This window comes from Eublepharis macularius, chromosome 1, assembly GCF_028583425.1.
Source record: "Eublepharis macularius isolate TG4126 chromosome 1, MPM_Emac_v1.0, whole genome shotgun sequence".
NCBI lineage: Eukaryota > Metazoa > Chordata > Lepidosauria > Squamata > Eublepharidae > Eublepharis > Eublepharis macularius.
Window position 1 is genome coordinate 37,760,021 of NC_072790.1, and position 245,233 is coordinate 38,005,253.

At 43.8% G+C, this 245,233-nt stretch overlaps 8 protein-coding genes across 16 annotated transcripts; 3 read left to right on the plus strand and 5 right to left on the minus strand.

Annotated features, from left to right (window-relative positions):
• Window positions 1–839: 839 nt before the first annotated feature.
• Window positions 840–45,967, minus strand: FOXO1 (forkhead box O1). The gene is made up of 3 exons (XM_054996898.1): window positions 45,311–45,967; window positions 5,323–6,678; window positions 840–3,257 (listed from the first exon to the last, which is right to left on the minus strand). The coding sequence occupies exons 1-2, from the start codon at window positions 45,860–45,862 to the stop codon at window positions 5,332–5,334; spliced, it is 1,899 nt and encodes a 632-aa protein (XP_054852873.1). The 5' UTR covers window positions 45,863–45,967; the 3' UTR covers window positions 840–3,257; window positions 5,323–5,331.
• A 29,294-nt stretch (window positions 45,968–75,261) lies between these two features.
• Window positions 75,262–97,199, minus strand: MRPS31 (mitochondrial ribosomal protein S31). 5 transcript variants are annotated; one of them, XM_054997091.1, is made up of 8 exons: window positions 94,213–94,342; window positions 93,774–93,833; window positions 90,534–90,833; window positions 88,790–88,945; window positions 82,913–83,056; window positions 79,868–79,944; window positions 77,939–78,082; window positions 75,262–76,129 (listed from the first exon to the last, which is right to left on the minus strand). In XM_054997091.1, exons 1-8 carry the CDS (start codon window positions 94,293–94,295, stop codon window positions 75,870–75,872), a joined length of 1,224 nt encoding a protein of 407 aa, XP_054853066.1. In that variant the 5' UTR covers window positions 94,296–94,342; the 3' UTR covers window positions 75,262–75,869. The 5 variants fall into 5 exon arrangements, with proteins under 5 accessions (XP_054853066.1, XP_054853056.1, XP_054853090.1 ...); XM_054997081.1 differs by having other exon boundaries at window positions 94,207–94,342; XM_054997115.1 differs by lacking the exons at window positions 93,774–93,833; window positions 94,213–94,342 and adding an exon at window positions 97,049–97,199.
• Window positions 97,200–97,290: 91 nt separating this feature from the next.
• Window positions 97,291–114,193, plus strand: SLC25A15 (solute carrier family 25 member 15). Its single transcript, XM_055000326.1, has 7 exons — window positions 97,291–97,404; window positions 102,066–102,192; window positions 104,688–104,946; window positions 107,891–108,028; window positions 109,601–109,770; window positions 112,796–112,954; window positions 113,904–114,193. Exons 2-7 carry the CDS (start codon window positions 102,138–102,140, stop codon window positions 114,026–114,028), a joined length of 906 nt encoding a protein of 301 aa, XP_054856301.1. The 5' UTR covers window positions 97,291–97,404; window positions 102,066–102,137; the 3' UTR covers window positions 114,029–114,193.
• A 3,293-nt stretch (window positions 114,194–117,486) lies between these two features.
• On the minus strand, window positions 117,487–153,570 carry LOC129338339 (phosphatidylinositol 3,4,5-trisphosphate 3-phosphatase TPTE2-like). Of its 2 annotated transcripts, none has more exons than XM_054992492.1 (19): window positions 153,452–153,570; window positions 149,783–149,873; window positions 147,141–147,221; window positions 145,906–145,950; window positions 145,237–145,398; window positions 143,730–143,849; window positions 141,319–141,418; window positions 139,268–139,331; window positions 136,566–136,630; window positions 134,218–134,278; window positions 132,470–132,551; window positions 131,921–132,009; window positions 128,981–129,042; window positions 126,908–126,988; window positions 126,402–126,507; window positions 126,142–126,239; window positions 123,696–123,794; window positions 120,440–120,510; window positions 117,487–117,783 (listed from the first exon to the last, which is right to left on the minus strand). In XM_054992492.1, exons 2-19 carry the CDS (start codon window positions 149,830–149,832, stop codon window positions 117,675–117,677), a joined length of 1,545 nt encoding a protein of 514 aa, XP_054848467.1. In that variant the 5' UTR covers window positions 149,833–149,873; window positions 153,452–153,570; the 3' UTR covers window positions 117,487–117,674. The 2 variants fall into 2 exon arrangements, with proteins under 2 accessions (XP_054848467.1, XP_054848457.1); XM_054992482.1 differs by lacking the exon at window positions 153,452–153,570 and adding an exon at window positions 153,038–153,251.
• LOC129338351 (fibrinogen-like protein 1) lies at window positions 153,408–180,137 on the plus strand. Its single transcript, XM_054992503.1, has 9 exons — window positions 153,408–153,511; window positions 156,718–156,813; window positions 162,066–162,155; window positions 163,545–163,752; window positions 164,696–164,855; window positions 166,209–166,306; window positions 174,401–174,489; window positions 176,369–176,559; window positions 178,581–180,137. Exons 3-9 carry the CDS (start codon window positions 162,087–162,089, stop codon window positions 178,750–178,752), a joined length of 987 nt encoding a protein of 328 aa, XP_054848478.1. The 5' UTR covers window positions 153,408–153,511; window positions 156,718–156,813; window positions 162,066–162,086; the 3' UTR covers window positions 178,753–180,137.
• A 782-nt stretch (window positions 180,138–180,919) lies between these two features.
• THSD1 (thrombospondin type 1 domain containing 1) lies at window positions 180,920–197,144 on the minus strand. The gene is made up of 5 exons (XM_054979745.1): window positions 196,842–197,144; window positions 192,056–192,191; window positions 187,416–188,372; window positions 185,633–185,797; window positions 180,920–182,950 (listed from the first exon to the last, which is right to left on the minus strand). The coding sequence occupies exons 2-5, from the start codon at window positions 192,108–192,110 to the stop codon at window positions 181,578–181,580; spliced, it is 2,550 nt and encodes an 849-aa protein (XP_054835720.1). The 5' UTR covers window positions 192,111–192,191; window positions 196,842–197,144; the 3' UTR covers window positions 180,920–181,577.
• A 5,972-nt stretch (window positions 197,145–203,116) lies between these two features.
• VPS36 (vacuolar protein sorting 36 homolog) lies at window positions 203,117–224,297 on the minus strand. 2 transcript variants are annotated; one of them, XM_055000819.1, is made up of 14 exons: window positions 224,155–224,297; window positions 221,147–221,215; window positions 216,524–216,594; window positions 216,299–216,413; window positions 216,081–216,170; window positions 214,993–215,079; window positions 211,981–212,013; window positions 211,769–211,846; window positions 210,476–210,610; window positions 209,730–209,795; window positions 208,022–208,086; window positions 205,532–205,616; window positions 203,969–204,045; window positions 203,117–203,886 (listed from the first exon to the last, which is right to left on the minus strand). In XM_055000819.1, the coding sequence occupies exons 1-14, from the start codon at window positions 224,248–224,250 to the stop codon at window positions 203,793–203,795; spliced, it is 1,161 nt and encodes a 386-aa protein (XP_054856794.1). In that variant the 5' UTR covers window positions 224,251–224,297; the 3' UTR covers window positions 203,117–203,792. The 2 variants fall into 2 exon arrangements, with proteins under 2 accessions (XP_054856794.1, XP_054856800.1); XM_055000825.1 differs by lacking the exon at window positions 224,155–224,297 and adding an exon at window positions 223,921–223,996 and having other exon boundaries at window positions 203,118–203,886.
• A 2,093-nt stretch (window positions 224,298–226,390) lies between these two features.
• Window positions 226,391–242,608, plus strand: CKAP2 (cytoskeleton associated protein 2). Of its 3 annotated transcripts, XM_054982602.1 has the most exons (9): window positions 226,418–226,445; window positions 228,258–228,338; window positions 229,519–229,574; window positions 233,598–234,397; window positions 235,843–236,059; window positions 236,891–237,058; window positions 238,454–238,523; window positions 240,833–241,133; window positions 242,118–242,608. In XM_054982602.1, the coding sequence occupies exons 3-9, from the start codon at window positions 229,521–229,523 to the stop codon at window positions 242,368–242,370; spliced, it is 1,863 nt and encodes a 620-aa protein (XP_054838577.1). In that variant the 5' UTR covers window positions 226,418–226,445; window positions 228,258–228,338; window positions 229,519–229,520; the 3' UTR covers window positions 242,371–242,608. The 3 variants fall into 3 exon arrangements, with proteins under 3 accessions (XP_054838567.1, XP_054838577.1, XP_054838586.1); XM_054982592.1 differs by lacking the exon at window positions 228,258–228,338 and having other exon boundaries at window positions 226,391–226,445; XM_054982611.1 differs by lacking the exon at window positions 228,258–228,338 and having other exon boundaries at window positions 226,443–226,496.
• The last annotated feature ends 2,625 nt before the right edge of the window (window positions 242,609–245,233 follow it).

Here is a 245,233-nt window from a genome sequence, read left to right on the forward strand (position 1 = left end):
CATGACAGTATCTTCATAACGTGATTTCCCATTTAATGGCGTGATGACGTCAGCAATCGCACCATTAAATGGGAAATCGCACTATGAAGACACCGTTGTGCCATGAGTTTTGCATGATTTTCCGGCGGTTTTAGGCGTGTGAAAACGGCCTTAGTTTTATTCTCTCTTACTCCTCTTTTCCAGTGTAATTTTGAATTATTCCTTCCCTCTTCTCCCCTGCATTTATGCTTTTTCTGTGTGTGGCTCCACCTCCCGTGGCAGCCATTTTGTGGTTTTACGGTTACGCTCAAGACCATGTCAGAATTCCAAATGTGCCTGAACGCTCAAAAAAAAGCTTGGGGACTCCTGGCTTAGATATTCACTGTCTTCGTAATAGAAAGGGAGGAGTGGAGCATTGGGAAGAGCATTAAAAGGGACAGAATCTCATACTTCGCTCAACTTACATTATGAGAGACGTGATCACAAATCTTGGTTCATTCATGGATTTACTGGCTAAGTACTAAGCTTGAACAATGTTTTGTGTCAATTTGATTCGTTCCCCCCCACCCCAAAAAAGGTAGTACATGGATTTTGTTCTTTGGCTTTTGCTAAGTCACTCATTAAGCCCCAACTCCCCCTAATTACAAAATTAAAAACTCATTTTAATTTTAACTAATTAAAGTTCATTGTCCCAACAAAAATTGCCCAAGATAAATTATATTGAACTCTAGCTCCCAGGACTATTATGACAAATTAGAAGGATTTTGACGATCTTTTTTTGATTACATGCATGATTTTAAATAATAAAAATTAGAATCCTTTATCTGTATATAAGTCACCATATGAAAAAGACAACACAATTAAAGCAATGTATATACATTTATGGCTTTGTACAAAGGCTTATTTTAGATTTGAAAAACATCAGGCATGTTTTTACATATATGCAAATGATATGATGAAGCAGAGTACAGCAGTAAAATACCACCATATTCTTACAGCTCATCCAAATGAAATGTGGAGCATTTCCACGTCAGTGTGGCAACAGTGCTGGCTAGGCAGAAGGGGGAGAGCGACATCTGCCATATAAAAGTCCATATAAAAGTTAATGCAGAGTTACATTTGCGTGAACCGCAGTACACTTTTATAGTAATTATAAAATACCCAAAAAGGACATCATTTAAAATTAGTTATAAATTAACAAGCCTGAAAACTTCATAACGTGAACTTAAAATCTTCTTTTTAAAAATATCAACAGCCACGCAGTTGTTGAACAAGTCCAAACTTAAGACTGTGAAAAGAGTTGGTCCGCTTTCATTCTCCTCCCCTTCTTTAAGGAACGTTCTGCTGCACTGTCAGCATTCAACAGCGTAACCTTTGCCTACCGTTTTAAACAACTTGTCAGTTTATCAAGCCAGAGGTTTCATTAATGCAACTAATAATACATGATACAGAAGAGACAATATATTAAAATGTAAAGTATAGGAACAGTTCTAATGTATAAACACACTTTTCACAAAGAGTACAGACAAATGGGGGGCCGGGGCCAAAACACAAGGCTGCTTGGCAAAACAATCTGCACATTTCATAAGGCCACCATTTACAATAATTTTTACTCAGGTAATACAGAAATTAAGGTCTATGCAAAAAGCATGTTTCATCAACAGTCACGTAATTTTTGTTTCATAATAATACCCTTCATTAATCTTTTATTTTCTTACAATTACTGGGCAGAATTATTACAACAGTATCTGAATGCCTAATATATTAAGAGGGATGTTCTAGCTATTATGGTCAGCTACCTAGGCGAACCATGGGATGCACCATACGAAACATAGCTGAGCATAGAGGGTGGGTGGGGACAGTATAGAGGGATGGTGCTCATTGAAGTCAGCGTTCCAAAGAGCCATCAAAAGTACAGAGCACAATATAATATTTATATTCTATATTATTCACCTACACTTTAAAAGGCTACTCATATAAACCTCTCTAAAGGATGCATCATTGGGACTATTCATAATGTAAGATTCTGAAGGTGGAAGGATCATTCAAACTAACTGAAACCAATTATATAAATAATTAGGTCTCCACAGCTCATCGCTGTGGTTTGTTCCTGCAAAGTATGTTCACACAACCATAATGTAGCATAAAACAGGTTCTAACTCTTTGGATGTCTTTAAACTAAGCCAGAAGCGGTGGGGCAGGGGGAAGTAATAGAACCTAGAGAAAGAACAAACAAGACTTAGCACAGATTATGAATGGAAACATTATTAAACTGAGCAGTTCTTACTCTGAGGATACCAAACGTCATGACATTTCCATGAAATAAATACAAATGTGAAGCGCTGGACTTAAATTCAGGCAACAATGAATGCCTGGTGGTAGGTAGTCAGTGTTCACAGTAATAGAAATTCTGTTACCTACAGATCAATTCCTGTGACAAGAGAACCCTAAAAAAATGTTACCCTCAGGGTGCTAACATTAACTTCTCCCTCCCCCCTTATTTAGCTAAAATACTGGATATAAAATGTTACGAATGTTGCTAGGTATTCTGAATTTAAACTTTTAAAAAGTAGAGTGTATAACAAAGTAGAGATGTAAGAAAAATATCAATATGCGTATTACAAAAAAATTCAAGTTGATTAATAAAATTGAATGATCTGGAAGTTATCCCCCCAAAGAAATCTACATCATCAGTAACAAATATGACAACGTTTTCAATCTGCTCTTGGCCGTGGAAGTCTGAGTGGCTAAAGACTTTGGTCAGATCATATACAATGATACGTTTTTTGAATGAAATGTAGAGCCATATTAATACATTTAAGGCAGTTAATTCAGCTGTCCACAGGTCCCCAAAAGTTCAGCAGATGAAGAAAAGAAATGGATCAGAGGCAAGTTGGTTTAAAACTACCACAGTATTAAAGTTTTAACTTTTTTCTCAGATGCTTTTTTTAAAAAAAGTTTTGCTTCTACAGCTTACGTTGTGCAGAGTCACCAAACATGATGAAAAAGTATTTTCTTCTTCTCTGTGATATTGTAGTGAGAGTTTGGCACGTCCAGGTAAACACACTTCCAATGGCACATTCTTTACCCACAGCAGCAAATGACCTGCAAATATCTGGCATACATCCTGTGCAAAGGTGGGGTGGGGGGAATCTATCTGCTGCCAAGTCTGACGAGAGAAAAAAATTACAAAGAATATACAGAGGTTGAAGGACATCTTTGGACTCTCCTGCTCAGTCCTTGCAGTCAGAGATCTCTGAAGCACTTTAAAATGAAGCCTAGGACAACAGAAGGAAAACATAAATATTCAGAATGCAAGACAGAATGTTATAGTATCCAAGTATCTAACACTCTAAGCAGAGTTCAGACCTCGGTGGACTTAGAAGGGTGTAACTCTGCATAGGAGTACACTGTAAGAGAACCGAAAATGAAAGATTCTATTGCTTACACATTCATGTCAATTACAAATATTGGAAGATACACATTGGATAGCATATTGTAATGTTTCTCAATCTTTTATGGAATTGTTAAGGAGGGCCACAGTCCAAGGTGATTAGTTTGTTACATACTAGCAACAAAGCCTGTTGTGGGGAAAAATAAATCGGGCTCTAGAAAGGGGAGGGAAGGCAGGTGGGCATTCCCTCCTCCTCCATCACTGATTCCAACCAGGTGAAGACGGGGGGTGGGGATGGCCACCTCCTCTGCTCTGTGCCTGATCCTGGCTAGGTGAATGGGGATCGGGCATTGCCTCATGCTCTGCTCCTGACCCCAGCCAGGTGAAGGGGGTGGGCACTGCCACCTGCTCCACTCCTGATCTCAGCTAGGTGACGGGGTGGGTGGGCATTTCCCCCTGCTCCGTGGCTGATCCTGGCTGGGTGAAACGGAGTTGGTGTTTCCTCCTGCTCCACGGCTGATTCCAGCCAGGTGAAGGGGGTAAGGCATTGCCACCTGCTCCACGAGTGATCCCAGCTGTGTGAAGACAGGGGCGGGCATTGCCACCTTCTCCGCTCCTGATCCTACCTGGGTGAGGGCGGGGTGCAGGCATTGCCACTTGTTCCGCTCCTGATCTTGGCTGCATGAAGAGGGGAGCAGCATTGCCACCTGCTCCACTCCTGATCCCAGCTGGGTGAAGGGGGCCGGGCATTGCCACCTGCTCTCCTCCTGATCCTGGCTAGGTGAAGATGTGGGATGAGCATTGCCACCTGCTTTGCTCTTGATCCCAGCCGGGTGAAGGCAGGGGTCGGGCACTGCCACTTGCTCTGCACTCCTGATCCCAGCTGGGTGAAGACGGGGGATGGGCATTGCTCCTTATCCCAGCTGGGTGAAGACAGGGAGCAGGCATTGCCATCTCCTTCACTCCTCATCCCAGCTGGGTGAAGGCAGAGGGGGGGCACTGCAACCTGCTCCGCTCCTGATCCCTGCTGTGTGAAGGCAGGGGGCGGGCATTGCCGCCTGCTCCACATCTGATTTCGGCCTGGGCATCTCGCCACAGCACACTCTCTGGAGGTCTGGCTGCCTAATCTGGGTTTCCCTCCACAGCAGTGCCCTCTAGAGGCCCACCAGGGTAGGAAGTGAGCCGTCTTGAATACGCTTAGCCTTTTATATAGTAGGATTACATAATTACAGTCACATCATGATGGTAACTTTACTTTCTATATACCACAATGTAGCTCTCTGATATAAGTGCGGGGGAAACCGATTTCCTGTTCTCTTAATGATGATTAATATTTAGTTCACAAGTGTGGATTTTATACAACAGTATATAAAAAAGGAAAATGTTAATTACAATGGCTTGGGGCAGCCTAGTGAAATCTGCCACAATAACACTGGAATCTTTAATAGAGACCATTAAGGAAGTACAGAGTACTTTCCGTAGTTTTCAGGGCAAACTGTAAAATTTAAGAATAGAAACTGGTTCACACAATCATTTTCATTTGATGAGTGATGTCCTCTGACGAAATCATAAATCTCTTGACCTGGCCCCCTTTTATACTTAGGTCTAATCCAAGATACTGAACAGTGAACTTGATGGTTCTACCATATAAACACTCTGTGTGTGTGTGTGTGTGTGTGTGTGTGTGTATGGCATATATATATATATATATATATATATATATATATATATATGGCATATATATATGGCATATATATATATATATATATATATGGCATATATAAGACCATCTAATTTTTTTAATTTTAAAAAGTAAGAACAAAGAGCAATGAATGATGGTAGTCTTGGAACTGGAATATTCAATTCAGGCATGGGGGACACTCAACAGAAGCACTTTCTTAGGCTAGGAATAGGTAGCAATGTATGCAGAAATAATAAAATAAACTAACCTTCCAGTCTTATCCAGGCACCCAGCTGTGTGTTGTTGTCTTGACACCATGCGACAAACCTTGGTTAGGCAACACACTGTCAAAGTTAAAATCTAATGTTTCCCCATCCATGAGGTCATTACGAATTATTGACTCCATATCACAGTCCAATCGTTCAATCAACATATCATCTAAGTCACTAGGGAGTTTCTCCTGATGGAAAGATACAATTCCCACTCTTCCATATCCGTTACAGCTGTTCACAGTGGTGTACGGGTTTATGCTATTCATCTGCATTGGGTGGCTCATAGGCACTTGTACTGACGTTTTCACTGCAGATGAACGATTTAAGCCTGAAGCGTGAGACACGGTGCTAACTGTGAGAGACAAGGTATGGCTGTTTACTACTGATGTTGCCTGGACATGTCCTTGGTGTGGGTGGGTACTGGGGGCAACAATTTTGTTATGGTTCTGTTGGCTGCCATATGGCGTCATTGTCGAGTTAGTGGCCATTAACACATTTGGTCCCAACACTCTGCTACTGGGCTGGGAAACACGAGTGTCTACAGATGTCAAGATATCACTGTGTGGGGGTGAATCAGAAGTAAGCAACTCCTTCAGAAGGCCTACAGGGCAGCTATACTGGCTGATGGTTCCATAGTTCGATTTACTGTCTTGAATGGTTTGCATAGGTATTTGGGACAAAGTGTTCATGCTAGTCTGAGCATAACCGTATTTCCTGTAGTCCGCATTTGGTGAACCTATATTTGTGTTAGATGGCGTATACGAGTAACCCGGAGGTTGTTGCATCATGGTAGCAGGTGGAGATTGGGTCGATCCAGCCAAGGATGTGTTTGGGGATAAAAGGTTGAGGTTATCCAGGAGATTCTCCATGGTTTCTGAACTGCTCATCTCAGAAAGGCTGGGCAGAGTTGAAGCCATTTTGGTTGTGGACGGAGGGTAGACCATAGAGTGCACGTCCCCTTCTCCAAGGTCATCTTGTTCTGGCAGGATTGGAGAAAGTCTACCACTAATTGTACTAGCATTTGAACTGGTCCTAGGTCTAAATGTACTCCAATTATTATCAAAGTCGTCATTGCTATGAGAGCTGGGGCTTGCAGGCCATTTCGAGAACTGTGTGCCTGGACTGTCCCCATTTCCATCTTGACCTGTCTGAAGAGCTGCTTTTTTCTTCGCAGCTCTGCCTCTGCTTTTTGCAAACTTGCTGCTGTTGTCCATGGATGCAGCCCTTCTCCTGGGAGACTTGCCACTTTTGCCTCCTTCTGGGTTGAGCATCCACCACGAGCTTTTTCCTGTTCCTTCGTTCTGCACTCTAATAAACTTGCTGTGCAATGAGAGGTTATGGCGGATTGAATTCTGAAAAAGAAAGCAGGGATTAAAAAAAAGTGTTGATGCTCTCCATTTCTGTCCTTGATAGATAAATCCATTACATCAAATGCACAGCTGTAGAAATAATCACATTTCCCAATGCAATAATAAAATACATAGCTCCTCATTTTAGCTAAATAGACTCATACATTCCCACCGGCAATGAAGCTTCCTATTTACACTTTAAGGTAATCCTAGATGTTTCTGCACCGAAGAGTCTTGAATGCCTAACTACTTATTGCCATGCGTGCCTCCAGCTTTAAAATTTCTGTGAAAACCATTAAATTCACAATAGAAGAATGCATATTATATTTTACTTGTTTGTATTTTTAAGGCTCTTGAGGTCTAGCTACAAAGCCACCAGTTCTTTAGTCAGAGCCAAGCAAAGTAATGCAATGAACAACACACATAGTTAGTCAACCCTAGCTGATCTCAAAGCAACTTAGTGATAAAATCACAAATTTAGGACCACTTAATGAAGTCTTCATCAGGTAGTATAAATGGTTATGAATTAGTTTATATTCAGCATGTGTTTACATTGCTAATATTGGCCTAATAAGAAGCACATCTACCCATTTCATGATGCCCAATGAAGCACAACAATATAAAAGCAAGCAAAAATTCCTCTGAATGTAAATTATCAAATACTTTTTCTCAACTGGCTTTTTAGAAACCCCAGGTTTCAGCCACCACTTCACTTTCTGCAAGGGCAGTCAACAGATTAAATCTTTTGTTTATTAGTCTGCCTTTACCAATGAATGGATTTGTGTATTGCGAAGCCTAAAGAAAAAGTGACTGAAATATTGAATCAAGCGTTAAGATAGTTTAGTAACACCACTACCATCCACTGATTTTAAAAAATCTTTAATACTCTAATTCTCCTTTACAACAACACATAGGAACCAAACACTTACTTAATTTGCAATCCCATTGATTAAAAATTTTCCCTTGCCAAGTAAAATTTGCCCCACGAACTAACAATGCAATCCTAAGAAGAGTTACTTCAGTCTAAGCCCACTGATTTCAATGGGCTTAGACTGGAGTAATTCTTCTTAAGACTGCACTGTAAATCACTGAGGTAAAATTTTAGAGAGCAGTTTTAAATTGGTCTACTCAGAAAGAATCCTAATCAGATAGACTAAATAGGGCTTATAAATATTTAATTATTTAGAAAAAATTAAAGGTTAACTCATCCAGCTGAGGCTGTTCACCTTGAGGATTTTTTGTTTTTCCAAAAAGCATTTAATTGGCATGACCATTGTGATATGATTTGGGGTTATACACCTTCAGGATTTTCCAAACTCCTTAAATTATACTATGAGCTGCTAGAATTCAAACAGGACAGAATTCTTGTCTTTACATAAACCTCTTAAGTATACCTTCACAACTAATGACAGCTATGGCCACTAATTTCTCTCTATTAAATGCTAAGTTTCAAATTTAGGTCAAAACAATGACAACAATGCAAGGCAGGCTGTCTGCTGGCCAAATACTTGGGCCTGTGTTTGTTTTTTCAGTTGTGAGAGACCACTAAATTTACAGGGGATGCTTCCTGCTTTGCTTCCAGAGATCCATCAACACATGATTTCATTAATTCCTCCCTTGCTGTCTATTTCCCAAGCTACAAAAGATATACTTTGAATTGTAAGCTCTCTCTCCAACAGAATATTCCGTGTGCTTTTTTTAACATGCATCTTTTATCAACTCAGCTATGCAAAAATTTATAGCTTTCAAGGGTATTCTTCCGTTGAAACCTGCCGTAATTAAATTGCAAGGTTGCCAAGATGTTGGCATCTTAATTTCACTGTGCTCTATTCAAATTACCGGCTACGGCTTGCTGATCTTAAGAGATTCAATGGGACACATTTGGCATGTTGAAGCCCACTAAAGGTCTTCAGGACTAAAGCAAGCATTTGAACTGTGCTCTGAAAAGCTTCAGATGACGGACAGAGCAGAATTGTAACGTACTTTAACCAAATCAGGAGGTTAGCCACTGAGATTTGTACTAAGAGTTGAAATTACATATTATATGCAGGGCTTTTTTTCTGGGAAAAGAGGTGGTGGAACTCAGTGGGTTGCCCTTGGAGAAAATGGACACATGGCTGGTGGCCCCGCCCCCTGATCTCCAGACAGAGGGGAGTTTAGATTGCCCTCCACACCGCCAAGCGGCATGAAGGGCAATCTAAACTCCCCTCTGTCTGGAGATCAGGGGGCGGGGCCACCAGCCACGTGACCATTTTCAAGAGGTTCTGGAACTCCGTTCCACCGCGTTCCAGCTGAAAAAAAGCCCTGATTATATGTACATAACTTTCCAACTCTACTTTATTCCAGAAGAACTCTTCAGCAAAGTACCAAACGGGGGTAGACAGTGGACTGGTTTGCTCTCAGGCTGCATCCCCATTCAAAATGGAGTCAATGGAGAAGCTGTGCAGGGACTGTAGATTAAGCCTGTCCTGTAGGGGGCTGCATATTCCCCAAAGGAGAGGTTCATTGCTTGGAACTGCTACAGATGCCTATGGCTGGAGGCTCAGGTCTCCTCTGTGGCACAAAGCAACATTGGCTGGTTTGCCAGCTATGATGGTTCCTCAAAGAGGATATTTGACCACAGTAATCCATGCTTTGATCACACTGGTGCTGCCTTTGAAAATGTCCAGAAACTTCAACTGGTCCAAAACGTGGCAGCCAGGCTACTGTCAGGGGTTGGTTACAGGGACTGTATCACTCCTGTGCTGAAAGATCTGAACTCATTACCCATCTGTTTCTGGGCACAATTCAAAGGCTTCTCTTTACCTTTAAGGCCTTAAATGGCTTGGTGCCAGGGTACTGAAAGATCGTCTCCTCCCGTATGACGCAGCCCACCTGTTAAGAACTGCCTCTCAAGCCCTGAGGCAGATGGCGATTGGTGACTTGAAACAAGTCGTTTCCTGTGGCGGCACCTCCCCTTTGGAACACCTTCCCCCTTGACGCTCAGCTAGCACCTACTTTACTTTCTTATAAGCACCAGGCCAAATCCCATCTTTTTAAACCAGGCTTTTAATTAGGGGCTCTGTCTTACTCCATATTTTAATGGCCTGCTTTTGTTTTATGGAAATTTTTTATGCTGTTTTATGTCCAATGGATTGTTTTTTATGACATGCTTTTATATAGTGTTGCGTTGCTTTAATTGGAGGCCACCTCAAACAAGACTCTGGTGAGTTGGCATAGAAGTATCCTAAATAAATAAAACCATGCCCCCGACCCCCCCCCCCCGAAGCTTTGTTCCTGTGCAGGGCGGGGGATGATACCTTTATCCCAGTGAGGGAAAAGCACCTGGAGGGTTATTTTAAGCAGAAAAATACATCAAGGGTAAGGGGGATGGTTGAGTGTTACTCCTTACTATTACTCCTCTCTAGACTTTCATCTCCCATGATTGTTTTTTTTTTTAAATCCTGGTGGAAAGTTGCATATAACTGTCTGTAATATGTAATTTGGATCATCAAGGGTAGCACCAGATAACCTTTGAGAAGGGTTGCTAGCTTCACCCCCCTGCCTCCATTGTAACTTTCAATGTGATAGCGTATCTGGGGTTTTTGCCCATGTGGAGCCTCCAATAGATTTTCTATTGGAGGTCACCAAAAGCTAACTTAGTTCTTAAGAATTTTGATACAGAGTGCTAAGCCTACAGCTGCATTCATAGATTGTTGGGATACTGCACTATCGTTGCACTACAGCTATCTTTTGCAATTGGATTTTTCTGTGTGGACAACATGATCCAGTTGCAAATTATTGCTACAGCACAATATCCAACAAGTAGATGCATCCCAAAAGCATAATTCCATAATCCCTAAGCATAGCCTCAAATATCACAGCTTAGGGAAGTGCCATGACCCAACTAAGGGAGAGCCAAGGAAGTCTCCTTGCATTTATGCTACTACAGCTGTAAGTCCCACTTATGAACCAAGGTGACTGTGAGCTCATCATGTTCAACAATATGCATGCTTTGTGCAGTGGAAAGACTTAGGATAGCTCAGAAATGGACACGTACTTTGGTTACATCATAAAACAACAAGACTCACTGGAAAAGACAATAATGCTAGGAAAAGTTGAAGGCTCTAGGAAAAAGAGGAAGACTCAACAGAGGAAGCTACAACCTTCAGTTTAAAAGACCTAAGCAAGGCTGTCAATGACAGAAAGTTCTGGAGCTCATTAATTCACTGGGTTGCTATAAGTTGGAAGCAACTTGACAGCATATAACATACAGGCCAAGATCTCATCTATACTGTTAAGAGCAAGATGCTCCTTGCACTGGTACGGGGCTGTTCTCCATATTCTCTTACTATTATAATCAGCACTTGGCTCCATAAGACAACAGCATGACACACCACAACCATGAACCAGAAAAACCACCTAACATCCACATGAATGTTGACTAGAAAAAATTGATGGTATCTCAAAGGAGGACATAGGGAGCCCTGAAGAAGCATCCTCGTAACAAGCCCCAGCTGCAACTCTACCTTTACACAGGCAGAAAGTGGTGCCTGCCCAGAAGAAAGACTGCGTAAGCAGCTCACTAGTTGTAGCAGAGCACAACTAACAAATAAAGTTGCAGCACAGGAGGTCATATCATTCTGCTCCCATCAAGGGAAAATTCAAAGCAGCATCAGTCACCAAGCCAATGGAATACTGAGTGCTCAAGACAGGAAAGGGGACAGCAGTAATGAAGAGAAAGGCAGAAGAACAAAGAACATTGCGAGCAATGTGCAAGAGTAAAGTTGCCACTCAAATGACAAGCAAGGCAGCTGTACATTGCCAATGCTTAGAATTCAAAACGTATTCAGCATCACATCTCTCTCTGGGCACAAACCACTACTGGGACCCTCAACTCTAGAGCAGCAAACACACAACAGCTTTCTCAAGGAACAGAACACTGTTGGTAAACACCAATTATAACTGGGGTGGGGTCTGTATATAACACGCAAACAATTTTCTACCACAGTCAGCCAGGGATCAGGGCACTGAGCTCTACATCCACAGCTACTACTAGCCAAATATTCTTCTTACAGGCACACAGGCTGAGGACAACCTGCTGCAAGAGATTACTGATATGCTGGGTCTTCTAAGGTGTGCACATTTGCACACACAGATGGGTGTACATCATCATTTGTCCCTCCAACAAGCGGTCTCGAGAAAACCTGTTGGAAGGCAACCCTCTCAGGAAGCAGGCTAAACAAATATGAACTTAAGGGGGAAAGGTGAATGAACTGCTGGAGGCCACGGTAGAAACACCTGCAGGCCCCTCATCAGCGTTCAGTCACAAGAACAATCTGTTCCAAGTGTAAACTAGCAGACAGTATTCCCTTCCCTTCCAGGCAAGCAGGTAAGTATTCAATGTCCCTGAAGGTATAATCTTCTACTTTTAGTCAAATAAAAGTAGTAATAAGGAGCAGCAACAAGCAGGCATAGGGCAAATGTAACCCACAACCAAGAGGAAGGCAGATCCATTCCCCCCCGCGCACGCACGCATGCACACACACACACACAGCAGCATGCGGATAAGAAAAGCTACTGCTTTAAGCACTTTTCATTCCATCACAGTTCCCATACCCAAAGTAGGATGGAAAGATCAAATCAAAAGAGACGTAAGGCAGAGCGGAGGATTTCACTCCCCTCTTCTGTACACTTCCTTGTATTTTTTTCAAAAACTGATACACACACACACACAAACTCAGACACTCTCTCACACAGCTTCGCACAGGAATGGGACAGACAGGTAAATAGCTACACAGCACTGGCATGTCACACTTGGGCTATAATTGTGTGGGAGCTTTTCCCATTCCCATGTTGTACTTACCACGAATCCCTCATTCAGAAATACCTTTCACACTTTAAAAAATAATCTACCCTGAAGGAGAGTTTTGCTCCATCTGTAAACTTTAGTGAACATCAGCTCGTCAATGCTATTCCCACCCCCACCCACCCCGCCTCCGCAGACTGCGTTGGATGGCTAGGAGATTCCTTGGGTATTTATTTTGTTTTGTTTTTATCCCATTTTTCTCTTCAATTGGGATCCTGGGTGGTTTATGTTGTTCTCTCAGTGATTTTATTCTTACAAAACCCCTCTGAGGTAGGTTAGGCTTAGGGTGTGTGACTGGCCCAAGGTCACCCAGCAAGCTTCCATGGCAGAGCGGTCATAGACCAGAGGAGTTAGCCGTGTTAGTCTGTAGTGGCAAACTAGTAAAGCGTCCAGTTAGCACCTTTAAGACTAACCAACTTTATTGTAGCATAAGTTTTCAAGAGCCGCTGCTTTCTTCGTCAGATGCATCTGACGAAGACAGCTGTGGCTCTCGAAAACTTATGCTTCAACAGAGTTGGTTAGTCTTAAAGGTGCTAACTGGACTCTTTACTATATGGCAGAGTGGGGATCTGAACCCAGGTCTCCCACATTCTAGTCAGGCACTTTAACCACTACATCACGCTGGATCTCAATGAAGGTTAAAATGTAGCTAAAGAATATTCAGTGTGGAAATACCATGTGGTTTGGGAGACTCAGAAAAATTTGACACTCTTGGCTGCATGCTCAATATAAAACATCAATACTATCCGATCTGAAAAAATTCATAAGGAAGGTTATGCAGAACTTGCTGATTAAAAAACAAAACAAACTGGTACTGTTTTAAAGTTGTGTTTTGTAAAGATCATCTCTCCTGTCATGCCACAGGTTTAGTGTTTATGATGGAAACAAGTTCTCTCTCTCCCCCCCTCCCTGCTTTTCTCTCACTCATTCAGTCTATGAAGAAATAACGTTCATTCCCTCTACACATGGAAGTGTTTAGCATTATACAGAAGCGAAAAACTGCCTTAGTCATCAGAAAGCTACAATCTAGTATTCTTGTATTAAGGACATTCAAGGTCACTCCTGGAGTAGCTAAGCCATCTCCAAAGTTTGCCAAAAACAACAAAAGTTCCAAACAGGAAAAGGTTTGCAGCAGAGTGCCTGTTACATAAATTCCTGTTTTTCCACTCAGCCAGGAGGAGATTAAAGAGACTATGATTTACTAACTTGGAAAAAGTGTGGAGAGGGGTAAATATCGCAAAAAATATGCAGCGCTGCTAATGATGTTGTGTCTACAAAGCTTTGCCAAATGCAGACGTGACCTGATAATAGCACAGTTTCAAGCCCTGGAACTTGGACAATGGGTAAGCAAGGGCATTTGCAGGATGTGGTGGGAGGCCTTCGTCAAGAGCAACGATATTCCCAGGAAATATGCTGAAAACACCAAATTTTATATTTATTCTGAAAACAGATTCACTTTAAAAGTGTCATAATTAGAGAGATTCTGGGCTGTTTCTAGTTTGTCATTTACTTGCAGTACTTGAGTGCAACTTCTGCCCATAAAATTTTGTTGCCATTTTTAATTCTGACTCAACTTTGTAAGCATCAGTCTAGACTTTTTTTTGCATGTCCAGACATATATTTCGGTTTTACTCCAGGCTTTAAGTGCACCCTCTGTCCAAGCAACCATGTCATGTTACCTACCCATGCACACAGCTTCCCAAATAACTTTTTAAAAAATGGTTCAGAATAAAGACTGCAGATAAGGCAATTGTATGCTGATTGTGTGTTATATGCCGTCAAGTCGCCTCTGACCTAGGGCAACCCTATGAAGGAAAGACCTCCAAAACGTCCTATCATTAACAGACTTGCTCAGATTCTGCAAACTGGAGGATGTAGCTGGTGTCTTTTATTGAGTCAAGCCATCCCATTTTGTGTCTTCCTCTATTCCTACTGCCTTCCACTTTTCCCAGGATTATTAACTTTTCCAGAGAATATTCCAATATTACCTTTAAACACAGCAGACAGCATTTGGTTAAACCTAAGAGAAGTAAACACATTTCAGTGGGATATAAGTGTATTTATCTGGACCCTGAATCATGCCTTATGTGGCTCTGAGGGCAGTCTGCACAACAGGCAAAGGAAACATGTAGCCTAACCTTTCCGTAACTACTTTCCTTCTTAAGGTCAGCCACCTCCAAGTGACATCAATATACAGTAATACAATATACAAAGCAAAGTTGTATGATTCCAGGTTATGAAACAACCTTGCAGAGGTGTAGGCTGTAGTCACTGCTTGGATGGGAGATCGCCTGGGGACGTTATGTATACCGCCTTGACTTTCATGCCATAATAGAAAAAATACTATAATAGTAAATGTGACAATGCTGAGATTATCATGACTGACTGCAGGCCAGTATATGAATTTTGGTTAGTTGGGGTTTGCCAAATCCAGATCTGAAACTATATTTTGAAGTGTGTTTATTGATCAGCTAGTCTTAACTATGGTTTCATGTGATGTACAAATTCCACAGCAACACTTAGAACAAGATGCCTGGGCAAAGCAAAGGTGATGATACCAGTGTTTGTCAAGGCAAACCTGTATTTTAGGAACATATGAGTCCAGCAGCACCTTAAAGACCAAAAAGATTTTCAGCAAATAAGCTCTCAAGAGCCAAACCCTGAAAGCTTTTTTGTTCTTCTAAGGTGCTACCAGACATGAACCTTGCTGTTCTACTGCAGACCAACATGGCTACCCACCTGAAACTGGGTTTTAGTGAATGTGAAACCAGTATTCAGCTTGTAAACAGACTGACCATAGCTAAAGTAAACCATAGTTGTGTTATGCCCGAACCCAGTTTTATGTACATCCACATATGTAGAGCACTGGTCTGAAACTGGTCGGAATTACAGTAAAGTTGTTCCTATCTTACATGCTGGCCTCAAGGTTGCCTTAAGACTGACCTTGGGCAATAGGTCAGTCTATTTGGAGGGATTTGTGTGGAAACTGAGAAAGGGAAAGGTTTAGATAGGACTCTTTTTAAATTAATGCGAAGTGATGGTGAGAGGCAATCCATAGATGATAAATATGTTTTATTATTGAAAACACTGGTACCCCATCTTTCCATGCAGGTGTTCAGGGTGGCTAATACATTTGATAAGTGGTATTGCATGCATTTTCAAGATATGCATACTTTGCCCTTGAAGGGCTGACGTTAAGACCCACCAGCAGCCTAAGTCCTTATTTGTATATAAATCAGCACCACTCACATTTGGGGGGGAGGAATAAAGGAGAATAAAAGGAATTTGAAAAGGCCATACAGAGCAATCCTCCTTTACTCCTTGAGTTATTTAATTGTGAAATTCACTGCCCTGGGAAGGCCTCAGCCTGTGTGTCCTATTTGTTGGCCCTCCTATGCAACTGGCGGGGCCACTGTGAGAAACTAAGGGACCAACTAACCCCACTGAAATCTGCAAGCATGGCAAATTCTCTAAATGACAGTTTCAAGGAAAAATGGCATACTGCCACCTCAAACAAACAAAATTTCCAGTGAAGCAGTGAAGCATAGGAATAACAGTAGCATCAGGGGAGACCTCAGCATCTGACCTCTGCATTGAGATTGAGATACTGGAATAGATGGAAGGCTGTTCTGAGCCAGCAAGGCTCTTCCTTAACCCTATATAGAATTATTCCATCCTAAATCCATTGCAACGAACACAAAGCCTGATTAGCTAGATGCATTCCTATCAGGAAATAACGAGCAAAAATGGCTTCTAATTTAATCAAGTTTTTAAAAAAATATCCTAAAACATGTCCAAACTGATATATTGGATTAATTAACTTGGATACTGTCTGTTACAGATACTATTTGCTAAAAATAGGAGGACATTAGCATAATAGACCAATTTGACTATTTATCTGAATGCTTGCTACTGTCCGGCGTTACATGTGAGAGGTTCAAATGCACTATGGATTTTGGTGGTCTTTGACCATAATACATTTTTAATGCACTTTTGCTTGATACCACATCCCATTGAAGAAGGCAGATTTTTCTACTAGTTGGTTATGAGGCATAATCAACAGTGCAACCCTAAACAGAGTTACACTCTTGTAAGCCTATTTATTTCAATGGGTACAGAAGGAAGTAAATCTACTTAAGATGACACTGCTAAGGGACCAACTAACCCCACTGAAATCTGCAAGCATGGCAAATTCTCTAAATGACAGTTTCAAGGAAAAATGGCATACTGCCACCTCAAACAAACAAAATTTCCAGTGAAGCATATCTAGGAATAACAGTAGCATCAGGGGAGACCTCTGCATCTGACCTCTGCATCAAGATAGAGTTTGACATTTCTGCTCTTTGTTAAATATAATGATTATTGCTACTGAATTACTACTGTTTTACAAATTCTACAAGAACAAGTGTGTCTGAAATCATAATAAAACTGATAGTTGTTGCCAAATAGAAACTGGTACAAGTTCCCTCAATACATGACTGGATTATTAGGGGTTTGAAAGTTATGGAAATAAACAAATTAACAACCCTATAGGGTATAAAAAGGCAGGTATAGAGAATAATTTTCCGTTATTCTAATTGATTGATTGGCTTGGGAGCTTTTCATAAGTCAAAACTCACATCTTTGTTTTATACCATTGAGGCTATGTGAAACTCTCTGCCTCCCTGACATTAAACTGCTTATTTAAACTACTTTATTTTGTGGGTATTGATTTTAAAGAGTGATTGTGGCTACAAGATCCCTGTGCGTATGTATAAACACATACTCTGTAAATTTGTTTTATGATTACTTTGTTTCTATTTTATTGAAACGCACTTGGTCCTTTGTTTTATTCTAACATACTTAGTGTTTTATATATTTTATTGAATTTGTGGGATTGCTATTTGTTTATTAACGTTTACGTACTGATGCTTTTTAAGAAATGAACCTCTGACTCACAAAAGCTCATGTTGAAATAAATGTTTAATCTTTAAGGTGCCACTGGATTTTTGTTTTATTTGGCAACAACGACTAGCACAGCTACTCCTCTGCAATTAAGAATAGATACCCCCTTTGCCACTCACCTGTGTATGACCCAAGCCAGCAAGGAGTTCAGAGGTCAAACCTTAACGCTGCTCCTCAAATATAATCAGAATCAAATGTATCCTGAGATGTGCTATGCATCATGTTCTCAGAGACTCTACCAGTACGAGTTTATACACTAAACACACGTGTATGTTTAAAAAAGCTGTATCCCTTTTGAGGCTGATAAATAAAACATCTTAAACAACTGTAGCTCAGCTTTTGTTCCTGTTTTACGTTTCCTGCAACCTCAGGACATTAAAAAAAAAGGAATGCACCAGTCCTTTCTGATGGGCTGAGGGCCAAGAGCCTCCATTGTTTTCAATGAAGCACGCTAGAACTGGCAAGGCACGCTGGAAATGACACTGGAAGGGGAACGGGCCAGGCAACCACTCTCTCTGTTCCCCTCCCAGGATGAGTTTCCCTCAGAGAGTACTGTACTGCAAACACGGAGGGGAAGCACACGCCATACAAAACGGCAAGGGTAAGGAGGACAAATGCCTCTTACATTCGTAACTCACCCCATCCCCCAAGGAGCTCAGCACAGGCTTCCTGCAGTACAAGAACTAGCTCAAAGAACATGAATGGCATAGGCAGCGACAAGTTTTTTTTTAAGGAAACTGGAAGGATTTATCAAGGCTAGAAACCACTAACACCTAGTTTTATATCTGCCATTACTCTGTTTTGCATATCGGGTTTATTTCTCTCTTGGCAATGCAGCACTTACTTTATCCTGCTTACAGCAAAAATCCCCCTACACTTTCAAGACTCTGGGAATGTTTCTAATTTCCTCCAACTCTTCACAGACTTTTCATTTAAATAAAAGTTTATCCAGTTTTCCAACATTACCGTTTATCATTTTTAAAAGCTTTTGCAGGCAATACTTCTACTGTTTCAAAATGTTTATGTTTGTTTCTGCAGGTTGTCTTACTTCCTAGGCAGTTTTAAGGAGCCAGGAGGAAGTAAATAATGCCAATGTTTTTCTACTGAGGTGTACTAGGGCACAGGTGAGTAGGAGGTAGACTGTGGTTATCTGAGCACTTCCTGGGATCCTAGTGAAGACTGCTAGGCTAGGTGGACCTTGCTCTTCAACAAAATGCACACTTAGGGTCGCATTGGAAGATACATAGAATGTGAGTTGGATTGGGAATCCCCCCAACCTGACTCATGCTTAATGTGTGACCTAAAAAACAGCGGGGAGGGGGAATCAGCTCCAGAGCATGGCATGGCAGCAGGAGGGGCTTCAGCCTTCACTCCCTTCCACCACAGGCAGCTTTTGCCAGAAATAAATGGCAGTGGTGGTGGGGAGACTGTTAGTCTAGCTGCCAGTTCCATGTGCCTGCCCAGGAGACAAACAGCTCCTCTGCAGCCATTTTTCTGTCAGAAGTGGCCCGAAGTCAAAATTTCTTCAGTTGCAATGATCTGGGGCTGATTTGGCTCCCCACACTGGACACACATGAAAGATAAAACCCCAACTTGATTCACATTCCATGTATTGAGTAATGAGACCCCTAATATGGCCTTCCCCTGGCCATTCAAAGAAGCAGTTATCCTCCCACTGTTTAAAAAAAAAACTCCCAGGCAAAAATAATGCAGCCAATTATCACCCAGTCTCTAATCAGCCATTTCTGGGCAAAGTGATTGAGAGAGCAAAAGCAGTCAACTACAGGACTTCCTGGATAACTCTTGTGGTCTGGACTAGAGATGGGCACAAACTGGGAAAAAACCGAACCATGCGGTTCATTGTTCATCAAATTTCACGAACCACGAACTTTCACGAACCTGCCCCCGGTTCGCAAACCAGTTTGTTTGGTTCGTGAAAACGTCACACTAAGGTCAGAAAATCGTCACTTCCGGGCCAGCAGAAGGTCACTTCTGGGCCAGCAGAAGGTCTGCAGGAAGTCCATCCCCTGTTGTCTAGGAAACTGATTGATTGGCACCAGGCTCTCTGCAGTGACAAATCAAAAAACGAACCAAACGAACCAGCCTAAAGTTCGTGGCAGTTCATGGCAGAAATGGGATCTGACAAACTGCTGGTCCGCGAACCATGAACTGGCCTGGTTTGTCACAAATTTTGGTTCGTGCCCATCTCTAGTCTGGACCTTTTCCAAGCTACTTTCAGGCTGGACTATGGGATGGAGATAGCTCTGGTGCCTTTAGTTGATGCCCTAAGTCTGAATATAGACAGAGGCCATACTTCTTTGTTGCTCCTCCTGGATCTTTGACACAGCAGTTCTTGCCATCCTGTTGAGGTATTGGAGGATGATGTGGGTATCAGGGGGATGTGCCTTGGACTGGTTTAAATAATTCCTCATGGAACAGACTCAAAAGGTTGCTGTTGGAGACCAGCTACCTTCAAGGTGAGAGTTATCTTGTAGAGTTCCACAGGGAGCAATCTTATCCCCATGTCATTCAACTTTTATGTAAAGCCTTTAGGAGAAATAATTTGTAGGTATGGAATTAGATGTAGTCAATATGCAGATTGACACCTACCTCTACCACTTTCTATCCAAATGCCCTAATGAAGGAAATAGAGGTTTTAAACCACTGTCTGCCAGCTGCAATCAGTTAGCTGAAAGAAAACAAATTAAATTGAACCCTGACAAGACAGAAGTCTTGCTGGGAAGGCAGAGATCTTGAAGGGCATTGTGCTCCCCGCTTTCGACGAGGTTCAACTGACCCTTGCAGACTCCGTTAAGAGGCATGGGGTTATACTGGATCCAGCATTGTTGCTGGAGAAGTAAGTTAATGCAGCTGCAAAATACACTCTCTTACAAATCAGTCTAGCCTGGAAGATGTCCCCCTACCTCGAAATGGCCAACCTGGCCACCTGGACTCATGCCATGGTAATATCAAGACTTGTCTACTGCAATGAACTCTAAACAGGTCTCCCCTCAAAGTCAACTCAGAGATTCCAGTCTGTGCAGAACACTGTTCCTGTAGATTCCTGTCCCACAGAGCAAGTAAGAGGAGAAATATTCCTTTTTCATCACCAACACAACTCGTCCACAGCTGCCTGATTGCACTAACTGTTGAGGTTGTCTGTACCTCCTAAAGGGTGTAGTGCACCTAAGTGTTAAATGTCCAAAACATGACGTCTGTTGTGGAGGGCATTCCTTAAGTAGAGATTAAAGTTTCTAAAAGTTTCCAACATATAATTAAGACATGCACAAAATACCTTCCTAGCCAGAAGTTGCTTTTGCCTGCAGGCTAGCTAGGGGCACATGAAGTAAAGGAGTAGAATTGTTTGGACACACAGTGTGCTTTAAATTCTCTACACAAAATCTGCAAAGAATCACTAGAAGGTTATTTCCATTGACTCTCAGCATTGGGGTTGCCAACAAGCCTGAAGAAAAATGTCCTATACCTTTAACATCAATGATCATTTTGCTAAGCAATTAGCAAAGACAGGATCAGGTGGTCCAAGGGTTCTGATTTGTTGAGCTGTGTGGAATACTTTCCAGCTTGCCCAATCTCAGGATATGGATAAGATCTTAGAAGTCTGAGATTTGCCACTTGCTTGTATGACCCTTGCCCCTCCCGGATGCTTAAATCTGCTGGGGGTGGTGATGGTGGTGGTACTAACCGACTAAGTCCAGGAGACAGTAAAAGCCTCCCTTAGAAAGAGGGTGCTTGTCTCTGCTTTGAAGAGGGCAGTGGTGTGTCCATTTGTAAAGAAACCTACTCTGGTCCCAGGAGAGCTTAATAGCTTCTGTCCAGTCTCAAATGTACCATTCTTGAGCAAGGTGATTGAAAGTGTGGTAGCTGGGCAACTTCAGGGATTCCTGGATGAAGTGGATTTTTGGATACATTCTAATCTGGTTTCAGGATTGATTATAAGACTGAAATGGCCTTGGGACACCCTGATGGATGACCTGTCCCAGGAGATGGACAGGGAGGGTGTGACCCTATTAATTCCTGTTAGTGGCTTTTGATACCATTAATCATGGTATCTCTCTGGACTGCCTTTCTATGTTGGGACTGGAAGGCACTGTTTTGTGGTGGTGGTGGTTCCAGTACTACCTGGAGGGTAGGTCTCAGAAGGTGGTGCTGGGGGACTGCTGCTTAGCCCATTGGCATGTGGAGTCCTGCAAGGCTCTCTATCTTGTCCCCTACGCTTTTTAACATCTACATAAAGCTGCTGGGAAAGGTCATCCAGAGATTTGGGCTGCCACTAATAGCTCTATCCTGCACTTCCAGCAGAATCCAGGGAGGCTGTGAAAACTATGAACAGGAGCCTGGTGGCAGGTTTGGGATGGATGAGGGATAACAAACTGTAACAACCCCCAACAAAATGGAGGAAGGTCTGACCTAGGAAATGGGTTTTATTCTGTTCTAGTGGGGATTGCCTTTTAGATGGGGCTACACTCCCCCTAAAGGAACAGGTTTGTAGCTTGGGGGCGCTGCTGGACCCAGGCCTCTTGTTTGATAAACATGTGGCAGCTGCGGCTAGAGGTACCTTTTACCAGGTATGGCCAGTGAGCAAGATGTGGCCCTTCCTGGGCAGGATATTGTCACTGTAGAACATGCCCTGGTAACATATAGATTAAATTACTGCAATATGCTGTACGTGGGGCTGCCCTTGAAGACCGTCGGAAGCTGCAGTTTATACAAACTGGTGCAGCCATATTGTTCCATCTGCACTGGGTCCCAATTTGCTTCCAAGTCCAATTCAAGACTGACTATTAAAGCCCTATACAGCTTGAGGCCCGCATACCTTAAAGACTACCTTCTCCCATATGAACCTACCCATTCACTCTAGTCATCTTTGGAGGCCCTGCTTTGGGTTCTCCCACCATCTGAGTCTACACAGGTAGCAAATGGACAAAGGACTTTCTTGGTCATGGTGCTAAAACTTCGGAACTCCTTCCCTGGGGACATTCATCTGCCCCCTCCTCTTTGCTGTCAGTGGGTGAAGACTTTTTTGTTTCATTTAGAATACCTCCAATAACTATTATTGGCCCTCTTCCTTGTTCTTTGTGTTATGTTTGTGCTTTTTTTTATCAAACTATTTTTATACTATTTTAAATTTATAAATTGTTTTAAAATGTTGTTTTAACTTTTTTAAAAAAATGTTTGCTGCCTTGGGAACCCTATTTGGGTAGAAAAGCTAAATACAAAAGCGAAAAACAAACAAACGTGTGGAAATGGATTGCTGAATCTTTTCGTGCCAAAGACATAAATGTCATCTAGTAAACAACATTAAGCCTCTATTTAAAATCCTATCAAAGAGCCAGGGCATTTTTTCTTCCAGGCAGTTGGCAACCTTATTCCACACAGATCATGAGCTTAAGGATAGGACACACTAGCACATTAATTTTCCTTTTTGCACCAAGATAGTTAATGATAGCCTATCCGAGAGACATTCATTTTTCCTTCCCTCCTTGTGGGGCAGGACTTTTTGGTGACAGCTTGTATAGACCACAGTGAACCAAGAAATAAAAGCACCGAGGAGACCTCTCTCCTGTTTTGAGAATCAAGAGGTGCAGTGATACTGGTCTGAGTCCTTGTCTCTACTAATTTTGTAGGTTTCAGATAAAACATGCCAGTAACTGTTCATAGTGAACCATCCTTGCCGCCTCTCCCCTACACTAGTTCTTGCAGTCTCAAGGCAACAATGAATCTGTGGCGATCTGTATGAAACAGACTTAAATAAATAAGTTTAAAATTAGGAAGGCAGGTGCCCCAAACTCATTCACCCTTTAAACAGGCCACTTAATGAGCATCCATCTGCTTCCTGTTACATGTCACAAAATTAACGTACACCTTACCCAGTCAACCATGTATACTGTTCTTGCGTGTATGTTACAAGCAAATAAGAAGAGGCCAACGTTCTTTATAATATTGGGTTCTGTTCCCTTACAGGAGCCAATTTCTCTCAGTTCTTTTTGTTTATTCTATTTTTAAAGTACAGCAATTAATTGAACTGACTGATCATCCACTATAATTCTTGTCTATATTTTGATCTTGTATAACTCAAATCAGATTACTCATAGCAGAAACTACAAATGATTAGACTTTAGATGATAAGGAATTCATTTGTTTCTGTACTCAACAATTACATTTGAATAGCGTGTGAACCAGCCAAGGGTTTACATAGGAAAAATACAGCAGATCTAAGCATTTGATGAGCTAAATAATGTCACACTGGTCAGGTTTTTTAAATTTTTAGAGCAAGGGTCTCAAATCTGGCACCACTGCACCCAATGGCATCTTTCCTGGTGCCCATCAAGTGTATTTAGAAAGTGGGTGGGGCCAGGTGGGGCTTTTGCCAAGCATGGCTTGTTTGGCTACTGAAGATTTGATTGGCTGTGCAGATTTTTAAAACGTTGCTTTGCCAGAAACTGCTTCCATAGCACAAGGATCTTCATTGTATAACTGAATATTAGCTGTAGCTGCCATTTTGTGACTGGCCCCACCACCCTGTAGCAGCCATGTTGTGGCTGCAGCCACCACACTGTGTCAGAATTCTAAATGTGCCCGCAAGCTCAAAAAGGTTGGGGGGGACGACCCCTGTTTTAGAGCATGAATTTACCAGAACAAAATAATTTTACACTAGTTAGACAAAAAATATATTGTCTTCAAGAAGGCTCCAGTCCTTTCCAAAAGCTTTACATAACTCTGTCTGTGCACACTGGGTGAAGGTTTTGTCCTGACGGCAAACATGTCAGACTCCACGGCAGTCCCGATTCCTGGACCCTTGTAACTTCGGCAGAGTTGTCAACTTTTTTTTTAAACAAATGTCCAGCACCTGTGGATGAATGCCTCTGGGCATGTACAGAGCTCCTTTAAGGGGAAACAAATCTTTTCCACAACCAAAAAAGATGTTCAAAGCAGAAATTCCTTAAGTACAACCTTCCTTGTGAAGAGAATGCTTCCTTGCATGTCCAGTCTGGGATTTAGTTCCTGCACCTCACTCTCACCCTGCCGCCTTACTTATGGTGCTGACGCTTCCCCAAGGACTGCACCACCTGAGAAACGCCTATGGCACAATGGTAGGTAACCATCCAGCAGGGTGCAAGAAATTGGTCTCTGTTCTAGATAGGTGGCTCTGGTCCATCAAATACATCATCAGGAGATCACCCTCACATGTATTTGGACTTATCCAAAGAACTTTGCAAAATGTTGCTCTGTAAAGGGCAGAGCTTTAAGGTATTAACAGCACAAAGCCTTGACGCAGTGCACATAAGTAGCCATCACTCCCCATGCAAAACTCTAACTAGACAGCAACCCCCTTGGGCCATGCCTCTGTGACAACCCTGTACAGTGCCTTCTTATTTTCTAAGTCTACAATTAAACATGGCTAGCAGAAAAAGTTGCCCTAAGCTGGGTAGCCCAGGGAAGTCAAATTTCGTCAGATCTCAGAAGCTAAGCAAGGTTTGTAATTGGATGAGAGACCTCCAAAGAAGTCCAGGGTCAGTACTTAAATGGGAGATGACCAAGGAAGTTCAGGGTTACTATGCAGAGGCAGGAAATGGCAAACCACCTTGGTTAGTCTCTTGCCTTGAAAACCAAAGCAGAGGTTGCCAGCATTCTAAGCTCATGTTAACTGTAGGACCGCACACCATGATTTTTTCTGAAAGCCCAAAGCAGCTATAAATTTATTATCATCATTAGCCTATTTCAAATTTCCTCAAAACCTGGTGGGGGGGGGTACTCAGAAAAGTAGCCAAACAGTGGTAACACGCTGCTTTCGCAAATAAACTCATCTGGCTGTTCATTCACGCTTTAACAGTTGTTCAAACACGAATGCTAGGCATTAAATACTAGGCATATGGTAATATTTTGATAAGGAAGCAAACATTTTTGGAAAGGAGATAAAGCATGATTTTTAAAAAGGCACCAACGCCAAAAGTCCTCCATCAGAAAAATAAGAGCAAGTTTAGATATGAAAACTCACACCCTGGACGTAGTCAGTGCACCTATGACTTCATTCACACCTCTACAAACCTCAATGTGAGTTGCGTCAACAATATGCAACTGGAAAAGCAGCTTCTTCAGTGTTTTCCAGCAGCATGCTAAACACGCAGATGTACATATTAAGATAGTTTCAGGCGGGTAGCTGTGCTGGTCTGCAGTAGAAGCGCAACAGTCAGGTCATTGGATCTGAATCTTGCTTCCATACATATTAAGGCATCCAGATGTACATCATATGTGTGGTTTGCCTCTCATGGATACCCCCATCGAATCCTTACAGGTTGGATGTGGTAAATGACTGGCTCTTCTTCCTGCCAAATATCAACTCTTCTCTCTATTTATTAGAACAGTATTTTTATTTATTCATTTTACTTCATTTATACCCTGCCTTTCTGCCCAATGGAGACCCAAAGCGGCTTATATCATTCTCCTGTCTTCAGTTTTATTCTCACAATGGCCCCGGGATTTAGGTTGGGCTGAGAGGGTGTGACTGACCCCAAGTCACCCAGCAACCTTCCATGGCAGAGAGGGAATGCAAATGTGGGTCTCCCAGATCCTAGTCCAACACTCTCATCACTACACCAGACTGGCTGTCAACAAAATAATCAACAGTATATACCAATAAGTGTTTGTATTAAACTGTGCATGTATTATAAAGTTTACTTTGTCACTGGACAAGAGTTTGCACATCTTATGTAGCTGGTACCAACCAAGAATGATATTAATTAAAGTTCCACCTGAGCTATTCCCACCGGCTCCTGCCCTACCTAATACTCATCTGAAACACTACCACTACTTTGTAAGAATGCATGGTGAATAAATGTGAAGGGTGGGACAAAAAATTTCTCTATCTCTATAATAATAATACTCAAAATATCAATTAGAAAGCATTACAGTTGAGTAAATCTACAGAGATGATGTAACCAATTCCCAGGTACATCAGTCAGAGATTGGGCATCCCTATCGGTTTTTCATTATGGCAAGCCGGGCCTTCCTGGCTTAATACATCTCCTTCACACAACTCTGACACATCCAAACTTAGAAGGCCACTCATTTGCTCCCCCTTATTGTCAGGTGCATCGTCCTGCCTTGTTGCCTAAGCACCTCCCTACAGCATAAGGCTTTCCATTGAATGCACGTACAACTATTCCTGAGCAGAAGCAGCATGTGCAGCAATGCTTCCATCCCATTTATCACTGCAGGAAAAGCACTACTGTCAGGAGCCACTTAGCAATAAGGCCAGATGCATTGCTTTTACCTATCATGTTCATTACAATCCTACATGTAGAGCTTTGCTTAAGCAGCAGTAATTGTGTGTACTTTACACAGAGTGTCCTTGCAGGCCAGTTCACAGTTACTAAGTGGACTTTGCTCTTACAGCTGTGTGTGCAGAACATGAGTTTGCAAAGGGACATGATCTGAAGGCCCTTTTCCCCATTTCTATTGCTGAAGAACTATCAATCTAATTGGCAAAGGCATTTACAATATGTAAGTTCAGGCTTCCTTGCAGAGTTTCTCCAAATACATGGTAAGGACAAAATATCCACAAAAATATTCATTGCACACTTGTTTTACTGTAGATTAATTTGTTCCCCACACAGAAATCACATTCAGTCACTTAATATGACAGCAAGAAATCGGTCTCAGTTAATCAAGGACCTGAACCAAAGCGTCAATGAGGCAATAGGAATAATCCAGCTGAAAGCATACCTCAAACAATCCAGTGCATGTGGAGGGATGCACTTTCAATAAGTTTGTTGAAACCAAATGAAGGGTTTGATCCTCACCAAACCAACTCTTCAAGTTTTGTAAAATTAAAATAGTTAATTAACGTTAATCAGATAATCATCATTATAGAGACGGAAGAGACCAGAAGGTGATCCGGACCAATGACTTCACCCAAAAAACTGGCCCAGTTTATTCCCCACTCTGGATCCACCCATCCAATTGAAACCACAGGGTACCTCAAGCAGAGAAACAAGCAATTAAGACTACAAGCCTCGTGAATTTCAAATGCCAAAGAGGTATTTAGGTAATTTCTTCACATTTAAAATGCACCCAGGACACCAGGAGGAAACCTAATTTTTCAAGAGAGGTTTCTAGGGCCTTTTTAAGTACCATATTTGAGGGAATACACACAAAAACAAAGAACTGATAACAGGAAGAGTATCATTTAAAAAAAAAATATTGAACTCATGAAAAGGTTCAGTCAGTTCCAAGAGAATTTACACAGTAGTGTATATTATTTATTCTGAGACAGCCTCATACCAATTGAAGAATTATTTTGCTTAATACTGCAAATGTGTTTTTGATTTTTAGTCCTAGCCCTCATTGCATCTGCCACATTCAATCACTTTAATTTTTTTCATATCCTTGGTCCTCTTAACCTTGGACTGTCCTTGGCTGTCCTCACCCATTCCTACATCTCTTCCAGACAAACACTTTTAACCTGGAGACTGGGTAGTTCCAATCTAGCGCCTTAGAACTTGTTTTCCACATACGCCAGGAGTAGCATATAGGCATATATTTTAGCTCAATCCTTAAAGCTCAATCCTTGACAAATTTTCTTTGGCTTTAGGAACCAGCCTCAAAATTTAAGAGGCAGACTTTTTCTTCAGTTGTCAGAGTTTTGCTTATTAATTACCACATTTTCTAATCATTGCAATCACAAAAATCTAATTCTAAACATGTTGCACTTTCTTGTAATTTTATTAAAGCTATGGCAAAAATGTCGTTTATAAATAAATACAGGGATAACCCAGGAATTTATCCCTATAACAAAATGCTAACCCCTAACCTTAGTCTAACAGCCTTCGTTTCTGATAATTCCATTACTGCTTTAAAGCTCCATTTAGTTGAATACTGGAGCCAGTATAGACAGCAACGAGTTAAAAAAAAAATTGATCCACCACCACTGGATAGTATAAAGTTAGCATATAAACAATGTTCAATGTGGAGGGCAATCTCAACTCCCCTCTGTCTGGAGATCAGGGGGTGGGGCCACCAGCCATGTGACCATTTTCAAGCGGTTCCGGAACTCCATTCCACCGCGTTCCAGCTGAAAAAAAGCCCTGAGAACAACCATCCTAAAAAGATGAAGCACAAGGAAGAAGTACGTTTTAATTAACATATAGAGATATATACTCACTACTTTGCTCACAGGAAACACTTTCACTGCAATGATTCATATCATGAGTGAACTTTCATGATATATGTTCTGAATGTGTAGAACCATGTCTTTAAAACCATTTACTCATTTCAAAAGAGAAAGCATTTTGCTTCCCAAAATTTCCCAATTTTTCCATTATAAAATCGGGGGGGGGGGGGTTTGTCTTGGACAGAATTTCCCCCCTGAATTTTTCTGTTCCCCTTCCAGGATTTTACATCTCTGTGCTTAAATACAACAAAAATGACTGATAATCAATCAGTCCCCAGAAAAATTCCAAACAACAGTCATGAAATACCTTTTTATTATTTCTTAATTTAAGATTATTTGCTTGTGATATTTTGGTTAAGAAAATGATGTAGTAAGACTACTGTTGTCCAGTGTTAAGTATCCAGAATGGAAGGTGGCAAGTGCTAAGAAGATTTAAGTGAATACTTTATGAGAAAGAAAAGAAGCTGAACTTCCTTTCGTTCCAACTTTAGGTTAATTCTAAAAAGCACTCAACTAAAATTTATCCAGAACAGTAATCAATTCTGTTATTTTTGTGTAATTTTTCAAAGGATATGATGACGACCACTGGGCCAGCCTTCTTTTGAATTAAGACACCCTGCTCCATTTCCTCAGGCAGAGGCTGCTTCCACGGGGCAAGGGCTTTCTACATTGTTTTAATCACTGCTGGGAATACAGAGGCATGCATCCACAAACTTATGGGAGTTTTCTGTGCACTTTCCTGTCTTTTCCATGACTTCTCCCTTTCACATCTGCTCTGCAGTGATTCCACAATGGCTCTTGGGAGCATGGTAGTCATGGCTGCCATAGTGACTCACCGCTCTTTTTTGGGCACATGTGCTATAGCAGCTCTACTAAGATTACCTATTTTTTAAAAGGGCCCTCAAGAAGAAAATCCAGTGGTGTGGCATTAAAAAAAATACTGGGTAAATGGTTCCATGCATGTTACTCCTTCACAGGTCAGGAAAATGCACAGCATTCCATTTAGACGATGTGCTGGTTTGCTCAGGCTAGCTTCTTTCCAAAAAAGATCAGAGTAAAACAGGTTTGGGAAAGAGTGCATTACGGAGGAGGGAAAACACCAGTTTGGAATCTAATATGGGGGGAAGACTGTGGAAGCAGCTATAAATTGAAAATATTTAACTTGGGAGCAAAGCCTACAACAAAACACACAACACTTTTATCAACAATAAAATGAACATTACATTATTTTTAAACAATCACATTACTAATAAGATACTAACTAAGGATAAACCTAATTTCACCTACTACCTGTTTAAACCAGCAGAGCTGCTATTTTGTTGGGATCCTTCTCTTCTTCCTCAAAAGTCATCAGTTCCAATCACCCTACCTGTCTACTTTCCCTTTACTATTTTTGGTCAAACACACTAAAAACTTTTTTTACAATTATTTTAATGGAAGTATGTATTTGTCACTATTTCAAAATAAATCTGCAAAAAGAGGTATTTTGTATAGCATTCAGAACCGTCTTTTAGAAAATCAGAAGCATCCTGTTTGTAGCCCTCTATAACTAGCAGGTAACCCCTGGCTTTACACCCAAGTTGCTGTTCTACTGTCCCTTATGAATTTGATTTAAAAGACCCAAGGGTCAGAAGGTTCATAGCAACTCAGAGCTGAAATAATAAATGGCTTATTTTCCATCCTGGTGGAGGAAATACATCACAACCCATTGTGGGACGCTCACAGATGCTGTTTTTACAGGAAAGTGTAAAAATAACCAAATCAGTTTGCCTTGCTACATTGACTCAAACAAAGCCCCTTACTACAATTAAGATTAGGCAAAGAAAAGGCATGTTTTCAACATGTTCAATGAATTTAAAGGGAAGTAACAGTTTAAACGGGGAAACAGACATGCCAAATGTTATTTAAAAAGAAAAACTCTGGCAAAAACTTAGTTTGCCAAGGCTGGACAAATCAGCCACTATAAGCCAATTGCTTCTTAACACTAGAATAACTAATCACATAAATACTACCTCATCCTGTGATACATGAATGCAAGTTTGTTCTATACCATGTTTGTAGAGTCCACCAAAGAAACTCCCCTATGAGGTGCATAGGAGGAAGCCATCGTTATTGACCCTCCCAACTATGCTAAGATGGTTGAACATTAAATGGCTACAGTCATGCAGAACAGTAAAATTAAAGATTCAGTGAACACTGGCTTCATATCAAGAAATCCATGTGCATTATTATTAACTGGCTGTCACAACTTTAATGGTATAATTTCTCGTAAAACTAGAGGGTACAAAGGCAATGCATTAAAAGCTATTCTACCTGCTTCACTGAATATTTTTTGTTGAAAATATTCATTCTTATTTTACAGTTTGGACTGATCATTAAAACCTTAGAAAGAAGCTTGGAACTGATGCAGAAATACAGGTCCCAAAGCATTTCATTCTTAAGTGGTACAGACTAGAAGCTGCCTGGACTATTCTCCTGCCTCCCCACAATTCTTGCCTTCTAGAGGAATTAAACAGGAGTCCAGTGGCACTTTTCAGATTGACAAAATTTATTCCAGCACAAGTGTTTTGCGAGTCAGAGCTCACTTCATCAGATGTTTTTGTGTTTGCCAAAGTTCTTGCTCTTGGCAGCTGCAAGTCCCTTGAGGCTCACTCCATTCTTTCAACTACATCCTACCCTGAATACTGGAAATGGGAGGAGGGGACGATGAACGTTGGAGAGACCATGGGGGGGAAAGATCTAACCAAGAAGGAGGTGTTGATGCTGATGCTGCTACTGAAAGAAGCTTCTGAAAGAGGAGAATCCCTGTGAGGGTCTGAGGGTTCCTGGAAGGGAATGGAAGTATGCCAATTATATTTCAGCCACCTACTTAACAAAACTACAGAAAGATGGTTGATACAGAATTGGAAGCATCAGCCATTAGAGAAGCTCACTTTTCTCAATAGCGGCAAATAGTTAGGAGTGTGCACTGAAGCACAAAGGAAAGATAGAACAGAATTTGAGTCCAGCAGCACCTTAGAAGTTCCCAGGGTGTAAGCTTTCATGAGTCACAGAGGCAAGCTGCACAAAGCTCCATCGTTCCTCATGTCCAGGTCTCAAGGTGGGACGGGTGTTACAAAGAAGGGCCAGCTGGAGTCAGGATGCAGAGGTACAATGCAAAGTGTAATCGGCTTGATTAGCGCTAGGAGATATTCATAGAGGTGGGGAATGCATATCTCCTACTTCTAATAAATGTGAATACATTTTGCTTTGGGACTCATTCTGCAGAGCGTACAATTGCAAACTCAAGTTTTCAGTACATCAGAACTCATGTCCTGTTTCAGAATGTTTTGCATGCTTTTAGTACCAATTTTCTGCCTCTCTTCATTACAAAGTCAGACTACTGCACTGACTTTTATAATAAAAACTGAATAAACTTGTATATTGTTCTTTAAAATGACACAATATAAATCTGAAGTGTGTGGGCATTCAAAAGAATACAGCAACGTATTACTTCTTTAAATAATCTGAAAAAAAATTGAAATTAATTCTTTTGCAGTCTGTAAGGGGTGGGGAACCTTTTTTCCACTGAGGACCAAGTTTATTTTCTCTCCCGCATGGGGAATGCCCGGAAGTGACGTGATGACATCACTTCCAGGAGCGCTTGTGTCCCTTTTCTCTCTGCCGTCACCACTGCGGCCCGCTCACAGTGGCAGCTCTGTTGCCAGTGCCAGTGCCTCCCACTGCCGCCGCCGCTTGCTCTCGCCATGGCAGCACAGGCCGCTTTCGCCAGCACTGCGGGTTGCTCTTGGCGCCACAGCAGGCGGCAGCAGTGAGAGGGGAATGGTGGGATCAGGGGATCCACCCGCTGCATTTGCCCGCAGTGCCGATGTTCAGCCGCAGCTCCACCACTCGTCTCTCTCCGCGGGCCTGTCCAAATGACTTCACGGGCCATATACGTCCCGCGGGCCGGACATTCCCCACCCCTGGTATATAATAATAATAATATGCAATAATAATATACAATATTAAATGCCTGAGACTAAATGATTTTTCCCAGGATAAGAAAATCCACACAACAATTACTATGTCAATCCTGGCATCTTGATCTAGAGTGGCCAACACTATCTTCGGAAGTCCCTAGATTCGAGGGTGGAGTCAGGGGAAGGTGGTGTTTGGGGATGGGAGGGACCACATCAGGGGTCCAATGCCATAGAACCCACCCTCCAAAGCTGCCATTTTCTCCAGGTTAACTGATCTCTGTAGTCTGGAAATCAATTGTAATTCCCAGAGAACTTCAGGCTCTACTCGGAGGTTGACAACCCTATCTTGACCACAGTTACTACTCTACCTGTGTGGCTGCCTTTAACAATGAAAAGAAACCATATAGGAATTTTTAATACCTAATACCTAATACCTAAAAATTATCCCAGAATTTCAACTATATCATACTTTCATATCTACCTTTCCTAGTTATACATGGCCGTACCCCCAACAATTGGTTTTCTTTGTTTTGTTCCAATATTTGCTAATACTCCTTCTCCGCACCTCAGTTGCCACAAACTTCATATTGGTTCTCCCATAACACCCTGCAGAGGCATGAGCAGATGCAGCCATAATTAACGGTAAAATGCTACCAGCCCATCATCACCAGCGTACAGCACATGATTGTATCATTTATGCAATGTTCATTCTTGCTTTGTTTCAGATTTAATACTAGTCCTATTGCTTATTAGATGTTTCATCTAAGTGATTGCATCAGTTTACAATATGTGAACCTCCTCAAGACCCAGTGAGAAAGGTGGACTATAAAATATTTATCCACTTACGTTATTTGTACCCTGCTTTTCTCCCCACTCAAAGTGGCTTACATTGTTTTCCTCTCCTCTATTTTATCCTCACAACAATCCTGTGATGATGGATGGGCTGTGTGTGCACATGTGCATGTGCACGCCTGGCCCAAGGTCACCCAATGAAGTTCCATGGAGGAGTGGGGATTCGAACCTCAGACTCCAAGATCCTAGTCCAATTTTCTAACCATTACACCAAACAAAAAAAAGTTGCTACAAATCAACTGCAGGCCATGACTGAATGGTTCTAAGTGACTGAATTGCAAAATTGCTACTACACATCTCTTGCAGCAATCTTAAAAAGTCTATCAAATTTATTGTGATCGCTTTCATGCACTTTATCAAATGTGGGAAGCGGATACTGAACAAGCTGGAAAGATATTACATTGCTCTTAAGTTATTCATCTGATGCTACACTTTTTGGCAGCTTTTATCAAACAGCCAAGTACTTCATGAGGTGGAAAGGTGGTGCACTCATGGCTGGAGCCCAAGTATTCCAGAAGTTCCACCTAGTGATGACCAGCCAGTTATTGGTTCCACCTCCAAACTGCCCGTCATTCTTTCTCTGTGAGTACTGAATAACATCAATTTTTGTGCCAATTTCTTCAGAAGCTATAATTTTCCTACTATGTATCTTGGTTGTTCAGTATTGTGACCGACATGTGAATATCTAAAAGGGGGAGAAGGGCTTTAAACTTCAAACCGTATTGCAATCCCCTCCTCCCTATACAAGTGTTTTAGAACTCCTTCACACCGGAATGGGTAGAAGCCAGCAGAGGTGTTCTGTGGCTTGCAAGTATTGTCTGCCCTGAATTAATACACCTGTCCTATGAAAAGTGTCCTAATGTAGATGCTTCTTAAGATTAGGAGCATTCTGTTTGCATGTATTACTATTATCTTCAGTGAATCTTGGGAGTACTTCAGAAGAAAACACACCCACACTAGATGTAGAAGTATGCTTCTGCAGCCTATAACCTCCCAACCCCAACCAAAACCAAGCCAAGATTTTTATGTGAATCACTCTATCTTCCTTAGTTTACAGTAATCTAAGAGGCAGACCACTTATGGCAGGAACAGGTGGGTGGGCAGGCACATTCATAATCTGCACTCCCATTTTTCCTACTTCCTCAACAGGAAAGCATGAGTAACTTTTTGCAAGTGAATTGTTGTTTGGAATGAACATGCACAGAACAATATGTACTTCAGTTGGTCACCTGAACTGAAGTTTTACATTTGTGTAAGAAACAATGAGTACTATGGAGCGAAGGGGATGCTCTCCATGATATCAAGATTCCCAGCTCTTACCCCAAATTCAAAACTACTCCTGAACTGTTTTTTGCTTATTCCCTGAACTATGAAAGATGTCACATTCATACTGCATTCCTTGCCCCCTAATATATGCCAAGTGATAGATTCAGTTAAGACAGCAGTTAAGACAGGAGAATTCATAACTCCAGTTCATAACACCATGTACATTATTTTACTGAAGCTACATTTGATGGTATCTTCATAGAATATTAATTTGATTTTGCACACATTTGTTATATTCGGTCATTTGCTCCTTCTGGTGCTCTTGTATCTGAAGCACAACCTTATGTTTACTCATCTTGAGCTCTCCTGAGACCACTGGGTGGCCTGTATGGACTTGTTAGCATGATTTGGTCCATTTCATCTTCTTAGACAGTAATATTTTTAATATTCTCTGTTGAGAATTGCAAGCTTACAAATCAAAATTGTACATGGCTTGCAAATGAGTACTGTTTTGCATTAGTTATGTCACTCATCGTCACAGTCTGCTGAGGTTCAATGTGGCAATTGCACAAAAACACAGCTATCTCTGGAAGCAGGAAGTGATGTCATGGAAGCAAAAGGGCAAGAAAAGCAGGTTCTGTGCAGATACAGTCATGATATCCAAAGACTAAGCTAGATGAGATGGTGGAGATCCAGAATCAGATTTCCCATCTCTTTGAAGTTCTCTAAATAGCTGCAGGTGCCCAATTCAGATCAGGACACTGGAGCAGAGTGAGGGGGGTTAACCCTTTCCTCAATATAAATTGGTCTCATAGCGACAACTCTCCAACATCTAGTTTGGCCCTGATTGACAGGTTTTCGTGAGAGCTGATGTGAGAAAATTTGCCCTTCTTCAACAAGAAAACTCATTTTAGCAATTGTGCAAGTTGACAGTCACCTGAAGCACGCAGCAGGTGTCCTAGGAATACAGCCAAGGTCCCCCAACTGCATTTGCCCGCCCTCTCTCCCCCATACCTTAGCAATTTTACAAGTGCCCATCTTAGGTCTTCCTAGCCACAAAATATAGTGCAGAGTTACAGCCACATACATGAGAAACAGCACTGTGAAATTAAACAGCACTGTGAAATTACCTTGAGAGGCATAAAAGGGAGCTGGAATAGGTCCATAAAGTAGTATCGCTACAGAAACATGGGGGTGGGTCTGACCAATGGAACAGGGGCAGGCAAGCACCCCCTGAAGAATTATTTGCAAGGTTTTTATCAGCATAAAGGTTAATAGAAGATATGCATGTAAAATTCCAACCCTAAGAAAAATCAAAATCTATGCTGTCACAGGTGCATCTACTAGTGCATGGAAATAAAGGAGTGAATCGGGGCTCTATATATTTGGCACCCATGCTCCAAGATCAAATAATTCACACCAGGAAGGAGAGCTGGATGGCCAGACGTTGGAGAACCAAGTACATCACTTTCTTAAAGACTGGGAGGCAGGATATTGAACATGGGGTCATCATTTCTAGTATGCAGGGACAGTACACAGGGAGGAACTGCGATAGGACACAGTTGGGTTTGATAGTTATCCCTCCGCACATAGATGGCTGTGTTCACACAGAGATGGATGGTGCACAGACTGATTTTTTTTAAAAAAAATTATGTATCTCCTGAAGCACTTTATTGAGGAGGGGTTACCTACCAAGGTTAACTTCTACAAATAAGTAACAGAAGAGCTGCCTAATCATACGATCACAACGGATGGGCACAGGGCCATTTCTCTGTTAAATCAGTTAGTTTGGGGTAGATCTCAGCTTTAGTAAGACCATCTGTTACTTTTTCAGTTATGAAACGTTCCCATACTTTATTATACCAGTTTTTTAATGTAGGTGTTTTTCTGTGATTTCCATTTCGCTGCTATTGTTGTTCTGGTAGCTACTAATAAGGTTCTTATGAGGTCCCGTCTGATTTGTGGAATTTTCGTTTTACCTCAATGATCTAAGATACATCTTGACATTGTATAATAATTGATAGTCACTTTGTTAAAGATGAGGCCCAAAGTTGCATGAAACAAACCCCGTGGGACTTTCTTACTGCATATTTTAAACACATGGGTTTCTAACCTCAAGCTCTCCGCATAGCAAAATTTTAAATCTGATATATGTTAAATCATTCTCATATCTTTTGTAGGCTGCTTTTCTCTTGCAGCTGTGAGCAAAATCAAATTTGCCTCTTAAAACACTGTTAATTGAAATTGCTTAGACCACTGTATGGAAGACTGTTCAGTCCATCACTCTAGCAACCAGTATTTTTTATTTATCAAATAAGCATCAGCATTTTGGCATGCATGGCGGGGGGGGGTGTCACTTTTGCACCTTAAATAGAAGAGCAAATATAGATTTTAGTGGAACCTAGCAGCATTTTTTTTCGCAAATGTTAGAATACTCTCAAATTCAGCTTGCATTTATATGAATTTCGATTAAGGGAATCTGTGGTATACACCAGCATTTACCAATACACCAAAGTATACGACTGTTGAAGTAGGACCTGGGAGATCCAGGCTCAAAATTCTCTTTTTGCCATGAAACATATTGGGTCCCATTGGGGCAATCACTTTCTCTCTCATCCTCACCTACCTCACAGGGCTGTTGTGTGAACAAAATTGAGGAAGGAAGAGAATGTTGCACGCCACCCAGAGCTCCGTGAAGGAAGAGCAGGATAGAAGTGTACTAAACAAAGCAATGAACGAACTTTGCTCCAAGAAACCAGGGGAGGCCTACTTAAGATTTCCCATTTTCACTCACACAACCACAACAATCCCTGTTAGACAGATTAGGCAATGAGGAGCTGCTGAAGGCTGCCCATTTCCATAGTATGGGGCATGTAGCAGCAAATAATCAGAGGTGCAGGTATAATATTCAGGGTCATCAAGGGAAAGAGAAAAGCACTATGGCTTGATTAAGGATTTCTCCCACAGTTTGGAAAAGAATTTGGGAGATAAACTTAAGAAGGCAGTTGATATGTATTCCTTGTCAGAATGCCTGATTAAAACAAAAACAAAACAAACAAGCCTAAAATATCCCTATTCAGGGCTATTCTGTGTTGCTGACTTCAATTCTGCCCATTATGACATGGAATGAAAAAGGTATTAGCACTGCAGCCATTCAAACTGTTCACAGACAGGTTTCTGAATCACATCCTAATTAGCACCCTCACGCATGACTTCTAGATGAAAGGGATACGATAATATCCTGAGTAAAATCTCAACTCCTCATTAGACTTTCTCTCCCACTGCAAAACTGCACTGTGTATTAAAAAAAAACTGTCTATGGACTGAGCAAAAAAAAATGCAAGTGCTCTTCTGCTTGGCAACGGCTTATTTATTCTATATATGTATTTAGTACATTTTATCTACCTCTTCCAAAGAACAAAGCACTGCATATATCTTTTGCCCCTTCCTCCATTTTCATCCTCCCAACCCTGGGAGATAAATTAGACTGAGAGTATGTGACTGGCCCAAGGCCACTTATCAAGTTTCATGGCGGAGTGGGGATTCAGTCCTAGGAGTCTGACCCTCTAACCAGTACACCACATAATGCCGTTGTTTTTAAAATAATCTTCATAGTATGCAAAACAAGAAAATACAATATTGAGAGGAGAAATGTAAAATCACTTAAGAGAGTCATAAAGAAATCTAAGAGGATTAAAACAATTAGATTAAAAGAAAGAAACAGAACATGAACAAAATCAAAAATAAACATCACGAAAGAGGAAAAGCTAGTCTATATCCTGTGCTCTTTGGTACAGCCCAATCAAACTCTGCAGGCTAACTTTCTGATGCTTTTGCCTTTGCAAATGTAGAAATAAGCTGGCTGTCTATTAAAGCATCACTTATGCTTCCTAATCCTTTGGATAAAGCCTCAGATATTCCACCTGCTTAAGGGATATAAAACTCCACATGTTCACTTGCAAACATGAATAAGAGGCTCTGAATATATCAAGCACTTTACTTGCAGAAGACTCGGTATGTCTGACACCACACATCTGTGGGCTTTGAAGCAGTAGACCACACCCAAGAATTTCCTCTGTACAGAGGCTTATTCAGAGCTCAGTAATTCACTGCCAATGTTATTAAGAGACTGAGTTCACTGAGCTTCTGGATCTTAGGGGCACAAAAATCCCGAAACAAAACCAGAATTTCCTCTGAAGCACTATCCTCATGCTAGACTTCGAAGCATGGACATCCCACCCTATGAGTGTACCCAGCCTCACACCCTCTACCAGGCTTCTAGTGAGACAGACTAGAAAATATGTTTCCAGTTAGATTTGAGTAAGAGCCACAAGCAACTGCATTAAGTTGAACTAGGGGGAAAAGGGTAACAGAGATGGCAACTTAACTAGATTATCGCTGCTGCAACATGAGAACTGTTCTGTGTATGGTACTGTTTGCTATACTGCCTATTATGATGTATCTGAATATTTTAACATTGCCTTTCTCCCACAACAGGAACTCAAATCACTTCAGGTGATTAATAAGCAGCCTTACACCCTTTCTAAGCCTATTGACTTCAATAGATTTAGAAGGGTGTAACTCCACTTAAAATTGTACTGTAAACACATGGTTACAGAGCAAAATGAATTCTCCTGAAATATCCTGTTCTGTAATGGTTCTGCTTTTGAGCTACATCTAGATGACATGTGTCTAGTGTGTGGTACTGCAGAGATCACCTACATCTGTGCTGTCTTTCACCAATAAAGACTGAGCAGGTAACAAGGGCATCGTTAGACAAAAGTTGTTATAAGCCATTATTAAACTCAACTCCCATCTGGGCTTGTAGCACAAGGTGCTTAAAGGCTCGACCCCAAGCTACAATTTGAAGATCATTACAGGGTTGCTATAAATCACTCTCTCAAAGTCCCAGTTCCACCCAGCCTGCAATATGATGATAGCAATGGGGTATGCCTAACCTGCCATATGAACACAACCTCTCCCCTACTCCTCCCCAGCCACATGGAAATAGTAATATTGGACAGTTTATTTACCTTATCTTGGCACAGGAAGTGTCTGCGGAGCAATATTTAAAAACCTAAAAATAATAATACTAAAAATCACGTTTTCTCCACAAAAGACCACCTGAGCTTGAAAATCTTTCTCTCTACTGAAGGTCGGGGGGGGGGGCACAGAAAAAGCCAGTGCACACAGAACTGCAAAATCTCTACCAAATCCTAGATTTCTAGAGATTACTCACTTTTACTTCTCTCTCAAGAGTGTCATGGCATCAAAAGTAATTAGGAAATACAATCTACAGACCCTTCGCACCAGCCTTCAGAGACACTCAGAAGCAGTTAAATACTCTGATGTCCCAAGTAAAGTGAGAAGCTGCCCTTCCGAATGCTCTGCATGTCAGATTGTCAGATTGCCTTCAGGACTAAATTAAGTAAGTCAACCCAAGATTTTAAAAAATGTACAGAAATTTAAAGACGTGCAGATTTCACACACTGGGTTCACATCAAACACAATGATAATTTCCCTTAATTTTACAAGATTGATGCAGGTACTTTATGAGCAAGTAGAAGTGAACAGTTCTTATCAGAACAAATTCCAGAGGAGTAACAAAGTTACTCTGTTGCAGCAACAAAATGGGGGGGGGGGTGTTATGTTGAGATATCCCAACATGTTGCAATTAAACCGAGGTTGTGCATGATTACAGTTTGCACTTCACTCCTCCCTGCCTTCTCGTATGAAGCTTGATTAAAGATCCTTAGCTCGAGATGAACTCTGCTTCCCCAGGAGGTATGGATGTGGGCATCCAAGTACACCAGAGCTTGTTTGGCCCCATGGCTTGTTTAGCCCCATGCATAAATCTCAGCTGTACCGGAGCTTGTCGAACACGTGAATGCAGACAGGGACACTTGCAGCAACTTAAAGAGCAATACATTTATTACAGCACAAGTTTTCATGGACTGGAGACACTTCAGAAAGAACACTGCCTGACAAAAATGTATTCCCAATAAATCTGTTAGCATTTAAGGAGCCACAAGACTCATCAGTTGTGTTCAGGCATCATGAACAAACCGTGATGTTCTTTATGTCCTTCGATCCTTTTTCCTAACAACCCTCACTGCTTTAAAAAAAAAAGAAAAGAAACGTGTGCATAGAATGACTACAGACTGAGGATCTATCCATTCATCATTATCTTAAGTGAGCTCTGGTCCACGAACATTTATGCTGGGATAAAATTTTCTGAGTCTTTAAAGTTCCACAAGGCTCCTGTTTTATTTAAACCACAATTTGTTCACAATGTGAACATGACTCGGCTCCTCAAGCTCCACAGCTCCTTCCCTCCTCCCCTTGTGTGCAGAGGCATAATTGAAGACCCCACAGATTAGGAACTCTTCAACCAAACTCCCAGCTCATCACAATGTCTCCATTTCAGGGCCTTAACGAATTTAGGGCTGTTCTTCCCCAGCAACTTGTACTCTAAGCCACAGTCTAATTCCAATTCGTTTGTTTTCCATTGGGCATTTCTTGGATATATATACACGACTGCTTCCAGATGGGGGTGTGGAGACACACCACAGCAGCAAAAAGCCTCACAGAAATGGTGTCTGTTGTCTACATCCACCCATTCCTGGGCCACTCGCTGCTAATGCCCCGCCCACACCTCGGGTTTTCCTGTTACGCATGCACAAAAGTGCAGGCAGGGTGGTGATTATGCTGAGTGACACCCTGCACACCCCTACCAAGTGGCACGGTAGGCACTACAGTGATGTTTGACTGGGAAAGATGGGGGAAATCCTTTAAAAGGCTGTAGGGGGAAATGATGAACTGCACCATGCCATTTTGAAAGAAGAGCTTAGTCTCACTGTTTTATTTTTTCTCCAGCTTAAAGGGTAAGCCACCAGAACTACAAGCCAACGATATACAGATGTTAACACAGGGGCCTTCCTGCTTTCCATGGAGGGAAAAATAGCCCTGCTGAAGCAGGCCATGCCTTCCAGCTCCCTTCTCCCTCTCCTGTTTGAACAGCAGGCTGAAAAGTTGACCAAAATATACACAAATCTTGCTAGGAAAAAGTAATCCCAGGAATCCTGGATAACCCATTTTCATGCAAATGTAAACTTAAGATGTTCACTTTTTAAATAATTTCACATTGTGAAGACGTAGGGCAAACACTGTAAAGATGGTTATAAATGCCCTTGCCTTAGATCAGAAAATATTACAGAAAAAATCTGAGCAGAATCGGGCAAACAACTTAGTATGTCTACCTACTAGCTACAGATGAAGTGGTTAAAACAGCTTCTACAACAATTCCATGCAAACAGTCTGTACTGCATTCGTTAAAGTCCTTCATTGGAAAGGCATAACACAGCCAGTTAAAATCCAAAACAGAATTCGCCTGTTACAGGATTTTAACACATGCAATCAACTCAGTGATGGCGTCAGGTTATTGTGGCTGCACAGAAATCCATTTTTTAAAAAAATTTATGCTAAACTAAATTAAATTAAACCTCTGTTGAAGCGGTTTGTGTATCTCAGAGCAGAACTCACATGCACCCCCATACTCAGTTGAGTTACAAGTATCAAGAACAATTCAGGTACACTTGAGCAAAACTAACTCTTCCCCCAGCATTTGCCTGCAGTGGGCTACTGAACAAATTAAGAGGAATGAGAAATATCTGAAGTGTTCGTTTGTCACCTCAGAAGTTTCAGTTTGATCTTGTGCAGTCTAGAGTGTCTACGCAGCTTTGCCCTATAAGTCTCCTAAGCCTTCCACTTTTCATTAAAATAAGTATTTCAAGCCCTCAAAAGCTGCAAAAATGTCTGATGAAGAAAGTCACAATTTATAAGTTCTTATTTCTAAGTCAGTATGCTACCATGATTTGTCTAAGGCATGTTTCACGTTTGAGAGAGAAAGTCACCTGAGGTAAACCAGTTTTTTCCATTTGGGAAAGCAAATGAGCACCAGTTAGCACTTCCTATTTTAATACTCCATCAATACACAGAACATTGAGGTGAAATGCTGTCAGTCCAGTTTTCATTACATACTCTAATTACAATTGTACAGATTCAGCAAGGGCACAGTAGGATATAGCTCTATGAAAGTGAAAAATCTTTTATATGATTCATTTTAATTTTTTTAAAATTCAATTGCTGGAGTTGCAGATTAACTAGCGAGCCTACTATTCAAGGAACTACACAAACTGCAATTGGGCTGTTTATTTTATACAGAATGGAAACAAATTTAAAATTTCTGAATTTGGAAATTTCCCTTCCTCGTTTGCTCAGCTAACGAATTGCTAAATACGTGATCAAGGCCAAACCACAGATGACGCTGGATTTTCGTGATGTCATTTGGTCCTAAATCAGTTTCAGATATAAACTGAGACCACGAACTGCGGAAGGGAGGGATTTACTCTCTCATACCATTTTCTTAACTGAAAATACCCTGCAGTTTGCCATAGTATGAGGGAAAAAAGATATGAAGAAACCACAGAGGAGCCAACCAGTATCATCCCTGCATCAGACACACAGTAGGGCCAAAACACACACCCAGAGTTCCAGACACAGAACTCCTTCATCATGTGTTGTTTGGCCCTCAAACAAGTTCTGTCAGTGGTACCCAGATAAACAGCACCCTGGTCAGCAACTAGTTTTTTCAGGATGATCACTTTGATAAGGCGGAGGGTGGGTAGAAGGGCCAAAGCCTCCATCTTCTCCCCAGTTGGCCTGTTGCTAAATCCCACTGCTGAGGATGCAACACCTACACACCCCCTCTTGCCTATTTGAAGGGAAAATAAGAGGGCCCCAGGACACAACCAACAGAGCAGGACTTCATCAGGACTTAGCATACAGGTTCACAGTCAAAGCTCTATTGTATTGTTAAAAAAACATAGGTTTTCTGGTAAATATCTGGAATGCTGGTAATTACTTGTGCTCTAGCCAAAAAGATTTTCTCCTGTAGAACTGTCACCTCTGCATGCAACATCCATTATATGCCGGATCCCACACTTTCTACGAAGCCTAGAAGTAACTCACAATCCATCCAAAACTATGCAGCTCTAACACAGATTACCATCTTCACTTCTACATTTCACCATCCACCATAAGGAAAAACGAAATTCAATCATCCCATTCTCCCCTCCTCCATTTTACCATCACAACACTCACCCTGCGAGATAGGAATTACATATGTAGTTTCATTACTAGAAAACAGATGTGTGACAGCTATGTCTACGCAAGCAGAAAGCTCACTTTTTTGGGGGGGGGAGAAACTTAAGTTCTTATAATTCAGTACAAATAAACAGGTTGTTCTTTAAATTAGTCTGTGTGGTGACAACAGCCTACAACAGAACGCTGTTGGAAAATACTGTTTTTTCCTCTCGACTTACTGGCAAAGAGCACATGGGATCTGTTTTGGAACTAGATCTCCGGAGAGCAACACACCACGCAACAGCTTCAGAGATCACCTGTGGCAGACTTGATTCAACATCATCAACACCACCAGCCTCACAAAGCAAGGTCTTCTTGAACTCTGAGAGAGATTCTCCTGTACTTTGAAGGGCCTCTCAGACTTGCCAGAGGAAGTGACACAGCTCCTCCTTGCAGACAGCTGCCTACTGAGCTACAGGTCCAGGCTCAGCAACTTCGACAAAGACCGGAAAACACCCAAAACTCTCTGGGGACTAATTCCCCCCACTCGAACTTCTAACCCTCACCTGTGACACTGCACCTCAGTTCTGAATATCACAGGCTGCAAATGCAAACAGAAGAGAACAAGCCTCACGTAACCCCTCCACCCCATGCATGCCTCATCCTCAGCACACAAGTGGTGCAAAGCAAGAGGAAAACTAATGCTGCCTCTGTCAGCCCGCATTGTAATTACTCCACTGACCTTCTTTCCCTATATGTGCAGATCTACCATTATTCCTCTATCCTCATCTCCCCCCCTCCGCTCTGTGATGGCCTTACTTTACCCATACAGATTGCAGCACAACACAGAGTTTGTACCATTCCATTTTTTTTTGCTACATGCCAAAGCAAACTTTGCTATTTAAACTTCATTTAAATTTGTTACCATCAGCTATTTTAAACAAACTCTTTTTTTAAAAAAAATGATGCATTGGTTTAGCCCTTGCTGCCCACCTTGGGTCCAAAGCAAAGTTTGTTACTTAAACTTTTAAGTGTGCAAAGTTAAGATGCTGAAATTAGTTGCAAGTGAGTAGCCTGGTTGGTCTGTAGTAGAAAAGCAAGATTCGGATCCAGCAGCATCTTAAAGATCAACTAGATTCCCAGGGTATGAGTTTTCGAGAGTCAAAGCTCCTCTCCCTCTCTCGGTGTCATATTTTGTTTATTAAATAAATATGGACTTTTAAAAACTTTTGAGTGTGTTACAGTGGGTTATTTTAATGAGTCGTTCCCCCCCACCACCATGCATCTTTTTTTGTTGTTACCCGCCTTAGGTCCCCGTTTTCTGGGAGAAAGGCGGCCCCCTAAAAAGGCTTTTAATCAACTTCCACAAAGTGTCGGGCATGCAAAAGCTTTTTCTTTCCTCCACCCCAAAAGCCACCCCGTCCTGACCTTCCATCCGGCGGAGCTGTTGCTGTCGCCCTTGTCCTTGAAGTAGGGCACGTTCTTGACCATCCACTCGTAGATCTGCGAGAGGGTGAGCCGCTTCTCCGGGGCGCTCTCGATGGCCTTGGTGATCAGGTCCGCGTAGGACAAGTTGCCCCAAGCGTTGCGGCGAGACGAGCTGCTCTTGCGGGGCCCCGACACCGAGGCCAAGGCCGGCCCCGCTGCCGCCGGCTGCTGCTGGTGCTGGAGGCAGGGGAAGTCCCCGCAGGGGCAGCCGGCCCCGGCGCCCAGTTCTCCGGCCCCGGCGCCGCCCGCCTCGAAGCCCTCGCCTCCGCCCTCCAGCAAACTCAAGAGGTCCCCGCCAGGCGAAGACGCGCACAGGGCCGCGACCGGCCCGCAGCGGGACGGCGAGGCGGCCCTGGCCGGGGTGGGAGTCGGCGTCTGTCCCGGGCTGGACGGGGCCAGCTCCGGCCGGGGCAGCGGCCAAGTGCAGGAGCGGGGCCGGGGCAGCGGCTGGAAGTCGGGGTCGGTCTCCACAAGCTGCGGCGCCTCGGCCATGGTGGGGCCGGGGGAGAAGCGGGAGGTGTTGAGCGGCCTCCTGTTGAAAGCGACGGCAGAGTCAGTCAGTCGGTGAGCCGGCCGCACTCGTCCTCCTGCTCCTCCTTCTTCCCTCACGGACTGACTAGCAGGCGCTGACACAACAGGGCTCCTACGCGGGCTGCCGCCTCCAGGGCCGCCCCTTCGCCTGGGGCGGAGGGACGAGCCGGGACGAGCGGCCCAATGGCCGACCCGAAACGCCCCCTGAGGCGCTCGACCAGGCGGGGTTTGACTCGAGGCGGGCGGCCTCTTTTCTTCCCTCTGAGAAGCGCCGTCGGACCTTTTTCTGGTCTGAAGAAATCGGAGAGCAACAAGAAACCGAGAAAAGAGTTGGCTTCGGTGACTGTCAGCGCGATCCTATGCAGAGTTACTCCGCTCTACAACCGTTGAAGTCGACAGGTTTAGACCGGAGTAACTCCGCATAGGATTGCGCGGGGTGATTTCTGCCCCGGAAAGGGCGGGCGGCGCTTCTACCCCTGGGCCTCCCCTCAGCCGTTATAGCCTTTGCCACTTTGCTTGACAGTCTGAGGGGAGAAGCTGCGTGTTGGTGTTGACGCGGGGACGTGTGAAAGAGGCGCGGTGAAACGAGGCTAGGGCTGGGTGGCTTCGCTAAGCAGGATGCGGCGGGCGCAGCGGAAAACGTGGATGTGAGTTTTATAGAGCAAGCCCTAAGACGAGTCAGGCCCTTCAAAAGCCTATTGACTTCAGTGGATTTAGAAGGTCGTAACTCTGCTTAGGACTGCACTGAAGAGATCATTCTTGAGAGAGCCGTCCGTGTTCAGAGCGAAATTGAGTCTCTCTGGTTTGGCAGTGACCAGTTTTTATTCTGTTTAGATCTATTTTTCTTCTAGTTTAGATGATATTTTAAACTTTTTATTTTCTTAACTAAATATGTGCTTTTTTAAAGCATGTGTTGTAAAGATCCCTTTGCTATTAAATTCAGCCATATGAATGTAAGGCTATGGAATGCATACTTTCTGTGGTATAAGTCCTACTGAATTTATACGAGGTAAGGGCATATATACAGAAGATTGTGCTGCCAGAATAGCTAAAGCATTGGGATTGGACCATTCCAGTTAACCCAAAACCCCTGTGGGTCTGTGTGTGCCAACAACAAGTTTTCAAGGCAAGAGAACAGAGGAGGTTTTGCCATTGCCTGCCGCTGCATAGCAACCTTGAACTTCCTTGGTGGTCTTCCAACCAAGTACTAACCAATGCTAATCCTGCTTAGTTTAGCTTCCAAGATCTGAAGAGACCAAAGCTAGCTTGAGCCATCCAGGTCAGGGCACATTGATTAACTGCAAAATCTAAAATCGGAGGCTATGTAATACCTCTTACCAAAGTATCACAATACAGTTTGAAAGCTTTTGAGTTCTCCATGACTTTTCTTCAGGCTGGAATTCAAATAGAAGAAAGGGGGAGAAAAAAGAGTTTTAACAGTGCAATCCTATCAAGAGTTATCTAGGCTAAGTACATAGCTGTCATTGGGCTTAGACTGGAGTAACTCTGCACTGACAAACATGATCTTAAGATCTGTTCATCATTATCTTGAGTAAAATACTTGGTTGACTTCAGTCAGTTAATCCAGAACTTCAGTTTCTTGGTTCCAATCATTGGTTGTGTTAATCACGTTATAGTGAAGGAGTGCGAAGAAAGCAGATTTTTTTAATATCATTGGACAGAGTTGATGCAAGTATGATGTTAAACTTTTTTAAACTTAGAAGGTCAGTATCATCCTGCATAATTGCACTAGTGCTGTGATACTAAAAGAAGTCTTCTTGTGAAATATCATCTTGAAAAAAAGACATTTATAATCAGGGCTTTTTTTCAGCAGGAACACGGTGGAATGGAGTTCCGGAACCTCTTGAAAATGGTCACATGGCTGGTGGCCCCGCCCCCTGATCTCCAGACAGAGGGGAGTTTAGATTGCCCTGTCTGGAGATCAGGGAGTGGGGCCACCAGCCATGTGACCATTTTCTCCGAGGGCAACCCCCTGAGTTCCACCACCTCTTTTCCCGGGGAAAAAAGCCCTGTTTATAATTAAAGAAATAATATACACAGAATGCTAGCTTTAAATTCTTTCCACTTTTTAAATTTGTGTCCTTTGTCCCCGGTCAACCAATTTATTTGCTCCTTTAACCTCCCCCTCTCCTGGGCATTACCTAGGGTTGCCAGGTCCAGGTTGGGAAATTCCTGGATGTTTTGGGGACGGAGCCTCAAGAGGGTGGGGTTTGGGGAGGAGAGGGGCCTCAGTGGGCTATAATTCCATAGAATTTACCCTTCAAAACAGCTATGTTCTCCAGGGGAACTGATCTCTGTTGCCTGGAGATCAGTTGTAATTCTGGGAGATCTCCAGCTATTACCTGGAGGTTGGCAAGGCTAGGATTACCTTGCAGATATCACCTCTTTATACCATTTTTCTTCCAAGGAACTTAAGGTGACACATTTGGATCTTACCTTCTCCATTTTTATGCTCATAACCACCCTATAATGTAGATTGGATTTAGAAAGAGTGTGCTGTGGCACCGACACCTTTCCTGGAGCTTGCCAAGTTTTTAGAAAGTAGGTGGGAGCAAGGGGGCTTTTTGCCCAGCAGGGCTTCTGATTGGTTATGCAGATTAAAAGACATTCTGTTAAACCGAACTTCTGCCTGAAATGTTGAAGAGTTACTATTAGATTCATGCATAACCTTGCTTCCTGACATTTTGTGGTTGGCTCCATCTCCTGTGGCAGCCATTTTCTGGTTGGCTCCGCCTCCTGTGTTAGCTATTTTGTTGTTGCGCCCACCACCCTGTGTCAGAATTCGAAAGGTGCCCACAGGCTCAAAAAGGTTAGGAAGCCTGCTCTAATCTCTGCACCATGCTGTATTTTACTAGTATAAACAATGATGCTTTTTCCTGTTCCCAAAAGGCCTTTGTTGTTCTAAGAAGGCCTTCAAGACCAATGTTTTAATGTAAATGTTTTTATGTAAAGTCTTGCTTTTAACTGTTTTAATGTTGTGTTTTGGTTGATTTTAATAGTATTATAATGTGATTTTAGTATGTATGTTCTAATTTGTTAGCTGTCTTGGTGGCCCATGTGAGGGCAGGAAGGCAGGATATACATTTTGTAAATAAAAAAAAAAATTCTCTGTGACAACTAATGTAATGTAGTGGCTAGAGTGTGGAACTAGGACCTAGGAGATCACTTCAAATCCCATTTGCCAAGAAGCTTGCTGAGCTAATCACACACTCTAGGGCTGACCTATGTCATAGGATTGCTGTGAAGGTAAAATGCAAAAGGAAGAACCTTATGCTCAGTTCTGAGCCCCTCAGAGGGAGGCTGGAATAAATACATATTAAATACGATATGTATCTTCTGCAAGGGAAAAGAGGAGTGTGAGGTTAGCTGACTTCCAATTCCTGGTGGGATCCATTATCCAGTATCTACAAGGATGTGGTCTGGGGAAAAGTGAAGTTCTCATAGTTTTTTCAATTCTGGTCTCTTATAAATGGAAGATGGGAGCGGAATTGTTTGTAGTCTTTTGCTTTAGAACTGTATGCATCCAGCTTGAATGTGTTGTGTCTGGAAGTTGAAAATGCAAATGAGTTTACTTTTGAAATTGCCTGCTTGTCTGACAGGGATGCTTCAGGATGTCAGTTTCCCCCGAGTTTAAAATCACAAACTCAAAGAAAAACATCTGCTACTTCACAGAAGTCGTGCCTGTTATCATGGGGGATTTGGTACAGTTGTTGCAGGTTTTGCATCATATTTGCTGATTTCCTTGTATCAGCCTTATTGGTCTAATAAACTAAAGCTTAATCTCAACAAAACGGAAGTACTACTGATGAGTGGAATATCTGGCCCTGGGGATTTAAGGTGTCACCTGTTCCGATTGGGCTTGTATCCCCTTGAAAGAACACGTCTGTAGCTTGGGGGCTCCCTTCCACCTAGGCCTACCGCTTAGATAAACAGGTGGCAGCTGTGGCCAAGAGTGCCTTTTACCAGCTTTGTCTTGTTATCCAACTGCAGCCTTTATCGGATAGATAAAATCTGACCACTGTGGTGCATACCGTGGTTACATCTAGATTAGATTATTGCAATGTGCTCTACGTAGGGCTTCCCTGGAGAAGTATTTGGAAACTTCAGTTAGTGCAGAATAATGCAGCCAGGATGCTGACTGTAGTGGGTCATGGGGACTGTATCATTCCAGTCTTGGCCCGCTTCCACTGGCTCCCAGTTTGTTTCAGGACACAATTCAAGGTGCTGGCGTTGACCTTCAAAGCCTTATATGGCTTAAGACCAACATACCCGAAGGACCACTTACTCCTTCATGAACCTCTTCTGACCACTGGTCATCTTTGGAGGCCCTGCTTCAGCCTTCTGAGATTAGGTGAGTAGCAACCTGGAAGGGGGCCACCTCAGTTATTATGGTACCAAACCTCTGGAACTCTCTCCCCAGGGAGGTATGCCTGTCCCCGTCTGTTGCCATTTTCTGCCAGCAGGTGAAGGCTTTTTGTTTCGTTCGGCATTCCGTCAGTGATCCCTCTTTCCTACCCAATGCTTTTAATTGGTTTTTAATGTTTTAATTGTTGTTTTTATGTCTTTGTGTGTTTTCAGCTCTGGTTTAACTATTTTAATGACGTGTTGTTTTTGTTGGTTTTAATCATTTTAAAATGCTATTTTATTATTATATTTTAACTTGTTTGCTGCCTTGGTGGCCCTTATGAGGGCACAAAGGTGGGATATTAATTTTGTTAAATAAATGGACCTTATTAATAGTTTAGACTAGCAGCAATCATCAGAGGCCTCAGCACAGCTGGTGTCTATCTTGTGGGTGGCTAGTGTGTCGACAAAGGTCATCTGCCGAAATATTTTTGAGAAATCTAATGGTTAGAGATTCCTTCGTTTTATAGCAATAGTATTACAAACTATTCAAGATGAGGATAAAAATCACAACTGATGCTCCTAAAATAAACCTCCCCCCCCCCCATTTTTACATTTAGAAGAATTCTGCAGTTATCATAGCATTCTTTGTGTAGTCTTGCATGTCACCTATTTGTAAACAGAAGTCTAAAAGTTCTCAAGCCTCTTGTAAACGAACAGGTATTAAAAATGCTGGTGGAATAATTGCTGGTCACTCATTTGGGAAAGAGAACTTCCATTGCAATAAGAGTCTTCAAAGTGTCCTCCAAAGTCCTTTAGTTGAGTAAGAAATCAAAGTAGATGAGTGTTGCCTGATGTACTGCAACAGACCATTACGCCACCTGTGTAGCATTCATCTTAGATGCAATTGTTCCCACCCAAGTGGCTGGTAAAAGACAGGAAACTTGACTCATATGACTGGTGTTGAAGTCTCGTTTTTCAAAGCCCTGCACTCAGATTTTTTTGAAAGCCTTGCTAGAGCTGTGGCTTACAAAGAAATGGTTGATGTGACACATAGTCAGAAATGAGTTCAAACAGAATAAGGCAACCTCTCCATTTTCCAAATAAATAGATAAGTTAGCAGATCATGAGAACAAAGAGGGATGCAATTCAGCTCCATCAAAGTCAGGGTGTAGTTGGTTACTAATATATAATGGTGCTGGATCAAGGTGAAAATCTGTGAAAAGCTACAGTCAGTTCTCAGGATGGATTATATAAAAAATATGGCACTCCTGGTACCTTGTGCTCCGCCGGGAGCAGGATGGAGTGCAAGGAATCAAGAGCACTGTTTCTTAAGGGAGCAATCCTAAATAGGTTTACTCAGAATCTTACTCAGGTCTGTCTGTAGGGCTTACTCCCCAGAAAGCATTCTTAGCATTTGCCTGTTATATACCACCTCATGGCTATCAAGCTCTTGAGGCTGTGCACAAAGATAAAAACAATAAACATATTTTTTTTAAAAAAGTAGAGAAACTATTCCAAACCGTACAAAAACAGCAGTTAAAATGCTTAGAAGTTTGATTTCGTAGCACAAAAAATGATCCAGGTTAAAAGCATGATTTAGTTAAGCCAGCAAGAGGCAATTTAAAAAAAAAAATCTCCCAAAGGCTGAGACAATAAGAACATTTTGACCTGGTGCCTAAAACTTAGCAAAGAACATATGTCATGAACAGCCATGCAGAGCAAGTTCCATAGATGAGGTGTCAGCACAGATGAAGCCTTGTCCTTGATGCCCATTGCCTCTCATGTCACTAAAAAAGGAACTGCAACTGTGTGTCCAAAGCAGATCTTGGTGTAAGGACATGTCCAGAAAGGAGAAGGCGGTCCTTTACTCAGAGCACGTCCCCACTGGTTATGGTCATTTAAAATAGACAGAAGCCTATAGACAGCCGTTTAAAATAAGCACCTTCACTTTGAATTGTGCTTGGAAATAAATCAGCAGTTAGTGCTACTCTTTCAAGACTTAGAGCCAAGCTACAAGTGATGCCTCACACAAGTTGGACACTTGTCAGCTTCCCTCAAGTTTTGATGGGAAATGTAGGCATCCTGGTCTTGCAGCTGTAATGGAGACCCAAGCTGTAAAACCAGGACGCCTACATTTCCCATCAAAACTTGAGGGAAGCTGACAAGTGTCCAACCTGTGTCAGGCGTCACTTGTAGCTTGGAGGAATTGTTGCCAGAAGTGGGCTCTTGGGTCATGAATTTGTTGGGTAGAGAGACTATTAATGTTAAAATCTTCAGATTTGGCCATGGTTAGGTGAATTTCTGAAGCCACTCTAAGTCTATAGTGCTGTTTCTGCAGTAAGTGCCCTTTTGGTCTTTGTCATTTATATTAGGGACAGTTTCCACATTTATGTACTTCCATGTCTACTTTTATAGCTGGTTAGTGTCTGTTTCTGATCATGCTTATAGGTTGTATGGCAATGTGAGCAGGGATTTATTTATTTGTGCTATTTATGCTATCTGAGACAACTTTGGAGCAAAAACAATAAAACAGATTATCAACTCAGAAAAATAAAAAAGCGATTAAAAACAAGCCAAGGGCATAATAGCAGCATAAAGCAACCAATAAGTAGTTAAAAACCCCATAAACCTCAGGCCAGAAGCAGAAAGCTAAAAAAAAAAAAGTTAAAAGTCTGGGAGTGGCGGCAGCATGGTATAGCCTGATCTCACCAGATCGCAAAAGCTAAGTAAGGTTGGCCCTGGTGAGTACCTGTATGGGAGACAGCCAAGGAAAGCTGGAGTTGTAGAGGAAGGCAGTGGAGAACCACCTCTGCTCCTCACTTGCCTTGAATAAAGGCAAGCAATAGAAGCTGGAGCACAGTGGATCAGGGACAACTGTACATATATCCCAGCCCACACACACTGTGGAAGTAACAGCGGCTTCAGGGGCTGTGATTTAGATAAGGAAAATGTGGCTGAGGAAAACAATTCCTTTCCCAGGGCTGCTTATCAAGTGAAATCCAGACTGGGCTTCTTTCAGTGTTCTCAAAAACTGCTGAATAATGTTAACAGTAAGCAGTGACACTCTTTTGAGCCAATTGACACCAGTGGACTTAGAAGAGAGTGACTGTGTTTAGGATTGCACTGCCCATCGTCAGTTTTTCACGTTGGGTATGGTTTGGTCCTGCGACTTGTTTCTCTCTGGCTGCCTTTTAGAGAGGCTGGCTCTTACTCACTGAGCATGGAGTTAGGAACCTTTTGAAAAGTTGTGCCATGATATAGCTATTTTCTTCTTTCATAAAACCTACTTTCTAAATGCAGTTAAACCTATGGAGATTTAAGTGTACATCCAGATTTCATTCTGTTGAGGTGTCCAGCATCCCTTGCTAATCAGGGTCTGCTTCATACTCCGTATCTGGCCACGAATCGTTCATGCTCTGACCACATCCAGGTTAGATCACTGTAATGCTCTCTGCACGGAGCTAACTGTGCAGCAACTTCAGCCTAGTCCAAACTATGGCAGCCAGGGTACTGTTGGCTGGGATACAGGGGTCATATCACCCTGTTAGGGTTGCCAGGCTCCCTCGATCTCCCAGCGGGAGATTGAGACCTGGCTCTTACCTGGAGGGGGTGTGTGCGCACAGAGCACGCACGAGCGCTCCTGCAAGCGTGATGATGTCACTGCTGAGAATGAGACGTCACCACGAAGCCCGTTTGGGCGTGGATCAGGCCCGTTGTGGGCCCCTGTAGAGCACAGGAGTGTTCCTGCGCTCCGCACGGGCCCACAACGGGCCCGATCCGCGCCCAAATGGGCCTGATCCACACCCATTTTGGCACGGATCGGGTCCGTTTCGGCACGGATCGGGCCCGTTTTAGGCCCCTGTGGAGCGCGGGAGCGTTCCTGCGCTCCGCAGGGGCCCACAACGGGCCCGATCTGCGCCCAAATCAGAGTGCTGGTTTGCAGCCCAATAGCTAACCACTGTGCTACGGGGAAAGATCTGCATCTGTTTCCAGGCACAATCCAAATTGTTGGATCGTCGTCGTCCTTCTGTGCAGCCCCACATTGGGGACTGCGCAGGCGCAGGCCAGCCGCGGAGAAGATTCTTTTAGCTTCTAGAAATGTGACGGGGACGTTCGGGCCCACCGCGCATGCGCGTCGGTGTTCCCGCCAATTTTGAAGTACAAGTACCCGAACGTCCCCGGCATTCCCTCAGTTCCTTTTTCGCCGCCGTTCGAAAAGGTTCTTTAGCTGTCGCTCGTGTCTTCGGACTGTTCGTCGCTTGTGAGTTATCGCTTCATTTTCTGGGACACGCCTCCACCATGTCCCATTCCTCTCTATTTAAAAAATGCCAGCAATGTGGCACTAAAATGACCCACTCAGACGGTCATGACCTGTGCCTTATCTGTTTGGGCGAGGGGCACGTCGTGGAGCGCTGTAAGTTCTGCATGGCCTTCACCCCGAAGGCGCGGAACGACCGCAAGGCCAGGCTCCGAGCCTTCCTTTGGGACGCCAACCTTCTGCCACCCAAACCGTCTGGATCGTCCGGGAGCAAGCCCAGCTCTGTCGCTCCCTCGCCGGCTCCGCGTAAGTCGCCGGAACCGCTCCCCTCGGATCCGACGGGGCCGCCCGTTCCGGAGGGCTCGACTGCCTCCGGTTCCGTGAGTGTTCCGTCCAGTCGGAAGGCGAAGAAACGCGCTTCGTCGAAGCCTTCTTCCAAGCCTTTGGCCACTGCGGCTTCTTCGGAGCCCCCGCCAAAAAAGGCAAAGGCCAAGTCGAAAGCCAAGAGCCGTGCTTTATCGCCGGCCCCGACATCGTTGGCTGGTTCGCCTCCCAGATCGGCCCCTCCTGCTGAGGACGTCAGGAGTCTCCTGCACACCCCTTCGCCTCCTCGTACGCCTCCTCCGGTGGTTCCGGACGACTATGAATCGTTCCCTTGTTTTTCGGAACCGTTCCAGGAGTTTGAACGCTCCCTGCCATCTGCTCCGGTCCCGTCGGAGGCCTCCGTTCCGGCGCAGCCAGTCTTGTCGGTTCCGGCGCCGTTTCACCGATCCGTTCCAGTGCCTGCTGCTCTACCTCCTTGGCAGCCTGTCCCGGGCTTTGGGAACGTGGCCTCCTGGCAAGATTTCGTGGCTTGGATCCAGCAGTCCGCCCCCTTCCTGCCTGGCCCATCGGCGCCCTTGACCTCGGTTCCGGCGCCGTCGACTCTGCCACTTGCTCCGCCTGCTGCTCGGCCGCATCGCCATCTTTCGGCTCCCGAGCCTTGTACCTCGGTTCCGACGGAGCGCCCTTCGGTTCCGACGCAAACCCCGGCGGTTTTCTCCGACTCCGAGGATGAAGAGGGCCTGGCGTCTCCATCAGAGTACTCCTCGGACGCGGCTTCCGACCCTTCCCCTGATGATGCTGTGGGGGAGCTCCGTTCGTCGTCTCCTAATGACGACTACAGAGTGTTCGCGGAGCAGCTAGTCCGGATGGCCGCGGCACTGGAGCTGGATGTCGCCTCTTCCACCTCAAAGCCCAAGAGCAAGCTGCTGGAGCCGCTGTACTCTGGCTCTCCTGCCTCGGTGGCGTTCCCCCCTGTCGAGGATCTCGTCGACAATGCCCTCGCGCTCTGGCAGACCCCTGCTTCCGTTCCGCCTACGGCCAAGAAGGTCGAGAAATATTATCGGCTCAAGCAGGAGGATTGCCCTTACCTCTTCACCCATCCGAAACCCTCTTCCATCGTGGCCGAGGAGGGTCAAGCTCGGTTCCGACGCGGTTCCTCTTCGGCTCCGTCGGATCGGGAAGGCAGAAAGCTAGATGGCATTGGTCGGAAGGTGTATTCTTCGGCTTCCCTGGGGTTCCGTATCGCCAATTTCCAAGTGATAATGGGCTCCTACAATCTCTTCTTGTGGAAGCGACTATCCTCCTACCTCTCTGACCTTCCCGACGATCGCCGTGCCTTGGTCAAGGCTCTCCAGGCTGAGGCTTTCCGGTTGTCAAAGCAACAGATGACAGCTGGCAAGGACGCCGCCGACTCTGCTGCACGTGCGATGGCATCCTCCGTGCTCTTGCGTCGGCACGCCTGGCTTCGATCTACGGCCCTGCCCCCCGAGAAGAAGGCCAAGGTCGAGGATTTCCCGTTTGAGGGTCCCCAGCTCTTCTCAGAGAAAACGGATGAGTCCCTTTCCCTCATGAAGAAGAACCAGCAGACGGCCAAGTCCCTCGGGGTTGCGCCTTCGGTTCCGCAGACGGGTCCGAGATATCGGTACGGCAGGTTCCGGTCCTATCAGTCACCCTACCAGCAGTTCCAACAGCGCCAAGGAAGGTTCTCCTCCGGTCAATCCTATGGCCACCGTTCCTACTCTGGCCAGCAGCGCCACTCTTCGAGACGCTCCGGCCGGTCCAAGGGACGACAGCAGCCTCCCTCGCCCAAGCCCTCGACTTCGGCGCAAAAGCCCACGGTCTTTTGACTAGACCAGGACGCTTCCCAGTTGGCCTGCAAGGACACTGTTAATATCTTGTTCTTGGACAGGCTACGGCCTTTCTTGCCCCATTGGCGACTCATTACTACTGATAACTGGGTCCTCTCTATTGTGGCCCGTGGTTATAAATTATCGTTTACCACTGCACCCCCTCTTTCGCACCCCCCTCGTTGTGCTTCTTGTTGTAATGTTGTGTTACAAAATAATGTTTTGGAGTTGGTTAACAAAGGTGCTGTCCGGGTGGTCGATGTCTCTGCTTCCCCTTGGGGATTTTATTCAAGATACTTTCTTGTGGATAAGAAAGATGGGGGGTCTCGTCCCATTTTGGACCTTCGGGCCCTTAATACTTACTTGAGGGTGGAAAAGTTTAGGATGCTTACTCTGTCGCGAGTATTGGAACTCTTGGAGTCAGGCGTCTGGATGGCCATTTTGGATCTCAAAGACGCCTACTTCCACATTTCCATCTTTGAGGGCCACAGAAAATATCTCCGTTTTACCTGTGGAGGCGCTGTCTATGAGTACACAGCCTTGCCCTTTGGCCTGGCCTCGGCGCCCAGGGTGTTCACTAAATGTATGGCCACCGTGGTGGCACATTTACGGTCTAGTGGCTGTTTTGTCTATCCATATTTGGATGATTGGCTCCTGGTGGGTCCCTCCTCTGATTCCCTTCGGGCCTCTATCGCCCTCACCTTGTCCGTGCTAGATGGCCTGGGGCTAGTGGTCAATTTGGGGAAGTCTGTGTTGTCCCCAGGTACGAGCATTAGGTTCATCGGGGTCCACTTTGACTCTCTGCTGGGCCGGGCTTATCTACCCCCGGACCGCTTGAGCAGGCTGTCCTGCCTGGCCCGCCACTTCGTGCATAACCGGTTCCACACTGCCCTCCTGATTCAAACCTTGTTGGGCCTCATGGCCTCCTCCACAGGGGTGGTGTGTTTTGCACGCCTGCACATGCGGCCTCTGCAAAACTGGTTTGTTCGGGTTTTCAACCCTCTCGCTATGAGTCAACACCGTGGGTTTTCCATCCCGAGGGTGATACAGCGGTCCTTGGTGTGGTGGACTGTCCCTGAGAATTTGTCCAAGGGTTGTCCTTTTGGTCCCTTCCTGCCGGAGGTCACCGTCTTTACGGACGCTTCCAATCTAGGCTGGGGAGGGCGTTGTGGGCGCCTGTCTGCTCAGGGTGTTTGGTCCTCCCTTGAGGTAAACATGCACATTAACCTCTTAGAGCTTAGAGCGATCCGTTACTCCCTTGCTTCTTTTGCAGATGTCATTCGGAACAAGAGGGTGCAGGTCCTGTCGGACAATACCACAGCCTGTTACTATCTCAACAAGCAGGGAGGAACGGTCTCGCTCAAGCTCTGCAGGGAAGCGACTACGCTCTGGAACTGGGCCATTACCAACAACGTCCTGCCCAAGGCCGTTCATATTGCGGGGGAGAGCAACACAGCAGCAGACGCGCTGAGCAGAGTGTTTTTGCCCCAACACGAGTGGTCCCTCAACAGGGCTTACCTCCATGTGGTTTTCCGCATGTGGGGCACCCCGCTCATCGACCTCTTCGCCACAGCGCACAACACACAGGTTCCCCTGTTCTGCTCCCGGGCCGGGATTGGCCATCGTTCACTGGGGGATGCCTTCCAGATACCCTGGTCTCCAGGGCTCTTTTATGCCTTCCCGCCCTTCCCACTCCTTCACAAGGTCCTGTCCAGGATCAGAGCCTTCCGGACCCATTGTATCCTGATTGCCCCTCGGTGGCCTCGCCAGGATTGGTTCCCCCTTTTACTCTCCCTGTCACAGGGGCGGTGTCTCCCGCTTCCACACGCCCCAGACCTGCTACTCAGGGACGGGGTGTGGCATCACGATGTGGCAGTGCTAAATCTGACTGCCTGGCTCCTCTGCGCCCCAGACTAGGCCTCTCTGCTAGGGTGCTTAACGTGATCTTGAATGCCCGAAAACCGTCTACCAGGTTGTCCTACCAGAGGAAGTGGTCACGTTTCTCTAGGTGGTTAGCCCCCAAAGGGGTTTCCCCTTTCACTTGCCCGCTGCCTGTCATTCTGGACTACCTCCTGGACCTGTGCTCCCAAGGCCTGGCGTTCTCCAGTGTTAAGGTGCACATGGCTGCTATCTCTGCCTTCCATGAGCAGATTGATGGGAGGACTGTGTTTGCGCATTGGCTGTCCAAACAGTTCCTGAAGGGCCTACTAAAGTCCTTTCCTCCTAGGGCCCATCCTATTCCTCAGTGGAGCCTGACCCTGGTGCTCTCCCGTCTGATGCTCTCCCCTTTTGAGCCCCTGTCTACCTGTCCCTTGCCTCTGCTCACGCAGAAGGTGGCCTTTTTGGTTGCAGTCACTTCCTCCAGGCGGGTTGGGGAGTTGTCTGCTCTAAGGTGTGACCCCCCCTTCCTGCAGTTCTTCCCCAGTACGGTCATGCTCCACACTAGTATGCAGTTCCTGCCCAAGGTGGTTTCCAAATTTCACCTGCGTCAAAAGGTGGTCCTTCCTTCCTTTTTTCCTACACCCTCTTCCCCAGAGGAACGTACTCTACACACATTGGATGTGAAACGTGCTTTATTGTTTTATTTACATCGCACCAAGTGTTTCAGGAAGTCTCCTGCCCTGTTCTTGTGTTACTCTGGCCCTCGCAAGGGCTCGCCAGCTTCTGCCCAGTCCATCTCTCGCTGGATTGTGTCTGCAATTAAACTTTGTTATCAGCAAGCTGGAGTCCGGTGCCCGTTGTTGATTACTGCTCATTCTACTCGAGCACAAACTGCCTCTGCTGCCTTCCTGCGAGGAGTGCCACTCCAGGACGTCTGCCAAGCTGCAACGTGGTCTACCGCTGACACTTTCATTAAACATTATTCTGTAGACGTGAATGCACGCCGTGAATCCGCTGTTGGCACGGCTGTTCTGCATTCTTTGTTCACATAGACACTCACACCCGCCCCCATTGGTGAGATGCTAGCTATTCTCCCAATGTGGGGCTGCACAGAAGGACGACGACGATAAACAGGGTTTCTCACCTGTAACTGTTGATCGTCGAGTCTCTTCTGTGCAGACACACATTCCCTCCCGCCTGCCCCGCTGTGAATGCTTGGTTTACTCCATTGTTTCTCCGGCGGCTCAGGTGAACTGAGGGAATGCCGGGGACGTTCGGGTACTTGTACTTCAAAATTGGCGGGAACACCGACGCGCATGCGCGGTGGGCCCGAACGTCCCCGTCACATTTCTAGAAGCTAAAAGAATCTTCTCCGCGGCTGGCCTGCGCCTGCGCAGTCCCCAATGTGTGTCTGCACAGAAGAGACTCGACGATCAACAGTTACAGGTGAGAAACCCTGTTTTTCTTCGCCCCTAAACAGCTCAGGAACAGGGTACTTGAATAACCCTTCCTCCTATATTATCTGCCCAGCCAACTAAGATCTTTCCTCACAAGCCTTGCTCTCTGTGCCCTTATCTTCAGAGATGAGGTGGGTGGTGGTGTCAAGAGACAGAGTTCTATCCGCAGTGGCACCTCACATGTGGAATGCCCAGGGTTGCCAGCCCCTACTACCTTCAAAATGGGGGACTTGGTCAATATGCAGGCAGGGACCTTGGTTCAAGCTCCTTGCATGTGTGTGTTCGGGGAGGTAGGCTTTGGGTGAAGCTTTGGGGAGGTAGGCTGTTGGGTGGAGCAAAGCAACTATTTAATTTGCATGCTGGGAGGAGTGTATGGATGTAGCTACTTCGTTCACTGTAACCTTGGTGGGCTGTGGAACACGAGGGCTGTTCGTTTTGAACTAGAAAAAGGCAGTGTTGTAAACTTTTTGGAAGCTCTTGTGTTTGCTTCAGACAATGGCTATATCACTGGAAAGGTTTCAGTAGGAGAAGCTGCATTCAGGAGCTATGACAAGAGCAAGCTCTATTGGACTCTTCTTCAGGACTTTGCTGCTGGCTGGGAAATCGTTTATTCTGGTACAGGCCTTTTCTCCAGGCCTCTCTTTGTTGAATTCACTTTCTGGACGAGAGGTTGACCTCCAGGCTGTCTTTTTGGATTAGAGCTGATTGTTTTTGGTGTGGGACCTCCTAGTCTGCTGGCTGAATTCACTCCCTGGGAAGACACTGGCCCTGGAACTCTGGAACTGTGGGGCACTTCAGATTCTGCAAGGAGACCTGCTCTCTTATGGGACTGTGAGCAAGGCCCTGGTTTGATCGCCTTTCATCCTGGGACTCTGGGCCTTTGGGGAGGGGAGTTCCATATCCAGTATTGCACATTCTTTTTATCTCTTTCATAATAATACAGTTGTACTTATACCAAGGTCCTGTAACACCTATAAGACTAACAAAATTTGTGATAGGGATGAGCTTTCATGAGTCACAGCTCACTTCATTTAGTATCTAAAGAAGTGAGCTGTGATTCGCGAAAGCTCATACCATCCTACCACAAATTTTGTTAAGTCTCATAGGTGCTACTGGACTCTTGCTCTTTTCTACTGCTACACATGGCTACCCATCTTGATCTATCTTATACCAAGGTGTGTGAGCACAAAGTGGAATAATTTAAGAAAAAAGATCCTAGACCCTGAATGCACCCTTAATTACAATAACTGGGTAACTTGTGCTCCAGCGGCCCCAACAATGTCACTTCCGGTTGAAAACCAGAAGCTATGGGGTCTCATTGGGGTCAAAATCGCCCATAAACACTATGTTGGGGGCCAGTTTGGCCCTGCTGAAACCCCATAGCCCATCATTGGGCCTTCAGAGCATACATGCCCTTTCACTGCATGCTCCTGGCCTCCTCCCCACCGCCCAGGTGAGCAAGGCTGGGGGAGACAAAAAGTGAGGGTGGAGAATCCCCCACCCCCACCGGGGCGGCTGGCATCCCTTCTCCAGCTGGCACAGCTGGAGCCTGCCCAATTCTCTTTTAGACACCAAGTCAAAACATTACTTTTTACCCAGGCATTTAGAGGTGGATCCGTTTAACATCATTTTTACAGTATGCTTTTTAGCCTGAGAACTGTTTTATAAGACTCTTTGTAAGCTGTTAAATGTCTTATACTGTTTTTATGCCTTGGCTGGGTTTTTATTTTTTAACTCTTATTATGCTGTATTTTCATTTTGTTTTATTTTGTATGTAGGGTTGCCATTCCCCCGCCCAGGGCGGGGGAACTCTGCTCCCACCTCCCCCACTTACCTGGCCAGTGGGAGGGCGTGACCCCGGGGCATCCCTCCAGGCAGTGCAGCGCCCCTGGGTAGTGTAGTGAGCTCCTGCACACACAGTGGCCCACTTCACAGTTTCACACCCTGCAGCAGGCCTGTTTTGGGCTGAATCGGGCCCCGCGGGGGGGTGTGATTCAGTCTTTGGCGAACATGGGAGCGCTCCCGGGCTGCCCTTTGACCCACGTGATGATGTCACTTCCCGGTTGGTCACCACACCAACTGGGAGCACGCACGTGAGAAAAAAACACCAAAACGGAGCGGGGTAAGAGCCAGCGTCCCAATCTCCCTCCAGGGGAGTGAAGGGACCTGGCAACCCTATTTGTATGTCACTTTCGGCAGCTTATCTGGAGAGGAAGCATAGACATTGTCTAAGTAAGTAAATAAAACAGTGTGGGAAGGAAGATTTGTAGGTGCTTGAAGTAAGGTCTTCAGTGATGTTGCCCTGTAGCGGTGGAACAATCTTCCCTCTAAAATGTGAAGATCTGCTTCTTTTAGAAACATGGAAAGGTGGAAAATGCACCTTTTTAGCTAGTTTTGGATTTGATTGTTTAGATGCTAGTTATTTTAATTGCTCGTTATTTTAATTAATTGCTGCATGTTGCCTTTTGGGGGTGTCTGCGTTATGGTATCATTATGGTTTTTAATTAGAGTTGCCAACAAGGGTTGCCAGGTCCCTGGGGGGCAAAAGCAGGGGATGAGGGTCTTGGATGGGAGTCATACAGGGGGGACATTTAACTTGCATCCATGCATGCTCCAGAGCACCCCTGCGTCGCACCGGGAATTATGTCATTCCTGGTGTGACATGAAAGTAATGGGTCATGCTGGGAGCTGATTGAGTAAAAATCACCCCCACCGCTGTGCTTCTGCACCTTTTCCGTCCCGCTGGCCAGGTAAGAGGTGGAGGGGGGCGGGGGATGGCTGAGGGCAGAGGAGTCCCTTCCCCCACTGCGACACTATTGGGAAATACCTGAAGATTTAGGTGAGGAGAGAGATAAGCAGGGTATAATCCAGCACAGTCTACCCTCCAAAGCAGCTGTTTTCTCCAGGGGAACTGATCTCTGTAGTCTGGAGATCAGGTGGAATTCTGGGAGATCTCCAGGCTCCACTAGGAGGCTGGCAACCTTAATTTTAATTATTTTTGCTTTACTTTTTTTGCTCTACCCTTTAAACTTTATGAGTTCTGGGGATAATGTCAAGAGATGTTTTAATATAGTACAGAAATTAGCACTGACTACTGCCTTGGGCTCTAAAGATGGCACTATTGACAGCTTGGTCGGCTTTTACACTTGCACAATACAAGCACGGTGCAGCAGAATTACTCAAGCAGTTGCTAAATTATAGAAAAGTATCAATAACATGATTTCTTTGACCTGTTGCATATAACAACGATCTCTTCCTAATGTCAACTATCGTACAACATCAACCTCATTGAATAATACATTTGAATACCAAATGCATCATTCATTAACAGCTTTAAATTAAAAAAACATCAGAGAGGTTCACAACCTCATTGCAGAGATTCATAACACACCTTTATTTGCTACAGGGGCTTTTTTCCCTCTCCTCCCCCCATCAAGTCAACTACACTATAAGCCATTGCCATCTGGACGCTGTGTCAAAACACCGAAAGATGCCTTTCTAAAAATGCTGCTAAAATACTGCTTGAAGACATCGTTTTTTGTATTAGTCTTCTACAAGTAATTGATTTAGGTTTGGGCTATGATATTTGATCTGTGAATAAAATAAAACTTATTTAGAAGATCTGATTCATCTGTTTTAAAGGTGCCTTCTGTAGTCACACGAGGTAAAGAGTTTATCAGGTTTCAGATTTGGTTGCATCAGGTGATCCACCCTTTTGCAAAGGCCAACGTGCCTGAGAATAAACACAGCATGAATAGCGTATGCATTTTCCAAGGTGTCGTGTTGCTGTTTTGTTGTTCAGGTGAGCCACTATGGCATCATCCCACATACCACTATTTGTTTTTCTGTCAGGTCATGTCGGAAGGGAAAAGTGCCTAGCTGTATATAGTAGCTTTTGTATATTTTTTAAAAAGTAATGTTTGAACAACAAAGAAGAAACAGTGCCGGTAACAGTTACATTATATGCCTTTTTATTTGAAGAACTGCACTCATTTTCACAAAGGGGATTTGCAACCATAATTCAATATAACAACAACAACATTCAATTTATATACCGCCCTTCAGGACAATTTAATGCCCACTCAGAGCAGTTTACAAAAAAATGTTATCATTATCCCAACAACAAACACCCTGTGAGGTGGGTGGGGCTGAGAGAGCTCCTAGGAACTGTGACTGACCTGAGGTCACCCAGCTGGCTTCAAGCAGAGGAGTGGGGAATCAAACCCGGCTCTCCAGATTAGAGTCCTGCTGCTCTTTACCGCTACATCAAACTGGCTCTCAAACCAACATTACCAACATTAAAATTTCCTCCATTAATGTTTTCTTCCCTTTTCAACAACAAGTGAAAAAACTGATATATGAAGTTACCATATATTATAATAAAATATATATCACACTCTTTTCAAAAAGATCAAAAGCAATAGCAATTTTAAAACAGTGAAAAATAAAGTACAGTGTAAACGCATGGTAATTATACTAATCTTCTAGTGGCCGAATCACAGCTACCAAAACCTACACAAGGTGAATTTTACTCTACTTCTGGAAGATGATCAGATATGGCATTTTGTAGAGGCTAGAGTGTTGGACCAGGATCTGAAAGCCCACCTTGAAATCCTCCTGTAGCCATGGAAGATGACCTCGGGCCAGTCTTACACTCTCACTCTAACCTAACTCACAGGATTTTTGCGATAATAGAATGGAGAAGAGGAGATTGTTGTAACCCACTTTGGGTCCTCGTTGGCGGGAGTAAAAAATGTGATAGAAATGAAGTAAATACAAAAATAAGTACACTGGTTCAAGTTTGTTCTATAGAAATGGAGCAACCATAAGAAAACATCAGTACTATAACCAGGTGGAGGTTGGAACATTCTAAGGTGGCAATCGGCTTTTTTTCTGGGAAAAGAGGTGGTGGAACTCAGGACCGCACAATGATGTCACTTTGGGTCAGCTGGAACAAGGGGGGGGGGAGTTTTTTAAAGTTTAAATCACCCTCGGCGAAAATGGTCATGTGGCCAGTGGCCTCACCCCCTGATCTCCAGACAGAGGGGAGTTTAGATTGCCCTCTGCGCTGCATGGCGCAGAGGGCAATCTAAACTCCCCTCTGTCTGGAGATCAGGGGGCAGGGCCACTGGCCATGTGACCATTTTTAAGAGGGGCCGGAACTCCGTTCCTCCGTGTTCCCGCTGAAAAAAAGCCCTGGTTGCAATCCTAAGAACGCTTTCCTGAAAGTAAGGCCCATTGGATAAAACACAACTTCTTTCCATGTAGACCTGCTTAGAATTGCTCCCCAACAGTGCCATCCTTCTAAGCCCATTGACTTCAATGGATTTATATCCTTCTAACTCAGTTTGGGTTTGCAGTTCAAACATCCCTGGAGGAAGCTGAGTGAAGCAGTCCTGCAATGTTAGCAGCTCAGCCTGCCTCTGGACCACAGGGATGGTGACAATAGGTATAGGCTTACTACTAGCCAAACTTTTCTTTTCAAAAAGGCACCTGGATCATATTGGCAGGGGGGGGGCAATGTCACAGGAACTTAATATATATTGAGATTTATAGCCTTATATCCTGTGCTCCAATAGCGTTACCTAATTTCACTCACAGCCAACTGTAGACACATTAAGGCATTCCTAAACCCCTTGGAATCGTTGGACAGAGGGAGAGAGGAGGCCAAGAAAAACTGACGCTCAAAATCACACAGTGAATTTATGGCTTAGCGGAACATCTAAAATGTAATCTGAAACCTTGTGTAGGCCCCATCCTGTCCACTAAACCCATACTGAGAAAAGCATCTCTTTACATATTTGTCTCATGGATGTCGGTTTGGGTCCTGCCGTTCTGCTCGTCTTAGTGCGGAACTTTCCTCTAGGGAAAGGAGACTCCTGCCAGCAGAAGGGCTTCGTCCACCAGAGGAATGCTTGCGCTTAGCTGAGCAGCAGGAGGATCTATTCCATTGTTATCTAGACACATAAATTATAGTAATTACAGATTGGAGTAGAGCAGACGAAAAAGCTATTTGGTCTGTGTACTTACTCATTCTTCCTTTTAAAAAACTTGCAAATTGTAGTCTGATTGACATCCCAAATCTATTGGATTTGCTCCATTCCATCTTGACACAGAATCATAGGATTGGAAGGGACCTCTGGGGTCATCTAGTCCAACCCCCTGCACAATGCACATGTAGCCAATTTGTACTAATGAAAAGATTCTCTGAATCTCTTGGTATCACAGCTTTCCTCCTCGCCCTCTTGCTTCAAGGAATCCCTGCTATAAAGCCAGGAGCATTGTGTTGCAAAATCAACCTGTGTGCCTAGGGCCTTATGAAATGTCAAACCCCCATCCCTCCCCGCAAAGAATACTTGCAGATACCTGAAGCAATGCTGGCGAAACCCTAAATGCTATGACAGGCATAACATTGTTCTGTATTGAGGATGGCTGGAAGTGGACATTTAAAAAAATAGAAGCTATATCCATTAGTTTCTAGAACAGCAGGATTTGAGTCCAGCGGCACCTTAGAGACCCAACAAGATTTTCGGGGTGTAAGCTTTTGAGAGTCAGAGCTCCCTGAAGAAGCTGTGGACTCAAATAAATCCTACCACTGGACTCAAACCCTGCTGTTCTGCAGACCAACATGGCTGCCCTCCTAAAACTATTAATTTCTAGTAACTTTTTTTTGCCAGTGAGAATTGCAGCATTGTTTCAAAACTTCTTTTCAGGTAACCGTTCAGAAGCCAAACCAATTCCGCCTGATGTCAGAATGTATTTTTATGCAGCGCGCCTTACCCGATGCATACATGCTATTGAATTCACCAAGCTCTACATCTCCCAATAGTTACAAAAGGAGACATCACAAAAAATTTGCCATATCTGCAGTTTTTTTCTAACCAAGTCATCAGATCACACAGTGGTAAATGTAGCCAGTCCTTCCCTGAAATTCTGAACCACCATTTAAACGTCTGATTTGATCAAATTGCGACCTAAGCAAATTACCGGCGTGGCTTCCTTTCCAACATGCAAATGCAAACAGAAACTAACAGTTGAAAAAGAGCAAACCTGACTAATTTCAGAAGTTGCTGGCTTAATAATTTGCAGGCTGCAGGTTAACAATTTTTTTTAAAAAAAAAAATCTGTATTGCCAGTTTCTAGCAAAGTAACAATTTGTAAGGGTGTGTTCTTGTGTGTAAATTACTTTAATCAGAAGACCCAGAATGGATTGTTGCCTCTTAAATGGTGGTGTATGTATAGTGGTGTGAGAGCGGCAACTCCTGCACAGAGGGAATCTGAAAGGAGAACAGATACCTGGTGTCCATCCTAAATGAGGAACAGTACAAAGCATTGCCGCTGACACCACAGCTGACCTTGTGCTGATGCTGACATCATTATTTCAATCTGTACGCAGAGGTCATGCTCAGGTTGCCAACAAGCCTGGAGAAAAATGTCCTGACTGCCTAGCAGCAGTGTAATGTGTGGAAAGGGGCAGCCGAAGCTTTTTCATGGCATGGAGGTAAATGACATCAATTGCACCTCTGTTAAAATTGTCTTTTAACTTTTTTTCTCCAAGCTGTTAGCAACCCAAACCTGGGGTCGAGGAGGGATGCTGGAGATTGAAAGGGGAAGAAGATAAGCTCCGTTCCATGAGTGGGACTCCACGGGCAGTAGTTAGGATTCTAATTGAAGAAACACTTCACAAACTCCAACAAAGCAAATACAGTAACACAGAAATTCACAATGATTCTTATGTCCAACACCTATCACGCTGACTTCAAGATTCGAGTCTAGTTGCACCTTAGAGACCAAATAGACTTCCTGAAACACTGACATTAGTGTTGTTCCGGTATAATAATATATTAACATATCCCCTAAAGGCAAGCTTTCTCCTTTTTCCTAATGCTTCTGATGCTAAAACAGCAATAAAAAAAAAGGCTGTTGTTAACTTTCATCTTAAGACCCAGTGTGATATAGTGGTCGGAGTGTTGAACTAGGATGTGGGACACCCCCACTCTGCCATGAAAGCTCACAGGGTAAACTTTGGGCCAGCCACACACACACAGCCGGACCTACCTCACAGGGTTGTTGTGTGGATAAACTGGAGAAGGAGAGAATGTCGCAAGCCAATTTAGGTCCCCATTGAGAAGAAACGTGGGGTGTAACTGAAGTAAATAAGCAGTAATTAGCATAGAATGGGAAATGCTTGCTATATTTGTGATACTTTGGGTAAGCCTGCTTGCTATTTATCCTTCGGTCTCATTATCAGAACCTGCCTGCCGGCTCCTATATGGCATATTCCTTAAGAACTACACAGTGTCAACTCATTTTCTTGTGTTCTCTGTGGAAATATTTAAACAAGCATTAAATAAGCACCAACAGCTGCTTTAATTTGACCTGATTTTAGCCATTCTTCCGATGATACTGAGTTGGATCCAGCCAGCTTTTTCGCTCAGCCTTCTTCCTACAGCCCCCACCCACACGCGTATTGTCAATGGAGATGCCATGATCTCCAGCATAGCCTTTTTCACCAGTGAAAAAGCTGGCCAGATCCAACCCACTTTCCAGATATTTCCCGTGCAGGGCTTGGGATTCATCTAGGAGTTCATTTATAGGAGCGATGTCTACATCAGCTTTGGTTGCTGGGCTCGACTGCATCATCGTTCGAGATCCCAAAGAAGTTTTGCCATTTTGATACCTGGTTTTGAAGATCGCATCTTTTCCCTCCAGCTACTGGATGATACATTCTAAACTTTATTCTGAGTGTATGGGTTACTCTACTAAGCGCATTCAAATCTGCATCAGACCACTTAATTATACTCCTGGAAGCAACTCAAGAAGAGTCCAGACTGTAGAGGTGTTAACTGCATTTATTTTTAGCTGTGGGCTCAGTTTTCAGTATTTTAAGGTTTTACAAGAATGCCCTGTAAGGGTATCTTAAATTTAATAGGATACCTGATTTTGCAGTCTGATCTTCAGATACATATCAGTAAAATTACAATCAAGTGTAGGTAAAACTAGGTAGAAGAACCTGTAAGCAATCATGGGAGGGAGAAAGAAATTATTTGGAAATGCCTTCTCTCCCAGTTGACTGGTTCATACTGTCTCCTTCGCTAACCAGTGGATGAGGGAATGTAGAAGGAAGCAGAGAAGATGCTCTGTTTGGGTAGGCAGAATTAGGGCATTTTGAGGAAACTGGACTCCACATACACACATCTACTTATTCCCCTTCCACCATCCCTTTTTCACATTCTCCCTCCCACTTGTTCACTCATGACTGGCAATTTAACACCCTTCCTTCCAGAGAAGCCAAACCAATGGACATCTGTCCAGGTACTGCTGCTGGCATTTGCTGAAAAAGGTCTTCCACTCTGTTTTCTGAGCCCTTTAAAGGTCGATCCTCCCCAACCCCATTGGAACTAGCTACTCTCTTGTCTGTTTCCTGTTGATTTTCTTTCCAACATCTCCCTGTTTTTCTACCACACAAGCACACTTAGGGTTCTCTGGTTCTTATGGCTACTGCAGCCATTTGCAGAGTTCATTTCTTTTGAAACCCAGCTGCGATACCCATCCAGTTTCTCACTTTTTTCCTCTGAATGGAAAAAGCGTATTCCACCCATATCCCTTAGCATAATATCAAGCCTTCAGTTGCCTGCCTTCACCCATCTATGCTAAACTCTTCTCTTTGACAAGAAGATTTGTATGTAAAGTGCTGAATTAGACAGGCCCTTGCTTGAAATCTGAAGTGGTACGGCCTAGTCCCCAGTTTACCACTTCAATGAACACTAGGTCGTAGATGCTGACAGGTGTGTGAAGGGAGATAAATATACACACACATATATGTGAGTTGAATGTTCCTAGGAACTAGCCACTAGAAAGATATGTATAGGATGTGAAAATAATTCCACTGTCAACAAATCTCATCTAACAGCCTAAACAAAGCAGTCGAGAAGAATTTGAAGTCTATTGACTCTCATTGGAGATCTCAGTCCAGTAGCACCTGTAAGACTAACCAACTTTACTGTAGCATAAGCTTTCAAGAACCGCAGCTCTCTTCATCAGATGAATCGGATGCTACAGTAAAGTTGGTTAATCTTAAAAGTGCTACTGGACTCTACTATTTTGCTACTACAGACTAACATGGCTAACTCCTGTGGATTGGAGATCTCAGATTATTCTTCTTACTTTAAACTTCAGTCGTCCCTTTCCCATCTTCCCCTCTTCAGGAAAATTTTGAAAAACTGCAGTAGAGATGCTCTTGTACCTCTTTTTGATTTTGCTTGTACCAATAGAGTTTGCAAAATGGAGCTGTTTTCACAGAGCGAAGTTACAGGGTTGAGTTCATAAAGGAGCTTCCTTATATACTGTTGGAAAAATGTTTGCCTGACATGAGGGGTTGTTAATTCCTGGGCACAGAGAGATCAACAGACTCAGCACTCATTCTTGAGGTTCATTCGATGAAACTTCTGCATAGAATGCATTCTCAATACACCGCTATAGTTGCATTTCTGGAAAATATAACCATTAGGGGAATTTTTACCTGTGGTTCACTTGGGCATTTGCTTTTTCTGTTGGTCTCTGTTTGGGTGTTCGGAAAAGCACGAGACCTTTTAGAAATGTGCATGTTCAAAACATTACTACCCTCCCCTCGATCTGGTAAAAGATTAATCCCTGCATTTTTTAGCTGCCCCCCCAATAAAAATGTTATCAAGCATCCTGCAGAAAAACTGCCATCAGGCAGTTAAGTGCAAGCCAAACCTGAATAGGGCAACTTGGCAACAGCAGATAAGTATTCTTTTCTTCAGTGTGTTCCCTTGTCAGAAGCACAGCTGTGTACGCTGAAAAAACAGACAGGCCAACTACAAACAGACAGCAGTAATCAGCAAAACCTCTCTGCCGATATTGTAGGTCTGTATGTTGTTGAGTTCTTGAGAGTGTTCAGATGAGATCATCTTCAACCCAAGTGTTGGGACCCTCAAGTGAGTCACTAAAGTTGCCAACTGGCCTAGAGGAAATACAGGTTTAAAGTCCAGAAACAGGTCATTGAAACTTTTAATGGCATGGGGCTAAACAACCTCATCTGATGATTGCTTGTAGATCAAACTGATATTAGAGGGACAGCTAGCGGGACCAGTTTAGAAACTGGCAACCAGATGGGTCACAGACTCCGTTTTGTCAGGTTGAAAGCCTCTCAAGTCCCCCGCCCCTTCTGCTGCTTTTTAAAAAGATCTGCTGCATAGAAATCCAGGACCCTTGCCTCCTGCCTCTACCCGCATGCTGAGAGGAGAAAAATGACAGTGTGGTAAGATCAGCGATGAAAAAGATTCCTCCAGGGCTGTGGGGCCCATGGCGTGTCACTATAGTACACCTCATGCTTGGCTTGCATTTTCTAGCCGTAATTCTATCAGTCTGTTCCCCCCAGTCTTGGCCTTGACATATATGAGTTCATAACCCCGTTTCCTCCTCCTTTGGGTCACATGACCCATAAGCCACACTGTGATTCAGTCCAAATTAAGGCCTGCATCCAGAATAAACTCTTCTCCTTTTAGAAAGCATTAACTGGCAAGTATCTCTATTATAAAAGACAACATCCATTACTGTCAAAATCCTCTATAGTCTGCATTTTGTATGCTTTGTCTATTTTAGCAGACTTGCCAGCATGCCACGCTGATAGCAAACTATCCCTTTAAGATCTTTTAGAAAGTAGGAGTTATCTGCAGAGATGTAACTGATATATTATTTTGAGATGACTCAGTGAATAGGTTTTGCTTATGCAATGAGTCTGATGAATCGCCATATTAACGGTTATAGGGTTTTTTTTATGTCATGGGGCAGCTCATTCATGCCACAGTGCATCGAATTATTATACACATTTTAAGATGAATTTTAATGTATATACCCCAAAATGATACATATCTTTTAGTTCAAACTATTCAACGAATCAGAGCAAAGTTTCATATGAAATAGCCAACTGAAATGGGAATATATCAACTCGGCACAAAACAACACTCTTGTCCTTATTTCTGTTCACTCTCTTCTTCCGGAAATCTAATTAAATGAAAAATTCATACATGAAGGTATCCAGCATTTATTTAACTAGACCTCAGTTAAAAGGAGCATTTGGGGATTTTGATTTATGTATCAGTTCAATAGTTAATGATTTCTTATTATGAACCTTTTATGTAAATCAAGCAAAACAAACGAGGAAGCCTAGTGCAACATTTCAAACCACTTCCTTCACCTTTCTCCATTAATCTTAAGTAGTCACACTCCAGGCTTTTTTCCTGGGAAAAAAGGTGGTGGAACTCAATGGGTTGCCCGCAGAGAAAATGGTCACATGGCTGGTGGTCCTGCCCCGATCTCCAGACAGAGGGGAGTTTAGATTGCCCTCTGTGCTACAGCGCAGAGGGCAATCTAAACTCCCCTCTGTCTGGAAATCAAGGGGCGGGGCCACCAGCCATGTGACCATTTTCAAGAGGTTCTGGAACTCCGTTCCACCACGTTCCAAGCTGAAAAAAAGCCCTGGTCACACTTAATGCAAATCACCTATGTTTCCTCTGGAGTATCCAACAGGTGGTATTAGGGATCCATTTAGATTGCTCAGTTTAAGAGGCATCATATACAACCTATATATTTATAATGATCATTTCTTATAATTAGTGGAAATGGTAATGTTGGTTTCCTTCGTAAATTTTTTACACATTTCTTCCATAAAGTGTAATCCCAAATCTGTGCTGAATGTTTTCAATATCTTGACTTGCTCACACCACCACATATAAGTCATAGATCTGACAATAAGCCTTGAGTTTGCAATCAACACTGTTTTCAGTTAGGTTAGACTCTTGTTCATCCCAAATTGTTTACCATGTTAGGAAAAAATCCCATCTCATTACTTTGGCCAGAGTCGCATTTGTTCTTGTCATATATGCTGTTGCAGTAATCCCATCTCATTACTTCGGCCAGAGTCGCATTTGTTCTTGTCGTATATGCCGTTGTGGTAATTCAGATTTAGGAGGCCTGGATATATGTGTTATAATAGGACCCATTTAAACACAACTTCCTTCCTAAATGTAGCCATCTGTGGTTTCTATTGACTGCTAAACATTTGGATTTTAAATTTAAGTTTGGAACACTTTATAAGATGCCAAAAGATTATTGCCAAAGAATTTCAAAAGCTTGGGCATTCAGAATCTTGTAGCAACAGTGAGTGAAATTCATGCTGCATTGTAAAATTACAATATTTGTATGTTTCTTGATTAGACCATTACTAGTTTGGCTAAGCTAGTTAAAACCTGCAGTTAGTAAGGAGTCCCAGGTTTTACTGAGAACCTCCTACTGTGACTAAGAAATTCCAAGTCCTTGTTCAACCCAGAGGGTGGGAAGATTGTCAGACTTTTTGGAGATTACATCCTCTTCCAGTCTCTCATGAAGAATCAACCATCAATCTATGCTCACAAGGTCACTTGTGAGCATAGAATACACTGCAGCAGAATACATCTCTGCCATACCCACCCAATTCTGCATAGAGTTCAGACCCCCCAGTAAAGCAAACCTATGGAGAAACTTTATCCAAATAAGCATATTTGCATAAAACGAGTAACTTGCATATTTTGATCTCAAGTGGGTTTTCTTGGCACAAGGATTGGATTTTGGTCTACACATGCATACAAAATCTCTTAACTTGGAGATCCGGTGCCTTCGTTTCCAGAGTTCTGAGTCATCGTTTCATGCTTTATGTTAGAAATAAAGCTATAATTTCATCCCCGAACATGGTAGATTGCTATTATGAATCACTCTGTTCCACCACCTCAAGCAATTACTTAATGAAGGGAGCGAAGATGAAAGAGAAGCTGAGAAATTGATTTCTAATGGATAAAACTGAACGTGGAAACTGGGCTTCCGCCTTGTAATTTACCTAAAGCAAGCCACAGCTGACCCTTGCACAAGCTCTTGAACACAGTTCTCATGGACCGCAGCAATAGAGTGGCACGCACAGGTGCACAGTGAACATGCAAAACCACCTTATAATGGGATCAGACCATCAGTCTATCAAGCTCAGTATTGTCTAATGTGCCACTGGCTCTCCAGCGTCCAGGGGCACTCTTAGTGATTCTCAGGCCTAAGCCAAAACTTGAGGATGTGGCCCCCGAATCACTGGGGAGGCAGAATGCAACACAGTCCCCCTGTCAGCCACTGTGAGCTGGCATGGGGAGGCAGCCCTTCCCATCACCCCATAACCAATTGCAAACCAAGGCAAGGCCCCTTGTCTCTTCAACTGCAAGACGCCTCTGATGGGGATTCCAAGCAGGGCAGCTCAGCAGTTGCCCTTCCCCAGCACAGGATTCCCCACAGCTAAGACCACCCCTTCCAGAGTCTCCCCTGTTACCTAATCCTTTGACAGGATATGCTGTGGAATAAACCTGGGACCTTCTGTATATGAGGCATGCGCTCTAACACTGTCCCAAAACTCCTTTTCAGTCACTAGGGAGTCACATGGTGTGTGCGTACGTTGAATACACTGATCTTTCTCCTAGCATTAGCAAGCTGGTAGCCATCAGCTATGAAGCTGAAAGCGGTGCTGATCTTCCTAAACCTCTTCACAGATTTCAGAACTAGAGAATTACTGGACCCTCTGTCACATTTTCCAGGATAGATGAAAGTTTGTTCCAGTTAATTCAGATGCCAGCCGCTCCCTGGTTGTACCTAGAAACTTAATAAATGGGGACGGAAAACATAGCATCAGTGTTAGCCCCCCCCCCCCCCCCAGTTCATATTTATATAAAGTTGCTGAGCGAGATCTATTTGTCAGGCCAAGGAGCGGCAAGTTTGGCTGCAACTGCATTTTTGGCAGGCACAGTTAACTTGATGTGGGTGTATGCCAAAGCTAAATCAAAGTAGGCAGGCATGCCAACAAGTGGCACACCAGACCATTTTCCTTGGCATCCAGGGCCAGATCTCTCTGCCCAAGCAACAGAGGCACTAGCAGAACTGCTGCGGTCAGTAGCACGGGAGAAGTCAACAGGAATGGTTTATGCCTATTACCCTCCCAGACCTGCACAGCCATCAGCCCAGTCCAAGAGCAAATCCCTAAGATGCTGGCAACCCTGCTAGGACTCGGCATGCTCCATCTGTGTCTGACATCCCTCCACCACCACCACCCCCCATTTTATTTGCCAGCACACCACCGTCTTCACCGATAGGCAGTGTGTGTGTTTTCAGCAGTAGGCAGAAAAAAAACACGTACTCCTGAAATAAGGTTTAATTAATATTACTGGGAAGTCACAGGAACCAAAAGGAGGGAAGTTTCTAAGAACGATACAACTATTTTCGTTATGGAAGAAGATTTACCAAACCGCCACAAGTTCGGTTCACAAACTGAAGTCGTGTCTGGCCTTATGATGCACTTCCACGTAAATTCCACTGAAAGCTAAAAGGTAAAATAAACTGAATCTCACAAAGGGAGAAAAATGGTCATGGAAGTTGAAGTTTTGGCAGATCGTGAATGAGAATTTGTAAGATTACAGATTCCCTCCCCCCCCACACACTTATTTGGACTCATTTCACCTCCGAATGTATTTAAGCAAAGAATGGGGAAGATTTAACAATATGATACAAGTGCTAATATGGTAAACGGAGGGAAAAAGGAAACAAACTTTCACTTAGCTTGTCCGAAACAGAATTACAAAAGCTTGCCAATATCAGTATTGATTAATTACAAACCAGCTTCTTCTCTGAATTTGAGATGCTTTTAAAATTATTTTATATAGTCATCTCTTTTTCCCGACTGGACTGTACAACTATTCAATATGTACCAACAAAAGTCCATTGTTTTCTCTTTCATTAAAACATTTTCACTTCGAGAGCTTCTCTCTTTCAAGAACAGCTTCCTTCTCATGTGCTTCAATTTCCTTAAGCAGCTCTTCCTTTTCTTTAAAGTAATTCCGGAACCAATCAATATATTCCACCTTTTCTTTAACACTCAGGTATGAATTTTTAGAAAGTCCACAGGTTACGAGCTCCATGAAATGACGAATTGGTCCTTCCTTAGGAAAGTCAGCCAAGTGTTTATCCAGAAATATGTGTTCATGAAATTCCACGTCATCTTCGAAACCTAACCAAGCCAACCACAATAACGATTACATCATTGTAAAACCAACCAGCTCTCTTTGATCAGAAAAGGACAAATGTTACGTATGTACAAAATATACCACATCCTACTATTGGAGTGCTTTTTTGGAGTTTTGTGTGTTTGTCAATAGATGCATTTTGAAAACTGAACACAAACAAGAACACAAACATACTGTTACTAAGTTAACTAAATTCTTATAGATACTGACTAGACCTGCTGTGAGAGATTCAGTTCAAATACAAACAATTTAGCAATCCATCAAAGGGAGATCATTCATTGGGAAAAGGTTTTAAACCGTAAGTGGTCTATATTCAAGTTTTTTCACTTAGAACGAACTTAGCATTATCTCAGGAACAGGATTTCAGGGAGGGGGGGGGCGTTTCAGGCTGCCAGGGGAAGCGGGAAAATCACACTGTGTATCCAGAAGTCCTTGTGCCCACAGAAACTTCTAGTCTGGCTCCAAGCCATTTTGTTTTCTTTCCCCCACATCAGGTGCTTGTAAGACCTAGAGATTTTTTTTAAAGTTCATCCTGTCATTCATCAGGCAGATGGACTTTCTAAATTCTTATAGCTTTCAGACGCACGGCAGTTCCAATCGCCATTGGCAGTTCCATCTGCCTACCCTGAAGAGCTTCCAGCACAGCACTGTCACCAAAAGAGGCCAGTAACATGACAGTCTGGACAGAAAATGTCCGAGACGTGTCAGAATGCTTCTCCGCCTGCTCAGACTTTGGCCCTTTTAGAAGATCCTGAAGGGTACACGGAATGCATGATGCACCCCCAAAAAGGGGGAAGATTTCTGGCCCGTCTAAGGCAAATCACTGGGAATGCAACATGTTTCCTGCATAACTCTTCCTTACTCAAAGTCTGCTTCACAGTGACCTACTATGCTCCCACCTGTTATCAGTCACAAACCTGACAATGACTAATTTGCTGATTCACATCTGGATGTGGCTTGATGGCCTTTAGCACATGAGCTGGGGCAAGGTCTGTGGCGGCAGAGGCACTCAAGGAAGTAATGACGTCCGTTGCTTGCTGACTGCAGGAGCCAGCCTGAGTGTTGCTCGTTTCTTGCCATTTCTGTGTTCAGATAGGATGGCTCTTAACCTGGCCTGCCTGGGCACGCCCTGGCCGTGATAGCTGCAGCCCCAGCCCTGACTGTTGCTCTTGGACTTTTCAGATGAGTCACAGCATGAGGACTGAACCTCTCGGAGGGGTGGAAGGTAAAGAATGACTCTCTATGATGATGAGTATTCTTAAGATAGCTTCTCTGTCCCTCAAACAAATGGCTGGAAATGCCAATGAGAAGATTTTTGTTTTTAAAATTAGTGGCTGTCATTATTAGAATAGTGAGGGATGGGCTTTTAATTAGGGGAAAAAACAAAATATGAGAGCAGCCAAAAATAAGTCTCCAAAACCAGTACGAGACTTCAGGAGCGATGCTTCATCCGCACAACAGCAGCAGCTCCTCCAGTGGAATGGCTTTTTTTATTCACAGTGGAGAGGGAGGCGATCTTTGCTAATTTCCCCCTCCTTCTACAGACTCCGAATTTGATCCCCACACTCTTCCTCCTGGGCCACAGACGCCAAGGAGCCTGACTTTGGGGGGGGGGGGGGGAGAAGGTTTCAGTGAGAAGAACGAGGTGGGGAGTATGCTTTTCCCTAGAGCAACTATGCTCATGTCATTCAGGCACCAAGTCCTGGACTCTCCCAGAAAAAAAACCAACTCCCCGCCCCCACACAGAGTAGGAAGCAAAGCTGGACACACAAAGATGTTTTCAGGACACGTACCAGCTTCGTTATCAATTGGAAACTCCCACAGCTTTCCTTCTTTTGTCCACTCGATCATCTCCTCAAAACCATTCCGAGGGGGGCGCTGACCAACTGCGGCAATCTCTTTGGCGAGCTCCACATCCCAAATGGTCGGTTCCGTCACTATGCCCAAAAACATCAAGGTCAACAAGCTGCAGTTGCCCAAAAACTGCTGTTAGCTGAAGTTGACAAATTATATCACAATCACCCTTATTAGCAGAAACAAATTCAAAATTCTGAAACACAGACAGTGTGATGTAGTGGGTAGAGTGTAGGACTAGGATCTAGCAGACTGCAGGTTCAAGTCCCTACTCGGCCATGGACGCTTGCTGTGACCTTGGGCAAGTCACACACACTCTGCATAACCTGCCTCACTGGTAGAGTAGAAAGGAGTAAACAAGGCAAGAAGCAGGTTCTGGAAAGCAGAAGTGAAGGAAAGGAAGAAAAACAGATGAAAGACCAGGCAGTGCTCGGATGAAGCTGCTCTCCCTGTCGAGGCCGGAATGAAACTGAAACTGAAAGAAAAGGTGACTCCCACTAGGAAGACAGGAAGTAGAAAATTTGTTCCTGCCTCCCTGACTAGAGGGTGGGAATCACCCATCAAGACGTCCTCCGCCTCAGAGGGAGAAAGGTGGAGTATAAATGAAATAAATAAATAAATACATCTGTTGCGCTGCTGAAAGAAAAGCCCATTCCGTATCAGATCGATCATGAAAACAAACTGCCTCCCAGCTCAAAAAGTACTTCCCTTTGTGATCCTCATATTTGGCTGTCATTTATCATACTGAAGAATAGGGTGATTCGTGGAAATCCCAATAGTACCCTTCAGTATTTCTGACAAGAATGGAAAGGTCAGTGATGACCCCAAGTTTGGCTGGCATCAACAGAACACCACAGGACCGAAGCGCGTTGTCACATTGGTATGGATGGACAGATCTTTCTCTGGATTGGACTCTAGGATCTAGTTTCCTTATATAAAATATTCCCCCCTCCCAATTAAAAAGCCCAGAAAAGCTCACCAATTATTAGACCTTATTTGTAAACTTAAGGTCTGAACCACTGAAAAGGCTGAAAAAACATGGGCAATTGTGTTCTATATCGGTGGTGGACTGGAAATGCTCAGAACTCTTTGGCTGCGATTGTGCGGTTAAAACGTTTTAAATATATACCAATGTAAGCAGCACCTGAACAGCAGCAGATGTTTTCTCAAAACGCTAGGAGAAAGGGTTCCAGGGTGGAGGCCTGCTGGAAACCATCCCGAACAAACACCTCAACCACAACTTTTGCTCCACAGTCCTCAGTGTTAGGGATCCTGCCCTCGAAACACATCTAAAACATGTCAAGCATCGAATGGATTGGTCATACAGTTTGTGTGACAAACGAGGGCCTGGATCTTAGCTGAAATGGGACAACCTGTCCGGGACCAGAAAGAGCGGCACTCAGGAAAAGCTGAATCGAGAAAACAGAGGCAGAACCAAGGAGCAGGTTCTGTGGCACTCAACCAATCTGGGTTAACAGAAGAGGGGCCTAGTAGACAAATTTCACTTTGGAATCTATGCGGCTGGTGTTCCAACATTTCTATGGAATCCAATGCCATTTCTGCCCACTCCTGTCGACTGTACAAACAATAGTATTAAAATTTGCAACTCTCTTGGTTTTACTATAAAAAACACTTCTGTGGCCTTCACAGGTGTAAAGGTTTGGCAGTATGTAGACAAGCAAACTTTCACACATGCATTAGTCCAGTCCTCTGTTCTACTGTGCAACCCCTGCACCAATTTTTTTTCCACAAAGAAACTGACTTATCTGGTTCCTCTCCAGCACACAGGCTGCTTCCACAGGACAATGGGTGAACTTTATTACATCAGACAATCTACTTGGTTTTCTGTTACCGCTTTGTCTACTGACCTGTTTCAAGGCTTTTCTCTGTTGCAGGAGGAGGAGCAGGGAAAATATTAAGTCTTTTTGATAAATACAGCCCTCTCCTAGGTTTAAAAAATAGAGAAAGAGAAACATGAAGTTTTGCAACATTCAGGAGTTCGGTATTATTAAGTCCTGCATGAGGGATCTATTTAGGATGCTACATGTACCGTACGCAAGGTACAATCACAAAAACTAAGACCCTTGCCTGCATTTTAACGTGATGGCAAAATGCACACGCGTTTTTTCGTGAAAAATCAAGCTTCTAGCTCTTATGGCTGTAAAGTTGCACTGGAAAAGAATCAAAATGGTGGCTGAATAAACTCAACAGTTGTTGGGGATGAGATTCAGTGACCTGTATAAGTCTTAGCCCTTAGTCTAGCAATAAATTATGCAAACTTAAAAATAACGCAACACCACTTAACTTGTGCAGATTACAGAACTCAGCTCTCCTTTTTCCGAATTTTAATTCTCTATCTCTCTTTTTTTAGAGCACAGAGTACACACGCAGCTCTGAAGGTACTTCCAAGATCTAGAACGAGAATATGAAGAAACTCCCATTTTGTCTGCATCCTGCAGAGCAGGAAAAAGGGAGTCGCCACTCAGAGCTGCTCAGACTCTGCACCCAAATCTAGCTATGTCATCCTTGAGCAGATCTACACACTCACCAGCTCCTTCCATGTGTTATCTTCCACATTTTCTACAAATTGAGGCACTTCTGCTAGAAGAAAATACCCCCCCCCCGCCACCCCCTTCAGCCGTCTGTCTTTTCCAAAATGAGGCTCCTAGAGAACAAGAAATCTTCAGGAAGAATGGGGGGGGGGGGGGAGAGAGGACTGCATAGGAAGAGAAATCAGTGAAAATCTCCACCCCAACTTTAAATGGCAGAAAATCACCTCTGGATTCAAGCCCATATTACTACCTGAGCTGGGTAAACGTGGTTTTTCAGTGGAACAGGAGGTGCTGGGCTCTCCTTCTCTGGAGGTTTTTAAGAGGTTAGATGGCCACCTGACAGCAATGATAATTCTATGACCCAGTATGAATTTAGGCAGATTGTAAGAGGGAAGGTTGGAAAGGATGAGCCGGAGCTAGGCTCTCATGACCCTTTCTTATATGCCCAGGGTAATGCTGATCGCCACTGGGGCCAGGAAGGGATTTCCCCCCAGGCCAGATGAGCCAGGGATCCTGGAGGTTTTTTGCTTTCCTCAGGGCATAGAGCAGCAGTCACTGGGGGAGTGGACGGAGGGATTGCTGTGAATTTCCTGCACTCTGCAGGGGATTGGACTAGATGACCCTTGGGGAACCCTTCCAGCTCTATGTTTTTGATTTCTCACTGAGCCCCTGATGATGTCTGCAGAACCCTGGGATTCTGTGCAACCCTGGTTGGGAAACAGTGCTCTAGAGCAGTTGATGCCACTGATTTCAAACAGAGCCCTATTTGCCAATGCTGGAGCAGCATCTGCTGTCATGAGCCAGAAAAGAATCTGCAGACAAGGACAAAATACTTCACATTTCTAGAACAAGCTTCAGGGCCCCAGAGAACTTCACATACATTGTGTCAAGAACCCCTACAACAACTTCATCCGCCAGTACATAGCATAGATCCAAACACCATACTAACTTTGGTTTGTTGCTGCTGGATAGGAAAATCCCTCTTGTACCTTTCTATGCTATTTGATCTTTCGTGCCTTCCAGCGATTGGCGAATGGAAATCAAGATAGTTTTTGGACAATGGGTTGAATCTTGTGGATCCATTCCACAAGTGGTGGCACTTTTCCCCAGAAGTCCCCCTCCCTGGCCAATGCAAGAGACTTTTCCACAGGCAGAAGACCCTTTTCTTTGTGTGTGTGTGGGCAGGGGGGGCTCCCCTGGAGAAAAGCACCAACACTAGTAGAATGGATCCAGAGGAGTTAGCCGTGTTAGCCTGTAGTAGTAAAATAGTAAAGAGTCCAGTAGCACCTTAAAGACTAACCAATGTCAGATGCATCTGACGAAGAGAGCTCTGGCTCTCGAAAGCTTATGCTGCAATAAAGTTGGTTAGTCTTAAAGGTGCTACTGAACTCTTTACTAGTGGAATGGATCTGCAGGACCCGATCTAATATATCTTTATTCTTAATTATGGTTATTTTTTCAAAATTGGTGAGACCTTAGAACATATTATATTCTATTTCTGAGTAAATAGGTAAATATAAGCAGATCTTTTAAAAAAATGAAAGTTTTGTTCTTGTAATATGGACAGTTTGGGCATTATATAAATCTTTCTAAGATGTAACTTATGTTTCTTCTATATCCTAAAGTTACACTGGACACACCACCAAGGCTAACAGGGATAAGTTCACTACAATCTTATTTCCACGTCTGTTTTAGCTTAAACCTTTAACTTCAGTGCCACGCCAGCTCCAAGCTGGACTTAACATTGTGCACACAAATACTGTTGTTCTGTGTGTTTGGATCCAGAGTATTTCCATGTATTGAATGATTTATGTCCATGGAGTGTGACGTTCGCATCACCCCCCCCCCCCACTACTGCCCCAAATGTCCACTAGGTGAATCCAAAGCCATGATCTGGAATTTTATATTTTTCAACTTTTACCAGCTTTGAGGGCCTGTAAAGAGTCCATCAGCATGTATGTAAATCAATATAAATAGCAAGAGGTTTCCCCCCCCTTTTAAATTTTGTTTCCTTGCAACTTGTTCTAGAGTAACGTGGAACATGAATGCATATTGGATTTTAAAAACTGAGTGTCATAATAACTTAGAAGATGAAGATATTGAAGAAAATAAGCAAACTACTACAAGCTATGTTACAAAATTATTAACAGTTCAATACATTTCCCCTCCTCAGCAGTCAGTCAGTGAAGAAGCTAGAGTGACAAAAGCACTTAGAATGAATTCCCTGGAAACCGCACATTATCTCCAGCACCATCTTTATTAAGCAAAGGGTTCGGTATACAACCACTGCTATTTGGCTATCACTGTGGCAACTCTTTCCAACGGCACCAAACCATGCCGCAGAACTCAGAGGAGACGTACCTTTTAAGATTTGAAGGTTCACGAGAAAAGGCTTTCTCAATCATATAGCCTCGTCCATCATCATCAAACTGAATCTGATTAGATGCCCTGAAGGCATCCCGCGTAGGAGGCTTTTTCCCAATCTTCATGTTTGTAACTATTTTGCTGCAAAAAAAAAAAAAAAAAAACCTAAACTAAACAGCACATACATTAGCCATCTTCTTATACTCCTGTGCCAATGAAAAATTATGTGCAAAAAAAACCTGCTACAGGCAGGGAACGGCAAATCTTTCTCAGGGGCGAGAGTAGCCACCTCTTTCCCTCTGAACTAGCTATGTCAAGGTGGAACACAAAGCATGTGGGTTTGTCTCCCCCTCCCCGCCCGCCCCATAAGTATACATTTGACAGCCTTCTCACTCTAAGATCTCCAATGGCAAGGAGCAATTTGCATCTTAACACAGAATTCAGCCAACAGTAATCCAGAGAGCTGGAGAAGCCTTGAAACCACAACAATCCATCAGGGATTATCAAAAACCCTGTCTAGGATGCAGGCCAAGAAATGAGAAACCAGACAGTATTTAGATATCTAGGCGTGAAGGCACCTCATCCAGTTGCACTTCTGACACTAAGCACGTATCTAGCCTTCATCACGACATGGAAGGCAGACCACCCTCTGACAACCCCCCCCCCCCCCACACACACACTCGTCTGCACTCCTTGGGAAAAAAATACACAAAAAAATACACTTTTGAACTTATTCCAATGAAAACGTTATTTCCCTGGGAAATAATTAGAGTGGGTCTCAGTGTACCAGATTCAGATATCATGCATGGCAGCAAAAGCCAGGCAAGTTGGGCAGCACGATTCCCTAGGGATATGTTGTGGATCCAGAAAGTTATCAGAGGGCTCATCACTGCTCCTCATGTTATCTTTTTGCTTTCGTGCAAGGAACCATTCAAGTCTAGCAGGGATTCTCTAGTTTCATTTCTTTATGACACGTCCTTTATTTGGCAGCGAAGCTAAGAAAGAAAGCACATTTCCTCCTTCAGAAGATCCCTCCACCACCGTAATAGAAAGCTGTTATGGCGATGGAGAACCATCATAACAAAAAGTTGTTGTGATGGCAGAGAGTGCCATCAAGTCACATCTGACTTACGGCGACCCCTGCTGGTGTTTTCAAGACAAGAGGCTAACAGAGGTCAGTTTGCCATTGCCTGTGTCTTCACAGTGGCCCTGGTCTTCATTGGAGGTGTCCCGTCCACTTACCAACCAAGGCTGATTCTGCTTAGCTTCTGAAATCTGATGAAATCAGACTTGCCTGGGCTATGCAGGTCAGGAAAGGTGTTGCTGCTATACTCTTAGTGAGCCCCACTTTTGGGGACAGTCTAATCCTCTGAGCTGAAACCCAAGAAGGCCTATGGAAAACCAAATACAGAGCTGGATGATCAAGGCCCCCTCCATACTAAGCTGTTACTATAGGGGGAAAAAAGCATCCTGCTGTTAGACCAAACAAGCATCTACGATCCACACATTTCTTGGAATAACAGGGACTGTGTTTAACTTGAAACCATTCAGGACACATCGACTCTCTGAATTTTGTCTGATTTATAATGAAGCTCAGTCTTTATGTTATTTTATTGTGTGCCGTGATGCCACAATTTCCACGGAGAGAAACCTCATTCCACCCCTTGGGGTGGGGGGGGGGGGAAATCCCTGTACGGTTATTATTCCCATTTAACATTCAGTCCTTCCTGCGTCTGCAAAACAAACTGGTGATGAGTGAAGATTCTGTACAGCAGTGACACCCGCAGGTCTTACAATGGGACTGCAAGCATAAAAAAACCAAAATGGGATCTGTGGGCAGAAAGCCCTGTTGTTGTTGTTGTTGTTTAAATGCAAGAACATATCGAACTACAACACTGACCTGTTTGTTTTTAACTTATCTGAGAATGTGATTTGTAAGGGCTATGTAACAGAGACAGTATTTTTGATTTGTTAAAAGAGCATGCCATACCCCAGGAGGTGTGCCTAGTTAAACGGGAAAAGATAGGCATAAACACAGTGACAGTTGGGTTTGATGAACAGCCGGTGTGGTATAGTAGTCAGAGCATCAGACTTGGATCTGGAAGGTTTGAATCTCCACTCTGCCATGGAAGCTTCCTGGGTGAACCTTGGGCCAGCCACTTGCCCTCAACCTAATCTATCTCAAGGGGGGGGGGAGTTATTGTTCTAAAGATAGAAAATGTTCTTTATAATTTTTTGTCCCAATTGGGGGGAAAAGAACAGTATAAAGTATCTAAATAAATAAACTAGTGAGAGGAGGACAAAAGGATTTGTTCACAGATAAACATTTCAGTTGGAGAATAATAGCCAAAGACATTCCCTGGGACTGCTTTTATTTCATTACTTTGTTAGAGACGTTGCCAGGGGGGGGGGGGGAACGCTCAAATATTCTGATGAAATGCAGACCACAGCAATTTAGCATGGCCTTCTAATGCTAACATAAAGTATTACTTTGTAATATCAACAATAACAACAACATTCGATTTATATACCACCCTTCAAGACAACTTAATGCCCACTCAGAGTGGTTTACAAAGTATGCCATTATTATCCCCACAATATTCACCCTGTGAGGTGGGTGGGGCTGAGAGAGCTCCTAGAAGCTGTGACTGACCCGAGGTCTCCTAGCTGGCTTCAAGCGAAGAAGTGGGGAATCAAAACCAGTTCTCTAGAGTCTGGCCGCTCTTAACCACTACACCAAACTAGCTCTCTGTATCTGACAAAGGCAGCTTTGATTCTTAAAAGCTTCACCCTGAAGTCTTGTTGGTCTTTAAGCTGCTACTGGACTTGAATCTTGCTCTTCTACTGCAGACCAAAACAGCTACCCACCTGAAACTAACAAAGTAGTGTCTGGAAATCATGAAAGGTGAATTGGCTATCAAACTGGACTAACGGAGGAGGAATGGCACTCTAATGTCGAGACTGCCGAAGTAGAGATTGGGGAGCTTGGTTATTGATTGATCACAAGGACAACTGTGAGCCATTGATGTGGGACCAAAGAAGGTAAAGGCAGCTGACTGATGTGTCTAGCAAGAGATTCCTAGCAAGGGGAGTTCCAGTCCCCATGCTCAATTCAAGCTATAATAGATGCAAAAAGCAGCTAGAGGTGACCACAAAAAAGGTGAGCCTGACTTCAAAAATCTTTATTTTATCAGTTTAAACTTGGGCAAAGGGAGTTAAAATAGGCTAACTATATCACAGGTTTTAAAAAACAGTAAACAGGTACAGACTGTTTGAAGGTTCAAGACAACTTTTTGGTAGTTGCTACATATTGACCAGAAACTAATGGAAAACATGGGCAAAAAGGGAGCAACAAAGATTTTTAATATTAAGATATGGGAAATCCTAGAACTCTTTCCTTGAAACAATGAAAAGAAGAAAGACTGGCTCTGTTAGTGACCTTTGGAAGGAATGTTTGACTTGAGAACAGAGTTAAAATGTTCAGTTGCAATATCTGCACGGCTGACATTGTGGTTGAACTGGTTCATATTATGTTCATGAAATAATAGCAGTGATCCCGTATCCCAGGACAGGAGATATACAAGTGTGTTAATATTGTACACATAGCAGCACAGGGCCCAGTGTAAGCAGAATGCTAGGTATAAGCAACACTGCATATGTATGCTTCCTGCCCGCCCCACGACTTCAAGAGCAAGGCAGTCTTGTTACAAAACTTTTTTTCTTTCATATATATGAGATTTTTCAAGGGGTGGAAATTGGGGCATCATGCTACAAATCTGAGCTCCTTCACAAATCAGAAAAAACTCCGGCCTTCTTTGCACAGGCGATTGTTGCCACGTTTGGCCCCGTACCTATTTGAGTTTTCTTCTGAATTCCGGACGATTAACTCCCCCTTCAGATTTCAATGTCGTTTCAAGTGTTCTCTTCTGAATTTTCTCCCCTTGCAGAAAAAGCGCAGGCAGAAAACTTTCAAGTTAAACACAGCCGCTGTTGTTCTGGAATTCGGAAGAAAAACTCGAAGAGGTGTGGCAAACATTGCCCATGGAATGTTATGAGAGTTATGATGCATCCTAAATGTCCTAAATGGCCATTTAGGCCATAATGCATCCTAAATGGCCTGAGAGTTATGATGCATCCTAAATGTCTTCACGTTAAACACAAAACTAGTTTTTTTATCTCCCCCCCCCCACACACACGTATCACATGCACACATCTGATGAAATTTATACTGGCCTATGAAAATTAAAGCCTATATAAATGTTAACGCAAGGTACCACGGGACTCCTGTGCATGCTTGGGCACAAGATAACTTGAGGAAGAGTCACTAGCCCTGTTCACAAGTGAATGCACATATAATCTAGTCCTGGGTAGATGACCCGTCCAAGCAACGACTCCTCACATGGGCATGAGCTTGCTCCGTGCAATTGCTGGGTCATCTGCACAGTGTGAACATGTGATGGAAGTGTCCGCCTATACACCCCCTCCCCATGATCAGTGGCACTGTCTTCTGAAAGTTGCTGTTCATGGGGGGGGGGGGGACGTGTGCATGGGCTCTTCCTCTGCAAGTCTGCACCGTACAGACATCATCATTGCACAGAGGTGGAGGCCACCATTTGTGCCTGCTGACAGACAGTCCTGACAGACTTAATGGTTTCTAAAAAGATACATGCTCAGATACCTTGTCACCAAAGCATTTTATAATTCCACAAATTAAATTCCAACCTAAAATCCTCCAGAACTATCACTATACAACACTCAAATAAATCTCCTCATGTGCATTATTGCAAATATACCCCCATTACATTTTGCCCGATGTGTTTTTGTATACTCTCGGTCTAAGTGGACTGACGTTAGCTGGAAGCAGCAGACTGAGAAAAGCCAACAGTGCAACATTCATGACCAAACGCAGAAAATAGGTAAGTACTGACTGCCAGATTCTTATCTTTAACTTCATGCTGCTCTATAAACAGGAAAGAACTTCCCCCAAAGCAGGTCCACCTTCCAAAATACTGCTGGGGTCCTCCTCCTCCTCTCCAGGTGCTGAAGGACTGATCTAGTCCTCTGCAAATAAAGGTCCAAGAAAGACCAAAGAAGCGCTACAGACCCAGAGGAAGATGGGGAACATGCTCTTAGGAAAGCTCAAGACAAGTGTGGGATCTATCCTAAGGTCTTAAAGCACGCGTCAAAGCTACTCTGGTTACTGTTCAAATATTTTCAGGTGGGCAGCTGTGTTGGTCTCCAGTAGAAAAGCAAGATTTGAGCCCGGTGGCACCTTAAAGACCAACAATATTTTCAGGGCATAAACTTTCAAGAGTCAAAGCTCACTTAACCAGATACCAAAGGGAACTTTGACTCCTGAAAACTTATACCATGAAAATCTTGTTGGTCTTGAAGGTGCCATTGCACTCAAATCTTGCTGTTCAAATCTTGCCTCTTTGGAAAATTGTGTGAAGACAATAAGAGGCAAAGATGATTGTTGTGGGTTTTCCGGGCTGTATTGCCGTGGTCTTGGCATTGTAGTTCCTGACGTTTCGCCAGCAGCTGTGGCTGGCATCTTCAGAGTTGTAGCACCAAAGACAGAGATCTCCCAGTGTCACAGTGTTTACAGCCCGGAAAATCCACAACAACCATCGTTCTCTGGCCGTGAAAGCCTTCGACAATACAACAAGAGGCAAAGTTATAAAAAAGATGCCTGATTGCATTTAAACTGTTACAATAAAGCCACAATATTCTATGATCTGGTTCTAAAGGAGGGCATAACCTTAAAAAATCAAAACAAAAAACAAAGCAAGCACCAGCATTTGTTTGCTCTCTGGACTTGAACTGCAGCAACGTGGCGAAGATCGCTGTGGGAATGGGATTACGTTTGCAGACCTTATGTTGGTGGCTTCTCCTCTTCTGCGCTCCTCAGTGACATCCTTCTGCTTTTTGAGCAGCTGAAGCAGTTCTGAAATTGTGCTCTTCCTGTCGAATGGCAGAGAAGAGGCCACAGCAGAGGCAGCTGCAACGAGCTCCGGACCGAGCTGCTTGCTGTTGGAAGGAACAAGCGTGAGGAGGGCTGGCCCGTCCCGTCTGGATCCCGTTCCCCAAGTTTTAGTAGCCACACGAAAACAATCAGATGGAAAAGCTGCAGTGGTGACTTGATATCAGAAGAGGGACCATCGCTGGCCTCCTGGGAACCACATTCACATCTAGATGCTCATTCTGTGCATTTGTATTCCGCCCTCCCTGCAAGCAGGCTCAGGGTGGATAACAGCAATTAAAACATTTAGAACATTCCATATAAAACATTTAAAAGCATCATACAAAACTATAAAAAACAGCAGCACTCTTTTTCTTGATGGCAGCAATACAGTTAATTACAAATAATGCAACAGTACAGTTGAACATAGCAGCAGCTTCAGAACAGTGGTGGGCAGCTCTCATAGGGAGGGGGGTAGGTGTAGCCTCCAGCCAGTGAAGGCCCAGCCTCAGCCATAAGCCTGGCGGAACAACTCTGTCTTACAGGCCTGGCAGAAAGATAGTAGATCCTGCCGGGCCCTGGTCTCGATAGAGCATTCCACCAGGTAGGAGCCAGGACTGAGAAAGCTCTGGCTCTAGTCGAGGCCAGGTGGGCCTCCTTGGAGCCAGGGACAGATAACAATTTCTTTCCTCCCGATCGGAGGATCCTCTGGGGAATATATGGGGAGAAGATGCGTCCACAAACAAGGACCAGGCTGCTTCTCTGGGCCTCTCATCTGAAAGCCAGGCTAGACAACTCCAATATCAGTGCTTAAAATGCATACGAAAATAATCTCATCAGAAATTTTAATGCGCTTGGATCTCATTCCTCGTATTCCAAAACAATGGCAAGGTCCTAACCAATGGCTTTTAGGAGTAACTTTCATTTTACTAGATCTTTGCCAACTACGGCTATTGCACAGTTCCTGTAAGAATCCTGTTGCTGAAAGCAGCACTGCCCTCATCCAATAAGCTAGGGTTGCTTCCTCGAGGGGGCTTTGTTCTGGTTTGTCATGCAGACTATAGCAGGGTTGTTGTTTTTTTTAGAGGATCCACATAATGTTATCCCCCTAACTGTTCACTTTCCAAGTCTTCCCCTGCTTTGCTGTGATCCTTCCCAAACCTAATCTGATACAATCTTTTCAGAAAATATCGCAAAATGCCTTTGCGCAGTGTGGGTGGGAAGATGTGCGTTTCTGAAGGCCCCACATACATCGGTTTCATTTTCCTTGCCTCAGCCCCAGCAGCCACCCTCCTTCCCACCGCCCCATACCACTAGTCAATGGAAGGCGTGAGGCTGTGCAGGGTTTTGTCATGGAGGGGGATTCCCTTCCAAGGAGCCCTCCAGCTCCCCTCTGCATTCACAGTGGCAATGGGAGCTACACAGAGGATCATCGCCATTCAGATGTAAATTAAGTTGCCACAAGTTTATTCCATCTGATGCAGTGTCTGTCAAGTGCCTTATTTCTACTCTGTTATCAAACATTCCATTTGTTTGGGCTTTGACAACATTCTTCATTACACTTCTGGATGAATGGATGTTCCTTCTATTATCCATACTGCCAGCAATCTGCACCCCCCCCCCCAAAGAATACAAGATCTGCATTTAGAACTTTACCTCTTAGCTTTGTCTTCTGCAGCTTTCTGGAACATGCTGCTTGTGCTCTCCAGATGTTCTGGCAAGTCTTTTTTTTTATCCTTCATTTTCTGGGCTTTCAACTTCTGAAATGTCTTCTTTGAACTCACTTCTACTTTCATTTCACTAAGGACATTCAGCAAGTTCTTCTTTGCAGTTGCTTCCATGGCTTCCCTCTTATTCCTCTCATCAGTCTTTTCATCAATATCGTTGACTGGAGTGTGCCGTTCATCTTCTGAAGTCCAGAAGACAGCAGAGATGCCAAAACTCTTGCACTGCTTACTGAAAAGAGATAATAGGTATCATTACAGCCACATCTTCAGTATGTACTTGCGTTTTAACAATGCAGTTTCTTAAACACTTTACCACTGCAAAAATGAAAGGGTTGGTAGTTTAACTGAGCAACTACAATTAATTTTTTGTTCTATAGAGATGCCATCTTTTCAAAGAAAAACCTTTATTGAAAAGTAGTACCTGCTATTTTATTCCAGGGAAGAGTGGCCTTATAACATATTGGGTATGGCTTATTGCAGTAACGCTACAGCTCTAATGATCTCTACCAGGTACTAGATCTCCACAGCATCCTTCGCTCTTTAAAGCTTTAACTAGCAAATTTAAAACTAAGAAGACCCTTGTCAGTAATATGAAGGATGTGCATTCGTTGTTACAAATCTCTGTATTTTAGTTTTCTCTAATTAGTTTCAATGCAAAGAATTCCCAAAGAGGTATCAAATCTTCCTCCTACCATTTAACTAGAGCACATACAAAATGAGCTAGTGTAGTGGTTACAACTTCAGACTAAAATCTAAGATGGTTGTTGTGGGTTTTCCGGGCTGTATTGCCGTGGTCTTGGCATTGTAGTTCCTGACGTTCCTGCCAAGACCACGGCAATACAGCCCGGAAAACCCACAACAACCATCGTTCTCCGACCGTGAAAGCCTTCGACAATATATAAAATCTAAGAGTCTCGGATTCAAATCCCCCTCTGCCATGAAACTTGCTGGTTGATCTAAGGACATCCATCTCCCTCCTCACAGGGTAGATGTGATGATAAAATAGAAGAGGAGCAAGCATAGGTGTAAACTACAGGGGGGACAGGGGCTCGAGCCCCCCCTGGATTTGGCCAGGGGGGGCTGAGCCCCCCCGGGCAACCAGTGAACTACATGGGGGCTGAGGGGCTCAAGCCCCCTTGAATTTGGCCAGGAGGGGCAAACAATGACAAACTCATATGGGGGACTCAGTTATAATGGCAGAGGAAGCACAGGACTGTCCACCCCTCCTATTTATCATATTACAATTTCCATGATTCTTTGAGGCTTTGTTCCTGTTTTTTGCTCTTATGTATTTTTGTGTTTATTAAGAATTTATAAATTTAAAAGGATTCGCAGTTTATACAAACAATTTACAAATAAATGCTACAGAAGAATTAAGAGACTCTGATGGAAGATATATTATTTTGAAAATCAGGCTCCTGGAAGGCAAGATTTACACACTAGCAACAATATATGTGCCAAACAATGCAGGAGAAAGTTTTTATGAAAATGTTTTCCTGCCCTCCCCCCCGGGAAAGTGGAAAGTCTATGCCCCTGGGGGCAAGCAATGTCATAAGCAGCTTTGGTTCCTACTGCAGAGAAAGGTAAGGCGTACATTTTTAAAGAAATGAGTAAGAACTCATGTTACTGTTATTAGCCCTATCAATAACTGGCTGACTTGATTAAACAGGGGGAGAGAATGAAAGTAAAAAGAGCTACAGGCTGCAATCCTAAGAACACTTTCCTGGGAGTAAGCCCCGCCGAATGAGATGGGGTTTATGTCTGAGTAGACTGGCTTAGGAGTGCTCCCACAATCAGGCAGTATCAGGTTAAGTACAATTATAATCTTGCTGCTCGTGAAAACACATTAACTCTGGTGCCTGAGCTAGATGATGTTGCTGCAGATATTTAATCATTCCCACAAACTCACCCCTGTTCCTTTGTTCCTTTCAGAAGCCTGCTGCACTGAGCGTTCCCTGCCAAGGAGGGTCTTTTCTGCAAGGCCTGCTCTACACTTAGAGTAGAATGAGGTGGTAGAATGAGGTGCTAGACTACACCACCACAAGGGGTATATTCCAGTTCTGAATCCTTCTTTACATTAAAAACTTACACCGCAAAGGAGAAAGATTATATGTGCGGGTTCCTGGTTCAGCAGCAGAAGGTCCCAGGTGCAAACCCCAGCATTTCCAGGTAGCAGGCAATTTGAAAGACCAGAGACCCCGGAGAGCCATCATCAATCAGAGTAGACAATGCAGACCTTGACAGACCAACAGGTTGACTTGGTGGAAGGCAAATCCACTTATACATGTGTATCTCCCCCTCCCCGCCCCGCATTTCCTTGCAGTGCTGGGTTTTTTTAATTCACAAGGAGTTTTTAACCAAGAACCACCATTCCAAAACCTGCAGTCCATTCTAAAACCTCATTCTCTTGTATGGGTAAATCAGGCCCAAAACTATTATTATTTATGTTATTTACAGTCCACCTTTCTCACCAAAGCTCAAGGATGCTTACACAGTGTGACTCAGTACAGTCAATTTCGAAAACATTGCATTAAACAATGTAATAAGGTACAGAAATGCAAATCTGCAAAGATTTAAAACCAGCAGAAATCCAATACAGCGCTGAAGAAATGCTGAAACAGAGCATAAGTAATTCTAAGACTGATATATTAAAACACCATGGAAACTACTCAATAGGAGCATACTTACAGCAACAGACAGTACAGCAGTAAAGCCTATAGTCCCTATCCCTTTAACTGACACATATTTTTGAACACCTCTGTTTTTAAAAAAAAGCACTCTCATCCCACAGGGAATACAGCAGGGGAGAGGAAGACTACAACAGATACACCCTCCAAGAGCTGAGCACACAAGAAAGTGCCTTATACCAAATCAGCCCCTTGGTATGTCAAGGTCAGCATTGTCTATTGTGACTTGCAGCAGTTCTCCAGGCATCTCTGGTAGAAAGACTTTCACATCATCTACAACCTGATCCTTTTAACTGGAGATGCCGGGAATCGAACCTGGGGTTTTCTGCATACAAAGCATATACTCTGCCATACCCCAATGAACTAAGGAAGTTGCCTTATACCAAGTCAGGCCAATAGCCTGTCAAGGGCAGTGTCACCTACACTGACTGGCAGCTGGTTAATCAGGGTCCAGGATTTCGGGAAGAGATCTTTCATATTACCTACTACATGCAAGCTGGCTGACCTTGAAAGCAAGAGTTGCCAAGTAGTAGCCTTGAACCCTGTTAATGGGGAGAAAAGGAAATAATGTGGTTATTCACCCACAGTGAGACACTCTGCCTTAGGTAGGATTGCCAACTCCAGGTTTGAAAATTCCTGGAGATTTGGGGGTGGAGCCTGGGGAGACCGGAGCTTGAGGACAGGGGAGACTCAGCGGGATATAATGCCATAGAGTCCACCCTCCGAAGCAGCCATTTCCCCCGGGGGAACTGATCTCCTTTGTCTGGAGATAAGCTGTTATGCCAGGAGATCTCCAGGCCCCACCTGGAGGCTGGCAACTCCAGCCCTAGGAGGATGACTCCTAGCATGTCACCAACCCTCTTCTCTGCTTCGCCCACCCGACCTGAGCACAGGGTTGCTACCCACCACCACTACCTGTACCTGTCCTGAGCCACGAGGCCTCCCCGCCGGGCGCGAAGGCAAGCACGGAAGCTCTCGGCCCCGAAAACGCTCCCTCGCCACATGGTTCCCGGAGCAACGAAGAACCAAACCGCAGCCAGCCTGCGCGTCTCTGTAACTGGCCGCCCATAAGGCACTTCCGCTGCCGCGTCCCGTCGCTCTAATCCGTCCGACAGCTGCACACAAACCGGAATATTAGGTTCCGTGGCTAAGAGGCCTCCTCAAAAATGGAAAGCGAATTTCTGCGCCAGTGGGAAGAGATTTCACTTGGAGACCTTGGGCGGACCGAAAAGGAGACGTTCGTTAGGACGGGGGGAGGGACCGCCCGCCCATTTAAAGAGCTCTAGTTTGTGAGGCTGACTGGAAGTGAGGAAGAGTTTGGAACCCCACAAGCTAACTAGAGCTGTGGCATAAAGTTATGAAGTTGGATTAATCTCGTTTTGCCTTTAATAAACTGGTTCTTTGTCTATTTCACCATTATGGGCGCTATGATACCTTTTAGGTTAAACAACCTTTTTATTGGTGGCAAAAAGATTGGTACCGGTATGCTGTGGGTGCATGTGTGGAAGTAAAGGAAATGAATACTCAGAAAGAGCTTATGCAGCAGCAGTGCTGAAACCAAAGAGAGGGACCCTGATAATCCCACCTGGGCGAGAGACTCCAGGGCAAGAATGGATAGTCTGTGCGTAAACACATTAATAAACAGGGTGTACCCAGCTCATATGAGTTGCTAGTTGGCTATGGGGAGATAGTTTCAGGTACACAGCCATGTTGATCTGTAGTAGAACATGCACCAGTTACTTTAGAAACCCGCAAGATTTTCAGGGTATGAGCTTTTGAGAGACAACACTTCCTTCTGAAGTAGGGTGACAAAAGATTAAAATCCTACTGACTGAATGGAAAGACACACAGGGAGCAATTGTGGAGTTCACTGAGGAAAAAATAGTGTCTTTGCATAGGGCTGCTGAAAGTTATTCTTCCATTTGGCAGAAATTCATCCATTAGTTTTATTTCTGATTTTCCTGTACTTGCATTAGTTCTTACTGACTTACTCTTCACGCTTTCCCTCCTTTCTCCCTCTCTCTTTCCTTCATCTATCCATGGATGACATGGAGTTATAGGGCAGGTGATGAAGGCTGTAAAATAAAAGATTTAACAAGCCCCAAAGAAGATGTAAATAGACTCTAAAACCCTAATGCACTAGAATTTAGTGTATTTTAATCTTTTCCTTTATGTTTTGCCTGTCACATCATGAGCTGTGTTTACTGAAAACATTATGTCCTCTGAATGGAACTTCAGGAACATCAAGTTTGATGTTCCACCGAGAGATGAGAGTTATAAAAGCCTTTTCATGTATTGACATAAGGAAGTAAAACGTTTGGATTAAATTCTAATCTAGGTTCATCAACATTTAATAACATTCCCGTTTGGTTCAACTATAGACATTTTTAAAAAGGTTTCAGTAATTAGTCCAAATCACTTTGAAATGACTCAGATACATTTAATGCACAATGGTGTCATGAACTGTTATCTTGTAAAGCACCTTCTGTAAAATTAATACAACAGTGAAAAAAATATTTTGCTGGAGTATATGGAGCTCCTGCATACTTTGTTTCTGGGGCATCTTTTCTTACTTTCCTTCACCCCAAAAGTTGATCTTAAAGCCTGGTTCTGCAGCTGTCACCCACTTCAGAAAAAGTAGCAATAACTGGAAATCAGAAAAGCTTGTATATACAGGAACTTGGGATCCCAGCCATGCACTAACCTTGTAATTCATACTTGACACCAAGAGGTCAAAATCATACAGCACTGATTTCAAGGGGCTTAGACTGGAGTAACTCTCTATAGAACTGTACTGTTAAATGTTCTATATGAAATAACTTGGGTAACAAGCACAGTAAACACAATGTTAGTTGCTACACAGGCTTCATCTCCCATCTTGCCCAACAGTAAAAAAAATATTTTCATTTTACTGAGAATCCTTAATTAAAAGAATCCAGCAAGACTTTAGGAGAGGCAACCTAGTTTAAGCCTAACCTACCTCACAGGATTGTTGTGAGGGTAAAATGGAGGAGAGGAAAATGATGTCGCTATTGCTGCTGGATCACTATTTTGGGTCCCCATTGGGGAGAAAGGCTGAGTAATGAAATTAAATAAATAAGAGATGTGCGGAAGGAAGGCCTCCAATTTAAACTGGGTTTACAATTCACATCATTGCACTACATTACAAACCATTCTAATGGAACTTGTAAAAGTGTTGCTCAGGAGTGCAGAGTAGCTTCCTATGAATTCACAGTATTGGTGAGGAACAATACCGACAACTTGAAGCAAGCAGTCCACGCTATGAGAGCGAGGAGCTTAATTTTATTCAAGATATTTCTATGCCAACTATTATAACAACCTAACATAAAAACAAGCCATTCAGAACGAATGGTTGCATCCCCAACACCGTTAAATACTGTCCGATCCTCGTGGTGCGAACACACAATCGCTCGCTGCTGGATTGTCTTGCTAGCAAGTTAGCACCCACCCATTGCTGGCTATTGCTCCTTTGTTGCGCTAGGGCAGTCATTAGTTAACGGAACTGTCTTGTGCGAGCGGGCAAGCAAATCATTGCTATTGCGTAACGATAGCGCAACATCCAACCGTGTCGCTTAGCTCGAGAGTGGAAGAGCCATTTCCTTCCTTTATCCAAGAAGATCTGTATCCAAGAATGGAGGTAGCGGGCTTTTCCTCCCTCTCTGACCCCCAAATCTCGGTGCGATTGTGTGTTTCCAGTTGCCCCTTTGCAACCGAACGGCTAAAAAGCGTTGCCCACCCAGGTGCGCTTTGTGGCAAATGCGGATTTCATGCCCATGGCGCATTTGCTCCGGGGCAGCGCTCTCTCCCGCCTTCTTTCTGCCCAGGCTCCAAGGCAGCGCTCCAGCTGCTTGCTGCCGCTCCGACCGTCTGAGCCCCAAGCCCGGCTCCTTCGCTTCCCCGACCGGCGGGGCTGGCTTGGGCGACGCCCCGAGAGCCTACCCAGTTCCGCTTCCCAGGCCGAGCTCCTCCTCCTTTCCCAAGCGAGACGCGCCGGGGACTCACCTCCTCCTTCGCCGGTCGGTATAACAGCCGCTGCTGCGAAGGCCACGAACCGGGATAGGCGATGCCGCTGCTGGATCGAGGTGGCTGGAGGTAAGCGGCCAGCGGGGGAGAGGAGGCGAGCACCGGGCGGCCGCAGAAGGCGCCCCACTGTTCGTTGGACCACGTGGCGGACAGTTGCAAAGACAATCCTGTCCACGTTTGCTCAGAAGGAAGCTTCTCTGTATTCGACAGCGTTCGCTCAGGGAGGAATCTAGCACAGTGGCAGAACATCTGCCTGGCCTGCCAAAAGTCCCACTTTCAATCCCTGGCCTCTCTAGTTGAAAGGATTAGGTTGTAGGTGCTGTGAAAGACGTCGAATGGAGACCCTGGAGAGCAGCAACCCGTCTGGGTGGGCAACACTGAACTTAATGGAGCAGTGGTCTGATGCAGTACAGGACAGGTTCATGATGACATGACATTCTCTGTACAGTATGTAGCAAGGAGTAGCCTTGCTCTCCGCTCGAGGTAGTCATGGGGAAGGACCCTGGCGTCTCCAGCTAAAAGGAGCAGGTAGGAGGTGATGGGAAAGGCCTCACCTGAGATCCTGGAGAGCGCTGCCAGTCCAAGTAGGCAATACTGAACTTAATGGAGCAGCGGTCTGATTCAGACCTTGGAGAGCAGTTGCCAGTCTGAATGGGCAGTACTGACCTTGATAGACCCAAGTTCTGATTCAGTACAAGGTTGAGCTGTAAGTCTCCTTGAAGAGCATCTGGCACCTGTTCGCGCTGGCAGGAGAAAGAGGCTGGCAAAATCGTCTGCCTGGCTTCAGGCTGCAAGGGAAGGATGCTGCCTTTGGGTAATGTTCCTTCTCCTTTTTTAAAAGAAGAAAAATACTTCCATGTAAATAGAAAACTAGCACACCAGGAAAACTTGAATTTTGTCTGCTACTGTAAACTAACATGCTACCCACCTGAAACGCCGTGCTGTGTTGGTCAGTAGTAGAAGAGCAAGATTCCAGTCCAGTAACACCTTAGAAACCAACTAGATTTTTACGGCATGACCTTTCAAGAGTTAAAGCTTTCTGACAAAGGGAGCTTTGATTCTCTAAAGCTCATATTCTGGAAATTTAGTTGGTGTCTAAGGTGCAACTGGACTTAAATCTTTATTTTCCGGGAGAATGGTTTGACCTGCTCCCCTTTGCTTGGAGCACTAGTTTTCTATTTGCACAAAGCAGAAAAGAGCAAAAATCCAGTAGCGCCTATAAGACTAACAAAATTCGTGCTAGGGTATGAGTTTTCGTGCATCAAAGCTCACTTCTTCAGATATGTTTGCATAAAGTTCTTCCTTTCTGTGAAGGCACATTCCAAACCTGGAATTCACCAGCCACAGCAAAGCAGTCCATTCTAAATCACCTTTAATTGATTATTTTGTTAGAGTGTATTATTTTTTTACTGAATTTAATTGCATTTTACTGGCTATTTATTTGAAATATTTCTATGCTACTTTTCTGTTGGACCGCACAGAAACCACTTTATAGTGTTGTAATTGGTTGTATCTTTTAAATCACCCTTGGTTATACACGAAAAGTATTTTTTTAAATGACTGGACATCTGTAATGTGTGAATCTAAGAAGATTCCCTTTTTATGGCGCTTGGAAAAAAACTTAAATGTGAAAAAGCTTAAAGGAGAGTTGGAAAAACAATAGCAACATTTTATAGATTGTAATGTGGAAGGCAGAATAGTCTTGCATAACATTGGTTGATTTTGGTTGGGAATTAGGAGGTCTGTTTTGAGTCATTTCCCAACCGTAGCTTGTCTAAAGGTAGTTCAAACAAAGGGTTTGAAGCTGTCGTTCCACAATTCAGGCTGAGATTGTTCCTCAGAAGTTGATTTGTTTCTCTAGTATATTATAATTTGTTGGAACATTGTGCCTTAGGACAATTCCATAAAGTTTGTGGCTCTTTGAAATCATTTTTACATATCTCCCCACCCCCAACGTATTTATTTACTTCATTTATTTCCAGCCTTTCTCCCCAGTTGGGACCCAAAGCACCTTATATTGTTCATCTCTCCTCCATTTTATCCTCCCAACAACTCTATGACGTAGGTTAGGCTGAAGAGATGTGACTTTTCCAAGGCCACCCAGCAAGCCAGAGTGGGGACTTAAACCTGGGTCTCCCAGAACCTAGTCTGACACTCTAACCACTAACAGTTAGTCATATTAATTCCCATGTTGTAACATGACACGCACACACATAAGCATTTTAATAACTTATGAGTAAGAAATATCTTTTAATTTTCCTATCTTTTAAACCAGTTCATTGAAAAGGGGGTAAGAAAAAACATTTTTTTCTCGTTCCTCAACCACCTCACTACAATTTATGTTTTTATTTTGCATTATTCTTTACACAAATTAGAAGACAAACCAGCAAACTTTAAGTCAAATGGGGGGAAATTCATATGAAAAGCCAGGGGGTCAAAGGAAAGGGAGAGAATATACCTGAGTCTTATGGCACCACGTGCTGGGATGCAACCTAGACAGGGCTTTTTTTCTGGGGAAAGAGGTGGTGGAACTCAGTGGGTTGCCCTAGGAGAAAATGGTTACATGGCTGGTGGCCCCACCCCCTGATCTCCAGACAGGGGAGTTTAGGCAATCTAAACTCCCCTCTGTCTTGAGATCAGGGGGCAGGGCCACCAGCCATGTGACCATTTTCAAGAGGTTCCGTAAATCCATTCCACCACGTTCCAGCTGAAAAAAAGCCCTGAACCTAGATGTTCTGTGCAAATGCATGTAATGAGGCTCTCGTCAATATGTGCTTTACATGTGATAGCACTGGACATAGAGGTAGAGCATCTGATACATTGATTTATGGATATTTGATGTTTTTTGTTCTGGTAACTCATTGAAACTGAAGACTCCTTCTCCTGGTATGAATCAAATGTCTGTTGAGATCATCCAAGCAGGACCCTTTGTCTCCCCCCTGCCCCACACTAGGCAGGCTCACTTGGTGTCTATAAAATACTGAGCTTCACCTCCTGTTTGTGTAATACTGTAATTACACTGTTTGTGTAATACCGTTGTTTGCAAAGCCCCATCGTTATTGGCATCTAGGAAGGCCTGTAGATCGGTTTTATTTTGAAAGGCCTTTGCAAATTACTGATGTTTTTATACATGGATTTCTTTTCTATTGGTTCAAACACTTGAGTTCTAATGAACCTGGGGTTGATCCTACCCCATCCTACCGCACTATTGAACATAGTTAGAAGACTTCCTCCAACCCAAGGAACTTTGCTCCAATGGAAGAGCTACTTGGAGGAAGGCTTGAGCTGGAAGAAGGTTGGAACCATGTCATTTTGTGTAATACATTGTAGTAATGCTCAGTAGCTTTCATATTGATTTTTTTATAATGATACTGTAAGCCACTTTTGACAAACGTGGGAAAGGCGGGCTTTACATTTTTAAATAAATAAAATAAAATCCAACCCCCCCCCCCATCAAGGTTGTAGTCAAAAACCATAGCTACAGCTCTAAATCAGTTAACTAAGAAACTTCAGTTACAATACGATCCTATGGAGAGTTACTCCAGTCTAAGGCCATTGACTTCAATGGGCTTAGACTGGCGTAACTCTCGCAGTGTTAATTAATCACAGCTAAATTGTACCCCTGGAGATGCATTTTCTGTAAGATCCCATTCCAGCCTGTCAGCTGCAGGCTACTCTGGACTCTAGAGCAGTGCTGTGGAATGCCTGATTGACGGATTGAACATACATTTAAAATAAGTGTGTTCCTTGCCTGTGGTATTGCAGTTGAGGAGGCTCTAGCTTGCTTGCTTTTTTAATTTATAAAGGCTCCCACAACATGGGATTTGTATAAATTACTCTAGTGTGTTTCTGAGCTTGAGCTGACTTTGTTTCAAGTATTTTTTTTGGCAACTGTCAGAAAGGGGAGGCGCCCGTATGACTGTCTGCTATTCGCTTCTAAGTAGGTTTCTGGGATTAGGAATTAGATGTATTAACGGAGCATTTTGGGTCAGAGGATGGAGTTATTGTCACACTGGTGAGCACGCTTTTGCAAACATTAACTTCATGGATTTGCACTACACTTTTTGGTTGTATTATCCCTAATCTGCTTAACATGACTATTTAAACACATTGCAAAAGGGATTATATTTTTATTGCTTTCTCAGATAAAGAAAACCAGTTTGGGGGAAGGAGAAGAGTTCTGATGATAAATGTGTATAAATCAGCAAGCCACTTATTTGGATGTAATTCTCACTGATTTTAAAGCATTTATTTAATGATTTTAAATAAATGCATCCTACTTCCTTTAGCTCTGAGTTCATTGAGTAAAAAGGGTCTGGTTTTATTTCTGCTAAGTTTTGTATGGTTTCTCTCACATTGCTCCCGGTGTTTTGAGAATCGAAGATCCCACACATAATCTGTTGAATTTTTTTTTTGCTAAAAAAATGGCCAAATGTGTATAAATTAATACAGAGTAATACAGAATATGGACGTTTTAGTTTGCACAAATACATAATACTTGAGCTTTTTCACTGCTATTGATGTCTGTAGTTCTTTGACTATATTTATTTAGAACTTGAATGCTTCCTGTCCAGAGATCTGCTAACAAGAAAGGGGGGGAGGAATGAGGACAATGGAATATTTTTTTAGAAGTTACAACAGTTCATTAAAATCAGGTATAATTTACTATGTTAAACTGAAAGGGAAAGGTAATTCCTCTGTAACTTAGGTGTTTTCTTCTTTCACCTTAGAGGTACCCATTGCAAATTCACACTAGCGGCAAGAGAATTCTTAGTTGAGAATCCCTACAAAGCAAGTGAACCATGAAGACAAATCCAGTTATTCAAGCTGCTATTGACCTCACTGCTGGTGCTGTAGGTAAGATTGTACAGAGGATTTCCTCAGCTTTTTAGAACCTGATATCAGAAGATTTCGTACCTTTTTAAAAATAGCCCTGTACAAGGTAGGATCTAATGACAGCGAAGCTGGCCCTAAAAAGGACAGTTAGCACTTTCATTGTGGTTTCATGGATATAGCCATGTTGGTCTGCGGTAGAACATCAAGAGTCGAGTCCAGTAGCACCTTAAAGATCTATAAGATACCCTGGAAATCTTGTCGGTCTTTCATGTGCTACTGGATTCAAATTTCACTTTCACTGTGGTAACATTGATTAACTCTTTGACCATGTTCTGAGCATTTCATATGTTGCTTCCCACTTCAGTGAAAACTTGGCCTGCACCAAAAGGTAAATGTGTAAACATTCTTGTCTAATAATTCTCTAACCATTGTTTTGAATTCGTTTAGCGCTGGCTTTCATGCTCACATGAGCGTTTCAAACCACATCACAAGTAAAGTCGAGCAATAAAGGCAACCTAGAAGGAAGATAATATTTGGGTTGTAGATTCTTTACTCAATACATAAAAAGACCAAATTATCAGTACAAGTATCAGATGCCAGGATCAGCATCAGCAATTATGGTTACATCAGATCTGGCTAAGTAGGTGGGACGGCTTAAATCTATTAGTAATTTATTATTGATAATTTATTAGTAATTAAAGCAAAGAACCTTTTTACACTCTAAGGACTAATAGATTTATTTTGGCATAAACCACCATGGGCTAAATGGATGCCTCATCACGAAATGTTATCTCCAGTTGTCTGATAGCTACCTACATAGACACAAGGGAAAAATGTGTACACAGAGGAGTCAAAAGGCTATGGAATTGGCGCATGAGGGGAAAGGAAAGCATACAGTTCTGCTTACACTAACAGTACTGTTGGGGCTACCACAACAGATAGCACTTCATTGACTGTTGTGGTTATTATTCTTGGACACTATGAAAGATAAGCCTTTTGTACATTGAAAAGAAAGTTCAAATCCAATAGTTTACACTTAGTACAAGCAGTGTCTGAGGTTTTTTTAACACCTCTTCATGCACAAGGACTGTTGTGCCTACAGAACATTCTGTGGGATCCAACCCATGATACACGAGTGCTGTTTTGACACTTTGAAAGGTAGACAATATTAGAACAGGGGTTTCTTGCTGAGAATTTAAATTCTTGCCTGTGGAACTAGCTCTTGCAAACATACATGCTACTATACCTCTCTCAGAAGAGTTGGCACCCTCTCTTTTTTTAAAGGGCTGATGTTGAGGAGCAAGTGTATATCTTTGAGCCCCCTCTACCTATTTTGGAATCCTGTGGAAGGAATGAGGAACAGACCCTCACCAGCACCCGGAAGAAGTAAAGAGGGCCAGAGAGATTCATGGGATCCACATTATTGCTATATTGGTGTGCAGTGGCTTCCAGAGAGGGAAGCCACTGATCCCACCCCCCACCGAGCTGGTCCGACACTAGTTTTTGAAAGTATGCTGACAGCAGGATAGTCCGAGTTAGAAAATCTGCTGCTTTCCATACATTCCTTCATCTCTCTCACATTTAAAATGGCAGCCATTTTGATTGGTTTAAAATATATTTGCCCACAGGAGCCACTGTGAGTTGTGAAGCTTTTGGTCAAGAAGAGAGAGGTCCACTTGGGGGTAGGGCAGGACTTCAAAGGCCAGGAATGAGGTCAGCAGTATTTTCTTCAAATTAAGCTACCGCATATATTTGGTTTCAGGGGCTGCAGTGCCTCCAGAGTGCCGATCTGTAGGTTTTTACAGGCACTGCAAGACTGGGTTGGGGTGAGGGTTACCCAGCCAGGCTTCAGTACTGTTGCAGTCTCACTGTCCAGAGGAAGCATTGGCCTGAAATCCAAACTCAGGTAAGGGGACAGCTGGCTATAAGGTATATATCTCATCCTTCCAAGGTTATTAGTTCCTCACAAGATCCCTGCGAGGTAGCTCAGTGTGAGGTCCGTAAACTTCATGGCTAAATGGAAAATAGAACAACCCAAGTTCAAGTCTCGACGATTCTCTTATCACACTGACAATGTTATGCTATTTGCTCCCGTGGAATAAATGGAATAGAGCCTGTTTGTTCTAGAGCAGGGGTCCCCAACTTTTTTGAGCTTGTGGTCACTTTTTAATTCTGGCACAGTGTGGTGGACACAGCCACAAAAGGACTACCATAAAATGGCTGCCACAGCTTTCCTTCAATGTCACAGTGAAAATCCTTGTGCTGTGAGGGCAGCTGCCGCCAAAGCAACATTTAAAAAAAATCTGCACAGCCAATCAGAAGCCTCGTTGGGCAAAACCCGTACCTTCCACTTTCTAAAAACACTTTGTGGACACCACATTGGGGCCCCCTGTTCTAAAGGCACTAATTTTCAGCATGTCATATCCTCATTCCTAATTCTCTTTCTCTCAAGCCCAGTTCATGAATGTTATAAAATCACAGAGACTTCTAAAGCTCACAGTTCCCTTCTTATGCAGGGGGAACAGCCTGTGTGGTAACTGGTCAGCCATTTGACACCGCAAAGGTGAAAATGCAGACATTCCCTAACATGTACCAAGGACTTGTGGACTGCTTTGTGAAGACTTACAAGCAAGTAGGATTTCGGGGGTTCTACAAGGGGACCACCCCAGCTCTTGTTGCAAACATAGCCGAAAACGCCGTGCTCTTCATGTGTTACGGCTTTTGCCAAAAAATTGTGAGGAAAATTGTGGGACTGGACAGGAATGCACAACTGAGGTGAGTGACACGAGTTTTTCAATTTTCTAAACTGCTGACTCAGTTAAGAATTGGGGTGTTTTTTGATCAAGCGTTGTTTCTGGAGAATCAGGTTTAGCTGAATTTTCCCCAACTACATCAAAATATAGGGTTTAGCTGATGCAGCGACATTGATCCGTGCTAGTGTAACCTCTAGGATTGAGTACTGTAATGCTGTCTCAGTGGGGCTGCCCTTAGAGATAATCCCATAGCAAATTGTTGGAAGATGTGGTGGCTTATTATTTGATCGGAGCAAACTAATTTAACATGCAATCTGGAATACTTTCATTGCTTCTTTATTTTTTTGAGTTCAGTTTAAAGATGCTGATTTTCATCTTTAAAACCCTTTGTGGCCTGGGACTAACGTATCTAACAAGGAGCGCAGCTATGAACACATGAAGCTGCCGTCTGTTGGATTAGAACCTTGGTCCATCAAAGTCATTATTGTCTATTCAGCTCTCCGTGATCTTAGGCAGCGGTCTTTCACATCACCTATTACCTGATATTTTACCTGGAGGTGCCAGGGTTTGAACCTGGGACCTTTTGCATGCCAAACCGATGCCCTGGGCCTGAGCCACATCCCCTCCACAGAACCCCCCCCCCCCCAGATGTAATTGGTAAAAAGCTGCTCAAGTTCCAATTGCTGCCTGAAAACCCACTCTTTTTCTGGAAAAAAAATATTGCAAATGTCTGCATTGTATCCCTCCATAACATTCTGACTAAAGATAATTTTAGGCTGTGTAAAGTACCTTTCTAACCTTCGCAGTTGCAAAATGATATTGGCGCACACACAACATTATGTTTAAGGCCAGTTAATAGTAAGCAACTAACGCTCCCTAGTTTACTCTGTTTTCATAAAATTTGAATTTTTCACTTTAAAATTGTGATTTGGATTATGAGGAGTTCTGGATTACTAAAGTTCACGTCACTGCTTATGAAAATGATTATGGGCGCAATCCTAAGCAGGTCTGTTCAGAAGTAAAGCCCATGTTATTCAGTGGGGCTTATTCCTGGGAAAGCATCCTTAGGATTGTGGCCTGTGTACCCAGGTTACGCCAAATTCTAAGCTCTAATTTGGAACGGCTTCGGTTCTGACCGTCCTGAACAAGGCATGTTAAGCCTTGCATGATTCTGTTGTTCAACAAATGCACATAACGGAAGAAAGAAGATTGCTTTTGAATACTTAAAAAGCTAGCTGAAATGCTTGTTGAATATAGATCAGAAGAATATAGTTCAGAAGATGCAATGGTTTTAAACTGAAAAAATGTACCTTAACACAGTGGTGACAATAAAGGCAGTTAACAAGTGGAGGCAATTGCTTCAAGAAGTTATGGATTAAGTCTTCCATGGCAGTTCATACAGAAGAGTTTGAACAGGACAGACATCTATGTAGCATGTGTATTTATTAGGAAATGTATAGGTATTGTTGCTAATGTACTAATGTCCACCTTTCTCACTGAGACTCAAGGCAGATGACATAGTGTGAGATTAGTACAGTCAATATCTAGGACATTTCAATAAACAATGCCGTAGGGTAAATCAAGGCAAGTCTACAAAGGCGTAACATTAGCAAAAAATCCAATACAGCAGGGGTGGACAATTGTTTTGGCTCAGGGGCCACTTTGTGGGAGTGGAGGTTAGCGGAGGGCCACACCTTTTAAAATGATTGCATTCATTAGTTAACTTTGCATTTCAGAAAAGGTACAAATTGTATCATAAAAATCAGTAAATATAAATTAAATAAAATAGTGGTAGTTTTATTCAATTTATTTATTGTGCTAATTTCATATCGCGCATGGGAAGGAAATCTCGGTTCAAGGCGGATTTTCTGACTGTCTTGGCGGGCCACAAAAAACTCTGTAGTGGGCCGCATGTGGCCCGCGGGCCGCAATTTGCCCACCCCTGCAATACAGAATTGAAGAAATGCTGAAGCAGCACATAAGCAATTCTAGGACTGACATTAGACAACATAGAAAGTTATATTACTGGGCTGCATACCGATGGGCATAACTTCATTGTGAAGTCTGCCAGGAAACGACGCTTGCTGAGCTTTGTAGAGACGTACAGTCTTCCCTTTTGGATGAGCAGCTGGTAGGGAGGAGGCACAAGGCATCTTCCTGTTTCTACAGTTGGAGAGCTCCAATTGGCTGGATGTTGTGAATACACCAAGTCACTTTCTGCTTCTTCCACTTTTGTGTGCAAAGGTCCTATAAGTCATAGCCAACTTATGGCAACCCCACAGCGTTCTTAAAGTGAGACAAACGGAGGTGGTTTGCTATTGTCTGTCCCTCCATAGTGACTCTGTACTTTGTTGGTGGCCTCCCACCCAATTACTAATCATGGCTGACCCTGCTTAGCTTCTGAGATTTGACAAGATCGGCCTTGCCTTAGCTATGCCGTTCAGGACAAAATAACAATTAAGCATCATCAAGTCACAACTGACTTATGGCGATCCCTTATTAGGTAAGAGAAGAGCAGAGGTGATTTGTCATTGCTTTCCTCTGCACCTCTCCTTTTATAGAACAATTATTTTTTTTGCTTTAAAAAGTTGATTTTTATAATAAATCAGTGCTGTATTTTTAAAATGAGACGAGGGCGGACGGCCCATGTGACACAGATCTGTCAAACGTTTAGAGGACAGGCAGGAGCAGAGCCTGCTTTATATGCTATGATTTAAAAGTGTGTCTGAATATAGTCTTAATTCATTGGTCCCTTCCCGTTTTGATTCTGTATGGGAAGCCAGATCCCTTGATTGGCTATGCACTTTACCAGTTTTCCCAGCAGGAAATTCAGAATAGTGGTAGCAGAAGCTGTGATCTTCCAGAGCTAACCTGCAAGGAAAACTGAAACTCTTCCGGGCCACGCTGGGGCTGCGGATCAAGGACCCCGGCTCACATGTCCCAGCTGCAATTTGTCTTTCTTACAGTGACCTTCAAAATGCCGCTGCTGGTTCCTTTGCTTCTGTCTTTGCCACCTTGGTCCTTTGTCCCACAGAGCTTGTGAAGTGCCGCCTGCAGGCCATGCACGAAATGAAGTTGTCGGGGAAGATCCTACAAGGGCACAAGTAAGTCACCTGCACCTCTGCATGAGGAAGCTTTGACGCTCAAAAGCTTATACCCTGAAAAACTTGCTGGTCTCGAAGCTGCCTGCCACCCACCCTAAACCTCTCAGGCAGGTAAAGGCTAGGTCACCACATGCCACTTGTCTAGCCTCCACTTAAAAGCAGGCAGAGAGCCCTGACACGAATCCTCAAAGGGTCTCCTCTCTCCCCTTCCAGAGGCTCCACCAGACAGATGGCCTGTTCCCTGTATTTGCCTCCCCTCACCCAGCTACAGCCTGGGGCTATTGAGGAAAAGGGATGACTTTCCCCATATATATCCCAGCATATGTATATGCTGCCACCATTTAAACTTGGCCCATTTAACGTGACCAGAGTGTTTGAGGCCTGTGTGTGGGATATTCTCCCTCGGCCAACAATTTCAAGCCAGCCAGGGTGAAACAGAGCAAAAAATAAACTTTATTTACAAGATGGAGCATAAGAGTGAACAGAATTTAAACTAATAAACTGGAGTTAAACAAAGAATGTTTCTGTGTAACAGAACAGGTTTGGAATCAGCCAGCAATATCTCTGCTGCCTCTTATCAGCAGACTCAAAACTCTTCTCCCTCAGCAGCTCCTCAGAGCCTTCTTTCCTTCCAATGGACACTCGCTCTCATTGGCTGTCTCAGGAGAGGCAGAGCTGGAGCCAGTCCTGTCCATCACACTGCCACTGGACCCAAATCCTGCTGTTCTACTGCAGACCGACACAGCTGTTTACCTGAAGCTGTCTGTGGAAATGCTGTTGCTTTAAAGATCAGTGCCTGAACTCTTTTGAGTCCAGTCTGCATTGCATGCTGCTTTCGTAAGAACTGTAATCAGTGACCATGTTCCATTGAGTAGCTTATCCCCTGTGTTGACTGATGTCCGTGCTTCTGGATGTGGAACTATCCTTTTGCTACAAGTTGCTACCTCACTTGATAATAGCCAAAGTCTCTTCTTCCCTTCCCAGCCTAACCTGTTCCTTATTCCATTCCATCCCTTTCTCAATCGCTCATGTGTGTCCCGTGTACACTTTACTAATCCAGCAGCGCTTTGTTCAAGGTGAGACCACAAGGGAGCCTTCTCCTGTTGAGCTTGTGACATTATCTGCAATGGCTACTTCGACTATGGCTTTTCTCCAGTATAGCTGGAGCTGTTAGCACATCTAATAAGTACTTTACAGAGCGGTCTTAAGCATGGTTACACCCTTCTCAGCCCACTGACTTCAGTGGACTTAACTCCACTTAGAAGCGCATTGTAAGCCACAGAGATAAGTTATGCGGGATACCCAGGTGGATTGAATACGTGCATGCTTAAAACTGTTAAAAATAAAGTTAAAATGCATCTTTGAAAAGAGAGAGATCTTGATTCCCACCAAACCCACCCCCTTTAGATATTTGAGATAGAAATTCCTAATTCTGTCTTTTTGGGTTTAAGTTATGTGGCCTTGGAGAAATTTCATTGCTCTTCCCCAGTTTGTAAATTACCTGGTACTCAAGCTGTTTCCTTTTGGTTTGTCAGCTATGATTTGTCCCTGACCATCTTGTTCCTCTCCTAGTACAGTTTGGGCAGTAGTGAAAAGTGTTATACAGAGGGATGGTCCCCTTGGATTTTACCGTGGTCTCTCCAGCACTTTGCTACGAGAAATTCCTGGCTATTTTTTATTCTTCGGAGGCTATGAACTGAGCCGGTCATTTTTTGCTTTTGGGAGACCAAAAGAGGAGCTAGGTATGTTCAGGTTTCAAGATATCTTCTGCTGTTAAATAAGCACATGCCGATGAAATAACTTGCGCTTTCCAATACTTAGAGCTGTACTTTCTCACCATTCTGCCTTCTGTGAAATGTTTATGATATTTATAGTCTGCTCGTCTCACTGAGATTCAAGATGGATTAACACAGGATAAGTCAATACAATACAAATTTGGAAAAACAAGCAGAAATCTAATACAGAGCTGGAACAAAACATAAGCAATGAAACAGGATATCTTAAACAACATGGAAACTACCCAGCGGGATCATACTTAGAGCAACGGACAGTATACAGTAGTATAGTTTACAGTCCCTATCTCTGTACAAATGTATCTCCTTGAATAATTTCTTTACAGCACAACCCTATTACCTGTGTAAACAAGCCCTCTTGCTTAATACAGTTTTGCCTAGTTTGTAGGAAGTCGAGAGAATGGAAGCTTTCCTGACATCTTCAGGTAGGCCATTTCTTAAGGTGCGCCACAGAGAATGCACCTTTAGCTGTTGATTTTGCCATTCGTGGGGTGGTAGTTGCAGAAGACTGTTCAGATGAGCGAAGCTGCTGTGGCAGAGCATAGGGAGAGAGGCGATCCCGTAGGTGTGATGGACTACGGCCATGAAGGGCTTTGTATGTGATGACCAAAACCTTGAATTGAGCCCGGTAACTGATGGGGTAGCCTGTGGAGTGACTGCGGAATAGGAGTAACATGCATGCTCCATCTGGTTCCTGATGATAATCAAGCAGTGGTGTTCTGCACCAACTAGAGTCCTCAAGTTGGCTGGAGGGATACTTGAGTGCATTATAGTAGTCTCGTCTTGATGTTACCACGGTATGGATCTGGTTGATCATCTACACTAGACTGAGTTGCAGGATGCATTTTTTTTTGCAGTTGAATTAACTTGTTTCCCTAGCAGCTGTGTTGGATCCACACAGACTCTTAAACGAGTCTGCAAGGGTCAAAGAAACCACACGGACAGCAGGGAGCTCAATGTCTTTCAGTATCTCTGCCTTCCTAACCAGCATCACTTCTGTTCAGCTTGTTTGTTTTCAGTCACTTGACTGCAGCTCTTAGGCAGTGACTCAAGACCTCTCTTGCATCACCAGGAGATTTGGTACAAGATTGCACCCTGTGGAACCCACCAAGATAGTTCACACACTGAAGATAGCTGGCCTCCAATAGCAACCCTTTGAGTCAATATCACGAGGAATGATTTAAATCAGTCCAAGGCCCATCGCCTAATACCCACTTCTGTCTCCAGATGCCTCAAGTGGATGAAATGACCTTGGCCCCTTGTATCTATGTGACTACCTCTTCCCCTGTGTTCCACCATGGTAGATTTGTTCATCTGGCCAGGGCCTTCTGCAGATACCTCCTTGCAGCTGGGTAAAATCAACAGCTGCCCACACATGTACTTTCTCTGTGGTGGCCCCCATCTTATGGAATGGCGTGCCTGAAGAGGTCAGAAAAGCTCCCACTCTCCTGGCTTTCCACAAACTATGCAAAACTGAATTATTCAGGAGGGCTTTCTCCCCAGATTATAGGGCTATGTTGTAAGAAGTAGCTCAGAGAGAAAGGGACAGGGACTCTATGCTACTCTGTTGGGTTCTAGCTGCTGATGTAGACATGTGCCTACTTGGGAGTTTCCACGTTGCTAAATATGCCATGTAAATTAGTTATGCTTTGTTTCAGAAAGTTTTCATCTCTCTGCTTTGGCTTTATGCTTGTTTTCAAATTTTCTGCTATCATAACCTATCGTATCTCTTTCACTCAATGTCCTGTTGTTCATTATTGAACTATGCTCAGTGAATGCCCAAGCTGTTGATAATATTATATTTTCACTTGTACTGTGTAATCCACCTTGGATCTCAGTGAGAAAAGCGGACTATTGATTATGATGATGATCTGCCATGTCAAAGGCTAATAGAACCTGGAGGAGCAACAAAGAAGCATGACCTTTGTCTATATTCAGACAGAAGTCTTCACCTAAACCCGCCAGAACGGTCTCCATCTCATAGCCCAGCCTGAAACCAGACTGAAAAGGGTCCAGAGCACCAGAGTTATCCAAGAAGAGTTGGTGTGGTACTGTTCTCTCAACCACTGTGGCTAGAAAGGGCAGATTAGAGACTGGATGATAACTGGCCACGTCATTTTTTAATAGGGATGGCTTTTTGGGTAGTGGGTGGATAACCACCTATTTGAGTGGTTGAGGGAAGGCACCTTGAGTTAGTGATGGATTTATGATACGAAGGGCTCATTTACATGATCTTTGCAAGATTTTAGCAGCCATGATGGGCATGAATCTCATGCACTAGTGACAGCCTTCACAGATGCCGGGATCCCGTCAATCTTCATCACTGTAACGGGGTCAGAATGGTTCATAAGAGGACAGATGGTGTATTAAGCATTTTTTTCTCCATCATTATTGTAGCTGGCATCCAGCTTGGAGCATATTCATGCTATTTTGTTAGCAAAAAACTCTGCAAAGGTGTCAGCTAATTTGTTTATTCCTGAACCAGTAAATGTTCAGACTTAGGAATCAGAAGATGTTGAGCTCTCTTCAATAACTGGGATGGTTGTGATGAGCCGGCTGATGCAACAATTGCAGAGGAATAACATTTATTTGTCACAGTCACCCCACTGCTTCGTAGGTCTTCCAATGGGATCTATAGCATGCTGTATCAGATTCAGGGCAAGATTTCTGCCAGTTTCTCTAGGCATCTTCCAGCCCTCTTTAGGTCATCCAGTTCCATGATAAACCACACCAGCTTTTCTTTTATTCTAACTTTGTCCTCGCAAGATGATACCATGCCTTAAAATTAAATGTATACTTTGCTTCAGGGAATGCATTAACATTGGGCAGGGTAAAGGGAGCAGATCTGGGATACCAAAGGCGTCAAAACGTCAGCTCCCCCTCCCCTCCCCATCACAGTGGGTTGGGGGATGCTGCTAGCATTTTCTCCTTCAAGTACCAAATGATTTCAGGTGCCCCTTTCTTGGTCTTGCAGGTCCTGTCGCACTGATGTTCAGTGGTGGCTTCGGGGGTGTCTGCTTGTGGACGGCGGTGTACCCAATCGATTGCATCAAATCTAGAATCCAGGTGCTTTCTATGGCCGGAAAACAAGCAGGCTTCATGGGAACGTTTGCAACTGTATTCCAAAACGAAGGTTAGAACATAACACAGGAACTGTCTGGGGCATGAGGAAGGGCTATGCGTTTCAGAATACGAAGAACCGAGACCACAAATCACAGGTTTTATCTGGAATCCTCTGCAATAGCAGAGCTCCACCCCTTCCCGGCCCAGCTTGCAACATGGGAAAACATTTTACCGTATATACTCATCTCTCTCCTGTCATCTACCTCGTTTCATCCCAAGAGAAAACAAGTTAAAAACAAGAGCTCTGCCAGTTCACATACAAAGTGGGGACAGGGAATGGGTGGGATTTATTTACAGAAAAGAACACACAGGTGAAGGATGCTAAACACTAGGCTTTCTTGACCTTGCGGTGCTCCACCCTGCCTCACCCCACCTTAGGAAGTCACCATGGATAGGGAAAACCCCCCAGAATGTATTGAGGTAAGAGGGGAGAGGAGGCAGGATTTGAATTCCCCACACTAGCACCCTCTATTTTCTGTAAAAAATGAGACATGAGCCGCTGTTTTACATAGGGGCATTCAGACTGTTTTATTCAGTGAATAAAAATAACTTGAACCTCCCATCACATCTGTTTCAGACCTCTCTCAGGAAACGACAGTTCCTTAAACTGTGGTAGTGGCCGTGGGGTGACATTGTGGTAGGCCTCTCAGCCCACCAACAGAAGAGTATCTCTCTGCCTCATAGCCCTTCTAAGCTGCAAGAATGTAAAACAAACTGGGCATTTTCTCTAACCAGAACCTATATTGGGAGTGTCTGGTCTTGGTTACCTAACGCTTTAGTACCGACAAAGTTGAAGCCTGAGGCCTGCAAAAGAATTTGGCCTGATTTTCTGGGTCAAGGGATAAGTGTGGCATTTCAGCTGCTAAGTAGTAGGTTTCACCACAGTTAAGCTTTTTACTCTTTGGCTTCAAACTATGGTAGAGAAGAAATGCCGTATTAATACAAACTCTCATTCACAGGTGTGTTTGCCTTATACTCCGGCCTGAAGCCTACTCTGATCCGTGCATTCCCAGCCAACGGTGCTCTGTTCCTTGCTTACGAGTACAGCCGGAAGCTGATGATGAACCAGTTTGATGCATACTAAGCTCTCATTGTACACAGATGTCATTATGTGCATTTATAGGTCAATGCAGGAGTCGACTGCTGGGAATGAAGGTAACACTAGGGGTTGGACTTTGTCGAAGCAGTTTTTTTTAAAAAAGAAGAGTCTGCATGGGTCAGTTTTAATAAACATCCTATGTTTTCTAAACTTTGTGCAGCCGTGAGAGTCTGTACATAGAGAACAGAGTATCTTTACACTATCCCAATCCTATGGAGCTTATAGGTAGTGCTGTATTTTTTGGGGGGGGAACAAGCACTAGTGGTGTTTAGGGTTATAAGCGTAGGCTGTGAAGTAATACCAAAAGAAATCCATAAACACATGAGGGTGGGGGGAGAATCAGACAGCAGTGGCATGCTAAGGCAGCATTCATTGCCCCACATGGTAAGGGGGGGCAATTTTACTGTCATTTGATCACACTCTGTTGCAAAGAGTATGTGACTCCAGCCAGCAGATAGGCCCTACATATCCTTCATTATTTGGCTGCTGGACTCTCTCTCTAAACAGCATGGGATTAGACACCACCACAAAACAACCTACATGCTTGTAATTATACTGAGAAGGTTGCAACCTGATTAAAGAGGGGCACCTGTACTGTACTTAATATCTTTCTATACCCCTCCCCAATTTCCCAAGCACTAGTCTGCAACCGCTCTTCTTTGACAAAATACAACCCTGACTCTTAAGTTTTATACTGAAACAAGGTCACGTTTCTGTATCTATTTTACAACAAGGAAGACACAATTAGGCAAGTACAGAAATGATCATATTTACTATCTGAGAATTTGGAGAATAGGACATTCATTTTCTCTAATGTGTTTTCAGAATATAGCTTAAATTATCTGATCCCATTAGTCCTACTCACAGCCTTTATTTATAGCTGCTAGAGTCTAGCTTATTTGTTGAAATATGAAGAGTTTTTACTCTATGAACCAACCATATTACAGGGACTTAGGCCCGCTATCTTGCATTGAGCTCACCTGACTTCTAAGTAACCAGTGCAGCTCCATTTTGGATTAAAGCCTTCAGTAGAAAATAGTAGTTGTAATCCACTGTTGTGGAAAAAACTGAGATGAACATAATGAAAACTAACGGTAATCGCAGATCTGGTGGTGGTAAAGAGTGCCCTCGTCATAGTTGACTTATGGCAACTCCAGCAGGGTTTTCATGCCAAGAAACTAACAGAGATGGTTTGCCACTGCCTGCCTCTGCAACCCCGGTCGTCTTTGGAGGTCTCCCATCCAATTACTAACCAAGGCCGACCCTGTTTAGCTTCTGAGATCTGACAAGATCAAGCTCACCTGGGCTATCCAGGTCAGGGCAGCAGATTCTGTACTAGGTATTTTATAAACATATTTGTTAGTTTTATTCTTCCTCCACTAATAGCACTATCACGCTTAACCACTGCTCATTTGCCAAAATAAGCGTTGGGATGTTTATGATTTGAAAGAATTCACCAAATCTGGTATTATAGGAGCAGAAAAATATTGTCACATTTCAGCCAAAGGATTTGTGGGCCATCCTAGAAGATTTCTCTCCATCACAGGCCTTGTGTAGTAGGGCCTTCCACGCTCACAGAAAGCTTCCCAGTCTGATATAAGTATGCACCAGCAGTAATAGGCCCCCCAAATAGAGAAACCCAGCAGCAGAACTCTAATGGCCCTCTAGATATGGATCCAGATTAGGTTTGAGAATGGGCTGAGTTTCAAATGCAAGTCTGGTACATCAGCTGCTCCCAACTGAGTATTAATAATCCCAACCAAAAGGGCCCCTTGCTTCCTGCTTATCTTCTATCAGTTAGGATGAACATGTGTCCAACTCACAAGTGGGTTCCCTCATCTAAACTATCTGGTGCTGGGGAGAGAATAGGGTAAAGAGAAGTTTATTTAAACACCAAAGGCTTTGATGCCTCAAGACTGACTGCTCACTTGGACTTGGTAACTATAAACCCATGATCTGAAGAATTGTCCCCCCTAAGTAAGCTAGAAAATTCGCAGTAGTAAGTTGACAATAGCTCCATTCTTGAAGCTGGGTTTTCAAAGCTATTTAACATTTCGACTAGGTCTAGTACATGAGTTGGGGGCGGGGGGCGTTCTCTACCTCTTTCTCCCTCTCGGCTCAACTTTTTCTGCTTGGTTTGTTTCCGATAATGGGAGGGGAGAGCAGCGGAGCCAGAAGCTCTTTTAAGCCAAAACTCTGGATTAACCCTTTTCCTTTCTGTACTCCTTCCTTTTCCTTCCTGAATCTCACACCCCAAAGGGAAACTACTACACAAAATCCAAACTTTTGCTTACACAATAGCTGGGCCAAGGCAACTGCTGTTTTTTAAATGACATCTAAGCTACTAACTGGTTGGCTTCTCTGCCCATCTAGGGCAATAGACGCTCCAGTCTCTTCCTGCTTTGTTAACTTGTATAGGGCATAGGATCAGAGATCTGTCACAATGAAATTATATAAGGGTGTCCAGGAGAAGCAGAACTAGTGCCAAAAATCATCTTGTAATCCCCAAACCAGAATAGCCCCAGAGAATTCCAAAATCCAGTTAACTCCACAAGAGGTTGGAAGGCAGACCACCCTGACTGATCCCTGCAACGGGCAGCAGTGATGGGCATGCATGTGTGTCCTTAGAAGTTTGCTACCCAATCCTGGTGTCACCCTCACCTCAAGATTACCTGTTTCTGCACCAGTGCAAGATTTCAGATTCGCAGGTGTCTTATTATGTGTCTGGGTGCCAATAATTATTTGTGCTAGACTCCCTGAAGTCCCAAGCTCACCTTGAAAAAATGTCTCTATGCATACATTCAGGAACGCAGTGGAATGGAGTTCCGGCACCTCTTGAAAATGGTCACATGGCCGGTGGCCCCGCCCCCTGATCTCCAGACAATGGGGAGTTTAGATTGCCCTCTGTGCCGTGGCGCAGAGGGCAATCCAAACTCCCTGCTGTCTGGAGATCAGGGGGTGGGGCCACCGGCCATGTGACCATTTTTGCCAAGGACGATTTAAGCTACCCCCTCCCCCTTGTTCCAGCTGACCCAAAGTGACATCCTTGTGCGGTCCCAAGTTCCACCACTTCTTTTCCCAGAAAAAAAAGCCCTGCATACATTGAAGTTACCTGGAAAAAACTCTGCACTCCATTCTGGGCCCACTTGCACTAGGAACAAGCATTCCACACTAGATAAAACTAGATTTTCTGAAACCTTAAGAGACAGCTACGAGTCAGGGCAACTTTGGTTCTCTGCCCCTGGCCCCAATTCCCATTCTTTAATTGCGGCTAAAACTATATGGGGCAAATTACCAATCCAAATGATTCATCCACCCAGTTGTTGGCAAAGGAAGCAAAACCCGAGTTTACTCATCCAGAATAATGGAGGGTTGATGTGCCGTGACCACTGACCTTCCATTCAGACTAGGCGGTCAGGCACAAGCCACACACAAGCCCACCGGCAAATTAATTATTTTAATCATCATAGAAGCTAAACAAAAAAACAAATGAGGCAGATTATATCAACATTCATTTCCAAGGTGCTCCCATCTCTACAGACTTCACAGCAATAGCAAAGACGCATGATTCCGGAGGGAAACAGGATGAGAAACAGGACAAGTCATTCCACTTAAACAGTCTATTTCTCACTCAGGGCTCGGGTTTAGTGAAATTCAACTCCACGGCAAAGTTTTCCCTGAAAATCTTCCACATCTTCGGCTTGTGTGGGTTATCCAGTTCGTTTCTACAGAGGTAAAGTCTAGTGGGGGGAAAAAAATAATAGTGTTCCTTTAATGCAAACCATGCAAGTTCTATGTGAAAGTCTGTAAAGAACACGAAGGACTTTAAAAAGTGCTAAAGGATGAGTCTAGTAGAGATGCATAAAAGAAGACTCTTCTGGCACCTTAAATGCAAGTTTATCACAGCTCAAGCTTTTGTGAGCCAGAGTTCACTTTTATCAGATGCACAGGCTGCAACTCACAAACACTTGTGTTGCAATAACACTTGTGTGTCTTTAGGCGCCGCAGAGGCTACTTTGGATGCAGCAGGCTAACACAGCTACCTCTCTAAAGGTGTTTTTACAGATACACATAGTACAAGTTTCCTACTGCAAAGCCACAATGAGGATCACTTACCCATGAAGACGCTGCACTACGCTTGACCTTCTAAGTACACACACCCGAGAGAATATCTGGGCCTTTCCACACAGTGTTAGTACAAAGAGAGCAGCTGCGGCCACCATTTGCCATAGTCTCTTCACACAGATTTGTGCCTTTGTTGCTGGGATTGCTGAAGAGTTTTTGTACTCCATGCAAAAACCAGCTGTACAGTGCTCTCAAAGGACTTCTAGTCTTTGCTCACTACCTTGAATCCTTCAGGACTCTCCCACAGTAGGTTACATGCTGGCAAGACTGAATGCCTGTGCTGAAATTGGCCATCCTACGCAGACCTGCATTCCTTCAGGGCTTCCCCGAACTACACAAGCGTTTAGCCACATGTGGCTTTAAAATGATAGCAACAAGGGCGAGATTTAACCCACGGCATTTTGCACAGTAAAGAGCAGGAGCAGCCCATCCACTAGGTAGTCCTAAATTAGGGCACTAGCCATTGAAGAGCAATGAACAGGCAGGAGTGAGAAGGATGGGAGAGGGGTTGCCTTCCTGCCTCCCCACCTCCCCATGGACTTGTGGAAAGGAAGACAGGTGCCAGGACGCACCACTGCCAGGGATAAGGAGGACGGTCAGCATCTTCTTGCCTCCCTAAAGCACGAAGGGAAGGGAGAAGGGCAAGCACTGCCTTCTTGCCTTCCTGTGGAGGAAGAGGCCTGAGTGCCCAGGGCGTACCTGCCTAGAGCACTCCAAAATCCTCGGGCTGGCCCTGGCAGGAAGAAGCTAGCTGGTGGGTTTTGGTAATATGGCAATAGTCAGCGGCTGTAACAGCTGCACACAAGGGAAGGAGATGGATGGACTGATGAGATGGACACACTGAGGAGTTACAGCGGGGTGGATGAAAGGTCACTTCCCACCCAGAATATGTCTGTGCTTGCTGCGTTGCCGTCTGTTCTTTTGGCAAATAAAGCATGCCTTCTGATAATTTTCCTTTACGGCTATATGGTACAGCAGACTGACTGGTAAATTATACATGGGCAGATGCAACATTCTCCCAATGTAGGGACAGTTGGGGCTCGCTGATCTAGAGGCAAGGGCATCTTTTCCTGCTGCTCTAAAGAAGTCAGAAGTGCTAGTTTAATTTCTCCTCTATGGGAAAAGGAGAATTCAGCAATGGTCATAAGCAGAGACAGCTGTAAAATAGGGTGAGATGGTTTCATGGACAATAGGCCCATCAATGGCTACTATCCAGGGGAAGTAAATGGATCCTCCACATGCAGAGCATATAGACCTCCGAATACCGAATGCCAGGAAGCAACATCGGGGGGAGGCCTCAGCCCCTAATGCCCTGTTCGTTGGCCCTCCAGGACAATTGCGTAGCTGCTGCGTGGAACAGGATGCCGGACTAGACGAACCACTGGTCTGGTCCTTGCCCCCAGTGATCGTACAGGCAGAGGTGACCTCCCTCCCCTCCCTGAAAGGAAGGAAACTTTTAAATTACTTTTCATTCTTCATTCACTGGCTTCCTTTGTTGGATACTCCCAGAACTGCAAGGAAACAGCATATCCCTGAACATTTTCCTCCTCCATCCACATCACACAGAGGAAGCAGTTTAATGGCCTGCCAGTGACCAGTACCAAGAAGCCAGCTCTGCTTTCTTCTGCTAGTGTGTTTGCAGAAGCCCTCAGCAAAGCTTGCTTCTCATCACTAAGCATTAAAAAAGGTAAAGGTTTCACCCCTGTGCAAGCACCGAGTCATTACTGACCCATGGGGGACATCGCATCATGATGTTTTCTTGGCAGACTTTTTTACGGGGTGGTTTGCCTTTGCCTTCCCCAGTCATCTACACTTTACCCCCAGGAAACTGGGTACTCATTTTACCGACCTTGGAAGGATGGAAGGCTGAGTCAACCTTGAGCCAGCTACCTGAACCCGGCTTCCGCCAGGATCGAACTAGGTCGTGAGCAGAGCTTGGGCTGCAGTACTGCAGCTTACCACTCTGCGCCACGGGGCTTAAACAAGCCATAAAGAAATGCTGTTGCTTGCTTCTTGGAGCGGATGCCTTTGAATTAAGAATTGCAGCTTCCTGATCCCGTCCCTTACCAAGCCTAAGACCTCCTCAAAAAAAGGGGGCGCAAGCAAGGCTGAACCCCCCTAAAGCCTCTGGATAGCATTTGTTGCCTGTCCTGAATTAAGATTTCGTAAAGATCTGTCTAGTGTAGGACTCCCATACGCCAGTTTCAAAGATAATCAGCAGGAGGAGACCTTTTGGTCCAAGTTTGACATCAAACCAACATTACAGTGTACCTGTTGTTCTCTATAAAAGAGGTGTGGAACCAAAAGAAGAAAGCACAGTCGTCATAGCCTTTTGGAAGATCCTGCATTCGAAAAGAGGAGATTAAAGACATTCTGCATCAGTAATAACCTCTCCAAGGTATGGCCCTGCCGTTCCCTACTACCCATGACTAATGCTCGTCTATGTCAAGCTAGTTTCATGATATTTTCTTTTGCTGTATTGCTACGGCGCTGTTAAAATGTGAAGTCTCAAATCCTCCAAAGGCACAATAAACTAGGAATAAAGCCAGCCTCTAGCAACCAGCATCTTCCATACAAGCCCAAACATCAATATGCCATTCTTTCCAGAGATTTTCCTCCAGTGATATGTTTCCTATAGTCCATCGCTAGAGATAATGTATATTAAACAGCAGTAAAAGTCCAACTGGTGAAAAATCAGATTTTGTTTGGGGGGTGGGGCGTCAAGGGCCGGCCATAATGAGCAACTGCTTTAAAGTAACAGCCTGTGGTTTTGCCTCGTATTTTGAGGATCAGTGGAAGGTGTGTGTGTGTGTGGGGGGATTACTTAAAACAAGCACACAGAAACCAAAAGTCTTTTTGACTGTTGCATTAACCACTAAACCACACAGCTGTGCAAAGAACGGTCGCTCAGTGTTGCTGTAAGAAATTTAAAATCACTCTACTAACTCTTGAACAGATCACATAAACCAGAATGTATCTAACTTTCTGCTGGTTTTCTGCTTAAACCATCATTGCAATTATACGGAAAACACTAGCATATATAAATGAGAGTATAAATAAAAAGGAATCTCTCATCCCTTCTCTTACCCAGCCTGATTTAAAGATAAAATTCAGTCTCTCTAAATGTCTTACTAAGCCTTTTCAGAAAAGATAAGTTAATCTCACCACAACCCAGATCTGAGGGGTTCGGCGGTTGGTTATCTTACAGAGATATGATTATGTGAGCCTCACACGACTTGATTAAATCAGCTACTTTGATTTCTCTAAAGGCGTGATGTTAGACACCTCTGAGAATTTCAAAGAATAATTGTTGCAAACTTTGTTCCATTTTTCTGAGATTTATTCTGGTCATAAAAAGCCATTGATTCTTAAGTTATCCCTCTCAAGGCTGAAGCTGTTAAGTTTGCTGAGTGAAGAAAAAAAAGCGTGCTCACAGTTTTACACAGGAACCTAAAACATAGGCCTACTATGTTAAAACATCCTAAACAGTGACTTAAAATCTGCACTGTGTCCATGAGGGTTAAAGCACCTTCCAACATCTCTCTCTGGCATTCTAGTTAAGACTAGACAGTTTTCCAAAAGGTAATAGGAAAGAAAGTTCCTAAAGTTGCTTGTTTTAGCTTGTATACCAAAAGCAACATATACACACACACTTCCTTACTGCAGAGGGAGATTCTTTGCCAGACATGCTCTGAATTAATAAATTGCTGCGGTTAAAGCAACAGCCTGAAGGAAAAACCTCACACATGCTAGAGCTCTGGCATTGCAGACGTGGTATTTGGGCTTAAAAAGTGACCACAGCTCCCTCAACTCCAGGTAAGGATCAGAACTGTAGAAATGGTTGAATCTCCCGCGCGCACACACACCACTACCCTGAAAAGGCACCCCACGTACTTAAAGCCCCTATGGGATGGAAGCTTTCCCAGGAGGGGGGGTATTCTCAGCTAGAGAAATGCCATTGGGGGTGGTTATGCCTCCCTTACTCATTGCTACAGTCCCAACCTACTTTTTCTCCTTCTCCAGCACGGCAGCTTTTTAGTCCTAAATGATGCACCTGTAGGTTCATTCACAAAAGTTTCTCTGCGCCTATGTTGTATCTATAAAAACCTAAGCACTCTTGTTACACCAGTTGCTCTGTTGCAAAGTCTGTGTCACAGGGGACACCTGTCAGTGTTAAACAACAGCAAGGTGGTTAAACTGAAAGCACAGTCAGCAGCGTTCTTGGAATGGAATGGGCCCGTAACTGGGACTGGTGCCAAATAACTGGTTCAATTAAGTGACTTGGAGACGGTGATGAGGAGTGAAGTGGACAAGTTTGCAGACCGCACCAAGTTTTTCAGGATGGTGAATACCCAGCGTAGACTACACAGAGCTCCCAAAGGAGCTCTCAAAAGTGGTCAATGGACAACACAATGCCAAGTGAGATTCAAAGTGTAAACACACATTAGCACAGGGGACTTCCTAGCTTTATACACACATTGATCAGGTATAAACTGGTGGTGGAGGGCCCGTATCACAACATCCCAAATGCAGATACAACCTAGATTTATATAAGGATCATAATCAGTTGGACACTCCCACCTGCACAGGGCAATGGGGATCTATGCGGTGAGGAAAGACTGAACTTGTTTTACAGCTCTGATGCGTCTAGAAATTTAGGTTGTCTGCATTTGGAACTTTAGGTACACTTCGGGCCAACCATCTCGAATAATGATGTTGTAAAATTTGAAGAGATACAGAAAAGGACAGCCTAATTGGTCAAGTGGTTGGAGAAAGCTGTGTGTTTGCATCTTTATGTTCAAGAGGGGAAAAAAACAATTGGAAGGGGGGTGTATGGAGGAGGCACAGGTTTATGATTATGCATGCACTCTAGAAGTTAAGACACCCAAATAAAGTTGATAGGCAGCAGACTCAGGAGATACAAAAACAAAGTCTCCAATGCATAATTAACTTATGGAATTTACCAGAGGATGTAGTAAAGTCCAGTTGCTTAGATGGACTTAAGGAATTAGACTAAACATATTCCTTAAGGAAACGGCTATCAATGCCATGACAGCTAAATCAAGATAGGAAGCCGTGTTAGTCTGTCTGTAGCAGTAGAAAAGAGCAAGAGTCCAGTAGCACCTACAAAACTAACAAAATTTGTGGTAGGTTATGAGCTTTCGTGATTCACACCTCACTTCTTCTTGGTATCTGAAGAAGTGAGCTGTGACTCATGAAAGCTCCTACCCTACCACAAATTTTGCTCCTCTTATAGGTGCCACTGGACTCTTGCACATGACAGCTAAAGAGAGCCTCCATGTTTAGAAGAAGTGCACTTCTGAATACCAGCTGCCGGGTACAACAGTGGGAGAGGCCTGTTGCTCTCATGCTCTTTGTGGGCATCTTGGAGGTATCTGTTTGGGCGCTTAGGAAAGAGAAGGCTGGCCTGTACTGACTTTCAGTCTGATCCAGCAAAGCTGCTCTTACAAAAGAAGCCAACCATGACGTGTGGAAGCATGGACCGATCCGTGACTCTTTTACTTACAGAAGAAGTAGATTCAAATCGGACTTTCACATCATTACAAACAACAGGATAGTTTTCCAAGCCAATTACTACGCAGTCATGTTCTCCATCGAAAAACACCTGTAAAGAAGTACACACGTCTCTCTCACCTTCTAATATAAAGCTTTCTTGGAGTCATGATATTAAGTCTACTCACTCAGCAAATGCCAGTGTCTTATGCATCTAGTGCCCATTATCTCTACCTTCTCCCACAAATGGTGAAATGGTTGTGGCCATGAATGTCTTGGTGGGCAACCCTCTCCCCAAACCAGCAGGGAGAATAGCCACGTAGTTCCTCTTCCCTTCACCCTTCTTGCTGAAATCTCAGTAGCTTGTGTCCCATTTGGCACAGGGAACATGGGGGGTGGGGGGTGGGGTGGACAGGTAGCAACAGAAGCTTCCAGTTAGCTATTCCCATATTGAACTATAGTGGTTTTAAGATTATAATAATATGCAGTGTTAATAGCTCTCCAAATGGAGTGCATCTAGGAAATGATTGCCCATTGTTCAAAGGCATTCAGAACAATATAACCTAAAGACTCTCTCTGGATGCGAACATTCTCTTTGCGCTAAAAAATACAAACTCTTGGTTAATCCTCAAACTGACTTGCAACACCACCTCCTGCTAATTTAGTACTGCTTGTGGGAACAATACCAGCCAATACAGTCCTTCTAAATACTTGGTTTGGCCTGGAGACCGACACCTTCTCTTCTAGCCATGTTTTCATTTAATTTTGCACACCTTTTAGCAAAATGCTTTCCACTTCATCCTTTGAGCAATATGCCAACAGGCACAAATCAGCCAACAATCATGCCCACACATGTGTGAATGTATTTTGGGGTGGGGTGGGGGAATACTGTTGCTATGAAAAAAGGCAACTGTGAGACTCTTCATCTCTTCCTTTTCTGTTTAAAATTTGACTGATGTGCAGTCCAACACAAGAGGAAGCCTGGAAAGACACATAATTCAAAGAAATCCTTAAGGATGTTTAAAAGTAGTTTAAGAACTGGGGTGTGGGAGAAAAGCATTCATCCAATCTATTTTCATTCCGCCTTTCCTCCAAGAAGCTCAAGGCAGTATACAGGTATCCCATCTTATCATCATGACAGTCAGGGCTTTTTTTCAGCCAGAACACGGTGGAACAGTTCCGGAACCTCTTGAAAATGGTCACATGGCTGGTGGCCCCACCCCCTGATCTCCAGACAGAAGGGAGTTTAGATTGCCCTCCGCGCCATGGCGCGGAGGGCAATCTAAACTCCTTTCTGTCTGGAGATCAGGGGGTGGGGCCACCAGCCATGTGATCATTTTCTCCGAGGGCAACCCACTGAGTTCTACCACCTCTTCTCCCAGAAAAAAAGCCCTGATGACAGTCCTTTAAGGCAAGCCAAGTTGCATGTAAGAAACACCGCCTTCCAAGGTTATGCAGAGAGCTTCATGAAGATGAGGGGATTCGAACCTAGTTCTACTCAGGCACTCTAACCAGACTGGCTTGATAGCCACTAAATCGCATCACAGGAAAGTTCCTATGACACTGAGGCACCCACTACACACAGTTTTAAAAGCAATGCTCAAGCTACAGGGAAGAAGTCTTGCATTTTCTAGGCAGTTCTAGAATATCATTCTTTTGACTGTCCAGAGAGTTTGATACTATGACAAGCTCAGCCTTAAAAGGGTACATAGCAAAGGTGTATTCTTCATGGGACAGGGAGCCTCACAGCAAAAAAAAGTGTAGCCAAGTACTAAAAAACCACAGCCTTCTCAGGCAACCAGCCACAAATCATCTTGTTCCTCAGTAAAGGAACAGGGAGGTGGACTGGCTGCTCTGTTGCTGCTGCCCCACCAGTAGAAATCTATATTGGAGTCTCTCAAACGTCATAATCACATGTAAATTTAAAACAACTCTTTTGCTGGGGTGAGAGACTCTGTTTTGCTATTACTATTCAGGGAGGGCAACTGCATATGTTTAAACGCAGCTGTAAGGTAAAGGTAAAGGTAGTCCCCTGTGCAAGCACGGAGTCATTACTGATCCATGGGGGGGACATTGCATCATGACGTTTTCTTGGCAGACTTTTTATGGGGTGGTTTGCCATGGCCTTCCCCAGTTATCTACACTTTACCCCCAGGAAACTGGGTACGCATTTTACCAACCTTGGAAGGATGGAAGGCTGAGTCAACCTTGAGCCGGCTACCTGAACCTGGCTTCTGCCAGGATGGAACTCAGCTTGTGAGCAGAGCTTGGGCTGCAGTACTGCCGCTTACCACTCTGCGCCACAGGGCTCTTTAATGCAGCTGACCACAATACATACTGAAGTCAGGAAAAATCTTCGTAGGCCATGTTTCATGCATAAATGCATTTTTCCACAGTGAGAAATCTCTGCAGCAGAAGCAGCCAAGACAGGCACTCTAGATTAACCCATCGTCCCTTACCTTGCAATTCTCTAGGGTTCCACAAACACACTGAAAGACCTCTTTCTTCCTCATCAGGATCTGTACTTTCAGATCCGACCCATTGCCTTTCCCAACTCCTACAAAAAACACAGCGATCGCAAAATGATTAATAGCATCAATATGAAGGAATTTAGAGCGAAGAAGGTGTCACTGCAAATTCATGCATTGCCACCATCTACAGAGAAGTAAACTCAAAGTCACTGCAGAAAAGTGGGATAGGACGCATTAACAATGCTTACCGTGGATAGCAGCAATCTTAATGCTTTTGATCCTGAGGGGTCTCTCCGGCGGAAGCTTCAAGTCGTACTTGTTTTTCAAGATTTCATAATACCCCACATATCTACTCTGTAATAAGGTAAGTATTTTTAGAAAATCAATGTTTCCTGTAAGAATATTACAATGTTTTCTAGCTCTGGGGAGTCAAAATCTTGATAGAAAACCCAAAGTTTAGCTCAACCCTTCAGGCACCCAGCTCACCCTCTGCACCCTTTAATTAAAGGATCACAAACTCTGCAAACCTCCGTATCTCCTATCTACAAGCATCATGCTCTCAAATCATTCCCAAACCCGTGACTTGTTCGGACTCACAACACAATATACCTACAATCCAATGACCACTACTCTGGTATACTCTCTAGAAGTGCAAGGGAGTGGGTAAGTTATTGTTATTAACTAGGTGAGTTAATCCTTTGATGCTACACACTGACTCTGGTGTCTTAATTGGAGCTCTAAGGTAAGCACTTACCTGGGATGGTGTTTCGACACCCTGAAACTTGGAACTGGTGCTTTTATCAGTTCTCCTCTCGCCAAAGTAATCCAAGCTTTCCTAGGAAAACAAAGTTATGTTACTATAGCTATTACTGTATCTATTAGATCACCGATCCCCAACACGTACCACTTATGGGCACCGTGGTGCCTGCCAATGTGTTTCTTAGAGCTCACTTGCTCTAGGAAGCAAAGAGCCTGTCCTGGCTTTCCTCCAGTTAATGTGAATAGGAGATGCTTCAGAAGATCCCAAAAAGCGTCACCTAGAGTTGGCAGGAAGCACCCATTTAGAAACATCTGCTCCCATTACAGGAGGACACTTTACTTGGAATAATTCCAATATTTGGTTATTGCCACACCCATGGCAGTCATTGTATTATTGGTCCCACCTCCTATGCAAATCATTTTCTGGTTCTACCCACTAACCCTCTCAAAAAAACCCTCTCAAAACCCCTACAATAGATTCTGCTATTGTCTATGTACGACACAGAAGCCCCACCTTCTCATAGCAATAGTAAAATGCTCCCTCCCAATTGTCCTAGCAGCACAATTCATTTATTTATTTTATTTGACTTATATCCCGCCTTCCCCACAAATGGGCTCAGGGCAGCTCACATCATCGTTAAAACACAATAAATTAATAGTCAACTTTGAAAACACACTTAAAAACTTATATTAAAATACTCCAGCACCATTATACATAGGCTACTTTGGATACTAATAAAAGACCTGCATAAGTCATAGCTGTGGGTAGAACGCATAGCCGAGGGCAGTCATAGAAGAAGCAGCGATCCTAGATAGGATAAGAGGGGACACCCGCTGGTCCTCAACCAAAGGCCTGGCGGAACATCTCCGTTTTACAAGCCCTGCGGAACTGCAATAGGTCCTGCAGGGCCCGGAACTCCAGTGGGAGAGTGTCCCACCAGGCTGGGGCCAGGGCAGATTTTTCCCCCACAGCTATGAGGCCGTTTGCCATTTTAAAAAGCAAGAAGAGTTTATTTATTTAAACTGCTTCACAGGATGCAGCCTAAAGACCGCTTCAAACACTGTGTTGACCAGAGGATGCAAGCCTACCATTCCATACAGCGGGCTCTTTGCAATGGGAAATGCAACATCCATACACACAGTTTCTGCCTTGGTTCGTGTAGAATCATTCCATTCCAGCACTACCCATTTCTGATGGCAGCTGGCACAAGGAGGATTGGGCAGAACAGTGCGATATAAATATTGTCAATAAATAAAAAGCTTCCCTATGCAGCCAGGCAGAACCCTCACGGGAAGCAATATGCAAACACTGCAGCCACCCACACCATTATTTTGAGGAACCTCTACATGGTATTTGAACACCAGCCTTAAACAATTCTAATAATTGTTACAATGATTCTCAGTTCGGCTGGGGTCTGCAGGGTGCAGCAGCCCTACCTAAAATGAGATGGTGGCCAGTGGAATTTTTCTAAAGTGAATGCACCACATTGTCATTATCCAAAATAGTACTGTCTGGCTCTCTACATATTGTAGACAATTGATGGGTAGTTCTTATGACAGAAACAACCAATTCAAGCCATTGAGTACAACTCCGCAATCATTACAGATTTATTACCCTGAAAACATCCAGTAAAGGCAATCGGGATGTCTGGTCAACATTTCTCAATCATCTCCCAAGGGGAATACTAATAAACTTCGGGATTATGGCAAGTAGCATAATACGCTCTCCCACACAAAGGAGTTTCACAGAGCACTAGTGCCACGCATTTCCTGACCACATCCTACTCAACTCCTTTCCTGACTTTAGAAATTTCGTGCAGCACTACCTCATATACTTTCAAATCTTTTGGAGTCTAAAATGACAGGTCCCTTTTAAAAAAAGAACAGCTTTCTTTAAAAGGAGAGGGGAACAGAGTCGAGACAAAGAACATGCTAAGCTTTGTGTCAGAAACTGTGAGTCACAGAGTCATATAGCACAGTTACAACCCTGCTTATCACCCATAGAAGAGCCACAGCCCACATCCCAAATGCTTTAATTCTCCCGAGTAAAGATCACCACTTTTTGTACCTGTGCGCTCTCAAACTGGTTGCTATCAATAAGCCAGGTGCAAACCATAGTCCCAGTCCTACCTGCATAAAAAGGGAAAACAAAAACTCGATACGAGGAAAGGCACAACACAGTTGGAACAGTGAAAATACTTTGCAACCTCAGGCCAGTGGAGCTGTGCCGGAGGCCTGTTGGGATCTGGCTGGCAGGAGGAGGTGGACTGCTTGGTGTCCGGCTGCGACCATTTTGCTCAGCGATTTGCAGATAAACTCTCTCATACCTGATGGCACATACCTGATGTTGGGCCCAGTCTGGCCTAGTGCTCCTAAAGGAATATACTGATCACAGGCGGTACCAGAGGAGACGTGATCAACTTAACTTGTTTAACTCTTTAGACACACTTGTGCCTGGAACTTCATACTGCGCTACTGAAACAGGCCAATTAGCTTGGATTACCATATATGGAATAGACTGCCCTTAGTATAAAAGGGGCAGCAGCTTTGTTTTCTGTGAGGAACCTGAGGTAACTTGCTTTGTGTTAAGAACCTGTTCCTCCCTTTATTGCAATAAAGACTTTCGGTACTCCTACTCCACCTGCCTTCTCCTTAATTGGGCTAGGAGTGGGTGGGGCCCTTTTGGGCTAACATACCCTTCCCAACGTGGACTCTACATTAGCAGTGACAGATGGTACCAGGGTGACGGCCTGTCCAGTTGTTTGGGATACTTCTAAGTTTATTCAGACTGAGAATGTGAACAGGATCCTTGGGGGTTTGAGGGTTACTACCAGCTTGTATGACCTTTGCCCTTCCTGGCTTCTTAAATCTGCTAGGCAGCAGGGGCAGGGGACTGGCTGACTGGGTATGAGAGAAAGTTAATGCCTCCTTGAGAGAGTGGGTGGTCACGACTCACCCCCCAGTGTTGAAGGAGGCTGTGGTGCATTCACTTCTAAAGCAGCCTACGCTGGGCCTAGGAGATTTCAATAATTACCAACCAGTCTCAAATGTTCCATTCTTGAGCAAGGCGTTCGAAAGGGTGGTGGATGGGCAACTTCAGGCTTTTCTGTATAAGGCAAACTGTTTGTGTCCTTTCCAATCTGGTTTAGGCCTGGTTATGGGAACTGAAACAGCCTTGGTCACCCTGGTGGATGACGTGTTCCAGGAGATGGACAGAGGGAGTGTGATTGTTGATTCTCATGGACCTCTCAATATCACTGCCCCTTATACCCTTCTGGGCTGTTATTGGGAGGCACCGTTTTGCTGTGTTTTCAGACGTACCTGGGGGGGGGGGTAGGTTTGAGAAAGTGGTGCTGGGGGACTGCTGCTCGGCCCCTTGACCTTTGGCCTGCGGGGTCCCACAAGGCTCCATGTTGTCCCTATGCTTTTCAACCTCTACATGAAACTGCTGGGTGAAGTCATCCAGAGATTTGGACTGGATTGTCAACAACAAGTGGATGACACACAGCTCTGTCTCACGCTTTCAGCCAATCCCAAGGAGGCTGTGAAAACTCTGAAACAGTGCCTGGAGGCAGTTTTGGAGTGGATGTCAGCTAATGAACCGAAACTTAATCCTGACAAGACAGAAGTGCTGCTGAGGAGTGGAAGGTCTGACCTGGGATTTAAGGGGTCACCTGTTCTTGACAGGGTTGTACTCCCCTTGAAGGAACAGGTTGGTAGTCCAGGGGTACTCTTGGACCCAGGTGTACCTCTGGATAAGTGGATGGCAGCTGTGGCCTTTTACCAGCTTCATTCGGTTAGCCAGCTGTGGCGTTTCCTGGGCAGAAAAGATCTTCCACTGTGGTGTACACCCTGCTTACATCTAGACTAGATTCCTGCAATGCACTCTGCATGGGGCCGCCCTTGAGAAGTGTTCAGAAACTTCAATTGGTGCAGCATGCTGCAGCCAAGATGTTGACTGGAGTGGGTCATAGGAACTACATCACTCCAGTCTTGGCTCATTTACATTGGCTCCCAATCTGTTTCCTGGCACAATTCAAGGTTCTGACTTTTAAAACCCTGCACGGTTTGGGACCAACATACCTGAAGGACCACCTACTTCCCTTATGTACCTGCCTAACCACTACAGTCATCTTTGGAAGCCGTGCTTAGGGTGCCCAAGAGAGGGCCTTCTCAGTAGTGGCACCAAAACTCTAGAACTCTCTCCTCAGTGAGATTTATCTTTCCTCTTCTGATGCCATCTTCCGTCAGCTTTTTGGGGCTTTGTCTGGCATTCCCTCAGCGATCTCCTGCCCAAGGTTTTTTATTGTATGTATTTAGAGCTCTGGTTTTATTTTAATGATTTTTAAAATGTGATTTTTATTATGTATGTTTTAATTCGTTAGCTGCCTTGGTGACCTTTATGAGGGCAGAAAGGCAGTGGATAATTTTGGGGCTAAGAGAGCATAATACAGCCATTCCCAACGTGGTGCCCTTGGATGCCATGGTGCTTTTAGATGTTTTCATGGCACCCGCTTGTTCCAGGTTCGAAGATGTAACCAACACCACTCTTGTCCAGCAAAGTTAGAAGCCTTCCTCCAACTAAAGTGGCTCTGCTGCGGGCGGAGGAATCATAAAATCGGAGGAAGACTTCTTAGTTTGGACTAAAGTTGTACATTTTGCTAAGTTACAGCCCAGCCAACTTCACAGGGTTTGGTGTAAAGATAAAATAGGGAACTGAGCTCCTTGGGGAAGGAACGGAATAAAAATCAGCAATCAAGAACTCTTGATCTATGGATGGATGAACACAAGATTAAATATACTAGTTAGATATTTCTAAGTTGCTACCTCCTTTCACTTTTAGGTACAGAACAGATTATAAAATCGGAAAAAAACCCACCCATGTTGCAATATGTTGAACAAATGCTGACTTCTCACAGTCACGAATGAAAATTCAGTAAAAGTTCTACTTCCTCATATTTCTTCCCAAGGCTAACCTTCTCCTTTTCACTAAAACATGCTTACTTACCCTTCCCTCCTTTGCAGTGTATTGCTATAATATTTTTGGGGTCCCGATTCATCCATTCCCTCACATTAGCAGTAAACTTGAGCATCTCCCTTAAGAGATAAAGGAAATACTTCACTTAAGACTTTGCTGTCTGAGCTATTGTTCTATAAAATGTAAAATACAACCTATCATTTATCAGAGCATCAGTATTAGATTTCTTCAAGCTCAATCAGAAGACACAGACACAATGGATCGGATGCAGCCAGCTTTTTCATTCAACCTCAGTTAACCCACTCCTTTTTTTTTTTTTACAGCTCCCACCCCACATGGTTTTTGCCCATACAGGTTCCACAATCCCCAAAACAGCCATTTTGGTGGTCAAAAGAGACCCCCCCTCCCTTCCTCCCCAATGGAAAACCTGTTTGCATCTAAGCTTTGCCATGAAGCCCTGTTTCTAATGGGTTGGAGGAAGTGGCACATTTTTAAACATGGCCAACTAGCCTGAAAAGTTTATATTCACATTTCTAAGCCTGTAGACGAAACACAGCATCATCTTGGCATATTACTTACTCTAGAGTAGGAACATTATGGTCATCGATGAACAGCCGTTCCACCCTGTAATGGAAATACAGTGGGTCATAGCCCTGTTCACCTGCAAGGGAAGAGGATTTACATATTTAAAATGCCCCCCAAATGTCCCTTGGAAAGATTCCTCAACAATATTTTGCTCAGACATTTTTAACTGTTCGCCTTACATGGTGTGGGAAGGACTTGTTCTCTAGGCTATCTCTACACAAGACATCTGTCTGACACATGAAGAACACCTGTCAGGAGACGCAATGTTAGTCGGGAACGGAAGTTTAAAAAGTCAGAGCAGGCGGCAGGGCAAAGGATTTGCTGTACACTGGAGCTGTGTGAAGAGGCTGTGACATGCCAGAAGAACTTTGGCCCATTATAACTCCTCCAGGTCCAAGCCCGGCTCGAGGAGGCAACTCCAGCCCATTTCCATTCCTTGCCACCCTCTGGTTGCAATCCCACACAGTTTTAGACTGGAGAGGTGAAACTGACAAAGCCTTCAGGAGGTAAAGATGAATTTAACAAATGCTCTGAGGAGCAAACTCTTTTTAAACTACACTTCCTGGCTAATATTGCGTCTCCCTACACTTGACGAATACGTGCTGAGGTGTCTCGTGTAGAGAAACTTTAAGTATTCTTTTACTACCATGTTTGTTGATCAAGTTATGAAATGAGAATTTGTTACCTTCTGGCTCTTAGAAAGTTAATGGACATTTGAAGTTGCAAAGTGTCTTTTAGTTTGGATAAGGAACTTAAGTTTCTTGTTAAAAAATCAATACAAATATAGTTTAAAAAAATAATCTTCTAGGGATAGCCAAACAACATTTCAGGCCAAGCCACCTGTAGGTAAGTCTGATGTTTGCTTAAGCAGCAGCACGGAAATGCAAGCGTCTTCTCTCCCCTACTGTATCATGTTACCATTGAGGTAAGAGAACTCTTCTAGAAAGCCAGCACGGTACAGTGTCAAACTAGGTTCTGGGAGACCCAAATTCAAATCCCTCCTCTGCCTTGGAAGCTTGCTGGGTGACCATGGACCAGTCACACACTCTCAGCCTAACCCCCCTCATTACAAGGTTGCTGTGAGAATAAAATGGAGGATAGAAGTTCTAAGCCACTTTGGGTGCCCACTGGAAGAAAGGAAGGCTATAAACGGAGTAAATAAATTAAATAGTGACAGTACGCACAATTGTTAGCACTGCCAGCCACCTTGAACCTGAGAAAGGGAGACTATAAATGAGGTAAATAAACTAATTCACCTGCCTCACTCCAGAGAAGATTTTTATTTGACTTGGGTGTGGATCCCGTAGAAGGGATTTCCATCATCGTGGGGCGCCCCCTTCACTTTCCCCACTCCTGCTGCAGCTCAAAATGATCCCTGACATTCAGTTCCTGTTGGACCTCCAGGAATAACGCAAAAGGGGAAATCTGTGAAATCCCCTCTCCCTTCCATTAGTGTAAGTTTTCTGTGGGATCCCAACTGTTAGTATCCAACTTCTGGCTCCCCAATGGCTTTTTGTTGGCAACAAAGATGACAGTTGACCAAATCCTTAAGCACAGCCCATTTCTAATGACTGGAGCAGGATTAATACAGTCTACTAAGCAGGCAGCAGCGTGAGAAGAGCACAGCGCCAATGCATGTTCTTTCAAGGCCAGTTTAAGACTATCGTATATGGTCAAATAAACCATACGCTGCGTTTGGTGAAAGTAGCGGGTCTGGAAAACAAAAAAGATAAGGCACTTACTGCAAAGGTTGTAGACTTTATAGTGGCCTTGATGCTTTGTATCCAAGAACCTCACAACTTCCTAGGAAAATGGAAGCAAGGCATTTGAAGAGTTTGCAGTTGGGAGAAGGCTAGTTAATGCATTTGGTCTTGGGCTCCCCCCCCCCCACACCCTTTTTGAAGACTGGAAATTCAGAGCTTTCTTATGTAAAAAAGTATTCTGCACGAATGCTGCAGTCAGTCTACTGGCGTATTCCGATTCCAAGTGTAATTAATAAACAAACAAACAAATATAGGACTATGTTTCACTTGTGACTAATCATTAGCAGACTGATTATCCCCAAGAATGTATTCATATAACGGAGAATTTAATTAAGATCTCAGTTGCTTTAGTGTTCACAGACCAAATTGCTACCATTCCTGCAAAGTAAAGAAGAAACAAGGGATCAAATATTAACTAGCTGTTATTATACAACCAATACTTAAGAAAAGGTGCAGGCAAGAACTATTCCCACCCACCCCCACTCCCACATGCACACACAGTAAAGTAAAAGGGGCTCAATTTAGAAAGGCCTTTCCCAGGGCAACACCGTTGCTGACTGTCAGTACATTACTACCATGAGCCAGGCCTGCAACAGCCTTGGTGCACAGGTGGGATACTTCAGTTTGTGAACATGCCAGATGAAAAGGACTGAGGAAGAAAAATAAAAGGTGGAGAAGCCATTGAAAATTGGTAGGAGATTCAATCGGGTGTTTAGGCAGGAGAGGAACTTGTGGCATGGGGGACTAATTCGCCACCGTATTGCAAAGGTCACTCTCCCAGGAACTTGCTGTGACAGCTCGGGAGCGAACACGGAGATTAGCCAGCAACTTGCATATGCAGTGGGATGGTAGGAACAACCCCCTTGCCTGCAGTGGCGTCACTTGCTAGGATGGCATCATCTACGCTGGTTCAGCAAGAGCTGCATTTGTTCCCATCCCTTGCCCGGACTCCAACTACAATGTCTGAGGCAGCCTTAATATTAAGGACTAGCAACAAAGCTCGTTGTGGGGAAAAAATACAATGGGCTCTAGAAAGGGGAGGGTGGGCAGGCAGGCATTCGCTCCTCCTCTGTCTCTGGTTCCAGCTGATGGAGGGGGGTGGGCATTGTCATCTGCTCTACACCTGATCTGCCTGATCTCAGCCATGTGAAGGGGTGGTGGGTTTGCTACCTGCCCCATGCATGATACATACAGGGTAAAGGGGGGCATTGCCTCCTGTTCTGCACCTGACTATGTCTGGGTGAAGGGGGGCAGGCATTGCCGCCTGCTCCGAGCCTGCTCCCAGCTGGGTGAAGGGGGGTGGGCATTGCCACCTGCTCCCTGCTAGGTGAAGGGAGGAACAGGCATTGCCTCCTGCTCCACGACTGATCCTGACAGGTGAAGATGGGTGGCGGGCTTTACTACCTGCTCAGCTCCTGATCCTAGCTGGGTGAAGGGGGTGCGGATATGGCCACCTGCTCTGCTCCTGATACCAGCAGGTTGAAGGGGGGGCAGGCATTGCTGAATGCTTGGCTCCTGACTCCGGCAGTGTGAAGACAGGGTGGTCACTGCAGCCTGCTCAGTTGCTTATTCTGGAAGGTTGAAGAGGACAGGCATTGCCACCTGCTCTGCTCCTTATTCTGGCTGAGTGAAGAGAAGAAGGCCATTGCCTCCTGCTCTGTGCCGGACTCCAGTCAGGTGAAGGCGCGAGGTGGGCATTGCCACCTGCTCCACTCCTGATCCAAAATGGGTGATGGTGGGGGGCGGGTATTGCCATCTGCTCCACTCCACTCCTAATACCAACTGAGTTAAGGTGGGGGCGGGCATTGCCACCTTCTCCACTCCTAATACCAACTGGGTTAAGGCAGGGGGGGCAGGCATTTCCACCTGCTCCGCTCCTAATACCAATGGGGTTAAGGCAGGGGCGAGCATTACCACCTGCTCCGTTCCTAATAACAAGTGGGTTAAGGTGGGGGGTGGGCATTGCCAACTGCTCCGCTCCTAATACCAAGTGGGATAAGGGGAGGAGTCGGCATTTCCACCTGCTCCGCTCCTAATACCAACTGGGCTACAAGGGGAGTGGTTATTGCCAACTGTTCTTCTCCTAATGTCAGCTGGGTGAAGGCGGGGTGGGCATTGCCACCTTCTCCCATCCTGCTCCTGGCCTGGGCTTCTCACCATGGCACTTTTTCTGGAGGGACATGGTGCCTTACCTAGGCTTGCCTTCATGGCAGTGCCCTCTGGTGGTGCACCAGGGTATAAAGTGAGTTGTCTGAAACACGCTTACTCAATTATATAATAAGATTGTGCCCAATGCTATTTACGCAGTTATTCAGAGTTTAGGTTACCATTATAGGATTCCTGTAGAAAGACTGCTGCCCGGAAGACGGAAAGGACATTGCTATAACACGAGCTGAAGAAGAAAAGAATGGAAAACTGTAAATGAGTTATATTTGTTTGTTAGCTTAAAGGGATTGGACCCCTTAGATCCAGTAAGTTAGCAGAAGCAGCTTCCTTCGGCAGAAAAAACTTCCCCTGATGGATGAGGATCTTGAATGAGGGGGAGAGAGGTTTTTCCACCATGAGCAGAACAGATCTGTGGGACTCAGCCAATGGGGCTCGATCCACCACAGCCTCTTTATGGGCACAAGGACTTTCACCTGCAGACCGCAACTTTCGTGACCTCGCCCCTCTGCAGCAGTTTGAAATCCTGTCCCCCAAATCCTGCAACTTTTCAGGCTGCCACAGAAGGGTAGAGCTGAGAAACTTGCACTCTACAAGTGGAAGCCCTTTTGCCCCGGAAAAGCTGCACTGGACCCAGCCTCTAGCATTCCAGCTGAAATACGAATATTCACATGCCCAAAGGTTACACTTTAACAACTTGGGAATCCATCCTCAAGAACATTCAGACTACAACAAGAGCAGTGTCTGTTACCTTTTCATCTCAAAGAAAAATCGTTTCTGGATGTAATACATTCCATATGCATATCGCGTCACAGTTTTACAACCCGCTTCTCTGAACTCTTAAAGGATTGCTAGCTTGCAAAAATGTACTGCAGTAGCCATAACAATCATTCATCCCATCTTAAGCTGCTGTGGTGTGTCTAGGAACATCAGAGCGACTAACTGGTGTTTGGCCTCAGCTAAGGAGAAGTGGGTTCAAACCCTCACATGGCTGTGAGGTTCACTAGGTGCCCCTCTTGGGTAAATCACTGTCTTAGCCTAACTTACCTCATCCGGCCTTCCAAATGTGGCAGTCTCCACCATGGTACATTGAGTTCCATAGAGGAGAGACAGGATTTTTTTAAAAATGTAACACTCGAAAAGACATGCATTTGGAGGGCAGGATCAAGCTCCTGCCCAGCTGCTATTCCTGCTTCACACCCCAACTTGTACTTTTATGAAGCTTTGTGGTTTGGCATTTGTACTTAAGTTTTCTCAAACACAAACAGAACCTCTTGGGAAGTTACAGTCAGTAATTCGCTCATGATCTCTGGTAAAAAGAATTAAAGGATGGATTAATGAATGCAAGAAGTCACAAGTACCTAACGTAAAAAAAAAATGAAATGTGCAGTTTTACATTTGCGTCATTAAACAGCAAGGCTCCAATTTTATGAGCAATGTTACGGGATCTTAAGCTTCCCTACCAGGAGGCTGAACTTTGCTTGTACCTCTGCCGCTACAAAAAGCACATGAACAAGATGACCAAGCTATATGAGAATTTGTATTTCAACAGCATGTCACATCAGTAATGCAGGACTAGTTGAAGGGAAAATCGTTCTAAAGACATATAACCAAGCAGGCAGCCTTCTCATTCTTTTGTTCCTTCTAACCAGGTTAGGAGGAGACTGGAAACGTCTTTTTTGTTGTGGCTGTTCCAAAGTTAATACAGTTCAGCACTTCCCACTGCAACATCCTACATACGTTTCCAATAAAGAGGTGCTTGCTTACAGGGCCTTTCCCAGACAGTAAAAGAAACCCGATAACACAATATCCTGTCATCTCTTAATAAGAAAGCAGATAAGTTATTTCCAAAAAGATTGCTATACTGTATTCCAGATTTTTAAAGAAAGGGGAGGTAAGGTGATGTGCAGGAAGGATACACAAGTGTCCACCCACCAACACTAGGGTAGAGAGTACATGGTTGCTTTTGACTTGCAGAGTCACAGCCCCCACCCCCAGTCATCCAGCGTCAGACAGTGCAGCAGGGGAACTGAACAGTCACACAGGACATCACATTAAGGAAAGACTGACAAAATGGCACTGTGGGAAGTGTTGAGCCCTACCAGCAGGTTCAGAAGAAAAGGAAAACAACCAACACAGCCACCGCCAGTTCAAGACACAAAAAGGTAGTGTCATGCTCTTTGGTTGTGTGAAGATTTGTGCTACGTGCCCTTAGAACTTTGGCCATCCTAATACATTATGGTTAGACTTTAACCATAAGAGGAAAGAATTGTTGGATAGTGTGTATTCAGCGTGACTGCACCAGCTTAAGGAGGATCCACAAAGAGTCCACACCTTGTTAGTTTAGCAAAGGTGTATAATACAATTTATTTATAGGTGGATAAAGAGCAATATATACAAGTTTACAGTCCAGAGAGACAAAGTGCTTCGCCTACACCTGGACTTGCAAGAAGCCCCAACCATACTGTACATGGTAGCTATATATACATGTAGACACCCAATCAGATACATCCATGAGTTTAGCTGAGTCATTCACTTCATGGTCTCCTGACTCTTAAGTTAACCATCTGACTCTCTGTCACCTGATGTGTCTACCTGTCATACTGATCGTTCTGATCTAAAGCCTCTGCACACTGGCTTTTGACACTTAGATATCAACAAGAATTTCTTTAGCACTGCATTAGTGTACCTTACACACACACACACAGGAAATAGCTTAAGTACCTTAAAGAGAGTGGACAGAGACTAAAGGGGATTCCCCTGATGTTCAGGTACGCTTTCTCTCCAAACTCCCAAATGTTGGATTTGTGCTGCTTCCTGCAATAAGAGTTTATGACAACCAGTTTCTAAATCCAGATGTACATACCAGTGATGTAAGTGAGATCCAAATCAAAGCCATCTTTTAGATAACGTCTTTTATTTTCTGAGACCTATGAATGGGGGAAAGGTTAAGGAAGCCATTAACCTAGAAATAAATGCTGCCAAATTTCGGTACTAATAGATCACATTTTAGTTAAGTTCAGAAGGGGATGACAAACTTTTCCTGGAATTGTTTTCCAAAGTCAGTCTTACTAGCTTTGCTATTACTAATGGAATTGCAGCACGTCTCAAGCACAAGAAGAAAAGTTGCTAAAGTTCTGTACCCAAAGTTTACAAGAGCACAGGAATATCCTATAACCTAACCTTTACAAAACAGGAAATTCATAATGTGTGTTTTCAGGTGGTATGGGGGAATAGAAATCAATGAAACAGACTACTTTTCTGGACTTCAGCTGTATACCTTCAGAAGATGTATAAAAGAAGTTCTAAGTTCCTGAAGTAAGATTAAGAACTACAAATAATAAAGTCTATGTAGCAATGAAAAATGATAAAAGGATCTTTAACAAACTCTAGGAAATATACGTTCAGAACTAGGGAATGAAACCCACAAATGCAGAATTTCAGGTGAGTAGCTATGTTGGTCTGCAGTAGCAGAGCAAGATTTCAGTCCAACAGCACCTTAAAGACCAACAGGTTTTCCAGGGTACAAGCTTTCAAGATTCAAGTGCCTTTTGTCAGATACCAGATGTTTTAAAGAGCTATTCAATGAAATCTTACTCTACAAACATACATGCACCCTCCTATGCTGGGGAAAAAAGGCGAACGTGTTTTCTGAATTAATAGTTTATATCATCATTTTAAAATTTCGTTTTTATTCCACCTTCCAGGATTAAGAATCCTGCAAAGACACTTACATTCTACAAGCAAAACAAACAAAAACATAAATGCCAGTACACTGAGGAGCTCCTCAAGTGAGAATAGTTGTGTAAGCTTAGAGTTTGAAGATGGTGTTATAGGTACAAATATACTCCAAGACCAAAGGCTGGATCCAGCAATTCATCAGTGGAAATCACTGACAGAATTTTACCCCTTCTGCCATCTTTGATGTAGGCCCCGCCTCCTGCCTCAACCTCTGTGGCTATTAGTCCAAGAAATAGCTTTCCCATGTTCAGAAAGGACTAGTGTGGGGGAAGACAACAAGGGAAAGATGCATAATCTTTGCAATACAGATGGCTGGATCCAATATAGCAATCCAAGATCTTTCTCAGTTCCCCGACAGGTCAGTCCTATGTAGGGTTACTTCTGTCTGAACCCACTGAAATCAACATGCTTACACTGGAGTAGCTGTGCTTAAGACTTCATGGTCTATTGCAAAAGCATCAGGATTAAAGGGCAAAGATTTCTACTCTCAGGATAGCTGATGAACATATGAAAAGAAACGGTGTGAACCTTCAGGACCTGAAAAGGCCAACAAACAAACAAAATCAGGCTTCTAACACTTACACAGAAGTGTAAACCCTTCTCATGCACTTGCTGCCAATTTTGATGGATAATGCATGACTGTGAATGCCTCACACATTTTTCTGTCTCCAGGTGACATTCTCTATAATGTAGAAGTTCCATTCCAATTATGGCTGCTGAACAAATCAGTGGACTATCAGAGCTATGTTTATGGACTTGTACCCACAATATGACAAGAAAATCCAACAACCCCTGAATCCACGATGGGAAGTAAATTAGAAAATGTAAATCAGAATGGTCATTCTAAGTATGTGGTTCTTGAGAAGGGGAGAGACTTGTATAGCAATAGCACCCTTACACTCATTTTCCAGCATAGGTTGTACAGTCTCAATTTGCCTTGAAGGGGATGTAGAAGAGTTTTATTTTAGCTCCCACCCTACTAGCATTTTAAAGGAGAAAAAAAAACCCTCCTAGAAAACATGTAATATTTCTGCAGCATAGCAACTGCAGGGAATGGCTTCTTTTTAAAAAAAAGAGATTTGGATTGCTATTACCCTTAAAAATGGAAAGACATGTTTATTTATTTATTTTTAAAGAGAACATCTAGGAGTAAAAAAATACTTTAAATCACCTTACCATCCTCCGGGCGACTTTTTCAAGTTGTCTTTTCTCAGAAGCTAAACGAAATATTCTAATCAGAATTACAATCCTCAGGGATCGGAAGAAAACCACCATTCTGAGCAACAGGAGGAAAAAAATGTTCATAAATAAGGCACTAGCAAGTGACGATCGTTTTGGAATGTCTACCTGGCTGCAACTCTAAAGACTTCTCCAAATGGAGGAATTTACTAAATCAGACACACTTGCCACTCACACAGGGTTTGGGCAGTGATCCACAGTACCATACCTTCTGTGATCTGGATGGTACGGTATTCCAGATCTTAACCATGGTGTCTATACATATTAAGGTTACGGTGTGCCCAATGATTCCCCTGTAATTCCCCAACCAGCACTATATGGGTGGAAGAGTACAATCATTTATACCCCTCTCTGAAGAACTGATTGGGAGAGAAGCCACCGCAAAGGCAGAAATTGTTCCTTGGCATAAATCAGGGCCAAGAACACTTGATACACTGTTCTGCCAAACAAGACTTCTATAAGCCACCCCTCCGTTTTCTTTACCACAGATAAAACGGTCACGAGAGCCAGCCCTACCCTAAGCTTGCTCACCCTCTGCTCCCAGCCTTCGCTTCTCATACATATCCCATGTAGTGCCCAGCCCATGTTTTAAGGGTAGATTGAACATGAGCAGGACCACCAAGAAGGATGCGGCAGTAATATTTTTGGAAGTCAGATGCTAGAGCATCTAGTAAGCTTATCCGCTTGTTCTTCCCCCCTCTCTCTGGGGCTACTTGGCACAGCCCCTGGACAAGGAAAACAAGATACAGAGGGGCCAGGGTGCAGGGAACAGTTTGAATTACTGTCTGCCTCTCTGCCCCAAGGCAACAGACATTTTGGTTGCACCCGAGGGGAAACAGGCAGCAGTACCATGACAGAGTGCATAGTGAAATAAGCATTAGTAACACAGAGAGAAAAGATCTCTGATTTTACGCACTGAAACCAGTGACAGAGAGACAGTCTGACCATTCTGCCAGCAACACTTAACAATAAGAACTACCAGCACAACATTCTTTCATGGCAAGAACAGTTTGACTCTAATGACACTGAAGTTTCCAATTACCCGGATTAAAGTGAAGTGATACATTCAGAGGCAGTAAACCTCTGAATACCAGTGCCAGGAGACAACATCAGTGGAAGGCCTTGGCCTGTACGCGCTGCTGTTGGCACTCCACAGTAACTGGCTGGCCACTGTGAGTCGGGATGCCGGACTAGACTGACCATTGGTCCGATCCAGCAGGGCTCCTCTTATGTTCTTATGAAACCCACTTGCCACATGCTAGAGAAATAAATAGCAATTGGTCATGAACTAATCTCATTCTTTGTAACCTAGGGGTCCCCAACATTGTTGAGCCTATTGGGCACTATAGGGATTTAGAGAACCAGAAGTGAGCACCACCATAGACTTCCACAGAGTGGAAGTGGAAATGACTTCCGTGGAGTGCAGGGGCCAACCACAAAATGTTAGGAGACTGCAAGCCAAGCGTCCTCCTATGAAGGAGGCGCCTGTTTAAAATGGACAGAAAGATGATGGACCCTGGGCTCTTTTGAAGAATCTATTGCTTCCCTAAGATAGAAGAAAATCAGGACTGGCTCTTTGCTTTGGGGAAGAAGAATGTGCGCACCAAGAAGCATGTCTGTGGGTGTCAGATTAGGGATCACTACCCTAACATATGAAATGAATGGAGCATCTTCAGGGTTTTTCTCACTAGGTTGGAAATGAGTACACATTCCTAATCAGCAGGGCTCATTTTGAGGGAGAACGCGCAGGAACACAGTTCCCCAAAGAGATCACATGTCAGGTGGCCCCGCCCACCTGCCTCTCGGCCCTTTGGGGCCCGTTTCAGCCTGGATTGGGGCTGAAACGGCCCAGATTGGGCCCCTGATGGGTGGTGGATCCCTCTCCTACTCCGCAGCGGTACAATCCTGACCATTTTGGACCCGTTTTCGGCCATTTTCAGCCCTTTTTTGCCATTTTGGGCCCAATCTCAGCCCTGAATGGCCAGGATTGGGTCCAAAACAGCCAGGATAGGTGAAGTCAGGGGCTGTGGCATATGCAAATCAGTTATGCTAACGACACACTTCTGGTGATGTCAAGGGGTGTGGCATATGCTAATGAGTTGTGCTAATGAGCTAATAATTATCATGAGTTCCTCCAGCTCTTTTTCTATGAAATGACCCCTGCTAATCAGTGACACAGATAGAGAGTGTCCATAGCCCTCGTACAATCACATACAGCCTACTGGAGGACACAACATTCAACATCGGAACCTTTTAAAAGGAGCTTTATTTGTGCCTTCCACCCCACTCCATTACAAAGAATACTAAGCATCTTCAATAGATTGAAGGGAGGGAGGGAGATACTGCACCTTGGAATTTGGCCTAGTCCGCCTAAGTCAGAGACAGAATATGCTATATTTATCAACAGCGTGCCTACAACAATGACAGAATCTAGAATATTTAGCTTGGATGAGAAGTAATTCCGGAAGCTGAAAAACAAAAGCAGACATAGACATGAGTAACTAGTCAACAGCAATGCTTTTTAAATAACTGGTTTTTGTTATTTCAAATGCTTGGGAGCCCATATAGGTGGCCTACAAATTTATCAGCATATTCAAAGAACATTTTATCCACAAAGGTTAATAACTACTATAGCCTGACCTTGCAAGAAGCTGTCTGGCAAGTAACTATGGAACAGTGTTAGCCAAGAAGACAAAGTTAACAAAACAAGTCCCTTGCTAATGATCAAGCTAAGAGCCATTTTGGCAATTAGACCTGTAAAAGCTAAGGGTCCCACATGAGGAACTGCAGGGAAGGGATATTTGAAAATCCCACCCCCCCAATAGGGTTGCCAAGTGTCTGGTATTCACTCGGACAGTCCAGCATTCAGGGGGACTGTCTGAGGGAAATTTTCCCCAAATACCAGACACCTGGCCCCTCCACACAGTCAACTGTTGCTCAGCCTGGTCGCTGGCCTCCCTCTCATGTGGTACATTGGCAGGAGTGGACCGCCTAGCCAGCTTTCAGCGCTCAGCAGCAGGCGCCCAAGCAGCCACCTGCAGCTGTGTGGCGCAGCCTGGGAGCAGCCATCAGAGTGGACTTAAGCCTCCATCTCTGCACCATTTTCCTGCTCTGAAATGGCTACAGGGAGGCCAGTATTTGTCCTATTCAGGAAGCTTGTGCGTAGCCATCATTATGCAAGTTTCCTCAATGAGGTAAAAAGCAGCTCCCGAGGCCAGTTCAGGTTGAAAAAACAGCATGAGGAAAAAGTTTAAAGCCTCTTCACCCCACCATACTATGGTCCTGATCCAAACTCTGGCCCCATGTGTCAGGGAACTGAGGCCCAAGTTCAGAACTTGCTTTATATGTCTGATTAAGAAGGCCCAGTGTGCCCCCAAAGTAACACTCAGGCCCTCAGGAGACTGAACAGGCGGATTTCCCGCTTTTTTCCTTTAAAAAAAGTTCAGCTGTTTTTGACATTCCACCTTATCTACAGCACTTTCAGTCCTCACCTGGCCAGCTTTAGAGACTTTTCTTTCAATTTACACAGGCATATTTTTCAGTCTATCAGAGAAATCCCAAGTAGGCAGGTTTGTGGGTGGCCCCACTGGACATCTCTCTTTATTCAAAAAGAGGCCAGTCATTGTGTTAATAGAAATGTTACAACAAACTCAACTTAAAAGAGGTCCAAAACATCTCTCCTCGCTCCAGAACCTGACCTTCATAAATGAATTGAAAAGTAGGGGTTTTTTAATGGCAGTGTTCTAGTCCTTCCTGCTGCGACCCAAATCAAGCCTAAACTCTCATATTTTATTCTACAGAGGTGTCTACAGCAGTGGGCCCACATCAATGTTCCACAGGCATTCATGCTCTTACCCTTCAAGACACACTCGCAAGAGAACATCTATGAAGAAGAAGAGCGCTATAGCCAAAGAGATGCTTCCAATAACCTCTCCAACATGACTGTTTTGGTCATCGATCACTAGAGATACAATCACAAGTAGAATGTCCACAAAAATAAGCACAACACCAAAGAATCTAAAAAGCAAAAAAGGGGAAAGGTGGTAAGCTTTCAAGGCAAGCAGCACACAAAAGGAAAAAACCTACACTCTTTCACTTCACTATACAGTCAACTTACTATGCAATTAATATCACATTACAGCCTCTAGAAGGCGACGAAAGAAACACTTTTAAAGGGGACCAAAGACATGCTATTAAGACAACAGTTAAACAAATTGATACACTGTAACCATTTGGGTTATCCTCAGTTAAAGCATAGCTCTATATTAATAAAAATTTTAACACAAGCATATTTTACAAATTGTTGGTGGCGTGTGTAATATAGTCTAATAATGATACCTGCTGATTAACATAGCCTATTGTGTTTACTTTATGATGTACCAAATTGTGTTTAGGCCACTCGTACTTGCAACCAAAATTGTTTTCAAGAAAAACAAGGAAGCGATGTCAAAGATCCCAAATTTGAAGCATAGCTAAAAAGTAGGAATTACTTTTATTGATGTTTATGTGGTGGTTTTCACTTACCTGAATCCAAAAGACATCACAAATGGAGAAATCTTCTTAAGAATACTAGTTTGGAAAACAAGAAAGGAAAGAGAAGGATGGGAGGCTTATTAGCAGAATTAAGGTGTCTCTGTGGCAGATTTTCATAACCTACTGATATTGAGTGTGTTCAGCACTTTGGAGGGGGCAGCTAATAAAAACTACACAAGAGTATTGTCAGTAATTTCTGCAGATCTGGATGTAAATATAATGGAATAATGGGTGCCCACATGCTTAAGAGATCAATATTTACTATTTAAAGTTTCATACTATGTTTTTCCAGGGACTACAACTGAATGCCCAGCAGTGTCTAGGCCCATCAGCAAAACCTCCTCCATGCTCAGCAATCCCGTTTTCTCCTTTGCTTCAACTGTGAAGCCAAGCTTTCAAGAATTGCCAAGCTGTTAGTCACAAGTTTGACTCCTCATTGGTAATGTGGCAAAATGGAGAGGAAATGTAGTGTGTGTGTTCATCAAACCAGCCCAGTAATTAATATAAAAATAGTGTTTTGTTATAAGTATGGCTACAATCCCCTGTCCAGAGCTATAGGCAGACACTGCTTACAATATGAAAGGGACTTCAAACTCCATTGGGATATAGTGTGTTAGACTGTTGCAGAATACACACAAGGTCTTGCAGCACTTACAAATTCATTTTAACAACCTTCTGTGAGCATAATTGCATTTTACTAGATATAGGAAGTGAGTTCTCAGGGCCAAACTAGATGCAGCAGGATCCACAGCCTAGCACGTGAATATTGCCACCATTTTAAAGTAATATAAAAATGACCCAATAACAACAACATTCGATTTATATACCTCCCTTCAAGATGACTTAACACCCACTCAGAGCGGTTTACAAAGTATGTTACTATCCCCACAACAAAACACCCTGTGAGGTGGATGGGGCTGAGAGAGCTCTGAGAGAGCTGTGACTGACTCAAACACTCAGCAGGCTTCAAGTTCTCCAGAACAGAGTCCTGCACTCTTAACCATTACACCAAACTGGCTCTCACCTGGCAGTTATGAAGGGGAGAATGTTATAAGCCACTTTGGTTTATAACATTTTCTCCCACTATGGAGAGAACTGGGGAATAAATAAAGTAAATAGGATTTCATCAAGCCCAATTTGGGCGGGGGGGGGGGGGAGACAGAAAGGCGGAAACAATGAACAGGGATCCATCAGTTTTATTTACACAACAGATACAGTTAACTTACTAAGCACATGTGCTTGGCTCCCCTTGATCTTCTACTTTACCATTATCAATCTCAACAAATGGCTCCTTGGTCCGCTGATTTCTGCCACGAAATCATGAAAATGGTTATAATATAAAGGACAGACTCTCCCAGTACAAGCTCACTGTGCCACCTTCCAGTCTCCCAGGACTCCCTCCTGGCAACAGCTATTTTCAATTTTTCAGCCTCTAAACATATAGCTACCAATCCTAACATACCTCTGCTCCATGAATGTGTCCTATACTCATTTAAAGTCAATGTTCATCCCTATATCGAGTGCAGTCCTGGCTTATTTTCACCTTTTCTCTCACAACCTTCAAATATTAAGAGTCCCTGACACCCATTCAAGGCCATTATGAAGCTCAGCTTTCCAAAGCACCCAACCTATTGCAATTCTTGTCCTAGCACTAATGGAGAACGAAAAAAAATCATGCTATGAAGGGCAGATCAGGTGTGGCTACAAGAGGGACAATTTGTAGCAGCAAGAGCATTGCCAGCATGCAAGGTTTTCTGCCACTTCCTGTGTGCTTCACCAGAATCTTTTCACACTTGTATTTCGATATTAAAATGTTAGGAATTTCTGTGCAGATGAGCGCATCATAAGGTCGTAAGTATTACTAGAAGGGTCCTTCAACAGCTAGCATTCAAAAGCATCACAGATGCCCCTAGCATACACAAAATTGCCTACTTCTAACATAGGTTAATAAATTAGAAGTACAATACCTTTCAGCTGAAGTGGTTTAAAAATAGTAAAGAGTAAGCCCAGGGCTCATTTCAAGGGGGAACGCGCCGGAACACAGTTCCGGCAGTTCCCCAAAGAGATCACATGTCAGGGGCCCCTGCCCACCTGACTCTCGGCCATTTTGGGTCCATTTCGTCCTAGATTGGGGCCAAAATGGCCCAGATCAGGCCTCTGACGGGTGGTGGATCACTCTCCTGTTCAGCCGCAGCCCGATCCTGACTATTTTGGGCCCCTTTCAGCCATTTTCAGACCCTTTTTGCCATTTTGGGCCCAATTTCAGCCCTGAATAGCCAGGATTGGGTCCAAAACAGCCGGGATAGGTGACATATGCAGCCAGGTGTGGCATATGCAATTCAGTTATGCTAATGACATTTCCGGTGATGGCGCGGGGCATGGCGTATGCTAATGAGTTATGCTAATGAGTTCCTCCAGCTCTTTTTCTACGAAATGACCCCTGAGTAAGCCTATTTCAATGTTGTCCTGTATTGATCATGCATACCTAGGAGACCATATTACATGCATGTATTGGGAACTTCAAGGTATGGATTTTCAGATTCAGTAAACAGGAACCAAAGGACAAAATGTTCAGGTTCATGCATACTGTGGCTGAAAATGTGAGTTGCTTCTTTCAGACAAAGGGCCAGTTCTCCAAGTACATGCAATGAAAACATCTGAAAACGGACTTTCAAGTCATGCAAGCAGTGTAACTAGAAAAATATTCCTCTCAAACCTTTGTGGGTCAGGATAACATCCCAAATAGCTTGGGCCCTGCACATGCCAAAAAACCCCATCACAATCTCTTAAGTCCACCAGAACCACACCGTACAGATTTGTTCACAGTCTGTACGAGGACATACAGAAGAGTCTGATGGTTTCCTCACAGAGGTACAGGGCAAAACTTTCTAGGGGCACAGCGACAGAATATAATATGCTCTAGTGTCCAAGAACTTCTTCCATTTTTCAGTAATAAGAACCATCATAAAACTGGAAAGTGCTTGAGACATAGAGCCTCCTCTTCCTCCGATAGTGTAACCTTCAAACGGCACCTCACAAAATAACTGTTAGTAGGTCAAGAGAAGTTAGTTAAACCAAAGCTGCAAACCCACAGCGGAATAAGATATCTGGACTTAATTTGGGTTTTCCTTGCACAGAGTGAAACTGACTTCTGTCATTGCTCCTGACGCAGGTACGCTTCTGACAGATACTTCTACTATGAGGTCTCTGAAAGAGTAATTTTTATGGGTTTGCCTGCTCCAGTCAAGGACAGATATTTATGGGGGAAATGCAGGTGGCAGTTTTTTCTTTTCTTTTGTACATAAAGTGCTTCCTTTAATGATAGTTTCGAGATGTAGAGTCAGGCTCAAGTTGTGCAGTTCACAAGCATGGAAGGGAAAAGAAAAAGATGACAGACATGAGTTCAAAGCAGTTAGGAACAAAGAGGAAGAAGTTTAACCGAGGACTAGGCTGGACTTCCCACCAGGTGGATTTCTCCTAGAAGGTGCAAGGGCTACTGGGCTAGGAACAGGTGCAGCCGGCAGGGGCTTTTCTTCACTCGGGCCTGAAGCAGTTTTTATTTCAGCTTCGGTGTTTTCAGGAACCTCAACTTCTCCACCCTTTGGATCTACATAGTTTCCATCAGTTTGCATCAGGTGGCAGTTTTTCTGAGGGCAGCTATATACTAAAAGTAAATACTGTAATGCATGGGAGAACATTTTTCTCAATGGCCATCTATGGATGGATGGCTAACAAATGCAGCCCAACCTAACAATGGTTTCATCACTATACAGAACTGCTCAAGAGCAATTCTAGACCTCTGCACAGTAAGTATCTTCTGTTCTCATCAGATAACTAGTGCAATTACATATCATCCAGAATTACTCACCTCTGAGTTGCTTGCAGCTCCAAACCTTGTTCATAACTTGCAACGGACATTTTACGCTTCCTACTTATGGAGTGAAACAGAGGCAGGCTCCCTAAAAGAAACAGTCAGATGTTGTAGTGAACAGCTAAAGTCATTTCAACCTCCACCCAAGGCTTTCCCCATCAAGTTAAAGCTTATATTCAGTCAAGAGTGAATTTGCATTTCACTTCAAGAAGCAGCTATTCGGGACCTCATTAAAGCACTCTAATAAACGTTGAAAGGTACAAATGTGCTGCCTGCATTCTCTCCTCAGCCACTCAATAAAGTAGGTCAGTAATATCACCATATAGCAGAAGGCCAGAGCAAATAGAAGCTTGCCAAAGGCTTCTATAAGCTTGCTGCTCAGGTGACCTCTGAACCAAGGCTCTCCTATTTTGAAGTTTCAGATAGCTCTCACAGAAGAGGGAAACCTGTGCCCAAATTACACGCTGCAGGTTACGGGAGTCCCATGATGTGAACATTCTTCCATACAAGAGTCTGCTTCTATCATTTTGGTGGGGAAGAATTCCTACGTAGTGTGCTAGTTTCCTACATGCAAGAGCTTTCAATCATGCAAGAACCAAAATGGCATAGATGGCTGCCTACCTCAACAAGACCTTAAAAAGATAAATCAGTTCATTTTGGTAAGAAGTTATAAAACAAAGATGCCTAGCTTCACACTCTGAAACCTGCCAGAAAGGAAGAGCTAGATACAGAAAGCTGACCTGGAATCAAAACACTTTCCAGTCCTAGATTCTTCTGCAAGGTTGATGTGCAATTTCTATGTTAAACATGGATTCTGTATTTTGAAATGTAGAAATGGTGACAGTATTGGCGTATAAAACCTGGTATATTGCTTAGCTCTTGATGGCTTGATTCAATGAGGGAGAGTACAACAAGCTACCTTCTTGGACATAACAGCAAGATCCTATGCAGAGTTACTCCATTTCCATGCCCACTGAAATCTGCACAGGATTGCAGTATCAAAAAGGAAGCAATGCACATCCTTCACTCCATCTCTGGGCTCACTGGGGCAGATACAGTCCCTACCCCAATTATGCCCTTCAGGTTATCCTTTTATCTATACAGCTGGCATTTCTTCCCAAGGATAGTAACCCTGTTCAGCCATTACAATTTGGGTAGGCTAACCTTATAACAGAAGAGCACGCTTTCCACAATCCTCCTGATTGCCATGTTGTAAAAACAAGGCAAAGCACATATATTCCAACTTTGAATGTACAAATGTGTACACTCAAAAATATGCATGGGCTGAGGCTGGAAAACACATACATTGCCCCTTTCACACAAAATGGTAGCCACATATATGGAGGTGACTGTGCATGGCACAGTGTTCCCTTTACGAGCAGCTGGAATGACTTGGGTCTAATGCTAAACCTGTCTACCACTGAGATGTTTCCACAAAGGTTTCATACATCCAGCTGGAAGGCCCTACAACATGTCGGAACTGCTCCTTTCCTCATACACATCTCACTTTTAATTAAAAACACTTCTCTACAGTGAAGGGGTCCACAACAGTTTTTGAACACCTTTTGGGTACCTTTTGAATTTTGAAAAGGGATGGTGAGTTCATCTCCAGAAAGGTGGCCAGAGGCGGCAGAGCCAAACCCAAAATGGCTGCCTGAAGAGGCAGAGCCAAATGCAGTACCTTGCTCTTTGCTTTGCAAAAGCCATGCTGAACATATGACGCTGCCTTGGCACTATCTGTACCAGACTTTTTGATCCTCCAATGGTTTCAACTGTCATTACAACCATGGTACAAGCCGTGCCTTACAACGGCCCCACCCACTTTCTGAAATGTCCAGCAGATACAGGAGGAGGGGGAGACTACTGGCAGGTGTCATGGCGCCCATGGACACCATGTTCAGTGACTTGCACGTTGACCAATTCTCAGTATCCCACATTGTCACATGAGTAACAAAACAGTTTTTCTCTGACATGACTAAGAGGAACCAAAGCTAGACTTGCTCACCAAGGTCAGGTTTATTTCCATCCCAGTACAGTCCTGGAGACACGTTTTCACCCTCTTTGCTAGCAAATAAATGACATGCCCATGTTAATGAATGGGGAAATAAAACCCTGTACTTGGAAACAGAACGTGTCTAACCTCCCTTAACACTGGGTGGCCTCTGCCAGCAGGTTTCCCATGATATATGGATTCTTCCCTCCACCCATCAAAACAAAACATTTTGTCTAAGAAAGCATTCAGGATGAGGTACACGTTAACAGGAGCCATTCACTTCTGAAAGAGAAACAAGTAGAACAGAAATCATATGCAGTTCCTCTGTTACATCTGTAACCCAAAAAACGAGGTTAGCCTCCAATGCATTATTGGACTCCACCTTTATTCTGCTGCTACAGTGAACCTGGCTAGCCATCTAGACTCTTCATCTAGACTCTTTATACACATGAAGGCAGATTAAGAGAGAGTCTTGAGACTTTTACTTATTTTTTAATTGGAACTTTATAAAAACTATTCTTGTAAGCTGCCCTGAATCATGTGGAAATGTGAAATTAAAATGTTTTACTAAATATAATGAATTAGTTAAAGCTAACCTCAGAAATCAATTCAAAATGAAAGAGCAATTCTAATAAATAAAGTCACACATTACAATTGTGTCAGGCCAATCTTGGGCGGGGAGGGGAGAGCCAGGGACACAAGGAAGAAACTGAGAGGAACTGATACAGGTGTAAATAACGCTGGAACATACTACTTGGTTAATTTTAAGGAGCAGCAAAGGGTCACATGGAATAGAAGAACTCTATTGGGATTTAGTAGTAATACAGAATCAGAGCAAGACAATAAGGTGCAAGAAAAGAGGTGCAGTTGTTTATTTGAAATAATAATGATTTCAAAGACAGCCTGTGAACGCTTCTCTTGGTGTAAATAAGAGCCTGGTAGCCAGGCTCCACGCGTTTACACAGCTATACCAATGTTAGTTTACTCCCAAATAAATGCACTTAAAGCACTGCAGTGTAAATCTGTACTAACCCATCCTGAGAACTCCCTGTTAAATGAGTAACCCTTGTTAAATGAATAATGGAGGAGGAAGAAAACAGTCTATTAAAGCCCTCACAGAATCCTTCCCTACAGTCAGGCTCGCCACCACAGCCCATCATTCGCACCCAGCGCCCGAAAAGCTTGCAGGAGGTCGAGAGACCCACCAAATGCCACCCCCTCCCCAGCCACGTCAGCTTTTCCATACAGCAAGTCATTACCTTTGCAAAAAAACAAGTTTAACTCCCGCAAGCCGGGGGAAGGGGGGGCGGGTTTGCAATGCCTGACCCGCTGAGGTAGGGCGGTGGGTAGCGGCGAGGGAACCGGGAGGCGAAGACGCAGCGAGAAAGGAAACGAGGGAGAGGGAAGGAAGGAAGGACGCCAACTTTTCCAAGAGAGTGAGCGAAGCCAGCCGCGCGTATTTCTCTGGACAGAGACGAGGGAGGAAGGAGGAAAGGAAGGAGCAGGCGAGAAAGCGCCGCTTCAGCAGTTAGTCCGGAGAGCCGGCCCCCGAGGCAACCTCCCCGAGACCTCCTCCTACTCCTCCCGCGCCCGTTCCCACTACGACGGTCAAAGCGAGTCCCCCGCGCTTTGACGCCCGCGCTGTGGGCACCAAGAGCCTCCGAGCAACTCACGCGTTAAGAGCTGCCTCCGCGGCTGCTCCTCCGGGCTAAGCGCAGCTCCCCAAGCGGCTGGTAAGAGCCCGGCGCTGCCCCTTTCCGCTTCATGCTGGCTTCGGCGGCGAGACTCCACCTGGTTTGGTTTCACACCTGAGTCCCAAAGGGCGGCGGCGGGCAGGCCGATCATTTCCATTCGGGCCTACCTGCGGCTTAGAACCCCGTTGCCAGGGCCACCGAGGGCGGGTCAAAGGGGACCATTATGCAGGAAAGCGGCGGCCTGGCCTCAGGGCGCACAACCTAGGCGGGCGGTTTTCAGGGCCCCCTTCCTAGCTTCTTGGCCTGGAGCGCTCGCCACACCTTGTCCCCTTGGCTTATGTCAGAGTCAGGACTTCCAAACCCATGCAGGCCTGCACTTTCATTCGGGTAACACACAATATTCGTCCCTGGACTGAGTTGGTGAAAAAGATGACCAAATAATAATAAAGGACAGCTCGCTTTTGTGCCTTTCACAAGGCCTGCATTGTTTGTGTCCTCTCCAGCCTAGCACAGCATATCCACTGTGGTAGTTTGTGGTCTGTCTGGTGTTTGACATCCGTCATGGTGTTGTAAGCAGGCCTCTCGCAGTATCATTGGGGACTTGTCAGTAAATGGCTGTTTGCCAGAGTGTCTTAGGGCATATGCAGACCCTCTCCCTGCTGCCACACTGGGTTAGTTTGGCAACTGCGTTTAATGGATGGAAAAGGGCCTCCCCGCCTCCCCAGGGGCTGTAAGCTGTTGAGACACAGCATCATTTTACTCCCCAAAGGCTTGAGGCACACTAATGCATGTGGCACGTAAGAGGCCAACAAGATTTTTCAGGGTATAAGTTTTCAAGAGTCAAAGGTCTCCATGTATTGAAGACGGGAGCTTGGACAATTGAAAGCTTATACTCTGAAAAATCTTGTTGGTTTTTAAGGTGCCACTGGACTAAAATCCTGCTGTTCTACTGCAGATCTAAACCTACCTGATTCTCTCTCACTGTAGCATTCATAACAGCAATAATATTGTAGGTGATCACACTTTTTATTTATTTACATATTTATACCCCCCAAGCAACTTACATTGTTCTTTTCTTCTCCACTTCATCCTCACAACCACCTTAGGCAGTATATTAAGCTGAGAGAGTGTGTGATTTCCCCAAGGTCATCCAGAAAACTTCTATGGCAGAGTGGAGATTTGAACCTGAATCACAGAAACATAGAATCATAGAGCTAGAAAGGACCTCAAGGGACATCTAGTCCAACCCCCTGCACAATGCAGGAAATTCACAGCTATCCCCCTCCAACCTTCCCCAGTGACCCCTGCTCTATGCCCAGAGAAAGGCAAAAAAAAAATTGGCCTAGAGGAAAATTCCTTCTTGATCCCTAAGTAGTAATTGGAGTTATGCTGCGTACATAAGACAGGGCCACAACAGCCAACCACTGGCACAGAGCCAAGCTACAAGTGATGAATGACACAGGTTGGACACTTGTCAGCTTCCCTCAAGTTTTGATGGGAAATGTAGGCGTCCTGGTCTTGCAGCTTGTCTCTCCGACTGCTGTCCAATGGACTTTTCAACTGTCACTTGTTCAACATTCCGCCAAGCTGCCTACATTTCCCATCAAAACTTGAGGGAAGCTGACAAGTGTCCAACCTGTGTCATTCATCACTTGTAGTTTGGCTCTCATTCCTAAGTTCATACTGCATCATAGAATCAGCATTGCTGACAGATGGCCATCTAGTCTTTGCTTAAAAACCTCCAAAGGAGGTCCTCCAGATCTTAGTCCAACACGAACCACTACAACCATACCACAACCTTGCTGTGCTTGCTAAGCCACCTCATTATAATTTTGTAGTGAGATGAGTATGAATAAAATCACATTTAACACCTGTCATGAGAGAAGAACCTGGGGATTCTGATTGAGTCCTAAGCAGATAAGCAACAAGCTTGATACTATTTTAGGTCAATTATATTTATAAGTACAATACTTTACCAAAAGAATCTGTTAACTGATGAGATCAGGCTTGCCTGAGCTATCCAGGTTAGGGCATTATGATTGTAGGTAATATATATACTGAGTGTGTGTAAAGCACCAATAAGTTGCAGCCAGCTTTTGGCAACCTATAGGGTTTTCAGGGCAAGAAACGAACAGAGGTTGTTTGCCATTGCCTGCCTCTACATAGCATCTTCCTTAGTGGTCTCCCATCCAAGTACTAACCAGGGCCAATTTCCTAGCGTCTGGGATCTGATGGGATTAGGCTAGCCTGGGCAGTCCAGGTCAGGGTAAGGTTTTGGAATGTGTTCTTGAGTTCTAGCATTGGTTCCAGGGCCAGTTACAAGTTTTGGGGAGCTCTGGACAGAGAATGCACACCCCCCGCCCCCAGCCCAGTTCTGGGCTCCTCTTCTTGCCTTCCCACCCACATGCTCCCACCTGCCTGTGAATCCTTCCTTTGGCCACTTGCAGGCTCTCCCACCGCTTGTAGTCACAACTGCCCACACTGCCCGCATGCCCTTTCCCTGCATGGTGCTGGGTGGTGGGTGCCGCTAGCATTGCCACTGCCATGGCTACCGGGAATGCTGATGCTTTGTTCACCACCTATATGCCCTTCTGCAGCAGCACTGAGCATCATATGCAACTGGGAGCAGAGGTGACAAAGCACTCACAAGAGGGTGGTGGAAGGATATGAGTGTGAGTAAGGAATAAGCAGCAGTGGGGCCCACTCGAAGCCATTGGCCCCTGAAGCTGCCCCACCTTGCCATAGGATGGTGCCAGCCCTGATAGGCTCATACTGACATTACCTTACCAGAATCTTTCACATTGCCTTATACAATTGCTTAAAGTAGAAATGGCAGGGGTTGAACCTGGGACCTTCAATATGTGAAGCAGATGTTCTGCCCCTAACCTACAGCTCCACCTCATAAATATTAGTGTTGGTCTATGTCCTTTGGAGGCATCTTTGATACTTGAATGGGTTCCTTTTGAGTTTGCCATTTTCACTTCAGAGTTTCGCAAGTCACCCATCCCTCCCCTTCTTCCTGAAAAAGAACAAAAATTGGGCTGCTCTTTGTAAGCTGAAACCAGTTTTGTAAAAATACAAGAATTAATTTTTACAAACTAGTGTAACGATTCTACTCACGTCACCAAAAAGTGTTCATGATGCTTTACAGCCACCAGAGGGAGCTCAGAGAGCCCTTTCAATACTTTTTTTTTTTTACAGCATTTTGTTTTTAAGGATAGTTTTATCAGTGATTACATTTTTAGGGCTGTCATCTCCTCCAAGGCCTGGGAAGCAAACCCCTCTTATCATGTGTATTCGGACTGTGAAGGATATTGACGCATCTGACTACAACCAAAGAGGTATGCTATATTTTTCTCTTTGATCCTATTACAACATGTAAGTCCATTTTAATAAGAAGAAGCCCCACTAAGGAAATGTTACATTGGATTACTTTTCCTAGAAAAGACCTGCCAATTTAACTGTATGTTCACCAAGTCCTCTGGGCACATGCTGGTCTTATTGAAACACTATGCATCCCAGCCTGTTGTTGTCTTGATGGCACAGAGAAGTATAATGCACTCTGCTGTCACCCACTGCAAACCACATTCTCCCGGGCTTTGCTGCTGGTCAAGGGAGACCCAGCTCTGTTCCTGCATGGTAGTTCAGCCCTGGGTGGGATTGCTGGCTCCAGACGCCAGGCATAGTCTTGTACCTTTAAGAGTTGTGCAGCAGGCAGAAAGCTGCCAAAACAGCTTTCTGGTCATGTGGTTCGCTGAGAAAAGAAGCTACACCTGGTAGAATTTTCGCTTCCATGCCGCTCTTAAAGGCACAGAAGCCCTTAAGGGTCTGCGCTTTGTGGAAATAATCCTGAATGTAGCAGTTCTAAGAGATGGGACAGCAGCAGTGTCTGTGCCTCTCGTAAATTATAGCTTTTCAGCTCTGCAGAAGTCTTTCTTTTATTTTCCCTTACCTGAAATGAACTTTGGATAATCCCAGGCTGCCAGTCTGCAGTCATGGTCATACCTAGATGCTTGCTGCCTTAGACTAAGGATTGCCATCTTTTCTTGGTTGTATTTCTGTGCCTTTGACAATTATTGCATTAAGAAAAATTAGTGGCACCTTTAAAGAGGAGAAAATTTTTATTCCAGCATAAGTTTTTCTTGGACTGGAGCCCACTTCTCCAGATACAATGCAGTATTTCCTTGCCAAGCAGACTTTTTTTGTAGGAGGTATAAGAAGAATAACAGTAGGGACCAAGGGACGATGAAATGCAAAACGTTCAGGATGGAATGCAATTATGTAAAATCCAGATCTAATCAAGAAAAATACAGAGACCATTCACTAGTTTTGCTAAGCTGGTTAACACCCGTAATGCATACCACAGTATATAAACAAATGCATGGCTCACTTAGAACAGTGCTGTGGGCAAAGGGAAGAGGTGGACAAGGGGGTGAACACAGAAGGAGGTAGCCTCTTTGCCTCCAGAGTGAGTCCCCCAGATGGCTGCTGTACTGTGGGGTTTTGTGAGCCCCACCAAAGGAGTTTGTGGTAGGGCTACCATGTCCCCTGGTGGGCATGGGGGATCCCCCACTCCCAGCCTCTGCCCCCACTGCCACTTACCTGGCCAGAGGGGGGGGGGAAGGCTCGGGAGGCAAAAAACCTCCCAGACCAGTACTCAGCGAGCACGCTCCCGCTGACTGCAACGACATCACTTCCTTAAGTGACATAATTGCCCCCGGCAGTGGGCATGCTCCTGCCTTTCCCAGGGGCCTTACAGAAATGATGTCATCATGTCTGCTGGGAGCACGTTTTGCACACATGTGAAAAGAGTCAAGTAAGTGTCAGGTTCCCCCCCTCCTGCTGGGGGGGTAAGGGGATCTGGCAACCCTAGTTTGGGGGCCTGAGGTGCTTTTTGGCACTCCAAAGCCGGGACCGACCCTGCAGATCAACCCTGCTCCCAACTCAGACCAGTCCAACATCCAATCCTGGATAGTGGCGCTTATTTCTGACAGTCCTTGAGTGGAAAGTTTTTCCTTGCTTGCAGACAGTGCCCAAACCTGACACAGCTAATCAATCCCTGATCTAAAAGAACAACGGGCCACCTAACAGAAAAACATACCCAGGGATTAACCATGCAACAAACCAAAAATGCCAATTTTGGCCTTGTATAGACTCATACAACACTGGTACAGGACCTAATAATAGCAGTTATGCCATATTGGTTTTTTAAACCCTTCAGGACAACCCTTCAGGACTGCCCTTCAGGACAACTTAACGCCCACTCAGAACAGGTTACAAAGTATGCCATTATTATCCCCACAACAACAATCACGCTGTGAAGTGGGTGGGGCTGAGAGAGCTCTGAGAGAGAGGTGACTGCCCCAAGGTCACCCACCTGGCTTCAAGCGGAGGAGTGGGGAATCAAACCCGGTTCTCCAGATTAGATATTGGGTTCATCTTCCAATGTAATATGCCATCATGCGTGGTGAGCCAGTGTGGTGTAGTTGTTAAGACTGTTGGACTAAAATCTGGGAGACTCAGGTTCCAGTCTGTCATGGAAGCTTCCAGGTGACCTTGGGCCAGTTATACCTTCTCAGCCTAGCCTACCTCAAAGGGTTATTGTGAAGATAAAATGGAAGAGAGGAGAGCAAGGTCAACTGCTTTGGTTCTCCATTAGGGAGAAAAGTGGGATATAAATGATTTTTTTTAAAAAACCAGTGCCCTTCTGCTCTCTACAAAGGACAAACAGGTTAGTTCATATGTAACCATATGAACCATATGTAACCAGGGTTGGGGACAGAGGGTGGCGCTTGGGGGAGATCTATCGCCCCGTCACCCTTTGGTGTGCGGGGTTCCCCAAGGAGCGATACTCTCCCTGATGTTATTTAACATCTATATGCGCCCCATCACCCAGTTGGTGCGGATGTTTGGGCTGGGTTGTCATCAATACGCGGATGACACCCAACTTTTTCTGTTGATGGACGGCCGGCCAGACACGGCCCCAGACAATCTGGCCAGAGCTTTGGAGGCTGTGACAGCATGGTTGAAACAGAGCAGGCTGAAATTGAACCCAGTGAAGATGGAGGTCCTGCAGCTGGGACGGGGGCTGCTAGATGTTGGGATCCAGCTCCCTGACCTGGATGGGACACCACTGGCAACTTTGCCAGTGGTAAAGAGTCTGGGTGTGCTCCTGGATGCCTCCCTATCGATGGAGGCCCAGGTCACGGCGGTTGCCAAGTCTGCATTTTTCCATCTCCATCAGATCAGGCAACTTGCCCCCTATCTGACGCCCCAGGACCTGGCTACAGTGATCCATGCAACGGTCACCTCCAGGCTAGATTACTGTAACTCACTCTATGCTGGGCTACCCCTGGGCCTGATCCGGAAACTACAACTGGTCCAGAATGCGGCGGCACGGGTCCTGACTGGTATACCTTACCAGTCACACATCACACCTGTCCTGCGCCAGCTGCACTGGCTTCCGGTTGAATTCTGAATCAGGTTCAAAGTGTTGGTTCTTACCTTTAAAGCCCTGAGTGGGTTGGGACCGGCATATCTTCGGGACCGCCTCTCCCTGTATGTTCCCCGGAGATCGCTTCGATCAGTGAATAAATATTTACTTGTGGTCCCCGGCCCTAAGGAAGCCATGCCTCGCTTCAACCAGGGCCAGGGCCTTTTCAGTCCTGGCCCCAGCCTGGTGGAACGCTCTGTCAATGGAAACCCGGGCCCAGCGGGACATATTATCGTTCCACCGGGCCTGTAAGACAGAGCTGTTCCGCCAGGCGTTTGGTGATTGAAGGGGGCGGTGCCATGTCGGCCTCCCACCTTTGGGGTGGGGGAGGGTTCTCCCTGCCACTGCACTTTGTTAATTTGTTTTATTGTTTGTATATTGATTTTAGTTCTTGTTTTTATCGATTTTAACTGTTCACCGCCCAGAGCCCCTGGGGATGGGCGGTATATAAATTGAAATATAAATAAATAAATAAATAAATAAATAAAATAAAAGAGTACATAGACACAAATTTGACATTAAAATTGCAATATTCAGAAACCAATAAAGAGCATTTCAGTCTTCCAGGGCATCTGTTGTTTATCTAAAAATTTATTCTCTTTTAAAGAACTTTAAACTTCAAAAAACTTTAAAGAGAAAACCCAGTTTGAAAGTGCTGAATTAGAATTCATTAAGAAGTTTCATACTGTGAGAGGAATCCTTAGAGGGTTTACACAACACTTTACTCAGGTTGGGGTTTAATCTCAAGAGAGTGTTTTTAGGATTGCACTTTATCTCCCCGGTTGAAGAAGAACTTGGGATTTTGTACATGGAGGATAAAAGATCTGCCTAGTAAGGGGCTGCTGTATGCATCTGAAGAAGTGGGCTCTGGTCCACAAATGCTTATTCTGGAAATAACATGTTATCCATGTCACTTCAGTGAAATCTGAACTCAGGATTATTCTGCCTATTTTTAAAACTAGTTGTCCAGAAGAATCCAGGGGAAAAAATCCAAAATAAACTAAAAGTAACCTTTTAGTGAGAAAAGCCAGTTTTATGTAACTGGTATTTGGCTCCAATATTGCAAGAAGAAGTTTGAATGCTCGTAAGAATTTCATACAAAATAAATAACATTTGTTGTAAAATAGTTTTGGTAGGAATTAACAATTCGCTTAAACTAAGGCCCGCCTATTCCTGGAAGAGCGAGTGAGAGCTTTTGGCAGATACCCTGTCAAGAAGTTCCAGAATCTCAAAGGGGCGGCTTTTAGAAAGAACAAAATGTTCTTAATTTGTTGTCTTGAACTTGGATTCTCCTCATCACCAAAAGCTTCTTCAGCTCTTCCCTTAATGCTTTCATTTCACCTGCATCTAAACTTTACACACATCTAAACATGTATTAGTGTGAATGTAATAAACGTATTTACAAACGAGTTTCATTGTTTCCCTAGAGATGCCTAGAGAAATAATGTTAAAATATTAGCTGATAAGATAGACCAATGATCAAATAATGAGTGATTCTGCACATGTTGGATAATGCACTTCCAATCCTCTTTATAGATCATTTGGAACAGATTTTTTTGTGTGCGGAACAAAAAATCCACCTCAAACGATTGATAAAGTGCATTGAAAGTGCATTATCCAACGTGTGCGGAATCAGCCAATGTCAAATTTATACTAATGACAAATCCTCTGGGCATTCAGAGAATATCCAGTGAGTATCCTGTAGCAAACTTTTTGCCCTACATTTTCTCCATTTGAGTTTCTTTTAGCTCTAACACAAAACAATCACAGCTCATCTGTCCAGAGGATTTCAGTGTTGGCTCAAGGGAAATATATTAAACCTGTACTGCCACCCAGTGGGGAGCATGTAAGAAATACAAGAGGCAAAATGTGCCTCCAGAAAACTTCATTATATATATATATATTTATAATGTTGCAGATACATGCAAAATAAAGAAAAGGATAAGGAAAGAAGGAAAAGTAAACCTGACTATATAATATCCTCTGTAAGATTCAAACTAACTAGTGTTTTAAAAACATGGCTAGCCATAATTCAAAGTAAAAAAGAAATAGAAAATGGTTGATGGTGTAATATATCACACATTTACTTTTCCTCCACAGATCTGTAAAAAAAATAATGCAATGATGACTCGAATGCTGCTACTGCTGTTGCTTCTTGGGCCCCTTTGTTCGCCATCATCTCGACTTTCGGTATGTAGGATTCTGAAGCTTGTACAAGGGATTCAAGGGTCCATCTTTCGTTGTTTTTATTATCATAGCAGCTGAGGCTCTGAAAAGCTGTTTCCGACCTAGCTGTTTCCATGTGGGAACATATCTCTTGAAGATGCTCTTTAAAACTAGCCTTGAGGAGAGCAAGTTGTGCTATCCTTGGCATAGTCTGTTAGAGTAGTCCAGTTCTCTCCGAAACTCTGCTGCTTAGGAATAGAGATGGGCACGAACCAAAATACGAACCAAAATTAAGCACAAATATGAACCAAAATTAAGCACGGACCAGGCTGGTTCGTGGTTTGCGAACCACGGTTTGTCAGATCCCCCGCCACGAACTTATAGGCTGGTTCGTTTGGTTCGTTTTTTGGTTTGTCACTGCAGACAGCCTGGTGCCAATCAATCAGTTTCCTAGGCAACAGGGGGTGGACTTCCTGCAGATCTTCTGCTGACCCAGAAGTGAACTTCTGCTGGCCCGGAAGTGGTGATTTTCTGATCTGGCTGTGACGTTTTCACGAAACAAATGAGCCAGTTCGCAACCAGGGGCAGGTTTATGAAAGTTCATGGTTTGTGAAATTTGACAAACCACATGGTTTGGTTTTTTCCTGGTTCGTGCCCATCTCTACTTAGGAATAGAACCATACCAAGAATAACAATTGGGTTCCTGGCATGGAACCTTCATCACCACCAGTAATAGTAACAATAAATAATAATATAATCTCTGTCATTTTTTTACCTCACTCTTCCTCCAAGGAGCCCAAGGCAACACACATTATTCTCCCTTCCCCCATTTTTTCCTCACAACATTCTTCAGAAGCAGGTTAAGCTGAGAGAGAATGACTAACCCAAAGTCACCTAGTGAGCTTCCTAGTTGAGTGGGGATTTGAACACAAGTTCTTTGCACTCCTGGTCTGAAATTCTAACTGCTCCCACAGACAAGATCCTCAATCTTTGAAGCATCACCTTTCAACTCTAGTTAATGTAGATATTCCACAAGATGGGAAACTTGCCAAGGCCCAGACTAGTTTAGGAAACCACTCAGCTAAAAGCACCACTTTCATTGTGGCTTCTGAGCCTCTGGGAAGTGCTTTCATTTCAGGCCTGATGCTGACCAGGTCAGAGGAGTGGCATAATCAGCGTGTGATGCTTCCAGTCTGGCAAGGCCTTCTGTGGAATGGCAGCAGAAATCCTGCCCAGGGTGCAGTTCCCAGAAAATCTTGTTTGTGCCCTGGCTGTTCAGCCACCAAAGCTATTACTGAGTTGGATTACAGGAGGAGAAATTAGGAGTTTTGCTGATGGTGTTCCTGGCCACGGTACTAAAACAAAACCCAGAGCCAGATCACTTCAAATAAACATTTTATGTCTCCCTTTCAGGAAAAGCATGACTGTCTGTTAGATAACAGTAAGCTACGGCAGAGGTTAAAAATGCTTCAAGACTTATCCTATTTGTGTGAGATGCAGTTGAAGGATCTCTTGGGGAACAACTATCACAGGAAAAAGAGCAAGATATTCTCTGCCATGAGAACATGGCAGAATACACTTTTGCCTGCAACTAGTGGGAACCTCCTAGTCTATGACCAAGGTAAATTAGACATTTGGAACAACCTGTCTCTTGAGCGTATGGACACATGCCTTACCTGAGCAGTAAGAGGGGTTCTAGAGCTCAACCCCATTTGGAACTGTCCTCTAATTCTAGATTAGGAGTTTCCCAGGGAAACATCATGCTACAATCCTGATCCAAACAGGGCCGCTGTGGCATTTCTAACTTGAGTTCCCATGGGGAACATGCCATTGGCATCCTGCTGCAAGTCCCCATGGTGATAACGTGGTAGATGTAATGTGTAGTTTGGCTCTTGGGTATCAAGTCTCCAAAGAGCTGCTGCTAGTCAGAGAGACTCTTAGGCTCCTGTGGTGGCCTCACCTTGGGTCCTATTTTGCTAGAATGTGGCAGAGTTAGGAAGTGGCTTTGTAGAGGGTTGATTCCAATATTTTGTAGTTACGCCACTGCACTGATTGAAAAGATTACCGGGTTTCCGTCAGTGGCTATCTGTCCTTGAATTTCTCACTGACAATGAATCAACAAACCCAATAGGTCAAAATGTGGATTATTTTAAGGCATTAACTTTTTTTTGAGTCACTATTTAACAAATATTGTCAACTTTGAGTAATGTTAGGTTATATGAAGAAGTTTATCATGTTTATCTATTCTATATATTCATCACTTAAAGTTTAAAATTGAAATTGTTAATTGGTATAGAAAATAAGTTGGTTGGCTTATATGATTGTTTGTATTATATTAAAAAAATTGGAAAAAATAAATAAAATTGTAAATAAAAAAAAAGATTACTGGGTTCCGTCAGCATATTGGTGCTTTCTGTGCTCCGTCACCTCGTTCCATTATTCAGGGTCTTACATGCTGCTACCAGCTGCCTAGTCACACCAGACGCAGCTGCTGTGCTACCTTTGCATTGATTCAACACCTCCCACAGCAACCCTCTCGCCCCTTTGTATGTTGTTTTGCTTAGACTGTGCAATGGTACTTAACAGTGGCAAAACTGAAAGTGGCTACTACAGAGTTAAGCCTAGAGCAGACAGAGAACCTTTCCTTGTGTACTGTGACATGTCCGATGGGGAAGGGTGGACGGTGATTCAACGGCGCAGCAACGGCAAAGAGAATTTCTACAGGTATGTGGGTCTGATTGTAGGCAATAGGACTGGTCCGAAGGTAGTGGGTTATTTCAATTGATTGATTGATTGCAGCAGTGCTCATTTTGAGGGGGAACGCACAGGAACGCAGTTCCGGCAGTTCCCCAAAGGGGTCACATATCAGGTGGCCCCACCCACTGGACTCTTGGCCATTTTGGGCCTGTTTCGGCCTGGATTGGGCCTCTGATGGGTGGTGGATCATTCTCCCGCTTATCAGTGGCCTGATTCTGACCATTTTGGGCCCTTTTCCAGCCATTTTCAGCCCCTTTTTGCCATTTTGGGCCCAATTTCGGCTCTGAATGGCCAGGATTGGGTCTAAAACAGCCAGAATAGGTGATGTCAGGGGCTGTGGCATATGCAAATCAGTTATACTAATGACGCACTTCCGGTGATGGCAAGAGGCGTGGCATATGCTAATAAGTTCCTACAGCTCTTTTTCTACAAAATGACCCCTGGACTGCAGTCAATAGCTTACATGACGAGTTATGTCTATGTGAATTGGGTATGTTCAAGTGTACAGTTCATATTTTGTTGGTGTTTGTATGGCTTATGGCTTTGGCCGGAAAAACAATAAACATATTATTAGTTAATAGCTTACAGGGGATAGAAAGGGATCGAAATGCCTGTTCAGACAGGCATTTGAAAGTTTCCTAAAAAGTCATTTTTTTCCTGGTTCCAGAGGAGTTAGCCGTGTTAATCTGTAGTTGCAAAATAGTAAAAAGTCCAGTAGCACCTTTAAGACTAGCCAACTTTATTGAGGCATAAGCTTTCGAGAACCACAGCTCTCTTCATCAGATGCATATGATGAAGAGAGCTGTGGTTCTTGAAAGCTTATGCCTCAATAAAGTTGGTTAGTCTTAAAGGAGCAACTGGACTTTTTACAATTTTTTCCCTGTTAATGCCTTCTACCACTTTGGAAAGACGGTAATGCCTAATGGTACCAATCCTAAGGTTTCAAAATCACAGGAAGGAGGAGGGGAAATCTTTGCAGGTTAAGCAGAAAATGCTTGATACCGATGTATTGTGAGACTGGTAATTATTTCAGTTATGCACCTTGAAAGAGCAAAGCATATAATGCCCTCTTTCCTCTAGATGGAGAATAGGGACTCTTTCAAAGCTCCCTGAGCTTGTGCCTTTTACTTTCTCATAGAATATTTGCAACTTTCGTTTAGAGAGATATATGGATAGAAATAACAGTCTACTTAAGTAGCACAGAGCAGGCAAATAAGATGGCACAACCAACTTGGAGGCCCGCAGGAGGGTAGCAGCAGGGAATCCCACATTTTGTGGCTCCGTACTGATGTTTGTATGTGCGGCATCTCCTCCTTTCAGAAGATGGGCTGATTACAAACAAGGATTCGGACAGCTGCAGAACAAGGATGATGAATATTGGCTTGGGAATGATAAGATCTATGACCTGCTCATCAGAGGTGAGGACAGTCATTCTGTGTGCATGAGTCTTGTAAACCAGTTCTTCCCCAAATAAATCCTAAATCCCTCCCCTGTACTTTCTTGATCAAAATAGCCTTTCCCCTGAGTTATATTGTCGAAGGCTTTCACGGCCGGAGAACGATGGTTGTTGTGGATTTTCCGGGCTGTATAGCCGTGGTCTTGGCATTGTAGTGCGATTGTGTCCATTATATTATATGGAATTATATGGACTCTCTAAAATTCATAAGGATTCAGTCCCACTCCGACCCATCGTGAGTGCCATTGGTTCACCAACATATGAATTAGCAAAACATCTGGCCAATCTTCTACAGGACCACATCAGAAAAACCACGTCTTACATCAAAGATTCAGAACATTTCATCAACAAAATCAGTTCTCTGAAACTCAATCCACAGAACATACTCGTCAGTTTTGATGTTGTATCCCTATTTACCAAGGTTCTGGTAAAAGACACAATCGCACTTATTAATCAGATTTTTCCAGAGGATGTAACAGCCTTATTCCACCATTGTCTGACAACCAATTACTTCCAATGGGATAACGAATTCTATGAACAGATGGATGGGGTGGCCATGGGAAGCCCTCTCAGGCCAGTTATAGCAAACTTCTACATGGAACATTTTGAAAAAACAGCTCTAGAATCAGCACCCCACAAACCTACAGTCTGGTTCCGATTTGTGGATGATACCTTTATCATTTGGAGCCATGGTGAGGAAGAAAACAGAGTTGCGCTTACCGTAACTACTGTTCATTGACGTCTTCTGTGCAGACACACATGGGGACTGCGCCTGCGCAGGCCTGCCGACCGGATTTTTCTTTCTAGCAAACGTCCACTAGGGGGCGCACGTTCGACCCAATGCGCATGCGCGGCCGTTTCCCGCCCGAGCGACATTGGGCGACGTCGCCCCCTTTCCCCTCAGTTTCTCCTTTGCCGCCGAATGCCTTCACATTATCTGGAAGAACACAGCGGGGTAGGAGGGAGGGTTGTGTGTCTGCACAGAAGACGTCAATGAACAGTAATTACGGTAAGCGCAACTCTGTTTTCACTGTCCGTCTTCTGTGCAGCCCCACATGGGAGACTCACAAGCCACTTACCCAGGAGGTGGGCATGTGTTCTCACCGAAAAAGAGACTGAAGCACTGCTTGACCAACAGCAGCCTCTTTCCTTTCCCACACATCTAGTGCGCAATGTTTAGCGAACGTGTCAGAAGACGACCACGTTGCAGCCCTGCAGATGTCTTGCAAGGGCACGCCCCTAAGGAAGGCCGCCGAAGCAGCCTGTGCCCTGGTGGAATGAGCTTTTAGTTCCAAGGGGCAAGGTAACTGAGCATGCGAGTAGCAGGCCCTAACAGTCTGAGTAACCCAGCGAGAAATCGACTGGGCTGTAGCAGCCTTTCCCTTCCTGGGCCCATAATAGCACACAAACAGTTGTTTGGCACTCCTAAACTGTGACGTACGCTGGAGGTAAAATAAAATAGCCCTTCTCACATCCAAGGAATGTAAGGCCCTTTCAGAGCTACTGGAAGGGTCAGGAAAAAAGACAGGCAAGACAATGTCCTGCGAGGTGTGAAATTGAGTAGACACCTTGGGCCTAAAACGAAGGTCCGGCCTGAGAACCACCTTATTTTGATGGACCTTCAAAAAGGGAGAATCCCACCTCAGGGCAGCAAGCTCGCTAACCCTGCGGGCAGATGTAATGGCAATCAGGAAGGCCACTTTACAGGACAACCATTTTAAATCACAGGTAGCCAGTGGTTCGAAGGGTGATTTCATAAGTCCCGTCAGCACTACCTGCAGTGACCATTGGGGAACAATTTCCTTGACTTGTGGAAACATATTATACAACCCCTTCAAAAAAGACTTCGACAAACTGTGGGAGAACACTGTCTTCCCACCTATTTTAGGGTGGAAGGCTGAAATGGCAGCCAAATAGACTTTAATAGAGGAATTAGAGAGACCCCCATCCTTTAGGGACAGGAGGAACTCAAACACAGAAGACAACTGGCAATCCCAAACATTAACTTCGGTGTCAGCAGCCCAGGCCTCAAAATGCTTCCATTTAGCTGCGTATGACCTGCGAGTGGTGTCCCTACGGGCATTCAGCAAAATTTCAGTTACCCTGTCAGACATCCCCTCCGTCCCCGAATGTGCCAAGCAGTGAGGTTGAGTTTGGGTAGGTCGTGATACCAAACCCCTTTGTCGGACAGAAGGTCCGGGTTCAGTGCGAACCGATAATATGACCCCTGCGAAAGCTGCATGACATGTTGGAACCATGCTTGTCTGGGCCAGAAGGGGGCCACCAGAATTAAGTGCGGCCCATCCCTCTGGATTTTGCTGACGACCCGAGACGGCAGCGGGAACGGAGGGAAGGCATAAAACAGGTGCCCTGTCCAGCGTATCTGGAACGCGTCCCCTAGGGAATGGCGACCTAGCCCTCCCCTGGAGCAGAATCGTGGGGCCTTCTTGTTGGTCTCTGACGCAAAGAGGTCTACGTCTGGAAACCCCCAGTCCGAAAAGATGGAGTTCAGGTAATTGTCTGCTACGGTCCATTCGTAGCTGTCGAATCGCATCCGACTCAGCGTGTCCGCGACGACATTGGTGGTGCCAGGAATATGGACCGCCTGAATGAATATGCCTCTGTCCATGGCCCAGTTCCAGATCCGAACGGCCTCGTCGCAGAGGGCCTTGGATGTAGTTCCCCCCTGCTTGTTCAGGTAGAACATCGTGGTGCAATTGTCTGTGAGCACCTGAACTGCCTTCTGCTGCAGCGTGTCTGCGAAAGCGATAAGGGCATAACGGACCGCTCTCAATTCTAGCAGGTTAATATGATCTTTCCTTTCCTGCTCTGACCAAATCCCATGTGCCCTCAGGGCACCACACTGGGCTCCCCATCCTACCGTGGAGGCATCAGTCGAGATCGTGATCTCGGTTTGGATGGACCCAAAAGCAACACCCCCAAGGAGGTTAACCTCATCAAGCCACCATCGTAAGGCCCGGATAATCCCTCTGGGGATGGAATATCGTTTATTCTGGGACTCGTGTTCAAAATCATGAACCGATAGGAACCACAGCTGGAGAGGTCGCATGTGCAACCGGGCCATAGGGGTGACAGCTGTAGAAGAGGCCATGAGGCCCAGTAGCCTCTGGATGGCCGTTACGGATTGGAACCTGCACTTAGAAAAAAGGTTCACCATCCTGCCAATCTTTAAAGCACGCTCCCTGGGCAGAAAACCTCTGTTTACGCCACCGTCCAGTACCATACCGATAAACAGTATCCGTCTGGACGGGGTAAGGTTAGACTTTTGTAAGTTAACCAAAAGTCCTAATCTGGAGCAGGTGAGCATCACAGTATGAATCTGGGCCAGGAGTGCATTAGCAGAGGGTGCTGCTAGGAGCCAATCGTCAAGATAGGGGTAGATGGTACAACCCCGTTCCCTCAAATAAGCCACTACCACAGCCATACATTTAGAAAAAACTCGTGGGGCTGTTGAGAGGCCAAAGGGAAGTACCTGGTAATGGTAGGCCCTATTGTTACACAGGAACCTAAGGTATTTCCGATGATCAGGATGGATGGCAATATGGAAATATGCATCCTTGAGGTCCAGGACAGCGAACCACATGTCCTCAGGCATTAACTGGAGGACTGTGTTCAAGGTAAGCATCCTGAACCGCTTGACGAGAACGAATTTATTCAGTTCCCGGAGGTCTAAGATGGGTCGCACACCTCCATCCTTTTTGTCTACCAGGAACATCCTGGAGTAAAAACCTAAGAGGGGGTCCTGAGGGAGCACCTCCTTCACAGCCCCTTTCTCCAATAGCGCTATAACCTCAGCCTGTAAGCTATCAGAAGAGGATTGTAATAAGTGGTCAGGAAGAGACAACACTGGGTAAACATCAAACTGAATTTTATATCCAACTGTAACGATTTTAAGAACCCAACTATCGGACGTAATCTCCGCCCATGCAGAGGCAAACTGAGCCAATCTGTTCCCAAACACAACAGACTGTTCGAGCTCTAGTCAGAACTGCTTTGGCTACGTTGCTGACTCTTTGGCATCGTGGGCTTGCGGACCGCGACGAGGGCGGTAGGTAGGCCTCCGGCGCTGGTAAGAACTTGGTGGTTGGAATGGCCGGTAGGAACCATAGCGTGGATACGGCTGGTACCGGTGCTGTCGTCCACGATAACCCAGGGCAGGGCGATACTGGCCACGATTCTCGGTGGATGGCCTGGTCGGGAGAATGCCATAGGAGCGGGCTGTAATACGATCCTTGCGCTTCTGCGACAGGTAGTCATCTGTTTTGGTAGAAAACAGGGATTGCCCCTCAAACGGCAGGTTCTCCACCTTATTGTGTGTCTCCACCGGCAACGCAGTTGTGCGGAGCCACGAGTGCCGGCGCAGGACGACGGAAGATGCCAATGCTCTCGCAGAGGTGTCAACCGTGTCACGGCCCGCATTTATTTGTTGCCGAGACAGTCTCAGGGCCTCATCGAGGATCACCTTCGCCAACACTCTCTGGTCTGCTGGGAGTTTTTCCATGAAGGCCGCCATGCGGTTCCAAAGGAATATCTGATATGCCCCCATGATGGCTGAATAGTTGGAGATTTTCAGCGTCAGGGCAGCAGAAGAGTATAGCTTCTTGCCCAAAGAATCCAACTTTCTGCTCTCCTTGTCAATGGGCACCGCATAGGACCCCTGGCGTTGGCGGGTCTGCATTTCCTCCGTAATGAGGGAAGAGGGGGGCGGATGTGCAAAGAGGTATGCACAAACATCATCCCGTGTCTTGTACAGGGCCTCCAGCTTGCGGGACGTCGGGTACACAGAGGCAGGCTTCTCACAGATGTCATGGATGATCTCCACCAAGCCTTCAGTGAATGGGAAGGCAATAGTTGGAGGGTTCCCGGACTGGACATATTGAAGAATTTTGTCCTTTGGCTTAGGATCTACGGCTGATATCTCGATGTCGAGAGAACGGGCCATCCTGACCATCTGTTCAGAGTAGAGTCGGTAGTCCTCAGACGGCGACACACGACCGGTCCCAATGATGATGTCATCTGGAGATGGGTCAGATGGAGGACTGGGACTCGGGCCCTGGTAGGGTTCAGCAGGATGGTAAGGTGAACCGTGTCTGGGAGAACCATAGTGGGAGAACTCACTTCGAGTGTCACCCCAATACTCCCTGCCAAATGATGGAGAGCTGGCATACAGGGAACCCTCTCTGTCAAATGCAGCCCACGGTAGGTGGTAACGCCAGTCCCCACGGTCCGCATAATCACCCGCATGCCACTGCTGGGCCAGAGGTGGCGCGTCGGGCAGATCACCATCATCATCAGACGAGTGGTGCAGCGGAGGCGACAGGTGCGGCGACGGAGTCAAAGGCCTCTCCCAGAGGACCTCATCTGTTTGGACCGAAGCCGATTGACTGTGTTTCGACTTCTTCTTGGACTTCTTGCCGCCCTTGTCGGCCGAAGCCGGATCCGAGCTTCGGTCCCTGCCAATCGAATCCGATGTCTTCGGATCTGACCGAGCGCCCGTCTTAGGAGCGAGGCCGGTGCGCGCCGACTCAGCAGGCTTCGGAACCGATGGAGTCGGAGCCGATGGCGGAGCCGACGGCTTGGGAACCGACCCAGCCGGGATGTTCGGTTCCGATGACGATCTCGGCACCTTCGGAGCCGGCATGAAGGTCGGTTCCGACCTCGACGGGGACCTGGAACGGTGACGCTTCCGAGTCGGATCCGACGTTGGCGCCAAGGGCTTGCAAACCGACGCGGAACTCGCAGCCCCCTTCGGATCCGGGGTTAACTGCCGGGCTTGGCGGCGATCCGGGGAGCGGGAACGCGAAGCGGACGCGGCCTTTTGAGATCCCATCTCCGGGGGGGTGTCACCCGTCCCACCAGCCGGTGGCGGCCCCTCCGGGGTAACGGGAGCCCCCGAAACCCGCATCGCCCGTCTCCACAGCAAGGCGTTCAGCCTATTAGCCCTCTCAGCCCTGGCCTTCGGGGTGAACCGTTGGCAGTGCTCACACTTTCCGACGATGTGCCCCTCGCCCAGACACTCGAGGCAAACAGAGTGACCGTCATCTTAGTGGAGCAGTTGGAGCAGCGCTTGAACAGCGACTTCTCCGACATCTTCGGTCTTCACAGGATCCTCACAGGAAAAGTTTCCTCACAGCGGACAGCTAGATCTCTACCGGTCGGCGGCAAAGAAGAAACTGAGGAGAGAGGGGGCGACGTCGCCCAATGTCGCTCGGGCGGGAAATGGCCGCGCATGCACATTGGGTCGAACGTGCGCCCCCTAGTGGACGTTTGCTAGAAAGAAAAATCCGGTCGGCAGGCCTGCGCAGGCGCAGTCCCCATGTGGGGCTGCACAGAAGACGGACAGTGAATTGATGGAGTTTTTAAACCACCTCAACAATATCCACCTGAACATACAATTCACCATGGAGAAAGAAACCGAGGGTAAACTTCCATTTCTAGATACCTTGGTCATCTGCAAAGCAAACTTTCAGTTAGGTCACAAGGTCTACAGGAAACCAACTCACACGGATTGGTACTTACACAAAAACTCCAATCACCACCCTCGACAGAAAAGAGGCATAATAAAAACATTAGTAGACCGTGCAAGACGGATATGTGAACCACACTTTCTCAACGAGGAAATTAATCATCTAAACCACGCACTTCAAGCAAATGGCTACTCCAGAAATGAAATCAGAAGAGTGAGTAAACCAAGCATAAATCAAACAACTAAGGAAAAACAGTCTCCCACAGGAAAAGTGTTTTTGCCATATATCAAAGGAATCACTGATCAGATGGGAAAGCTTATGAAAAAGTACAGGTTACAAACAGTATTCAGACCCACCAGAAAAATACAACAGATGCTACGTTCAGCAAAAGACAGTAGAGACCCCCTCACCTCTGCAGGAGTATACCGTATACCCTGCAGCTGTGGACAAGTTTACATCGGGACCACAAAGTGTAGCATCCAGACAAGAATAAAAGAACATGAAAGACACTGCAGACTTGGCCATCCTGAAAAATCAGCAGTGGCTGAACATAGCCTAACTCAAACAGGATACAGTATCCTATTCCAGGACACTAAAATACTTGACAACACTTCCAACTACTTTGTCAGACTACACAGGGAAGCCATTGAAATTCATAAGCATAAGCACAATTTCAACAGGAAAGAAGAGACTTTAAGAATGAATAGAGCATGGTTTCCAGTCCTGAAAAACACCAGGCTAACAAAACACTCTATACCCGACAATAGCCCTGAAGAGAAGATTAGCACATCAAGCACCAATCCATATGCAAAAGAACCTCCTCAGGATACAGTGAAGCCTCCCGCCATTAGCATTCCACACCCTGGGAAACTCTTTCAGGATGACTCAGCTCAACCCCAACCCTCCTGAGTAGATATAAATGACCTGCCAACATCTTTTCCACACTGTGACACTGAGAGATCTCTGTCTTTTGGTGCTACACCTCTGAAGATGCCAGCCACAGCTGCTGGCGAAATGTCAGGAACTACAATGCCAAGACCACAGCTATACAGCCCGGAAAATCCACAACAACCATCGTTTCCCCTGAGTTGCTTTTCTCCGTATGTGTAATTTGGTAACAGCGCACAAGAGGCACACAGGTTCCTCTCCATTCCTGCAGCCCTGGAAAGACCATTCCTGGGACTGAATGCTCTGTGTAGAGGAACAGGCATACCAGTTGGTGGGCTGGAGAGGGCAGGGGTGAAGGGATGGAATCAAGTAGAGCTGGAGCTGCCGAAGAGGAAGGGGAACCTATTTCACCCCTTTGTCCTGCCTCATTCCAGGCTCCCCAACACGAGTGTTCCTCTGCATGGGTTATGCTATCTTTTACAGTGACAAGAGGGGAGTTGTAAGAACAGAAAGGAAAGTAGGAAAATTCTGTGTTCTATGCACAGAATGGTGGGATTAAGGTCGCTCATGTAATATGCATGTTTAAGGAATCTGGGTGCTCCAAAAAATCCATTCATTTAATTTGTGATACCCCAACACGGGGTTCTGGTCCGTTTCTAACATAACACTTCATATTTCAGGGGAAACGTCCTTGAAAATTGACCTGATGGACTGGAAGGGGGAGAGAAGATACGCAATTTATGACAATTTCCAAATCCAGAATGGGAAGGTGGGTAAATCTATTTTAGGAGCAGTGAAAGAGATGTATGTGTCTGTTTGCTAACTGGAATAGATGCTGGGAGAGGATCTACTGGTGTTGGGTCGATGTCCCAGGAAGTCATACGATAGATTAAAGAGAAACATTTAAACGTAAGGACCTCATGGATACAAGAACAAAAGCTTCCAAGCAGGCATCACTAATGCGGCTGGAGATCAGAAGGAAGGTTGAAACTAGTAAAAGTATTAACTGATGGGACAATACTTCTAAGTCAATAAATGCAACCCAAAAGAGTTTCAAAGGTGAACTGTGATAAATATATCAAGAAATAAATCACCAACATTTTAATCTTAATATGGGTCCACTGGAGGCAGGAAAGGTTCCTTTCCATAAAACTTTGGAATTAGATTTTTCCTTAAGCCCATGTTATAAGAGTAACAGTAGAATCCTAAGCAGAAGTCAATGGACTGCCGTAGATTATTTACATGCAAGGCAATGCAATAGGCATTAATTAAAAAGGTATCTGCATGATATCTTTGTGGATCGTTCCTTTTTTTGACTCTGAAACTGATCGACTTCTCTCATGATTAAGGCACACTACATTCCAGTACTCTCCTAAGGGTACAAACGAGTCCAGAAGGTTAATCATCATAGGGTATTTCTTTTCTATTTGCAGTTTATCAAGGCCACTGGCGTCTTTTTGTTCATACGCATAAGAACATGAACTAACACTGGCTTCTTTCAACTTCCATACAGTTCAATCCATGGATCCTTTTTTATATATCTGAATAAGGGAGCTTTGACTCACAAAAGCTTATACACTAAAAATCTTGATGGTCTCTAAGGTGCCACAGGACTGAAATTCTGCTGTTCTTGATCCTTACTTGTGTGCCTATTATATAGGGATATTGTAAGCAGAGGAAGGCTGCTTTAGAATAAAATCCACACGAGGCTTGCTGCTTTAGGAAAGAAATTGGTACTCATTATTGTTAGAGAAATCCATACTAGATTGGAGAGACACCGCCATGTTGCTCTCTTGGAGACTGCAGAGAGAAAACGAAGGAGACAGCCAGAAGGAAGGAAATTCTCTGAGAATAGCAATCTGGGAAACGAGACAGCAGCAGAACAGGAAGGAAACGATACAGAAGGATCTGACCTGTCAACTTTACTAGCTGTACTACCCCTTCTATAGTACTGGTGTATTTGGTACAAAGAGATGTTGCGCTGTCCGTCTCTTCATAGAAGACAAATTTAACGGGGGGATAAAAATCAACCACAGGTCTCTGAGGAAGAAATTTAAATATCAGGGAATGAGTACCTCATTACATTTGTGAATTTAGCTATTAAAGTGAGATGTTGCCAAGTTAATAATTAAATTATTTCAGTGGTGATTTTACTGGTGATCTGACTCAGAGCCAAGCTACAAGTGACGCCTGACACAGGTTGGACACTTGTCAGCTACCCTCAAGTTTTGATGGGAAATGTAGGCATTCTGGTCTTGCAGCTGTAATGGAGAGCCAAGCTGTAAAACCAGGATGCCTACATTTCTCATCAAAACTTGAGGGAAGTAGACAAGTGTTCAACCTGTGTCAGGCGTCACTTGTAGCTTGGCTCTCATTTTATGGATGCTGAATCAATAAATCTATCTGAGTGAAAAGAACAGCTACTTGGAAGTTTGAACCTGGAGGCTGCTCAGAGCCCAAGGAAGGTCTGCTTCCTTGTGGATAGGCACCGAGGCTATTTGAGGATTTGGTGACCTTCTATGGTGACAAGAACAACACTTCTATGGTGACAAGAACAACCTCCTATATGTGCAGGTGATCTGGGCCGTATAATTAGTTACTCATACCTGGCCCTTCCTGACATCTCTTTTTCATGACTCTCCTTGTAGAGTAAGTACAGGGTATGGTTTGGCACCTTCTCCGGGACTGCTGGGGATGCTTTATCTGGAGGAGGCAGCTATGAACAGCAGTGGTCTGCCTCGCTCAAGGGAATGAGGTTCTCTACCTCCGACAAGGACCATGACCGGTTCCTGACGGGCAACTGCGCCGAAGAGAACAAAAGCGGCTGGTGGTTTAATAGGTGAGTTGACTTGTCACTCTGAGCAGGGCAGGACGAGCAGGCCCTAGAAGCTGAACCAATGCACATCCTCCTTTTTATAGCTTCTCCAAATGTGGAAGTTGGGAATTCTGGATGTCAAGATCCGTCTGATGCGTATATTGATACTTCCTGTTTGCCTGTTGAAAGCAAACACAGAAGTCACTTCCACATTTGCAGGAAAGGAAAGCAAGAACCCTTCACCATTTATTCACGAGGGCTGACATGCAACAAAACCAAGGCGCTACTGGTATGTGTGAGTGGGGGAGGTCCAACTCAGGAATGGGGATATCTCGTGTTCTGGATGGGGTCACACAACCTAAAGGAGCAAGTTCACAACTTGGGGATGCTGCCGGACCTGGGCTCCCTGTTGGATGAACAGGTGGCAGTGGTGGCCAGGGGTGCCTTCCACCAGCTTTGGCTGGTGAGCCAACTGCAGCCATTTCTGTGCAGGAAAGATTTTGCCACTGTGGTACATGCCCTGGTAACATCTAGATTATATTACTACAATCCACTGTATGTGGGGGTGCCCTTGAAGACTGCCCAGAAGCTAAAGTTTGTACAGAATACGGAATGAAATCTGCAGGGACCATAATACAACAATCTTGTTTTATCTATGCTGGCTCCCAATTTGTTTCCAGGCTCAATTCAAGGTGCTGTTGTTTAAAGCCTTAGATGGCTTAGGACAAACATACTTATTTATTGCATTTCTAGGTTTCCCTCCCTGTCAGACGGGCTCAGGGTGGTGTATACTTAGGTATACTAAGTATTATACTTCAAGTATAATAGGTATACTTGAAATATACCTATTCCCATATGAACCTACTTGATCACTCTGGTCATCTTCAGAGGCCTTGTTTCATGTGCCCATCTGAGGCAAGATGGTCGGCAATCTGTGAAAGGGCCTTCTTAGTTGTGGCACCAAAACATTGGAACTCTTTTCCCAGGGAGATTGGTCTTCTCTATTGGTTCTCTTCCCCCAGCAGCTGAAGTGTTTTGTTTTGTTTGCCATTCCCTCAGCAACTCTTATTAGCCCTTCTTGTTTCTGTGTTTTTATGTGTTTATTTATGTATTTATATTCGATTTTGTTTTAAATATTTTACATTTTTGTATTTTAAGTGCTTTAAAATGTCTTATACGTTTTAAGGTTTTGTTTTAATGTTTGTCACCTTAAGAGTAGAAAGGCAGCATAGAAAAGTAATAAATACATTAACAGCATTTTTAGAAGAAACACTTGTCACTTCAAGAGATGGGAAAGTGAACATTTGAACTGTGCTTCATTAAAAGGATGTGTACAAACATGTCTACTTAAGATGAACAGGGTGTAGCATGCTTTCTTCCGTAGGCAGGTTAACTCATTATTACTTTTAATCCTTACCTTTTCCCAGATTGGCAGATGACTTGTAAATGCTATGAGCTTTACCATATCTTAAATCATTGCAGCAAATTAGTTGACAAACAGTATGATAGTTCCAATTTAGAACTTTTCATTCTGTTCCCCAGTATGAAAAGGTAAAGGTAGTCCCCCGTGCAAGCACCGAGTCATTACTGACCCATGGGGAGAAGTCACATCACGACATTTTCTGGGCAGACTTTTGTTACGGCGTGGTTTGCCATTGCCTTCCCCAGTCATCTACACTTTATCTCCAAGAAACTGGGTACTCATTTTACTGACCTCAGAAGACCCCAGTATGAGTCTTCCTCTTAAAACAAAAGCAACATACACAACACCACCTGTATTTTTGAGGTATGCTAAATTGTCAAGAAGGTTCTTTATGGGCCAATATAAATGTCACTCCAAAATGACAGCTATATATGGCTTTATCATGCAGGTCATTAAAGTTTTCCATAGAGACTTTTTGCATTACGTTTCTGAGCGAGAGCAGAAGCAAACGTACATACAAAGGCTGAAGTCTGAACAAGTATCCATGATTTTATGTATCTGTGCTCAATTTTTGCCCTTTGTTAACACCATTTTTTTACCTCTCCTTTTACATGTCCACAAGATGCCATGCAGCAAATCTCAACGGACAATACTACAAGGATGGGGAATATACCGGTTCCTTTGACAATGGAGTGGTTTGGGCAACGTGGCGAGGATTTTGGTATTCTCTCAAATATACAGCCATGAAGATCAGGCTCCTGTCTGACGTGGAGAGCGGAGATGGTGAACACTAAGATGATCCGAGCATGCGTCTCAAAGTGAATATATATAATAGTGCAAATAAACCCTTTTAGGAATGATACACATTCCTCAGATTTAAAATCAGTTCCATTGCAAGCAATAGAACTGGAGCAACACCAGTTCAGCAGCAGCTTCTAAATTTTTGCAGTGAACACACCATGAACTATGGTGCAATTCCCATGCTGTATTCTGCTTTGGGCTTCCCATAGCAATAGGATATCTGTATCTGCTACTTGGCAAGGCAAAGAATTACAGAGATGGAGACCAGTGGGTACAAGTTCCTTGGGGTGGGGTGGGGTGGGGAATGAGACTGTCAGCCAGCCAGGACTAAGAAGGAAGGTGTTGCTCAGTTTACCCAGAGTAATGCTTAAAACAATACCCCGACTTGTTCGCAATTACAGTAAGAAAAAAAATGCATTATCCTGCAAAAATTAAGTAGGAAAATGTTGTAACCTATCCAGTGTAGGGATCAAATCTGCAAGAATTATCTATTCTTTTTTCTAATTAAAAAAAGAAAGGGGCTGGTACTGTTTACCACCTTGGGGCCCAAGCCTACCCACCCAAAGAGGTGCTGGTACTACAGAAAGGGGGGGCTGAGAATTATATAATCCATTGTTTACTGGATGGTGTGAAACCCCCCCTCACCCCACAAATAAAACCATTTCCACCAAAAAGAAGCTGTTTGCATACCAGTCTTTTTTTTTTTTAAATGTTGTATTGGAGCCAAGCTACAAGTGACGCCTTACCCAGGTTGGACTCTTGTCAGCTTCCCTCAAGTTTTGATGGGAAATGTAGGCGTCCTGGTTTTACAGCTTGGCTCTCCATTACAGCTGCAAGACCAGGATGCCTACATTTCCCATCAAAACTTGAGGGAAGCTGACAAGTGTCCAACCTGTGTCAGGCATCACTTGTGGCTTAGCTCTTGGAGTCCTTCCCATAATACACCTTTTTGGCTCTGGTGGCTTTCTTGACTGTGGAGGGGAAAGAAAAATCAAAATGGGGAATCTAATCAAAGCAGAAGACAGTCTATTATCTCAAAAGCTTAATATTTTCTTTTGAGTAAATCAAAGCACAATTTTTAAAAATGGGAGCTGTAGTGATTCTAACAAAGGTCTGCACATTGTTGTTGGGGGTGGGGATTGGCATGTTTCAATATAGCACATGGACCATCTGTCACCTGAGCCCTTTCCTTTAAAAAAGGTACAAATAGCTGTACCCCTTTAGGAGAAAATGAAATGCATATTCATAATCCCAAATTTAATGAAATTAAGGAAGAAGCAACAATATTTGTATGAGGAAATGTACTTACTGTAAAAAGTTCCTTTATTTTTGTATCAATATTTTTTAACCCATGTAGTATAAAATACTTTGTAAACTATTTGTCTGTGTATCTCTTTTTCATTTACACCTTAAGAGAAGTGTCTTATAGAGGAGCAAACATCTGGAGCACTTTGGTCATCAGTCATGGGAGAAAAGAAGTCCAAAATTGTAATCCAAACAGAATTTTGAACTGGGACTTCAGTAGCAGCCTTTGAGCGTCTGGAAGGAATACATTGCCCTGTAAAGTCCTGAAGGTGGTTCTCCAGTCTGAAGATAAATCAAGATGGGAAGCCACGTTAGTCTATCTGTAGCAGTGGAAAAGAGCAAGAGTCCAGTAGCATCTATAAGACTAACAAATTTTGTGGTAGGGTATGAGCTTTCATGAGTCACAGCTCACATCTTCAGAAGCTGAAGATACACTTCTTTAGAAGCGCACCTGAAGTGAGCTGACTCACAAAAGCTCATACCCTACCACAAATTTTGCTAGTCTTATAGGTGCCACTGGATTCTTGCTCTTCCACTGCTCCAGTCTGAAGGAGAGGGCTAATCTGTACTTGGAAGTAGCAGGGCTTTTTTCTGGGAAAAGAGGTGGTGGAACTCAGTGGGTTGCCAGCACAGGACCACACAATGACGTCACTTTGGGTCATCTGGAACAAGGGGGGAGTTTTTAAAAGTTTAAATCGCCCTTGGCGAAAATGGTCACATGGCTGGTGGCCCGCCCCCAGATCTCCAGACAGAGGGGAGTTTAGATTGCCCTCCGCGCCAAGTGGCGCGGAGAGCAATCTAAACTCCCCTCTGTCAGGAGATCAAGGGGCGAGGCCACCAGCCATGTGACCATTTTCAAGAGGTACTCCATTCCACTGCGTTCCAGCTGGGAAAAAGCCCTGGGAAGTAGAGCTTTGCTAAAGTTGGAAGACTAGCAAACTGGTTTATTTTCTAGGGAGTCAATTACTGTTAACATAAAGGAGCATCCACTGCTTAACAACATGAGGGCAAAGCAGTCCAGTGTTCCTCAAATGTTACTATAATCTCACTACAAATGTACCACAGACATAGATGCACAAAACAGGGATCCATGGTTATTCTGACGGGCTTCTGAGAATCAGTACTTTCCAATAGCTTATGAGAAGAACTGGGAGGAAGAGGGATAACTATTGCAGATAGTGGCTGTAGTAAGTAGTGTTGGGTCAGACTACTGCTTGGGCCCTGGAACCCAATCCTATAAGTGCAAAGCAGCATCTGGGACCAGTTCCTAAGCCAACTGTGACTGGGGCAGTGAATTCAGCAATGCAGTAGTAGAATTTGGAGCTTATTTGTATATCGGTATCAGTTTTCACCACCTTTTCCAAAACACCTGGGTGTACATTAGCAGTAATAATTGGGTCCTCCATTTTCACTATGGAGATGGAATTTTAGTCCCATGGCTGCCTTGTTTTTTAAAGTCATCTGCCATGTTTCACATCATCCCACAGATTCTTCTGTGTCACTGTAATGATGTTCAGAGCACCAGTTTTTCAATGCTGAGAGTACTCGTTTCGCCGTCTTCATTTGAGCCAAAATATCCAGGCAGATCAATCATCTGCAGTTCTGATTCGGTGAGACCAAAAGAAGTGTTGTCATAAAAGTGGTATTTGGGATCCAATGGGAAGCTCTGGCATTTGCTCTTTCTATACTGGGTAGGGCTCAGAGTACTAGCTCTCTGCTGGTTCTCTCTGACAGCCAAAATAGAAGGCTCTTTCCTCCCAACATCCCTGTGGTTCTGAAAGGGGACCTTCTTGTTTCTCTTCTGCTCTGATCTATCAACACATAATACCTGGGGTGCAGGTTGACGACTATTAACCAGATCTGACTTCTTTCCAGAAGGTTCCCATTTGTGGGGACTCTGTGCCTCATAGGTCAGAGGTTCATTAGCTGAAGCAATGCTGTGATACAGGTGGAGCTCTTCTGGATTCTCAGTTACGTCTTTAGATTTAAGTTGACGCTGTACATCGGGAACATGGTCCCATGTTCTAACTCTGCAAGGGTAGAGTGCGGGCTGACGTGGTGGAAGGGTAGACATGCTCCTCTTTCTGAACGGCTTGGCTTTTCTCGTTTCATGAAAACTTGCTGTCCGTCGGAACTGTGAGCATCTTGGATAGCCTGTTCCTAACTGCTCGCCTCCATCTTGATACCTTAGTTGACGAATTAAGGACTGGCTAGGGCTCAGGATAGGGTTGGCCCGTGAAAATGTAAAATCCATCCTAGAACATGGCCTGTCCCCAGATGTGTTGAGAGCGTTGAGTGGCTGCTCCAGAAAAGGAGACTTGATTCTAAACTTGTTTGCTGCCCCCACCACTGCCTCCTGGCTTTCTGTGCTGGTGGTCTCAGTCAGAGGGTTCTGGGAAACATGATAAACCTTGGTTGTTTCTGTGAGACCCTTTTTTTTCATTTCTTTCAGCTGCTGCTGGGCGAGGCGATAGCTGAAAATGGGGGGGATTATTTTTTGAGCATTGGCCTGAAAGCTCTCAGTACAAGAAGCTGTTCCTCCTTGTTCTTCTGGAGAAAAATGAAGGCTTCTCCTGAAATTCAAGGGGATCTCAAGAGGTTCTGAACAAGGGGCTTCTCCTCCCTCAGAAAAGCTCTCTCGCTGCTGCCTCTCTGGGCAGATATCCTCCTCATCAGAATTCTTCCGAAAGCTAGACGAGCGGACAGAATCACAGCGCACAGGGGTGCAACACTTCTGGGACTTACAAAGCTTCCTCCATAAAGTGATAAGGACGGTGGCAAAGATTATGGACAAGCACAGAGATATGCCAGTAATAGTTACTAGATTATTATTAGCTCCCTGGCTGCCTTCAGGGTGCAGAGAAGTGAGAGGTGTAGACTTGGTGGCTGCAACAAAGAGAAAACTTCATTGATTCTCTAGAGATCTGCAAGCTATTTCTCATTCAAGAGACATGAAGCCTATTAACATAAGACAGTAAATTCTCAGGAGCCTGTTAGGCATCAAGTGAAATTTGGTTACTTCTGGGTTATAGCAGCTTTTCTTTGTGCATAAAGATCAGACTCGGTATTCCTGTCAGTACTAACAATAATGGGACTGGTGAGAAGATTTTACTGCTCTCCTCACCTCACAGCACCTCTAATGGCTACTACCACAAGAGTTCTGAGTGTGGGGGAACCATTGATGCCATCTACCTACAGCAGGGAAGCAACGGCAGAAACTCATGGAGTAGACTCTCTTCCCCCTCTCCCTTGTGCTTAACTTTTGCTACTGTGGCTGTTGAACCAGAGGTGCAAACTCTTGGTCCTCGGCCTGGGTTTAGATGCCGTTATTGACAGCACTTGATATCGCATATACAAATTGCTTCAAGAATAAGTTCATCACGCCCCTCAGAATTTCTCTCAGATGAGTAGTGGTTAAGAGCGGCAGGACTCTAATCTGGAGAACCGGCTTGAAGCCAGCTAGGTGACCTTGGGTCAGTCACAGCTTCTTGGAGCTCTCTCAGCCCCACCTACCTCAAAGGGGGATTGTTAGGAGGAGAATAATAGTACACTTTGTAAACCGCTCTGAGTGAGCGTCCTGAAGGGCAGTATATAAATCGATGGTTGTTGTGGATTTTCCGGGCTGTATAGCCGTGGTCTTGGCATTGTAGTGTCACCGAGTGACACTGAGATCTCTTGTCTTTTGGGGCTACACCTCTGAAAATGCCAGTCACAGCTGCTGGCGAAACATCAGGAACTACAATGCCAAGACCACGGCTATACAGCCTGGAAAATCCACAACAACCATCGTTCTCCGGCCGTGAAAGCCTTCGACAAAGTATATAAATCGGTTGTTGTTGTTGTTGCTATAATTGTTATAACAACAAGTGTTCAGAAAGTGTCCTCTCCATTGTTCATACATGCTTTGAACAGTTCCATTGCAATCATAGCAATATGGTCAAACAGTCAAATGGCTTTATTATTGTGAACCACTCCACTTTGAGAACCCTTATGGTTGAAAAGCAGTAAACAAACTATACATTAAAAGATAAATATGAACAAGGCCTACTGTCCCCACAGGAGAATGTTACTAGTCCACCTGGAGTCTCAGTGAGAAAGGTAGACTATAAATGGCATAAATAAATAATCTCACTGGCCAAAACATTACCTTTTTAACTGGCTACATCCTGGTTGCTCTTACCGTAGTTCACATTTTGTCTAGCTTTGCCCTATAGCTATTAAACCCTTGCTCCACAAGCTCATCTCTTATACATATTGTTGGCCTACATTACTGAGTTGTTGCCCAGACTGATTTTCTGGCTTATATCCAAGATCTGCTTGCATAGTGGACACCGCAGAGTGGGACTTTCCTGCTTTCCCCTCCTACTGCAGCTTCTGCTACCCAGCACCTGGTTACCAGCACGGCAGCCTTTACTATGAACTTTAACAAACATAGTGGATGGGTCACCCACTATGGCCAAAGAGCCTGGAGAAGCACGCAGCTCTAAGTGCACATTACTCTTGAATGCTGGTGAGCATACAGCTTGCTCAAAAGCAGCCCATTACAGCCAACTCCTACAAAAATTAATTCCCCCCATGGACAGAAAAACAGGCGTAAGAATCTCAGTGGTCCGGGGAGAGATGAATTAATTAAATTTGGAATGGAAGGGTATAAATAATCAAGGCTGAAGGGGCACGGCTTTCACCTTGTCATCCCTTCGTTAGGTAATTAAGGAAATGGAGATTTTGTGCCTGGCTACCTAGCAACTAAAACAATGTAATAGTTACAGCCCAGGTACCCGGGTTGCAAAGTCTAACTTGAAGGGCTACTTATGTTACTCTTAACATACACCCATCTGAAGACCCTCGTTTTAATATCCATATATTCTTAAGTACACTTTAGTGATACAGCAATAAAGTAAAATTTAGACAGCCAAGTATGGCTGGTTTCTGAATATGCATCGCAATTAGATGCTTCTTTTGTCCATCCATTTCTAAATGCCATATCCATGCGCCTTACCAGGGCTTTTTTTCTAGGAAAAGAGGTGGTGGAACTCAGTGGGTTGCCAGCACAGGGGGCAACTCTTGGCGGGAGGTGGTGCCCCTGGTACCACATGCGCACGCACAAAGTACGTGCACACTCCCAGGACCAATAACGTCACTTTGGGTCAGCTGGAACAAGGGGGGAGTTTTTAAAAGTTTAAATCACCCTCGGCAAAAATGGTCATATGGCTGGTGGCCCCGCCTCCTGATCTCGACAGAGGAGAGTTTAGATTGCCCTCCGCGCCGCTCCAGCCATCTCTGTCTGGAGATCAGGAGGTGGGGCCACCAGCCATGTGACCATTTTCAAGAGGTTCCAGAACTCCGTTCCACGGCGTTCCAGCTGAAAAAAAGCCCTGCGCTTTACATACAAAAGCTTGTCCTGTTAGATGTAGTTCTGCAATTGGGCTGCATCTTTCACTTCCGTCTGCTTGAGTGTTTCACACAAACAATATATTTTAGGACACACAGAACTCACATAGCTATGCAAGAAAGAGGGGGCAGAGTTGTCATAAATGAGAATGTCTTCCCAGCATCAAGCTTACGTACTAGAGCATTCCTCCAAAGAACATGGAGAAATCTCCTGATGTATCCCATTGCAACCTTGTTTTAGCAGGACCGGGAATGATGCTAGACATTCACGATAACGCTCACGGACACCATCCCCACAGGTCACGCTACATGGACTCCAAGCCTGCCAAAGCGTCCAGTGTCCTGTGGATAGATTAAGATTTTGTTACTGGAGGGCAACTTATCCTTTATAAAAGGGAAAATATCCGACCCCTATGTTCTCACAGCTATAATTTAACTTTCCTGGTTGAGGACCAGTTCACACATGCATGTTCATCACTGGCTGAGTCTAGGATCAGTAACATCACAGATTAAACGACACTTGATGTCAGCTCAAACACAGTATTTTTTAATTAATACTATTTACATGCTTGACTCAAAGCTGTCAAGAGATAAGAAACCAGGGGCAGTACGTGCTTATCTGAACCAGTCCCATACATAAACAGAGAAATTCAGATCTTTTCAGCACCAGATCAAAGGGCTTGTAGTTCCAATTTTTGGGGAGCCCAAGGCAGAGAGGGCTAAGAGAGGCCCTCCCCTCCCCTCCCCTGCCTACTCCCAGGCCCCCTGCTTACACTTCCCTTCGTGCCCAAACACCTGAGCATAAGCCTATACATCACCTGCCCTTTCACTGGCAACACAGGGACTGCCATGTCCATAGCCACCAGAAGTGCTGCCACCACTGTGCTCCACCATCATGCCCTTCCCTGGTGGCACTAGGCAGCATATTCAGCCAGGAGCACAGGTGGATCTAGAGGAATGCTTCTGAGAGCAGGGGGGAAATTCATGTGGGTAGGTGGCAGGGGAGGAACGTGGGTCCTGGCAGATGTCTTGGACCCTAGCAGCCGCCCCACTTCAGTGTATGCCAACACTGGCCCTGTTTGTGGTCTGTTTTCACTTTAGTCTTGACTAGATAGCTTGCTCGTAATTGCTGTGTAAGAAGTTCAGAATTAGAGAGATAAAGTTGCATGTTATTAGTGTGTTGAGGTCACTACATATGTCCATGTGAATTTATCCAGTAGTTTCATGCACACAATCAACAGAAAGGAAGACAGCATAGAGCTGTCTAAGGTAATGGTGCCCAACATGGGTGCCATGGTGCTGGCTGACAACTTACCTGGCACCCACCAAGTGTTTTTAGAGAGTAGGTGAGGCCAAGTGGAGCTCTTGCCCAACAAGACTTTTCATTGGCTGTGCAGATTTTTAAAAATGTTGCTTCAGCAGCAACTGACACCACAGCACAAGGACCATCACTGTGTAATTGTTGGTAAGCTGCAGCAGCCATTTTGTGTGAAAGACTCTGCCTCCTGTGGCAGCCATTTTGTAGCGGCCATTTTGTGGCTGTGCCCACCACACTGTGTCAGAGTTCCAAAGATGTCTACAAGCCCCAAAAGGTTGGGGACTCCTGATCTAAGGTATCACATAATCCATCCCCTCCTGCAAAGTAACGCTGCATCTATGGGGAGGGGGACCATCATAAAATGTTATACAATTTCTCAATTTCCGTGTTACCAACCAGCCATGCGCACCACTGGTCATCCAGCTACGGATTAACAGAAAACGGGGGAAAGGGTTCTATAATGTCTTATGGAATTTCATCTTGTGCATGCAGTTCTGCACTGATGCAACATGCAGGAGGGAAATGGATTGTACTGTAAAATTTGAATTATATTCCAGGTTCTAAAACGCACAGATGAATAGCACAGGGCCATCACAATCCATCAGGTTTTCTAACGAAGCCTTTTTGAAAGGCAATACAGACCTATATTCCTTAGAATAAGCATGCATTCTTTTGCTCGTGGTGGGGACTCCGTTCGGCTTGAATGACGGAACTCAAAACAGTATTTATTTGTTCCCTCGTCAAACAGAGTACAATTGAATTCTATCTGGTTATCCTCTGGGTTCACGATGCTTTCGTGTATCCTTGCCTTTTGACTCAGAGTCCCAGGAGGATCTTTGAACACAGCAATGTGCCCCCTGGCAGAAGTGCATGGAGGAGGAATGACTGAAACCACAACTGAAGACTCGCACGTCGTTTCTTGCACTACAATCACCTTGTATCCAAATCGGTGCCCAAGGTCTACAGGTCCTGTTGAAGCAATGACTGAATGGGTCCTTGCCAATTTCAGCAAGGCAGCCATATACACTACCTGTCCAACAACATGGCAGTCAACAGTCACCCACTGAGACCTAGAAAGAGACAGTTCTTTGCGAGTTCTCAATCCTAGAGTCTCATTTGAAATCAATTTTCCCAAATCATATAAGCCGCTAGTCAGTATTACATCCAGAGAAATCGCCGTCTTATTCATCGGACATAAATATTCATTGGTAAACAGCCCAAGCTGAAGGGAATTCCCAAGTCTCTCTGAGGTCCTCCTTAGATCGATATGAAACTCCGGCCACTCCACATGGAGAGGAACACTCTCTTCATTCCACTGTGTATCGGTCCCATTGCTGATTTCAGACACCATTCTGAACCAGTAGCTCCCAGCGCTCTTAAAATGATAACATTCAAATACAACAGTATCTTGGAACTGGTTTGGTGAAAGCTGTTTTTTTGCAACTGTTTGGTTGGTGGCGGCTTCTAGCAGCAAGACAGAAGTATTTTTCAGTGTCACATTCCCACCATAATAACGGTGGAACTCAAGCGAGATGGTGCTATTGCTTAAAGCTATATGAGTTGGTTCTTCTAGCAGAAGATATTCCATTGCTCCAAGAACTGAAAAATGGAAATTGACAGTGTCATTAAAGAGTAGTAGGAGGTGGAGTGGAGAAAAGAAAGTTTAGAAGGGAGGCTTCTCATACAGTTTGATGTAACCTCTGGAAAGAGTCAGAGTTGAAAAGGATCTTTTAGATTAGATACTAGATACTAAACCCAGTCTTCAATTAACCTAAATTCTGCAAGTGTTGTGGTACACAGCACTCATACACCATAGACATAAGCAGTTTTAGAATCTTTCCAAATAATCTATACCCCCATTAGGCCAACCTACCCACAATTAGCTGTAGCAATCATCCTACACTCTCACCAGACCTTTGGCATTTCACTCCATGGTTTGCCAAATCCTCAGCTGGCCCGACCTAATTTCAAAAAAACACTTGGTGGGCACCACAAAAGTTGCCAGCAGGTAGTTGCCCCTGGGTAGGTTAAAGAGGCAGGTCGGAGAGGTTTTTCCTGAAGATTCCAGGAAGAAACCTTTCGGGCATTTTGAGTCCTCTAAACAGAAGATCTGAGAGCCAAGCCACAAGTGACGCCTGACACAGCTTGGCTCTCCATTACAGCTGCAAGACCAGGATGCCTACATTTCCCATCAAAACTTGAGGGAAGCTGACAAGTGTCCAACTTGTGTCAGGCGTCACTTGTGGCTTGGCTCTAAGTTAGGCATGTACAAGGGGCAGGGGTGAGACAGAGTTTTTACCCATTTCTTTTTGAGTTCCCTTGCTTGCTTTGGTGCTGTGCATAAAAGTGTGAGTGTGAACGTTCTTTTTGTCTTTTCTTTAATAAATGCTTTAAAAATAATTCTTCAATGTTGGTGGCTGTTCTCTGTACCACACAGACACCCACCCACCCCCACTGGTCAATCATGTTATCTAAAACAGGAGCCACAGGAGGGGGGGGCGGTCTGTTGACAATTGGCTGATTCCCCCCGTGGTGCACACAGGCAGTAAGCAGTCCCTGTGGTAACCAGGTGCCAGGTAGCAGGAGACTGGGCACAAGGCAGGGCTCAAGTAGCAAGACTACCCAGGGGAGTGGGGGGGAGTCTTGGTCCTCCCCATAGGCAATCCCCACAAACGCCAAGTGGTGGCATTGGGCATGAGAAAGAAGTGAAAACCCCTCTGAAGGTTGAGGGGGCAACATATGGGTGGCACGTGCCAGGTGGAGACTTAGACTGCCACTAGTTATCCTTAGACATCCCACAAGGCAAGAAGAGGCAGTGCTCATGGGTCAGTAGGGCTGTTCTGCCACATACATAAATGCCAAGCTTTACATTTATCTCTGCAGAAATTCATTTAGTTCATTTTAGCCCAGTTTTCCAGCCTGTCAAGATCATCCTGAATCTTGATTCTGTCTTCTACTGCATTTGCTACCCCTCTCAATTTAGGATCATCTGCAAATTTAATGAGCATCCCCTCTATTGCTTCATCCAAGTCATTTATAAAAATGTTAAACAACACAGTGCCCAGGACAGATCCCTGAAGTACTCCACTTGTCATTCCTCTCCAAGAGGACAAGGAACCATGTACAAGCATTCTTTGGGAGCGATATGTCAATCAGTTACAAACCCAGCTCACGGTAGTAGGGTCCAAACCACATTTTACTAACTTGTCATCAAGAATATCATGTGGAAACTTATCAAAAGCCTGGTTCTGATTCTTCCAATTTATTACACCCTCTGTTTTCCTTCACTTTTTGGTTTGATCTCAAAGCACGCCATCACTTTTTGGTTTGATCTCAAAGCTCTGGCACAGAGTATTCATTCCCCTCTGTTTGAGTTTAGACCTGAGTCCCGTTCACATAGACACAGAAGTTTAAATCTATTGTCTTGTGAGAGCACATTTGGTAACAGCATTTGGTAACAGCATCCCCCAACCTTAAACAACTTCTCACTTACAATCATGAATTGGCCAGCAGAGTCACCAGCACAGGTACCAGGCCCTGCAACAGACCCAGATGCCAGCTCTGCCCCTATATCTACCCAGGGAATACAATTACAGGACCCAATGGCATCAACTACACTGTCTCTGGCTCTTACAGCTGCTCATCCTCCAATCTGATATATGCCCTCATGTGCCAACAATGTCCTTCTGCTCTGTACATTGGACAAACCAGCCAACCTCTACGCAAAAGAATAAATGGACACAAATCTGACATTAGAAATGGCAATGTCCAGAAACCAGTGGGAGAACACTTCAATCTACCAGGACATTCCATCAAAGACTTAAAGGTCGCTGTAGTTCAACAGAAACCTTTCAAAAACAAAATCCAAGGGGAAGCTGCTGAATTGGAATTCATATGCAAATTTGACTCTGTCAAGCTGGGACTGAATAGGGACTATGAATGGTTATCTCATTATCACAGGTAACTGATTTCCTTTACAGAGGCGGGGTCAGGGGGAGTCCAGTGGCACCTGGCATGGGCTTTCAAGGACCACGGTTCTCTTTGCCAGATGCATCTGGCGAGGAGGACTGTTTTTATCGAGGGCTTGTGCTGCAGTGCTGCTGAACTCTTTTTGATTTTGCTACTACAGACTAACACGGCAAACTCCTTTGAAACTTTACACAAGCAAACTGATCCCCACACCAAAAGGAGCTGTCTGCATCTCCATATCAAAGGAGTTGTTTACATCCCTCCTCTCCTCCTCCCCCCTTCCCCCCCTCTCCTCCTCTATATTTGGCCAGTTTCCTTCTGCCCTCCATGCATCTGACGAAGAGAACGTGGTTCTCGAAAGCTTATGCTACAATAAAATTGGTTAGTCTTAAAGGTGCTACTGGAGTCTTTTTGATTTTGCTACTACAGACGAACACGGCTAACTCCTCTGGATCTAGCATCCTTTGTGTAATCCGCCTTGAATTTCAGTGGGAAAGGAGGATTATAAATAGCATAAATAAATACTTAAATGTTTTCCCCAGGTAAGCAGATAGTAGCCTTGCAACAGGGAGGGTGTTTGAGGTCAAGAAAATGACACAGAAGGTCAACTGGTGCAGGGAGAGATAACACTCCTCCCCACAGCCCTAACGCACATCCTTTAACAGCTACTATTTAACATTACAATAAATGTGGAGAGCCATAGTAGATCCTGCAACATCTCATCTGGTTGGACCACTAGAAACTTGTCACCGCTCATGAGACTGACTGTATTAAAATGTGGACATTGAAGGCAGGTGTTCATTTTTTTATTTTTGGTTTTAGATGCCCCATGTGGCAGAGAGGTCATTCAGTAATGATCCCCATGGAGATCTGATTATATCCCCTCATTTATCCATATTTTGGGTTTGGTACCCATTTGCACATACATTATGTTGTCTATTGATATCTAGGAAAAGGTAGTCCCCTGTGCAAGCACCGAGTCATTACTGACCCATGGGGGGACGTTGCATCACGTTTTCTTGGCAGACTTTTTACGGGGTGGTTTGCCATTGCCTTCCCCAGTCATCTACACTTTACCCCCAGGAAACTGGGTACTCACTTTACCGACCTCAGAAGGATGGAAGACTGAGTCAACCTTGAGCCGGCTACCTGAACCTGGCTTCCGCCAGGATCGAACTCAGGTCATGAGCAGAGCTTGGACTGCAGTACTACAGCTTACCACTCTGCGCCACAGGGCTCCTCTATGGATATCTACACATTGTAAGAAGTCTTTTGTGGAATATTGTTCACCACTATCTGCACCAGATACTCACCATAATCGCAGAGTACAACCAGCAGAAGATTGGGAAACTCTTTCAACTCTTTCATTCTGATCACGTGGGCTCCCTGTTCCTTTTACTTGTCATGTCCCGCTCTAGGTCCGAAATGCCCGTATGCCTCTTCCGGCCGCTGAAAAAAGATCCACCATTCACATCCCAACCTGCCTTCTTTTAAGAAGTCATCTTGCGTTAGCACATCAGCAGTCCTAGCGTCACACAAACGTACAAAGAAGCAACTGGACATGGATTGTTGTAGGAAACTGTATTGTAAACTGGTCATATGACGGCGCAGATGTGCACCATAAAGGGAGTTCTCCAAAGAATGCAAACGGCTCAGCCCATGCCTATTGAATTGACAACCGGTGCTTACACTGGTGCAAAGAACTTGAGAGGGTGGGGCAACAGACAACAGCCAGATCCGACTGATTTTAAGTCAGTGCAAGATCGGTTATGTGTGTGGGTGGTTATTATAAGCTCTTTGTTTTGGAAATGTGCTCACTGCTTGGCTCTTGACAGACGAACAGCCCAGTCCCAAAACCCCTACTGGTAATTAGTTCAGTGTAATACCATGATTTGAGATGAAGTGCTGGGAGGTAAAAGCGTTTGATTTATCCTGTCCCGTGGCCACAGCAAACCTCAAAGTCAAAGACATAAGAAATCACTAGCAAAACTTTACCCGATCTCTACCTTTTCCCTTTGCACAGAAATGTACGTGAAAAAAGAACACCTCTTCGAGAGAACATTATCTGTGAAAGTGCTAGAGAAGTGGCAAGTATAGCTCTATTTTTAGCAAACTGTGAAGGGAGGCAAAAAGATCACAAATAGGAAAAAATTATTTCAAGATTTCACAACCGTAAATTATTTCACTACGAAAAAAAATAATGCTAATAATTTCCGCTACTACAAAGACCCCAAAGTAAGGATAGGCTTAGATTTTGTTGGTCTGAGCTTAACGGCAGGAACGCCTAGAGACAAACGAGCTTTGAATTGGCGCTACCTAGGAAAGTGAGGCCCATCTATTGTTTCAAAGGGGAAGAAGAAAAACAAGCCAGGATTCGGAATGAGCCTTTGTCTCTTTTCTATGCTGGGAAAATCAGCTCTTACTACGGTTGCAGAGGAGTACTGTCCATATGGGATGACTTTACTGCAAACCTCTAAGCTGTCTGTAGGCGAAATAGGAGCATTGCCAAGATTTGCAACGTGAGCCACACAATTAAAGTGGTATCGGCACTTTAGCAGTGAAATAACAGGCACCGCAACTCTACTGTTGTCCGCTTGGATATCTGCTCACAATATTGCAGTGCTGAACATTGCCGTGGTGTCCGTGTTTATCCCAAGAAAGCAGCTGAAGTTGGGGGTGGGGGGGGCAGACCTATTTATGTTCTAGTAGCTTATTTAGGTTTCTAATGTGAGGGATAGCAATGTGAATTTAAAATCCATCAAAAGCCTGTTTTAGGGTACAAAGGTAATTAAAACTCAAGTCTTGAACTGCATCAGCACTTTTGACTCAAATAGGGAACTATATAAATAAGACAAACGCAGAAACCACTGCCAGTGTCTACAACACTTATTTTCAGGTAAAAGACTTCTTACAGTGCAATTCTACACAGAGTTACACCCAGAGCTCATTTTGAGGGGGAATGTGCAGGAACGCAGTTCAGGCAGTTCCCCAAAGAGGTCACATGTCAGGTGGCCCCGCCCATCTGACTCTCACCCGATTGGGGCCGAAACGGCCCGGATCAGGCCTCTGACGGGTGGTGAATCACTCTCCCGATCAGAAGTGTCCCAATCCTGACCATTTTGGGCCCAATTTCGGCCCTGAATGGCCAGGATTGGGTCCAAAACAGCCAGGATAGGTGATGTCATGGGGTGTGGCGTATGCAAATCAGTTATGCTAATGACACACTTCTGGTGATGTCAAGGGGGCATGGCATATGCTAATGAGTTATGCTAATGAGTTCCTCCAGCTCTTTTTCTACAAAATGACCCCTGGTTACTCCCTTCTAAGCATTGACTTCAATGGACTTAGAAAGGTGCAACTCTGTTTAGGATTGCACTGTTAACAATACAGATAAACTTGTTAGTGCTTATTATTTGAGTCCAAAGAGTGGATGGAACCTGAAGAAACTGGGATCTGAACAAATCTGCCCCTCAAAATAAGCCTTTGGCTGTTGTCACAGATGTTTTGCTGGTTTCCTTACGGCAGTGTGGATCCCCTTTGTTCATCCTATGCTATGCTGCTACTTTTCCCAAATCAGGTTTAGTCCAATTTTTCTTAAAGATCATAAAGTGCCTTTGAGTGCTGCGTGGATGGGAAGTTTGGCATTCTTGCTCACATCTAAGCCATTTCCCTTCCACATACAGGAGTGTTTGGGAGGTTGTAATGCAAAAATGATCTATTGCAACAATGTACTAGTTCCTAGCTTTCATTTAAACAAAAAACTTCTGCAGCCCTTTTTGCTGCAAAGTTATATAGGGAAATAGGCATCATATGCATTTCCCCTTAGAACTATGCAACAAAAAGGGCTACAGACGTACCTCTTTTAAAATGAAATCTAAGAACAACTAGATTGTAGGATTAGATTGTTATAATGCTATAGCAATCAAGCAATTCCTTTTTTTTAATGGAGGTAAAGGGTGGAATGGTGGTAGCAGGGCTGAGGCAAGGAAAATGCAAGGAAGCTGCTGTGTGGATGCTTCATTGCTACTGAAAAAGCCGCTGGATGTGTAGGAGAAATGAGAACGACACAAAGAATCAGCTGGGTGTGGAAGCCCTTGAATATCTCCAAATCATGCATCCACACCATTGGCAGATAGTGTACTGTGAGATGCCTTTGCAGAATGTCTGGCTCAAAACTACAAAATGCTCCAGAGTTGCATGCTGAAAGAGAGAGAATGGATTAAGTACCCCAAACAGGGGTGCCTTGCTATCATATGTATTAAGAGAGTATGGTGCAGTAGTTAAGTGTTGGACGATAGTCCAGTTTCAAATCCCAGCTCTGACCTGTGATTTTGGGCCACTTATGCTTGCTTAGCCTTAATCTATGTCACAGGCTTGTTGTGAAGATAAAAACAAGGGAGGGGAGAACTGTGTGTATTGCTTGGGCTTGTTGAAGAAAGACAAGAAACAAATGTGATGGATGGATGCCACTGTCTTTGCCAGCATGTCCAACCCAAACCTTAGACTTCGAAGTTGATCATGGCAACAAAATGCAATATTCCATGAATCTCACGTTTTCATTGGGGGAAAAAAACATTTCCAACTCTTGTATCTGCAACAATAAATTTTGTAGCACAAGGGCAACACCTGGTGACATTTCAGAAGGATTCCAAATGGTCTGGAGGTCACAAATACAATATACTGGTCACAAATTTAACTCTTTCTGGCTACCAAATGTTTTTTTTTTTAAAGCACTGAATACCAGGTGCTCTCAGAGATCTTGAAAAGCACAGGCCATTCCAGTTTTTGAGCCTCTAGCCATAATAAAAATGTAACAGTATGACATATGATGTGCATAAAACAAGTAGCAAAACTTATCAAACGCGCCCCCCCCCCTGCAAAGCATGTAAAATTTGAGGCCACATCTTTAACCCTTTTTGATACAGAGTTATAAGGGGAAAGGCACAGGATGCATATATCACCATGTAACTCAGCAACGAAAAGGGATACAGCCTCATTTTTTAAAAAAACAACCCTGATTGCTAGGAACTAGTACATTGTCGCAAGAGATCATTATAACACTCTTGAATCCCCCCCCCTTTTTAAAAAAAGTCCCCCTGACCTTCCTGATTGACCCTGCTGAATACAGACATCCCAGCGCTGTACTCCAAGTCAGCCTTGGGGCACTCCATATAATGCCCCATTCTTTGTAGGGTGTGTGCCTTATGAAAACAGCAACTGTGCCTGGCTGATGAGTTTGCAAATATTTGGTCTCAGACTACAATCTCAGTCCACTCCAGAAGAGATCTACGTTCCGGAGTAGCCAGGTGAGTCTGCTGAATTAAACAGGTGTCCACTAGCACCTTCAAGACTAACAAAATTTGAGGATAAGCTTTCATGAGTCAGAAGCGCACCTCATCGGATGCGTTGTGCTCCATCCGAAGCAACTGGGTATAAATGTAGACACTTTTTAAAAACGTTGAGCACAAATTTAGCTGCTTTCAACACTGTAGGCACAGAAAGCATTTGATACACTCTGCATCTGATGATGTGAGCTTTGTCTCAGTAAAAGGCACACTAGAAATAAGTTTTGTCCAAACAGATCAGCTGTCTTTAACAGAATACAATGAAAAAGAAGAGGTGTAAATTGCAGTGTCAGGGAGACCCAAGTACAAGTTCAAATAACTAAGCAAAATTCAGAACACAAAACAGTTTAACACCTCATGTGAGAAACCAGGAGTCTCTTTAAAGGCAGCTTTTTAAAAAAATCCAGTTTTAACCAGATGATAACAAATGTACTGAAACAATCAATCTAACAATAAAAACAGATCCGAGACTCAGCTGAACAGAACCTGTACAGGATAACTAGCAATCCATAAACACTTTCAACATTTGGGTGCAACACCCTCCTGGGAATACGCCCCATAGAACAGACAAGAGTAAACCTGCTTTGGATTGCTCTGTTATTCAAAGAACATTAAACGCTGCCACTACCCTTAAAGAACAGCATCAAAGGACAGGTTTAATATCCTGGCTAAAGAAATCTATTGAAGAATATATTTTAATACTGTTTCCCTCTCTTCTTGATTCTAATTACTCATCACTGCAGGATGCACCTACCTGTTCCAAGTATGCCTTTCTCCCCTATACTGTTAGTAGGAACAAAATAAGTATTGGTTGAGGTGGCGGTGGGGACAACGAATGGGAGAGAGATCGGGGTACGCAAGGAGCCCTCTTGCTGCGCATCCAAAAGAAGGCTTTTTGCCCCGCTGTTTCTAAGGGGTCTGCCAGGTATTCCGCGCTGGCCCTCGGCTCCGATCTCCACAAAGCTGCCGGCAGGTCAGCAGCCCTCGCCCGGGATCTCTCAGGAGCATGCGGCTGCTTCGGAGGCGCATGGTTGGAGCGGGACTCTCGCCCGGCAGCCGGAGAAGCTGCGCCTGAGCGGGTTTCTGCAGCCGCGCAGAGCTGCGCCTTCCCATCCAGGCGGGGCGCAAGGACTGGAAGCGCCGCCGGGGGACCCGCCTTGCTGGCGAGCGCCGCCGCAGCTCAGCTCTGCTTTGGGAACGGAGGAAGGAAGGCAGCGCATCCTGCCTGCCGACGGCCCCGGGAAACAGCTTGGGCGTCTTTGCTTTTCGTGGTGGGTCCTGCAAGTGCCAGCCCAGGGGTTCAGGATCAGGCCGAGCGAAAGCGCAGCACGGAAGACACCAAGCAGACGCTCAGACACGGCCCCAAGGGGGGGGGCTCGCTGCCCCCATTGCCAACTCTAGGTTGGGAAATTCCTGGAGATTTGGGGCGGTGGATGATGCTTTGCGTTTGGGGAGGGGAGTGACCTCAGCAGAGTATAATGCCAAACAGTCTGCCCCCCCAAAACTAGCATTTTTCTCCTGGGGGCCTGATTGCTGTAGCCTGGGAATCAGTTGAGATTCCAGATCTCCAGGCCCCATCTGGAGGTTGGTAACCCTACAGCCATTTGTCTTGCAAGCATGCCCCTTGACCAGAATAGCAAGATTTTCCAAGGCCAAGTATTGTTTGATTGGCACTCCAAGATAGCAAAACCCTCAGCTTTCCTCATGGTGGACTCCCATAGCCAAACTGACCTGAACATGCAAGTCAAGAGGATCATTAAAATGGTGCACTGTAAAAATAGCACACAAATGCTTCCCTAGGCTGTAAGGCTCTGTGGGGGGAAAGTCCTTTATCAAAGTATGGGAAGTTCAGTTCCTGGGAAGTTCAGTTCCTATAGGCAAGCTGTGAATTCTATCCTAATAAACATATTTTCAGAAGACCTAAAGACACAACATTAAAGGCAGAAAAATCAGCATCCAGTGCATTTCTCAGACTTGCACATTTGTTCTGAAATGACCACAGAATAACAAATACTTAAAATATTTAATATTTGAAAGATACTTACATAGGGTGCAGAGGGAACTGACTAAACATGTTTCAGCTTTCAAGCAAGAAAATATTGCTGAATTCAATTTAAAATGTTATAAAACATTTATTTCCAGTAACAAAATCTGTATGTGTCCATTTCATTGTTTTGTTGTATGAACTAAGATTACCCCTCCAAGGAATTATCTGATGAGGAAAAAAAAAATGAAATTTTTAACTTCTAAAGATAGACTAGAGACATATGATGCTCAAGCATCATTGAAGCAAGGCAAGTGTGGACTTCATCCAAAATATAGACAGAAGCCCAATGTATAAGGAGAATATATGCATAATATATTCTCATCCTTGCTCATCTCAAGACCGTAATAAACCCTTTGATTGATTGATTTTCTAACAATTCCATGCTTTTTAAGAGTTTTTTTCTCTTGCAATATTAAATGCTAATCCCTTTATGATCCTGAAAGGCCAATATATTATCAGCAAAACCCTAAGCAGAGTTACTTCAATCCAAGCCCAATTTCAGTGGGCTTAGACGAGAGTAACTCTGCTTAGAATTTCATTGTATGTCACTTTATTCAGAAAGGAACTGTTCACGTTCCTCCGGTTCGATTGACTTTAGCGCATATGATAATTTATTGGATTGTCCCTTTTTTGAGGATATTCAATTGCATAATATTATTCCTCTTTTAACAGATCAGCCTGGACGACATGAGTCTGAAGTAATACACTTTTTATTGAATGACAGGGATTCTAAAGTTACACCGGCATGTGCAGTTTGTATTGATCCTTACGTGCCGTAAGAAATAAATTTAAACAACTTTGTATTGTCGAAGGCTTTCACGGCTGGAGAACAACAACCATTAAACAACTTTGCTGCTCAAGATCTACGTATCAAGGAGCTTCTCAGAGATAAAAAAGGAAATAAAGAAAATCCCTCATAATATTAATCTAAACACAAGTGCTTTGAGATATGCTTTAAAATTCAGGCTGATTTAAAGAAAATTTTAGTCAGTTATTCATATGAGTTAATTAAGTCTGTATAAGAACCAAATAATAGCATATTAACTTTTACTTCTGATCGAGCATGCTTGTGGCACAGCGAGCATCATCTTAAAAATGGCATGCCTTCCTAGGTGATAAAAGGGGGAAGGAGATTGACGTTTTTAGAAAAAAATTTTTTTTCATAAAGTACTTTAACAGCTCAGCATTCTGACTGAAGCGGCGGAAGAGAGTTCCTCAGTTTGAACATTTGGTCTCGCTAACTGTTTCACGGGCAGTCCACTGGACTCTTAACTAGGGGTGTGCAATTCGGGTATATGATACCCCAAAAACCCCCGAAACAACCTCTTTCGGGTTGTTTCGGGTTTTTCCGAAACGTTTCAGAAAACCCGAAATGTTTCGGGTAATCTGAAACAGCGATTTCCGAAACGTTTCGGTATTTCAGCTTGTTTTAGCAATGCATTTCAATGGGAAAAAGCCTCCCCCCAAGTTTCAGAAAGATTGGACTTTGGGGGGGGGCAAGTTATGGCCCCCCAAAACAGGTCCCCCTATCCTCGCCTAAAAGGGAAAGGTTTTTGCTTGCTGCTGCTGATCTCTTACGTTGTGGATGCTGCTGCTGATCTCCGTTTCCTATGGGGGAAAATGAACAGGCAGGCTTGTCTTTCTAGGGGGGGCATTTTGCATGCAAAATGCCCCCAACCCTCAGGGGCCCTTCTCCTACCTTTCCTTCCACCCCCCACCAAAGCTCAGCCTGTTCCCACTTGGGGGGGGCATTTCATGGCCTCCCAAAGTAGGTACTCTCAGCCCCCAAAGTCCACCCCCTACAGCCCCACACATACCCAATTCTCCCCCAGCCGCCACACACAGATCCAAATCCCCACAGTAGCTCCTCACAGGCCCAAATCCAGCCCCAGCAGCCCCACACAATCCCAGGAACAGGCTGGCCATCCTTCTCCCTTTGTTTCCTATGCTGTGAACTATAACACTCTGTTTTCCAGAGCAAATGTGCACAGCCCAGGGATGCCACAATGGTGGACACACTTCTGAGTGCCAGCTTGTCCCTGTGAAAGAGCACCTAAACCACAGACACCCTCTCTCAAATTCCCCCACCACCTACAGAGATGGCTGGCCAGCCAGCCCCATTGTTCTCTATGATGGGAACCAACTGGACAACAAAGAATAAAACACGAACAACACAAAGTTTTTAAAAAAACATTTCTCACTTTCAAAGTACAAGTAGGCAAAGCATTATGACACATTACACCAGCAGTCCCCCACACAGAAAAATAACACGACTCACTTAAGATCAGAGAATCACAAAAACACAATTCCTGTCAAAAACATTTTATTTCTTGAACAGCTTTACGTTACACAGCAGGGGGCACACCAAAGGGCATTCCAGCATTCCACCTCACAAAAATAACACAACTCACAACTACTGTGTAACCTAAAACAGTTAAAGAAATAAAGTGTTTTTGAAAGCAATTGTGTTTTCGGGTGATTCTTTAATGTGAAGTGAGTTGTGTTATTTTTGTGTAAGATACTTCTGGCATACCCTTTGGTGTGCCCCCCTGCTGTGTAACCTAAAGCTGTTCAAGAAATAAAGTGTTTTTGGACAGGAATTGTGTTTTTGTGATTCTCTGATGTTAAGTGAGTCGTGTTATTTTTCTGTGTGGGGGACTGCTGGTGTAATGAGTCATAATGCTTTGCCTACTTGTACTTTGAAAGTGAGAAAATAATTTTTTAAAAAAATTATTGTGTTGTTCGTGTTTTATTCTTTGATGTGCAGTTGGTTTCCATCATAGGAAACAGTGTGGCAGGCTGGCCAGGCTTCTCTGTAGGTGGTGGGGGTGTCAGGGGGTGGTTGTCTGTGTGTCAGGCCAGGTGCTCTTTCCCAGGGACAAGTTGGCACTCAGAAGTTTGCCCACCATTGTGGCACCCCTGGGCTGTGCAGAATTGTCCTGGGAAAGAGAGTTGAGAAGTTCCCAGCACAGGGAACAAAGAGGGAGGGCTGGCCTTTGCCAGCTTGTTCCTGGGGTTATGGGTGTGAGGCTGCTGGGGGTGGATTTGGATCTGTGAGGGGCTAATGTGGGGAATCGGGATTTGAGTTTGTGTGTGGCTGCTGGGGGGGGAATTGGGTTTGTGTGGGGCTGTGGGGGGTGGACTTTGGGGACTGAGAGCACCTACTTGGGGAGGCCATGAAATGCACCCCCCCAAGTGGCAGCAGGCTGAGCCTTGGTGGGGAGTGGGAGTAGAGGTGGGAGAAGGGCCCCAGAGGGTTGGGGGGCATTTTGCATGCAAAATGCCACCCCTGGCAAGACAAGCTTCTCCCAGCTGTAAGTAGTAGAGAAAAGATCACTTACTTGGGGAGGCCATGAAATGCCCCCCCCAAGTGGAAGCAGGCTGAGCCTTGGTAGGGGGTGGGAGGAAAGGTAGAAGAAGGGACCCTGAGGGTTGGGGGGCATTTTGCATGCAAAATGCCACCCCTGGCAAGACAAGCCTGCATGGCTGCCTCTTCATTTTCCCCCCATAGGAAACATGGAGATCAGCAGCAGCATCCACAACGTAAGAGATCAGCAGCAGCAAGCAAAAACCTTTCCCTTTTAGGAGAGGATGGGGGACCTGTTTTGGGGGGCCATAACTTGCCCCCCCAAAGTCCAAACTTTCTGAAACTTGGGGGGTTGTTAGAGGGGAGTTAGAGTAAGGTCCCCACCAGTTTTGGTTTGATTTGATGGGAAAATGCCTTCCCCAGGCTTCTTGGAAGCCTGGGGGAGGCTTTTTCCCATTGAAATGCATTTCCGAAAACCCAAAACAACCCGAAACGATATCCGAAACTCAAAACCCGAAACGGCTTGCCATTTCAGATTTTGCTGTTTCCGGATCAGATTCTCGTTTCGGATATATCTGAAACAAGAATCCCGAAACAGTGTGCCTTTGCACACCCCTACTCTTAACAGTAGTAATGTTAACAAATACAGATACCTTTTTTTGAGAAAAAGAGCTGAACCTTCAGCTGAACAACGTACCAATATTTATAAAAAATAAATATGACAAGCATTTTTAAAAGTATGTGGAGCAATTACCTGAGGGAGTTGCTTTATAACTGATTAACAGGTTCTTCATATATTAATCTAGTCAATCAGCTAAATGTTGACACTGTATTTTTAAAAAATCTATTTACTTTGGAAATAGCATGTAGAAATACATAACATGCAGCAAATACATAATTCTGGGATTGCCGATCTATGTTAGTATACAATCATATTTATTTTCAAAATTTGTATGCTGCCTTTCTGCCCAATCAAGGCAACCAAGCTGGGATATTCTGTAAAAAGACATCTCAAAATAATCACAAGAAAGGAGCTCTCTGTCAAAGATAAGCATGAGTTTCATGTGTTGTGCCAGCTGCACTGGCTCCCAGTGGAGTTCCGGATCTGGTTCAAGGTGTTTAAAGCCCTTCACGGACTGGGACCTGCATACCTGCGAGACCGCCTCTTCCATTACGTCCCCTGCAGGGTGTTGTGCTCTGCAGACAAGCAACTCCTGGTGGTCCCCTGCCTGAAGGACATCTGTCTGGCCTCAACCAGGTGGAACACTCTCCCGCTGGAGATCTGGGCCCTGCGGGACCTGTTAACAGTTTCGCAGGGCCTGTAAAATGGAGATGTTCCGCCAGGCCTTTGGCTGAGTGCCTGCGGGTGTCTTCCTTCCATTTATGACCACCATTTCTTCTGGGGCTGCCCTCGGCCATCTGCTATGCCCGTATACGGACTCCCAATATTTGTCTAAATAGCCTGCTCCTGGACTATTTTAATGATTTTTTAAAAAAGTATTGTTGATCTTATGTTTTTGTGATTTTAATGTATTTTTAATGTTAGCCACCCTGAGCCCATCTGTGGAGAGGGCGGGGTATAAATCGAATAAAATAAATAAATAATAAATAGATACAGAGTGATAACTTCCACACACAAAAAAAGAATTCTCCATCACAATGAGGGATATTTAAATCAATGATTATTTTAATAATAGAAGAAAAACAATCCACTATACTGTTTTAAAATGCTCTCCTTCACAGTTATAAAAAAGAATGGACAAAAATAGCAACACATCATGGAGCGGAGAATCAAAGAACAAAAGGAAGGAAGGAAACTGCATGAATTCACCATGATCCTTTACATCCAGTAGAAAGCAACAATCTCTGCGTTTCTCAGAGAGATTTTTGTTCCTTCCAAGTGTGTTATTTCCCAAGGGAACCAATTCTGTACTAACTAGAAAGAGCAAACACACTGTAATTTTGAGTGATGTTGATATAAGTGATCTCTGGCTGTGATACATCACTGATATGGAGTTGCAGATACGGAATCCACAGTACCAGCATGGAGAAAAATACAGTAAGGAAATAGCGTGCATCACACTCTGCCTGCTCCAGTGTCCTTGGTGACAATTCCCCTCCTTTCCTGCATCGCATCATTTCCTTCCTCCATAAGTAAAAACAAAACCGGCTTAGGTAGCGTGTCCAGTAAGTCTACTAGGTGAATTTCCCGTGAAGACTCAAACACACCGCAAGTTGTAATTTTATAAGTCTTGACAGTCCTTTGGTGAAAAAAGTAGATCATTCTATATTCTTTTGTTCAACTGCCTGAGATGACTGTAATGGAATTGGAGGGGGGAATACATAGATTGTTAACTTTGTGTAAGAAATAAATTTGGATAGAATCGCAAGCCTTCCACAGAATCGTCTCTGCAAAGTTGGCCCATCTTTTCTGCTAGAAGCAGCCTAGAACAAGAAAAAAAGTACTTTTATTATCTTTGCTAACTATGTCTGACTTAACTAAAACCCAGCACCTTTTACACCGTACCTTTCTTTGGCTAGAAGTACAGACATTCCCACGAGCTTTGCAAACTCTTCTGCTGTGAGAGACCCCTTCTCAGAGACCTAGTGCACCATAAAAAAGCAGTTAATTTGTAGAATACTTCATACTATTTTACCCATTCCTCTCCTAAAGCTTCAGTCCTTGTTTTTCCCTAGTGTTTTAGATTCAGGAGCACCTCCAGATCGAGCATTCAACATGCATGCGCTTCCCTGTAAGTCTATCATCAACAGGGAACTTATCTGTAACAGGAACAAGCAACAAGTCTGAAAAACATAAATGCCAAAAACAAATGAAGGCTTGATTCTCTGGTAAATGTAGAACAACAGAGCCAGAAAGGTAGCCAGAGTTATCAAGCACAAACTCCTAAACAAAGGAAGCATCTTCACGGCTCAATGGAGCTTGGTATTGCTATCATTCGCCCTGTTCTATGCACAGGCTACTCCATATTTTTGGTTTTCTGGCTGTTACACACACTGCAGAAATTTGCGGCAGAGTACCTCCAAATCTGCTGCCCATAACAGCCATGCTAGTCTTTTCATTTTTAAACCAAGTGCAAATTGTGTACCCATGCTGTGAGGCATGATTCCGTTTGTGGTGTAAACGTGGGCACAAAGACACATTCTTAATGATATGCTATATCTGTGGAATACAACCATCTCACCTGCTACAGAGAGAAAGGAATAGATTTGGGCTGGGGGAAAAACTATTCAAATCTCTGCTTAGCCATGAAGATCACTTGGTAGTCTTCAGCAAGTCACTATATCCCTTGGCCTAACTTTTTTAGAGCCAGCATGGCATATTGTTTAAAATATCAGACCAGGAGCTGGGAGACCCAGGTTCGAATCTCCACTCTGCCAGGGAAGCCTGCTGAGTGACCTTGGCACAGTCACTCTCTTTCAGAGTAATCTCCTTCACAGGGTTCTTGTGGGAATAAAACGGAGGAGAACAATGTCAGCCACTCTGGCTCACCAATGGCCAGAAAGAGCAGGGTATAAATGGTGTAAATAAAATAAATGCTTCACAGAGTTTTAGTGAGGGAAAAAAATGTTATAATCCCACATATCTGAGCTCCTTGGAGAAAGGAAAGGATCCAAAATGTGACTGAGGATCTTCGCAGCACAGGAAGCAGCAGTCCCTATTTCCTCTTGAATCCTTCCAACCCCTCCACCCCCATCCTGTGAAGCAGGAAGCTCTCTGAAGCTAGGCATGTGCCCCTAACCTATGGGTCAAATATCAGGCTTTCCTGCTTTGGAAGTATTTTCGTAAAGATTTAAGAAATTATACCACTTTAAAAAACAACATAACCGGCATGTAGTTAAGGTGAATATATTTTAAGCACCCCATAGCTGCAAAAGCATTACCATTCAAAGATTTTGGAAAACTGTATTTCAGGGGCTTCCCAAAAATATTTTCTAAAAGATCTGCCTAGATCAGAAGAAGGGATGCTTCTTCCGATCCTCTCCCCCCACCCCTCCATTCTTGAGGTTTGGCAATGAAGACTGTTATGTTCCCTTAGAGAGAATGCGGGAGAAAATAAAGTTCACGTACTGTCTCTAAAGCAGAAGCCACCATCTCCTCTTCATTGTGGGACTGGAGCTCAATCACCATAACACCGCTGTCAAATATACGTAGCCTAAATTTTTAAAAAAGGAAAACACCAACCTGAACTAGCAGTCTGCAAGTTCTAATTTAGTAGCCTTCAACTTCTGAGCTGGGACATTCAGATGGATCACAGAGTCCCACCTGCTGGGTCATGAACTGCCAGATTTTTTTGCTACTTTTTGGAAGGATCTGCTGCTAGTGTGCACGCATAGAGAGGAAGGTGCCACACACCTTTTGCAAGCACACTGAGCAGAGCATAAGGACGGCGAGCCAAGGTCCCACAGCAGCCGAGAGGATTTCTTCTTAGCACAAAAAACTTCACACAAACTGGCTCTTCTTCCTATCACAGTTTGGTAGGTCTCCGTGCTGCTGCCCAAGGTTAAAGTGGCTCTAGGGTCCAGAAAGGTTGAAGACCCCTGCTATAAATCATATGTGAAATCCAACCTCGCTTACAGCTTTTTTGGCCCTTGCCACTCTGCCACAATGCTGCAGAGACAACAGAAAACCGCCAGGATTCCTTTGCCACATTGTAGATTAGATCTTCCAATCTTCCAACCTATGCTCCAAATTCCCAGCACCTCTCTCACCTGCCTGCTTTGTTCCTGCCAATAGGGCCTAGCCTCAATCCACAGGACATCTTGGCTTCACATCACCACCATCCATTGTCTTCTCAGTTTCCCATATTTCAGCCCACTGCCTACTTGGTCCATTTAGCCATACCAACTCTTAATTATCTGTTCTAGAGCTCCTCTCTCTCTCCTTGTATAAGATTCTACTGACCTTATGAACTATGAAGTTTGTTCCCCCTCCCCAAGAATCTTCCTTCCAATTAGCTCTTTCCTGTCTCAATTCTCTGCCTCCTACACAAGGTCATTCTTCATCTACTCAGGTTTCTCTTTCTCAAGCCACTGTCTAGTCTGCATCCTCCCTTTTCCCACCTCACTTCTGGGCTTTTGGTTCCTGAGCTCCAACATCCCAGAACTTCGTACCAATCCACAACCCATCACAGTGTGTGGTTTCACTTCAACCACATTGACCACTTCCCATTCCCTCACAGAAAGTAGACTCCAAAGTGTTTTAGTTTCTTAAGTATATCTACCTTTCAAAGAGATCTGAAACTATGACCTACATCTGCCAGTTTATTTTTAAATGAAGGAACGAACCCACAGCATTCATGGTCCCTTATCTTAGATGATAACCAATATATTTTTACTTAAGAGAGAAAATGCACAAATGAGATAAATCAAAATCCAACTCATGGGTCTGGGTCAAAGTTATCAACTTTTTCTTTTTACTGATTCCATTCTATGGAGGGAAACAAGCAGTGCTGTTGGGGTGAGTACTATTTAATTTGTTCATAAATAATCTGGATCAGGGGGTGAGGAGGGTAGTGGCCAAGTTTGTAGATAACACAAAATTATTCATGATGTTAAAAACCAAGGCTGACTGTGAGGAGCTCTAGGAAGAGGTCCACAAATTGGGTGAGCGGACAACAATCTGGTAAATGAAGTTCAGTGTAGGAAAGTTTAGGAGGATGCACTTAGGAACAAAAAATCCTAACTCTTAAGTACACACTTGCTGAGACTGGAAGGGAAAGAGACGCTGGTGTCATAGCTGGTGGCTCAATGGAAGTGCCAACCCAGGGTGATGCACCAGTGAAAAAGGCAAACTCTACACTGAGGATTAATTAGTAAAGGGATTGAAAATAAAATGGCCACCAATATTATAATGCCCCTGTAGACATCCATAGTGCAGCCTCGTTTTGAATAGTATATGCAGTTCTGGTCACTGTATCTCAATACAAACATTGCAGAGCTGGAAAAGTACAGAAGAGGGAAATCAAGATGGTTAAGGGGTTGGAGTCACCTTTCCTATGAAGAAAGGGATTTCTCCATTTAGAAGAGAGACAACTTTGGAGGGTCATGACAGAAGTTTATAAAATTATGCATTGGATAAAGAGAGTCGATAGAACTTTTTTTCCCTTTCCCCAAAATAGCAGAACTCAAGGTCAGCCAATGAAGCTGATGGGTAGTAAAATTCAGGACAGATAAAAGGAGATATATCTTTACACAATAAGTAATTAAAATGTGGAGTTCTCTGCCAGGGGACGTAGTGATAGCCACAGGCGTAGAGAGCTTTAAAAGGGGAATAGACAGATACGTGGAGGTTAGGTCCATCAGTGGCTACTAGCCATGGTGATGAAAGGGAACCTCCACATTCTGTAAACCCCTAAATATCAGTGCCAGGAGGCAACATCAGAGCAAGGCGTTGGCCTGTATGCCCTGTTGTTGGCCCCTGTGTGAAACAGGGTACTAGATGGACCACTGGTCTGATCCAGCGAGGTTCTTCTTATGTTCTTTTGTTTAGCAGAGCAGACCAAAATCCCATCACAGTATTTGGCCATACTGTTAGAAATACATTTTGAAGGAGTCTCACCTTAAAGGCAATTTCAGTGCTTCTAACATCTTACACGCATTTACTAGATCTTCAGGTGAAAGCAACTAATTATAAAAACAAACATAGATACGTTTAGTCACTTTGCAGAAATACACTATTCTCAGGCTTGGTTCCAACTCTGTTCTTGGGGGTGAATACCAATTGTTATTATATATAAATTGTGCCTACATTTATTACTACTCCCATTCCTCCTTAAAAATGCACATAAATGTATGCAGCTTAAGGAGATAATATTAATGAGTGCAATTCATATTAGGTCATATTATGTTAGGCCTTTGCGACTTCACAGGAAAAAGTCCTTTGTAGAATTACAAACATACATTATCAAGAGGACACAGTAGCCACATAAGAATGAGGACATATTCTCAAACTGTTTGGATTCACACTAAACTGGCATCTTTGGAATGTTTCACTGGCACTCCAGAACGCACTAAGTTACCACTGGTCTAATAGCTTACTACACATTGAGTCCCAGTTTCATTGATAGTATCAGAGAAAAACAGGACTATTGGGTATGAAAAGAAGGATTTTACTGGTATATTTATTTTATGCTGTATTTTGCATTACATGCTAGTTTTGAATGCCTCCATTCTAAGTACAAGATTACTAGAATCAACTGTTCTCTCCAGAGCATGTGGCTGTTTTGCAGCCAGATTCTGGCACTGCAATGTAAACATCTGCACAATTCAGAATGTTGTCCTTTTGGCACTTAGTGGATTATTTGTTGCAAGGTAACTAACAGCAGTCCTGGCTTTCCATCAACAAACATTAACTATTAACAGAATGGCTTTCAAAATCATTTTACTGCGATTTGGCTTGTGTATTCACTTAATAGAGTTTTAATATGAAAACAGATGTACCATATTCTCTATCTTAAACTTGGACGAGAGCAAATTCTACCTGAATTATCTATATCTTCCTTTTCTCCTACAAGTAAGTGGGATCCAAGTTGGGGCAGTCTACAGTCTTGATTGAACTAATCAAGGCTGGGTTAGGGGAAAAGGCCTCGATGGCAAATGACATGGAAACCTCATGTATGCCACACTATGGAGTTTCAAGAAAGAACAGACGCATATAAAAAAACTTCAGGCATTTTTTAATACTACATGACCTTATTATCGGCAGACACTTCTTTCATCATCTACCATTTTAGAAATCCATCCAAATTTCTACCCCAGTTCTTCAATCTCTCTTCTAATCTTCTTGATTTTTCAGCTTTCCCCCTGATTTAGAAGATAAGTTTTACCCTTTCTCCTTTCCATGTCTAGTTTCAATATTAGGAGATCATGTCTCTATTTCCCTAGTCTTCCTGTCTCACGTTCACAGCACGTTACAAGAGGGTCATCTGATTTGCAATGGACTTGACAGAAAAAGGAAAAAAACAGAAACTAGAAGAGACAAATCTGGTTTGATTCCCTGCTCAGCCATGGAAGCTCGCTGAGTGACCGTGGGCCAGTCACATACTCTCAGCCTAACCAACCTCACAAGGTTGTTGTGAGGAAAAAATGGAGGAGAGGAGAATGATGTAAGCCTCTTTCAATCCCCTCTGGATAGCGAGGTGGGGTATAAGTGAAGCAATATAAATAAATACAATTTTCTTCACAGGAAGAACATTTAAAAGGAGAGTTAGTTGTCTACAGAGGACTGGAAGTCTATCAAGCCAGCTTTCTCGAGCACTATTTCTCACCTCTAAGCCTCGAGCCCGATTCACCAAACAGTATACTTCTGTGAGAGACATTATTCCTCCCCGCTCCTGTTGACAGGAGAGCAGTTAGTATCATGGACTCACTTTAAAACACGCAGCATCTTTTTTCATACAGCATATCTATATTATGGAACTGCTTTATACTGGTCACTCTAGGTCAGTATTATTTATTCTGAATGGGTGTGGCTGTCTAGGACCTCAGATGGAGAAAGGTGGAGACAGACAACTAGGACTTGAAACCCTTTTAAAGTGGAGATGCCAAAGATTTAACTCAGGACCTCCTGCAGGCAAAGCTTCACTTAACCACAAAGCCAAAGCCCAGCCACCACCTGGTCTGGTGGCAACTCCCGTTTTCACATAAAATTCATCCACAGATTAAATTACAGATCATTTTAGCCAACAAAAACAATAACATGATCCTGTATTTCCTGCATTAAACAGGCTTTAATACTGAAGGCACTATTAAGACCAGTCAGAACATGGACAAAAATTATCACACTGTTCAAAAACACATGACAATGTTCACGGAGGCATTTAACTCTCAAGGCAAAATTACGATTTGTCCATGAAGTTTCTGTTTTTAAGTTTAATACAGAGCGCAGACTTTTACCATCAACGCTTATTATGAAAACCCAACTGTCTCTACACAAAATACACAGAATAAAGCATTTGGTCACAAATTAAGTGTATTAAAACATTAAAAAATAGAAGATTCTTAAGTACATTACCTCCAAAGGGGCCTGTAAAATACCAGCTAGTTGCTTTGCCAGTTGCATATGGTAATGTGTGCCAGATCCATGGGTTTCTCGAGTAACTGGATTAGCTATACCCATACTCAAGAGATAGGATTTAAACCTGATAGTCTGTGCAGAAAAATGGGATTAAAAAAAAAACAGAAGTAGTATCTAAATGTCAGATTAGTTAATCAATGCTCAGTGCATTTTAAACAGACCCCATCGTCCTTGGAAGACTTTTACATACCAATCAATGGGCAAATCCAACCTTATTTTACACTCCCAGAACCTTATTTTGCACTCGTGCAGAAAAGGATGGCATTCATCTCAAAGGTATTTAGAGTACAGGAGGGAAGTAAATAAGGTGTCTTTGAAAAGCAGGGATCATGTCCCCTGGGGGGAAAAAATCTGTCCTACAACTCCCCTTCCCTTTTCAGTCTAAGAAAGTGAGAATGGCCACATGTATACAGTACATGTCATTCCATTGCTCAAACTCTACTGCAGTTCGTTTGAGGTAGTTAGCTATGTTAGGCTGTAGTAGCAGAACAAAATTAAGAGTCCAACAGCACCTCAGAGACCAACAACACTTCCAGAGTATAAGCTTTCCTGAGTCAAAACTCAGTTCACCAGATACAAATAGAATTAAAGTCTGTGAGCCCTTATATCCAGGTAGCATCGTTTTATTTGATGAAGTGAACTTTGACTCACAAAAGCTTACACCCTGAACATTTTTGATGGTCTCTAAAGTGTTACTGCACTCGTTTTGTTCTACTCTCTACTGTTATCCCTCTCTCACAACATCCTCATCTCTCCACTGCAGCAGCTTATACTACCAAGTGTTCTGCTGCTGCCAAAAAAAAAAGTCCAAAAGAGAACAGGAGGAAGAGGGAGAATGCCTCTGGGAGAAAATAGCCAGGACTGAGCATGTAAAGGGAAGAGAAGCTTCCAGGGATTCTCTAGCTATGGAAGGAAATGTAGTAGTTTACTTAAAATCACTCTTCCCCCCACTCCCAAGATCAGTTCCTGCTCTTGATGGAAAAGAGTCTATGATAAGGAAGTCACTCAGTCTAGTAATCCCCTCTTGTGAGGCTATACACTTTTGGGAAGTTTGGCCAGTTGTCACGTAGAACTGAAGGAGTTACGAGGAGCACCAGCACTGATGTGTGAAAGTGTGCGTAAAAGACAGAAGTAGATATAAACAAGGAGGAGGATGGACATGGATAAATGCTGTACGGCATATTACCATTTCATTAGCATTTATTAACCAAGTTACTGGCACAAACTGACCTCATCCTCAGTGATGTCACCTTGCTTGTCTTTGATCTTATTAGCAATCGATTTAGATAATTCCACCATTTCTTTAGCCTGTTAAAACACATAATACAGATACCAAGATCACTCTGTGAGAAGCAGATCCGTTTTCTGCTGCCCTCTTGGTTCACGGGATGGGGCCAACAGATTTCAATCCAGAGACGAGAATGAATAAGGGGACATTTTACCTTTTCCATTAGTTTGCTGAGGTCTTCAAATGCCTGAAACAATAAAAACACACTCAGCAATATATTCTGCCTAAAAAAAGAAAATTCACTGCGTCATTGCAATAATTCCTCTATGACTGTCTCCTTTCAATACTTCTAAACGATTACCATTTTTGTGGTTTAATACTAATGCATAAACAGTTAAATTAGTAAATATGTTATAAAAATATATGTCTTGGTGTTATATCCCGAACAGGCCCTACTTCTGTATGAATATGCAGTGTCAAGATCACCGGCAGTTTCCCATGCCTCAGATACAAGATGGCAGCTCCTTTTCAGCAATGGTTCGACGGAAAACCAAGACTTGTCACCAGGGCTTTTTTTCTGGGAAAAGAGGTGGTGGAACTCAGTGGGTTGACCTCTGAGAAAATGGTCACATGGCTGGTGGCCCCGCCCCCTGATCTCCAGACAGAGGGGAGTTGAGATTGCCCTCTGGGCAATCTCAACTCCCCTCTGTCTGGAGATCAGGGGGCGGGGCCACCAGCCATGTGACCATTTTCAAGAGGTTCCGGAACTCCGTTCCACCGTGTTCCTGCTGAAAAAAAGCCCTGCTTGTCACAAACTAACTCTGATCTCAAAGCTTGTACTTGAGTATTCACAGCTTCAGAAACAGCAAACATACCCAATATTAACAGGGCACTGCAACATGCTTTATTTGCAAGATTCATAACATAATTGGAAATCAACACTTTATACAGGATCTCAACAATATAAACAAAAGCTCCCCAATCACAAAGAGGAGAGAGAGAGAACTAACTAAATAAACAGCAGGTTAAATGTAGTTCTTCCTCTGATGAGGGCAGACCTGAGCACAAAGGAGAATGTGCACACACCTAACAGGAATTTCCTCAGACAAACAAAGGGCTAAGGGAATGGATTTTTATCAGCAACAAACAGCAGGTGCAGGAAACCCATTCTGTAGCACAGTTCTGAAATTAACATTTAAAACACGCAGTTCACTATTGCACCCTCAAAACACACACACACCTTAACAACACCTACAATTTGATTTCTTTTGTTCCTTGACAAACTGGAAGAGAATGAGGGTGGATCTACCTATTCCTGGATAAGTGCAGCTATCGCAAAAAAAGCAGCTTTGTATTTCCACCTCTTCTCTTCCCTCAACAAAGTGTAAGCAAGAGAGAACGTGAGACATCATGACATTTTTACATTGTAAGCCTCACTGAACGCTGAAAGTAGAATGGCAGCTATTACATTTTTTAAATAAATAAGTTGTGCTCAAAATTTCTCTCCTTTCCCCTCCACTTCACTGGCTGGAGTGGAACAGGCTAGGGAGCAAAACTTTCTTTTTATACCTCATGGAAGATGATAGGAAGATGATGTGGCTGCTATATCAAGTAGTTCTCAACATTAGAGATAATTAATAACTTCTATAATATATAATCTATTAATTTTATCAGCACAATTTAATCTGCTGCATGAAAGACCAACAAGAAATTACAACACCTCTCAGGAAAGAAGCTTCTCATAAATAACTGAAAATGACTTTGAAATCTTGGGCAATAACAGTTTGCAGTAATCCCAGACACTTCAGAATTTGTCTAAAAATCAATCCCCAGATTCCCCACTGTGAGAAAGTTTGTTCTTTAATGTCTAGCTTCTACCACAAAATATAGCCTGAATTTAACATAAAAAAGACACGGTCCTTTATGTCTGAATCAGGCGACGTGCACATATTCCATCTTTGATACATGTGAATGCATAACCTAAAAAAACAGTGTTTCTGATTGCACATACCGAAGTTGTCCAGTTCAGACAAAGTGACAATTGTACATGTGCAGACAATCCTATGTAACACGCTTTCCAGGTACATGCTGTAGGAACGCTAGAAACATAACAACTGACAAGGGCTTGGGCCTCTCATTAGCCACTTCCCCCCAAATAAACAACGCTACACTCAGATAGTTTAATTTGGCCATCTCTTTTCTAAAACCCCTGATGAGCTGCTTTTGAAGTATTTCCAAACAACTGGTGGCGGGGGGGAGGGGAATCTGCAAACAAAAAAAGTACAATGGATGTGGCTACCCATTTTTCAGTAAAAATATGCATAGCAATTCTGGAGCAGGGGTGCACAGGATTCAAACAACAACATGGGTAGTTTGCTGATTCTTGTCAGCTAAATGGGACAAAAAACTCTATTAGATGCTCATAAAATGGAAAAACCACCAGTCACATCTCAGGCACCTAAAGGCAACAACAAACAGTTGGTTGCATCCTATGGCAAACAGAAGTGGATTTTTTTTTTTTACAAATTCCCCCTCCCATTGCAGCCAACCAGCCCTTCCCCAATGCTGTTCCTGGGGAGGGGGTGGGGGAGTCCACTGGCCCCATGAGCAGCATTTTAGGGGGAATTTTTGGCTACAGAAAGAGGCAAGGATGTTCCGTTCCACTCACTGAAATGCCTTCCATTACAGGGGATTCAATTCAGGATCAAAGCCATTAATCACTATTGTAATCAATGAACTATTGTAATCAATGCATTTTCTTAGTATATTACATTAGTCCAATTTAAGTGCTATGAAAATGGAACTTCCTTGCAACAAAAGTACCACCTTGAGAAAAGATAACTGCACCTTCTGCACAATTCAATAAAAATAGTGCGACTGCTATGTTAAAAATATCACTTGCCAAGGATTCTGGCACACTGATTGTGAGTACAAAAAATATCCACTCCTTCTCCACCCCAGCCTGATTTTTAAATTGAGGGGAGCCGTTTGAGCATCCAGTGTGACAAGACACTAGCAGAGAAACTTTCAGAGCAACTCAAGTGCAGACAGCGGATGCGCACCTCTGGAGGGCACCCATTCTTCTTAAAGGAGAAGCTTAAACTCACTTTAAAGATTTCATAAAACATGGATGCAAATATGCAATTGTATTCTATTTGAAGTTTACGGGCCTGTATAAGAGTCATACTTTCCTCTAAGGTGAAAACACACATTTCTGATTATCTACCTCAGATATGTTTTTATCCATCTCTTTTCTTCTTTCTTCTAATTTCCTCTCAATACCAACTATTCCTGCAGCCCTTATTCTTCCAGTCTGAAAAAAAATACGGAAAAGAATCGGGAAGGAAGCATTAGATTCTCTCACCAATAGTACTGGGAAAGCAACAAGAATCCATGCTTTAACCTTTGGCACAGACTCAGTTATATTCTAAGCCCGCTACCTACAAAGCAGAGAAATATTTTACAGAGAGTAGAATGCATTTATCCGGCACTGGAGATTGCTGCATTTCTTCTATCTCCGGGGCTATTGTTTCTTAGCTATGCCAAGTAGAAGTACTGTATTTTAATAAGTGAAAGACCTTAATTATATTTCAGAAATACTTCTAATGCAATGGATGTATCAAAACAGACTTGTACATTAAAACACACTTGTCAGACTCAAAGGAGACAACATAATACTCAAGGTAGTTTTAAAACCAGGTTGGCACAAGAGCTGCGGAAAAGGAAATGTGCTCAGTGCACCTACACAGCTTCTGCAGTGCCCTCTGTCCTACGTTCATAGCTGTCAAAGCCCTGTGTCTCTAGCCAAGGTCTCCCGCAGTGGCACAGCTGCCCGAACCCCCACTCCCAGGGACCGATACTGGCAATTAGGCAGGGTCCATACCTTACACATACCCTATATCCATACCTTGGATATAAATAAAAAGTGAGGAGGAGGGAGCCCAAGATTCCAAGGTTCATTACGCAACGCCAAACAGGTTCATAACATGACCACTACTACAAAAATTCTCACATAGACAAAATGATTTTACTGAGGGCAGTCACTGCTGGACAATTAAAAAGTTAAGAGATGAAAACGATAGGTACAACTTATATAATTTCTTTAAAAAAATGACTAATTTCAGCTGTGAAGTGTATTGTACATTAGCCCTTGGATGGTGAAAAGTGCCTTATTTGAAGGTGAGGGCTGTCAGTTAATCATAGATTACAGCCAATCTATGAAGTCTCTTGATACCTCATATGCTGACATTTGGCATGTTTCAAACAAGCCTGCTTTACTTAGGAGATCAGTACTAAGCAAAAAGGCACCAATACCTGTGGACCTCTGTTAATCTGAATGGTCTGAGAAGCAGGTGTGTTCTCCCACCTCCGTTGCGTTATTTCTTCTGATAGCCGTCTATAAAACTGGATATTAGAAGCACAGAAATTAAAACCTAACTAAGCGCATTGCAAAATTATCAGGTTTTGTACGTAGGCAATTAAGAACACCTACTGCAATATCATCTCACTCAACAGACTAAACATATACATACCTCTATCTGACCATGTTCTTTGAATGAAAGTTTGATATAAGAATATTTGCTACTCTGGAAAGGGCCAGGATCCTTGTTGGAAGTAGCTGGATGAAGATGGACCACTATTTTGGCACTGAAGGTATGGAAAGAGGAGGAAAAAAAGATGTACTTTGCAATTATAAGAACACTTTTTATAAAAACAACTAATGCATGTTTTAAAAACCCTTTCCTTAGGCAAATTACCTTTTTCCTATCCCAGCTGCTTGTTCTTCAATGAAAACAATTTGAGAAAGTGGAATAGCCATACAGCATTCCTATAATAAGAAACAGAGAACAAAACAAAAAATATGCAATGTATTTGGTCGCATAAACATATGGACTTCAGTAGCTAATAAAACACCAGCCTTATTTTTGCAATTCGTGATCTGTATGGTTTTCTCTCTTGCTTTGTTTGATTTTACAACCAGTGCGATGTAGCAGTCTGAGTACACGATCAGGAACTGCGAGATCCTGAGTTCAAACCCCCATTCATCCATGAACTCACTGGGTGAATTTGGGCCAATCACTGTCTTTCAACCTAAGCTACTTTACAGGGGTTGCTGCAAGAATGAAACAGAGGACAGGAGAACTGCCCATGATGTCCTGAGATCAGAGACTAAAGGTCAGAATATCAGTGCAATATTTACTTCAATTATGTATTTTTTGGTAATTTATTATATGGCTAAAAACAATTCACTAAAGATTAAAAACATTTTGCGAATGACTCTACCACATACTATCTATTATTGCTATTACAGAACATTTATGCTACTCATATACAGTCTAAATTGGCTTCTTTTGCTCTCAGAGATGACACTGCATATCCATAACTGACTGGCAGCATGACAGCGACTCACTAGTCAAAGCAAGATTTGAAAGTGGTGCTGAAGCAACAGCCAACAAGGCAGCAAGCAGCAGTAGATAACTATGAAGAGGATATGCTCTGGGAAAGAAATGTTTACCCCCAAACATCTGGCACTAGCTTCACGTTATTTTCTTAGGCTGGATAGCGCTTGCACACACAAGATTTGGACAGATCAGCAGCAGCTGAGATAGCTCAGCTGATACGAGGTAACTCTTGGAAGCAATACATTCAGATCTCTATAAATGCAGAAGCCTTGGAACCAGGCTCTAACCAGGTAGTGAGGCAACTGTCTCAGTCACTCTGTGTAGACTGGTAACACGCAAGCAAAGTAGAAAGAGAGGACTATCCCCTGACAAATTCTACGGCAAAACTGCAACTTGATCTTGGCTCTCCTGGATCCAGCTGCAGCTTCACTCACAAGTTCACAGGCTCATCTACAGTGACAGAGTAGAGATTCTCATGGGAAACCCACACTAAAGAAAAACAATAAAATGTAACCAGAGATCAAAGCATGTTTTGAATTTATTTCCTAGACTCAAATGTGAGCGTTTAGCAATCACTGTATGCCAAATTAGGAGGTGATTTATCTGTCTTTTGACATGTCGGAAAACAAAGAACAGTGCTGTACTAGAAAGATAAGGAAAACAGTCATTGTAACTACAGGTGATGTTTATCCATTTTGGTTTGGTTTTCATAGAAAATGGAGCATTTTGAATAATTTATACATGCTGCTACTCCAGAACACAAGCATTGTCCATCAGAGATAACAGGAGCTGGAAAAATAACTTTAGCTGATTCATGTCTGTCTGTAGTTAGATTTAGGGAACTGTGGTATTCACAATTCCACCATAATACTGGTTTAGTTTGGTTTATAGCGAGGGAAAGCTTGTATAGCTAGGCTTCACTTGGCATTTGGTTCAGCATTCACTATCTGAACTGGTACCCAACAACACAAGCCAAGGCCTTTATGTTTGCCACCATGGAAAAGCTACAAATGGGAGAAAGATTCATAAGAGCAGTAAAAGAAATTTATAGAGACCAGAATGCAGCAATTGTAGTGAATGACGAGGTTACTAAGAAATTGACCATAGGTAAAGGAACAAGACAAGGTTGCCCGCTGTCTCCGCTGTTATTCATTCTGGTATTGGAGATTTTGATGATACAGATACGGCAAGACGAAGAAATTCGTGGAATAAAAATAAAGGACTTTTCTTATAAGGTCAGAGCATTTGCGGACGATATAATGTTAATTGTGGAAGACCCAATGGAGAACATGCCAAAAGTGATAGAGAAGATTAAGGAGCTTGGAGATTTGGCAGGGTTTTATATTAATAAAAAGAAGTCAAAGATATTATGTAAAAATATGACTAAGCAAAAACAACAATTGTTAATGGAAATAACAGACTGTGAAGTAACAAGCAAGGTGAAATATTTGGGAATTGAACTGACTGCAAAGAATATAGATCTATTTAAAAACAATTATGAAAAATTATGGACTCAGATAGAGCAAGACTTGATTAAATGGAATAGACTGAATCTGTCATGGTTGGGAAGGATTGCAGTAGTTAAGATGAATGTGTTACCAAGAGTAATGTTTTTGCTACAGACAATACCAATTATTCGAGACTCCAAGCAGTTTGAAAAATGGCAGAGAAAAATATCAGACTTTGTTTGGGCAGGCAAAAAGCCTCGAGTGAAGATGAAAGTTTTACAAGATGCAAAAGAAAGAGGCGGAATGCAACTGCCCAACTTAAGACTTTATGATGATGCAATTTGTTTAGTGTGGCTGAAAGACTGGATAACGCTGAAAAACCGAAAATTACTGGCCCTAGAAGGATATAAAAAAATATTCAGATGGCATGCATATTTATGGTATGACAAAGTAAAGGCGAATTCTATGTTTTTACACCATTACATACGGAGAAGCCTATATACAACCTGGAAGAAGTACAGAGATTATTTACAAGAAGGAACCCCCTCATGGGTGATTCCTTATGAAGTAATAGATCCGAGAACTGTCGATAATGAACAACAGTGTTTAACATATAAGGAGATAACCCGAATAGAATTTTCTAAACTTAAAATAAAGACACAGGACGAGTTGTCTCCAAATTATGATTGGTTTCAGTATAGACAGATCAGAGATCTCTACAATTCGGACTGTGCGAAGGGTGGGATAAGAATGGAGAATTCGGAATTAGAGCAGACACTTTTACAAGAGGATAAAAAGGAAATCTCTAAGGTGTATAAAGTACTGTTGAAATGGCATACTGAAGACGAAATAGTCAAAGTACAAATGGTGAAGTGGGCCATAAATTTTAATAAAGACATAACAATGGAGGCATGGGAATACTTGTGGAAGAATACAATGAAGATTACGACATGCACTAACATTAAAGAGAATGTCTATAAAATGATTTATTGTTAGTATATGACACCAAAGAAAATTGCGCTAGGAAACTTGAATATGTCTAATAAATGCTGGAAATGTAAAAAGCATGAGGGATCTTTGTACCATATGTGGTTGACGTGTGAGGTAGCTAGGCAGTACTGGGGGGAAATAATAAGAGCAATAAGTGAGATTTTACAATTTCAAATTAATAAGAACCCAGAACTCCTGCTACTGAACTTGGGAATGGAGGATATTCCAGCTCAACACAGGACATTGTTATTTTACATGACAGCAGCGGCCAGACTTTTGTATGCGCAAAAATGGAAAGTACAAGAAGTGCCAACTTTCGAGGACTGGATATACAAATTGCTGTATATGGCGGAAATGGATAAAATGACAAGAAAACTGAGAAACCTTGATCCAGGACAGTTTAACACGGACTGGGAGAAGCTGAAACAATACCTAATCAAGAAATGGGAAGTGGGAGGAGAACTGTGGCAGTTTGAGAACTACTGAAATATAATAAATGCAGAGGGAGGTGACTTTACCGGGGGGGGGGAGATAAATGTGAATTTCTAAGCAGTTATTTTATTAGATTATTATATATAGTATAACAATAGAAAATAATTAATTACAAGGATAGACTAATTAATATTATTGCTGGTAAAAATTGTATAATGTACTAAACTGAATGAGTCAGTTTGAAGATATATATGGGTCAAATTGGTTGACGATTTTTGATGATAATTATATAGTTGCATAATTGAAGTAATATAATAATACAATTAAAGCAGAATGAAGATAAGATACGAAGAAAAAGTAATATATAGAGTATAAGTTAAATTGTTGACTTATATGAATGTATTGTTTAGGGAAGTATTTGAAAATATGCAAAAAGCGATAAATTGTTTGTCCCATATTGAAGAAGGGATTACAAGATAGAGTATAGAGTATTAAAAATAGTTAAAGGATTATTACTAAAAGAAAGACATTATTCAGTTAGGTATTATTATTATTATTATTTAGTTGTTAAAGTAAGTAAGAAGACAGAAAGAATATTGTGTTATATAGATATATAGATAAGCTTAGAAGAAAGTGAAAGTATATGTTTGTTAGATAGAAGGAATCTAAAATGAGTAAGGGAAAAGGGACAAAGGGTTGGAAAACTGTTGGAAGTCAACAAAAGGGGGGGAAAGGGAGGGGGTTAGAATTGGGATATAGGGAAATTGATTGTAATTTGAAATTAAATGATATCTAATCCAATAAAAATTTTATTAAAAAAAAACACAAGCCAAGACCAGTGCAGAAGCAGCCCCAATTTCCTTGCTATCACATATTACTGTATCTGGCCCAGCTTTGTCTGCTACCAAATGCTACACTTAAGGCAGGGGCTACAGAACTGGAGTAAGCAATGGATATCTGCTTTCACGATTCGCACAGGAGTCTAGCTTGTTTACTTGTTTGCTATTGCTCATACAATCATGGAGAAATTTACTATAGTTCCATCAGACATAACAGTTCTATGGTTTCTACGGACATTACAAATGTATCAGAGAAATGTGATACTTACATGATTCTTCTGATCTCTCCAGATCAATCTGTGTGTACTCAACAGCAATACCCCAGCATCAAACTTCACCTAGAGAGAAAACAGGCATATTTAAGGTTTTTAGTTCATATATCCAATGCAATATTTTTGCAGGTTTTTGGCTTACATACTTTTAAGATAAGCAACGGTTCCCAGACTCACCTGGGGGACTGGATTGCGGGCGTTGCGGGGGAGGCGAGTGGGGAGAGGGCATGGTGGCCGCCATGTTGTGGAGGGGCGGGGAAAGACCAGGGGCCAGGGGTCATGCCCAGGTTCATCCGGTGCAGACCCAGGCCTGGGAAGCTGGCCCCTGCCCTTCAGCACTTGGCCCATGGCGGCATACACTAGGGATACACTAAGCAAATACCCTGTATTCAAACAGGCAAGTTCACAAGACAACAAAACCCACAGCCAAAATCAGCCATAAAGTGTAAAGCACAGGAAGGATAAAGAACAGTTGTAAATCAGTCAATTAAGACACCTAATAAAAGCGCATTTAAAACTTCTTGGTTTTTCATGTGTGCACTTCAACAATGAAAGAGGGACTGAAAAAAACTATAAAGGTTCAATCTATAGAATAGATATAACTTTGGGCTACTGCCAGTATAATAGACTGTATTTACAGATTGACTTTTGGTGTGGTTTAAAAAGTGTGGAGAAGGAATGATAAGCTTCGACGAGAAGTTGTACAGAAGATACAAAGGACTGTCACTTCAAGATTCAGAATTTAAAAAGGGCACATCAGATGGTCACTGATGGATCCGAAGCCCCAAGTCTTTGACTTATTAAGACCAATTATCTTAATCCAGGGAGCAAACTTGAAGCACAGTCTGAATTTGTGATTCATTCTTCATAACCAATATTCATTTATCTCTAATCTCAAGCCTTTAAGATGACTACTTTTACAAAATCTTGCTTGTTAACCAGATGTGTTCAGCAGTTTGCTGAGTCCAGGTTGCTAACTTTGTGTGGACCGAATAAGTCAATCTAAGAGAAGGGCCACGACTCAGTGGTAGAGCATCTGCTTGGCATGCAGAAGGTCTAAGGTAAACTCTGTGGTAAAATTGGCAATTCCTAGAGCCACTGATTGTTACTCAGTGGCAGTGAGCAATGGACATAATTGTTGGGAGACACATGGTAAGTCTATTCTCTGGGGTGAAACAAATATGGATTCCAGGCATGGAACCTTATGATTCTTACATGCAATGTTCTAAAATATAGATTTGATCCCCCACTCCTCTGCTTGAAGCCACCTGGGTGACCTTGGGTCAGTCGCAGCTTCTAGAAGCTCTCTCAGCCCCATCCACCTCACAAGGTGATTGTTGTGAGGATTTTGTAAACCGCTCTGAGTGTGGCATTGTTGTCCTGAAGGGCACTATCCAAATCAAAAGTTGTTGTTATTAAAAATATAGATCATTATACCTGTTATGCACATTCCACTGAAATCTTGCATAAGATCCCACATCTCATCACCAGCTATGTGGTAGACCACAAAACACACAGATCCAGTGCCCCTTAGTTCAGAGCTTGATTTCCAGGCCAAGGGCTTTAAACTCAGGATGTAATCTTATTTCATTTTACTGCTAAGATTGACTGAATAACTCCCCGCCCCTGCCCCTGAAATCGTATCTGTTCATATTGTTATTGCCCTAAATAAGTGCCTGACTTCGAATTCATTAAGTGCTTTATGTGTTTCTGGTGGTACAGGCTGCAGACGTAGCTTTGATGCGGTTTGATGATGAAATAACAACAACAACATAACATTTGATTTATATACTGCCCTTCAGGATAACTTATTGCCCACTCAGAGCAGTTTACAAAGTATGCTACTATTATCCCCACAAAACACCCTGTGAGGTGGGAGGGGCTGAGAGAGCTCCAGAGAGCTGTGACTGGCCCAAGGTCTCCTAGCTGGCTTCAAGTGGAGGACTGGAGAATCAAACCCAGCTCTCCAGATTAGAGCCCAGCGCTCTTAACTACTACACCAAACTGGCTCTCCAAATTGGAGGGCTCTGTAAAAATCATGAGGACTCATGTTTTTGAACTAGAGCAGTACCATGAAGTAGTGGCACTGTTTTGTGTGTGTGTGTGGTTCTGTCTGTGGACATGGCTGTAATGTACAATTGGATGGCGCAACAAACTATTACATTCCAACAACTCAATACCGGATGCAAAGAGAAAAGGAACATATTAGGAATAAAGCCACTCTAGAACCTTCTCCTTGGCATGTTCCTTCTGTATAGTCAGAGCACTTTTCATTCACCTTTTAACTTTTAGACCCCCTTTTTCAAAGTTAAAAGGTTAATGAAAATGTAGGCATTTGTATGGATCTTTAGGAAATCTGAAGTGCTTCAATACATGAACTTGCAATGCTTACACGCAGCAGCCCTGCAAGGTAAGAATATTGCAGACCATACTGAAGTGAGGGAGATGAAGAGAATAGATTGTGGTTTGTTTAAAGGCAAGTGATATTCCAACCTGGGAATTACTCTTTAAAACTGCAGTCCTGAACACAGTGACTTAAGTGCCAGTGAATTCAACGGCACTTACTCCAGGGTAAACATAGATAAGATCTGTGTCGTCCTACCAATAGCCAAAGGCAGGCATTATTATTACTATTATTATTATCTGCAGAAGGGATTTTTAAAAAAAAATCATCCCCCAACACCTATCCTTTTACACAGTGAAGAAAAACGACTGCAAGAAAACTAAACAAGAAGCGTTGCCACACAACCACCCCCTCTTGGCTTCCTTACACCGAAACGACACGCGTTGCCTGCGAGAACCACACTGCAATCTTCTTATTCTGTAAACTGCAAGGAAATCTCTCTGAAGGGCATACGCAGTCGAGATTCTTTTTTTCCTCACAGGCTACGCTAGTCTCAACCGTCTCTTGGACTGAGGAGGCGGGCCCAGAGGCCGCCGCCGCCGCCCCTGCCTGCCGCTAGCCCCCCGGCTGCTTCGCGTCAGCTCCCGGCGGCCGCCCTGACCTTCTCCTCCCCATCGTAGAGGCGGACCCCGCGCTGCTGCGTGACGAGGTTCTCGTGGATTTCCAGGAGGCCGCTGGTCCAGACGAAGCGATCCATGGCGCCGGCTCCAGGCTGCCCCCTCGCCACCAAGCCACCGAGGAGCCGCTTCCGACACCTCCCTGTTTAGAAAATCGAGTCAGTCTGGCGGCCGGGGTGACGTCAGGCGCCGCCATTTTGCGGGGCAAGAACCCTTAGCTTCGTTTCCCGTAGTGGCGTTCTGCTTTGCTCCCTCAAAGGCTTGAGATAGTAAAAGTTGCAAAGGCGGCTGGCTGGTCAATCCCCCCCCCCAGCTTTCCTGGGAGTAACCCCTATTGAATAAAACGGGGCTTGCTTCTGAGTAGACCTGCTTAAGACTGTTTTCCGAGTCTATTGCAATAAACAAAAACTGTTCCTGAAGGTCAAGCAGCGCAATCCTAAACAATTACAATCCTCCTAATTCAATGGTAAGATTTGAGTCTAGTGACACCTTAGAAACCAATAAGATTTTTCAAGGGTATACGCTTCCGAGAGTCCGAGCTCCCTTCTTCATACTTGAATCGGAAGAAGGGAGCTATAACTCATGGCAAGCAACAAGCAAAAACGTTATTAGTAGCTACAATCAATAATAAAAAGTCCAATTATTACATAACTAAGTAGCACAACGTCAAGAATGAATAATTAAAAACTAGTAAAAGCAGGAAAAATGTGTCTCAGATTATTCACAATCAATCCAGGAAGTCTCATAGCAGCTAGAAAATACCTAGCAACGGGAAGCTTTGACTCTGGAAAGCTTACACTTAGAAAATCGTTGGTCTCTAATGTGTCACTGGATTCAAATCCTGCTGTTGTCTTACTGCAAACCAACACGACTACCTCCGTGAAACTAATTAAATGGCGTAACTATTTAAGGATACCCTGTAAACTGCGTCAGTTTAAAACAATAACAATAAAGCAGACATTAAGTATGTCGAAAAAAATTTAATGTTCTTTCACTTCCTGATCGAAGCAACTAATTCTACAGGGAGCTGTTAGTACGTACAAACTCTCCAGTTTTATGTTCAGTATAACCAGGCGGGCAGCTGAGCTCTGGCACCCGTATTTGCGCAAAAAGGCGGCATTTTTATTTATCAAGTGAAGGAGAGAAACGCCTCCTCTGCACAACCTCGGGCGGGAATGGGAACTACCCCTCTTCTAACAGTTTGGAAAGTCAGACAATTCATCCTTTCTATGGATTTTTTCCCGGGGCTTGATTTACATCGACTTCTCTTTACTGCTGCCCCCAAACGGCCGCTCTAGGTTCTTGGAATCTATCTGAAAGCAACAGTTGAATCGTCGGCAGCTCGGCACTCCTTCCTTCCCTCCTCTTCTCCAAAGCCGTAAGCTCCTAGCGCCCTCACCTGACTGCTCTTCTCTGCTCAGCCTGGCGTTAAATATATATATAAATTTCAGGTCTGTAGTAGAACACCAGGATTTGAGTCCAGAAGGACTTTAGAGACCAACAAGATTTTCAGGGCATAAACTTTCGAGAATGAAAGCTCCCTTCTTCAGATACGTGGATATATACACACACATACATGGGCTCTTTTAAAAAGTAACAATGTGTAGCAAAATTTAAAAACAAATACTGAGGGACACCCCCCCCCCCCAAAAAAACATTTGCAGGACAAGATGAAACTAGATAGGACCGGCAATGCATTGATAGATCCAGAGAAGTTAACCCTGTTAGTCTGTAGTAGCAAAATCGAAGAGTCCAGTAGCACCTTTAAGACTAACCAACTTTACTGTAGCATGAGCTTTCGATAATCACAGTTCTCTTCGTCAGATGCGTGACGAATGCAATCATAGACATTCAGACGTAGATCCGATGAGTTCAAGAGCACAAATGTGCAAAATACTGAAGCCTTAAAAACTGATCTCGTGGTTTTGCTTTTGCAAGAGACGTTTGTGTTATCAAAGCCCTGGAATGAGTTTACGACGTTCCCAGACAGAGCTAGCACTAGGACCACTGCCACAAAACATCAATCCACCTTAGGGAAGCCATTTTCCTTCCCCGCTCCTAGGGAGCCGCGAGCTTTGTCTTTCCAACCAATAGTATCGCAGCTCTGAAGTTCGCCCTAATTGGCTAATTCAAGCAGTGGGGGCCGAGCTCGAACCAATCGGTGAAGGTATTTTGGCGGCGTGGCCTCCCCGCGCGTGATTCGATTCAAATCGAGTGAGGGTCGCAGTGAGTGCCTGTGACGGTTTTGGGCGCATTTGGAAGGACGGTGATCTTGGTGAGCCGATTCGTAACCATGGGGAATCAATCCCAATTTTTCTTAATTCGGGTATGGATTGGGGTGGGTGGCATCGCTTGGTATTAGAATGCTCGAACTAGCCCCCCCCCCCCGATGTAGGTTTGTATATTGGGGAGAAGCGGGAATAAATGGGGTAAAGATACTAATTGGGATTATGATCGCTTGATGAGTTTTATTGCTTGATACTCTTTTTTAGAAGCCTGAAATGTGACAATAATTCTTCCAAGCAGCTGTTGTTTTCCGGCTCTGGATATTATTCTTCAGGTCGAGCTTCGAGACCTCCTAGAATTACAACTGATCTCCATACTATAGGTACTGGTCCCCCGTGGAGAAAATGGCTGCTTTGGAGGGTAGACTGTATGTCATTATACGCTGCCTTCCCCCGGGTCCACTCCCAAAATTCTAGGAATTTCCTGACCCAGAGTTGGCAGCTTTGCTTTCTCCTATTTTCCTTTTGTGTAGATTAAACAGTCTGTACAGGATGCATGTTTCTTCCCCCCCCACCCACCCATGTTTTTCTTTTATAGCAAGCTTATGTTGGAGTCTGTATGGCTGCCAACTCTTGATTGGGAAATTCCTGGAGATTTGGGAGGAGAGCCTGGGGAGGGATCTCAGAGGAGTATAATATCTCTAGAGAAACACGCTTCCTATAGGCTGGAGATCAGTTGTAATTATGGAAGAGCTTCAGGCCCCACCTTAAGGTTGGCAACCCTAGGACTCCAATGGCCCCAGAAAAACGGCAAAAGTTTAGCCCCACAAAAGATTTTGTGAAATGCACCTCTTCATCAGATGCAACTGATGAAATGAGCTCTGACTTGTGAAACTTTAAGCAGAGATGATTCTTTACCCGGCTTCTGGTTATTTTAACTGCAACAAGCTTACAAGGTAGCTATTCCTGTGGGATTCTTATCATCTAGTAATTATGCTGAATACTTAATCTCCTGCTACTGTTCTTTAACTATTAAATTCCCTCCAAATAAAAGAGAAATGGTCTGTATATTTTCAATGGGTATATAATGGAGAAGCCAATACAACTATATTTGGAAAATTGGAAAAAATGTGCTCATGGCTAAAAATTTAATTTGTAGTTATAGCATGGCCACCTTGCGGGGGGAGGGTTACTAAAGGGGTAAAAGATGTATCATAGGAGAACTGTGACTGTATTGAAATGTAATAATGTGTGATGCATTAATAAAGAAAATTAGAAAAAAAATTCCCTCCAAATATGAGTGAAGTATAGTGTGGCTGACAGTGCAATCCTATGCATTGGATTGTGCTGTTAGTGAGGTCATTCTAAATTTTCAGGGGGCTATAAGTCCAGAGAAATAATACTTGCTTGAATGAATGATACCGAGTTGTTATTGGTACATGTAACTATGGGGAGTGAGAAATCTTATGAACTCTCGAACAAGTCTTTACCCCCCTGATAGTTTGAGAGTGGAATAAGGGATAGCAAGCTGAGAACTGGATAAGCAAGAATTGCACCCTTTTATGTTTTTATGGTGTTTTATAACAGATCCCCCGATGAAGCCTTAAAGCAAAACTTATATAAATCCAAGTAACCTCAATACATTCTTGCGCTTGTTTTTTTTTCTTTTCTGTCTAGGGAAAATGTCACTTAATTTTTTTAGTCTATTAAAGATAGACACACACACACCCAGCAAGCTTTTTAAAACGAAGGGGTCTGTGGGCTAAAAAGTCAAGACGTAAGGTTTGCCAGGTCAAAATCCTGAACCTACAAGGAATCTGTGGAGGATAAAATTATGATGTTTTCCCCTGGTTATGTTCCAGTGTGATGAGAAAGCCATACCTGATGAAATTCAGTGAGACAATTTGCCGTAGGTTTAAAGTATAGTATCGGGCCATGAATTGGTAAGATTTGGATTGTGTTCTTAATCTGTGTTAGGGGATGGGATGAATCTTCTTGTTTCTATGTTGTACTCTGTTGGTCAAATATTTCTGGGTTGCTCTCAGTTTCTCCGCATCTTTATTCTGTCATCCTATTCTGGGCACCACATGCCTTGTCGTATTACTGAGTATTTATCCTTCTGTTTTGGAATAAATACTCCCCTTCAGTTTGATCATCAGAGATGCCAAAAGTGTTAAACCACAACTATTCTTAAGATAATATGAGCTAAGGGAAGAGGTAGAATCTGCTGGGGTGTATTTCCTATTCAGCGACAACTGGCACACGAGCACATGAAACTGCCTTGTACTGAGTCTGAGAGCCAAGCTACTTTTTTCATGCGTAGAACACTGGATCGTTTTCGCAAGTTTTCCTGGGAACTGAAGTCCCAGTGTCCTTCCCCTCTCTGTTAGAATCGCTGCCTGAAGAGCCAGAGAAAGCCAGCTGCAGCAGCAGCTTTTGCAAATCCAGAGCAGCTCCCCGGGAGCAAGACACCCAGGGAGAAAGTTGCAGTTGCCCGCCCCCAAAGATTGTTGAGAGCAGGATTGTGACTGGAGGAACAATTTGCAAAAGCTGCTGCTGCAGCCGGCTTTCTCTGGCTCTTCAGGCAGCGATTCTAACAGAGAGGGGAAGGACACTTGGACTTCAGTTCCCAGGAAAACTTGCAAAAATGATCAAGTGTTCTATGCGTGAAAAAGGTCACTTGTAGCTTGACTCTGACATTGATCTATCAAAGTCAGTGTTATCTACTCTGACTGGCAGCAGCTCTTCATGGTTTCGGGCAGAGGACTTTCACATTACCCAAGACCTGACCCTTTTTACTGGAGATGCTAAGACTTTGTGAATGTCAAGCAAATGCTCTACCATTGAGCCATAGTTCTTCCTGAGATCATGGTCATTGTCTGACCCTGAACAAATTAATAATGCCAACATTATAGTTATTACATTGGAGTCTCCATACAGGATTCCTTTTGCCTGTCAGCTAGTTTATCAGAGGAAAGGAACCATGCCAATCTTATAATCTTGTTAATTTGGATAGAATATCTGTTAATTTTAAAGTGAATGCAAAGATGGAATACTATTTACGATACGTAAAAGCTAGTTTGACACTTAGCTCTCTTCCCCCCACCCCCCAATCACTCGCAGGTATGTCAGTTGAAATGAATTTGCCAGAAAAAACTTTACCGATGAAGCAGGACATGGTAAGTATCAAACATATTATTTGGTATTTATTTACAACAATGTTGAGTTCAAGTGTATTGCAATTATTTTGCAATTAAGCAAAAAGAGTACGGGTTCTCTGTTTCTTTTTCCGTCATTTTCTGTTCCTCTAACGTACCTCTACTTTTTCATTCTTTTCTCCCCAATCCCTATTTTTTACCCCATCTACTATTTTATTTCACCTGGGGGGAGTTAACCCCCCCCCCCAATTATTTTATTAAGTTTAAATTTGTTTCTGCAAACTTAGGAGTCCTCTTAAGTTTGCAGACAAAGGAAGAAACTAAATTCTAGGGGTGTGCAAGGACAGAAAGATTTGGTTTTCCTGCCACTTCGGAAACCGCTTATTGCCCCGCTTTGGAGCAGTTTGGTGGAGAGCCAGTTTGGTATAGTGGTTAAGAGCATGGGACTCTAATCTGGAGAGCCGGGTTTGATTCCTCACTCCTCCACTTGAAGCCAGCTGGGTGACCTTGGGCTAGTCACAGCTCTCTGGAGCTCTCTCATCCCCATCCAGCTCACAGGGTAATTGTGGGGATAATAATAACATACTTTGTAAACCGCTCTGAGTGGGCATTAAGTTGTCCTGAAGGGCAGGATGTTATCGAATGTTGTTATTATTTATCCCAAATTGGAAACCCAAAATGCACACCCCGACTAAATTCACCCACATGAAGGAAGAACAGTCTTAAGGGTTTTGAATTATTGTTGGATTGCAACCTGGAGGACATATTTGTGCTTATTCTTCTGTGAAGCAAGAGACAATGTATAGCTTTTGCCACCCATTCCTTCCTTCCCAGGCTTTTTTGTGCTGCTCCTTGCCTGAATGTATGAACAAGGAGAAGTCCTTTTTGGCCTGCGTGCATGAGGCGAGTCTGAAGGAATGGGTGGGAACAGCATATTCTCATGACCACAGGCTAGCAACTGTTAACCTAAATCTAGGTTAGTACATTCAGGGGCTTTCTTGGATTCAACACGAGTCCGATTGAAAAAATGCATAAGAAAATTATTTGGCATCTAACTAGTAACGTGCTAACTGACAAAATGCATCTTGAACACTGAGTTTGGAGTGTTCGGTTCAGAAGGAGCACAGAGAAGAGTTAAAGGTATATATTTAGTTGGTGCTAAGCATAGAGTTTAGTTCCTATGAGCTGAAGACCCACAAAATTCACAAGGGAGAAAAATTTCATACTTCTACTGGTCCTTCTTTTCCCATCATTTTCTGTTCCTTCAACGTACCCCTACTTTTTCATTCTTTTCACAGCCCTTTCTCTCCCCGATCCCCATTTTTTTACCTCATCTACTATTTTATTTCACCTGGAGGGAGTTAACCCCCTCCCCAAATTATTAAGTTTAATTTTTTTCTGCAAACTTAGGGGTCCTCTTAGGTTTGCAGAAAAATCCCTTATAGTTACTGCAGACCGGATTTATGAAGTAAACCCTAAATATCCTATGACTTTATATAATGGAAAGACTGAACGAGCTTTTGCCCGTGTCTGAAACTAAGCTTCTACCAGCCAAGAGAAAGATGTATCTCTCTCCGGGAGAGTTTACAGCAATTAGTTTTCAGACCTGTCAAACAGATAAGTTCTTTGAATCAGCTGTTTATCGGTACATTTATTTATATAGGGTTCAATATTGCTTTGCAACTCTTTATCAAACACACAGACACCTGTCTAGAGTTTATTTCACTTTATTGAAAATACATCCTAGTTTTTTAATGAAGCAAGTAATCAAAATATAAAAGGCTATTAATATAAATCCTATAAAAACAGAACACAGAAAGGCAATAAGAAATAAGTTTGCTAACATTTCTTAATAAATCCTAAGTTTAACATGCTCAAAGTTTCTATGAAATACATAGGTAGAATAAGTTCTCACCTAGATTCTCTCAAGAGATTTCTTCCATCAGTACCCTGCCATTCTATCTGTGTTTGCAATTATATATCTCATCATATGCAAATATTTAAGGTCTATTCACATGATAGCACAAACAAATAATGATTGGTTTGACACTTCACTGAATATTCATAATCTCCATAGTACAGCCTTCCAATTAGTAAAAAATTATGTCATATTCAGATCTGCAAAAGAAAACTATAAATCTCTGAGAGGTGTCAGGAAAAGTTAAGCTGAATGATCACCATTGGTTGAATCTCTGATAGAGGAATATTAATCTTGATAGAGTCCACTGTTTTAATTAACTGTCAAAGGATGAAAGCACACCTGTTGAATTACCTAACACATAGAAAAAATACACAGACAGTTCATGCAAAGTTTAAAAGTTCATCTAGCAAATACAAGAGCTTGGCCTAGTATTGATTAGTATTGATTATTGTCATGTGCTTTTAATCTATATTGACATAACAGCTCCCCAAAAAGAGAAAGAAGTTTTTGTATACTCAGTTTTAAAACTTGTTTTATAAAACTGCTTGTTTATATATATATATTTGTTCCAATTATTGCTGTTATTATATTGTCTTATGTTTTTGATTAGATCCCCCTGATAAAGCAACATGTGAAATGCATATGGATCTATATATTAAATATATTTCCCCATTTCAGATTTGTTTTTCTTCTCGATCTCCATTTGAGGCCCATGATCAGAATTAGATATGTTGATAAATAGATGTTGTCTAGAAGTTAAACAACTTTTAAAATACACATTATTAGTTATAGTATAAATTTAAAGTACATGTTACTCACATTTTTAGATAATTATTTCCTATATCAAACAAAAACACTAAGATGTGCCTTATGCTCAAATTCATAAACTCACATGGTCCATGTATAGATATGGTAAAGAAGTACAAATCCCAGGGATTTGATGATGATCATGCAATTTAAACTACAGTTATATCACACTATGTTATAGGTTTGGGGGGAGCATTCAGGTATGCCGATGGAGGGGCTGCTTTACCATAGACTTCTTGTCTGTTCCTTCCTTTGAAAATAGTAGTGTGTGTGTGTGGGAGAGAGAATATAATTCTGTGACTAGTTTAGGTCAGCTTTCGTTACTAATATTGTCCTATGTTAAAACCTTTTTGGCAGGCCTCTAAAACAATCTCTCAGTGATGTGGTGCCAGTCTATTTTATTTATTTGTCATTTATAGTCCTCCTTTCTCACTGAGACTCAAGGTAGGTTACATAGTGTAAAATTAGTATAATCAGTAGTAAGGACAAGGACAGGCCTTTCCATACAGTGTCAAGGACATTTCCATAAGCAATGTCATAGGGTAAATGAATACAAATTTACAAATTCATAGCATTAGCAAAGATCCAATATGGAGTTGAAGAATTCCTGAAACAGAATATAACCAATTCTAGGACGTAAACAACATGAAGCACAGGCAGTATATAGGAGTACACATTTAAAGCAACAGATAATATGTAAGGCAACATAATGGTGAAGTCTATGGTTCCTGACTAGGGGTATGCAGCGGGGAAAAGATTCGGTTTTCCCACTTTGGATTTACCCAAAGCGGCTTGTTCAGGTTTTCAGAAATCGCTTCAGTATGCTTCGAAATAATTTGGATCATACCAAAGAGAGATTCCCACCTCCCCTCTGAGCCCTTCTTCCCCCAACCCCACTTATCTTGAAGGCCAGAGGAGGCCTTCTGCTGCCACGGCCAGCAGGGCGGCGGGGAAGGCTGCAGCCAGCGCTGCAACTTCAGCCTCTGCGGTGGCCGGCAAAATGGCAGCAAACGCCCGCGCCGCCGCTTTGGCCTCTGCAGTGGCCAGCAGCGGCCATCCGCACCGCCACAGGGGACATCATACTGGCCCGATTCGGAAATACCAAATCTTTACAAATCGGGGCCAGTTCGGTTTTTTTTCCGAACCAGGAACCCGAAGCGCACACCCCTATTTCTAAGCGCACACCCCTCATAGTGATATTTGTTGTTTTAGCACTTGCTTCTGTGTTGTGGTTTAATGTAAGAGTTTGTATGCACCTTCTATGCAGGAAAACCTGTATGGGAAAAGTTATGCTTTGTATGTTAATCTCATTTCAGGAAAACAAAGAAAATGCAGATAGTTCCACATGGGACCAAGTGACTTTTGCTCTGGAAAAAGGTTTAGCTTTTCCACCATCCTTGAATTCATCTCTTAAAGTGAAGCAAACTACTGGAGCTATAAACTGTAGCCCTGATGCTATTACAGCGTCTGCTGTTCCTAAAGTTGAGCCTGCTGAAACGAAGAACCAGCACATGTCATTCAGTCAGACCTTCTTACACAAGAAAAGTACAAAGGATAGGCAGTTGAAAACAGCCACGCAGAATTCTAGCGTACACCTTCCAGAGAGGCGTGTACTTGGCTCATATCGTGGCAAAATTGTTTCATCTAAGATAAACTCCTTCAGAAAAGCAGTAGAGAACGATGGGAGAAAGAACTCCTTAGCTGCTCCTGCTAAGCCAGTGGTAAAAACTGACCCCACAAAGGATAGAGTTACTAACACAGTGAATGCTTCTAAACCTGTAAGTATGCCATCACTTCAAACTAAGCCTCCCGTTAAGGTATCGGTTGGCCAGCCTAAGCCCATTCTGAACCAGGAGAAACCATCAATCAAGACTACATCAGTGAATAAAGAGGCTACCTGGAAAATGCCCAGTAAGAATTGGACGCCTGTGTTAAAAACAGTATCTTATAATGCGCCTAACTCAGAACAAAGACTCAAGAAAGCTGTTCCACCTAGAAATAGAATAGGAGCTTTGGCAGGGTCGGTTTCTGAAACTCATGGCACAAAGTGTGTGGTTACTTCCAAAACAGTTGGCAACAGGCAAAGTACTCTACACCAATCTGCAGAAGCAAGAAGGTAATGGGAATTTGAATGCTGCTTTGTCTTATGCAGCTGAAACATACTTTTTTGCATCTTTTAGTATATAAATGAGTTCTGGTGCTCAAAAATACAATTTCATCTGTTTGAAAGCAGATAAAATTCTTGTAGGCCGGCTTCTATTTAGGGGCTAATAGCAGATTTTTGCTCTTCTCTCTACATGTGAGGCAGTAATACCTGATCTGCTAAGGCTGATCAGTTTTTGAATGCTACTAAACTTCTGAATCGGCATATGAGAGATTTGAAAGCTAGTAAATGGAATTGCCTGACAGCAGGGTTGGGAAAGACTAGTTTGGGCCTGTAGTTCAAGGAACACATGCTCAAGGCAATGGTCCCTTTGCATCATTGAGGACCTGGGTTGATACAAATTGCTTAAGTTACCAAGTATAGAAAATCTAACGCTCTTAAAATGCGTGTCTTACGGAATTGAATGTATCCAAGAGTGGGTTTCTATACCTTCACTCTTGGACTATCCATGGATGATCAAGAGTACCCTGAGGAGTTTGCCGTGTTAGTCTGTAGTCGCAAAATAGTAAGAATCCAGTAGCACCTTTACGAGTAACCAACTTTATTGTAGCAGAAGCTTTCGAGAACCACAGCAATCTTTGACAGATGCCTGGAGGGATTGAAGAAAATGGCCAGAGAGATATAGGTGGGGAGGGGAGGGGAAAGTAGATACAAATCCGTTGCAAAAGTCGTGAAAGAGGTGGAGTGCACATTACAGGCTGGGTGTGACCCCTCCATAGCTGAATCTGAATGGAATGCCTGGAAGGCAGTTACTTCTGATAATAAGAACCATCCAGAGTCTCTGTTCAATCCAAGTCTGATTGTGTCAAATTTACATATGAATTCCAATTCAGCAGCTGCCCTAATGGCATATATCACATTGGAGGATGAGCAGCTGTAAGAGCCAGAGATTGTGTACTTGGTGTCAACTACACAATCTCTGGCTCTTACAGCTGCACATCCTCCCGTGTGATATGTGCCCTTATGTGCCAATAATGCCCATCTGCTCTGTACACAGGAGAAACCAGCCAACGTCTCTGCAAAAAAATAAATGGACACAAATCTGACATCAAAAATGGCAATATCCAGAAACCAGTAGGAGAACACTGCAATCTACCAGGACACTCTATCAAGGACTTAAAGGTCACCATAGTTCAACAGAAACTTTTCAAAAGCAAAATCAAAAAGAGTCCAGTAGCACCTTTAAGACTAACCAATTTTATTTTATTGTAGCATAAGCTTTCGAGAATCAAGTTCTCTTCATCAGATGACAGGAAGCTGCTGAATTGGAATTCATATTCCCAGTTGCTTAGCAATAGGTATTTGGGCAATGTTACATCTGTATCCAGAGTCTTACATGGTTATCTCCACTCCTGTTAATATGGGGGGAAATTGCTAACACTGGTGTACGCTTGCAGGACTCAACTGGCTGAATGGCAGGCATCTAAAGGGAAAGTGTTGAAGAAGCCACATGCTCCATTACAAACAGATGCTCGGCATACAATAGAGCCACAGCAAACTGTAAAAGAACCGGTTGAATCCTTCTGGGCTGCCATAGCAGAGGAAGATGAACAACAATTATTCAGTGATACAGTCAATAAAACCCTCACAGAATGTCTGTGCTTAATTGAGAAGGTGAGAAATCTGTTGAGCCACAATCATGTTCATTTTGATGTACAGGGAGGAAAGTAATGGAACCGTACAAGATTTCTTAAAGCAAGACTGTGTCAGAATTCCAGAACAACTTGTCTCATGTTGGATGGCACTTTAAAGGAAGACTGAATAGAGTAATTAATGGTTAAAATCTTACTGTTTGCCAGAGTCTTCTCAGTGTAAGTAGGAGACAAATTCATCCTGAAAAAGGTAGAGCAATATTCTTCCTTCCTCCTGAGATTGTTCTTCTACCAAACTCAGGATGATATATATGGATGCTTGCTGCCTCTGGTCAGTAAATGACACTCCACAATAGAAACAGAAGCTGTTGGGGGCAAGGTGCTGCTTATTAGGTGTTAGATTCTTCCTCAGCAAATGCGCCAAAAAACAAAAGTGGGAGAACTTGTACTCTCTGAAATTCCTCATTAACTGGAGGAAGAAGTAGCCACAGTTCTCAGTCACTGAATAGAGTGAACATATCTAGAGTTTTTTGACAGTCTTTCACACCCAGCACGGGGTTTCTGTGTGTCAAAGAAAACTTAAAGAGGGAAAGCTCTCATTTTGTTACGGGCTTTATAGAAGAAACCTATTGTGAATCCAGAATTAGCTCAACTCAGTCTAGCTCTACATGTTGAAGAGAGGCAGAGAATCATGTCTCTGACAAAGACACTAGGAAAGCTTATGCCATGAGAACCTGGTCGTTTCTAAGGTGGCAGAAGATATTTTGTCTTGTTCTGGAATTCCTATTGAATAGTATGTGGGATCAACAGCATAGCCAGCACATTTTCATTAACATTTTATACCTTTCTTTAGGGTTGCTCAACTGATAAAATACATTCCACTTTGGAAGAATTAATTCTGAGTGTTCCGGAAGCGAAAAAACTCGCCAAGTATTGGGTGTGTCGGATGCATCTCGAGCAATTGGGCACCCTTGAAAAGGTCATGGCTGTCTATGAGGAAGCAATTTTAGCAGGAGCACAGGTACGCCATCCCCATGCTGTATAGATTTTGGTGTTTGTTTTACCACTGCTCCGTTTCCTTGCAAGTGAATTTTGAGACATCCTGAGAATGAGGCATCATCATATATCCTAATAGCTGTGTGGCCACAATCTGTAGGTTCTTAACCCTGAGGGGTCACTTAGAATAAATGAAGCCTTTTCTACAAACTAGGTTTGCTGAAAAATCTGAAAAGTTTTTAAAAATGGGAGGAGGAAATAAATTCCTCCCCCCCCCCCCAAACCGAGGAGTGTTGTCTGCGCTTGCACACACAATGTGCCTCTGCTAGCCTGGCTAAGTCTACCTAACCATGTGACTGCTGGAGCCAGAAAGGTGCAGGCAAGCAGAGGACAGAAGCCATCGTTTTTCTCCTCAGAATAGTAGAGAGAAGGCAATGCTGAAGGCAGGGGGGTGGGGGGCAGAGCTCCAAAGATTAGGGGAGTGTGGGTAGAGAGTCTCCTTCAGCTCCGCAACTCCACAGAGTTTTCCCAAGGAGGACACAATTCCAGCACAAACACAGATGTTGTTTCCTTCCCTTTGCAGCAGCTGTGGCTGCTGCTAACAAATATCACAGGAGGAAGGTATTGCCTGACTGCCCCCTTGCACACTCGACATTCTGAATGGCCACAGAAAGCGAGTGTTTAGAGCACCAAGGATAGGTTTCTCCGTGTGAGAGAGAAAGTGTGTGTGTGTGTGTGAAAGGGGCATTCAGAAATAGAGCAACAAAATAAAATAAGCGAGTGAGCAAACAAACAGCATTAGCTGGGAGAGAACAATGAAGTGTGAGTGTGTTTGTGTGAGAGAGAAAGCATTGGGGTATGAGGGAGGAATGGGTGAAAGAGTTATGGGGTGACTGACAGAGAGAGGAGAGAGTGGGGGGGGTATATGGTACAATGGGCATTAAGGAAGGGAGAAAACGGGAAATAACATTCAATTTATACACTGCCCTTCAGGACAACTTAACACCTACTCAGAGAAGTTTACAAAGTATGTTATCCCGACAATAATCAACCCTGTGAAGTGGGTGGGACTGAGCGAGCTCTGGAAGAGCTGTGACTGACCCAAGGTCACCCAGCTGGCTTCAAGTGGCGGAGTGGGGAATCAAACCTGGTTCTCCAGATTAGAGTCCTGCCATTCTTACCACAACACCAAACTGAAAGTGAAAGAGACAGGAAGTGAGAGAAGAGGCAAAGCAAAGAGGAGGAAGCAAAAGGAATGAATGTGATGGTCACTCCTGCAATCTCCTTGCGGGTTCCCACTTGTAATTTTTAAAACCCAAGAATGTATTTAGTAATAGTTATGTCTTGGTATCTTTTACAACATAAAAAATGAAAAAAGAAGCTGTATTTGAACTGACTAACTAAACCATGTTTTTTCCAGCCTAAGGATGAGTTACGTAATGCATTAACGGATGTCCTGAAGGATATAAAAAATATACCCAAATCTGATGGTAAGAATATATATTTCTAGTTTATTTAGGGTATCTCTTTGTCACCTCTTCAGAGTCCTGCTGTAGGTAGCTTAAAATTAAAATCACAATATTAAAACACAAGCAGCACAAAAATTATCCATAAAACAGAAACAGACCGTTAAAAAGTAAATAAAACACATAATGAGTAAAAAGATGTTTTAGTCGGCTGCCTAAAGGAAAGGAATGTAGGTGACAGGCGAGGCTCAAAGGGAACCTTCAGGTTCCCTGGCCCCAAGCCATTTAGGGCCTTAGTACTAAGAACAAGCAGTCTGAATTGTGCTTAGAAACAGATGGGTAAACTCTAGATCTTTCAGCATAGGGGTTACAACCCAACAGTAACCTAGCTGCCACATTTTGGACCAATTGCAATTTTGGAACCATTTTCAAAGGCAGTCCCATGCAGAACATGTTTTGTTAATGTAACTTGGATGTGATCAGAGCATGGATCACTTTATTTATTTATTTATTTGATTTATACCCAGCCCTCCCCACAAATGGGCTCAGGGCAGCTCACAACATTCATAAAATGCAATGAGTTAATCATAAAACTATAACATAATCTTAAAACAATCATTAAAATAGTCCAGGCGCAGGCTACTTAAATAAGCAGTTGGGAGTCCGTACATGGGCATATATATGGGCGTAGCACATGGCTGAGGGCAGTCCCATAAAAAGCGGTGGTCTTAGGTGGAAGAAGCGGGACACCCGCTGGCCCTTAGCCAAAGGCCCGGTGGAACGTCTCCATTTTACAGGCCCTGTGGAATTGTAACAGGTCCCAGAGAGCCCGGATCTCCAGCAGGAGAGAGTTTCGCCAGGGCCAGGGCAGAAAAAGCCCTGGCCCTGGTCGAGGCCAGACAGATGTCCTTCGGGCCGGGCTACAGGGGGACCACCAGGAGTTGCTTGTCTGCAGAGCGCAACACCCTGCAGGGGACATAATGGAAGAGGCAGTCCTGCACATATGCAAGTCTTAGTCCGTGAAGGACTTTAAACACGCTTTTTGAGGAATAGGCACAGCTGGCGAGCCAGCCAGATCTGATAAACAGTACTATGTGCCATGGAGGAGATGTGATCCTGCAACTCTAGGCCAGAATCCAGTAGCGCCCGCAAGCTGTGTAACCATTATCACCTGGTCAAGCACCTTACCCAAGAATGGAATACTAGCCATCGGGTGGTGGTTGGTTTTGGTCGTTTAGGGATGCTTCTTTCAAAGCAGTTGAAATTGTACCCTCCGACAAAGAGGCATTTATTACTTCATCCAGTTGACCAGGCAGCCCAGTATGAGCCTGTTAACCGTGAGATGAAGGGGTCAAGACTGGATCTGATGGGCCGCACACTTTGAAGCCCCTTGTCCACTACATCAGGCCTCACCAACTGAGTCATCTGTACAATTAGGACCAGACTGTACTCAAATGACATCCCAAGAGTAAGCCAGTCCATCTGAAGTTTAAGGTGACAGCATGTTCCCAACAATCACACACTTCATTCCAAAAAAGTGTGTGCTCATTCCCCTGTAGTGGGGGTCCCCAGCCGTCAGGACCTTTGCAATTTTGGCACAAGGTGGTGGGCATAACCCAAATAACACAAAATATCTGGCTGCTGTAGGAGGCAGAGCCAACCACATGTCAGGGGGTTTGGTACCGAATAATAGTAACTCTTCAATATTTCAAGCAGAAGCTCGGTTTCAACAGGATGCCTTTTTAAAAGAACATTTTAAAACCTTTTCTTGCATACACACACATTTTAGTTTCAGTCGCAAAGCAAAGATCCATGTGTGGTGGTGGCAGTCAATCAGAAGCCCTGCTGGACAAAATCCCCATCTAGTCCTGCCAACTTTCTAAAAATACTTGGTTGGGCACCCATCAGAAACTCAGTAGACAGGGAGGATGAAGCAGCTGCAGCCTCTCTGTCGCTTGCTCCCATTGTCTTTCTGATGGTGACTGAGGAAACAGATGAGAAAGGAAGAAAAGCTGCAGCATTTCCTATCTGTCAGTCTTTTGTAGGATCAATGGCTAGAGAAAGAAGGAAAGACCAGTGCTGCTGCCACTTTGTTGCCCGCATGGCTCCCCCTCTTCCCTCTCAGCCTTGCTTTCCTTGTCCTCTTCTTCTCTGCCCTCCCCTAACCTCTCCCCTCCAGCAGCCACCTTTACTCCCACCCACACCGAGAGAACACAATGCAAGTATCAAAGGACACAGCCCAGCACGGTCACTTTTTAGCAGTTTGAGCTCCCGTTTTTCATTGGAAAAAGTGCTGTGTTGCCTCAGATAATGCATGTGTGTAATTTTTCCAGGGGAATGTAAAAAGAAAGAAACGATTCCAAGCTGCACTGTAGAAGCTAATTTCAATGAGGAGAAGGTAGACGTCCAGCCATATAACAACAAAGAGGCTTCCCTGACAGAAGAATGTTCGAAGCCTGAACAAGAGAGCGTTGTGGGCAACGAAGAGCAAAGTCAGACACCTGCAGCATGTAAAAAAGAACAGAATGTTACTGAGTCACAGAAAAATGGAGTTTTGGAGTTTAAAACTCCTGAAAATAACGTGGGGTCCTACTTGATTAAGTATAATGTATCAACTACTCCCTCCTTGGAAAGGTAAGCCATGATTTCAGGAGTATGTGCTGCCTATAGTGGCTTGTAAGGACGATAAAAAGGGGAGAAAAACAAGAACTCTGCAAACCAAGGGTAACCAAAGAGGTTGGAACAGTAGAAAAATAAAATTGTAGAAAATAACTAAAGCTATGAATTAAAAACACCAGTATACAGTTTAATTAGAGATACACAAACTGCATACTGGTGTTTTTAATTCATATTTTTAGTTATTTTCTACAATTTTATTTTTTCACATAGAGATTTGTATCCATCCATGCATGTGAAGAAGGCCCAAGGTTTTCCAGTGTTCCTGTCCTTTCTTGCTGCTCCTTCTGACCCTGGCAAATATAATTCTTTAGATCACAGAACCCACATAGGAGTCCCCAGACACATCGGGCTGCTGAAGTGAGGCAGGAAAAGTAGAAGAAACAACCCCCTACACCATTTCCCTAATTGAAACAGCAACTATTTTTCTCTGTGCATTCTGTGATCCTTGGGTGCAAATGAGTGGCAGAGGGAGCTGTAGGAACAGAAGAAAATTGGTGTAGGGGGTTGTTCAATGTTCTGCTGATTAGATATAGACTGGTTTCTAGGGGGAAATAGTATGGTACTATACCTGATTTACAAAAGACCATAGAAGTTCCTACGCCTCTTATTGTGATGGGGCAGGGGGAAGCAAATCAGAATAGGTGATGCCTTCTATAAAAACTGTAGATGGATTCTGTACTTCCTTTGGGAAAGTTTTTTTTTCTCCTTTCTAAAGTGCTCTGGTCCCCTTATACTGGAGACAAATTCTGGGGCTGCTGGAATGTATTCCTCTGGGTATACTTCAAAGGGGATGTCTCATAGATCGAACAGGGTTCCAAATAAAACGCTTTTTCTTAACTGAAAACCCAAAGTAGTAGCATTTAACGCCAAACGGATCTTGATTTACATTAAAATGTCAGGGTTTTGCATTAATACGGCCATCTCTTTTTGATCCGCAAGTATGAAGAAAAAACTGCAGTGTGAAAATAGCAGCTCTGCTGTTATGGATCTGAAACTTCTGACCCCAGTGAGACGTTCCCGGCGCCTACAAAAGAAGGTGTGCAAGTTGCCAGAGATGTTGAAAGACCACAACCCTTGTGTTTCTTCACTGGAACAGCTTGGAGAACTGGGAGATGAAGCTGTTGCCTTTGTCTATAGACCAAACAGTGCACTACACAAAGTCTTGGAAGGGCAAGACAATGTGACCTTATAGAATGCTTGCAATCCTGTATTGGTCTTGTCCCTTTTAATATTTTATAAATAGTTTGTATTAAATATTTGTGTGTGTTTTTTTAACTGTCTAACTTGCGGCCAGGAGGACATATTCATAGGATAAGATGTTTAACTCTATGAAATAGAGAAAGTTACAAAATAATTTGATAAGATTGATTAAAATAATAAAGAATATTGAGGTTCTATGGTAACTAATATCTTTTATTTAAAGAAACTAAGTGGAGCACTTTAACAAATGAAAGGATAATAAACATATTACTATTTGAAGACAATGACAAGTATCCTGTGATTTCAAGATCTCACATAGTGGAACTTTTCCTGCTTCTGCCTCTCACTGAGTCCCCTGAAATTTTGTTCATGGGGGTTAGCATGCCCTTAGGAACAGGGAGTGGAAATGGGAGTGGAAAAATTGATAGAAATCAACATTGCCTCTTCAAAAGATTGAGCCTTAAACTATGTGGCTCACTCGCCACAGATTTTAACATTTGGCTCCCTCGCAGTCCTGCTTTATTAATTTATTTATTTATTTTAACCCACCCTCCCCTCAAGCAGGCTCAGGGCGAGGCATAACATTGGTTAAAATACAACTTAAAATCAATTAAAAAACAAAATACTGTGCCCCTTTTGGGGCAACCAGCAGGAGTGGACTCTCCATACCCCTTCTAGAGGGAGACTGGTGGAAGGCTCAGCAATGATGGGCCAAAATTAGCCTCCACCATAATATGCCTGGTGGAACATCTCTGTCTTACTGGCCCGCCTAAAAGATACAAGATCCTGGCGGGCCCGAGTGTCCTCAGACAGAGAGTTCCACCAGGTTTCTGTGTTTACTTGGGGAGAAGTACTAAACAAATATGCAGACTCTGGTTCTTACTGCCAGTACTGGAGACCTGCTGCCTTTTATCAAGGGTGTACTTATTCACAGTCCTCATATGGGCAACTTAGTCAGCATCATATATTCTTTATGAGTGGGAGGCTTATTGCTAATGTCCATATTGGTTAGACTAACATTCGAGGTTTATTTTTAACTGTGCTTGGAGATAATGGCATTTTGTAGACTATTATGATATGTGTGCTGTTACGTATAACTTTCTTAGAGAAACTTCATAGATACGGATGATTGTGGGCAGAAAGAGTGTATCCCCCACCCCCCTCCAGCTTGAAATGCTGTTTTGGAAGGTTCCCTGTTCCCCAGTAGTAGCATTTCAGCGGGCATTTGGGCAGCAGTTGGAGAGAGAAGATGAGAAAGTCGCATTATCCAGGCTGAGATACTCAGGTGGCTCCAAGCCCATAGGTTCAAAACTAAGGAATTAAAGGTTCCAGGATCTCTCTGCAGCTATCAGTGCTAGAACTCTTTTTAAAATAAAAGTTTCAAATTCTCATGTGACCTTGGAGTCAGAAGGGGAACATTATACAATTCTGCATGGAAGAATCTTCCTAAATAGGCATTCCCAATGTATTAGCTACAAGATGTGTATTTGTACCAACGAATAACTGAAAAAATAGTAATAGGATTAGCATTGTTAAAGTAGTGATGCGTCAAATTGTGGCAGACCTGTGGAAGAGCCAGCATGGTGTAGTAGTTAAGATTGTTGGACTAGGATCTGGGAGATCCAGCTTGGAATCCCTACTCTGTCATAGAAACTTGGAAGTTTTAGAGTTTTTGAAAATGCAGATATTGTTGATTTCATGCAAGCCTGCCCTTAGGCTGTCTGCCTCAAATGCATATATTCCTCACTTTAGCACAGAAAAATATTACCAGCAAATACAGTATCTTTGACATAATGGTAAACCAAAGAAAGTGTGGTGGTCAAGGAACATGAACTAATTTTCAAATTTAGTTTCAAACACTGGGAAGATGTGGGAAATGATGCCAGGTCTAAATCTGGAAAGATTTCTATGTCTAGTAGATGTGTAGAAAGAAGTTGATATAGCAATACTACAGAATAGCGGTAGGTCTACTGGTGATGTCAGAAAACTGAAGGGCAAAAGGCTTTTTCTTTGACAACTATCTATCCAGCCAGCTCCCTATAGAATAACAACAGCTGCCACTCAGACTATAGTAGCCTACTGGGTGGTGGTGACAGTCTGGGGTGAAGAATTATACATCTGCAGTTCAAAGGATCTATTATGGTTGTAGTTTTACTGTGCTTTGGAACTCTATGCTCCGAGCTGGATAGTCAGAGACTAAGCCGGGTCAGCCTTGGTTAGTAATTGGATGGGAGACCTCCAATGAAGACCAGGGTTGCAGAGGCAGGCAATGGCAAACCACCTCTGATAATTTATCGCTATGAAAACCCCAAGGGTTGCTATTAGTCAACTCTAACTTGAGAGCACCAAACACATAGCAACCCTATGCGGTTAGGCAAAATAAGCAATGGGCCAAAGCTTTACCTACTAATATTTACTACATGATTTGGTACATGCAGCCCTTCATTTCTATTCTCCCCCTTCAGTTTCTGTCAACTATCTCCCAATCAATTCCCACACTATAACAGTGAACAGTGATTGTGGTGTCTGGCAGAGTCCCAGCCTCATGTAAAAGAACATTTTCAAAACAGTTGCAAAAAGAGGCCTGACTGAAATCTTTGGTATGTCCTTTTTTATGTGCCACTTATATGTACACAGCCACAAATCCATAAACTTGTCCATTTCCAACCAGCTTCCCTGGCTTTTTTCATGTTTCCAGGTCCTGAACCAGACTGACTCATGACTACTAGTAAACAGGATTTGTGTTGAATCTCACATTTATTAGTACATGTTTATCCTGCCCTTTCTCTGAAGCAGCAATACACCTTCCTCCATTTTATCCATACAACCCAGTGGAGTAATTAGGCTGAGTGACT

Bases quoted from the DNA above. Each gene is read 5' to 3' on its own strand.
- CKAP2 (XM_054982592.1), top strand. From the start codon at position 229,521: ATGTCAGTTGAAATGAATTTGCCAGAAAAAACTTTACCGATGAAGCAG. The intron at 237,059-238,453 runs GTACGCCATCCC...TGTTTTTTCCAG, and splicing joins CAATTTTAGCAGGAGCACAG to CCTAAGGATGAGTTACGTAA. The intron at 238,524-240,832 runs GTAAGAATATAT...TAATTTTTCCAG, and splicing joins AAATATACCCAAATCTGATG to GGGAATGTAAAAAGAAAGAA.
- VPS36 (XM_055000819.1), bottom strand. From the start codon at position 224,250: ATGGATCGCTTCGTCTGGACCAGCGGCCTCCTGGAAATCCACGAGAAC. The intron at 212,014-214,992 runs GTAGATAATCAG...TTATTGTTTCAG, and splicing joins TGGATAAAAACATATCTGAG to GCATTTGAAGACCTCAGCAA. The intron at 203,887-203,968 runs GTACGGTGTAAA...TTCTTGTTCTAG, and splicing joins GTACTTCTAGCCAAAGAAAG to GCTGCTTCTAGCAGAAAAGA.
- FOXO1 (XM_054996898.1), bottom strand. From the start codon at position 45,862: ATGGCCGAGGCGCCGCAGCTTGTGGAGACCGACCCCGACTTCCAGCCG. The intron at 6,679-45,310 runs GTCAGGACGGGG...TTTCTTTTTCAG, and splicing joins ACAGCTCCGCCGGATGGAAG to AATTCAATCCGCCATAACCT.
- THSD1 (XM_054979745.1), bottom strand. From the start codon at position 192,110: ATGAAAGAGTTGAAAGAGTTTCCCAATCTTCTGCTGGTTGTACTCTGC. The intron at 188,373-192,055 runs GTGAGTATCTGG...TCCATTTTTCAG, and splicing joins GGTTGTACTCTGCGATTATG to TTCTTGGAGCAATGGAATAT. The intron at 182,951-185,632 runs GTACGTAAGCTT...TCTTTGTTGCAG, and splicing joins TTCTTTGGAGGAATGCTCTA to CCACCAAGTCTACACCTCTC.
- SLC25A15 (XM_055000326.1), top strand. From the start codon at position 102,138: ATGAAGACAAATCCAGTTATTCAAGCTGCTATTGACCTCACTGCTGGT. The intron at 104,947-107,890 runs GTGAGTGACACG...TCTTTCTTACAG, and splicing joins GACAGGAATGCACAACTGAG to TGACCTTCAAAATGCCGCTG. The intron at 108,029-109,600 runs GTAAGTCACCTG...TTCCTCTCCTAG, and splicing joins AAGATCCTACAAGGGCACAA to TACAGTTTGGGCAGTAGTGA.
- LOC129338339 (XM_054992492.1), bottom strand. From the start codon at position 149,832: ATGTCCGTTGCAAGTTATGAACAAGGTTTGGAGCTGCAAGCAACTCAG. The intron at 129,043-131,920 runs GTAAGTAAGCAT...CTTTTTATGCAG, and splicing joins ACACTGCAAAGGAGGGAAGG to GTAGGACTGGGACTATGGTT. The intron at 126,508-126,907 runs GTAAGTGCTTAC...ACCTTATTACAG, and splicing joins GTGTCGAAACACCATCCCAG to AGTAGATATGTGGGGTATTA.
- LOC129338351 (XM_054992503.1), top strand. From the start codon at position 162,087: ATGATGACTCGAATGCTGCTACTGCTGTTGCTTCTTGGGCCCCTTTGT. The intron at 166,307-174,400 runs GTGAGGACAGTC...TTCATATTTCAG, and splicing joins CTATGACCTGCTCATCAGAG to GGGAAACGTCCTTGAAAATT. The intron at 174,490-176,368 runs GTGGGTAAATCT...CTCTCCTTGTAG, and splicing joins TCCAAATCCAGAATGGGAAG to AGTAAGTACAGGGTATGGTT.
- MRPS31 (XM_054997081.1), bottom strand. From the start codon at position 94,295: ATGTGGCGAGGGAGCGTTTTCGGGGCCGAGAGCTTCCGTGCTTGCCTT. The intron at 83,057-88,789 runs GTCTGCAAACGT...TTTTTTTTGCAG, and splicing joins GGAGAAGCCACCAACATAAG to CAAAATAGTTACAAACATGA. The intron at 78,083-79,867 runs GTCAGTAGACAA...TTTTGGGCATAG, and splicing joins AGAGAAAAGCCTTGAAACAG to TGACGGAACCGACCATTTGG.